The sequence below is a fragment of the Cnephaeus nilssonii genome (assembly GCF_951640355.1).
Source record: "Cnephaeus nilssonii genome assembly, chromosome: 12".
In the NCBI taxonomy this organism is placed as follows: domain Eukaryota; kingdom Metazoa; phylum Chordata; class Mammalia; order Chiroptera; family Vespertilionidae; genus Cnephaeus; species Cnephaeus nilssonii.
This window is the reverse complement of record NC_137083.1, coordinates 56731061-57019418: the sequence shown is the minus strand read 5'-3', so window position 1 is coordinate 57019418 and position 288358 is coordinate 56731061. Positions and strand designations below refer to the sequence as shown.

The 288358-nt window shown below is 41.9% G+C and overlaps 6 protein-coding genes and 2 pseudogenes across 25 annotated transcripts in view; 3 read left to right on the top strand and 5 right to left on the bottom strand.

Moving 5' to 3' along the window:
* The window catches only part of CNOT4 (CCR4-NOT transcription complex subunit 4), a 141166-nt gene extending 65907 nt beyond the window's left edge, over window positions 1-75259 (bottom strand). For 11 of the 12 annotated variants that reach the window (XR_013814266.1, XM_079785408.1, XM_079785415.1 and 8 more), the window contains exons 1-3: window positions 75062-75259; window positions 13536-13801; window positions 2227-2424 (exon numbers count right to left, since the gene is read on the bottom strand). Coding sequence is in view for 11 of the 12 variants with exons in the window: in XM_079785408.1 (XP_079641534.1) it covers window positions 2227-2424; window positions 13536-13709 (372 nt within the window). In the remaining variant the exon portion in view is untranslated. Of the gene's footprint in view, window positions 1-2226; window positions 2425-13535; window positions 13802-73920 lie in introns of all 12 variants that reach the window. The other variant, XM_079785411.1, reaches the window with a different exon arrangement.
* On the bottom strand, window positions 22010-28178 carry LOC307108462 (insulin-like growth factor-binding protein 3 receptor; annotated as a pseudogene). The gene has a single exon. The product of its transcript is annotated as an insulin-like growth factor-binding protein 3 receptor (transcript).
* Window positions 49008-49778, top strand: LOC307107882 (small ribosomal subunit protein eS26-like). Its single transcript, XM_079785428.1, has one exon. The coding sequence runs from the start codon at window positions 49375-49377 to the stop codon at window positions 49699-49701; it is 327 nt and encodes a 108-aa protein (XP_079641554.1). The 5' UTR covers window positions 49008-49374; the 3' UTR covers window positions 49702-49778.
* Window positions 75260-117615: 42356 nt separating the features above from the next.
* NUP205 (nucleoporin 205) lies at window positions 117616-201909 on the top strand. The gene is made up of 43 exons (XM_079786431.1): window positions 117616-117827; window positions 125874-126016; window positions 127327-127498; window positions 129328-129472; window positions 129868-130027; window positions 130483-130711; window positions 132556-132720; window positions 138353-138528; window positions 141447-141563; window positions 141736-141873; window positions 143329-143479; window positions 144704-144909; window positions 146752-146934; window positions 148060-148110; window positions 148729-148938; window positions 151790-151889; window positions 152243-152380; window positions 154439-154628; window positions 155343-155463; window positions 156564-156645; window positions 156930-157094; window positions 157672-157796; window positions 162658-162772; window positions 167472-167621; window positions 168907-168978; window positions 169305-169462; window positions 170887-170967; window positions 171726-171917; window positions 173030-173294; window positions 173389-173487; window positions 176132-176280; window positions 177365-177556; window positions 178440-178561; window positions 180124-180262; window positions 182735-182861; window positions 188036-188112; window positions 190324-190452; window positions 190663-190789; window positions 195816-195982; window positions 197425-197548; window positions 198010-198138; window positions 198707-198780; window positions 201578-201909. Exons 1-43 carry the CDS (start codon window positions 117800-117802, stop codon window positions 201728-201730), a joined length of 6036 nt encoding a protein of 2011 aa, XP_079642557.1. The 5' UTR covers window positions 117616-117799; the 3' UTR covers window positions 201731-201909.
* LOC307108617 (peptidyl-prolyl cis-trans isomerase D-like) lies at window positions 158711-160780 on the bottom strand (annotated as a pseudogene). Its single transcript has 2 exons — window positions 160753-160780; window positions 158711-160526 (listed from the first exon to the last, which is right to left on the bottom strand). The product of its transcript is annotated as a peptidyl-prolyl cis-trans isomerase D-like (transcript).
* A 3883-nt stretch (window positions 201910-205792) lies between the features above and the next one.
* STMP1 (short transmembrane mitochondrial protein 1) lies at window positions 205793-216341 on the top strand (the record flags this gene model as incomplete). Its single annotated transcript, XM_079785793.1, has 4 exons — window positions 205793-205801; window positions 206133-206348; window positions 214716-214769; window positions 215697-216341. 4 exons carry the CDS (start codon window positions 205793-205795, stop codon window positions 215769-215771), a joined length of 354 nt encoding a protein of 117 aa, XP_079641919.1. The 3' UTR covers window positions 215772-216341.
* A 150-nt stretch (window positions 216342-216491) lies between these two features.
* SLC13A4 (solute carrier family 13 member 4) lies at window positions 216492-268175 on the bottom strand. Of its 7 annotated transcripts, none has more exons than XM_079785425.1 (18): window positions 267926-268175; window positions 267016-267118; window positions 262565-262746; window positions 257382-257510; window positions 245305-245441; window positions 243265-243437; window positions 242802-242856; window positions 240426-240465; window positions 239578-239652; window positions 237479-237663; window positions 233399-233518; window positions 232203-232304; window positions 230379-230480; window positions 229543-229640; window positions 229208-229332; window positions 225515-225676; window positions 224216-224353; window positions 216492-222031 (listed from the first exon to the last, which is right to left on the bottom strand). In XM_079785425.1, exons 3-18 carry the CDS (start codon window positions 262661-262663, stop codon window positions 221894-221896), a joined length of 1878 nt encoding a protein of 625 aa, XP_079641551.1. In that variant the 5' UTR covers window positions 262664-262746; window positions 267016-267118; window positions 267926-268175; the 3' UTR covers window positions 216492-221893. The 7 variants fall into 7 exon arrangements, with proteins under 7 accessions (XP_079641551.1, XP_079641549.1, XP_079641550.1 ...); XM_079785423.1 differs by lacking the exon at window positions 267016-267118 and adding an exon at window positions 263643-263691 and having other exon boundaries at window positions 262565-262818; XM_079785424.1 differs by lacking the exon at window positions 267016-267118 and adding an exon at window positions 263643-263691.
* Window positions 265729-281655, bottom strand: FAM180A (family with sequence similarity 180 member A). The gene is made up of 3 exons (XM_079785427.1): window positions 281146-281655; window positions 270144-270244; window positions 265729-268630 (listed from the first exon to the last, which is right to left on the bottom strand). Exons 1-3 carry the CDS (start codon window positions 281552-281554, stop codon window positions 268286-268288), a joined length of 855 nt encoding a protein of 284 aa, XP_079641553.1. The 5' UTR covers window positions 281555-281655; the 3' UTR covers window positions 265729-268285.
* Between the last annotated feature and the right edge of the window lie 6703 nt (window positions 281656-288358).

Here is a 288358-nt window from a genome sequence, read left to right as displayed (position 1 = left end):
TTTCCCCAGACCTGGTTGGGACAGGTGCAGGAGACAACCAATCAATGTGTCTCTCTCACATTAAAGTTTCTCTCTCTCTCTCTCTCTCTCTCTCTCTCTCTCTCTCTCTCTCTCCACCCTTTCCCCCCTCCCTCTCACTTTCTCTAAAATTTAATGGGAAAAAATATCCTTGGGTGAGGATTAACAACAGCAAAATCAAGTACAGTGACATTTAATAAGAGTTATCAAATCAAGATAAAATTTCCATGAGTTTACTGGAGTAGCAGATCCAAAAATGCAAAAGTAGTTTCTAATCAATAAGATTATTATGAGTAAAAAGAGGCAGGTAAATAAAAAATGTGCAGTAGCAAGAGTGCCCTCTGGTTAGGAAAAAAGGCAGACCTGAAAGAAAGAGAAGGGTTGATGAAAAGTTGTGGTGGCATTCAAGGAAATGGTCAAGGGTGAAGTGGCATTGTGCCTGCCAGGAGATTTAAGCACTATCTTAGAAAAAGGAAAAATTGGCCCTGGCCAGTTTTGCTCAGTGGATAGAGAGAGCATCAGCCTGTGGACTGAAGGGTCCCAGGTTCAATTCCAGTCAAGGGCACATGTCCAGGTTGTGGGCTCCATCCCCAGTAGGGGGCCTGCAGGAGGCAGCCAATCAATGATTCTCTCTCATCATTGATGTTTCTATCTCTATCTCTCCCTCCCTCTCCCTTCCTCTCTGAAATCAATAAAAAATATATTTTAAAATTTTTTAAAGAAAAAGAAAAAATTGGCTGCTAAGGATAAATCATAGGTCTAAAATGAGCTCTCCTCTTCTTTTTTTAAAAAATATTTTTATTGATTTCAGAGAGGGAGAGATAGATAGAAACATCAATGATGAGAATCATTGATCGGCTGCCTCCTGCACACCCCACATTGAGGATCGAGCACACAACCCTGGCATGTGCCCTGACTGGGAATTGAACTGTGACCTCCTGGTTCATAGGTTGATACTTACCACTGAGCCACTCTGGCTGAGCAAGTTCTCTTCTTAATATCTCTTACTGAAGAAGTGTTTTCTCATATGAATTCTACACCCATCCTTTTGGCTTTAGAAAGAACCTGGTCTCCTGAAGATCATGTAGCCCACTAATGCCAGCATCCCTGGACCTAGGGTCCTAGTAATTCTTGAGTTACCACTATACTTATTGTCAATGGTAGAGCCTTCTTAGTAAAATCTCCCTCACTTTATCCTCCTCGATACATAGTAAACTCACAATCAATAAACATTTATTATTCTCTCTAAATTGAATTTTATAAAATCCATTTATAAAGTTTAGACTCCTTAAATTTCCTCTTTCTGGGGTCATTAGCTTACTTAGCCAAGTCTGATGATTCCCAACTTCCTTCCTTCATTACAATCCACCCTCTGATTGGAATCATGATGAGTATTACTTCAAAATCTTTTCAATGGATACTTAGGCAGATCCCCGAAATCCAGCTCTCTCCTACTGAAGTAAACACTGGCTATCAATCAGCTTCCATCTGCCTTCCCATTAATCTGGTATATCAGAAACTAAAAATTAGTAGATGTATATTCAAAGGTATCAGGACTAAAGTTAGGAGTTCAACATTACCCTAATAAGGCTGGTGGTGGAAGGAGAGAAAAGATGTAATAAACAAAAGGGTTAAGATCTCCCCTGTCCACAAACAAATGACAAAGAACTGGCCCATTATTTTCTTTTCATCAAATTCTTCCTCTTTCCAGAAAATTGGCTTGAAATGAATGAGTAAAGAATGATGATACAGTATAACAACAGTTCTATAACTGTTCTATAAATAAGAACTACTATTGGGACAAGATTTAAAAGAATACAGATCTCTAGTAAGTTCATGAAACTGCATCTCCACTGTTGGTCCTTATAAAGCTATAGAAAGTAGTTGAGTCACATGTTAGCCTTAACAGCAAAACAGAACTATTATCAAAGTTTCAGATTATTAACACTAAAGGAGACTTCAGAAATCTAGTACAACTGCCTAGTTTTACAACTGAAGAAAATGAAGCCAGAAAAGATTTTAAAACCTACCTAAGATCACAACTAGTTATTGGTTTCTTAGTGATTATTTTAAAATATTTCCCATTTTCTCCTAAGTTTCAATATTTTTCGTAGAATTCTGCAGTTGGACAGGGTCAGCTTTCTTTCCCAATAAGAGAAGCAAAAAGAAAAAATGTCAAGTTGAGAGAAAAAGTAGAAGAGGACTTACCTCTGGGTCTGCTAGGCGCTGAGACAGACCTACGACAAAGACGAGGTTTTTTTGTACAACACGTACACTTGCCAAATGTTTACGATTTTCTGATATTTTCTGTTTTCTCTCATTTTGTTTCTGTTTTTTCTCATTCTTTATCCTTTGCAGTTCTTCCTGGGAGAGTGGTTTATAAACTGCTGGGTCTTCTGGATATGGCTTTAAGCATAAAACAAAGAAGTTAGCATTAAATAAATATAAAAACTATACAAATAACAATTATCAAATTCTGGATGATGGGTAAGTGGTTACATTTTCCCTTTTCTGAATCTTTTAATTGCTTAAAATATTTTTATTTAATAAAATTTAAATGTTAAATATATATGTATAAATGAAAACAAAAAATGCTCAAATTTGTGATCACACATTAATAATGAAGGCAATTAAGAAAGTGAGATTTCGCCCTAGCAGTTTGGTTCAGTGGATAGAGCGCTTTGGTCTATGGACTGAAGGATCCCGGGTTCAATTCTGGTTAAGGGCACATGCCCGGGTTGGGGGCTCAATCCCCAGTAGGAGGCGTGCAGGAGACAGCTGGTCAATGATTCTCTCTCACCATTGATGTTTCTATCTCTCTCTCCCTAGCCCTTCCTCTCTGAAATAAAAATATAAAAAAAATAAATGATATTTCCCTCTATGTTCCTCAATTTATACTAATAATATCTTAAGGTCTCCAAAAACCCTGTTCTCAAATATTCAGGTATATCCTGCAAGATATAAGCACCCCATATCATTAGATTCCCACTTTAAAAATCTGAATCTATTTGGTCCTATTAGGCATACTCCAACTTACTTTTGAGTGAGAAGCATATATAACGGCCAACTCCATAATTTATCTGACTTTTGCATGGCCTAAGAACTTTCAAATATAATGTCAGTACCACACATTTTAGGACTTCAATAAATATGTGCCAAATGAACACCAAGTTAATCTCTAGAAATCAAATTTTAGTGCTGCTAATTTTCTTTAAAAAACACACACACACAACAAAAACTTATTTCAAAATAGTCTCTCATTTTTATTTAGGGAACCAAATGATTAATGATTATTACAGTAAGTTCAATATTTTAATCAATGATGTAACCTTTCCCCATTTAAGTTTTCTCCCTCTCTCCTCCACTCACCTTTCTGTGCTTAATAATCTCCTTTCAAATCTTTATCTGCCCAAATGATTTTAATCCCATGAAACTATGAGCTACAAAGGCACAAATATAAAAATGAACTACATATACAGCAATTAAAATACCTTTCCATAGGATTACTTAAATTTTTCATTTGAACTACATATAAGGCAATTAAAATACCTTTCCATAGGATTACTTAAATTTTTCATTTGCACATGGTAAAGTTGTTTTCTACCACAGGATTTCTGGCTAGCTCTTTTTGGAGTGTTTATCACTAAATTAATTTGAAAGCTATTGCTCTGCACTAACATCTAAAGTGATAATCCTCTCCATGAGTGGATCAAACATGTGCATTTCTCCTATCCTAGTTCCACTTCAAAGTGTGGTCCATGCACTGTGTTTTACCAGTCTATGATAAGAAAAATACAAAAGTTGTGAATAAGCATTTGAAAGCATTTATAACAACGTAAGATTGCCACAAATTTATGAACATCACCAGTGGACTATGCAGAATAAGATGTTTATCAGTGTGGTTATTATTGAACTTAGGTGGCTAATCACAGGACACAAGTTTGGAACCAGGCATGCATAATAGGGCCTTGTATTGGTCCTCAACAGACTTGGGGCATGGGAAGTATGTGTGTGTGTGGGCGGGGGGAGATAGTCTGAAAAACACTGATGTAACTTTTTGATACTCAAATTCTTCTGTAAATATGAAGGATTTGACAAGTACTCAAAGATTTTTTTCCCTTTGCTAACATTCTCTGATATTGTAAAATCCTGATAAAAGATTATGCAAAGCAATGTAAAAGCAAAAAATGCATAAACACACACAAAAAAGGAGATTGATAAGTAACAAAATTAAGTTGCAATATCAACTCTCATCAATTGTATTACTGATGCAACACTGGTTATCCTAGTCTTTCTTCTGTGTTATTGCAAGTTTTTTTCAATGAAAATATAATTCCATTAAGCTTCAAAGTCAACTCTGATAGAAAAACATTGCCTCATAATGTAAAAAACAACAATATAAGAGAACAAGACAAACTAGTTTGCTATGATTTACCCTCCATAATATCTCTTATTACAGCAACTTACAGAAAGTTATACTAGCTTTTTTCATCTTAATGTATTTGTGAAACTACATTTCTGTTGATAGACAATATAAAATATGCTTATTTACTCTAAACAGAAAGGCAAATATACAAAATCTTATTGGCCTTAGGTTGCCTAAAGTTTTCATAAAAAGTTAGGAACACATGTATTCCATGATGCTTCCTCCTGCACACACACACCATAAATATCTATTCTATGAATCCAATGACAGAAAATTAATAAGCTGATACAATGAGGTGATGAAAGGAAGTAGACCAAAGATGAAAGATGAAGCATGATTTTAATAACTGCAGAAAAAGAGTGTGACTCATGAAGCTAGTAACAGTAGTACTAAAAATAAATATAAAGAAAAGTATATCTGGTCTACTTTTTGACTGAAACACATAAAATTAAACTTTATTTTCTAGAAATATAGCATCAAATGAAAAATTACAAGCAGAAATTTTTTCTTTAAAGATACTACTGTGTATTATGTATCAAACTACTAATGCTAAATAGGGTGTCTGTGAAGAAGCATTATTAAAGTATAAAATATATAAAATACTGCTTTTCTTCTACAGGGTGTCCCCCAAAATTGTATACACACTTTGAATAATTATTAATTCCAATGGGTTAAATTTGAAAAGAAACATCGATTGAGCGATCGAAAAATGTATGTGTATACTTTTTTTAGGACACCCTATATTTTACTAAATTCTGTTTACTCCCTATCTTAATAAATCCCCCTATTTATTCTTTTTCTGCTTTCTTAACCTGAAAATAAGTTCACTTACTTTTGTTCTTCGTTTTTAATAAATGCAGTCACAGCTCTAACTTTTCCTCTTGCTAAAGACAATGAAAAACAGTATAAAAAACTTAAAATCAACATCTTAAAAACAATAATGATCTGCAATAGAAAAGTTGCAAGCCAATTTTTGGATGAGAGTCAAAATCCAAAGAGAAAAGTGAAAAGTCTGAGTAACAACAAACAGGGAGAGAGGGACAAATGGGGGGAAAGGGACAGCATTCAAAGCCGAAACCAACCAACCCTAGAGAAGATATGCAACCTGGAAACCAAAAGTCCTTTACGCTTGGCCTAAACAAAGACTTTAATGCCTGAAACATCCCTGATGCCAATGAATATAGGACCCCCCAGAAGTCAAATCAAAGCCTCTCTAGAGGATGGCAAATCTACTCTGGACCTTGGAGAACCAGGAAATAATTCAAAGACAACAACCAAGAAGCAAGCATAGGAAACCACACATATCCTAACATGTAAAAACCCAGGGTCCATAACGACCAACTGAAGGCTCAACTGAACACCGGAAGTCAGTCCTGCAGTCAGTGCTGGGTTGCTGTGGTGACACTGATTGCCACTGGTGTGGGTGTGGTGACCCAGCACAGACTGCCAAGGGGCTATGGATCAGGCCCAGAGAGAGAGGCAGGGTCTGATCCACAGCCTCCATGGCAGCTGTTGACCAGCTGTTGCCTCTCTCTTTCACTCCAGGCTTCGTCAACAGCCATGCCTCTCTTTCTCTCCGGGCCTCCACGGAGGCTGCTAATCAGACCCACCTCTCTGATCAGGCCTGGAGATAGGCCCGGAGACACTGACTGGCATAAAAACTGACCAATCAGAACCAAATCTGGGTCAACTGTGAGGAGTCAATGGCTGCCTAGGAGGCGGAGCTTTTGACACTGACTGGCATAGAAACCGGCCAATCAGAACCAAATTGGCCGGCAGGGGAGGGCAGTTGGAGGCGAGATCAGGCTGGCAGGGGAGGGCAGGTAGGGGCGATCAGGCAGGCAGGCGGAAGCAGTTAGGGGTGATCAGGCAGGCAGGCAAAGAGGTTAGGGGCGATCAAGCAGGCAGGCAGAGAAGTTAGGGGCAATCAGGCAGGCAGGCAGAGGCAGTTAGGGGCGATCAGGCAGGCAGAGTGGTTAGGGGCTATCAGGCAGGCAGGCAGAGTGGTTAGGGGTAATTAGGCAGGCAGGCGAGCAGTTAGGGGCAACCAGGCAGGTAGAGTGGTTAGGGGCGATCAGGCAGGCAGGCAGGCAAGCGGTTAGGAGCCAGTGGTCCTGGATTGTGAGAGAGATGTCTAACTGCTGGTCGGATATCTCCCAACCAGATTGTGAGAGGGTGCCGGCCAGGCTGAGGGACCCCCCCAACCATGCACAAATTTCATGCACCAGGCCTCTAGTAAAGAAATTAAGTTAACATGAATGATGACCAACAGGAGCATTCCTCACAGACCAGCTACTAGAATTATTGGACACAGATTTTAGAACAATGCTTATCTGTTTAAACAAATATAAAACAAATCAAACCGTGACCCCCTGGTTCATAGGTCGATGCTCAACCACTGAGCCACCGTGTCCGGGTGCAAAACATTGTTTTAAAAATCTTTAAAACTTAGAAAAATGATAAACCTTATTCATGAACTACATAAGTCAACATTTTTAAGATGTCATTTTCCCTCAAATTGTTCTGTTTATTCAGTGCAATCTCAATTAAAACCAAGTAGATTTTTTTGTACAAAATGATAAACTTATTTTAAAAACTTATATGGAAATGCTAAGGACTTACTGTAGATACTCAAGATAAATTATCTTGTGCCCAGCACTTGATGAGACTTCTTAATCTGGGAAAATGTTTCTTTGGTCCTAGGAATATTCTTCAATCATATTTTTTACATATTTTTTACAATTTTCCTTCTGTAATACTAGAACACAAACTTATTTGGTATTTGACCTCTTAGATTAATCCTCAAATAAAGCTATATCTTCTCTCAAATAATCTATCATTATGGTAGTTTTGCACTACTTTTTAAGAGCTCTTCTCAACTTTATCTTCTCTTTCCTTGAGTTAATTCTGCTATCGCATTTTAACTGTCAATCATGATGCTTATTGTTCATTAAATTTTTAATACTATCCTGCTGCTGTTTCATGAATGCAATATCTTCTATTATTTCTGAGATTAAAATAATAATACCTTTGCTAAGGTTTTCATTTATTTGGCCAGTCTCTGGTTTCCATATGAGTCAATGTTGTATGGTGCTATGTCAGTATACCACCTGTGTTCCTACATCTGCTATCCCACCAGGTATTTTTCTCAGAAATGCTGCACTAAAACAACATACACAGGCAGTCAAAAGAAACACCGGGTAGCCTATGCCACTATTTAAAAAAGCACTATGTCCTTTTGATTCCATTAGGCTTACCAACTAGCACCAAACTGAAGCACTAAACTCTCTTGGTCTTTAAAACCTGCCATCTCTCTGCTTTTAAAAGCTATGAAAGCAAAGAGGCCCTTTCTGCTAACAGGCAGGTTTCACCTTGTGAGCCAAAATCAGGAGCTTACTTAAACTAGCCCCCTACCTGCATCTCCAAGCTTATTTAATCATGCCAATTTGGCATTCCAAAGTGGCTTCTGCAGGCTCTCTCCCTGCAGGGTTGGACTAAAGTAAATGGTAGCTTCGTGGTCCTCTCCAGGCCTCTATCAACCCTGATGGTTTTCCTCTGTGTTAATACAAACACTGAGGCTGGTCCCCAGAGAAATAAATACTTGCTGGTCCCTAAAACAGCCAGCTTCACAAATATTGTGCTCAGAGTGTTCAGCACATTCTCTGGCAAGGCTAAGCCAGGTCTCAGTCTCTAAGACTCTGTATGTGGACTACATTGTCTACTTTTCATGATCCACTCCAGCCACGACACAAATACAAGCAAGGTCTGGTAGTCAAGAGACGAAGGAGAGAGTCTGGAAGCTGTGGTTCCACTAAGCCTACAACAACAACAACAAAAACTCTGCAAATTTACTCCTGTTTTTTTTTTTTTTTTTTAACAACCACCACCCTGATAATAAATAAATAAATAAACGCCTCAGTTAAAGATTATAACTTGGAGACCCAAAAGGAAGTCATCTAATATTTCTTCTATCTGGATTTTTTCTATAAATGTTGGAGAGCCTTGGTACTCATCCTTAGAAAATCTCTCGCCTTTTCTATTGACCCTCTCTTTCTTATGATCTCATGAAGAATCATTATCTATATACTAGAAGCCCAGTGCATAAAATTCATACACTGGAGGAGTGTTCCTCAGCCCAGCCTGCACCCTCTCCAATCTGGGACCCCTCAGGGGATGTCCGGCTGTCCTCTCACAATCCGGGACTGCTGGTTCCTAACCAATCGCGTGTCTGCCTGCCTGATTGCCCCTAATGACTTCTGCCTGCCAGCCTGATCGCCCCCTAACAGCTCCCCTGCCAGCCTGATCGCCCCCAACTGCCCTCCCATGCAGACCTGGTGTCCCCCAACTGCTCTCCCCTGCCGGCCTGGTCGCCCCCAACTGCCCTTCCCTGGCAGCCTGGTCACCCCAAACTTCCCTCCCCTGCCAGCCATCTTGTGGCGGCCATCTTGTGATGACATGAGGGCAGCCATCTTGTGGCAACATGTGGGTGGCCATCTTGTGATGATGTGAGGGTGCAAGGGCCACCTAAGCTTTTATTAGTATACTAGAAGACCAGTGCACAAAATTTGTGCATGGTGGTGTGTGTCCCTCAGCCCAGCCTGCAACCTCTCCAATCCAGGACTTCTGGCTCCCAACTGCTCGCCTGCCTGCCTTCCTGATTGCCCCTAACCGCTTCTGCCTGCCAGCCTGATCACCCCCTAACCACTCCCCTGCCAGCCTGATTGATGCCTAACTGCTCCCCTGCCAGCCTGATTGCCCCTAATTGCCCTCCCCTGCATGCCTGGTCACCCCCAACTGCCCTCCCCTGCAGGCCTGGTCACCCCTAACTGCCCTCCCCTGCAGGCCTGGTCCCCCTCAACTGCTCTCCCCTGCAGGCCTGGGTCCCCCCCCCCCCAACTGCCCTTACCTGCAGGCCTGGTTGCCCCCAACTTCCCTCCTCTGCCGGCCTGGTCACCCCTAACTGCCCTCCCCTGCAGGCTTGATCGCCCCCAACTGCACTCCCTTGCAGGCCTGGTCCCTCCCAACTGCCCTCACCTGCTGGCCATCTTGTGGTGGCCATCTTGTATCCACATGGGGGCAGCCATCTTTGACCACATGGGGGCACCCATCTTGTGTGTTGGTGTGATGGTCAATTTGCATATTACTCTTTTATTAGATAGGATATATAAAAGCCCAGCGACCGAACAGCGGAACGACCAGAAAGACTTGTCGGCCAGTCGCTATGACACCAATATTCCCGTTTATTCAACAGCTTAACGCAGGAGCTGCCCCCTGGTAGTCAGTGCACTCCCACAGTGGGAGCACTGCTCAGCTGACTGGGATAAGCAGCTGCTTCCTCAGCAGGAGCAGCTGCTAGCAGGCCCAGGGTGAGGCCGAGTCTCCTCACCTATCAAAATACCTGAGACAATCCAGACTCTGGCCTGACCCCACCAGCTGATGCAGGCCTTCTAAGATGTGTTCTAGAAAGAGCATGGGAAGCTGGCATAGGCAGATGGCAAGCGGGGATGTGACTGTGGACTCCCCGGGGAGGCTGTCCTGATGGCTGAGGATCCTGGAGCACAGCTGCCCTGAACATCCCCAATGGTGTCAACAACTTGGCATCACACATCAAGGACATCCATTGAGTGGCTTTGGGATGCAAAGCTCTCCGCCAGATTCCTCCAGGACACAGAACATGCCTTTACCCAAGACATTACCCCGAAATATCAGCTCAGACTAATTTCCTCATCCAACAGCTGCTCAGCTGACTGGGATGAGTGGCGCTCCCACAGCAGGCCGATCCCCGCAGGCCACGCCCCCCCTATCAGTGCCCAAATCCGTACACCAGGCCTCTAGTTTTATAAATAAAATTCTATTTGTTGATAACTCCCAAATTTATATCTCCATATCAGAAACAAACTTGAATATTCCCGTCTATTCAACATATTCAATTAGATTTCTACTACGAATCTCAAACTTAAATATCAAACTGAGTTCCTGATCTTCTCAAAAGACCTATTCTTATTGTAGTCTTCCCCATCTCAGTTAATGGCTACTCTTTACTTCTAGCTGCTCAGTTCAAACCTTGCAGTCATCCTCAAATCTTCTATTTGTCCTGCAAAAGAAGACTAAGCTTTATGAATCTTTGTATGTCTGAAAAGTGTTTTATTAAGCTTTCACATCTGAAATTGAGGATTCCTTATTCAAAGTTATTGTCACTCAAAAATTTGGAAACACAAATTTCTCAATTATTTTCTTTTCTATGGTTGTAAAACAAAAATACTGGTATCAGTTTTATTCTTCTTCCTTTGTAGTTATGTATTTCTCTCATGAGTCTTTAGAAAGTTGTCATTATTCTCGATACTCTAAAATTTCACATTAAAATAAATAAATAAATAAATAAAAATAAAATTTCACAATTATATAAACAGTTGTTGATCTTTTTCAGTCATCTTGCTTCATATTCACAGAGCCCTTTTAAAGACAACTACTTTTCATCATGAGAAATTTTCTTCTTTAGTTCTTTATTTCTCCCTATCCATTCTTAGTTCACTGCTGCTGAAACTTCTGTTAGCAGATTAGAACCAGATCTTTGTGTTGCTTCACTTTTCTTTCATGCTTTCTCTTTTTTTATTTTTTGCACTATATCCTGCAAGAAAATACTCAGCAAAATCTTCCAATTTACTAATTTGATCTTGAAATATATACATTCTGTTCTTCAGCCCATCTATAAGATTATACATTTTCAAGATCTCTAAATACACTTTTTTAAAAATGTTCTTTCTATATGAATATGTCATTCTCTCTTACCTCTTTGAGAAATACCAATGACACTTTTAAAGGTTTGTTTATTTACTTATATTAAGTGCTTCTATTTACTGATTTTTGTTCTCTTTCATAATGTTGGTTTTTCTGAAATGTCTGTTGAATCTTATTTGTTGTACATGTTTACATGTAAGGATTCCGTCAACCAGTCTATAAATGCTATTTGTTTACTGCAGGATGCTCTTTCATGACTGTGCAGAGGAGAAATTCCTGGACAGGGTATGTCAGTAATTCATCTTCTGACCATAGGCAACCCAAGTTCCTCCAGGGTATTTCTATCCCAAAATTATAATCAATGTTCCAGCTAGAGAGCATTTTCTCTCCTATGTGGTGTAAAAGTTGGGCTGGACTCATATGCTGCTCAAACCCCATACTCAAACAACTACACCAATATTTTTCCTAGGATCTTGAAGCACCGCTATTCTTACCTTTTTGTTTTCCAGCAGTTTCTTCTGAGTATGATTTTTTAGCTAATGCTTCTTTATTGAAATTGATCCCAATGGCCTTCTGTCTTTCATATTCCTCACACTCCCTCGTTTTCCCAGGAAGACACACTTTATTGATAACCAGCTTTGCTAAAGTTAGTTTTGTTTTAATCTTTAATTTTTTCTATTTTTTCTCCACTTTCTAAGGATCTGAGGTAATTCTAGGTAATTCCTTAAAATTAAAATGAATTTCTTTGCCATTTTCCCAAATAACTGATTTTTGTCTAATGATAATTTAACAATTGGTCTTTTATTAAGACTCTACTTCATAATCATACAGAGAGAGAGAGAGAGAAAGAAAGAGAGAGAGAGAGAGAGAGAGAGAGAGAGAGAGAGAAGAGGGAGAGATAAATGTCATAAAGTCAATCACATTCACAGCCTTAGAGTCTTGGGTTCTCCTGAAAGTTACCACTTTCAACAAAATAGTTCAATATGATCATCTTCTTGTGAAATGACCAGGAACCAATTTATAAAATATGACTGAATATTTTAAACCCATTACCACAAATTTATTATAGATTTTAACCAAAGCTAATGTTAAGATTTTATTAAAAAAATGAAATTATATACATTATAAATATCTATTACATGTTATATATACTATATTCTGTGTGTGTGTGTGTGTGTATGTACACACACACACTATATTAACACTTAAGTAGATCTGTTTTACATTCATGTAAAGTATATTAAATAACCACTATACTTTTTTAAAAGCTAGACAATGTATTGCCTTCTGAAATAAAATTCCTCTGGTAAGGAAATTAAAAAATAAAAAATTTAAAAGTAATCTAGGTATTAAAAACACGTCTGCTTTCTCAAAATCTGATAGTAATTAACATAAGAGCTCTTTCAAATGGATACACAGAAATAAAGATTTAAATCATACAGACATTAAAGAGAAGGCAAAAATAAATAATTGCATGAAGCACTAAGGTCACAAATAAAGTCCTTCAAGACAGAAATGCAGTGATCCTACTCACCCCAATAGATCATTTACTATACTCTGTTGTACCACCTGCTTATTAAAACAACAAAACTCAGAAAATATTAAAAATCATATATATTTTTTAAATTTAATATATATATTTTATTTCAGAGAGGAAAAGAAAGGGAGAGATAGAAACATCAATGATGAGAGGTAATCACTGATCGGTGCTTTCTGCACACTCGTTACTAGGGATTGAGCCCACAAACTGGGCATGTTCCCTGACTGAGAATCAAATCATGACGTCCTGGTTCATAAGTAGACACTCAACTACTTAGCCACACTGGCCAGGCAAATCACAGATTTTTTTAAAATAGTTAGAAGAGACTCAAAAGACGTATTTGAATCACAAACCAATTACCACTAGTTGATATCTATGTAAAAGTTTCTTCAAAGGCACAGTTTCCTTAAGTGTACAATGGGGATAGCATTAACAGCCTAGAATTATCATAAGGACTCAAGAAATGAGTAACTACTACCTTCTGAGCCAGAATTTCTGCCATTTTAACCCATGACTTATCTTAGTAAACATCAAGACTTCTCTCCTATTCTATACTAGAAAATTAAAGTATAATCCTTCACAGATGTACTATTAAATGTGTTTTTCCAATTTTATGCCATCCTATCTAAATTCTTTGCCTCTCCTAATCCTCTTAAGCAGACAAACTGAAATCAACTTCTTTCCTCTTAAGCAGACAAACTGAAGTCAACCAAGAGGTTATGTGATTTAACCAAAGTCATATACTTAGGAAACAACAAAGCCAAGAATTTATTTACTCATACTCATGTACAAAAATTATTTTTAAGTATTTACCTTTCTACATGCAGGACAAAGCCCATTTTCATCAGTGCGAATTCGATGCCAACAAAATCGGCAAATCTGGTAGCCACAGGTGCAAGGGAAAAAATTGATATCATCTATCTCCAAGGGCTCCATGCAAAGAGGACATTCCACAGGGTCTTCCTTCGCATCAGGACTGCGAGACATCTTCACGTTTATTAAACAGCAGCAAAAGTTTATAATAATTTAAGGGAGAAAGAAGTTCAGCACTGAGAATTAAAATGTAGAACTTCAAAGACCTGCATGAGAAGAAACAAAATATACTGTTTGCTACTGGAAAAAATAGCATTTTCAACAATCAATAATCATTTATTTAAAATGTTAATCAGATCAATCTTTACTATCATCTCAGAATAGATTTCAGAATGGAATCCTGAAATTTTTTGCATGTCAAGAGAAAAAACCTGGCATTATTAACTTTTTGGGTTTTTCTTTTTTTTGTGTGTGTTGTTGTTGTTGTTGTTTTTTAAATATATTTTTATTGATTTCAGAAAGGGAAAGGGAGAGAGAGATAGAAACATCAATGATAAGAGAGAATCATTAATCGGCTTCCTCCAGCACTTTCCCCACTGGGGATCGAGCCTGCAACCGGGGCACGTGCCTTGAACAGGGAATCGAACCATGACCTCCTGATTCATAGGTTGACGCTCAACCACTGAGCCATGACAACTGGGCAACTTTTTGAATTTAATTAAAAAACAAAATAACTTCCTTTTTTCTAGATAAAATACTTAGTACTAACCTCATAGTAATCACATCACATTTGAGGGGAATAAGTAATATATAGAAGCATCTTCGGCATTAAAACACACAGTAGACTGTCTAATCCTTGTTCTAAACACTAGTAATCCTATATAATAAAAGGCTAATATGCAAATTGTCACCTCAACCGGGAGTTCAACCAGGAGATCCACCAGGAGGCAGAGCGGGGCTGGCCAGCCAACCTCCCATGTCACCTTCCCCCAACCTGGCCCGATTGGCTGTGATCGGGCAGTCCGGCTGGACCCCACCCATGCACAAATTCGTGCACTGGGCCTCTAGTACATAATATTGCCACATAACTAAAGGAGCAAGATATCTAAAATGTATCACAATTTACAAAATAAACCTAATGAAAAAAAAAAAGGCTTCAGTCATCTAAAATCACATGTTAATATCAAATCCTTACCAAAGAAAACAAAGGCTAGAATCATTTAAAAATGCCATGTAATCTGTTTACAATTAAATATGTATAATGTGTCAACGAAAACTTTTGGGAGAATAAGCACATATTAAACAAACCAATAAAAATTAAATATTGTATTTTGTTAAAAATATTTTTTATAGATTTCAGAGAGGAAGGGAGAGGGAGAGAGACATAGAAATATCAATAATGAGAGAATCATTGATTGCTGACTCCTGCATGCCCCCTACTAGGGATCGAGCCCGCAACCCAGAAATATGCCCTGATCTGGAATCGAACAGTGACCTCCTTGTCCATGGGTTGACACTCAGCCACTAAGCCACACCAGCCAGGCAATAATGTATCTTTTTAAATTATACAGAGTTGAAAAGTTTTAGGTAACAATTTAGGTTAAAGCCACTCTTAAAACATTAGGATGGAATGACTATTTTAGGTTAAAAAAATTATAACCTCCAAAATATAACAATGCAATCCCTATCAAAATAATAAAGGTTTTGTTTTGTTTTACATAATTTGACAAAATGATTCTAAAGTTGACATGAAAGAATAAAAATGCATGAGAGTTGCTTTGAAACTTCTGGGGGGGTGCGGAGAGGAATATGGGCATTTGCACTATCAGATATTGAACTGTACTACAAAGCTACAATAATTTAAATAATTTGATTATTGGTACAAATATGGACAAAAGGTCAAAGAAAATAAATTTTAAAATCTAGAAAAAGAACCATAAATTTATAAACTTTAATATTTGATAAAAGTGACATTATAAATCAATATGGCAAGGATGACCAATTAATAAGCAGTAACAGGCCCTAGCCGGTTTGGCTCAGTGGATAGAGCATCAGCCTGTGGAATGAAGGGGCCTAGGTTTGATTCAGATCAAGGGCATTTGCCCGGGTTGCAGGCTCGATACCCAGTAGGGGGCATGCAGGAGGCAGCCTATCAATGATTCTTTCTCATCATTGATGTTTCTATCCCTCTCTTTCTCCCTTCCTCCTGAAATCAATAAAAATACATTTTAAAAAATAAGCAGTAACAGGATACTGGTTGATGTACTTTTAAGAAAAAAAAAAAAGACAGCATCGCCAGGCCAGTGTGGTCCAGGGATTGAGCATCAACCCATAAACCAGGAGGTCATAGTTTGATTCTCGGTTAGGGGACATGCCAATGATCTCCAGTAGGGGTGTGCAGGAGGCAGCTGATCAATGATTTTCTATCATCATTGATGTTTCTCTCTCTCTTCTCCCTTCCTCTCTCTGAAATCAATAAAAACATCCTCTCTAATAAAATGGTAATATGCAAATTAACCATCACTCCACTACATGAGCCACGCCCACCAGCCAAGCCACGCCCACCAGCCAATCAGGGCGAGTATGCAAATTAACCCCAATCCAAGATGGCTACAGCCACAGAGAGCAAGGTTTCCCAGGTAACAGAGGAAGCCAAGCTTTCTATAGCCGTTGCAGGCCTAAGCCTCCACTCAAGCTACAAAGTTTCAATTATAGAAGGTAAACAAATTCAAACAAATGGCGGCAGAATGGAGCTTGAGAGAGCAGGCCAGGGTTGCCGGCGGCAACAGGGGAAGCAAAGCTTTCCGCCCACCCTGGCCGGGCTCACCCGCTTAAGGCTACAAAGTTTCAATTGTAGAAGGTGAATTAACTGCCACAGAAATGGCTGCCGGAGCCCCAGGCTTGGCTCTGCTCCAGGCTACAAAGTTTCAATTGTAGAAGGAAAATAAATTCCAGATACCAGGGCCTCCTCTTGGGTTGCCAGGGTTCGTGGCCAGCCTGCAAACCACCACAGGCCCCTCGCTCAGGCCGCCCCACACCCCAAGGGAACCCCCACCCTTATCTGTGACACCCTTCAGGGCAAACCAGCTGGCCCCCACCCGTGCACCAGGCCTCTATGCTATCTAATAAAAGAGTAATATACAGATTGATCATCACTGCAACACACAATATAGCTGCCCCCATGTGGTCAAAGATCCTGCCCCCATGTGGACACAAGATGGCCACCACAAGATGGCCAGCAGGAGAGGGCAGTTGGGAGGCACCTGGCCTGCAAGGGAGGGCAGTTGCGAGGGACCAGGCTTGCAAGGGAGGGCAGTTGGAGGTGATCAACCCTGCAGGAGAGGGCAGTTAGGGGTGACCAGGCTGGCAGAGGAGGGAAGTTGGGGGCAAACAGGCTGGCAGGGGAGCAGTTAAGCATCAACCAGACTGGCAGCAGAGTGGTTAGGGGATGATCAGGCTGGCAGGCAGAAGCGGTTAGGGGCAATCAGGAAGGCAGGAAGGCAAGCAGTTGGGAGCCAGCAGTCCTGGATTGTGAGAGGGATGTCCGACTGCCCGTTTAGGCCCGATCCCACCAGGATCGGGCCTAAACGGGCAGTCAGACATCCCTCCAGGAGTCCCAGATTGGAGAGGGTACAGGCTGGGCTGAGGGACAACCCCCTGCCGTGCACGAATTTCGTGCACCGGGCTTCTAGTATTTAAAATAAAATAAAAAACAGTATATATTTGTCACACTACCATCAAAATAAATCCCAAATGATCTGCCTAAAGAAATATACATTGAAATAAACTATTAAAGTGTTAGAAGAAAAAATCATAGAATTTTTCAAATCTTGGGATACAGAAGGTCTTCCTAAGCAAAAACAGAAATTCAGAAGCCCTAAAAGAAAGATATATGATCAACTTAGCAACATGAAAAAATAAACTACATAAAATTAAAGGCAAGCAACAGAGTAAAGGATATATACACTATCTGTAATGAAGGGCCAGTGTCCAAAATAATTAAAGAAATTGTGTAAAGCAATTTTTAAACAGCAAATAAATCAAAAGAAAAAATGAGAACAGAATATGAGTAGTTCACAAGAATTACAAATGATTACAATATATGAAATGGTGATCAACCTTTTTAGTTTATAAACAGTAAGACAGCATTTTTCCCACCAGCCTGCCAAAGAAGTTAATTTCCCCGCAAAGTAGATGTTATCACTGATCTATGTTCCTCTTCCTTAAGAGGAAACGGGAGCACAAAGAATACCTTGCCTTAAATTGCACAGCTATTAGGTGGTGCAGCCTGGATTCATTCCATGAAGTCAACCCCAGAATCTGTGTTACAAACCACTTCCTTATTCCACCTAAGAATCTGTCCTACATACCACACAAGTGCACCACGTATTCTGATATGTTTTACAGCATTGTTCATTCAAGTAGAAAACTGCAACCAATCCGTTGGGAAATCATTATGTAAATAATTATATAGCCGCTAGAGGCACAGTGCACAAAATTCATGCACAGGGGAGAGGGGGTGTCCCTCAGCCCAACCTGCACCCTCTCCAATCTGGGACACCTCGAGGGATGTCTGAATGCCGGTTTAGGCCAGATCCGTGTAGGGTCGGGACTAAACGGGCAGTCGGACATCCCTCTCACAATCCAGGACTGCTGGCTCCCAACTGCTCGCCTGCCTGCCTTCCTGATTGTCCCTAACCGCTTCTGCCTGCCAGCCTGATCACCCCCTAACCACTCCCCTGCCAGTATGATTGATGCCTAACTGCTCCCCTGCCAGCCGGTTTGCCCCTAACTGCCCTCCCCTAAAGGCCTGTTCCCTCCCAACTGCCCTCCCCTGCTGGTCATCTTGTGGTGGCCATTTGTGTCCACATGGGGGCAGTCATCTTTGACCACATGGGATCAGCCATCTTGTGTGTTGGAGTGATGGTCAATTTGCATATTACTCTTTTATTAGATAGGATAATAAGGTAGATGTGTGTGTTGAATCAGAAGATGTCTATTATGCAGTGTTTTTTACTTTTGAAAAGTAAGTTGGAGACTAACATACTTGATTTGTTTCTCTAAAAAAATAAAGCACTTGAAAGGTTATACACCAAACTGTTACCACATTACAAAAATGGAGGAAAGTAGACTACTAAGTTATTTTTTGAAAAATCTGTATTATCTGAATTGTTACAACAAATATCATTTTGCCATTCAAATGGCCAACTTAAAAAAGAGAAATTATATTCATCTCTTTTAGGAAAATTAAATATGACTTTTGTTAATAATTAGCAGAAAAGTGAAGTGAAATATCTTCCTATAATTATTTCAAAATAAAAATGTTTAAAAACAAAGAAATGGGCCCTGACTAGTGTGGCTCAGTTGGTTGGGTGTCATCCCATGCACAAGGAGGTTGCCAGATTGATTCCCAGTCAGGGGCACATGCCAGGGTTGCAGGCTCTATCCCCCGATAGGCGGCATGCAGGAGGCAGCCGATTGATGTTGATGTTGTGCTCTCACATTGCTGTTTCTCTTTCTCTCCCTTCCTCTCTCTAAAAAAAATAAACTATTCGGAAGGAAGGAAGGAAGGAAGGAAGGAAGGAAAGAAGGAAGGAAGGAAGGAAGGAAGGAAGGAAGGAAGGAAGGAAGGAAGGAAGGAAGGAAGGAAGGAAGGAAGGGCGGGCATATGTATTTACAAACAAGGCGTCTTGGTTTGCAGACCCAGTTTTGCCACTATCAGTTTCCTCATATATAAAATGAGGGGTCTAGAGACGATCTAATGGCTCCTCCAACTTGAATATCCAAAAACTGTACCTATAGAAAATACAGACTCAAACATTGGTTCCACCAACAGGAAACTAAACTAAAATAATTGAGGGGTGCTGTCTACACTTCTAATATACTTTTGATTATAAGATTTTATTTCTATAACCACAGCTTATTAGAGTTTTAAGTGAAGTAATTTATGGGATGCTGGAAAGGAAACAATATATAAATTTTATGAATTGAAAAGCTTTCTAGAAAATAAATTACTATAAATTAAAAATGACATATTGAGGTTTTGCTTTTTAATTGCTCTTTTAGTTTTAAAAAAGTTGGGAAGAGGATGAATCTTCCAGTTTAGAGGGAGAGAGAGGGAAAAAAAAAAAAGACAAACTAGCAAGAATTCCCTTAAGGTGGCTAACAAAAAACCAAATACATTTTGTACATTTCTAGCACCATGGAGAGATGCCATGCACTCCAGTGGCCAAATGCCATCACACAACTGGTCAAATATAGGAGAGAAGTCTGATGTAGTAGAACACTAGAACACCAAGTAAAAAAAAAAAAAAAAAAAAACTGACTTCTGTCTCATCTCTTCCACTAAGTATCTGTATGATTTTAGAAGACACTCAAAAGCTCTAAGACTCAATTTACTCATCTGGAAAAAATTTAATGGAATTTCAAGTAGAGAGAAATTTCCTTTATGTAACCCCAATGAACCAAGCTTTTAAAATAAACTTTGAAATCAACTCTCTCCCTTCCAAATATCTTTGCCAGGATTTTCATTTAGGGAAGGATAATTTTTATTACAAAAGCTAGTTAACTAATATTAAAATAAAAATAAAACAATGAATTGAAACAATAAGACATAGAATACAATAAGGTATAAGACACAGAAACAAAAGATGATTTTAAATGGAAAAAAGGAAGTAAAGTCAATGACTTTCTGGATGAGGTATGAGCGTTATAGCAGAGAAGTGATCCATTTTTTATTTGGTAATTAATTTTACCCAAAAAATAGTTCATTTTCACATATACAATCTAATCCTCACAATGACTTGGTAAAAACATACTATCCTCTTATAAAAGACAACTGAGACCAAAGGGTGACCCAGCCTTTTAAGTAAATGTTGAAGACACAAATTGGAAGTAAGACAGTCTACTTAAAAACCCATGCCCTGCTGGGACCGGTTTGGCTCAGTGGATAGAGCCTCGGCCTTCGGACTCAAGGGTCCCAGGTTCGATTCCGGTCAAGGGCATGTACCTTGGTTGCGGGCACATCCCCGGTAGGGGGTGTGCAGGAGGCAGCTGATCGATGTTTCTGACTCTCTATCCCTCTCTCTTCCTCTCTGTAAAAAATCAATAAAATATATTTAAAAAACAAACAAACCCATGCCCTTTCCAATATGGTAAGATAGAAATTATGATAACTGAAGTCATTACTGCATTACCCTTGTGTATAAAGTACAAATGTTCAGTAAGTAAAAATTACATTACTTTTTCAAAAACTTAAATTCTACATAAAATTTCTACCTCATTACCTGCAATATATCACCTGCAACTAATACCATAACACAGTATAAATTCTGACACACATAATAATGTTCCTGAATCACCAAAAATCTCACATACCATGTAAGTAAAAGTAAAAATCATATACTCAAAATCATATTAAAAAAATTCTTTATCACTCATAAAGTGCTATATACATGGCTTTTGTTTAAGATACTTTTCAAAAGATAAGTATAAAAATACAGTAAAAAATGTAAAATACTGCAGCCGCTGTACAAAACAGTTTGGTGGTTCCTCAAAAAGCTATATACAGAATTAGCATATGATCCAGCAATTCTACTTTCAGGTATATACAGAAGGAATTGAGAGAAGGGTCTCTTAACAGATACTTAATAATGCTGCTATGAATATTAGTACACCAATATTCATAGTACACCAATAGTCATAGCAGCATTATTTCCAATAGCCAAAAGCTGAAACAACCCAAGTGTCTGTCAACAGATGAATGGATAAACAAAATGCAGTATATACATACAATAAAATATTATTCAGCCATAAAAAGAATGATTTTCTGATACATGCTACAATGTGGATGAGCCTTGAAAACATAATGCTAAATAAAATTACTCACAAAAAGACAAGTATCAAATGATTCTACTAATAATGAGTCATCTAAAGTAGGCAAATTCATTGACAAAGAAAGGAGACATTACCACATTACCAAGGGCTGAGGTCAGGAGAATGAGGAGTTATCATTTAATGAGTACTTAACAATGATTAGTCTTTTAAAGGAGGAGAGGGCTAAAAAAAAAAGGGGGGGGCACATTTAGCCTCTCTTATCAAGAAAGCTAACTGGTTGTTCTATTCTAGTAAATAACACATATTATTCCATCTACACTGAGTGGCCAGATTATTATGATCTCTGAACGCATAATAATATGGCCACTCAGTGTATATCCTATATAATAAAAGGTTAATATGCAAATTGTCCCCTCGACCAGGAGTTCGACCAGCAGGCAGGCTGGCCAACCGCCCATGTCCCCTCCCCCTGGCCAGGCTGGCCAGACCCCACCCATGTACGAATTCATGCACCGAGCCTCTAATACACACACACACACACACACACACACACACACACACACACACACACTAAGTGGCCAGATTATTATGCGTTCAGAGATCATAATAATCTGGCCATTCAGTGCATATAAGCAGGTTCTAATTTTATTAGTAAAGTTAGACAGTTGGCCAATGAAGGTTTTTGCCACTCTAAAAGTTCTTTTTTTATCTTCATTCAGTGATTCAAAAAATAGTTATAAAACTCTTACTATGTTTCAAATTCTAGTCTAGGTCTTTGGGATACATTAGTCAACCATAACAGGCAAAAATCTCAGCCCTGCTGCCTAACTTTTAATTGGGCAATTGCAATTTAAATGGGCCAGTTGAAGTAGGTTTCAAGAAGTTAACATTTAAAGGAGGTACTTGTGTAAGCTGTGCAAATATCTGAGAAAAAGAACAGACGGAGGCATGAAGAAGTCAATCAAGAGGCCCCACGGAGGGGACATGCCAGAAGTGCTTAAAGAACAGCAAATTAGAGTGGCTGGAGTAGAATAAGTAAGGGAAAGAACAGTTTGAGATAAGGACAGAGATGTGAGGGGTCCAGGATCTTGTAATGATTCATCATAGGCCACTAGAACAAGTTTGCCTTCCTTTGTGAAATAAAGGAAGAGGGCCAGGGAGTTTTAAACAGAGAAATGGCATAGATTTGACTTATATTTTCAAAAAATCTCTTTTGGTTCCACTTGCAGCTTGACAGTAAGGAGTTCTATGAACCCACTCCCCAGAGAAATGGGTGAAAATTACTTAAAACCAACCATTTAAAGTATCTGGAAATGATCCTAAAAGCCTAAGGCAAACGAATAAACATTTATTCAAGAAACTCTATTAAAATTCAGGAAAAACAGCAAGACTGTATGGTATTTAAACTAAAACCTGTTCTTTCCCTTTCTCCTTCCCTCCCTCTTCTCAGCTCAGTGAAACTGAAACTCCTTTCCAGATTGGTGCAGCCAAAATTTCGAGTGCCCTTTCACCATAGCTAACAGAAAGCTATCTTGCCAGTAGGGGCAGGACATCATTATTTCTCATCCTGCCCAAAGCTACCTGATGCTAAGCTAAATTCCAGGTAAGTGCAGCCAAAAGGTGAGGGCTCCCCTCTTTCACCCAACTGCCACTCACGGGACAGAAGCCCTATGTTGCTGCTGCATGTTGAAAATACTAGGACCTAGACTGTCTTTCACCCAACTACTTTGTAAAGCAGAGTTCCAATACCAGGAAAGGCAAAACAAGAAGACTTGAGGCCACTGTACACCACTCCAGTAAGTGCTCAGTAGAACTGGGGGTATCTGTCACATGGAGTGGAAAGTGCACCACTACCCCTGCTATCCAACTCCAGAGTCAGAGCCAGAGCCAGATATTTTGCCAGGAAGGTGAAGTAGGCTTAAGACACTCTTCCAAAGGAAGGCTTCATATGCAATAGAGTGTAAAGTTCAGGCCTAAAGGCAATCTCAAAACCAAGAAGCTTGTGATGAAGGGCAACTGGGAGGAGATTCACATATAGGCTAAACTGTAAACCAGCTAGCTTGCAGGAGAGAATAAGGAGAATCAGGAAATAAGACAGCCAGTATGAGTCCTCCTAGGGTCAGAATAAATTTCAAAGTCTGACCTCAAGAACTATCCCTGCAAATGAGCTCAAATTTTTTTTGTATCAAGTTGAGAAGCAATTTGTGTCCTAGGGCATAGTTGAAAACAAGGAAGCAGTCAGCTGGCAATAAACATCTGGGTGTGGTCAAGGAAAGAGACAGTGGAAGTGGAAGAGAACCCTGCCAAAAACAGTCATCCTAAGGTGCATGTGGGCATATCCAAGTCTGCACCCCCCAGGATCAATACCAGATGCTTAACACTGCAAGAGGGGAATAGACTTCACTAAATTAATCTAAAACAGTCACTAAACAAATAAGCTAATAACAGTAACAAGCCCTGGTATGGGAGACCAGTACTCACAGTTGCTACATAAAATGTCCAGTTTTCAACCAGAAATTGCAAGCTATGCATAAAAACAGGAACGTATAACCCATGTACACCAGGAAGGAAGCAGGCAACAGAAACTGCCTGTGAGAGACACCATATGTTGGATTTAACACACAAAGACTTCAAAGGAACCATTTTAAGTATGTTCAAAGAACTAAAAGAAAGCATGATTAAAGTAGTAAAGGAATGTATAATGAAAATGTCACATCAAATAGAGAATTTCAATAAAAAGATATTTTTAAATAAAGAAACAAATGGAAATTGTGGAGTTGGGAAGTATAACAACTGAAATAAAGTCACTAGAGGGGCTCAATAGTATGTTTTAACTGGCAAAAGTGAAATAGATGGTGGCAGATTAATAGAGATTATACAGTCCAAAGACAGGAAAAAATAATAAAGAGAAATGAACAAAGTTTCAGAAATGTAAAACACCATTAAATACATCAACATACACATAACGGGAATACTAAAGAAAAAATATTTAAAGACGTAATGGCTGTATCAAAATTAACAATTATAGCTACACAAAATAAATGAATCTCACAAACATAATATTGAACAAAGCAAGAATAATAATATAATGTGGTCATATGAATTTTAACAGATAAAAGAAAGCTATATTTTAGGGATGCAGGGAAAATGACAAATATCAGAATAGTGAATGCCTTTGGGTGAAAGGGAGAGGGTTATGGACCAAAAGTGCATTGGTGGTAAAGGGGTATTCTGATGTACATAAAATGTTCTATTTTTTTTTTTCTTTTTAAAGTTTTTTTCAAAGCATTGCCATGACCAAACCCACCTCACTCTCTCAACTAGTTTCATACGTATATGCTGGCAGAGCTGGGTTTAAAACCAGGTGTTTTCTAAAGCCAAGGTCCAACCGTGGGAATAGCTGCAGTAACCCATGCCCAATGACAACAAGGAAAAGTCTCCCAAACCTCCAGAACCAGTCTACTCTAAAATTCCCACCTCAATCCAATTCCCAATACACACACTGGGCAACATTGGGGGGGGGGGGAATCCTCTTATTTTCCCCCACATTCTAGCTCTCCACTTTCTATAACATCTCATCCAACTCAGACCCAAGGCTTGAGAAGTTGATTCATACCTGGAGAAAAATAAAATTAAAATAGTAAGGCAGGTGAGAGAGCCCCTGGGGGAAGCTCTGGAATGACTGTAGAAATTGAAGAAAGAGCAGAGGAAGTGACAACTAGAGATAGGTACAGGCACTCAGCCCAATTGGGATGGTTTCAGGACCCCAGGATCTGCCTGGGGCCAGAAAGTATTCCTTTCCCAGTCTGCTCGTATCTAAGAAAGAACTGGTCTCTCTCCTTCACTCAGTCTCTTCCACTCAGCACTAGTGGCCCCCATGGCCTACAGTGAGAAGTCATAGCATCTTAGCCTGGCATCAAGGTGCCTCATTTTCTGTCTCAAGCAAGTGGCTGCAGCAGTCAGAACAAGAGAGGAACTAGGCCAGTACCCTTAGGGCCGGATTCTAAACTAGTAGGACTCCTGGCATTGGGTGGAAGCACACAGCAGTAAAAAAGCAGAAAAGGCCATAGAAGAGGAGGAGAAAAGCCTAGAGCTACACAGAGCCAGCTCCTCCAAGGTGAGCCCAAAGCCTTTTTGGCTCCAGACCCTGACATAATCCTCAGCCATCCTAGGGTTCAGGATGGCATTTCCTGCTCCCTCCTCCAAGCAGGATATGGGTGGCTGGCTGGAGGGGAGGAGTCCTGGAGCAGCACTAAAATACAGGCAGATTCCTAGGGTCCTTTCTGTGGTCATCCTGCCTGTAATGAGGACCAGCTCTCCTGCAGAAGATCCTTTCAATCCCATCTGACTCCCCAGGAACTCGGCTTGGAATGTCTGGACCATCTCCGAAGTTCAAGGTGGTCAGCAAGCCAACAACATGAGACCCACACCACTTCCTTGCGACTGTCCTTGTCACAGGCACACAGTCAGCTGCCCAAAAGATCTCAAGACGGAGACCCAGTCCTGAGAGAGGTCACAGCTTCGAAAGTCAGTCCTGTGAGTAAGAAGGAAGCCTCAAAGACCAGGCCAGAAAGGCCAAGAAGCAGCAAGATCAAAGTGGCACAGACCAGAGGTGGGTGGTGGGCCAGACAGAGATGCAGGTTGTACCACGCCTGGCAGCTGCTCATGGGGAGTCAGAGGAGCCTGGGCCACCACAGAGAGCCTCCATAGAGAGATCCCTCCCGCGACCCTCTTGACAAAGGTGCAGGTGGGATCCACGCTCTCCCCCCAAACCCTCAGAGGGGATTCCCATGTGCAGTGAAATGTTCTATTTTTAACCTGGGGGTGGTTACAAAGATGTTTACTTCATAATAAAACTGTACATTATTTTATATTTTTTCTGAATATATATACTTCTTACTCTTTTCAAAGTCTTAATATTAAGAGATAATAGCTGCAAATTTCCCAGAATGGTTACAAATGACCCACAGACCCAGAAAGCACACATACCCAAGATCAACAAACGTACCAGATACAAGAGAGTAAAAGCGCAGAACACTAAAGGTAACAAGAATCTTAAAAGCAGATAATGAAAAAGGACCCTTCATACAATGGAATGATAATTATTAGAATTATAGTGGACTTCTTAATGGCAACAACTGAAGCCAGAAGGGAATGACATATATTCAAGATACTGAGAGAAAATTACTGTCAACCTATAATTGTGCTCCTAAAAAAACAGTAACTCTCAATGAGAGTAAAATAATAAAACAGCATTTTTTATGATAAATGAGGTTTTCACATGAACTGGATATTAGATGATATTAAGGAATTATTATTAGTTAAGTATAAGAGAAGTATTGCATTTATTTTTTTCAAAGCTCTTCTACAGGAGAAATATTCTTAAGTAATTACAGACTTCATGATGTGATATTTCAGCAGGAAAGGAAGCACAGAATGGAATGGGAAAGAGAAAAAACTTTCAAAGTGTCCCAAGTGTTTATAACTACAGAAAATGAGGGATGGAAATAATTGGATTTTGTTGTACTATTTGGTCTATTTTCGTGCATGCTTAGAAATGTCTATAATAAATTTCTTAAATAATTGATAAAATCTAAGGCTAAATTAAAACAAATAAACAAAAATATAGCCTGTTTACCAGTAAAAGACCTACACTAAAGCAATTTGTCAAAATGTTCTTCAGGAAGAAAGAAAATAATCTCAGAAGGACAGTCAGTTTAAGAAGAGATGGTGAGGAAAGAATCTGGTAAAAATGTATGTAAACTGAATCACATATTTCTATGTAAAATAATATAATTTGATGGATTTAACAAGGGTAAAATAAAATGTTAAATAATAACAACAGACAAGGTGGGAGAGGAGTGATTTTGGATAAACTGTTATAAGGTCCAACTTTGAGAGCAATATGAATAATTCAATTTCAAGGGTAAGTAACCATATATTCCCTATGATCTACTAATTCCACTTCCCTAAACTGCCTTAGAGAAACAGTTGCACATTTTAAAAATATATTTTTATTGATTTCAGAGAGGAAGGGAAAGGGAGAGAGATATAGAACCATCAATGATGAAAGAGAATTATTAATTGGCTGCCTCCTGCACAACCCCTACTGGGGATTGAGCCCACAGCCAGGCATGTGCCCGATAGGGAATTGAACTGTGAACTCCTGGTTCATAGGTTGACACTCAACCACGGAGCCACACCAGCCAGTTGCACATTTTAATGAGGAGGCATATACAAACAGTTCCAGCACTGCCTGTAATAGCAAGAAATCAGAAATCTACCATCAATAGAAAATGGCAAAATTATGGTATATCAATAAAACAAAATACTACATAGCAGTTTAAAAGACTAAGATAGACCTGAACATTCAAACATATTGAGTGAAAAAAACAAATTGCAGATACTGTGTAACAGTTTTTATATTAAAAAGAAACCATATATTTTCTATATACACAAATATAATTATATATGCAAAACCATAGAAAAAGTTATAAACAAGCTGGTAATAGTGGTTATACTATTTATAAAAACAATGAAGGAAATTGGATGAATTGGAAACCTGAGCTTTGACAATGATTATACACGTTTCTTCTATAATAGAAAATTAATTTTCAAAAATAACTTTTTAAGGATATTAAACTTTGAATCCCCTGAGTGCAAACATTTCATCTTTTGCATCTATTATTTTAGGTGAGTGTATATTGTAAATCATAGGGTCTCACATGGACTGGAGGGGAGGAGGAGTACAAAGACTGATTCAAAGGAAATATACCAAAAGAGCAGTTTTTCACTTAGTAAGACAGCTATGAGTAGTTTTTCCTTTTACTTTCCTCTACTTTCCAATTTTTAGAAAATGAACATTTACATTTGTAATGGGAAAAACTATTTTAAATTAGTTAAAAATAAAGTACAATCGAAAAATAAAAAGAGAATAAAATAATGAGATGAAAAACCTTTTGAATTATAATTAGAGAATCCACATCAACCTGTTTCCTATTAGTTTGTGCTCTCTCAGAAGAAGGCTAGGAGTTTTAAAAATTAAAGGCTAAGCCTCTTAGTGTTATTAATAAGATAAAATCAAATTGTACAAAATCAAAGAAGAGACTAATTAGTGTGCTAATTAGTTCTTTGCCATAGCTGTACAGGTTGTCACAGGAATTGCCCTAGGTGTTTTCAATTCAGGAAAAAAACAAAACGCACGCAAAAAAAACACCTATTTGGGCGGAATGTGCATGGCAGAAAGGTATGCCTATTTTAAAGTTTTTAAGGATTCACTTAGAGACCTATTTGAAACAAATGCATCCAGGCATCAAAAGCTAAAACTCTGCCCAGCCGGTGTGGCTCAGTGGTTGAACATCTACCCATGTACCGAGGGGTCATCAGTTTGATTCCAAGTCAGGGCACATGCCTGGGTTGCGGGCTTCATCTCCAGCAGGGGACATGCTAGAGATAGCCAATCAATGCTGATGTTTCTCATCGATGTTTCTCTCTCTCTCTCCCCTCCCTTCCTCTCTCTCTAAAAATTAATAAAAACCTATTTTTTTTAAAAAAGCTAAAACCCTACTAGTCAATCTGGACTTAAAAATTAGTCCTTTTAGAGATGCTTCTGTACATTAATTTATATATATGGTTATTAGCATGGTTATGTGTGACCTCTTCTTTAGAGATCACCCAGTAATTTAGATTCTAAAACCCCCTAAATTCTGATCCCAGATCACCTGCTGCCAATCAAATGCTCCTCTTCCACCAAGAGATCAGTTCCAATTAATCTATCCCTAAGTTCTTTCATCCTACTTTGGTCTTTCCACTTCACAGCAAACACTGACAAATAAGGAAGACCATCCTTCCAATTTTTTGACTGAGTGGACACACTTCAGAATTCCCTGTTACATTTACAACTAGTTTATTCCCATGCAAAAAATGTTAAGCTAACTGTATTTCTGTGGAAAGTCTCAAGGAAAACGAATGTGTCCAAATGTTTTAAACAATAAAACATATTATAACAAAAGACCATTGTTATATGATATTAGCTCAATTATAGCAGTAAAACATATGTCATCACCTACCAAAAAAAAATTCGTTTTAAAAAAGCTTTAAATCTATATAGCAATGCAAACCCATTTGATCAACTCAAAAGTTGTATCTCCAATGTTCTTGTATTATTAATCTTTAAATTGCACATAAGTATACTCTGTACATACTTTAAAATAAAAGCCCATGATTAGCCCTAACCGGTTTGGCTCAGTGGATAGAGCGTTGGCCTGCAGAATGAAGGGTCCCAGGTTCGATTCCGGTCAAGGGCGTGTACCTTGGTTGCGGGCACATCCCCAGTAGGGGATGTGCAGGAGGCAGCTAATCGATGTTTCTCTCTCATCGATGTTTCTAACTCTCTATTCCTCTCCCTTCCTCTCTGTAAAAATCAATAAAATATATATATATATTTTTTAAGCCCATGATTAATTACAAGTGAAGCAATTTAGAAAAAACATATTCATCGTTAGCAGCCAAAATGGTCCATTTAAATAATTACATATTTCAAATGGTTTCATGGAATTAAACCTATAGGTTGAAAGAAATGATATACACATGTACATTCTGAGGAAGTGAATGATATTCTGTTTATCCTTAACTGTGGAATGGAAAATACGTTAACTAAAATAAGAGGCTCTAAACTAGGGGTCAACAAATATTTTTTGTAAAGGGCTATATAATAAATATTTTACACTTCGTGGGCCATACAGACTTGTAATTACTCAACTTTGATGCTGAAATGCAAAAGCACTTATGACAATACATAAATAAATATATGGCTGTGTTCCAATAAAACTATTTATATACTTTGAAATTTGAATTTCCTTTTTCTCATATCACAAAATATTCCTCTTCTTTTTATTATGTTTCAAACACTTTAAAATGTAAAAACCATTCTCTTAGACCTCACAAAAGCAGGTAGCAGGAACCCCTGCTCTAAACATAGAAACCTCATAAATTTGAGCATGAGTCTAAGTGTTAGACTTCTTCCAAATCTATTTCTTTTAACCTTCAAGCAGGTTAACTGCTAGCAGGGTCGCCTAAGACCATCGGAAAACACAGATATTTACATTACGATTCATAACAGTAGCAAAATTACAGTTATGAAGTAGCAACGAAAATAATTTTATGGTTGGGAGTCACCACAACATGAGGAACTGTATTAAAGGGTCCCGGCATTAAAAAGGTTGAGAACCAATGCTTTAGAAGAATACTTAGGAAAATACCTTCATGACTTTGGAATAGGGAAAAGATTTCTCACCAGACAAAATACAAGCATAAAATTAAAAATTGGTCAAATGGACTTCATCAAAATTAAAGCCTTTTGCACATTAAAAGACACCATTAATGAAGTAAAATGGCAAGGTAAACATTGCAAGAAAATATTCACAACACATGTATCTGACAAAAAAATTCATATCCAAACTACATAATGAACTCCCACATATCAATAACAGAAGATAATATAATAAACACAGATGGCCAGCATAACCAATGGACGCAAAACTCTGGGGGGTGAGGGCATATATGGGAGTGGGGTGGGGGGGGGCAATGGTAAGATATGTACACATATAATACCTTAATAAAAAAAATTGGAAAGAAAAATAAATAAATAAACACAGATGGCCAATAAGCACTTAATGTGTTCAACACCACAGGTCATTAGAGAAAAGCAAATTAAAACTACACTGAGACATCACTACATATTCATCAGAATAGCTATAATCAATAAACCTAACAATAACAAGTGTTAGTGAGGACATGAAGTAACTAGAACTGACATATTTTGATTAGAGTATAAAACGGGACAACTACTTTTGGAAACTAGCAGTATCTAATAGAGTTAAACACAGATATCCAAAAACCCAGAAATTCCTCTCATAGGTATATACCCAAGTGAAATAAGTACATATGTCTTCAAAAAGATTTGTACAAAAATGTTCATAGCAGCATCATTCATAATTGCCTCCCCATACTCCTGCAAAAAAGGGAAATGATTCAAGTCCATCAATAGCAGAGTGGATAAATTGTGCAATATTCAAGCAATGGAATACTACTTCACAGCAGAAAAGAAACTAATACAAACAACTATTTTAATAATCTTAAAAATATTATCATTATGTTGAGAGCAAGGAGCCAAACACAAAAGAGTACTTATGATTCCATTATTTAAAGTTTGAGAATAGGCAAAGCTAAGCAAAACGTAGAATGGTTACCTCCTAGTGGACACATTCGTATTGGCTGGAAAGGGGCACAAATGAACTATCTGGAGTGATGGTAATGTTCCATATCTTGATCCAGGTGTTGCAGACAAGTGTGTATACATACGTAAACGATAAATGTTTTATTTTATATCAGTTGTATTCAATAATATATTGTGGAAAGGAAAAGAAGGAAAGGATGATAAGAAATGAAAGGGAAGGAAGAAATGCCATTTTAATTTAAATTTTATGGTCTAAGTCCAAATTCTATCTCTGAAAGTGACACCAACAAATGATTTATGGAAAGGTTTGTTCCCTATGATATATGATACTTCAAATTGTTAGGAATATACTTTAAAATTGTAGTATAATCTTTGAATAGACCACTGAAATGCTGCTATTACATGCTCAGTCTATTGAATGTCTACAGATAATGCATTGAGAGGATTTTGACAGCAGTTCTGTTTTCTTTAATTTGTCCAAAGACTTCTAAGTTTCAAAGGAGTATCCATATTTCTAATACTATTTTAGATCTTAATATATTTATTCTCTTTGTGACTTAAAAATCTATTTCAAGTTTAATTAATTACAAGAAAGCAACAATTAGAAAAAAAGGTCTGCCACCCACAATCCCATATTCTAATATATAACATTTTGTGCACCTATACAGAATCAACTACATATTGTGTGTGTGTGTGTGTGTGTGTGTCGCAAATGTTTCATCCTCCCCTATTAGACACTCTGTGCGGAGGTCTGTAGGCCAAAACAACAGAAGTCCGGCACAGAGCGTCTAGTTCTGGGACTTCCGGTTAAGCCGGGATCTTTGACCTCACTTACGCCGGCAGAGCAGGGAGCAGCAGAACACAGCGGGGGACGCATCTCTGGGGGCCCTGCCGTTACCAGTAACCAAATAACAGTTAACCACAGCAACCATTATCTACTGTTCTGGGGTGTCATGGATTTCTAATCCATCATTACTGAGATAAGTGAGGGGGAGGCTGGGAGAGGCGAGGGTTTGTGGCGGGCTATGGGTGCCGTTTCCCGCCATTAGAAATAGCGGCAGCCATTTTAATTCACATAAGGAACACCATGCCCGGCATGGAACACCCAGTGTCACTCTGCCTCTATCCCAGCCCATCGCATAGCTGCCCTGTTCAACTCCACTCAACCCCTTTACCATGCCGTCTCAGGTAAAACCCATCATCTGGGTTTTACTATACTGTATATCTAAGCTTCAATGCTTGCAATCCCAATAAAGTATTCAAATGAAAAAAAAGGGGAGTCCCGGATTGGAGAGGGTGCAGGCTGGGCTGAGCAGGAACCCCCCCCCCCCCCCGCCGTGCATGAATTTCGTGCACCAGGCCTCTAGTAAATAAATAAAACCAGATGAAAAATTCAGAAAGCTTCCTAAAACTCACCTGAGGAAAACTAAGGGAGAGAAGGATAGAAACATCAGTTTTTAAGAAGTGTGTGCCCTGATTAGTTTGGCTCAGTGAATAGAGCATCAGCCTGCAGACTGGGGGAACCCAGGTTCAGTTTCGGTCAAGGGCACATGCCCAGGTTGCGGGCTCTATACCCAATCAGGGGTGTGCGGGAGGCAGCCGATCAATGATTCTCTCTCATCATTGATGTTTCTGTCTCTCTCTCCCTCTCCCTTCCTCTCTGAAATCAATAAAAATATATATTTTTTAAAAGTGTGTATATTTGGCCCTAGTGGGTGTGGCTCAGTTGATTGGAGCATTATCCCATGAACCAAAAAGGGTTACAGGTTCAATTCCCAGTCAGAGCACATACCCACGTTTTGGGTTTAATCCCCAGTCAGGGCGTGTAAAGGTGCAGCCCATCGATGTTTCTCTCTTACCCTTCCTCTCTCTGTAAAGTCAATTTTTAAAAAATTATTTTTTAAAGTGTGTATATTTGTGTGCATGTACAAAATCTCAGAAGTACTCTGTATATATGCCATAATGACCAGAGCAGTTAGTTCACTAAGTAATCCAAATGGCAGTGGGATTCAAGCAAGAGGGACTTTTGCTTTATTTATACAGTTTGAATTTTTCCAAAAATGCATTACTTACATAACTAAAGGTAAATTTAAAAAATGTTTAAGAACAAATTTAAATATATATATGTGTGTATATATATATGTATGTATGTATGTATGTATGTATATATACACTTAAAAATAAGCTCTATTTACTGTAATACAAAGACCATTGGTTGGGGCAGGTTTATATACTATATTTAAGTATCTGGAAAAAGAAATTAATGACAAAAATAAATTCAATTTAAAAAACAACAACAACCTAATAGACTACATATTTAGGCCAAACTCTTACTCCTCCCTTAAACACATTTCCATTTCTAGGACTGAGTCTTGCAATTTTTAGTAATTTTTTAAAAATAGAGAGAGAAAGGGAAAGGGAGAGAAGGATAGAAACATCAATTATGAGAGAAAATCATTGACTGGCTGCCTCCTGCACGCCCCCTACTGGGGATCGAGCCCACAACTTGTGCATGTGCCCTGACCGAAATAGAACCTTGAGCTCCTGGTTCATGGGTTGATGCTCAACCATTGAGCTACATCAGCTAGGCAGTAAAGCTTATTTTATTTTTTGCCATCTGTGAATTTTCCAGGGAACTGAAGTTCATCACTTTGAAACAATCAATCCTATTAGGCACCTACTATGTGTCAGATATAGTAGTAGGCATAGTACTAGTCATTGATGATACTGATGATGATGATGATGATGACTAGTCATTGATGATATTGCTGCTGCTGTTGCTCCTGTTGTTTGATGTTTGGGGGAGAAAAATTAATGACTAATAAAATTTATAAACTTAATGACCTTTGCTCTATTTACACAGGCAAATTTCAGGTTCTTCCAGATTTAAAAATACATCAGCTATGTTCTAAACATAGCTGTGCAAACTACTGTGCAACTCTGCCTACTCCATACTGCCACAACTTTCCCCATCATCAATGTGAGTCAACATTTTTTTTAGTTGTAAAAATGCTGGAAAGTTTGAATGTCAAAGAAAAATATAGGTAAGGACAGTATCAAAGACAAAAATATATATAAAAATTCTGGTGCCTTAACTGAATCATGCAGCACACTTTTTCTCATTTCCTTTACATATTTTAAAATCATTTGTTTGCTTAGAAAAATAAAATTGTTACAGATTACTTGATGTGTATACATTAAGATTATATTTTGCGTACTTAATTTATAGATTGAAAGAAAAGGAATAATATATTTTCCCCATTCTCGAGCAAACCAGAGAGAACTCTACTAGAAATGTTTCCTCAAATTTTATTTATCTCTTCTTTCCCTGAACTTTGGTTTATAATAAACATTGGTGTATTTTCTACTTACTCCTTGTAGCAAAGTAGTATGTAGTTCACTGTATATCACAATCACTTAAAACTCCATGCCTTACTCCTAATATCACACCTTTTTCACCTTTTTTAAATTTACCTTCCACCCAGAGAAGGGCAATGAGAAAGAAACAAGAACATAGGACCAAAGCCTGAGTAATTACAACCTTGTAGAAAGACAGCAGGGAAGGAAAAGGATGCATAAGACCTCAAAAAACACTTGAAAGATAGAAGAAAAAGAGTGTATTCTGGCCGAAACCGGTTTGGCTCAGTGGATAGAGCGTCGGCCTGTGGACTCAAGGGTCCCAGGTTCGATTCCGGTCAAGGGTATGTACCTTGGTTGCGGGCACGTCCCCAGTAGGGGGTGTGCAGGAGGCAGCTGATCAATGTTTCTCTCTCATCGATGGTTCTAACTCTCTATCCCTCTCTCTTCCTCTCTGTAAAAAATCAATAAAATATATTTTTTTAAAAATTTTTTTTTTAAAAAAAAGAGTGTATTCTGGCAGAAGGATAAACTGAATGTTTGCAAAAGGAAGAGAAGGAGGTTTCAAGAATGACTCCCAGGGATATCCAAGAACATTCATTCATTCATCAAAATGCCTAAGAACATTCATTCATTCATCAAAATATGTACTGAGTATCTAACATGTACAAGCCACTTTTCTAGGTATGGGGATCACTTGAATAAACATACCCGGAGTTCAGAGACAAAATGTAAATTTTTAACTGAGACACATTTTGTATTTAAAGCTTTGAAATTGCATGATACTGCCTAGCCTTTCTCATTTATGTGACTCAAAATATTCTCCTTTTGTTAAAGCTAGTTTGGGTCAAGTTGAATGATCATAAGCAGCTTTATTCATAATAGCCAAAATGAAAACAACCAAAATGTCCATCATCATGTGAATGGATAAATAAAACATGGTATATTCATTCAATGGAATAATTCAATACTACTCAGCAATAAAAAGGAACTGCTGATAGATATAACATGGACAAATCTCAGAAGCATTATGCTAAGTACAAGAAACCAATCACAAAATTATTCCATTTATGTAAAACTAGAGGCCTGTGCACCAGTGGGGTCCCTCGGCTTGGCCTGTGGGATCGGGCCGAAACCGGCTCTCCGACATCCCCCGAGGGGTCCCAGATTGCGAGAGGAAGCAGGCCAGGCCGAGGGACCCCCACTGGTGCAAAACTGGGGCCAGGGAGGGACGCGGGAGATTGGCCAGCCAGGGAGGGATTGTAAGAGGACTCCAGGGCTTGTCCGGCCCATCTCGCTCAGTCCTGATAGGCCAGACCCCAGCAGCAAGTTAACCTACCAGTCGGAGCATCTGACCCCTGGTGGTCAGTGCACATCATAATAACTGGTCCACCAATCAACTGTCTTCCCCCTGGTGATCAGTGCATGTCATAGCAAACGGTTGAGCAGCCTTAGCATATCATTAGAATATTATACTTTGATTGGTGGACCGGACAACTGGACACTTAGCATATTAGGCTTTTATTATATAGGACTAGAGACCCGGTGCACGAAATTCATGCACGGGGAGGGGGGGTCCCTCAGCCCAGCCTGCACCCTCTCCAATCCAGGACCCCTCGGGGGATGTCTGACTGCCTCTCACAATCCCCTATTGGCCTGATCACCCCTAATTGCTTCCCTGCTGGCCTGATCACCCCTAACCGCCTCTGCCTCGTCCCACACCCAGGAACCAGGATTCCCTCCTCTGGCCAGTCACAGGCACCCGGGACCCAGGCAGGGGATCATGGGCAGGCGGCTTCACCTGGGCCACAGCCACAGGCGCCCAGGACGGTGGGGCAGGCAGGTTGTCCCTCTCCCAGGCCGCAGCCCCAGCTGCTGGCAACCAGGACCACAGGGCAGGCGACTTGTCCCTCTCCCGGGCTGCAGGCGCAGGCACAGCCACTGGCGCCCAGGACCATGGGGCGTGCTGCTTGTCCCTCTCCAGGGCCACAAGCACAGCTGCTGGCGCCCAGGTCCGTGGGGCGGGCGACTTGTCCCTCTCCCAGGCCACAGCCTGGCTGGTCCCCATTCCTCTCTAGCGAGCTCATTTGTGCCTGGCTGGTCCCCATTCCTCTCTCTCCAGTGTTGAGTATTTGAGCCTTGTGACATGATGGCGTGAGGGTATTACAACCATTTGCATATTAGCTCTTTATTATATAGAATAATTTTGTCACTCACCTAGACTATATGTTAGTGCCTTAAAGGCAGGGTCCCTATACCTAGCAGAGTTAGAAGGCACACTTAACTAGTCAAACAAGACCTTGCTACATATTGTATTAAATGTTCCTCACTACAAGCAGGTCATAGCAGTAAGCATCTCACAGTACTTAAGCAACCTTTCCAAACTAGCCCTAAAACATGATTGGCACCAAAAGATATTAAAGAGAGAAAAAAAAAAACATTTTTAAGTATGCACCCCGCATGTTATAAAAAATTCTAAACAAAATAAAAGTTAAAAATCTTTTAGCCTGGTTGGTGTGGCTAAGTGGTTGAGTGTCCACCCATGAACTAGGAGGTCACTTTGACTGCCAGTCAGAGCACATGCCCAGATTTCAGGTTCGATCTCCAGTAGGAGGCAGCAGAAGCAGCCAATCAACAATTCTCTCTCTTCATTGATGTTTCTATCTCTCTCTCCCTGTCCCTGAAATCAATAAAAACATATTTTTTTTAAAATCTTTTTTCATATGTTGTAGCAATATCTTTACAGACACAGCTCCTAGGGCAATGGAGACTAAGGAGAAAATAAACAAATGGGACTACATCAAAATAAAAAGCTTCTGCACAGCAAAAGAAACCATCAACAAAACAATAAGAAAGCCCACTGCATGGGAGAACATATTTGCCAATGATATTTCCGATAAGGGTTTAATCTTCAAAATTTACAGAGAACTCATACAACTTAACAAAAGGAAGATAAACGATCCAATCAAAAAATAGGCAAAGGATCCAAATAGACACTTTTCAAAAGAGGACATACAGAAGGACCAGAGACCTATGAAAACATGCTCAAAGTCACTAATCATCAGAGATATGCAAATCAAAACAACAATGGGATACCATCTCACACCTGTCATAAGGCTATCATCAACAAATCAACAAACGACAAGTGCTGGTGAGGATGTGGAGAAAAAGGAACCTTCGTGCACTGCTGGTGGGAATGCAGACTGGTGCAGCCACTGTGGAAAACAGTATGGCGTTTCCTCAAAAAATTGAAAATGGAAGTACCATTTGACCCAGTAATCCCACTTCTAGGAATTTATCCCAAGAAACCAGAAACACCAATCAAAAGGATATATGCACCCCTATGTTCATAGCAGCATAATTTACAATAGCTAAGATTTGGAAATAGCCTAAGTGCCCATCAGCAGAAGAGTGGATTAAAAAACTTTGGTACATCTACACAATGGAATACTACGCTGCTATAAAAAAGAAGGAACTTTTGCCATTTGCAACAGCATGGATGGAACTGGAGAGCATTATGCTAAGTGAAATAAGCCAGTTGGAGAAAGATAAATATCACATGATCTCACTCATATGTGGGATATAATGATCAACATAACTTGATGAACAAGAACAGATCCAGAGACAAATGGCAGGTGAGGGGGGATTAGAGATCAACCAAAGGACTTGTATGCATGCATATTAGCATAACCAATGGACACAGACACTGGGGCGGTGGGGGCTTGCCCGGGGTGGGAATGGTTGGGGGCTGGGGGAGGGTCAATTGGGGATAAAGGAGACTTATGTAAAACTTTAGACAATAAAAAAAAGGAAATAAAATCTTTTAAAAGATGCAATTACAGTTTCTTATTGACATGTTTAAAAAAGAGTGATGAACCTGTCTTACAACCATGTTTTAATAAAATTGTTGACTTGGAGGTTTGAATAAGAGTCATAAAAGTGTCATAAGTGGAAAAATACATAAAAATATTCACTTAACCTATTAAACTGTTCTTTGTCTTCTAACAAATGAACTGGTGAAATGCTTAATTTAAAAGATTATTTTAAAAGATTTCTAAATTTATCATAGTTAAATTGCTTACAGCTTTAAAACTATATTTAAAAACAGTAAGGGCACATGGTGTGGCTCAGTGGCTGAGCATAGACCTATGAACCAGGAGGTCATGGTTCGATTCACGTGGCGGTTGCGGGCTCAGCCCCCAGTAGGGGGTGTTCAGGAGGCAGCCAATCAATGATTCTCTCTCACCATTGATGTTTCTCTCTCTCTCTCTCTCTCTCTCTCTCTCTCTCTCACACACACACACACACACACACACACCCTTCCTCTCTGAAATCAATAAAAATATATTTAATAAAGAAAAAGAGACAGTAAGGCCCTGACTGTTTGGGCTCAGTGGATAGAGTGTCACCCTGCGGTCTGAAGGGTCCCAGATTTGATTCCGCTCAAGGGCATGTACCTTGGTTGCAGGCACATCCCCAGTAGGGGGTGTTTCTCTCTCATCGATGTTTCTAACTCTCTATCCCTCTCCCTTCCTCTCTGTAAAAAATCAATAAAAAACATATATTTAAAAAAAAAAAACAGTAAGGAAAAGTTGGGCTCCACTACTATTTTTGGCTGACTAAAATATAAAGAGAAACTATTAAAACATGACAAAAATAGTTTTTATTCATTCCCCTGCAAAATATATTGTGGCATTACTAACTTGGCAAAGAAATAAACAGTGAGTTTTTTAATTGACTGAACTGAGCAGACACACAGAGATTTAAGCACAGTGACTGTCAAACTGCAGGATTAAAGTAGCATATTATTCTATTCAGAGGCTAGGGGGACATAAAACAAAAGAACTCCTCTGTTATAAGAGTACAATAGTACTTATGACTTTTCTTCCAGGAATACTCTTATTTCATCATGCTAATAACCAATCTTAATTATTAAATAGGTTTTGATTCAAAGCATTAATGTAGTGAATAGAAAGTAGCATAATCAAACGTTCTGGTTAAGAGTTAACATTTTCCAACCCTGCTGTTGATTTGTTGTTCCTATTACATTTCTATACAAAGACAATGAAAATGTAAATTAAAGCAACTCAAGAGACAATTTTACTCCTAGCTAGCTAAGTAAACATTTAAAAATAGTGATAACTAACTCTAAAGAAAATATATTGAAAACTGAGTTGCTTATACTGTGCTGATGGCACTATAAATTGGTTCAATTCTTTTGAAAATTTATACTAGGCAAAATTCATAATGATGGTACTATCCTCTGCTCCAATAATTTCATGATTAGAAATACAGCTTAAGCAAATAATTTAAGTAAAAGCAATGTAAGGTATTTCGACTTGTCTGCCTAGCACTTGAGAGTACAGTTAATACAATTTATCAGTCAATTTAAACAAGCTGAGGTCTGGTTTAAATCAGTATGAAGATCTATATTACAACACCCAAATTGCCTTGCTGTACTACACAGGTATTACCAAAGACAACTACAGAACAAAATTTTACCAAAGATATGGATAAGTCACTTGCAAACAGAATACTTCATTTTAAAATCATATCACTGGAACTGGAAGCCTCCAAAATAAAGGAGACCAACCAGTACTTTTAGGGTGAAGGCAATTGAAAAGCAAAAGAATTGAAAGAAGAATTCTGAGACTCACTGAATGTGACATTAGTGTTAGCAGTCTTATAATATCAAAGAGAAATGCTTACAATTTTCTTACAGATTAGCTAAAAAATGAAACATCAATCTTTTTTCCAACCTATACTATAAATGCACAGTTAATTAACAAAATTGGCAGACCAAGACTAAAACTGCACAAAATATGCTGCTGTCTAAAAACTGATGAGTCAACTTTTCAAAATAAGATTTCAGGGTACAATATGTAGACAAACTGAATTTGGTAGAAGTTCACAAATAAAAACTAATAAATACCAAAGCTATAATCTGTAAACTTAATTTTAAAAAAAATCTAATCAAATTAAATGTTCATTCTAGATGTAAAAGGAAAAGAATCGGTCTTAGTAAAAATAATGAGTAAAAATACTGGAAAAAGAAAGTCTGAAAAAGTTTAATGTTATGATGTGGATAACTAACCAATAACTTAAGTGATGTAATGTAATTTTCCACAGAAGATAATCTGATTAAAATTCATTAATGTTGGCATGACTGATTAAAATGCTTGTATTCCTAATACCCTTAGAGCAGGGTGGAGAGCCTTTCTTCTGTCATAGGGTCATTTGGATATTTAGAACATCATTCTTTGGCCATACAAAATTATCAACTTAAAAATTAACCTGCTATATTTGGTCAAACATTTAATTAACTCACCCTTAATGCCTTGGCAGGGCCAGACCCAATGATTTCGAGGGCCTTATTCAGTCCATGGGCAGAATATGCCCCACCCCTGCCTTAAAATGATAAATACCTCTACTGGATCAAAATCACACTCAGTTACAAAGGTAAACTAGCCCAGCCATTGTGGCTCAGTGGCTGAACCTCAACTTATGAACCAGGAGGTCACGGTTCAACTCCCGGTCAGAGCACATGCCCAGGTTTTGGGCTCCATGCCAAGTAAGAGGCATGAAGAAGGCAGCCGATCAATGATTCTCATCATTGATGTTCCTATCTCTCCCTCGCCCTTCCGCTCTAAAATCAATTTTTTTTTAAAAAAAAAAAAAGGATAAACTACTGTCCTGGCCAGTGTTGCTGAGTGGTTAGAATATCGGCCTGCATGCCAAAGGGTCAAAGGTTCGATTCCTGGCCAAGGGCACATACCTGCGTTATAGGGTGTGGGAGGCAACCAGTCAATGTGCCTCTCTCACATCGATGTCTGTCTTTCTCTCTTTCCCCCACCACTTCCACTCTCTTTTTTAAAAAATATATATTTTATTGATTTTTTTTACAGAGAGGAAGGGAGAGGGATAGAGAGCTAGAAACATCAATGAGAGAGAAACATTGACCAGCTGCCTCCTGCACACCCCCCACCGGGGATGTGCCCGCAACCAAGGTACATGCCCCTGACCGGAATCGAACCTGGGACCTTTCAGTCCGCAGACCGATGCTCTATCCACTGAGCCAAACCGGTTTCGGCTACTCTCTTTAAAAATAAAAAATTAACGGTAAAAATGTCCTCAAGTGAAGATTAACAACAAAAGGCAAACTATTGCTCTATGTGGAATTGTAGATCATCAAAAATTGAGAAATATTCAGATGTCCAATGGGGGAAAGTTTTCCTACCCAAGGAGGCCCAACACCTTATCACCTTCAACCCACCAGGAAGTTTTGAAAGTGACAGATATGAACCCATAAAGAAAAAGGAGACTTTAGCCCTAGCCGGCTTGGCTCAGTGGATAGTGTCAGCCTGTGAACTGAAGGGTCCCAGGTTCAATTCCAGCAAAGGGCACATGCCTGGGTTGCGGGCTTGATCCTCAGTAGGGTGTATGCAGGAGGCAGCCAATCAATGCTTCTCTCTCATCATTGATGTTTCTATCTCTCTCTCCTTCTCTGAAATCAATAAAGAAATATCCTATATAATAAAAGTCCAATATGCATATTGTCCCTACGAGCCGGAGTCCGGCTGACCGGGAGTTACACGTGTGCTGACCACCAGGGGGTGGCGAGGAACATGGCAGGCTTTGGCGATGGGGCCTGCAGCCAGGGGAACGAAGGCCGGCCAGCAGCAGCGGCAGGCAGCGGGGAGAAGGGAGGCCCCGGCCTGCAGCCAGCAGCCACTAGGGACCCTACCTGTGCACAAATTTCGTGCACTGGGCCTCTAGTATTTTTTAAAAAAAGAGACTTAACACCCGACCCACAAGATCAGCCATCAACCCAATCAACGTGGTAATACACGCATTCCATTCCCACCAGAAACATAATGAAATGTTAAGTACCACTATAAATGATACTAAGTTTTATTTTGTGTCACTATCGTATCATATTTTAGAAAGTATATGACAACTAGAAAACAGTAATGTTACTGTAAGGAAAGTAAACTAATACAAAAAAAAAAAAAAAAGAGTAAGTCCAAGATGACAGCAGCATAGGAGGACCCTGAATTCGCCCTCTCCCATGACCAAACTCAAGTGTACACATATACAGAGAGCAAGTACTCTCATGAGACAAATAATTAATACTTATCCTTCTTAATCTATTTTTTAAAATGTCACCCCAATACACCAGGTTTGGGAGTTCCATCCCTGGTCAGGACACATACAGGAATCAACCAATGAATGCATAAATGAGACAACAAATTGATCTCTCTTTCTCTCCCTCTCTCAAAATCAATTTAATTTTTTTTCAAAAATATACATAAAAAAAGAGAAAGAAAAAAAATCATTTTATGAAGCCAGCATTACCTTACTACCAAAACCAGACAAAGGCATTACAAAAAAAGAAAATTACCAGCCGATATTCTTGAACATAAATGCAAAAATCCATTCAACAATATATCAAAAGGATTATACACTATGACCAAGTAGGATTAATCCCAGGGATGCAAGAATCGTTCAACATCTGTAAATCAATCAATTTGATACATCACACTAACAAAATAAAGCATAAAACCATATGATTACCTCAAAAGATGCAGAAAAAGCATCTGAAAAAATTCAACATCTTTCCATGATAAAAACTCTCAACAAACTGGACATAGAAGGAACATATCTAAAAAAAATTGCTATTTATGACAAACTGACAGCTAATATACTCAATGGTGAAAAACAAAAAGAAACAAGATAAGAATGTCCACTATTCACCACTTCTATTCAAGATAGTATTAGAAGTCCTAGCCACAGCAATCTGACAAGAAAAAGAAATAAAAGGCACCTGAGTCTGAATGAAGTAAAACTCTCATTACTTAGAGACTAGAATTTTCATGCACTTGGGGGGGTCCCTCAGACTGGCCTATGCCCTCTCACAGTCCAGGAGCCCTCAGGGGATGTCCTAAGCCACAGCCTGGCCTCCCTCTGCAGGAAGCGACCAGGGCAGCCAATCAAGGAACAGCGTTGCCCCTGTCACCCCGCCACTGCCGCAGCCAGCCTCCCTCTACAGGAGGCGACCAGGACGGGCCAATCAGGGGATGGCACCACCCCTGTCACCTCGCCGCTACCGCCGGCCTCCCTCTGCGGGAGGCAATCGGGATGGGCCGATCAGGGGACAGCGCCAGCCAGCCCTGCCCCCCATTGCCCCTCCGCCGCCACTGGTCACCGCTGACCACCCCCCCCCCATCGCCATCCCCTCCCTCTGCCTGCTAGCACACACCTTGGCTGGCCTGGCGCTGCCTGCTCACGGCAACCCCCCCCCCCCACCGACCGGTTGTTCCACTGTTTGGTCAATTTGCATATTACGCTTTTATTATATAGGATGCCATGATAGTATATAGAGAGAACCTTAAGACGCCACCAAAAAAATGATTAGAATAAACAAATTCAGTAAAGTTGCAGAATTCAGAATCAATATACAAAAATCTGTTGCATTTCTATACACCAATAACAAAAAAATCGAAAGGAGAAATTAAGAAAACAATCCCACTTAAAATTACATCAAAAAGCTTGAAATAAATTTAACCAAAGATGTGAAATACCTATATTCTGAAAACTATAAGACTGAACTATAAACTATCTATCTATATATATATAAAAGGCTAATATGCTATGTGTCCAACCGTTTGACCATTCAACAATTCAACTGGTAGCTATGATGTACACTGACCACCAGGAGGCAGATTCTCAATGCACAGGCATGGAAACATGGAACAGACTGATGAATCTCAGAGGGAAAGGAGGAGTGGGGAGGGAGGGAAGAGATTAAAGATCTCATATGCATACTAGAAGCCTGGTGCACAGATTTGTGAACTAGTGTGGTCCCTCAGCCTGGCCTGCAGGGATTGGGCTGAAACTGGCTCTCCAACATCCCCTGAGGGGTCCCGGATTGCAAGAGGGTGCAGGGTAGGCCAAAGGACCCCACTGGTGCACAAATTTGTGCACCGGGCCTCTAGTAAACTATAAGACTGAAAGAAACTTAACAAGATACAATAGAAAGATATACCTTACTCAAGGATTAGAAGAATTAATATTGTTAAAATGTCCTTCTTACCTAAAGCAATATATAGATTCAATGCAAAACCTACTCAAATACCAATGGCATTCTTCTCAGAATAAAACAACTATTCCTAAAATATTGAAAAAGAAAAAATGGGAGGTATGACGCCCCCCAATGTCAAACTATATTATAAAGCTACAAAAATCAAAACTGTGGTACTCAGCCGAAACCGGTTTGGCTCAGTGGATAGAGCGTCGGCCTTTGGACTGAAAGGTCCCAGGTTCGATTCCGGTCAAGGGCATGTACCTTGGTTGCGGGCACATCCCCAGTAGTGGGTGTGCAGGAGGCAGCTGATCAATGTTTCTCTCTCATCGATGTTTCTAACACTCTATCCCTCTCCCTTCCTCTCTGTAAAAAATCAATAAAATAAAAAAATAATAATAAAAAAAACTGTGGTACTCAGCCCTAGCTGGTTTGACTCAGTGGATAGAGTGTCGGCCTGTGGACTGAAGGGACCCAGGTTTGATTCCAGTCAAGGGCACATGCCCAGGTTGCAGGCTCAATCCCCAATAGGGGGCGTGCAGGAGGCAGCCAATCAATGATTCTCTCTTATCATTGATGTTTCTATCTCTCTTCCTCTCTGAAATCAATAAAATATATATTTTTTTAAATTTAAAAAAAACAACTGTGGTACTCACATGAAAAATAGATATATAGATCAATGGAATGAATTGGGAACCCAGAAATAAATCCACAATTATGTAATCAATTAATCTACACAGAAGAAGACAAGGATATATAATAGGGATAACTACAGTCTCTTTGAAGAAATGGTGTTGGGAAAACTGGACAGATACATGCAAAGAAAACGATGTTGGACACTTTCTTCTACCATATACAAAAATAAACTCAAAATGGATTAAAGACTTAAGTATACTGTAAGACCTAAAACCATGAAACTCCTGGAAGAAAACATAAGCAGTAAACTCATTGACATTGCTCTCAGTATTTTTTTAATAGTCTCTCCTTGGACAAGGAGAACAAAAGAAAAATAAACAAATGGGACTACATCAAACTAAAAAAACTGCACAGCAAAGAAAACCATCAACAAAACAAAAGATAATCTACTGAATGGAAGAAGATATTCACAATGATACATCTGATAAGGGGCTAATATCCAAAATACTTAAAGAACTCATAGACAACTTAACACCAAAAAGAAAAACAATTCAATTAAAAATGGGCAGAGCCCAGCCAGCATGGCTCAGTGGTTGAGCATCGACCTATGAACCAGGAAGTCACAGTTCTATTCCCGGTCAGGGTCAGAGCACATGCCTGGGTTGTGGGCTCTATCCCCAGTATGGGGCAAGCAAGAGGCAGCCGATCAATGGTTGTCTCTCATCACTTATATTTCTATCTCTTTCTCCTTCTCCTTTTTCTCTCTGAAATAAATTAAAAAATATATTTTTAAAAAATGGGCAGAGAACCTGAATAGACATTTTTCCAGAGGACATAAAGATGGTCAAGAGACATATGAAAAGTTGCTCTACATCACTAATCATCAGGAAAATTCAAATCAAAACCAAAACGAGGTAACACCTCACACCTGTCAGACGGCTATCATCAATAAGTCAACAAACAACAAATGTTGGAGAGGATGTGGAAAAAAGGGAACCCTCATACACTGTTGCTAGGATTGTAAATTGGTGCAGCCACTATGGAAACCAGTATGAAGATCCCTTAAACAATTAAAAATAGAGCTGCTATACAATCCAGCAATTCCACTGCTGAGTATTTATCCAAAAAAACCAAAAACACTATATCAAAAAGATATGTGCACCCCTAAATTCATTGCAGCATTACTAGTCATAGCCAAGATATAAAAGCAATCCTAGATGTCCATCAATAGATGAATGAATAAAGATGATGTTCCATGTATATACAGGATGAAACAATAATAGGTTTACAGTTGTTCATATGAAAAATACAATAATAAAAAGTAATAATACAAGAATAAGCTGTTACTGTACTCACAACTGTAAACCTATTTTGCCTCATCCTGTACATATATATACACACTGAGTGGCCAGATTATTATGATCTCTGAACGCATAATAATCTGGCCATTCAGTGTATATCCTATAAAATAAAAGGTTAATATGCAAATTGTCCCCTCGACCAGGAGTTCGACCAGCAGGCAGGCTGGCCAACCGCCCATGTCCCCTCCCCCTGGCCAGGCTGGCCGGACCCCACCCATGCACAAATTCATGCATCAGGCCTCCAATATATATATACACACACTGAGTGGCCAGATTATTATGCATTCAGAGATAATAATCTGGCCACTCAGTGTATATTATATTGTGTAATATAAGATTAAAAGAAAACACAGTAAAACAAACCTTAACAGTAGTTAACTTTGAGAGAATTCTACATGTCATTTTCACATGTCCTACAATGAATATATGCTATATATTTCTTTATTTTACTCATTAAAAATGATCAAAATTAAAACACAATAAGAGTATTAACTTTGTTTGCATCTTTCAGAGCCCAATGACAATCACTGTAAATAATTCTAATGTATTCTTTTAGATATATTGAATATGTATATCTAGCTATACTAATAAAAGGGTTAATATGCTAATTAGACCGGGAAACCTTCCAGATGTCCCTCCAGACAAAGCCACGGTGGCGGGGCTAAGGCAGAGGCAGTTAGGGGTGATCAGGCCAGCGGGGGGGGGGGGGGGGGGGGGCATTTGGGGGTGAGTGGGCCCGTGGCACGGGGGGGGGGGGCAGTTGGGCACAAGCAGGCCAGTGGGGGGGGCAGCTGGGGGCGAGCAGGCTGGTGGGGGGGCGGATGGAGACGATAAGGCCGGCAGGAGGGGTAGAGGGGACAAGCAGGCTGGCAGGGGGGCAGTTGGGGGCGATCAGGCCAGCGGGGGGGCAGTTGGGGGTGAGCAGGCCAGCGGGGAGGGGCAGTTGGGGGCAATCAAGCCGGCAATGGGGGGCAGTTGGGGGCGAGAAGGCTGGTGGGAGGGGGGCAGTTGGGGGCGAGCAGGCTGGCAGGCGGAGTGGTTAGGGTCGATCAGGCAGGCAGGCAGGTGAGCGGTTAGGAGCCAGTGGTCCCAGATTGCGAGAGGGATGTCTGATTGCCAGTTTAGGCCTGATCCCAGTCAGATATCCCCTGAGGGGTCCCAGATTGGAGAGGGTGCAGGCTGGGCTGAGGGACACACACACCCCCCCGCACGAATTTCATGCACCAGGCCACTAGTAAGTATATATTCATAAGTATCTTTTTAAATTGAAAATGAAAAGGACTGTGCACATTGTTTTGAACTTGTCCTATTTTACTTAATATAAACTAGAAACCTTTTTATCCTATCACCTGTATCACTACTTCATTCTTCTTTAGAGCTGCAGCGTATTCCATCATACAGATGTGCACATAATTTAACAAGACTACTGACATAAATTTCAGTACTTTCCTGACTTTTGATATCACAATATTACAATGCACAACCTTTAACATGTGTTTCTGTGTGTTAGTTTATCAGAAACAAACCAATTCTCCAAAATTCATTCTGCAGTATAAATTCACTTATATTCATATTCATCTCAAGGACTGAACAAATCAGACATATGAACCCTGCAATATATTTGTGTTAAATACATGTTAGGTTTATAGTGAAATAATGATTACTAATTGAGAAATGTTTTTCTAATATTAAATATATTTATAAAACTCAACCAAGCTACGACCTTTAGTGTAGAACAAGTTGAACCTTCTTTAAAATAATGATAAAAGGAAAATTGTCATTGAAACCTCTTAAAACATTAAAATCATTCCATCCAACATAAATAGCTGCAAATTTTAGTCAAAAACATAAAAAAGGTTGAGATACACTTTAAAAATGACTAAAAATCCTAAAAATCCCAAAATGCTAGAAAAAAAATAACTTTTGAAAAAATTGTAAAGATATCAGAAAATGCTGGAAAAAAAACAATTTTTTAAGACTAATGATATCAGAGTAAACTGAAAAATTCTCCCATGACATAATAAAATTTTGTCCATGTGCATTAGAGAAATATTTTCCTGAATATATTGATACAAAGAATCGGTAAATTTGACTAATTAGCATATAGATTAATTGACCTAGAGCCAGTATATCTGTAGAACAAATTTCTAGAAATGAAATTGCTGGTTCAAACATGGTATGTGCAATTTTTAGTTTTGACAACATTGCCAAATTGTACTTTAAAAAATTGCACCAATCTACATTCTCACTAAAATCTATTAGAATCAAACATTTTATTCCTTATAAATCTAAAATGTAAATACTGGCCTCTCTCAGGTCCTCATTCCCAAGATGACCAAGAAAAGAAGGAATAACGGTCATGCCAAAAAAGGCCGAGGTTATGTGCAGCCTATTCGTTGCAACAACTGCACCCAGTGCGTGCCCAAGGACAAGGCCATTAACAAGTTTGTCATTAGAAACATAGTAGAGGCCGCAGCCGTTAGGGACATCTCCCAAGCGAGTGTCTTCGACGCCTATATGTTTCCCAAGCTGTATGTGAAGCTGCATTACTGTGTGAGCTGGGCCATTCACAGCAAGGTAGTCAGGAATCGTTCTTGTGAAGCCAGGAAGGACCGAACACCCCCACCCCAATTTAGACCTGTGGGTGCTGCCCCATGACCTCCACCAAAGCCCATGTAAGGAACTAAGTCTTTAAGGAGTGAAAAAAAGTTCTCTGGGGGGAAAATAAATGGAAATTGTACTTCAAAAAAATAAAAATAAAAATAAATAAAATGTAAATACTGGAATCATTGTTATTTTAAATCTGTGCTTTAAAAATTTGAGCATGTGTGTACTTTACAATGGGATAAAGTCCTTTAAATTATGAAAAAGCATGAAAGAATTTACACAATAAATTTTTAAATTATTAAAAACAGTTTTATACTAATAAGAACAATATAAAAATGAGTTCACATATTAATAAGAAATCAAGATAAGATGCAAAAAATGAAAATGCTGTTTATTTCAGAATTTAGGAATTACAAGTTTTTTTCATTTATTTTTAACAGTTATTATCATGCTGATTTTCTGTTAACAAAATGTTCTGGTGGCCTGGGAGTAAAAGAAAATCACAGCTTTTTATGCCACCCAGGCTTTTTATTTCCTGTCAATGGCCCACCCAGTTTTCAGTTGTCCAGTGCCAAAATTTGATCACAATCTTCAATTCAGCACTCTCTTCCATTCTCCAAACCCTGGTCATTAAATTCTATTGCTTATATTTCTTTAATTAACTCTCTCTTTCATCTTCATTTCTACTGGATAACTAATATAAGGATCTAAATGAAATCTCTCTCCTCTAAAATCCAACTGCACACAGTTCTGTTTACCTTCCCTTCTACACCAGGGCTTATCAAACCTGATGGTACATACAAATCATCAGTATGGCCCTAGCCGGTTTGGTTCAGTGGATAGAGTATCAGCCTGCGTAATGAAAGGTCCCAGGTTTTCGATTCTGGTCAAGGGCACATTCCCAGGTTACGGTTTGATCCCCAGTGGGGGGGGGGGGGGGGGGGGGTGCAGGAGGCAGCCAATCAATGATTCTCTCTCATCATTGCTGTTTCTATCTCTCTCTCCCTCTCCCCTCCTCTCTGAAATCAATCAAAATAAAAAAAATAAAAAACAAATCATCAGTATGTTGTTAAAAATGAAGATTCTGAGGTAGGGTATTAGAGTCTGCATTTCTAACAAGCCCCTACGATATGCTAATGCTTTAACTTCAACCTTCAAGACACTCTTCAGATTAAGAAGCTTTAAATCAACTACTACCTCCTGCTCAAATTTAAATTATTTCTTGATGTTCAAGAGCCCTATCTCTCTACATTTATACTGCACTAGAGGCCCAGCACGCACGAAATCGTGCGCGGTTAGGGTCCCTAGGCCTAGCCTGGCCTCCGTCGCATGGCCTCGCCACCCTGCGACGCTACATGAAGCTCCCCACCCCCGGCGATGCTCGATGCGATGCTCGATGCGATGCTCGATGCGATGCTCGATGCGATGCTCGATGCGATGCTCGATGCGATGCTCGATGCGATGCTCGTGGCCCCTTGACTGCTCAGCGAGGCTTTCCCGCCCCTTGACTGCTCCGCGAAGCTTGTTGCCCTGTGAAGCTCACCACTGGATGCACCACGAAACTCCCTCTGCCCCTCCACTGCTCCTCGAGGCTCCCCCTGCAACTGCTCGCAAAACTCCCCCGCCCCACGACTGCTTCGGGAAGCTGCTGCCTGGGTGACTGCTCCGCTAAGCTCACAGCCACCCCGTGAAGCAGCCTGCCACCGCCACTCAACAGTCCCCAGTCCCGCCCCGCAGCCAGCGCCCCCCTCGTGGTAAGGGGCTTGGGTGCTGGGGGAGAGGGGGGACCTAGAGGTGCTCCATGCACTTCATGGTGACCGGTTGCCCGTTCAGTCGTGATGCCACCTAGCTCTTTATATATATTAGGATAACCCTACAGCCTCACAGAATATCCGCCATTCTCCTTCTCACAGGCCATACACATTTTGGTTTAGTAGTCCCCATCCTAATATATAAAAACCCTGGGTCCCTCACAACCGGAGGTTGGACCAACCAGAAGTCAGTCCTGCAGTGAGTGCTGGGGTTGCCGTGGCGACCCAGCACAGAATGCTACAGCAGCAGGCGCAGTGACCCAGCACTGACTGCTGAGGGGGCTGCGGATCAGGCCCGAAGAGAGGCCTGGGGAGAGGCCTGAAGAGGGAAGCAGCATCTGATCCATAACCTCTGTGGCAGCTATTGATTGGCACTTGCCTCTCTCTTTCTCTCCGGGAAAAAATAATTTTAAAGGGTAGAGTTCAATAAAATGAAAACAAAAATTAAGTAAATAAAAACATGGTTCTTCATAAAAAAACAATGAAATTAATAAACCTTTAGTAATACTGACAAAGATAAAAAGGGAAAAAACAGAAATCACAAATATAAAAATGAAATAGAAGATTATCACTACAGATTCCACAGCCATTAAAAGGACAACAAGGAAATACTAAGAAGAATTTTATACTAATAAATTCAATAACTTGGGAATAAATGGACCAAGTCTTCAGAAACCACACTCTCCAAAACTCAATCAAAATGAAACAGATAATCTAAAGAGTCCTATGACCATTAAATAAATTGAATTCATAGTTTTAAAAACTCAGGAAAAAGAAACCCTCTGACTCAGATGGCTTTACCCTAAAATTTATCAAAATTTTAAAGTGTTAATTCTAATATTACACTATCTCTTCTAAAAAGAGGGAATACTTCCCAAGTCATTTTATGAGGCCAATATTACTATGGCACCAAACCCAGACAAACACAGTACCAAAGAACAGAAACAAAAACTTCAAGCCAATATTTCTCATAAACTTAGATGCAAAAACCTAAACAAAAATATCAGTAAATAATATCCAAAAATATATAAAAAGATTATTGGGGTTTAATCTAGGTAAGCAATGCCAATTCAACATTTGAAAGTCAATCAATGTAACCTACCATAACAAAGGACTAAAGAAGACAAGTTACATAATCATATCAATTGACAGAAAAAGCATTTGACAAAATTCACAATAAAAATTCTCAGTAAAGCCCTAACCGGTTTGGCTCAGTGGATAGAGCATAGGCCTGCAGACTGAAAGGTCCCAGGTTCAATTCCAATCAAGGGCATGTCCCTTGGTTGCGGGCACATCCCCAGAAGGGGGTGTGCAGGAGGCAGCTGATCAATGTTTCTCTCTCATCGATGTTTCTAACTCTCTATCCCTCTCCCTTCCTCTCTGTGAAAAATCAATAAAATATATTTTAAAAATTTATAAAAAAAAATTCTCAGTAAATTAGGAATAAAAAGGAACTTCCTCAACTTGATAAAGAACATCTATAAAAATCCCACAGCTATCATCACAATTTAATAGTAAAAACTATATGCTCCCCCCCCCCCCCCGTCCCCCCAGCTCAAGTACAAAGCATGGATGGCTGCTCTCATCAATCTTATTCAACACAGTTATGGAACCTCTAGTCAGCAAATAAAGTAGGATCCTATATAATAAAACCCTAATATGCAAATCGACTGAACGGCAGAATGACCGGCAGAACGACTGGTTGCTATGGTGCGCGCTGACCACCAGGAGGCAGATGCTCAACACAGGAGCTGCCCCCTGGTGGTCAGTGGGCTCCCACAGGGGGAACACTGCTCAGCCAGAAGCCGGGCTCATGGCTAGTGAGCACAGCGGCAGTGGCGGGAGCCTCTCCTGCCTCTGCTGCAGGCGTGCGATAAGGAGTGAGGGGTTCTGGACTGTGAGAGAGATATCTGACTGCTGGCTTAGGCCTGATCCCCCCACGATCCCCAGGGGGATTGGGCCTAAGCCGGCAGGCGGACATCCCCCGAGGGGTCCCAGACTGCAAGAGGGTGCAGGCCGAGCTGAGGGACCGCCCCAGTGCATGAACTTTGTGCACCAGGCCTCTAGTAAGTAAATAAAAGGCAAACATATCGGAACAAAAGAAAAAAATCTGACCCTGTTTGCAGATGACATTATTTTCTACCTTGAAAATCCCAAGAAATCTACCCCCAAATTCCCTAGAACTAATAAGTGAGTTCTGCAAGATCACAGGATACAAGATTAATGCACAAGAATCAATCACATTTCTATATACTAACAATAAACATGTGAAAACCTAAATTTCAAATACAATGCCATTTACAGTTGCTCCAAAGAAAATGAAATACTTACATATAAATCCAAAAAGCAAAACGAAACCTGTGCAGAATCTATATACTGAAAATTACACAATGTTGATGAACAAAAGTTCTAAAAAATTGTTCACTGATTGGAAGACACAACATAGTAATGATACTGATATTCCCCAAACCGATCTATAGGTGTAATGCAATTCTTAGCAAAATCCCAGAAAGATTTTTTATAGGTATAGATAAAAGCTTATTCTAAAATTTGTATAGGAAGGAAGAAGTCCTACAAGACCCAAAGCAATTTTGAAAAATATGAATCAAGTGGGAAGAATCACTCTTCCTGATGTTTTGGCTCACTACAAAACAACGTAGTACTGCCCTGGCCACTGTGGCTCAGTTGACTGGGCATCATCCTATGCACTGGATTCCCGGTTAGTACACATGCTTGGCTCAATATGTGGTAGAGGGCGTGCAAAAGGCAGCCAATCCATGTTTCACTCTCACACTGATGTTTTGCTCTCTCTCCCTCCTTCCTCTCTCTCTAAAATTCAATTTAAAAAATCTTAGCATTGAACAGACTGACATAACTCGATGTGGGGTTGAGGGGACAAGGATAAACCAAAGAACTTACATACTTATGTGCATAGCCCATGGACATGGGCAATAGGGTAGTGAAGACCTGGGGGAGGGGGGAGGGGTTGAGAGGAGGGGGGTAAAGGAGGGAGGAAATGGGCGATATCTGTAATACTATCAAAAATTAAAAATATATATTTTTTTTAAATCTTAAAACAAAACAAAAAAACAAAGTGTGGCAGTGATAGATAGACATGCAAATGGATGGAACTGAACAGAAAACCCAGAAACAGGTCCACACAAGTATGCCCAACTGATTTTTGACAATAGTACACAAGCAATTCAATGGAGAAAAGATAGTATTTTGAACAAATGGTGCTTGAGCAACTGGTCTTAAAAAGAAAAAACTAACCTCAACCTAAACTTCTTTCTTATGCAAATATTACCTCAAAATGGATCACAAACTTAAATGTAAAATGTAAAACTATAAATTTAAAAAAAAAAATCTTCAAGACTTTGTACTAGAGTTCTTAAGAGTTCTTAGACTTGACACAAAAGGCACAATACATAAAGGGAAGAACTGACATATTGGGTCTTATCAAAATTAAAAACTTTTGCTCTTAATAGCCCTATAAAGAGGATGAAAAAAGCTACGAGACTGGGAGACAATATTTGCAAATCACATATTTGACAAAGAATGTGTATCTATAAAGAACCCTCAGAACTCAACAGCAAAAGAATATCCTATTAGAAAATGGGCCAAAGACATAAACAGACATTTCACCAAAGAGGATATATAAATGGCAAATAAGCACATGAAAAAATGCTCTGTATCTTTAGCCATTAGGAAGTACAAAATAAAACTACAATGAGATATCATTACACACCTTTGAATGATTACAGTAAAAAACAGGGATAACACCCAATCTAATTAGAATACAGAGAAACTCATAAAACCCTTGTGGGAATGCAAAATCATATAGCAACTTTAGAAAATAATCTTGCAGTTTTTTAAAAACTAAACATGCACTTACCAGATGACCCAGTAATTGTGCTCTTGGGCATTTATCCCAGAGAAATGAAACATGTTCACACAAAAATCTGCACACAAACAGTTTCTAACAGCTCCATTATGAAGAGCCAACAAACCGAAAAGAATACGTACAAATATCCAACAAGTAAATGTTTAAACAAATTGTGTTATATCCACACCATGAAATACTACTCAACAATTTTTTTAAAAATTGATATACACAACATAGATTCAGAAATTATTCTTGTAGGATCAATCTAAATCTAAATCTATTTACATAGCCAACATAAATCCTTAAAGCTTAAGGAGGAACCAAAAAGGTAACGAGGATATGCTAAAATCTAAAAAATTGACAAGTAGCAAAATTTTGTTTCCGTCTATCAGAGTCTATAAAAAGTTATCCATAAGAATACCAATTAGTGAGCTCACTTTTCTTCTTTGTTCCCACAATCCCTATTATTTAAATTATCATGATTCTTTTCTCCCTAGCTATCTTCTTTTCCCCTAATTGTCCTTGCTTTAAAAACCCTTTTATCAAATCCAATCATTAACACATAAAAAAGATTAAAGCTTGTTGGCCCAAACTTTTTCACTTCTTGTACACTCTTCTTGTGAATGTGCTTGTATATAATTTTCAATACCTAAGTATGTATGTGGACTCTCTGAGTGAGAATAATAAAAATAATAGTTCTCCAGTAAATAAACTCTTTTCAAATGCTTGACAAAGTCATTTTTGTTAATGCCTTTATGGTAACAACATAACATGAATTATTCTGAAATATATTTTGGAGCCCAGAAGTCAACATCTCCCTTAAATAATCCACAGCTACCGCACAATCAGTTGTTCACTTAAAAACTACCTAGATCTGAGCATATGCCACTTGGTTTTAAACATAGTTCAAGGTTAACCCTAAAAAGCATTCATTGAACCCAACACATCAAAAGAAGTAATAAAAATACAACCATAAACTTAAATCTTTAAAGTATTAAACATGAGGGGAAAAACAGCAGTAATAATGGCTAAGGTCCAAGTTTATAAAAGTTTATAAAACCTATGACAGCAGACTGAGTTAATGCAGGTGTTTTTGCTTGTTTATTTGTTTACTGGATTTTACATTCAAACAGACAAAATCTCCTTTCTCATATGTAAAATTTTCTATCCATTTTATTTTTTACCATATATAAATTGCCTTTAAGTTTTAAAAATATACATTAATAATGGAAGAATTGTAAAATATATTACTAATAGTTCTAATATTAAGAATTAAATCAATTCTGATACTTTTATTTTAAATTCTCCTTCAAATTCTTTCAGGCGATGTAGAGAGAATAACTTGTGCTGATGTGGTACCATGATCAAGATATGGCAAAAGTCAAATGGTTAAAAAAAGAAAACTCAGAGTCTGAGATAGTTAATAACAAGAAGAACAACAACGTAAGAGTATTTAACTTCAGGGGGGAAAAATCCCTTTATAGTAAGTAATACTAAAATCATTTTTAGTAACTATATCACAGATCATAACTGAGTTAAAACAGCTATAAAAGTGTAGAGGCAAAGAGAAAGATAAGTTTAAAACAGCAGTGTCCAAGCAAAATATAATGCAAACCCCATATATAAATTTAAATTTTCTACTAGCCACATTTGAAAAAACAACAGGCCCTTGCCGGTGTGGATCAGTTGGCTGAGCATCCTCGCATGCACCAAAAGGTTGCTGATTCAATTCTCAGTCAGGGCACATGCTAGGGTTGCAGGCTTGATTCCCAATAGGCAGCATGCAGGAGGCAGCCAATTGTTGTTTCTCTCACACATCAATGTTTCTCTCTTTCCCTCTCCCTTCCTCTCTCTCTAAAAAAAATCAATAAAAACACTTTTTAAAAACCAACAAGTAATTAATTTTATTTAACCAAATCCTTTACAATAAAAGGCTAATATGCAAGTTGTCCCCTGGACCAAGAGTTCTATCAGGGGCGGGGCCAACCTGCCAAATGCCTGCAGTCCCTCCCCCCCTGCAGGCTCCACCCCCGATCAGTTCCCCCACCCCGATGGGGGCCGGGGCTGTCCTGCCAACGACCCACGGCCCCTCCCCCTAGCCAGCCCTGCCTCCTATTGGTCCCCACCACCCCAATCGGGGGTGGGGCAGGCTGGCCAACCTCCCATGTCCCCTCCTCCCAGCCAGCCCGCCCAATCGGCCCCGATAGGGGTGGGCCAGCAAGACCCCACCCATGCATGAATTTGTGCACCAGGCCTCTAGTATATCTATAATATCAATTCAACATGTATTATTTTTTTTAATTACTAATTAGGTATTTTATAATTTTTTTGTGCTGAGGATTCAAACTTCAGTGGGCATTTTGTACTTAGCACACATCACAATTCAGACTAGCCACACTTCAAATGCCCAACATCCACATATAGCTTGTGGTTACCATACTGGATAACACGGGTCTAAGAAATGGCTTGAGAAAACAGGCATATATCTACCTTCAGACCAAGAGATTAAGTACAATTATCTGAAAGAATCTAAAATCAATAGTAATGCATACACAACATCACAATTTGCGATTAATTGCTGATCCTGGTATATGAGGACTCTTTGAAAGATAACCAAAGAAAAACTCATTAGAGAACATTTGCCTTCAAAAAATGTAAAAAGGTAAGTTCTTTTTTGACAACCAATCTCTAAGCTTTTTTATATGTAGTATCATATAACTAACTCCTCTAGAAATCATTAGCATATGACAAGCATATTCAATACACAGTCCCCAAATATCTTTAAATTTCCCATAATTCTACATATGATTTCTTCTTCACCTATTTGTATCAATTTCCTTTTTACTATCATGTTCAGTATCATTCTGTTGGAAACTTTATTAACAAAAGTAAAAGCAACTCACATCAAAACCTTAAGAATGGGTTTCAGGATATCTGAAGAAAGTTTAGAGTATAAAATACAAATTTAGAGTCAAAAGTCTTAAGAAATACAACATTTCCATCCGGAAGTAGGGGAAAACAGAGAAAGGGTATGAGTAGAGGGAAGACACTAAATTTGGCAGGGGTTTAAAAGGAAAGCAAGTGTTGCTAAAGGAGGTTAGAGGTAGCAGTGAAATAACAGACTTCTATTAAGAAAGGGTGGTCCAGAAGCATTATTTTCAGTATGTTGAGATCTTCCTTCCAGGCATATCTTTTGTTGGGCACAAATAAATTTTTACCCAAAAAAATTTTTTGAAAGAAAGAGTAGTCCAGGCTTCCACTAAAAGCCACTCTTTGGAATAGCAATCAACTCATACCCTCTATTTGCAATTTCCTCAGGGATACAGATGTCAAGTCTTCCTGTATGTAGGGTGGAGGGTTAGTGAGAAGAAAAGAGGAAGGCCATGAACTATCCCTGACAACTTCTTCCCCACCCATAAAAATTGGCATAATCTAAACCTACATTAAAGATGCCTCCCAAGCCTTCAGATTTAGTAAAATTAGACTAGAATATTCTCTAATCTTATCAACTCATAAAATTTTCCTAGCATAGAACAAAATCTCTTGCCATCTAACTTGTTTTCAAAGGATCATTCTGTTACTAACAGACTATAGAAAAAAAAAGTTAAAAGCAGGGAAATCGGTGAAAAGGCTGTTGCAATTACCCAGCAAGAGATGATGGTGGCTATGGAATGATAAAAACTGGTTGAATTCTGGGTATGTTTTGAAGGTAGAGCCAACTATTTCCTGATGGAAAGAATGAATGTGGGATGTGCAACAGAATCAAAAATAACTCCAAGATTTCTGGCCTGACCAACTTGAAGCTGCCAACAACTGAGATGAAGAAGGCTACATATATGGGTGGAGCAGGTATGAAAGGGCAGAAATGGAAGGGAAAAGCAAGATTCTATTTTGAACATGTTGAGTTTAAGATGTTTAAGAGTGATTCAAGTGGAGATATTGAGTAGACAACTACTAGTAGATATACAAATCTGAAGTTCAGAAGAGTGGTCTGAAGTGCTGAAATAAATTTAAGAGTCATCCACATTTAGAATGTATGCAAAGCCATGAAACTAGCAGAGATCACCAAGGTAGTGAGGACAGATAGAGAAGATAATCAAAGTTAACTAAGCCCTGGAATATTCCAATGGTAGATGTAGACATAAAGGAGGATCTACCAAGAAAGTCTGAAGAGCAGCCAATAAGTTTTGACAAAAAGCAAGGGGATGAGTTATCCTAAAAGGCAAGTGAAATAAATATATCAAAGGAGACAACAACTTTGTCAAATGTAAATTAATCACATAAGATAAAAACTGAAGAGATTTAACAATGTCATTGTTGGGAGACTTAAACAAAAATAATTTTAGTACAATGGTCAGAACAAAAACCTGATTGGAATAGGCGAAGAGAGAACAAGAGAAAACTAGAACAAGTGCATTCAGACAACGCTTTAAAGGGGTTCTACAGCAATAGAAATAGAGAAAAACAAGGAAGAGTGATCAAGAGAAGATACTTCTATGAGAAAAATAATAGCACGTTTGCATGTTGATGAGAATGATCCAGAAGAGAAGGAAGAACCCATGATGTACCAAGAGAGGGAAAAAATTACTACAGCAATGTCCAGAGTAAATGAAAGGGGTGGGAATGCATCACCAGAGGGACTGGGATTAGAGAGAAGCAAAGACAGTTCATCTATAGTAATTTAAGGCAAGCAAGGTCTGTGAGTCAGATCACAAGATGTGGTGGTGGAGTCTGTAAATGTTCTTCAAACTGCTTCCATTTTCTCAGTGAGGTAGCAAGCAGGTCTGAAAGTGAACCAGAAGAGGACAGTTGAAAGTTTAAAAAAAAAAAAAAAAAAAAAGGCAGGGGTATAAACTAAGTCATCTAAGAGTGGGAAAACTAAATAAATTAAGGAAATGGACTATGATTGCCCGACAATATTAAGGGCCACCTGAGGTTTCTTACCACGAATTTAAAGTGAGAATGGTCATACTGTATTTTCCTTCAGTCACCTGCAGCTGCATTGGTGCAGACATGAAGTGCTTAGAGAATCTGACTTATGTAGGATTGAAATTTTGACACGTATGAAGAAGAAAAGAGCAAGGGAGTTGAAGATATATTGAAGGGAGTGAATACAGTAACTAACCACTAGGTAATGAATATACACTAGGTAATGAGGAAAGAAAGGTAATCAAGGGGACAAGGGACAGTGAAAGGGGAATAGAATCTGTAGACTGGAGGTCCTAATGACAATAAAAGATTATTGAGTTGGGGTAGTAGGTAGAATGAGCTGAAAATATAGATAGTAGTCAGAAAAAGGGCTGCATGAATTGAAAACCATGGAGAGGTTTAATATCTATAATAATAAAAGCATAATATGCTAATTAGACCAGATGTCCTTCTGGACGAAGCCAGGGCTGCGAGGGCTGAGGCAGCCACAGCGGTTTGCCTCGGGCCAAGGCAAGCAGCCGTGGCTGTGAGGACTGAGCCACTTGCACAAATTTCACGCATCGGGTCTCTAGTCTATATATATAAAAGGTTAATATGCTAAGTGTCCGACCGTCTGACCAGTCGCTATGATGCACACTTACCACCAGGGGGCAGACGTTCAATGCAGGAGCTGTAGTGATGTACACTGGCCATTTACAGAGAAATGGCACCCGGGACCTGGCACCAACAAAGCAACACTTGGCTTCCCCCAACTGGGACATAGGCCCCGCCACCGGAGCGACAGCCCACCATATCGCAGCCAACACTGCCCAGCCCAGCCCAGAAATGTGGCCCACAGCCCAGCCCTGCCCAAAAACAGTAGCTGTGGGCACCAGGTAATGACGTCACACAACAATGCCTTTCCTCTCCCTAGCAGTCGTAAGAACAAGATCATTAGAGAAGAGGAATTTTAGAACTTAAATAAGCTATTGTATTAGAAGTACCATAGATACTACGTGTTGAAATTACTAAGAATTAAAAGAGGCATAGAGTTGGTAAGAATGACAGTGAGCTAGGAGCTAAAATAGTCAAGAAAAGATAAGGAGTAACCCAGGGTGTAGTAGATGTCAGCAAACATGAGGGTTTATGGATAATATGATCTGTTAGCAGACGAGTTTTAGGGAGAAGAGGAGAATGGAAGACATTAGCCCCATTTCCAGGCTCAGTGAAACCAATCTCCTTCTTGGATTCCCCTGCTGACCCTTCATGGTGACATATAAGAAAAAATGAAAAACTTAACAGCAAACACGTAAGAGGGCTGCAGGGGAAGAGTGTCTTCAGAAAAGTAGAAAGTAGAGGAAATGTTCAGGGGGGAAAAACAAGGAAATGGAAAAATTTTGCTGATCATGGAGAGGAGTGAAAAATCATTCACAACATTGTAAGGATTAAAGTGGGAAACATGAAGTGTCAACTGGCAAACTAATGGCGATTGACATAAAAAGGGATAAAGGATATAATAAGATTAGTCCTGATGGACTTCAGGCAAATAATAGTGTCAAGGCTTTGAGTGTTGGCAGGAGGAATGAGGTCTGAGGAGCTCCCTGTCAACAGAACACAAGTCAGGGAAGCATGTTCTTAGCCTCAGTGCAAAGGGCTTCTCCCTCACCACTAATGATGACTTGCAAGGAAACTGTAATGTACTTGTAAGGCTGTTGTAGAATTTTTAAAAATTAATAATATAGTGATTAAAACAGTGCCTTGAATCTAATGAGCATTCAAAGATAAGTTTTACCATCAAATGTAAAATATAATTATTCTAACAAAAAGTGATTCATCATACATTTTATTTTCCTCAGCAAATGGATTTCCCAACTGATTCCCAGAAAAACCAGAATAAAAATGGACTCAGAAAACTCATTTGACAAAGAAGTCTCTGAGGTCAACTTTTATGTAGTGTCCATCAATCTCAGAAAATTGGCTCTCCTCCAAAAAGTACCACCACCGGCCCTTGAATTCATTTCTCCATCCACTCAACTTGAATGGTAAAATTATATATTCATTCAAAAACCACATACTGAGCACCTATTATGCACCAAGTACTATTCACAGAACCTAGGATACATCAGGAAACAAACAAAAGTCCCTATCCTAGTAGATGGAGATTAACAACAAACAGTATATATAACGAATAAGTGGTTTATATGCTTGAAGAGAAGTATTACACAAAAATAAAACAATACAAATAATGAGGTGAGGGGCCTGTATTTAAATAGTCAGGGTAGGCCTAGTGATGAGATAACCTGAACAAAGGTCTGAAAAAGTTGAGATAGATATTTGGAAAAGTGCTCTCTAGGCAGAGGGAACAGCCAGAGCAAAGATTCAACGGCCTTTTCATTTAGTTCTTGCCACTACTTGGCAATAATTTCTTTAAATGTTTTTACTGATTTCAGAGAGGAAGGGAAAGAGAGACAGAAACATCAATAAGAGAAACATAAATTGGCTGCCTCCTGCACGCCCCCCTCTGGGGATTGAGCCAGCAACCCAAGCATGTGCCCTGACTGAGAATCAAACTGTGACCTGGTTAAGGGGGCAATGCTTAACAAACTGAGCCACATCGACTGAGTAGCAATAATTTTACTAAATCCTTTTTCCCCCTATTTCTTCTCTTCAAGCCTCTAATCCTACTCTCTACTCTCCTTCAGCAGTGGATGATAATAGCTAATATTTATCATACATTTACCATGTACCAAGCATTGTTCTAAATGTTTTTAAAATAGATGCTACCATTGCCTCCATGCAGAAAACAGATGCAAAAAGATTAAGAAGCTTTCCCCAAGATTAGAAAGTTAGCAAGTGGCAGAGCCCTGCAAAGTATGTAAGTATAATGTCTTGTCTACTAGAAAACTTAACATTCAGCACAAAATGCCTCAAGTTTTCTCATCTCTAATATGTAGAATTTCTCCAAGTACACATTCAATAACTATGAAAGCTGTTATTATAATGTCTTCTTGCCATTTTTCCAGTCATTTTCTAGACTAGTCTTTATATAGCATCTACACCTACTACCTTCCTTAACCTCCCCCCAAATTTGATTATAGTCCTACTCTATTAAAATTACTCTAATGTAGTTAGTGATTATCACACCTCAAGCTAAACGGCTTTATCAATTCCATTCTCCTTGAATGCAGTGTTAGATTATGTCAATTCCTTTTCTTCTTGAAATAGAAGCAACACCATGCTGGATCTTCCTATCCCTATCTGTGATTTCTCTCCCTGGTAAATTTCTTCCTTTGTTTTCCAAGACTTATACTTGCCCATCTTCTACCCACCTCTCCAATTGTTCCTTTAATACCTTTTTCACTTCTGCCCCTTTAAAGGTAGAGATCCCAAAAGTTTAATTAGGATCCTTTGTGTCTCTATCTCTGTTAGTTAGCTCAGTTTCCCTTAAGGTTCATTTGTCCAATAAAAATTATATAGCACCTTCTCTCTACCAGGCAAATTGTATGGGTCATTCAGGATAAATCAGCGAACAAAATAGACCAAAAAAAACACCAAAAAAACCTATGCTACCAAGGACACTCAAAACTATCTCCCCTTAAATACTGTTTTAAACACATCACTCTCCTGACTTCAAAAAAATATAACCTTGCAATGATTCCCCTCTTATCAACCAAATCTAAATACCTTTGTTCAAAACATTCCATCACCATTTTCCATCATACCTATCCAGGTTCATTTTCCATTACTCACTGATTCAAAAAAATTCCAGAAAGTCTAGTCCTTTTGATTACTCCCTCAAACACTTTGTGTTCCAACTGATCAAATAACTTCTGAAAACATTTGTCCAGTACCTTAGACATTAAGAAGTATCCTAAAGCATAGTATGCAAATTGTCCCTTTGACCGGGAGTTCGACCAGGGGGTGGGGGCGGCCAAGGGAAGGGAGGGAGGCCCCAGCTGGTGGCAGCGATAGGCAGCGGGGCATTGGAGGGAGTACCCAGCCACTAGGGACCCTACCAGTGCACGAATTTTGTGCCCTGGGTCTCTAGTATTGAATAAAAAGCTAAGTGTTCAAAAATGGATGTATTTGAATTCTTTCAAATGTATTAAACAGCAAACACTTATACGGGGCTTGCCAAACACTATTCAAAGCACTTTTCGAACATTAATTAATTCATTTACTCCACACAACAATCCTATTATCTCTATCTTACAACTGGGGAAGCTGAGGCTCAAAAAGAGTCAAGTAACTTGCTCTAAGTCTGACAAGTATTAAGTGGTAGAGCCAAGATTCACACTCAGGCAGTTTGGCTCCATACTATATTGCATACTCCTAGTAAGAACAATAAAAAAAAAAAAAAAAAAAAAAGGAAGGAGAGCCCTACAGTGTGGCTCAGGAACCAAGAGGTCATGGTTAGATTCCAAGTCAGGGCCATGCTAGGGTTGCAGGCTCGATCCCCAGCAGTGGGTGCGCAGGAGGCAGCTGACAAATGATGTTTCTCTCTCGTTTGTGTTTCTCTCTCTAACCCTCTCTAAAAATCATATTTAAAAAGCAAAACAGGGAAAGTTCAAAGGGCTTGCAGGAAAAACTATGTTCAATTATGAAAAATCATTTAAATTAGTCCTTTACTCCAAATATTGAAGAGTAATATTTCCTTTAATATCATACCAAATTTTTAAAATTTTACAATTTAGTACTATATAATAAAAAGTACAATCTATAAACACAAACACATAATATATTACTCAGAGTTCTACAAAGCTGTTGAAAATATTTGCTAGGCATGACTAAAGAATATATGGTGACACATGACAAACAAATGTTCTTTTATTAGAATGCCTGTATTAAAGTATTTTACTGTCATACTTGTTTTCACCATGATCAAAACAGATATGAATACAATTCAGGGAAGATAACTACCTTAAAGGAAGACTAACTTTAATTTTTGGAAGCAAAATTCACATCTAGAACAAGGTCCAATATGACAAAAAATTTTAGTAAAACCAAGAAATTCCAAAAAAGTTCCATTAAGCATCTAACTTACATACTCTTCAACCTATCACAAACTCTATAGTTAAAGGACCTTTTAAAAGGTTTCTGAGGATTCATCTAGTAAATTCATGAAGCTATTTTATAACTGATTACATAAAATTAAAAATAAGAGGCAGAGGTTCTTCCATAAAAAATATCTTATAATAATATAATCCTAACATATGAGCAAATGAGGAGTATCATACCTATCATTTTCTTCTCTTACCTTTTTCTCCTTGCCTTCTGGCAGAGAAAAGACACAAAAATTATCAGGTTTTAAACTGGAGAGATTAAATTGCATAAGCCTATATGAATAATAGCTTGATTTAGAAAAGGCTAAAATTTATAGCTTTCTCAATTCATACTGACAACCTAACTTAGAAAACCTAATGTATGTAGCCAAAGGCAGCAAAGAATGCCTCTCAGGCAAAAATACACAGTAGCCATTATTAGACTTTGAAGTCTTCCCACTTAATATTTTTCCCTCTCCTCTCTTTTCCTGAGTTTACAATGCACCTACCTCCTGGCTACCCAAGACGAACTAAGCCACTGGCACAAAATTAGCTCCCTCCCAAGAATTATATGAATGAAAATTATGCAAAATGTTAATAATTTGAGATCAATTCAAGTTATTAAATCTCAAAGAGATTCTTGGAGCAGGGAGCCAATATGACAAAAGGTCCTGTCCCCACCACAAACCCACCATGACACTTAACAACAAGCGGTTCCACACTCCAAGAGATTAATTTAAATTTCTTGGGAGAAAAGAATGGATTGGCAGCTACCACTGAAGATATTCTCAAATACTATACTATGTATTTGATATTTACTTCCCTCCCACATGCAATGAGAAAGATGCATAATCCTTCTCAAGATTGTCCCGCACACAGTGGAACTCAATTCAATCTTAAATCCAAAATTAACACATTAAAGCTCCTGTTAAACTCCCAAGGAGAGGACAATAGCTTTCTATTCTAGTGACCATATTAGCACACATGAACAGCTAACTAAAGAAGTAAAAAATGTCAAAAGCTGTCACATTTCCAGAATTAAGGTGGTCTTAGAATGGATGACAATGAAAAACAGATTTTTCCCAATAATGTACTATATTGCATCATCGATATTTTCCTTATTAATATTTCCCAAGTACCTAAAAAGTGCATGACATTATGGTAGATCATACCTTTTATAATAACAAAAATGAAAATGATTGGTAAATTAAGATAAATTTAATTTTGAAGCTGTAAGTACCTAAGCTTGAGATGTTTTCAGACTCAACTGTAAGAATCCTTGAGATCTCACAGGCTCATGGAGAGAGAACATATCATATGAAAGCAGCAGCAAGAGACTAAATTATAATAAATAGTACTATTCGTTTACTACTTACAAAGTAAGAAGCAAGTAATCTACCTTTCCCACCTGCTTTAAGATAAAATGTGAAATTTCCCTTCATAAAACAAAGCAAGCATGCTATCCAGAAATACACAATAGATGAAGAAAGTTGGCTTAACGAAGAGTCAACAAACCAAAACAAAGAAAAGAATAACTTCAAAGGTCTCGGTTCTTTTAAAAATTCCAAATAAAACAAATATGGCTGCTGTTGAACTAGATCTGTTTTTAATAATACCTTTTGCAAAGCAAAATATATCAAAATAAATTAAAGAATAAACTTTCATTTAATAATGTCTCTGCATTCTTCATTGGCCTGCTGACCTAACCTTATCCACCCTTAAGGGAGCTTGGAGCTGACAATATTTAGTGCCCTATTTCATCAGAATTTCTTCTGTTCTAACCAGGTCGTTATTAAACTTTAATGATACCCAATAATATATACTGGTTATAAGTTTCCTAATACCCTTTTGAACTCATACACTCATAGGAAGCAGATGAAGGACAAATTAACTCTTCTACAAATGAGTTCCATATCTTACTATTATATAATAAAATTTTCTTTATCTTCCCAACTCTTATACTCAGTGAATAAATATCTAAAACTATTTGAAAACACTAGTAGCTTTTATCTAATGAAATTTTTTGAAATTATTTAAGTAGTCATGCATCATTTCCTTTCCAAAAGCTGGGCTTAGATACAAATTGCAGTTTACTATCAAAGACAAATAGACTACATTTCCTCAGTTTTCTATTTTCCAAAATCTTGGTGTCATTTCTGGATATAAGTGACTGAAAAGGAGATAGAATCAATTAGCTGCCAAATCCTGTAGAATTTCCACACTAACATCCCTCAAATGACCCCTTACCTAGGTAGCTAGATGTTAATTTTTCACACTCAACTGTTCAACCCCAAAATTTGCTGCACTCTACTGAAAAGCAATCTTTCTAAAAGCACTTTTATTGTCATCTTCTGCCCCCTACCAACTCTAATGGCTCCTTACTGCTTAACATATCAAATTCAATTTGACAGTGAATTAACCTTTCATAATCTAGCTCTACCCTACTATACTACCTTCTCCAACACCATTTTCAGCAATTAACACCTTATTCCATTGAGAACAAACTCCTTACATCCCTGTCACATCAAGCAGGTCCCACCATTTAGGGGTTACTCATGGTTCCATCCCACACATGGAATAAATGGAATATTCTCCTTCTGGAGATGTTTTGCCAATGCAAATAGTACATACTCTTTTTTAAAAATATATATTTTTTTATTCATTTCAGACAGGGAGAGGGAGAGAGAGATAGAAACATAAATGATGAGAATCATTGATTGGCTGCCTCCTGCACACCCCTTACTGGGCATTGGCATGAAACCCGGGCATGTGCCCTTGACCGGAATCAAATCCGGGACCCTTCAGTCTGCAGGCCCAGGTTCTATCCACTGAGCAAAACCGGCTAGGGCAAAATAGTACATATTCTTTGTTCAAGTCCAACTTTCTCCAGGGAGCTCCACATCTAGAACTTTAGTCTGAAGAAACCCCTACACTAACATGATTCAGACTATATGTACCACACATTATTTGTATAATGCTTTAGATAATGTTATTTATATTATGGAAGTATACCCAACAAGATAAAAACTCTTAGGAGAGGTAAGATCATTTCCCAAAAACTGTGTCTATAATAAGTACTCAATGATTATTTGACAAGCTAACTGAACAATCCTGATTTTTAAAAATCAAGGTATTTTATGTCAAAAGAGTTCTAGCACAAATGAAATAATGTGACGACTAGGATTTGCTTCAAAACAATCTAGGTCAAAGTGAGAGGGACAAAGGAGTAAGAAAGTGGGGATACAGATAAACTCACATGGGCTATAAATTGATCATCTTTGGCCCAGCCGTGTGGGTCAGTGGTTGAGCATCAACTTATGAACCAGTAGATCAGAGTTCAATTTCCGGTCAGGGCACATGCCTGGGTTGCAGGCTAGATGCCCAGTGTGGGGCATGCAGGAAGCAGCCGGTAGATGGTTCACATCATTGATGATGTTTCTATCTCTCTCTCCCTCTCCCTTCCTCTCTGAAATCAATAAAAATATATTTTAAAATTAAATAAATTGATCATCTTTGAAGTTACAGCTATGTGGAGGTTTACTTTTATACCTGTTTAAAATTTTTCACATTAATAATTTTATTTTTTAAAAGTAGCAATAGTCTCGCCCTAGCTGGTTTGGCTCAGTGGATAGAGCATCAGCCTATGGACTGGAGAGTCCCGGGTTTGATTCCAGTCAAGGGCACATGCCTGGGTTGCGGGCTTGATCCCCAATGGGGGGTGTGCAGGAGGCAGCCGATCAATAATTCTCTTTCATCACTGATGTTTCGATCTCTCTCTCCCTCTCCCTTCCTTTCTGAAATCAATAAAAATATATATTAAAAAAAAAAAGTACCACCCTAACTGGTTTGGCTCAGTGGATAGAGCATAGGCCTGCAGACTGAAGGGTCCCAGGTTCGATTCCAGTCAAGGGCATGTACCTTGGTTGCGGGCACAACCCCAGTAGGGGGTGGGCAGGAGGCAGCTGATCGATGTTTCTCTCTCATCAATGTTTCTAACTCTCTATCCCTCTCTCTTCCTCTCAGTAAAAATCAATAAAATATATTATTTTTTAAAAGTACCAATAGTCTCTTTACTTCATTTTAAATGACAAAACCAAAACACATTGTAACATTTTATTTACCCAACAAATAACCTCGGTCCACATTTAGAGTACGGTAAGAAAAAAATTTCTGAATAGATATAATTTGGTAGGGAACTTTTATGATCCTAATTCTTACTTAAGAATTAAACAAAAATAGTTAGAGGAATAATCTAATCAAAATGGCAGGGAATCTCAATCAAAAGAAAAAAGTGACCTTACCACCAAAAGCAATACTATTTATATTTCAATTTTTTATTCAATTACAGTGTTCACAAGAGGGTCCACCCTAACAACTGCTGAAAATCAAAAACACTGAAAAAAGCCGTAAACAAAATATGAAAGGCAGAAAATCGAGGGGGGGGGGGGTGGAGTTGCTACAAATCAGCCAATGTTGTTTCATGAAGACACCTATTGCTCTTAATAAGGAATGAATTAGTTTCTTAAACAAGCAGAAAAATTAGACTTCTTCTTTGGTCCAAGGACTGCAAAACATGTTTAAGAAATTTCAGATGCCTAGCCAGTGTGGGTCAGTAGTTGAGTGTCAACCTATGAACCAGGAGGTGATGGTTCAATTCCCAGTCAGGGCACATGTCTGGGTTGCAGGCTTGATCCCTAGTGTGGGGTGTGCAGGAGGCAATGGATCAATGATTCTCTCATCATTGATGTTTCCATTTCTCTCTCCCTCTCCCTTTCTCTCTGAAATCAATAAAAATAAATTATTTTTTTTAAAAAAAGACATTTCACATATTTGGCTTAATAACAGTGTATTTGTTGCTGCTAAAGAATGCAACCCCTTTTATATTTCAGTCTATAGCTAGTTTTCAAAATTCAATCACTACAACTTTTCCTACAACATTATTCACTAAATTCTTCCAAAAGCAGGACTACAAAGCAGTAACACCTAGTATCTTAAAATGATAGCATTTTATTCTCATTATACCATTATTTTGCCTTGACTTTTCCCCCCAAACTGGTTTTAGGCAGATATACAAACTAATCTGATTATTCTGATTTCCTCATCTCTAAATACTCAAGAGGTGAGATTTTAGTTACCATAAATATGACATATATTGACAAATTTAGTTACCATAAATATGACTAAATATGACATATATTTTGCACAAATATCTGACATACACACATATACAAATAGCAAGGTTCATCCTAAGAGTGATATATCATCCACCCATTACCCAATGCAATTAAAGTTTAAAACAGGCAACTCTCTTGTATAAAAAGAGATTAGTAAGAATGAAATCCTCCTCACAAATAAAAAATTCATACTCAAATTGCCTTGTTACTTGTACTATCTTTATTTTTTTAATATTTTTATTGATTTTTAGAGAGAAAGGAAGGGAAAGGGAGAGAGAAATATTGATGTGAGAGCGAAACACTGATCAGTTACCTCCTGCACACACACACACACACACACACACACACACACACACACACACACCAGGGATCAAGTTCCCAACCCCAGCATGTGCACTGATGTGGAATGAAACCTGCAATCCCTTAGTGCATGGGATGATGCCCAACCAACTGAGCCACACAGGCCAGGGGACTTGTAATATCTTTAAAGTTAAGTTTTCCTAGCAAGTAAAAATAATCTTCTTTTTAATAGCATGTAATTTCTCTCTCCTGGTAAAAGAAAAACTCTGATATGGGAAAGTTAACCTAAAGTGCCTACTACTGAAATTTTCTCTTCTATAAACTACTTTCTGATAAAAAATAAAAGAATCATACTACGAAAAAGAAATGTGACAAAACCCACTGAATTATACTATTACTACACTTGAAAAAGTTGACACCACACAATCTTTTCTAATAGAAACCACATAATAATAAGATTAAAAACAATTCTGGAGAAAGTTCTTTCATTAAACCACTAAATATGTGACTTAAAAGTCCCACTTAAAGAAAGAGAAAAGTCCCACTTATCTTCTTTTCTTGCATCACTTATTCAGTAAATTATGCCATCTTTATAATTTTTGTACTCTCAACTTTTGAAACATATATATATATATATATATACATACATATACAGATATATATATATACATATACATTACTATCTTTAAAATATCAGGGATATTACCACATTTTATATAGGAATGGACATTTGCAAATTGTTCCTATTATTCTGTGGTAACATAAAATTTTTTAAATCTCAGAATACGTTGGGGGGGACACTTTGTAAAGTATTTGATATATAATTGCTATGCTGTACACCTAAGACTAATACAAAATAATGTTGAATGCAAAGTGTAGTTGAAAAAAATTTAAATCTCAGAATGTGTTAATAAGTTTTATCCAATACATACTATTCCAATGGGATGAAAACCATTTATAAATTCCACTTAGATTAAGAAATCCTTTGAGAAAAGTATGTAGTACATTCTAGTTACACTATTTCTAGAACACTAAAAATCTCTATAACCTATTTCCCTACTGTTTTTCTTTGGAACCAACTGAGGTGAATATAACTTCTTTCACAAAAAGTCAAGACAGTACCATATTTAATAACACAAAGCTATTTTTTTACAGAGGTTGAAGTTTTCACATATTAAAACTTTCTATTTCTCCTGATCTATAAAAATAATCATAATGACTTAAAATAGATTCTCCTGAGTATTATTTGCAGTTATCCCCAACGCCCAAAACACATTAAAATAGTGTATATAGCTTCACCTTAAAAACAGCAGGAGAGAAGGAAAGGAAAGACTTGTAAAATACAGTACTTAAACTGAGAAGATATTTTTCCATTCTCTTAAGACATGTAAAATAATTTTAAAAATAAAATTCCCTGATTACAAGGAGTTTATCATTAAGCAGTACCCTCTTTCTTTTACACAGTAATGAGTTGCAAGTTATTAGTAGTGCTCCCATTTACGCTGAAGTTGAAGGCATTACAAAACAATTTTCCTGCATTTTGCCATTTGATTATAGCTCATCCTAATAAAATGAAAGATTTCTCTTCAACTTTATGAAAACAAATGTTATAATAAGTCAACTTTAAGTAATTCATGCTCAAAAACCTTCCTATAGAAATAATATATTCATCTGAAGAATTCAACAACTTTGAACCTGGCAGAAAGTATCCCAACCATCAAAATTATGAAGCTGCAATGTTCATAATGTTACATCTAAAAATTTAAACTATACAAAAATATTTTGAAATCTCAGCTCCCTATTTCCTATCAAAATGTCAAACAACTTTAGAATTCTTTAGATGTGATAAAGATCCCAAAGTAAATTCATTTTGACTTTAGAGTGCTAAAACTAAGAATTTGATGATTGCAGAAAAAAAGAAGTGTGCAGTGGAGAAAATTACTTGAAATTATATTTACTGAGGCAGTGTCTTTACAAAAGAAAAGATGTATTAAAATCATTAACCCTCTTCTGCCAGATAAACAGTCCTCTCCTAGAACACATTGCTTATAATTCAGCCAAATATGACTGCCAAGAGTTTCTAAGCCTGTGTGCTAGGTTTGTTCAAAGTGGGAAGCTTCTCCACCAGCATATTACAAAGAAAAATGAAATACATTTTCTACTTAAGAGTGAAGATCAATTGTATTAAACACATTCCGACTGATAAACTAAATGTAAGGAATATTTTTTTAAAAAAAACCTACTAATAAATTAAATGTAAGTAATGTTTTTTAAAAACCTCATTTTAGAACAAGGTTTGCTATATAAATTGCTTCCAATTCCCCAGAGTAGGGATCTATTTAGTTTCCCCAGAGTGGGGCTTAAGTAGCTAAAAAGAAAAAAAGAAGTTTTATAAACAGCTTTTCTACCTCGGTTTACAGTTGATAAAACAGACCATTTATCACAATCAAGTGATCATAATGCCAAAAGTAAGATTACTCAAGTATTACAGATAAAATTTGTAAAAATCACAATACAGTAATGTGCAAAAGTGATTTAAAACTATGTATCTCTATTTATACTTGAAGTATTACTTTAGCAAATAAGAGATATATTGCTGCATGAGATCACTATTATGAACTTTTTAACATTTTTACATATATCTTAAGAACACAATGTCTTATTTCAATGTGACATGTATGTATCGGATTTTTGTAATCCTGTTCGCTTTCCTGGTAATTCTTTTTTTTTTTTTTTCACAGTGGTCTGATTAAAGCAAAGGCTCCTTCTTCCCATGTTACATTAGTCAATGTATTTCAATTTAGCTCTTGCCACCAAATGCATGTATGTGCACTTTGTCATTTCTTTCCCCCAGTCCTTCATCTCTTCTATGGAAAAATGAATTTAATTTGGGGGGAGGGGAAACAATCTACTTTCCTTTTGAATACAATATCTAGTGGGTTTTCAAAAGAAAACAATGTATCCAGATACTTACTATTCTAAGAATGTCAAAGAGAGAACTTCCAAAATCCAAAAACACTAAGTCTGATATTAGCTGGAGAGGAACTTTCCATTCAAACCATAAATTAAACATGCCATCAATTAAGCTGAACATCAATATCATTCCTTTAGTCAATAATCAATATGGAAGGGATCTGTAACCCACAAACCTGCATATAATCAAAATGTCACTTATACTTGCTTGAGGAGTTCACAGATGCATTTGGTTGTGTGCCAGATTTCTCTTATTTTGAAATGTCAAGGCTAACATTTGTTAGTATAATCAGAGCCAGCATTAAGTGTCCTGGGGAGAGGCAATTCAGAAGAACGCTTAGTAGCATGGACAAACCGGTCCAAAATGAAAAGGGGAAAAAAAAACAACAACAAAAAAACACCCTCCCAACAGAGCGAATAATCCACAAATCACTGAACACAAAACGAAAACGTCCCTCTCCTGCGTAGCCTCAGTAGACGCTCTTCACTCAGAACGTGCCCTAGTACCCTTCCTCACTTCCTTCACTTCCAACTTCCTTGACGTGCCAGGGGCCAACACGGGGCACCCCGTTTTTCTGGAAGTAAATGTGGAAAGAATCTGTACAGGAGAGAGGGAGGGAAGAGGCACTTCCCAAGGAGGCTGTGAAACAGGTGGGTTAGCACGAGCAGCAGCATAGCGAAGGGGCAGCTTTAAAATGACAGATGCGGTTAAAGCGATGACACTACCCCTCGGAGGAAGCCCTCCTGGGGCAGACAGGCCGGGGGCTGATTGCAAGCGCAAGAAGGGGGCAAAGGCTAACTCCAGAGCGGCAGCGGAGCACAAACACGCCGCAGGACGAGTGGGCAGGGAGCAGTGGGATTCGCGAGCGGCAGCGGCAACACGGGTCAGGGTGGAAGTGATGGCTTTGGTCTTGGGAGACGGGGGGCCGCTGCGAAAGGACGTCAGAGAGGGGAAAGCGGGCTGGGGAGCCAGGAGTCCTGAGCTCTAAGGTTCCTGCCCCAACAAACATGTAGAGGGGAGAGCAGAAGACGAAAAGCCGCCCCGACTCCCCAATAGGAGAAATTTTCCAAGGAGTCGCTGCTCGCCGCCACGGCGCCTTCTGCCCGCTCCCTTTTCCTGGTGGTAACTGCTGTGGCGTAGAGCGGAGAGGGAGGAAGAGGAGGAGGAGGAGGAGGAAGACCAAGAAAGAGGAGGGTGAAGATGAGGCGAGGGTGGGGAGCGAGGGGGTGCGGCCTGCACAGTTCCAGCGAAGCCTCCGCTCTCTCGTAGCCGGTCAGTGCCGGGTTTCCCCTAAGCCCAGCCCCGCATAGACTCACCCGCCTGCCTTGCCTCGCTTTTCCCTTAGCCGACTCCACGAGCTGCCGCGTCCTCACAAGAGACCCCTGGACGAGTGTCGAGGAAAAAACTCTTCAGAACCGGGCCTGATTGCTTCAGCGAGTCCGACCTTTACGGCTGAGAGAGACACCCTCAGCTTTCGGTGGGTTCCACAGCCAGACGGGCAACCATCTTACATTAGGGTAAGACTCCTCTGGCTTCCCATGCGCAGGCGCACGCCGATCCGGCAGGGAGGGGCGGGGGAGGGGCGGGAGGAGCGGTGGGCGGCCTCTCCCACGGCACTCTGGGAGTTGTAGTTTTCGGACGGTAACCGCCCAGTTGCAAGCTGGGAGTTGAAGTTCTCCCTCTCCGGGCTGCTAGACTCCCTCACGTGGCTGCCAGACTACCGCCTTTCTTCGTGTTTTGCTTGCTGCACTGCCCGCGTGTGCTACTCCGCTGTCATTTGGTCGGCGATCTGGTTTGTGGTTTTGTTTTCTCGGTGTTTGCTCAAATATGGGATACCAAAACTCAGGGTGAGATTAACCAATTTAGGGGAAGCCAAGAACGTCTCTGCCCTGCCCCGCCTACCATAGATATTGAAGGGGCGGGATGGAGGCAGACTGGCAAGGTAAGGAGCGCGGGATTTGATCTAGGGAGAGAACTGGATACTGAATTGTCTGTTTGCGAAAATAGATCCTTAGGAGCCACTAGTCTTGATGCCATCCTCACCATTAATCTCCAGTAAAGAGATAATACAGGTGTACAAGAGAATGGAAGATCCTTGCACTTACAAAAATGTGTTTCTGATTACAATAAATTTGAGAACATTTTGCGGGTTTTGGTGCAAATTATTGTTACTTCGGTTTTCAGCCTGCACAGCCCTCACAGCCCTGCGCACTGTTTGGAAAGTCCTCACACATCAATACATCCCAAAGAGTATAAAAATACACCCGCAATTCCTTTGATCGGCCAAGTCACAGGAATCAACTTACTGGTTCCTCCCGATTGCCTCCTAGAATTCTGGTGAAAGTGGCGCTCCAAGCCGTCGTTTCTGTTTATTGCGTGTATTCTTTCATTCATAAAACAAATACTGAGCTCCTCCTATGTCCCTGCACTGTTTTATGCACGGGAAAATGTTGCTGAGCAAAACACAAAATTCCCTCTTCCCATTCTAGAAATTCCTGTATCCTAGTGTGTGTTGGGGTAAGGGGAAAGGGAGAGGCGGCAATTTTTTTTATATTATTAAAATGAATAGTATATCACAGTTAATGAACATTTTAAAACAAGGAAGGGGGATAGGTAAAGAGCTTGCAATTTTATTTTTTAATTTTTTATTTATTAATTTTAGAGAGAGAGAAACATCGATTTGTTGTTCCACTTACTTATGCATTCATTGGTTGATTCTTGTATGTGCCGTGACCAGAGATCAAACCTGTAACCTTGGCATATCAGGACACACTCTAACCAACTGAGCTACCCCACCAGGGCAAGAGGTTGCAGTTTTAAACCTGTTCACCTAATCTCATAGCAAGAAGCCTTCATTCTTTTTTAAATACTGGTACATTTGTTCTTTGTATTTTGGTTTCTTCACTATGGAGCCTAAAGACTACAGTTACGTGGTGAAAACTTAAAATATGTAATAAATTCACAATTTACCATAAACTTCTAATTGTAGAATCATAAAATTATCTGGCAAGGAAACTTAGGGAATCATTTGGATTCACCTTTAGATTAACTGTCTAAACAGCATAGATGTACAGGAGTGGGGAAAAGTAGGTTTACATTCGTGAGTATGGGAAACAGTTTATTCTTGCATTATTTTGTATTTATTGGTAATAATCATAACTTACATGTATTTTTCCATATGAACAACTGTAAACCTACTTTTGCCCAGCCCTGTATTTTTTTAAATGTGTGGTTTTTACATTATCAGTCTTATGGTGGAATATAAACAAAGTAATAAGAATAAAATATGACCCCTTCTCATTATTAAAGATTAGAAACATTTCATTAAAAACTAGGATAGTTCTTGCCCTGGCCAGCGTGGCTCAGTTGGTTGAGTGTCCTCCTATGCACTAAAGAGTTACTGGTTCGATTCCCTATCCAGGCACATACCTAGGTTTTGGGTTCAATCCCCAGTCGGGGTGCATATGGGAGGCAACCAATCAATGTTTTCTCTCACACCAATGTTTCTCTCTCCCTCCCTTCCCCTTCCTCTCTCTAAAATCAATAAAAACATTTTTTTAAAAAAGAACTAGTGTAGTTTTTAATCATCATCTAAGTCATTAATAGTTCTCAACCTTATTTTACCCAACACACATTTTTTTTAATTTTATTTTAGAGAAAGAGAAAAAAAACACATTGATTTGTTGTTCCACTTATTTATGCATTCATTGGTTGATTCTTGTATGTACCCCAACCAGGATCAAATCTGCAACCTTGGCATATTGGACGACTCTCTAACCAACTGAGCTACCCAGCTGGACGCGACATACTTTTTTTTAATAACACATATTTCTGTAACATCTCCTTCATTAGCCTAAAATGAAATTCATAGATAGTATTACCTACCTAAATATATGATTTGTAATATAAGAAGAACAAAGAAAATAATTTATAATACAATAATTCATATTTCAATGTACAAATGCTCAGGCATGACTGTTCTATAAAATGTAATCAAGTCATCATTTACTGGCAGTTATAAAATCCCCATGAATGTGAAAGCTACAAATGTCAGCTGACACAAGTATGGTATTTCAGCCACCTTTGATGGACAACACTAATCTGTCCTCAGTGTCCACTGTAAATGCATTCCTAAAACATTCACTGTTAGAATTATGTAAAAAAAAATTTAAAAAAACAGCTTTGGGTTCATATATAAAATAGTTTAGGTTTTAGGTAAGGTCATTATAAATAGAAACATTATAAATTTTTCACATATGCTGGGGCATTTAAAGTTTGTTAGGGACACAAAATAATTTTTCATGTGGGGAACACGCACACAAGCAGGAAGTCTCGCTTACTGGTCCTGGCTCTCTAAAGGCCAGTAGTACCTCCCAGACTACCCAACACTAGGGGGCAACACCACGCTTACTGAGAGTCATTCATTGGTGGAGAGCAGCGATTTTCAACCTTTTCCATCTCATGGCACACATAAACTAAGTACTAAAATTCTCCGGCACACCAAAAAATGTATTCTATTTTTGCCGATCTGACAAAAAATATAGGTATAATCTTGGTTCATTCACACCAGACAGCTATTGTTGTGTTGGCTGTTGTCATTTTTTAAATTTGACAACCTAAGGGAAAAGAGGTCAGTGCCCCTGACTAAATAGTTAGGTATTGCATATTTTAAAAATTCTTGTGGTACACCAGTTGAAAAATCAATGGTGAAGACTAACACTTCCTAGGTCACCAACCAATTAGGGACAGAGTCACTACCTTCTCAGGCCAATGTTCCTTTTACTATCCTGTATTACCAATTTTTCATATATTATATGTATGTATATGTGTATATGTTTAATTTCATATAACAGTTCTCATATAATTTTAAAAGTTAATTAACATTAAATTCTATTGCCTAGCTGCCTAGTGATTCCTCAGTGTAGGACATCTATTCACTTAGTAAATAATTTTTACATGTAAGCATGTGCTTGGTGCTGTTGGTACAGCAAACATTGTCCTCATAAAGCATGGTGCCTAGTGAAGAAGGTGGAAAAGAAATAATCAGACATATAAATAAATACAACTATCCTATATAATAAAAGCCTAATATGCTAAGTGGCTGGTCAGCCATTCAGCCAATCAAAGAGTAATATACTAATGATATGCTAAGGCCGGCTCAACCACTCACTATGATGTGCACTGACCACCAGGGGGCAGATGGTTGACCAGTCACTCTGACACGCACTGACCACCAGGGGGCAGATGCTCAACACAGGAGCTTCCCCCTGGTGGTCAGTGCGCTCCCACAGGGGGAGCGCCACTCAGCCAGAAGCCAGGCTCATGGCTGGCAAGCGCAGCTGCATGGCGGGAACCTCTCCCGCCTCCACAGCGCTAAGGATATCCAATTGCTGGCTTAGGCCACGGTGAGCGGGCCTAAGCCATCAGTCGGACATCCCCCGAGGACTCCCGGTCTACAAGAGGGTGCAGGCCGGACTGAAGGACCCCCCCCCCCCGCCCCGGGGTGCATGAATTTTGTGCACCAGGCCTCTAGTATAAATATAAATCCTTATATGTAATTAGAGGCCGGGTATACAGATTCGTGCACCAGTAGGGTCCCTCAGCCTGGCCTGTGGGGATTGGGCTGAAACTGGCTCTCTGACATCCCTTGAGGGGTCCTGGATTGCAAGAGGGCACAGGCCAGGCCAAGGGCCCCTACCAGTGCACAATCGGGGCCAGGGAGGGACCACAGGAGGGCCCCAGGGCGTGTCCGGCCCTTCTTGCCTAGTCCCAATCGGCCGGACCCCAGCAACAAGCTAACCTACTGGTCAGAGCATCTGCCCACTGGTGGTCAGTGTGCATTATAGCGACTCATCGAATGGTCGAATGAATGGTCAGACACTTAGCATATTAGGCTTTTATTATTAGGATATGTTTATATACTGTATATGAGGCCCCTAGAACCATAAGAAATGCAAAAAATTCACTGTTAATAACTCATTCTCAAATCGCCCCCCTTATAAATCAAATTGCTCCCATGTGGGGCGTGTGCCCCATGTTGGGAACCACTGCTATAGACATTATTTCAATATTCACCATTCTCCTTTTACCAAAGGAGCCCCGTCTACAAAGCCATTTTTTTAAGTCAGGAAATCTTAGAGCCATTCATGAGGACATCCCCATTACCCAGTTCATCACCAAGTCCTATTGTTTCAATCTCAAAAAATATATCTGAATTCATTACCTTCTTTTCTATCTTCACTGCTACCATAATCAGAACCAACATCTGGATAACTGAAATGTTCTCTTAATTAATTGCTCCATTTTCATTCTTTTTAAAAAATATTTTTTTTAATTGATTTCAGAGAGGAAGGGAGAGGGAGATAGAAACATCAATGATGAGAGAGAATAATTGACTGGCTGCCCCCTGCACACCCCCTACTGGCCAATCGACACTCAACCACTGAGCCAGCCGGGCCATTTTTATTCATTTTTTTCTCCTATCCATTCTCCAAAGAGCAGAGTGATCTATTTTTTAAAATGTATAAAACTAATTCATACACACAATAAATCAATACAGCAATTTATGAAGAAAAAGTTATTTTCTCCATTGCTTTCCAAGTGCAATCCTCCAAGGTAACCAACCACACACTAAAATTTGATATGTACATATTCTCCCATTCTTTTTTCTGTGCTATGCAGAAATATACACAAATATTTTATTGATTCTTTCTATTTCTAAAAATGGATTACATTATATATAATATATCATGTTGTCATTTACATATATATATAATGATCATTCTTTCAGGTCAATATGTAGTTCTTTGCCTTTCTCTTATTAATTGATTGATTTTTTTTTTATCCCTGTCCTTTTTTAAAATATATATATTTCTTTATTGATTTCAGAGAGGAAGGGAGAAGGAGAGACAGATAGAAACATCAATGATGAGAGAGAATCATTGATCGGCTGCCTCCTGCACGCCCCCTACTGGGGATCGAGCCACCAACCCAGGCATGTGCCCTTGGCTAGAATTGAACCTGGGCTTTATCCACTGAGCCAAGCCGGCTAGGGCTATCCCTGTCCTTTTTATATATATAGCCATGTAATATTCTGAGAATGGAAGTAAAATAAATTAATAACTTCCCCAGTGATGGACATTCAGTAGCATGGTCTTTTATTATTTATTTATTTTATTAATCCTCATCCAAGAATACTTTCCATTGATCTTTTAGGGAGAGTGGAAGAGAGAAGGAAAGACAGAGAGAAACATCAATGCGAGAGAAACACATCAATTGGTTGCCTCCTGCATGTGCCTTGACTAGGGCCTGGGTCTGGGAGGAGCCTGCAACCAAGGTATGTGTCCTTGACCGGCATTGAACCCAGGGCCCTTTGGTCTGCAGACTGATGATCTATCCACTGAGCCAAACTGGCTAGGGCAAGCATCATCTTTTAAAATGTAAATTAGATCATGCTTCTCTTAAACTTCATCATATTCCTCTCTTAAAATTCAAGACTGGTTGCTCACCATAGCCCACACTAGTCTTAAGTTTTTTTCTACTGCATGGTCCCTGCATATTTTCCACGATTAACCTGTAAAGATCTTCACTGACTATCCTCTTCGCCACCAATCTAAATTAGGTTTCGCTCTTAAATGTTCTCATAACATCTTGTAAATGCCTTCAGAGTACTCATCATAGTTATAATAGTGACATATTTATGCATTTCAGTCCTCTATTATATATTTTGAAACTTTATTTGCTATTTTTTTCATATCACTACATATTATTTTTTTTTTAACAATTTCTGGGTACTTCAACTATTCCTTTGTTCTTTTATTTTTCTCTTTCATGGATGCCATGTTCTTTGGAAGCTTGTTTAGAGAAAGTTAATGGCCTTTTAGGCTTCCTCCACATGAATAGGAGTTCACTTTTGGAATAAGAATTATATGTCACGGGGGAGCATCAGGATTAAGAGATGCTTCGGTGGGGCATGGCCAAAAAATGGTTGAGAACCACTGGTCTATAGAGAGTAGGAAAACAGCTTCATCATAAAAACAACAAAATATCAGAGAAATAATGATTGCCCATTTGAGATAGGTGAACTAAAAAATCATGGAGGTAGTATTTTGCCTACTTACTGATTTTTTTCTAATGCTTATCTTCTTGGGTTCTGCTATAGGAGCAACATATTCTTGGGCTTATCTAGGCTACAGAAGGAGAATACCTTCTTCTCTAGCCTAGATAAGGGGAAGGTTAATGGGCAACCAACATTATGGGTTGCTTCTCATTTTTTCAATCTTCATAAATTATATATATATATATATATACACACACACACATATATATATATACTTTTAATAAATAAAATTTTCAAGTTATTCTTGAGATATAGTCTCAAATGTAGACCTGCTGGGCTGAAGGAAATGATCAGTTTTATGATCTTTGTTATAGCCAGATTAATATTCATTTAATGTTAATGAATATTAATGTCACTTTATTTGTGGAGCTTCCCCCACCCCCCAAAAAAATAACATTTACTTTGAGTTTTACCATTACTATAATTTTTTAAAGTTTTAATTATTTTATGAGTATTTCAGTGCTAAATATTGGGTATATGGTAGTGAGCTCCCTTAAAGATCTTAGGGTTTAAAAGGGAAAACAGAAAAAAGGTAAACAAAATAATAAGCAAGTAAAACTCTATATGTTGTCAGAGTAATAGGAAAGAAAAGGAACAGAGTAATAGAAATACCGGGGGTGGGGATTTACTTTACATTGGAAAGTCTCTCTAAAGAGATAACTTAATCTGAAATCTAAAGGATTAGAAGGGATCACCCATTTAAAGAATGGCCTGTGCCAAGACCCTGACACAGGAATGAGTTTAGCATATTCCAGGAATGGCAAGTTAGCCAGTGAAGTTGGAGCATATAAAGGCAGCGTGGTAGGAGAAGAGGCTAGGGAAGAAGGCAAAATTCAGATTATGAAGTTTATATGGAATTTGGATTTTATTCTAAGTAGATTAAGAGAGGATTAAATAGATTTGAAGCAAAAGAGTGACATAAATCAATTTATCTTTTCAAAAGATCAGGGTAGCTGCCAGGTGGAGATGAATCAAAGAAAGGTGGAGAGACAAGTTAGGAAGCCTTTGTGCAGCCTAGAATAAATAAATGGCTTAGACTAGGGCAAGGCTGGGACTGGGACAAGGCTGGGACTAGGGTGATGTGAGGGAGGCATTCGCTTTGGGCACAAAATGTAAGCAAGCACAAAAAGATGCAGTATAAAGGTAAATGATATTTTGAGATAACATTTTTAGAAATCAAAATTAATGCCAAAAAATATGTGATGAACAAAATGTCACCTGGCTAGTGTGGCTAAGTGGTTAGGCATCAACCCATGAACCAGGAGGTCACTGATTCCTGGTCAGGGAACATGACTGGGTTGCTGTCTCAATCCCCAGTGTGGGGCGTGCTGGAGGCAGCTGATTGATGACTCTCTCTCATCATTGATGTTTCAGTCTCTCTCTCCCTTTCCCTTCCTCTCTGAAGTCAATAAATTTATATATTTTAAGTGTCAAAATATAAAATAAAGACAAAATGAGACCCTGAGTTGATAAATCCCAGCCTTACTTCCCTCCCCCTAATCCTGGCTCTGGTTCCAATAAAACTTTATTTACCAAATAGGTAGCTGGCTCTAAGGCTGTAGTTTGCTGGTGTTTTTTTTTTTTTTTAAGTGTTTATATAAGAGGAAATAAATAATGGCCCATTAATATGTACCCTACAACCAAACAGTTCCTCTCCTGGCATACACAGGTATGCCAGGAAAAATTAATGGCAGCATTAGTAGGAATAGCAAAAGCACTGGAAACAACCCAAATGTCAATCAATAGTAGAATGGATAAATTGAGTAATTTAATACAGTGTAATATTACGCAGCAAAAAAATGAATTCACTACAGCTACACATTTCAATTTCAAGAATGAATTTCAAAAACAAAATATTGGAATAAAAAAGGAAGAAGGAAAAAAGTCACAGATGAATATATAACAGTATGATACATTTTATAGGAAGTTCACAAATAGGCAAAACTAAATAATATTGCCAGAGAGACATAGATTACTATTACAAAGAAAAACAATGAAATGTTTTATACCAAATGTAGGACATGATTATCTCTATGGGGAGAAAAAGGGACATGATCTCAGAAGGTTACACAGGGAACTTCTAAAGAACTGGTGCTGGTCTATTTCTTTATCTTGTAGACTCACGAGTGTTCATGTTACTACTATTTTTAAGAAATGCAGATACATTTTGTATTCTCCTTTGTGTGATATGCTTCACAATTAAAACAATTATATTATTCAGGGACATACTCATGAAAAATTGGATAAGTAGTCAGGTTTCCCTTGCTGAAAGACACTAAGTCAATATTTTTGCAGGCCAGTTTTGGCAATCATTCAAGAAACAGATAATGCTTCTCTTATTCAACTCTTCTTTTTTTATAATATATTTTTATTCATTTCAGAGAGGACGAGAGAGGGAGAAAGAGATAGAAACATCAATGATGAGAGGGAATCATTGATCGGCTGCCTCCTGTACACACCTTATGGGGATCAAGCCTGCAACCCAGGCATGTGCCCTTGACTGAAATCGAACCCAGGACCCTTCAGTCTGTAGGCAAATGCTCTATCCACTGAGCCAAACCAGCTAGGGCTTATTCAACTCTTCTTAATCAATTTCTTTACTTATGGAAATAAATGCACTATAACTTACTACATCAACAAATTAAAGTAGGAAACACATACGATCTTTAAGATTTCTTTTTAATCCAATATATATATTTCTTTTTAATCCAATATATATATATATATATTTCTTTTTTAAAATATATTTTATTGATTTTTTACAGAGAGGAAGAGAGAGGGATAGAGAGCTAGAAACATCGATGAGAGAGAAACATCAACCAGCTGCCTCCTGCACCCCCCCCACACACACACACACACACTGGGGATGTGCCCGAAACCAATGTACATGCCCCTGACCGGAATCGAACCTGGGACCTTTCAGTCCGTAGACCGACGCTCTATCCACTGAGCCAAACCGGCTTCGGCTATATATTTCTTTTTAATATAAGATTTCTTATATATATATATATATATAGAGAGAGAGAGAGAGAGAGAGACAGAGAGACAGAGAGAGACAGAGACAGAGAGAGAGAGAAGCATCTACGTAAGCATCTACGTAAGAGAGAACATCGATTGGTTGCCTTTCTTATATGCCCTGACCAGGGGTCAAACCCACAACCTTTCGGCGATGCTCCAACCAACTGAGCCACACCAGCCACAGCTGATCGTAAAGATATTTTATGAATCACTTTTATTAAATAAGTAGTTGGCCATATCTTCTTTTGTTCCCTCAAACTCTTTTATTAATCCAGTCAACAAATGTTTATTAAGCACTTATTTTGTTTGCCACTCACTGTGCTAGACACGGGGAACACTACAGCCATGCTCCTCTCTGCCTGGGAAAGGCACACAGTGAACAAGACTTAGATACACTGTGGTTAGTGCTCTGAAGATGACAAACATGATGAGCTGGGTGAGGCAGGTTTGGAATGGAGGGATCAGGGAAACCCTCTCTAAGCAGATGGCATTTGATATTCTATTTTGAACCTTACAGAGTATTATTTTTAATAAAGTAAATATAAATCTTTAATATCCCACATTAACAAAAAGTTCTTTATGGGTCCTCCCCCCAGCCCTCAGAGTAAAGGGGTCTTGAGATAAAAAACTGACTAAACCACTATGGTTTATCCCCAGCTGTGATTGGTTATCTCTTGCTCTGACCTCATAAGGAATTGCAAACAACTCCTATATAAGGCCCTGGCTGGGTTGATGATTTTGTCCTTTATGGCGCAGGAAGCTGATTTGTGGTGACCTATTGGACTTGAACTAGTTAGCTTTTCTCCTCCCTACTCCAATCCCCTTTGTGTTTCTTTTTTTATTTATTCTTTTTTCTCTTTTCTCATTTTTCTCACATTTTTTCTTTTTCTCATTTTTTCTTTAGAATTTTTTAAGTTAATATAGTTAATATTTGTATAGTTAGTATAGTTAGTATTGGGGGGCGGGTGAGAAAGGGTGTTCCTCAGCCCGGCCTGCACCCTCTCCAATCTGGGACCTCGCAGGGGATAACAGGCAGTCGGACATCCCTCTCACAATCCAGAACTGCTGGCTCCGAACCGATCACCTGCCTGCCTGATTGCCCCTAACTTCTTCTGCCTGCCAGCCTGATTGTCCCTAACTGCTCCCCTGCTGGCTTGATTGCCCCTAAGCACCTCTGCCTCCACCCCGCATCCGGGACCCAGGATTCCCTCCTCCAGCAGACCACAGGCACCCGGGATCCGGGCTTCCCTCCCTCTGGTCAGCCATAGGCGCCCAGGCCATCTGCAGCCACAGGGGATGGTGGGCAGGTGGCTTCGCCTGGGCTGCAGCCAAAGTGCTGGTGCCCAGGACCGTGGGGTGGACGGCTTATCTATCTACCAGGCTGTAGCCAGCTGCAGGTGCTGGTGCCTGGACCACAGGCAGGCAGCTTCTTCGTCTTCCCTGGGATGCAGTGTGGGCGGCTTCTCCGGCTGGCTGCGGCCTGGGATCATGGGGCAGGCAGCTTCTTTGTCTCCCGGGCCGCACCCAGCCTTAGGCACTGGGGCCCGGTTTCTCTGTCTCCCCCAGGACATGGGGCAGGCAGACGTGAGGCTTCTGTGGCTGGCTGCGGCCTGGGATCACGGGGCATGTGGCTTCTTGGTCTCCCTGGCTGCAGCCAGACTCAGGCGCTGGCGCCAGAATTCTCCGACCCCCACAGGCCCAGAGTGGCGGAGGGCGGGGCTGCCGCCATGGTTTCAGGTTAATTTGCATATTCACTCTGATTGGCTGGTAGTGTAGCGGAGTGATGGTAATTTGCATGTTTCCCTTTTATTAGTGTAGATTTGGTAATAAACTTGATGCTCCAGAAAGAAAAGAAAGGAAATACATATGATGATTCTAAAAGATGCAGAAAAGGCTTTCAATAAAAAGTCAATTCAGCTAAAGGAGTTCATCACCACCAAACCAGTATTATATGAAATGCTGAAAGGCATTCTTTAAGAAGAGGAAGAAGAAGAAAAAGGTAAAGATAAAAATTATGAACAACAAATACATATCTATCAACAAGTGAATCTAAAAATCAAGTGAATAAAAAAATCTGATGAACAGAATAAACTGGTGAATATAATAGAATCAGGGGCATAGAAAGGGAGTGGACTGACAATTCTCAGGGGGAAAGGAGTGTGGGGGGTGTGGGAAGAGACTGGATAAAAATCGTACACCTGTGGATGAGGACAGTGGGGCGAGGGGTAAGGGCAGAGGGTGGGATGGGAACCTGGTGGAGGGGAGCTATGGGGGGAAAAAGGAACAATTGTAATAATCTGAACAATAAAGATAAAAAAAGGTCAATTCAGTGATTAAAATATATATTTTAACAAACCAGGAATAAAAGGGAAGTTTCTTAATCAACTAAAAACCTGCAGCAAACATTACACTTAATAGTAAAGTTATAAATGCATTTTCTTTAAAACATGGCAAGGATGTTCATTCACTACTATTACAGTTACTATTCAGCATACTGGAAGGTCTAGTCTGACTTTAGAAAGTAAGAGTAGGTACCTTCCAGTGAGTCATCTAGGTACCCAGTTTTGTCCTTGACTGCCAGCATAATCAGGTACTTGGTAGAAGGAAACATAAATTCTAAAGAGAAAGCCTACATTATCCTAACTTTTAAGTTATTCCTACAAGTAATGCTTAAAATAAAGTGTCTAAAAAACAGTAAGAGATTATGGAATACACCTCAAGTCAAGACAATACAGGATTAAACACCAGTGCCTGCCATAATAAACTGATCATTAATGTACCCTTTTTCTCTCATCCCTGCCTCACTTTCCATACTTTCTCACTTCCTATACTCCTACATAACTACTTTCACCCAACTTCTTACTTCTAGTTCTGCTTCTGCAGGACTCTAGCCTCACACAGCAGGTGTACAGTCACATAAACCCCACCACAATCCAGATATAGAACACCCTAACAGGTGTTCTTGAACCCCTTTGCAGTCAGTCCTCTCTCCCTAACCTCAACCTCAAGCAACCACTGAACTTCTTTCTATTACAATCATTTTGCTTTTTACCCATCTTAATAATAAAAGGCATGTGGCTGTAATGCTGTAACGACCAACGACCAGATGGGGAACCACAGGGAACTGGGTGGGTGGCAGCGGTGGCTGGAGTGAAGCAGCCTGGGTTCCGGGTGGATGCCTGGTAGTGGCTGGAGCAAAGCAGCCCGGTCCCGGGTGTCTGGTGGCGGTGGCCAGAGAGAAGCAGCCTGGGTCCCGGGTGCCTGGCAGTTGGCGGGCAAGCAGGGCGGTGGGCAAGTGGGCGCGGCGAGGCAGGCATGGCGAGGCATGCATGGGTGGGCGGGGCCTCACTATTTCGCACGCTGAGCTTCTAGTCTATATAAATAAAAGCCCAGTGACTGGAACAGCGGAACTATCAGAATGACCAGTGGCCCCAAAAGGCACCCCCTTGGCTGGCCCTGCCCCGAGCAGCCCCCAACACCTGATGGGGGACGGCTCCGGCTGACCAACTGCCTGAGGCCTCTTCCCCGCCCGCAGCCCCTCCCCCCTGCCAGCCCAGCCTGATGGGCCCCTATTGTGGCAGGCTGGCCAGATCCCACCGTGCATGAATTCGTGCACCGGGCCTCTAGTTTTCATATAAGATAAAACCTTGATTTAAATTTTTTTTCATCTTGTTGACTTCATTGCATGGAAGTTAAAGAGAATTTATTGTATACTAGTGACCCGGTGCATGGATTCATGCACATTGAAAGGAAATTAATTAGAAGGTGGCCAGCGGGGCGGGACTGGGCGAGACGGGCCAGACACACCCTGGAGCCAACCTCCCTTGGTCCCTCCCCGGCTGGTTGCACCTGGGGCGGTGCCAGAGCTTAAAAGGCATCTGCAGAGTGAGAGGGGTCCCTCTGGCAGGTGGGGTCCCTCGGCCTGGCCTGCGGGAATCAGCCGAAACCAGCTATCCGACATCCCCCAAGGGGTCCCAGAGTGCGAGAGGGCACTCTGCAAAGTTGCTGTTGTACAGGGTGTGGAACGCAAAAGCAAGTGTGCAGTAAACCAGATTCGGAGCCACCAGTGCCCCAGCAACAACATAACCCACGGCTGAAGGTGGAATCACGCGGCTCTGCAAGGAATCAGGCTCCCTCCTCTCTGGTTTCAGGGTGTGTCACCTGAGAACCACCACTACCAAGTCACTGCAGCTCGGCAGCTCCTACGTTGAGCGTCTGCTCCTTGGTGGTCAGTGTGCATCATAGTGACCCGTCAGACAGTCGGGCAGTTAGCATATTAGCCTTTTATATATATAGATGCTTGAAACCGCTAACTTTGTCCAAAAAGGATCCTAGGAAGAATCTCATTTGTGTCTACTGCTGGGAGACACAGGGATGGCCACTTGAAGTCTATAGGATAGAAGATTACAAAATCCTGAGAGATGAACCTCCAGGGAAGAAACTAGCATACAAGATTAGTCATTGGAGGGTCGGGGGATGATACTGAGTCATATTTTTTACTTAGATATGTGTCCCAGTTCAGCCCCCTTTGTAAACTCATAGTTGAGTAATATGTGCAGCCAAGTGCAGAGTATATACTGGGGAGAGGAGGAAACGTGAGCCATGAGTCAACTCGGAAAAAGCAATTTCCCTAAAATCTCTGTGTGACATACTCACTTTATACTCACTCATGAAGCATGACACCCAAAGCACATTTGCCCAGAATTAGAGGAGCTTTGGCACCTTGAAAAAATAATGATGCACAGAGAGGGGGGAGGTGGCAACCAGGGCAGGTGACAGCTTGGTGAGCACCAACAGCCATGATGGGCATCTTTGCATGGTTTGGCAGGCAGCAGAATCCTGAGCAATTACAGCTACTGGGGTCCAGGAAGTAGACAACACAGCCCAATGATTAAGAATTTGGACTTCAGAGTCAGACAGGTCTGTATTGAAACCCCAAATGTCATTCCACCCTGCCTACATGAGGTGCCCTGATGTGACTAACGCTGACTAATGGTGCATGTCCAATCATTAACAACTATTTCATTCCCTCAACAAATACTTGTTGAGGACCTAAGTATAACAGGCACCGTTGAGGATGTGGCAGTAAGCAAAGCAAATGAGTTCCTTTTGCTAATGGATGAAGTACAGAGGCTCAACTCCCTCTGTGCTGGTATCCTGGTGTCTTAGTATTTCCAAGTTATAGACCCTTTATTACCTGCTACCAAGCTCCCTTGAAACACTTGGATTTGAAGTCTGCAGCTTTGCCCTGGATACTCTCATCAATTTCCTCTTGAGTCTCTTGCCCTTCCCCTCTCCTGTCCCCAACCGGCTCCTCTTTGCTGGGAGAAGAGCATTCAGATACTTATCCTCTGACAGCCCTGGTAACCTCATCAGAAGAAAGGAGAGCTGTCTAATTCCCTGAGACCAGTGCATCCCTTATGTACCTTTGCCCTGCTTTTTGCTTCTTTGGCCTTTCACGAAGAGACCAGTGTTAAAGATGATCCCATTAAGAACCCAGTCCCGGGGATCTCTGTCCTTGTCCTTATTTCGATCAGAGTCTGGCTCCAGCTGAAGTTGCTTGCTTACTTCATGTTCACTTTATCAGCCAGGCTTCTTGAATACAAAGAACAGCAATGGAACATAAGTGGAAAATAAATTTATTAGAAGAATATTGGATGACTCACAGAATTGGCTGGGAAATGGAGAACCAGTCTTGGAAAACAGGCAGGAATCGGGGGCTGGCAGCTGCAGCAGTCTGGTTAAGAGGACAAACATCGCAGACATTACACTCATCACCATTGCTCTGAATGGCTCGACTGGCACTGTGGCATCTGTTGCTAACTCTTCCTGCTTGCATCACTGACTGAGTCCTACAGTGAGCACCTAGTTGCAGAGCCTAGGTTACATGCCTGAGCGTTAGCTGTCTAGAAACTCAAGCAAAACTTGATGACATATTGATTACTCTCTTTGTTTTCCCTAGCTTCCCCTGGCTGATACTCCCCCCCCTACCCCATAAATTGGAAGGACCAGAGTTGGTCATGGGTTGAGATGATAATCATATTTGCAAAGAGGCTTCCATGGGTTTCATGCTGACCCCATTTGGGCCCATCATTGTATAACCATCCTTTGGATTTTGCTATTATTTCTTTTTATCGAGAGTTGTCTTTAGTTCCCTGGTCCTCTACCTCTTACTTTGCCATGTTTCCCTGCAACACTGTTTGAACCTGTTCATTCTGCTGTGTTTTCATGATTAAGACCCTTCTCCCAGCCTTAGTCCTTTCAAACTGTAGTCCTGTGTTCTATACCTTTTCCAGCTTTAAGGCCATTACACTGGAAAAATCTGTGCACATGTAGCTAAAGTTATTTCTTTAAAAAATTTTATTTTAGAGATGGGGGAGAGGGAGAGAGAGAGAGAGAGAGATTTGTTGTTCCATTTATTTATGCATTCATTGATTGCTTTTTGTATGTGCCCTGACCAGAGATAAAACCTGCAGCATTGGTATATTGAGACAACTCTCAAACCAACAGAGCTACCCAGCCAGGGCTAGCTAAAGTTATTTTTTTTCAACCACCTCATTCTGCTATCCAAACACTTAGCTCTAGAACAATCCTACTCATAAAATCCAGTTTTCTTTTGCATGCTACAAACCTCTAATTTCTACTATATTTCATTGTTCTCCTAAATTCCTAGAGGTTTTACATTTTTTAAAAAAAGTATATAAACCAAAAGGTTTCAAAGAGCCTCCTTTTTCAGTATTTACCTAATGTTTTTCCCTCTTAAGTGCTTGTCTGCATATCCTATATAATAAAAGAGTAATATGCAAATTGACTGTCACTCCAATACACAAGATGGCTGCCCCCATGTGGACACAAGATGGCTGCCACAAGATGGCCAGCAGGGGAGGGCAGTTAGGAGGGACCAGGTCTTCAAGAGAGGGCAGTTGTGGGCGATCAGGCCAGCAGGGGAGGGCAGTTAGGGGTGAACAGGCCAGCAAAAGAGGGAAGTTGGGAGTGAGTGGTCCTGCAGCGAAGGGCAGTTGGGGGTGACCAGGCCTGCAGGGGATGGCAGTTAGGGGCAATCAGGCTGGCAGGCAGAAGTGGTTAGGGGCAATCAGGAAGGCAGGCAGGTGAGCAGTTGGGAGCCTGCAGTCCTGGATTGTGAGAGGGATGTCCAACTGCCCGTTTAGTCCTGATCCTATGGGGATCAGGACTAAACGGGCAGTTGGACATCCCTCAAGGGGTCCAAGATTGGAGAGGGTGCAGGCTGGGCTGAGGGACACCCCCCCCATGCACGAATTTCGTGCACTGGGCCTCTAGTTTAGTTTTTTCTTTTTTTTTTTGCGGTATTATACTGGTGTATCTACATTTATATGGAGCCATATTCAACATATCATGATATGAAAAAAGTAGGGGACAGAAGTATGTGTATATTATCATTTGTGGGGGGAAAATTTGTATATACAAAGAATATCTCTGGAAGGGTACACAAGAAACTAGTAATGGTGATTCCCTCAGGGGAAGAATCTTTAGCTAGTGAGGAGGGGTGGGAGGGAGACCTTCTTTTCACTGTGTACTCAATATAGTGCCAAAATGAAATAAATTATTTCTACAGGGGGAAAAACACAGAGACAGAGGCAAAAACTGTAATAATGTGTGATTCATCCAGAAGACCTTGAAAAATGACTCCATTTAAAGACTTTTGGTTCGTGGTTTAAATAATTTCTGATTTCTCCTCTGGGTTTGATTGCCACAAAAACTCTGGGGAAAACAGGATTTTTTTATTTCACTTTATCTCTTTGGAGGGGCTGACCTCCATTTTTGAAGAGTAATTCTAGGACACAGGAGTCAGATATCTAACTGTATCTTTCCTTCTATGCTATCCCCTCTTCAGAAAGTATGTATTGAGCACCTGCAGGGCCACCAGGCCAGGGGCTACACATTGAGGTGGCCCATGTGCTGCAAACAGGTGTCATACTCTTATGAGAATAAAGTGGGAGAAAATATAAACTTGACCATGATAACTCTTTATATATATGTGTGTGTGTGTGTGTGTGTATATATATATATATATATATATATATATATATATATATGTGTGTGTGTGTGTGTGTGTACATATATATATATATATACTCTCTAATAAAATGGTAATATGCAAATTAACCATCACGCTGCTACATAAGCCACGCCCACCAGCCAAGCCACGCCCACCAGCCAATCAGGGCGAGTATGCAAATTAACCCCAATCCAAGATGGCTACAGCCACAGAGAGCAAGGTTTCCCAGGTAACAGAGCAAGCCAAGCTTTCCATAGCCGTTGCAGGCCTAAGCCTCCACTCAAGCTACAAAGTTTCAATTATAGAAGGTAAACAAATTCAAACAAATGGCGGCAGAATGGAGCTTGAGAGAGCAGGCCAGGGTTGCCGGCGGCAACAGGGGAAGCAAAGCTTTCTGCACACCCTGGCCGGGCTCACCCGCTTAAGGCTACAAAGTTTCAATTGTAGAAGGTGAATTAACTGCCACAGAAATGGCTGCCGCCCCAGAAATGGCTGCCGCCCCAGGCTAGAAAGTTTCAATTGTAGAAGGAAAATAAATTCCAGATACCAGGGCCTCCCCTTGGGTTGCCAGGGTTCGTGGCCAGCCTGCAAACCACCACAGGCCCCTCGCTCAGGCCGCCCCACACCCCAAAGGAACCCCCACCCTTATCTGTGACACCCTTCAGGGCAAACCAGCTGGCCCCCACCCATGCACCAGGCCTCTATCCTATCTAATAAAAGAGTAATATACAGATTGATCATCACTGCAACACACAATATAGCTGCCCCCATGTGGTCAAAGATCCTGCCCCCATGTGGACACAAGACGGCCACTACAAGATGGCCAGCAGGAGAGGGCAGTTGGGAGGCACCCGGCCTGCAAGGGAGGGCAGTTGTGAGGGACCAGGCCTGCAAGGGAGGGCAGTTGAGAGGGACCAGGCTTGCAAGGGAGGGCAGTTGGAGGTGATCAACACTGCAGGAGAGGGCAGTTAGGGGTGACCAGGCCGGCAGAAGAGGGAAGTTGGGGGCAAACAGGCTGGCAGGGGAGCAGTTAAGCATCAACTAGGCTGGCAGCGGAGTGGTTAGGGGGTGATCAGGCTGGCAGGCAGAAGCGGTTAGGGGCAATCAGGAAGGCAGGCAGGCAAGCAGTTGGGAGCCAGCAGTCCTGGATTGTCAGAGGGATGTCCGACTGCCCGTTTAGGCCCGATCCCACCAGGATCGGGCCTAAACGGGCAGTCGGACATCCCTCCAGGAGTCCCAGATTGGAGAGAGTACAGGCTGGGCTGAGGGACAACCCCCTGCCGTGCACGAATTTCGTGCACCGGGCTTCTAGTATATATATAATTGATTTTATTGTGAGAGGGATGATTGATTTTATTGTGAGAGGGATGAGAGAGAAACATCAATCAGCTGCCTCCTGCACAACCCCCACTGGGGAGGTGCCCACAACCAAGGTACGTGCCCTTGACAGGAATCGAACCTGGGACCCTTCAGTCCACAGGCCAACGCTCTATCCACTGAGCCAAACTGGTTAGGCCGACCATGATAACTGTTGCTTCATCATTGAGGGCACAATTCTGCGTGATTTTCTCATTCCAAGTTCTTGAAATAACAGTAAAAGAGATTTATAATTTAAAAAAAAAAACAAACCTGTAAATATTCAGACACATTTACTTCCAAGCTATGCATATTTTTCTTTCAATATTCCAGTAGGTGTAAATAATTTTGAAGAAACCAAGATTCTGTTTTCATGGCACAAGCTTTAGTAGGACAAATCAAGCAAATAATAAACTGTAGAAAATTCATAGCAGACGTTTCTGTTTATATTTTAAATACGTGTCTTTAATTTTGTTTCAATATTTTTCACAGTTTTCGTTGGATCTGAGGGATTTCAGCAAATAACACTGCAGGTTTAGAAATAAAATAAATTTTTAGCCTTTTTTTCCCATTTGGCACTCTATAGACATCTAGCAATGCTATGAGAATCCAGTTTTTTAGTTATTTTCCAAAGATTTAAACAACTGTTTCCACCCCCTTTTTTTTTTTTTTTACACATTTGTAGAGACTAAAAGCAGAATAACTGAGACAGAAATATCTGGTGCTTCACTCCACTGACTTGCAATTGTAATATTCATCATTTTTCCACTGGAGGAGGTCTGGAAAAATAACAAACCCAAGCCATAAAGGAAGCCATCAAGAAGCCACTAGGAAAACAAATTGACCACAAAAGCCTAAGGAATAGCAATCCCAGACTATATAGTGTATAGAGATAGATATGTCATTCTTTTTTTTTTGATTTTTAATATATTTTTATTGATTTCAGAGAGGAAGGGAGAGGAAGAGAGAGATAGAAACATCAATGATGAGAGGGAATCATTGACTGGCTCCCTCCTGCATGCCCCCCACTGGGGACCAAGCCTGCAACCTAGGCATGTGCCCCTGACTGGAATCAAACCCAGGACCCTTCAGTCTGCAGACCGACGCTCTATCCACTAAGCCAAACCGGCCAGGGCTAGATATGTCATTCTTTATTCACATATTCATTGCACTTAGAAGTTAAAAACATGGATTGGAGTCAGACTGCCTGAGTTTTAATCTTGACTTCGTTACTTATTACTAGTACTGGAGGCCCAGTGCATGAAATTCGTGCACGGGGTTGTGTCCCTCAGCCCAGCCTGCACCCTCTCCAATCTGGGACCCCTCGAGGGATGTCCAACTGCCCGTTTAGGCCCTAAATGGGCAGTTGGACATCCCTCTCACAATCCAGGACTGCTAGCTCCCAACTGCTCGCCTGCCTGCCTTCCTGATTGCTCCTAACTGCTTCTGCCTGCCAGCCTGATCACCCCCTAACCATTTCCCTGCCAGCCTGATTGCCCCCAACTTCCCTCCTCTGCAGGCCTGGTCACCCCCAACTTCCCTCCTCTGCCGGCCTGGTCACCCCTAACTGCCCTCCCCTGCAGGCTTGATCGCCCCCAACTGCCCTCCCTTGCAGGCCTGGTCCCTCTCAACTGCCCTCCCCTGCTGGCCATCTTGTGGCAGCCATCTTGTGTCCACATGGGGGCAGCCATCTTTGACCACATGGGGGCATTCACCTTGTGTGTTGGAGTGACAGTCAATTTGCATATTACTCTTTTATTAAATAGGATAGAGGCCTGGTGCACGGGTGGGGGCCAGCTGGTTTGCCCTGAAGGGTGTCCCAGATCAGGGTGGGGTTCTCTTGGGGTGTGGGGCAGCCTGGGCAAGGGGCCTGTGGTGGTTTGCAGGCAGGCCACGCCCCCCGGCAACCCAAACAAAGGCCCTGGTATCTGGGATTTATTTATCTTCTACAATTGAAACTTTGTAGCCTTGAGCGGAGGCCAGGGCAGGCCAGGGCTGTGGGAAGCGTGGCTTCCTCCATCGCTAGGGGCAACTCAAGCCTCCTGCTCTCTCCAGCTCCATGGATGCCACCATTTTTGTTGGGATTTATTTATCTTCTATAATTGAAATTTTGTAGCCTTAAGCGGAGGCCAGGGCCGGCCAGAGCAGGTGGGAAGCTTGGCTTCCTCCATTGCCGGGGAAACCCAAGCCTTCTGCTCACTTCGTGGCCGCAGTCATCTTGGTTGGGTTAATTTGCATACTCACTCCTGATTGGCTTGTGGGCGTGGCTTGTGGACATAGTGGAGGTATGGTCAATTTGCATGTTTCTCTTTTATTAGTGTAGATGTTACTCTGTTCAAATTATTCAACTTCTGTGTGCCTCAATTTCCTTATCTGTAAAATAGTACAGACCTCATAGGGTTGTTTCATATTTGCTCTTTGAACAGTAGCTTGACACATAGTAAACATTAAAGAAGTGCTGGTTAGATTAATTTTTTAATCAGTTTAACAAGTATGCATTGAGCAACTACTATGTTCCAGGCATTGAGCCAGGTGCTTGGGTTACAATGGTGAATGAGACTCACAGCATCTGCTTCCATTCTCTGAGACTATGGATAGAGACAAACAAGTGGTTACAGAAATGTGAAGAACATTTTGATGGGACATAAAAGGTGTTATGGAGCACAGTTTAGAGAGATGTTTCTAGCTCAGGTCAAAGTCAGTCTGGCTGTTCTTGGAAGGAGCTTTGCAGGCATCAGAAAAGGCAGTACAAGAAGTGGCGAAGTGGCCCTGGGAAACCAAGCTCTCTGGGTGTAGCAGGCTCCATCACTCCTTGTGTGACCTTAAGCAATTTAACCTCTCTGTACATCAGATTCCTCACTTATAAAATGGGAATCATAATTGTGCTTGCCTCTAGAGTTGTAGTGATGATTAAATGAGTTTACACATCCTTAAACAGTACCTGGAATATGGTAAGCACTAAATGGGTCTTAATGAGGTATTATTACTTAACTAGAGGCCTGGCCTGTGGGATCAGGCCAAAACCGGCTCTCCGACATCCCCTGAGGGGTCCTGGGTTGCGAGAGAGTGCAGGCCAGGCCGAGGGACCCCACCAGTGCACAATCAGGGCCAGGGAGGGACATGGAAGGTTGGCCAGCCGGGGAGGGACCGCGGGAGGGGTCCAGGTCATGTCCAGCCCATCTCACTCAGTCCCGATCAGCCGAACCCCAGCAGCAAGCTAACCTACTGGTTGGAGCATTTGCCCACTGGTGGTCAGTGCATGTCATAGTGAGTGGTTGAGCGGCCTTAGCATATCATTAGCATACTAGAGGCCCGGTGCACAAAATTTGTGCACGGAGTGGGTCCCTCAGCCCGGCTTGTGCCCTCTTGTAATCCAGGACCCCTCGGGGGATGTCCGACTGCTGGTTTAGACCCAATCCCTCCAGTCAGACATCTGGCAGTTGGACATCCCTCTTGCAATCTGGGACCGCTCGCCCCAAACCACTCACCTACCTGCCTGCCTGCTCGCCCCTAACCACTCGCCTGCCTGCCTGCTCAGTGCGCATCATAGTGACCAGTCGTTCTGGTTGTTCCTGTCATTCCACCATAACAGTCACTTAGACTTTCATGTATAAATTGGAGAATAATAATTCTTCATTTACCAAGTTGTTACAAGGACAGATGAGATAACATATGAAGGAAGAGGACTCTGTAACCTGTAAAGATCCATCCAATTAGAAACACAGCTGATCTCATTTACATGTGGAATCTAAAATAGTCAAACTCTTAGAAACAGAGGATTAGTTGCCAGGGGCTGGGGGGAAGGAGGAATGTGGAGGTGGTGGTCTAAAGGTACAATGTTTTAATTATGCAAGGTGAATAAGTTCTACTATACAGAATAATGCTTATAGCTAACTACTGCACAGTTAAAACTTGCTAAGAGGGTAATTATTTTTTTAATATATTTTATTGATTTTAGAGAGGAAGGAAGAGGGAGAAAGTGACAGAAACATCAATGATGAGAGAGAATCATCGATTGGTTGCCTCCTGCACGCCCCCTACTGGGGGATCAAGCCCGCAACCCAGGCATGTGCCCTTGGCTGGAATCGAACCTGGGACCCTTTAGTCCGCAGGCCAACGCTCTATCCACTGAGCCAAACCAGCTAGGGCAGCTAAGAGAGTAATTCTTAAGTGTTCCTGTCACATACACACACACACACACTAAAAATCCTATATAATAAAAGCCTAACATGCTAAATGCCTGGTCATCTTATTGGCCATTCAACCAATCCAAGTGTAATATGCTAATGATATGCTAAGGCCACTCAACCACTCGCTATGATATGCACTGATCACCAGGGGGCAGATAGTCAACCAGTCTATCAGTCGTTATGATGTGCACTGACCACTAGGGGGCAAACACTCCGACCAGTAGGTTAGCTTGCTGCTGGGCTCTGGCTGATTGGGACTGAGTGAGATGGGCCGGACATGCCCTGGAGCCCTCCTGCGGTCCCTCCCCGGCTGGCCAACCTCCCGTGTCACTCCCTGACCCCGATTGTGCACTGGTGGGGTCCCTCGGCCTGGCCTGTGCCCTCTCACACTCCAGGACCCCTCAGGGGATGTCAGAGAGCCAGTTTTGGCTCGATCCTGCAGGCCAAACCGAGGGACCCCACTGGTGCACGAATTCGGGCCTCTAGTTAATAATAAAGGAGGTGGGAAGAAACATTGGGAGGAGATGGATATGCTTATAGACTTGATGGTGGTGATGGTTTCACAAGTATATACTTATTCCCAAACTCAACAACTTGTATACTTCCTTTTTTTTTTAATTTTTAAAAATATATTTTATTGATTTTTTTTTTTACAGAGAGGAAAGGAGAGGGAGAGAGAGAGTTAGAAACATCGATGAGAGAGAAACATCAATCAGCTGCCTCCTGCATGCCCCCCCACTGGGGATGCGCCCGCAACCAAGGTACATGCCCTTGACAGGAATCAAACCCAGGACCCTTCAGTCCGCAGGCCGATGCTCTATCCACTGAGCCAAACCTGTTAGGGCAACAACTTGTATAATTTCAATATCTACAGCTTTCTACAAGTCAATCATGCCTCAATAATATGGTTTTAAAAAACACTGAGAAATATAGTCACACACATTTGCGTCATAAAATCGGATCTAGTTTTCTATAGCTAGCCACTCCCATGGCCCATTCATGTTGCCCAGTAACTCCTCAGTCATCTATCTGCCTCAAATCTTTAGCTACTTCCCTCAATTCTAGATCAGTCTAGAAAACTGAAGGAGGCCTTAAATTGCAAGAGGGGTAGGTTTGTGGGAATGGGAAAAAAATGAAAATTGTGTTTTTTTTCTGTGTGTGTGTGAATCCTCACCTGAGGATATTTTTTTTCTTTGATTTTTAGAGAGTGAAAGGGAGAGAGAGAGAAAGAGAAGAACATTGCTGTTATCGATTGGTTGCCCCACATGCCCCAACTGGAGCCAAGGATCAAACCTGCAACCCAGGTACATGGCCTCGACCTGGAATCGAACCCAAGAACCTTCGGTACATGGGCCGACACTCTAACCACTGTGCAACACTAGTCAGAGCAATCATTTTCTTTTTTTCCCCCTCTCTTTATTCTCTTTCTCCTCTCCTTTACTTCCTGAAAACCCTTGATTTGTCGGATCAACAAAAGGAGAAGAGCTAAGAGGAGTTGTGTTTTTTTTGTTCCTTATCTGTATTTCTGTGCTCCTCTATAGTCACCTGCATCACAGAGAATTATGGTGTATTGTGGTTATGTGTTGATATATCTGTTACTCCTACGTACCTCTCTTTAAAAATTTGTTTTTCGTGGTGGGCTCTCAATAAATGTGTGTTGGATTGAATTTACCTGAATAGAACGTAATAAAATTGAAGCTATTCAGAGCTCAGAACGTATTTCACACACTCAGATCAAGTGATTTATTCAAAAGGAGTTTCCAGGGGGTTAAAAATAGAGATCTGGGTCCTGGCAGTTTTGTTCAGAGAATTTTGAGGGGGTGAAATAGCTCTGGCTGCCGGCTACGGTCTTTGTTATGAGAAAAATGCAAATACGAAGAATTGCACAGCACTGCCAGGGAAATGTCTGGGTATTTCTGAACCTTTGGCAGAGCTGTATTTCTGTCTGGAATACACTTCCTTCCCTTTGCTCACGTCTTCTAAGCTTAGTCACGGCTTAACCCAGTAACACATAATAAATAGGCAAAATTTAAATCCTGATCCCTTGATATTATGACCTGGCAGTTTCTTCCCCACCCATAATTGTGAAGTTAACATGATGTATGAATAAGGCAACTGCATGTCCTGACTTTTCTGCCTCATTTTTTAAAAATTAAATTTATTGGGGTGACATTGGTTAATAGGGTCATATAGGTTTCAAGTATACATTTCTATGATACATGATCTGTATGCCTATTGCATTGTGTGCTCACCACCCAAAGTCAAATCGTCTCCTGTCATCATATATTTGGCCCCCCTTTACCCCTTATACCCTTTCTTTCCCTCTTTCCTCTGGTAACCACCATACTGTTGTCTGTTTATGAGTTTCAGTTTTATATCCCACATATCTGCCACAGTTTTTTTTTTAATATACATGTTTTTTTTTATTTCAGAGAGGAAGAGAGAGGGAGCAAGAGATAGAAACATCAATGATGAGAGAGAATCATTGATTGGCTGCCTCCTGCACACCCCACACTGGGGACTGAGCCCGCAACCCAGGCATGTGCCCTGACCAGCAATCGAACCGTGACCTCCTGGTTCATAGGTTGACAATCAATCACTGAGCCATGTGGTCCGGGCTGCCTTAGTTATTTTTCTGATTTAAATTTTATATTGTTGACACTATTGCAGCTGTCCCCTATTTTCACCCCCTTTGCCTACCTCCATCCAGTTCCCCCACCCCCATTGACCCTCACCACTATGCTTCAGTTTTTATTTAAAGTATTATCTTTCAATATCAGACTTGTCTTGTTTTTGGTTCATATTTATGGAGGTCCTATAATAAATAGTTTATCTATGTGAGGAAAGTTCTACATAATATCATCTTTAAGGTATGCTTTATTTCCTTATGTTTTAAAATATAGAGTAGGAGAGTATTTAGACCTGTAAAGACATTTATTTGAACAAATTCTCGAACTTCACCAGCAATAGAAAATACAAGTTAGGATGTGAAGGGGATCTGGCTATGACATCTGTCTCCCCACTGATCACCAGCGTTGATTCGGCTGATCCAGCTGGCTAAGTGAGTGCCCCCCCTTCTTTCCTCCCTGCTCCATGTGCGTCCCTCCCGAAGCTGCACATTTGCACTCCTTGGAAGACGACGACTTTCCCCATAGAGAAGAGGACCATTCTTCGGTCAAGGGTATATGAGCAGCTATGCTCCCTTGCTAGAACCTCCAAATAAGCTCTCAAGGTCCATTTGTAGGAGAACACAGGGTAGTTAAGACTCCAGACACATCCAAATGAGGGGAGGCGGGGGGGGGGGGGGAGGTAGTGCAAGTTAAAATTAGATACCATTTTTATATAGAATTTTTAATTTGTTTTTTATTGATTTTTAGAAAAAGAGGAAGGAAGAGGGAAAGAGAGAGAAACCCATGTGTGGGTATCGAGCCAGCAACCCGGCCATGTAACCTGACTGGGAATAGAACTGGCGACCTTTTGGTTCATGGGACAATGCTCAACCAACTGAGCCACCCAGCCAGGGCTAGATACCATTAAACAACAACAACAACTTCCCAATAACATATATTTTTAAATTATAATATGTAGTACTGGTAAAGGTTGGAGAATCAGGTACACCCTCTAAAAGGAATGCAAAGTCTTTAAAACAATTTTTCAGTGTCTATTGAGAGTACTAAAAAATTCAGGCATATTAAACTAATAATGTTACTTCTAGGAAAGCTTTCTAAAGGATGTGGGCAAAGATTCATACATAAAGATGTTTGTCAAAGTATTTATTACAATGAAAAGTTAGAAGAAATCTAAATATTAAGTATTAGGAGTTCAGCTACATAAATTTAGGGCTTTATATCTATGTACTGGATTACTATGCTGGCTTTTGAGTTCTTTCAACATAAGTGTTCTCTGAGTGAATTAAAGTTAAAATGGTAATTTTGAAGAATAATTAATGATGCTCACGATGTTCTTATGAAGAACATAAGAAACAAAGTAAATATATAATATTAATAATGTATATTAAATCAGTATGTCCATCTAGAATTAAATCAAGATCTCTGTCTATGGGGTTATGGGTAATTTCAGTTTTTATTCTTTGCACCATTCTGTGTTTTCAAATGCTCTGTAATGAGCATGTGTTATTGTAATAACCAGGAAAAAATAACTAAAAATTATGGAGGCTTATCAGTGAACCTTAACATAGAGATAAAACATTATATAGGGAGCTAGGCGGGTGAATAAGGGAGTCAGCAGAGGTTTGTCAAAGAAATTCGTGCTGCTCGCCCCCCCCCCCCCCACCAAGTTCTGCTCTTCTGGCGTGCCTTTTGCACCCCTCCCACTAGGACAATCAGTCCCCTTCTGTTTGGGAGCCCTCTTCCTTCTCACTCCTAACCCCTCCTGGCACCCAGCCACCTGTTCAGGGGTGCCCTCTCCCCACCCTCCCGTTGTGGCCAGCCCAGCTGGTTTTGTAAGATACTGGGTTGGTACACATTGATTTTTTTTTTCCTTGTAATTTAAACAGGCCCAGCATTGTTGGTTCTATTTAATGGACACAAGATAATGTTAGAAGTTTTAAAGTGATTAAACTTACATACCTATGCAATCGAAAACAAAACAAAAGAAAATGAAACTTGTGCTGGGAGAGAGCATCACAGGGAACCACTCTGTAGACCCAGGAGTGAGCATTCAGCTTTGCCTGTTACAATCCAGAGGATACGTAAGTGCTGAGAACCCAGTACCAGTAAGCCAAGATCATGGGAGAATTCGGTTTGAATGTGCCTTAAATAATTGAAAACTTCTCTGTGCTGCAGGGGAGATGGTCAGGGAGGAGAGCACCAAGAGTTGAAGGAGAGTGTTAATGAAAGCTGATAGCTATGAAGTGACATGGCAGGGCAGAACACTGCCTCCTGGAAAAATCAGCCAGCTACCCAGACAGGTCCCCCACCTCTGCCCAGGGAGGTGGAAATTAAGTAATTTATTATTCTCATTCTCATTTGTTTATTTATTTATTTATCCAAGATATTAAGTACCTCCTAAGTCCCAGGCACTGTGCAAGAAAGGCCCAGTGAATATATTGAGAAATAATACATCAGGAACACACTTGTAATCGAACAAGGTGGGTTTATTAACTCACTGCTGCTAAGGAGAACACACACTGTGAGGAACTGTGGGGCATTTCAGTAAGAGGGTGTTAGAAAGGCCTTAAAGGATTTGGGTTTGAGTTAGGTAGCTGAGGGGAGGGTCCAAAGAAACAGAGGTTTGGTCTGCATTGAGTGTTTTCAAGAAATGGGGTAAATCTATGATTGGGCTTATCAATATGTCTTATCTATAGGGAGGGCACACAAGAGTAAGACTAAAACTGTAACTGGGAAAGGAGAGGCAGTTGGAGGGAGAATATTTTGTAGCTTGGGCTATGTTAATGTTTTCTCTCTGTTCAGATATGATTACAAGTCGTCTTGTTTTTTTAGATTCATCACGGTCACAGAGTGCTCTTGTCTGAAGTTAATGTTGGGTGACATTGTCTGTGCTCAGTTGGATAACATCAAGACCTAGCTGTGAGTGCTGGGCCGGCTTATGGCAACAGCAGGCCTAAGTGACTATATCAGGCCAGCTCCTGGGTATCTCACAAGTAAAAAAGTAAATCTAGAACTTCAGATGATGCTAAATACTGCAAAATAAATAAATAAATAAAATGAACAGGATGCAATAACAGAGAATCAAAGGTGGGATAGAAACCATTTGCACAGGTTGGTTGAAGACACCTCTCTCAGGAAGTAATGTTCCAATCAGGACAGGAAGAACATTACATTTGCTTATCTGTGTGAATCCTGGATGATGCTGCAACATGTATTTCTTATTGTGGGTTACCATTAAAAAAAATTGAAAACCACTGCATGGTGAAGATTTCAACATGGCTAAAAGAGTGAGAAGAGATGGGGTCTAGCTCAGACAAGTCCTGATAGGCAAGGAGTTTCTGTTTTATTTTAAGTGTTAGACTGATCAATGTAATCAGTTGGTTTTTATTTTTGTCCAGTGATATCACTTAACACAATGAAACATCATTAAAGGCAGTATCATGACTGGATTTATGTTGTAAGAGGATTGCCCTGGATGCTGGATGGATGATAGATGGGAGGCAGGTGAGAGGCCTGGGAAAAGATCAGTAAGGATGTGGTTGCTTGAAATGCCCTGTTCTGATACTGACTCCTCAAGTTGGTTGGCTTGGGAATCTGTTTTGTTAATTACCTGGCAGAATTTGGGCAGAAGGGAATTGCCTCATGCTAAACACATTCACAAGAGATTGATAATTTTTAGCTCAAAATGAGAAATAAAACTATCAAGCAACTGAATTCTTGTTTACTGATTAATGCCATCTCTTTTCATGGGTAGCTAAATTAAAATCAATAGGTTGTTTGATGGCATTGCAAGAAATCAGAGCAAGGAGAATTAGTGAGAGCTGCTATTGGCACTATTTGTTGGCTTGAACCTGGTTGGAAATACATTTTTCATGGAGGCCTAGTTTACACTACACAGATATAGCTAAGACAACATTTTTTATAAATCAGAACATATCCTTATTACATGTGAGATAGTGATATTTTCTTGTTGTTGTTTTTTTAGTTAAAAATTTTGAGGAATAGGCCCAATAGAATTATTTCAAGATCTAATGGGACACAGTTCCCATTTTGAAAATCACTGTTGATTCTTCTTAATGCTAGTTGCCATCACACAGTGATAGTCTAGGTTGAGATGATGCCCTAACAGTAGCCCTCAGAGTGAGGGTGCAGGCTGCCCTCTGCCTCAACCTCCTCCCTTTCACGTTTCAAGCCTTGAGCCATCTTCCCAGCCTCTGTCGCCTATTAACCTCCAAAACCTGCTGGGGGCCTCCCCTTCGTTAGCCCAGAATTGGGACATGGGTCTCTCCCCAGCTCCCAGGTGATGAACGGCACCTTGCTTGAACTGCCTCCTTTCTCAACCTGGTCTAGCCTTTACCCTTTTGAGCAACATGGCCCTTCTCACTCTGGATGGGACAGAAGCAGAGAATGAGCCACCTGCACAGCTGACCAGCCAGTGCCCCTAAGGTGAACTGGGCTCCTCAGCTCCACATTTCAGAGTCAGCAAACTGAGGTTAGATGGATACAACTTTCACCTCCAGCAGAAGTCCAGGACGGACTGGCCCTTTGGGCTGCAGGTGAGATGAGTCTAACTGAGGACTCTGCAATTGGAGTCATGATTCAAAATAGCCAGGAGCCAGAGGCCAGCGGAGTGAGGTTTCATCCTGGAAAGTCTCTGCTGATTCAAGCTTCCTACCTGAACAGCAAACAAACAAATGCTTCTCAGCTCCATTAGGTTACCCACCTATGAGCAGGTAGGGGTGGAGGTGATGCTGAGATGAGTTAGAATTTAAGAAAGCCAAGACAGCGGGGGGGGGGGGGGGGAGCATGAGGCGGGGAATGACCCTCTACTGAGGCCCAGATTCAGGCGTTGTCACTGCAGCCTCTTTCAGTTAGCCTTAAGTAGAAACGTTGTCCTGCATGACTGAGAGCAGCACTACCACTCACATCTGTGAACCCCTCTGGATTAGTCCTGGTTGTTGAAAGGATTCTTGTACTTTTCCCCAGCCCCATGTTTCTGAGACAGGCTTATTCCTACTCAAAGTACTCAAAACACTACAAAAACAGACATTGAATTCAATTGTGCCTCTAAAAATAGTAACAAGATAATAAAATGTCCTAGAACTGGGGAATGAGGTCAGGAAAAGGTTATCCTTGGAGATTCACAGATTCATGGGTTCAACTGTCTGTCTCTGCAGTCTGGACTTCAGCTAGTTGCTGAAGGTTAGCTGTGAGAGCAAGATGGTCTCTGCTCTCACACTCCTGGGTGAAAGACTTAGCCAATAAACAATTTGCCAAATGATTAATATGAGGGTGAAAGTAATGATGATTACGAACTGTAAGCTAAAGTAGTGATTATACTTTTTGCTTGAAATGACTATGTGCAAGAAACCTTCTCTTGGTCTCTTCAGGCTGCTATAACCAAATGCCATCAACTGGGTGGCTTACAAACAGCTGAAATTTGTTCCTCGCTGTCTAGAGGCTGGAAGTCCAAGATCAGGGTGCCAGCATGGTCAGGTGAGGGTCCTCTTTGGAGTTGCACACTTCTCATATTCTCATTTTGTGGAAGGGGTGAGCTAGCTCTCTGGAGCCTCTTTTATTTTATTTTATTTTTTAAATACTGTTTTTATTGATTTCAGAGAGGAAGGGAGAGGGAGGAGAGAGAGAACATCAGTGATGAGAGAATCATCTATCGGGTGCCTCCTGCATGCCCCCTACTGGAGATTGAGCTCGAAACCCAGGCATGTGCCCTGACCTAATCATCACCTCTTGAGGGCCCCACCTCCTAATGTCATCACATTAGGGATGAGGATTTCAATATATCCTAATTTGTGGGGATACAAATATTAAAGCCATAGCAAATCCCAAGAGACAGATTGCAAATGCGTTATACATTTGGAAGACCGAGTCCAATCGAGATATAGGAGTGTGTCCCCATCTCATCAAAAGGTTGCTGATTGAATTAATTGGGGCGGGGAGAAAAGCAAAACAAAATTTGTTAACAGAAACAGAGTGGTCTGTCTTCTTGGGAAAAGTGGAGCAACAGACCTAGATCTGTGATTGCCAGTGTCCCGTGGAGAGAGGGCCTGGACCAGCCTCTCCAGAGATTTCAGCTGGCTTAGTAATACCTCTGGCCAATCACACTAGGATTCTCTTTTGCCATTTACTCTCCTTATAAAATAGAATTAATAAAAGTCAGTCTCTCTATGATTGAAAAGAAATTGCTAAAATTGAATTTGTGAAGCTCATTGGGTCATGACATAATATCCTTTCTCTATATTGGTGATGTGGTTTTGCTATTTTTAGTAGTTGTTCCCATTAAGGATTTTGACAGCTTATCTTCACTAGCAATATTGGTCTGTAGTTTTCTTTTCCTTATAATGTCTTGGGCTTTATAATGGCCTCATAAAGTTAACTGGGCAGTGTTAATTCCTCTGTTTTCTGAAAGAGTGTGTGTAGGATTGGTATCGTTTCTTAAACATTTGTTAACATTCACCAAGTAAGCCATTGAGGCCTTGAATTTTCTTTTTGAATAGTTCTTCGTTACAAATTTATTTGCATTAACAGATATAAAGCTATTTGAGTTTTCTGTTTTGGAAATTTTTGTCTTTTATGGAAATTGACCATTTTATTTTTTTAATTTATGTTTTAAATGCATTCTTATTGATTTCAGAGAGAGGAAGGGAAAGGGAGAGAGAGATGGAAACATCAATGATGAAAGAGAATCATTGATCCCCTGCCTCTTGCACACCCTCTACTGGAGACTGAGACCTCAGCCCAGGCATGTGCCCTTGACCAGAATCGAACCTGGAACCCTTCAGTGGGCAGGCCAACGCTCTATCCACTGAGACAAACCGGCTAGGGCGAAATTGACCATTTTATCTAAGTTGTCAAATTTATTGGCGTTGAGTTGTTCATAATATTTCCTTATTCTCTTTTATTTTATAAGTTTTAATTTTTTATTACAGTTTACATTTAATATTATTCTGTATTAGTCTCAGGTGTACAGACAGCATAATGGTTAGACAATGTAATTTATAAAGTGTTCCCCTGATATTTCCAGTACCCACCTGGCACCATACATGATTATTACAGTGTTATTTTTTTTTCCTGTACCCCCCATCCATTCTTGTCTGCCACAATCAGGCAGACAGAAAGGGCAAGGACACTTTTCTCTTGCATCTCAATATTATTGACTATATGTTCCATGCTGTACTTTAGCCCTTACTCTCTTTTAAATGTTTGCAGCATCTGAAGCAATGTTTTCTCTTTCTTTCTTTCTTTTTCCATCAATGGAAATATCATTTTTATTTCCAACATGCATGTAAAAATAGATGATATAACAAACATGACTTAATAAATACATTTACATTGTCAAATAAATAATAATGAAGAAAGAAATTCAATGAAATGCCCAGTTCTACACCAAACATGGAAACTTGGCAACAGTGGTTTCTCTTGCTTTCTTAATAGTGGCAATTTGTGTTTTTCTTTCTTTTTTTCTTGATCAATCAAGCTAAGAATGTTTCAAAAATTTTTTCAAAGACTTTATTGTTTTCATTGACTTTATTTTGCCCCCATTTCCTTTTTGCTTGATTTTTCATTCATTGTTTCCTTCTTCCCTACATACGTTTAATTTGCTTTGATTTTTTTTTTACAAGATGCTTAATTTTCATTCAGTTTAAGATATTTTCTAATTTTGCTTGTGATTTTCTTCTTGGACCCTTCATAGTAGTTCTTTCTCTCTTAATCTTACTCTGACTTGTATATAACTTTTTTCTTTTGCACATTTATTCACTCAACAAATATTTATTGATCACCTATTCTGGTGTATTAGGTACTGTTCTAGGTGCCGGAGCGACACGGGTGAAAAAAATAAATATGCCTGCCCACTGAACTGTCCGTCCCGGAGCACGGAGCAGGGCTGCGCCTTTCCCTCCCCCTCTTCCTTCCCCACAGGCATGCACCTCCGAAACTCTAAGGGACCCCAGGAGACCTGCAACCAGTGCAGCAGTGGGCAAATGGGCAGCAGCAGTCCCTCCCTGGCTAACCCCCTGAGCCCGTACTGGCCCCCAAAGTCCCCTCCTCTCTGATTTCTCAGTGAGCCAAAGCAGCCCCCCCCCCCCCCACCCACCCAACCCAGGCTCTCTCCTGTTGTTTTTCCTGCCCTAAGCGCTTCCTTGTCTCACGTCCCCAGCTTTAATAAACATATGTGCCTGCCCACACAGCGCATACATTCTAATGTGGGTTACAATTTTACGATTTGGCCTGTATTTATTCCTAATGAAGAGGTCCCTTCCTTTTGAAGTCTTGACATACTACTACTTTCTTCCTAAAGATCCATTATGGTGCTATAGTACTTACTTGCAACTATGAAATAATACCAGTGACTTTTATATTTACAAATACTTAATACCTGTGCCCCAGCTGGCTCAATGGATAAAGCGTCAGCCTGCGGACTGAAGGGTCCCAGGTGGGATTCCAGTCAAGGGCTTGATATCCAGTAGGGGGTGTGCAGGAGGCAGCCGATCAATGATTCTCTCTCATCATTGATGTTTCTCTCTCTCTCTCCCTTCCTCTCTGAAATCAATAAAAAAATTAAAAAAAAATTTTTAAATACTTAACACCTAATATTTACACCTTAATTGATTCAAACCACCTGTCTTCGTATATTTACTAAATTTATAATAATTTTTTAAAAAGAAACAGTGTTTATTGGGGGAATTGTTCTTGACTCTGTCTTATTTATGCCTTTTTCTGTCTGAAGGCAGGAAGATGGACTGGATTTTCATAAGCGTTTTCTAGCTTTAGGATTCAATCAGCACCAAGGTTTCCTAACATTGCCAATCAAAAAAATTACTAAAGTTATCTCTCTGAGCTCTGGGATTATGGTGACTTTAATTTTCTCTTTTATACTTTTACTGTTTTAAAAATGAACAAATGAAGGAGCCCTTTGAATGACCTAAAGTCTTGATGATAATGGAAACGCTTTCCTGGTCATTTGCAGAGTGATCCTATTTTTATAAAAATAATGCATTTTAAAACAAACAAATAAATATAAAATGAAACAAAAAATGAATACCTGGTAAGGGATTAACATTGAGAATATATAAAGATCTCTTACAACTCAACAACAACAAAAAAACACACAACACAATAGTATTTTTTAAAATGGGCAAAGGACCTCAATAGATATTGTTTCAAAGAAGACATACAAATGGACAATGGGCACATTAAAAGATGCTCAACATCACTCATCATTAAGGAATGCAAATCAAAACCACAGTGAAGTACCACTTTATTCCCATTAGGATGGCTATGCTATATATTAAAAGGGTAATATGCAAATCAACCGAATGGCGGATCGACCGGTCGCTATGATGTGCACTGACCACCAGGGGGCAGATGCTCAACACAGGAGCTGTCCCCTGGTGGTCAGTGTGCTCCCACAGGGGGAGCGCTGCTCACCCCGAAACCAGGCTGAGGGCTGGCAAGAGCAGTGGGTGTGGCAGGAGCCTCTCCTGTCTCCACAGCAGCACTAAGGATGTTCGACTGCACACCCCCTACTGGGGAGTGAGCCTGCAACCCAGGATCTGCCAAAGTGATGCTATGAGTCGGACATCCCCTGAGGGCTCCCGGACTTCGAGAAGGCGCAGGCCAGGCTGAGGGACCCCCCACCCCCACCCCAAGCACATGAATTCCCTGCACTATGCTTCTAGTTGTATGTATAATAAAAAAGAAAATAACAAATGTTGTTGAAGATTTGCAGAAATTGGAACCCTTGTACACTTCTGGTGGGAATGTAAAATGGTGCAGCTGCTGTGGAACAGTATGGTGATTCCTCAAAAAGTAAACACATGCCCTGGCCGGTTTGGCTCAGTGGATGGAGCGTCGTAGGCCTGCGGACTAAAGCGTCCCAGGTTCGATTCTGGTCGGGGGCATGTGCCTTGGTTGCGGGCACATCCCCAGTGGGGAGTGTGCAGGAGGCAGCTGAATCGGTGTTTCTCTCTCATCGATGTTTCTAACTCTCTATCACTCTACCTTCCTCTCTGTAAAAAAATCAATTAAAAATATTTTTTTAAAAAGTAAACACATATGATACAGCAATTTCACTTCTGGGTACATTCTCAGAATAACTGAATGTGCAGATTCAAAGAGATTATGTACACCCATGTTCATGAGCATTAGTCACAATATGGAAGCAACCCAAGTGTCCACAGATGAATGAATGGATAAACAAACTGTGGTGTATACATACAATGGGCTGCTATTCAGCCTGGAAAAGGACATGTGCTACAGTGTGGATGAACCTGAGGACAATATACTAAGTGAAAATAAGTCAGTCACCAAAGGACAAAGGACGAGTATTGTGTGATTGCACTTATATGAGGTACTTAGACTAGTCAAATTCAGAGAACAAGAAGATGGTGGTTGCCCACCGGCTGGGGAGAGGGCAGAATAGAGAGTTAGTGTTTAATGGGTACAGAGTTTAGTTGGGGAAGTTGAAAAAGTTCTGGAGATGGATGGTAGTGATGATTGCAGTACAGTATGAATGTACTTCACGCCTCAGAATGGTATATTTAAGAATGGTTAATTTTAGGTTTTGTATATTTTATCACAATAAAATGAGTACCTAATCTTGCTCTAGGTGTTTTGCAGAGGTAATTTTAGAAACCAAGAAGCAACAATATTTCAAGGCTAAATAGTTGGCTTTTTTCCCCCTTAAATTACATTTTAAGAATGATTATCTTGCTTTAGGATTTTCATGCTTATTATGGGTGGAGATTGAAATCTTAAAATCACAGTAAATTCTGAGTTCCTTCGGTCACATCCATTTTCTACCTAATTTTAAAAGCATTTAAATTAGTCTTATTACTACATAAGTGCAATTTAAAATGTATAGGGTTGTGCAACATGGTTGAGTTAACACTGCCATGGGAATCTCATTAATAGAATTCATTGATGCTATACTATTATTAGCACTGCATTAATCCATCTTTATCAGACATTCTTATTCATTGCTTATTTTTCTTTCATTAGTTCCCATACTTTATCTTCATTGTTATTCAGTCTGATTATCCTAATATTACAATAAAACCTTCTAAGTTTTTTATGGTAAATTGATGTTATTGCACTGAATATTTTCAGCAAATCAAGGGAAGTATTCTTATTTTTATGTGTTTTTTAAATTTTTATTTATTGACTGATTTTAGAGAAAGGAAGGGAGAGGGAGAGAGACAGAGAAACATCAACTTGTTGTTCCACTTATTTATGCATTCATTAGTTTAATCTTGTAAGTGCCTTAACCAGGGATCGAACCAACCTGCGACCTTGGTGTATGGGGACAACACTCTAACCAACTGAGCTACTCAGCCAGGGCTTTTTTTGTTATTGTTAATCCTCACCCGAGTATATTATTTCCATTGATTTTTAGAGAGGGTGGCAGGAAGGGATAGAGGAAGAGAGACAGAGAGAGAAACATCAATGTGAGAGGGACACATCATCAATTGGTTGCCTCCTGCACATGCTCCGACCGGGGCCGGGGCTCGAACCTGCAACCCAGGTACATGCCCTTGACCAGGAATCGATCCTGAGACCCTTTGGTGGGAGCGGACCCTCTCATCACTGAACCACACTGGTTAGGGCTCTTATTTCTGAATTAATAGATGAGGAAACTCAGTCTTGGAGAGGTTGAAAAAAACTTGCTCACTATCACAAAGTACATCACTGGCAAAATAGAAATTTAGATTCAGGGCAACCTGTCTTAATAAAAGTCTTTCCTCAACTCAGTCAGCATGCTTATTTTCAGATTCTTCCTAAAAATCTCAACTCTTCCATGACATGAGAAGATGCAAAATACACATCACTGAAGAATAACCGTAGGCCAAATTGAAGCAGAGAAATGACACACAGGACAGCTTCATGTTGATCTGCGATCTTTCTTACAACTGTCTATCTCTAATTTATTAATTTTTGCATTTGTTTGCACGTGGGAACATTTCCTATTGTCCTTTGTTGCTGAGTTTACATCATGTCCTGAAACAGTGCCGTAGTTTATTTCAATTAATGCTTTCTTGTTCCTGGTACATAGTTTCACTTTGAGTATTCTTCTGATGGGATGAATGCTCTGCTTTTTATCACACTCAGACAGAATTCGCTTCCCTCATAATTCCCCACTCTACTTCACTCCCAGCCCAAGACCGGAGCCAAGCATTCATGCTGACTCCCAGGGTACAATCAAGACTCTTTTTGATTGGATAAACTGACTTTGCCAGCGATACTTTTTACATTACTCTTCTCCAACCCACTTCTCTGTTTTATTTCATGCACCATGTGGCACGAGCCTTCTCCCAAGGCTAGAGTTTCCACCTGTATCTAAGGGAAAACCTCTCAAGGTGGTTCAGCCAACTAATTCCTTAGCTGGAACCTTTGTTTTTTTCATAAAAGGAAATAAGGAGTACCCTATCTTCTTTAGGTGGGTATTGGTAGTCCAAGCATTAGGAAAAGAAGGACCTACTCTTCTTATTCTAGAGTTTTCAGGCACTGGCAAGAGAGATGCTACTTTATGAAACTGTGGCCAAGGAGCCCACAATAGAGTCTGGCAATGGGTTAGGAGGCAGTAGCTCCACCTTTCCCTGGCCATATTCATTCAACGTTTATTGGCCACCTGTTGGGTACCTCTACTCTTCTACGTGGAGTTTTCAAACCAGAGGGGCAGACAGAATTGTGGAACGTTATGAAACATTGTGGGAGAGCATAGCATTTAATCCAGCCGGATGTGGGGAAATTAGGGTGGGGAAAGGCGATGCTTGTGAAGAGTTACCAGATGAAGGGGCTCAAGATATTCTAGAATGAGAATACAGTGCCAACAAAGATTCAGAGGGAAGGACAATGTGATTACAGTAGCCAAAGGGCTATACTAGTGATGGGATCGGGGAGCTGCGGGGCTGAATGTGTACCTAAGTACAATAGTCCCCACTTACCTGCGGTTTTGCTTTCCACAGTTTCAGGTACCCAGGGCCCGACAACCTCAGTCTGAAAATATTAAATGGAAAATGTCTGAAATAAATTATTTACAAGTTTTAAACTGCTGTTCTCCCTGGCCAGTGTGCCTCAGTGGTTGAGCATCGACCTATGAAACAGGAGGTCATGGTTCGATTCCCGGTCAGGGCACATGCCCCGGTTGCAGGCTTGGTCCCTGGTGTGGGGCGTGCAGGAGGCAGCCGATCAGTGATTCTCTCTCATCATTGATGTTTCTCTCTCTCTCTCTCTCTCTCTCTCTCTCTCTCTCTCTCTCTTTCTCTCTCTCTCCTTCCTCTCTGAAATTACAAAAAATATCTTTAAAAAAAATAGCTGTTCTGAGTAGCATGATGCAATCTCCTTCCATCCCACCCAGGTCTTGAATCGTAATCTTTGTTAGCATATCCACCCCCATTAGTCACTTAGTAATCAACTTGATTATCAAGATCAGTTATCAGAGAGAAAGAAAACATTCACATAACTTTTATTACAGTATATTGTTATAATTGTTCTATTGTGTTATTAGTTACAAATTAGTTAACCCTTACCGTGCCTAATTTATAAATTACACTTTATCATAGGTATGCAGCATAGGAAAAAACAGTATATATAGGGTTTGATACTATCTGCAGTTTCAGGCATCCACTGGGGGTCTTGGAACATATTCCCCGTGGATGGCAGTGGACCACTGTATCTCCATTTAGCACTTATTTTGCCTTAGAAATAGTTCATTTTTAGTTAGCAAATACACATATATGGCGCTATGTATCTTGTTTCCTTACATGGTTTCTCGGGGCAGCAAACAAGCAAAAGTGGAAACAGCTCGGCCTCTTAGATACTAGTCTCAGAACTTGCCCAATGTCACTTCCACTGCATTTTTTTTTTTTTTTTTTTTTTTTTTTTTTTTTTTGTCCAAGCAAGTCATAAGGCTCAGATTCAATGTGGCAGATGATTACAATGTGGCTTGCATTCAGGGACATGGGATTCATTGGGGACTTGATGAAAACAATGGCCTAAGGAGCAAAGGAGAGAAAAAGGGATCGAGAAAAATTTATGAGGTAGAATGGGTAGGACCTTTCTACCCATTAGTCACTTTAAGGCAAAGTCACCCTTCTTTGTTGTTTTTATGGGCAATGGCATTTGGCAATTGAAGGAATAATATAAGAAGACTCCCAGGTGCCTGACTTTGGCAACCAAGTAGATAGGGTGGTAGGTTTTTAAGAGAAAAGTGCTCCTTTGAGTTATGGATTAACTGGCTGATTTTGAGATGCCAGTGTGACAATCAATAGAAATGTGTTAGAGATACAAATCTGAAGCCTAGGAGAGAGGCCTGGACCAGAATTACAAACACAGAATCCATCAGCTAATAGGTGGTAGTAAGAAGCCAGAGATTTCCCAGAAGCATGTAGAATGAAAAGAATAGAGGCTGGGATGACAGAAAAGGAAGAGCTCTATTTAATGGTGAGAAGAGGAAGAGAAGTCCCTGTAGGAAACTTAGAAAGAACTAGAAAGATAGAAGGAAAACTAGGAACAGTGGTATCCCACAAGTCAAGGGACAGAATGCTTGTGTGATGATGGGTGAGGCTGAGTTGCAGGAAGTTAAAGAGTGCCTTCGTAGAAAGCGGAAGTGACCTACTCAGTGGAAAGTGTGTGGGCTTAAAGAGTTTGTGGAGGGGAAGGCTTGTAATATTAGTGCTGAGAAAGTAAATCTTTGAATGCTGCTTCCTGCCAAGTTTCTGCTCAATTTTTCTCACTTTCACACAAAACTTTGCTTTTGCATTTTCTCTTCCTCTTCAATCCTTAAATTGTAGTCTGACAATTTTCTCTATATAACAATGACTTTTAAAAAATCACCAATCACTTTTGTTTTTCACCTAATATACATTGTGTCACTTACTGTTATTTGTTCAGGAGAATGAATATGCCTGATACTCTTAACAACAAATTCTGTAATTTAAGTTATTTAATTCTGATTTCCCACAGTGAAATTCTCCCAGCCTCAGTGGAATGTTGGAGGAGTTCATAAAGTGAGGTTGTGAGGCACAGGGACATCTGAGATAAGGAGCTATAATTATATCATCTGCCTAAAAGGATTGTTTCAGGGATTAAATGAGATAATGAAATAATAATAATATATCCTATATAATAAAAGGCTAATATGCAAGTAGACTGAATGGCGGAACAACCGAACAACTGGTCACTATGACATGCACTAACCATCAGAGGGTGTGCATAGAACATGGTGGGCATCAGCTTGCGGTGGGATAGTGGAGCAGGTGAGCTGGGGCACCAGACCAAGGCAGGGTGCTGGTCGCTATCATTGGGGCGAGCCTCTGGTGGTTACTGAAAATTCTTTGCTCCAGCACTCTGTGGTCCACCTTTCACTCACACCCGCTGCTGGAGCCGCCACACGCACCCGCTGTCAGCGCCCGCCGCCAGCCCTGATCGCTCAGCGCTGTTAGCGGGTGTGAGCGGCGGCTGCCAGTCCAGATCGCCCCAGTGGGTGCGAGTGGTGGCTTCCGGCTTCTCCACCTCCCCTGCTCCTGAGGGGTGATCGGGGTAGCAGCTCGCACTCTCTGTTGGCACTGGCTCTAATTGCTCTGCACTGTCAGCAGGTGCGAACTGGGCCAGCACTGTCAGTGTATGGGAGCAGCAGGAGTGGGGCTGCTGGCAGACAGGGGCTGGGTGGGGGTGCAGAGGATGGGCCGAGACCCCCCTCTGTGCCCACCACAGCCTCAGGACCCACAGTTCCTTTCAAGGTGCATGAATTTGTGCACTGGGCCCCTAGTAATATATAAAACAATACATAAATATATGTAATAATACTATTTGTTATTATTACTATTGTTATAGGATAATTTGAAATTCTCAGTAAATATCTGTCATGTGATAACAAATGGTAATGACTGTATTTTAGTTTGAAAATTAGCAAACTAAACTTTAGCAAGTGAAAAAAGAACATTCAGTTATTTGAGAGTGCTTAGGCAGGAAAATATTTGGTGTTTATGAAATGTCTGGAAATTGCTTCAAAATAATCTCCCGTGATGATGGGGGTGGGGTACAGGAATTGGCCATGCTATTGAAGCTGGGTGTTCATTATTCTAATTTTTGTATACACTTGTAAATTTCATAATAAAATGTTATAATTTGTTTCACTCTATGCAACTATGTTGACACAATACACTTGATATATTGAAATGTAATGAAAACTTAGTTCGTAACTGCTTAAATGACTTTTTGGGGTTTAGGCATCTTACACATCATTCCCTAAAGTAAGGCAATAATGAAAGGAATATTTAATTTGAAATAAAGATGATGATTTGAATTTACAGCTCTTACATATATCATAAATGGGCGTAATTTTAATAACTAGTCTCAGAATATCTCTTTCTGTTCCACCTAAACTTTAGTCATCATTAAAAAGAAACTACAAGTCCCAGGATGCACTGCACGACCAACGTGGAATTAAGGACCTCGCGTCTTGGAATTGGTTTCCCTCGCCTTATTTGAATGGGAATAACCCGGCGAAAATTGGCTTCTGTGACCCAGAGCAGATTTTTTGAGTCTTTGTACTCCTGGGTCGGCTGAGTGTGCAGTTCGGGGGGGGACCAGCGTGGTTCCTTTCCGTTCAGGTGTCGCCCTGGGCAGCCTCCCCCATTTCTGGGGCTTCCGTGCGCACGGGGCGCCGTTAGCGCGCCTCCAAGATGGCGACGCTGTTGGCGGTAAATTCGGGTAAGTGCGGTGGGGCAGAAGGGAAACTGGGGCTGGGCGGTGATCGGTATTCCGGGGGCACACCGGGCCGTGAGGTTCCTTGGGGTCCAGGCCCCCACTTGTGCGTGGTGCCGGCGTCTCCCCAGGCCCCGGGCCCAGAGTCCCGCCCCTCCCCAGTTTGAATGGCGCGCCGGGCCCTGCGGCTCTAGCCTGGGAGCTGGGGTGTGAGGGTGGAGGCGAGGAACGTGGTCCGCCGCAGCCCAGCGGGCCGTCTTTCGCAGCCCAGGGCTGAGCCTGGTCCTTCCCTCTCCCCACCCCATTATGGGTCTGCGGCCTCAGTTTTGCTGGGATCCGGAAGTCTCGGGCAATGAGGCCAGAGGACCGGAGATATTGTGGAGCCACGAGCGCCGGCCGAAAACTCGCACCCTGCAGTAGCACTGGGACCCCTCATGGAGGTTCGGGGGTCCTGCAGGGAGCGGGGACCCCGGGTTATGAAGCCTGCAACCCGAAAGGTGGCTGAGAAGGTGCGCCCCGAGCTCAGCAGATGCCTCCCAGGGCTGCGGGGTGGCGGGTCCTGGATGCTCCCGTAGCTTCGGAGCCATAGATCTTGGGGGCGCGGTGGAATCTAGAAGGCGGTGAAGGAACGCTGAAGGATTTGGGATGGGTTCTCTTTCGGCAGTTCTCACCCTGGGGCGGTCCACCCCTCGCCCTCCGGGGCGGTCGAGAGAGTGGGTGCCTTTGGATTGTCACAGTTCCTGGGATGCACTCTTGGCGCCTCGTGGGCGGGGCAAGGAAGCCTGAAAATGAATTTACAGCTTAGAATGTCAGGGCCTGGATGGAAACGTACTTAGCTTCCTGGGCACAATTGAGAGTATACCTGTGTGGTAAATGCCTGCAGAGAATGTCACTCAGGAGGACTATTTTCTTGGGCGCCTTTTGCAGTCATTATTTACTTTCTGTTTGTTTTTGGTTCTGGTTTGGTATTCTTTCCACTGGACGGATATTGTTGAAAAGTTGTCTATATCTGAGTTTTTCAAATCAAACCATTTCAGAAACACCGTGATACATTATCTAAAACAATGAAGTGCCGGTTTCTGAGTGGTTAGGGTTGGATTCCTGTCAAAGGCACGGACCTCGGTTGCAGGCTCCATACCCTGCCCCGGTTGGGGGCTGGGGGAGGCAACCGATCTGTGTGTCTCTCTCACCTGGATGTTTCTCTCTCTGTCTCTCCCCCTCCCTTCCACTCTCTCTGAAAATCAATGGGGGGAAAATAATCCTCAGGAGCCGAAATCGGTTTGGCTCAGTGGATGGAGCGTCGGCCTGCGGACTGAAAGGTCCCAGGTTCGATTCCGGTCAAGGGCATGTACCTTGGTTGCGGGCACATCCCCAGTAGGGGGTGTGCAAGAGGCAGCTGATTGATGTTTCTCTATCATCGATGTTTCTAACTCTCTATCCCTCTCTCTTCCTCTCTGTAAAAAAACAATAAAATATATTTTTTAAAAAAATAATCCTCAGATGAGGATTAACAAAAAAGAATGAAGGATTATGTTTATTGAGCACCTCTTGTTTCTCAGATGCTGGACTGAGTTGTGCTTTCATCTCATTTAGTTCCCTTTATACACCTGTGAGTAGCTGCTATTAAATACCCCATTTTACAGATTTGGAGGCCTAGGGTGGTTATACAGCTAATGATTCTAAGCCTGTCTTTGATACTTAAATGATTACATGCTACTACTTAAATACAACCTAATTGATTTTATTACATCAAATTTCCTTATATCTGAATGTTAGTATTGAAGTTACTTCCTTAGTATTGCTATCCTATCATCCCACCATAAGCAAGGCTTGTAGGTTATATACATTTCTTTAGTACATACTCATGCCAATAAAGGTAAATCATTGAAGGAAAAAGAATAGTAAATTCTGTCAACAGCCAAAGGGTATATACGTTGTATAATCAGGTCTTGTGGCAGGAGTGTTTAATTAGCAAAATAGAAAGGAAACATTTTGAAAAGCCAGGAATCAGGAGAAAAAAAAAAAAAAATATATATATATATATATATATATATATATATATATATATATTTAAATTTTAAGGAAGCAACTTAAGTGTCCATAGGTGGATAAATGGATAAACACTGTGGCATATACAATACAGTAGGATATTATTAATCTTGAAAACGAAGTCCTATCACATGCTATAATATGGAAGAACCTTCAGGACATTGAAGTGAAATAAGCTAGTCACACAAAGAAATCCTGTGATCCCACTTAGATGAGGTATCTAAAGTAGTCAAACTCCTAGCAACAAAGAATGTTGATTGCCAGTGGCTGGGGGAAGGTGGAAATGAGCTGTTGAATGGGTACAAAGTTTCAGTTTTGCAAGATGAAAAAGTTATGGAGATCTGATGTGCAACAATGAATACATTTCACACTACTGAACTGTATACCTAAAAATGTTTAAGATAATAAATTCTGTTAGATGTGTGTTGTTGTTTTTTAAACCACAATTCAAAAAAATTGAAGAGTTGTAGAGGGAGAAAAACAGAGAAGTTATAAGGCCTACAGCTGTATGATTTACTAGTATTGTAACTTGTATCATCCTGGCTGAGTAAAGGTATGGCTTGTTGTTAGTGCAACCTTTGACACTGCTTGACAGTCCTTCATCTTTAACTTCCAACTGACCACTCAGTCTTCTAGTCACAGAACAATTAGAAGCCAATAGGCACGAACTCTCTCTTTTTTTTCATCCTCAAACCTACAAACATATATATATATATATATATATCTGCAACCTTTGAATCAATGTACTTTTGTCTTTCTGTCTAAGGTAAATCCCATCCTTTATGCCTTTTTCCCCATTACCCCATCTCTTGCATATTCACCCCTCTTCTTGCTCCTTTCCTTTCCATTAGCCTCCCCTCGTTATCTTGACCTCATGCTTCACTGCAGTTACTGTCTTCTTGCCCCTTTTCACACTCAAACCTTTCAACAGGTTCCTCAGTCTTCACTGACTCCATTTCCATACCTCCTCTTCCTCACCCCATCTAGTCTCTTCCTGTCTTCCTAAACAGCTCAGTAAAAATCCTGCAGACATTTTTAGTCTTTATCTTGCTTGATCTTTTAGGATAAAGGCCAAAATCCTTAACTGGGACTGGTAAACCCTGAAGGGTGTGGCAGTTGCCTCCCTTGCCAAGCCCTTAATTTCTGTACTCCAGCTCCTGGGCTTCTCACTTCTTTGGAAGTGTAGTGTTCCCTATTGCTTTGGGAACCCATATACTGTCCTGTCTTCCTGGGATGCATGCCCTGACCTCTGACTTCTAAGTTAATTCCCGCTTTTATCCTTCAAATTTTAGCCCCACAACCACTTCCTTAATGAATCCTTCCTTTCCCTAACCTCCCTGACTAGGTCATACTCCTCTGATCTTTGCCCTGGGTACCTTCCTTCATTGTACTCACCAAATTGGATATTACACTTATGTATGATGTTTGATGAATGTGTTTCCTCACTACACTGTAAGCTCACCCATACTGAGTACATGATGAATGAGTGAATAAATGTGACTTGCTGGAGGTATTAAACTTTAAGAACAAATGTATAGTATTTCTCAAATGAACAAATCACTTAGGTTAAAATTACATATTTAGTAACTTGGAAAAATTTATAGCTTCCTTTTACTTGTAACCTAAATATCTAACAAGAAGATATTTACTAAAATTAGTCAAACCAAAATCAAACTGAAGATACATCTTTCTTGCAGTTACTTCTATGATGTGTTGATGTTAATGATGGACGAAGGAGGCCAGTGTATGTAGGTTTTTTGGTGTAGATTTTTGACCTGTTATTGGATGCCTCCCCATTAAAGGGGAGAAATTGAATATTTCTCTAGAACTCACTGAGCATTAGTTCTTCACAGGTTCTATTATATTTTAAGTGTTATTTTTTACAGACAGAGAATTTATTTTCTTTTGTCAACTCTTGGTCAGATTTCTTAAATACCTGGTAAGGCAAGTTTCAGATTTGCTTAGGAGTCATTTTTGATACCTTTTCTTTATACCCTGCAGCAGACAGTTACCAGTTCTAACCACTAACAGGCCTCGTCTATTACTCCCCTAGTTTAGGTCTCCTCACTTACTTGTGGCTTACCTACTTGACATCCTTGGTTGGGGACACTTCCTATTATAGTTAGTCCGTCAATCACACCATTGACCTACAGTGTCAATTTTGCTTTATCTGTACTAGTACTTGAAACTTTCCCATTTACTAATAGGAAAAAAGCTGTCTTGTTCTAGAATTGAAGTCTCAAAATTACTGTATTCTTTGTAGTTAGAGGCGGCCAAGAAAATGATTTCTAGGGAAGTCAGCTCCTCTCCATCCAACTAGCATCTCACAGGAGGTCACCTGGATCCAGGGTTAGGCCCTCATTTTGGCAGGTCCAGAACTATTTGTCAGTGTATCCAGAGTTGAATAGATCACAGTAATTGCATTTTCTCTATTCAAACACAGTAAAAGACATGCCATACCAGTATGCCAATTTATTGATCTTTAATGGGAAGAATATCTGCATGGGTACTCATGTTGGTTTGCCAGCTCATTCTTTACCCTAAAAAGTTATATAACAAACTGTATTTTTTATCAGAGAATTGGCAAGTATGAGAGCAAAGCAGGGAGTTGGATGATTGCTCTCTATGTGTGGTCTAGACATTCTGATTCCCATTCCCCCTCATCCCCATGCCAAAGACCTGATATATCACTTCCTACTCTGCCCTTCAGATTAGGGTAGGTGTTCCCTTTTATATTTTCTCAGCACTCTGTACTTCATCACATCTTTTATTATACTGGTAATTGTTTTTTTGAAGGCTATAGTTTAATGCCTGTCCCACTTGTCAATCTGGAAATTCCATGAGGGATCCTGTCTTGCTCAGTCTATAGTCCCAGGCCCTCCGTATATAATTGTTGAGTGAATGAATGACCCAGCTTGACTGATTTAGTCTGTCCTCTTCCTGCATATTCCCCTCTTTTAAAAAATTTCCTAACAACAACAAAAAATTTTCTAACACGTTGACAACATTGTTCATCTGACAACATTGTTTATGGAATTGTAATATATTTAATTAGGTTACAGTTAATTTTCATGTCATTCATATTGTCCTGGTAACTTTATTTGGTTTTGTGTTTTCTCAGATAGCAGTTGAACATCATTTACAGTTTAGGCTAGTTATACAGTTAGTATAGTTATTTCTAAGTCTCATCTGTTGAGTAATTGATTGGGTTTGACTAGTTTCTGTTTCAGAGTCTTTATAAACTACTTTATTTCAGCTGCTAATTTTTACAAAATCTGATTTCAACCCCCCTCCCACTCCTGCTTTACATTTGAATGGAAAGTCACATTTATTGCATGCCTGTGGTCTGCCAGGCACTGTATCATGTGTTTTATCTAGTGTATCTCATTTATATGAAGTGGATGATGTTCCTATTTATATACTAGTATATAAAAGCCTAAGTGACCGACCATTTGACCATCTGACCGTAGCTATGACACACACTGACCACCAGGGGTCAGACGCTCAATGTGGGAGCTGCCGAGTTGCGGTGACTTGGCAGCTGTGGTTCTCAGGTGACGCACCTGGAACCAGAGAGGAGGGAGCCCGATTCCGGGGTTTGTTACCTGAGAACTGCCCTCTCACAATCCAGGACCCCTGGGGGGATGTTGGAGAGCCGGTTTCAGCCCAATCCCCGCAGGCCAGGCCGAGGGACCCCACTGATGCATGAATCCGTGCACCGGGCCTCTAGCCCATTGGCTCCCCACTTTGGGTTTGGCTCCTGACGGGGCCTCTAGCCCATTGCAGAGGTCATGGGTCTGGCCCTTACAGAAACTTTTTGATTCGACTAGCTAAATGATGAGACGTGCAGGACCTACTGGCTGCGGCCCCGACGTCTGGCGCCTGTGCCGGCCCATCTGCTTAACATCGATTTCCAGTGGAGGCAGCGAATTTGCCCACTACCACTCTTGGTTGGGAAACCGGCTGCAGCTTCCCTCCTTCTGGGCGGACAGTAGCGCCCCAGGGCAACCTCCGGGGAGAGAAGGAGTCAAAGGAGCAGCTCAGACGGGAAGAAGGAGATTCCCGCTGCCACAGGCCTCCGCCTGGGCAGAAGTGCGTGGGCGGAAGTGCCTGGGCGGGAGCCTGACACAGAGCAGGGTCCTGCCCCAGGCCAACTAGATTCCAGGCTAAGTAAATCCTATTTGCTAAATAAATGCATTTTGCAGCTAAATGCCCACAAGTTGTCAGTTACCGCCAAACTTAAGGTAAAGTGAGATGAAAGAAGCAAGACAGATACAGAGAGAAAGTGACATAATATTGGGAGAAGAGAGGAGGGAGCTCGATTCCAGGGTGCGTCACCTGAAAACTGTCCTCTTGCAATCCGGGACCCCTCAGGGGATGTCGGAGAGCCAGTTTGGGCCCTATCCCCGCAGGCCAGGCAAAGGGACCCCCACCGGTGCACAAATCCGTGCACTGGGCCTTTAGTCCTACCTAATAAAAGAGTAATATGCAAATTAACCACCAATCCGCTACACCCACAAGCCACGTCCACCAGCCATGCCATAGTTTATAGTTCAGAGTTCAGAGCCAATCAGAGCGAGTATGCAAATAAATCCAACCAAGATGGCTTCAGCCACAGAGAGCAGGAGGGAGGCTTGGGTTTCCCAGGCAATGGAGAAAGCCAAGCTTTCCGCCTGCCCTTGCTGGCCTAAGCCTCCACTCAAGGCTACAGTTTCAATGATAGAAGGTAAACAAATCCAAACAGAAATGGCAGCAGCCACGGAGCTGGAAAGAGTGAGAGGCTAGGGTTGCCCCTGGCAATGGAGGAAGCAAAGCTTTCCGCACACCCTGGCCGGCCCAGGCCTCCACTCCAGGGTACAAAGTTTCAATTATAGAAGATACATATCCCAACAGAAATGGCTGCCAGCCACGGAGCGAGTAGGAGGTTTGGCTCCGCTCTAGGCTACAAAGTTTCAATTGTAAAAGGTAAATAAATTCCAGATACCAGTGCCTCCGCCTGGGTCGCCAGGGGGCGTGGCCGGCCTGCAAACCACCACAGGCCCCTCACTCAGGCCACCCCACGCCCCAAGGGAACCCCCACCCTGATCCGGGACACTCTTCAGGGCAAACCAGCTGGCCCCCACCCGTGCACCAGGCCTCTATCCTATCTAATAAAAGAGTAATATGCAGATTGACCATCACTGGTCAACACACAATATGGCTGCCCCCATGTGGTCAAAGATCCTGCCCCTATGTGGACACAAGATGGCCACTACAAGATGGCCAGCAGGAGAGGGCAGTTGGGAGGCACCAGGCCTGCAAGGGATGGCAGTTGAGAGGGACCAGGCCTGCAAGGGAGGGCAGTTGGAGGTGATCAACCCTGCAGGGGAGGGCAGTTAGGGGTGATCAGGCTGGCAGAGGAGGGAAGTTGGGGGCAAACAGGCTGGCAGGGGAGCAGTTAGACATCAATCAGGCTGGCATGGGAGTGGTTAGGGGGTGATCAGGTTGGCAGGCAGAAGCGGTTAGGGGCAATCAGGAAGGCAGGCAGGTGAGCAGTTGGGAGCCAGCAGTCCTGGATTGTGAGAGGGATGTCCGACTGCCCGGTGGGATCGGGCCTAAACGGGCAGTCGGACATCCCTTGAGGGGTCCCAGATTGGAGAGGGTGCAGGCTGGGCTGAGAGACACCCCCCACACGAATTTTGTGCACTGGGCCTCTAGTTTTATATATAAGGAAACTGAAGTGTAAAGAGGTTATTTCCATGCTCCATGTCACACAGCTACTAAAGTGGCAAAACCAGGTCCGGCAGATATTCCAATTTAAAATCAGGATTTACTCTACAAAATGATAAATTTTTGCTTGAGAATTTTAATATGTATGCTTTTATGTTAGTGTTTGGTTTGTGTGTATAGCTCAGCATATTTAAAAGTAGCTATGAGCATGATTAAAATGTATAGATAACATCTTACATTATTTTCCAAATATATGTTTTATTTAATGCTGGTTTTATTTTTTTTTTCTTTAAGCTGCTAGTCTATGGGGTCCTTATAAAGACATTTGGCAAACGGTGGGAAATGTCCTTTGGAGAAGACAACCTGAAGCTGTCCACCTTCTTGACATGATTTTGAAGAAACATAAACCTGACTTCATCTCATTGTTCAGAAACCCAGTAGGAAATTTTCTTTTTTGCTTCTTGGATTTGCTTTTTATTTATTTTTTTAAGATCAAAGGAACATGTAAACTCTTAAGGCATATAAATGAATATGTTACTTGTTCTGGTCCATTGATTCAAGTTTTCTCTAAAAATGTAATTTTTTATAGAAGCAGTTGTCTTCTTTTTGTTTTCCATAGAAGTTAATATTGATGTATCTCTAGCTAGCAGATATCTTAATACTATTTGAGTACAACTTAGAAAGTTCAGTATATTCTAGAAAAATCAGCCTCCTTGGAATTTCTGACTTAAAGTTAATACATCTAAGTTCAGTAAGATTGATTATTTTTTTTGTTTCCAGGTACACTTCAAAATTTTAACTCTTCATAATGTTCCATGAATTGTGTTAGCTGAACTAATCAGTGCTTGCATATCATTAGTTACTGCATCTTGAAATCCTTTCATCCAGGAATAGAGTACTTAAGTGGAGGGGATTGGTGTTTGGAAACTCCTTTTCTTGCTGTTTAGCAATTTTCTTCTGTAGATTAACAAGATCATATAAGAACTGTTTATGAATTTGTCTTATCAGGAATGGCCTTTTGCTTTTTAGCTTTTTTTTTTTTAGCTATTCTTATTAGAAAGAGTCCTAGCCCGAGAGCCAGTTGAGTTGAGTTCTAGTCTTGGCTCTGCCACTAGAGGTTTATGCCCAAGGGTAAGTCATCTGACTTCTCTGGGCATCAGTATCTGACTTCTCTGGGCATCAGTTTTCCCATCTGTTAATAGAGAAGTCAGATTAAATGGCCTTTTTTGTAAAGTGTAAATTTCTAAGATTGTATGATCCATCAAGTAATTCGTTATGTCATTCATTAAGTATTTGAATTAAGTTGTAAGACTTTTTGGGGGATAAGACTACGTTTTTAATACTATGTTAATAAACCATTATTAGCCCACTAACTAATTCAACAGTTTATATGTCCATTTATTATTTCCCACTTGATGAACTTATTTTTTTTATTTATTAAGTATATAATAAGAAAAGTTCCTTAGACACTTGAAAAATAGTCTGCTATTTTGTGTGCTTTCTTAAAATTTTATAGTTCAGAGTTCAGCAGGAGCCATTATTGAGAAGGTAGTAATAGTATAAAAAGGTGAAAGTGATATGACATGTTACCTCATAAAAGTCTAATTGTAGATTATCTGTTAAGAAGTACTTCTTTTGTCATGTTACCGGGTGCCTTATGAATAAATTTCTTTAGGTAACAGTTTAAGACCTTTGTCTTCAATGTACTCTTCTTATTATATGACCTTGTTTATTTTTACCATTGTAGCCAAAAAATGTTCAACAACATGAGAAGGTTCAGAAAGCCAGCACAGAGGGAGTCGCCATCCAGGGTCAACAGGGAACCCGACTTCTTCCTGAGCAGCTCATTAAAGAGGCCTTTATCCTCAGTGACCTTTTTGACATTGGAGAACTGGCAGCTGTTGAGCTTCTCCTAGCTGGTAGGTTGACGTTTAACTGAACCTATGGTAAGGTGGCGAGAATATTATAAAATTATTCACTCGAACTTTAAAGTAGAATATAATTCAGTTTCCAGAATAGCTTTTAAGGATGCTGTTTACATGAAAAACTATATTCAAAATAATTTCCTTTTGTTTCTCTTTGGCTAATGGAAAGCTTTAGTTTAGTCACTGGAAGTGTTAAAAGTAATTTAACTTTTAAGATAAGCTTTTACATGGTAGTTCACTGGCAAAGAATCATTGGCTACATCTCAGAAATTTTATAGCACAAAGCATTTATTGTCATATAATAAGTAAGAAGATAAGGTCACTGCTTTTTTGGAGTTTCTTTTTGAGGGGGTGATTCTGCTAATAGGACAAAATAAGATAATTTCAATAACACTGAGTTCTCGGAAGAAAATAAAACAAAGCAGTAGGAGGTAGAAAGATGGAGCAACTCTAAATAGGGTACTTAGAGAAGGCCTCTTTGAGATTGGGACATTGGACCTGACCTGCATGATGACAAATGCCAGAGTTGTGGGGGAAGGTGTTCTAGTGCTTGAGGTGAGAACAAAGGCTTTCGAAAGGACAGAAAGACCTCTGTGGTGGGAACATTAAGTGACGGGGAGAGTGAAGGAAGACCAGGATAGAGCAGAAATGTAATCTTCCAAGCCATGAAAATTAATTTGGATTTTATTCTAATTGCAATGGGAAGTTGTAGGCACGAACTTTAAGCAGAAGATTGATATAATCTGGAATAGCCTTGAAATTATTTCTCTGGCTGCTAGAGAGAGAAAAGATGGAAATCTCCATAAAATAAGCAGTTCATTCAAATTATAACAGAGGAGCCATGTGAAGAAGCCATGTAGGCATTTTAATTGAAAGAAAGTCTAATATGTCTAAAGATATCATATGGCTACCAAAATCCCTTTTTGACCTTTTGAACTAAGGCTGCATTAAAAGAAGTATGATATTGAGAATAGGTAAGGTAGTTTCCCCATTCTGGGATGGAGATGTTAACTGGACATGCTTGAGTTTTACTCAGAACTTTTATTTAACAAACATTTATTTTATACATACCATATGCCAGGCACTATGTTAAGATTCTAGGGATATAAAGATGAATAAAACCTCAACTAGTGTAAAAGAGCCTATAGTCTAGTAATTGAGAAAGACATGGATACAAATATGGATACAAATATTTATGACACCATTAAGTACATTAATGCAGGTTTGTGCATGATTTAGTGATGGTCTGGAGGGCAGAGGATTAAATTGACCTTGGGTTTAACAGAGAAGTCTTCACAAATATGAGGCTGAAGGTAGGTGTTAAAACGAGAAGACATATATCAAATGGAATAAGTGTGCACTTAGGAGGACCAAGGGCATCCAGACAGAAGCAGTTGCCTGTACAGGGGTATGAAGCAGTGAGATGAATTTGGGGAACAGAAGGGAATGGAGTGGAGGAGTGATTGGACTAAGGGGAGAAAAAAGCCATAGGAAATGAAACAAATTATAGGCAGGGTGCTTTAAAAAATGCGAAGTAGAATTTATTCAAAGATGAGCAGTTAAAAGGGTGAGTAAAGAAGATGAAACACAAGAAAAGGCTGTTTAAGTTTCAGAAAAGGCTCTAGGGGAAGAAACTTCTAAATATTTGAAAGATTTCAGGTGAAAGAGAATAAAACAGCGGATAGACGTTTGAAGTAGAGGGCCCTTTAGGCACCTTACGCCCTGAGAGTCTGTGATTTCTTTGAACAGTGGTATAGTGATTTTTGTCTCATCCTGAACACAGGTGCTTATTTACTAAATTATTTCTCAACTTTCTTTTCTAGGGGAGCACCAGCAGCCACATTTTCCTGGCCTCACCAGAGGATTAGTAGCCGTTCTTCTATATTGGGATGGAAAGCGATGCATTGCGAACTCTCTGAGAGCCTTGATACAGTCTAGACGAGGAAAGACATGGACTCTCGAACTCAGGTCTGTTTGCTTCTTAGGATTTCAGGGATTAATCAGAAATTACTTGAAGGATTATAATTACAGAAACAATAAAAATTTCTCCTTCATATATGTAATTTAAGTAATGTGTGTAACATAAGTTATAAATACTACCTTATTCTGCCACGAGTGACACAACAGGTTAAATGTACTTGATGTTTTTTACAAATAAAAAATAATTCAGTTATTTATGGTTAGAAGCTTATTGAAACCCAGTGATCTAAAAAGGATGAAGAGATCTAGGATATAATTCATCCTGGTTGTTTCCAGTAATGCAGCAATAATTGTCAAAAAAGTGTTTGCTGTATCCATCTGATGAGGAAGTATAACCATTACTATTCATTATAACTTTGTTTATTGATTTCTTTTCATTACAGTCCAGAACTGGTTTCCATGACAACACGCTTTACAGATGAACTAATGGAGCAAGGGTTGACTTACAAAGTCCTTACTCTGCTGTCACAGATTGATGTGAACAATGAGTTTGAGAAACTACAGCGTGAGAGAGGTTTGGGCAGTGAAAAGCATCGAAAAGAGGCAAGTTTTCAACAAGATCAGATCATGGGTTGTCAAATCTCAGAGATAGAAAAGTCATGACAATTAGAACATTCTTTTAGTGCAGGCATAGGAAAATTAGTAATATGTATTTAAGTGAGTAGGCAGCTGTGTCTGCAAAAATAGACTTGTGGTTGTTTTTGGTTCCTTCTAGTCCCTTTTGTGCCATTCTAGTTCTCTTTTTGGAATAAACTTTTCAAGAAATTGGTTATCCCACACCGGAGCTTGGAACTTAAGAATGAGGAATTAACAATATGGTTTGTTCAGAATTCCAGAGATGAGATTGTAGGGGTCAGATACATTTATTTAGTTATCCTTTATAAAAAAAGATAGTTGAGATTTTGGAATAAGACCAGGCTTCATTGTGATTAATTTATATACTTTTATTTGATACATGTTTACTATGTACATATTTAATCATACATTCTTATTTCTAGGTTTCTGACCTCATCAAGGAGTGCAGGCAGTCTCTGGCAGAAAGCATTTTCTCCTGGGCTTGCCAGTCACCATTAGGCAAAGATGACACTCTGCTCCTTATTGGCCATTTGGAAAGAGTGACAGTTGAGGCTAATGGCTCGTTGGATGCGGTGAATCTGGCTCTTCTCATGGCACTTCTGTACTGCTTTGATATCAGCTTCATAGAACAAAGCACAGAGGAGCGCGATGGTATTGGGTTTTATACCTATTAATACACTATTTTATACTTATTAATAAAATTGTGGAGATAACATTTAAGAAGGGTGATATTTTAGATACTAAAGTTAAAAATTGTACTTTTTATTCCTTTGTGTGCAATTCAACCATACTTGTTTAGATATAAGATTATATTTAAAAGCAATTATAATCCTACTAGATGTTTCTGTTATCCTTTTGGATTTTGGAATGGGAATGTGGTAAAGGTTATGTAACAGATGCTCACGAGTTACACATACCTAATTTACTTAATTGCTTGTTTCTTTACTATTTATTCACATTTCAAACATTTTATGAAAACATTCTAAGGGAGGATAACTCATTTTTAGTAATACATCATTTTGACTTACATTTTCTCTGAAGTAGACAAAATTTTACTTGCTAATCACATAACCAATTACTGCTTAGAACTGAAGACCTCAAAAATGATTCCCGAAAAGGAAGATTATTGCCATTTAATGTCATAGATATTTATAATTATTCCAACAATTATCCCTGTTCACTTTTGATTGTATCATCCACCTCTCCTCTCATTAGGTATGTGAGGTGAATGGACATTTCCCACTCATCTTTGGTGGCTGTCCTTAGCCACGAGGAAAGGCTTATTTAAAACACAGTTGCCCCTTTTCTCCAATCAAGTTGTCACACAGACTGTGTGTCATAGAAGAAGCAGCACCTGTGCTCCTATAGGAATGCTGCCAACTAGTGCATTGGTCACATTTCCTGTAGTGACTGCAATGAAGCACAGAATTAAGTAGGGGTAGGCTGTATTAATGGAAGTTTGTAAGTTGGGAGTTTCCAAAGCTTAATGAAATGCCTGGGAAGTTTCAGAGGCTAATAATCAAAGGTTTTGGCATTAGGTTGTAATTGTATCAATTTCAGGTGTTTAGGTTGATTAACTCATTTATAATTTCTGTTCTGTATATCTTTGATTAATAAATGGGAGAAGTGAATTATTAGCGCATGTACAATAGTAGACAGAAACTTTGAAAGTATAGGAAATTAAAGAATGTTTTTAATGGTTGGGAATCACTGAACTAATTATTCACAAGATGACATCAAAAGAACTTATAAGAGCTCTGGCTGATTTGGCTCAGTTGGTTGGAGTGTCATCCGATACACTAAAAGGTGGTGGGTTTGATTCCCAGCCAGGGCACATACCCAGGTAGTGGGTTCAAACCCTGGTCAGGGTGAGTGCGAAAGGCAACCAATCAATGTTTCTCTCTCACCCCCCTTCCTCTTGATAAAATTAAAATAAATTAAAAAAAATGAATATAAGAAAATAATGAATAAAATAAATGAATTCTTTGCGTAGTCAGTGGTGTTTCCCATTATTTATTTATTATTAATTTTATTCAGAATTCTGTGCTTTGAGGTACCATAGTACAACTGAACTTAAATTGAAAATTCTTTAATTATCTTTTGGCTATTTCATTTATGTTACAGTTAGAGTAGGTACTTGTTTGCAATTTGCATTCTTTGTTTTGGTCAGTTTTTATTTAGTATTTTAAATTCAGGCTTATTTATCTAGTAAGATTCTGTTTTGATTTATATTTTAGAATTTATGTACAGAAAACATGAGTAGCACTTTATTTTTCTAATTTATTTATAGTACACTTATAAACCACTGGAAATAATAGAATTAAAATTTAGGATTATTGTTGATTTCTTTTGTTTTTAGTTTGTGTACAATTTTTGGTTTGTCAAACCTTAGTGTTAATCATAATTTGAGAATTCTGTGATTTTTAGACATTTCTGTATATCAAAGTGAAAATTTTTCTACTTTTTCACATAGTGGTCTATTTTTGTGTTTTCAGATATGATTCATCAACTTCCACTCTTGACTGAGAGACAGTACATTGCATCAGTTCACTCTCGCCTTCAAGACTCACAGCCTTGGAAATTGCCTGGGCTGCAAGCCACTGTTCGACTTGCCTGGGCACTGGCATTGAGGGGAATATCTCAGTTACCTGATGTGACAGGTAAATTGGTTGTAGGTAATTTTGTTATGAGAAAGAACATATCAGTTTTAATGGTATTTTGGAAAGGATGTTATTTTTGCCATATATAAGCAGGAGCATAGGAAGATTATCTAGAGTTGTATTAAATGAAACTTCGTTAAGGTGGTAAAATACCTTTTTCCCCCCTTTATCTCCCAAAAGAAATTATATGAAATACTATTTTCCTTATATATACTAGTAGTATATTAGAAAAGAGATCTTTGGATCAATTAAGAATGGATGTGGGTTCTGGCTGGTATGGCTCAGTTGGTTGTGCTTTCTCCCGTGTGCCAAAGGTTGCTGGTTTATTTCTGATTCCTAGTCAGGGTACATGATCAGGTTTCGGGTTCTGTCCTGAATGGGAGGCAACTGTTTTTCTCTGTCTCCCTAAAATCAATAAAAACATTTAAAAAAAAAAAGAATGGATGTGGGATTCTGACTTAACAGTTTGTTACTCACTGTGGCATATCCTGTTGTGCTGTTTACATTCATGTAATTAACCATACTCAAGTAGTGGTGTATTCTAACTGTATGAGAACTATGCTTTTGTTGTAATTTGAAGTTCAAGAGTTGTCGCTTGTTTTTATAGTAAATCTGGAAAGATTTTTATTAAAATTTGTAATTCATGTCAATGTTTTCTAGTCTTGGAGTGTCAACAGATTCCAGTGTCTTTTTTTTTTTTTTAATTTAATAAGTCTTTATTGTTCAGATTATTACAATTGTTTCTCCTTCCCCCCCCCCCCCATAGCTCCCCTCCACCTGGTTCCCACCCCACCCTCTGCCCTTACCTCCCCCCGACTGTCCTCATCCATAGGTGTACGATTTTTATCCAGTCTCTTCCCATACCCCCTACACCCCTTACCCCCTGAGAATTATCAATCCACTCCCATTCTATGCCCCTGATTCTATTATATTCACCAGTTTATTCTGTTCCTCAGATTTTTAATTCACTTGATTTTTAGATTCACTTGTTGATAGATATGTATTTGTTGTTCATAATTTTTATCTTTACTTTTTTCTTCTTCCTCTTCTTAAAGAATACCTTTCAGCATTTCATATAATACTGGTTTGGTGGTGATGAACTCCTTTAGCTTTTTCTTGTCTGTGAAGCTCTTTATCTGACCTTCAATTCTGAATGATAACTTTGCTGGGTAGCGTAATCTTGGTTGTAGGTTCTTGCTATTCATCACTTTGAATATTTCTTGCCACTCCCGTCTGCCCTGCATAGTTTCCGTTGAGATATCAGCTGACAATCGTATGGGTGCTCCCTTGTAGGTACTTAACTGTTTTTCTCTTGCTGCTTTTAATATTATCTCTCTGTCTTTTGCCCTTGGCATTTTAATTATGATGTGTCTTGGTGTGGTCCTCTTTGGATTCCTCTTGTTTGGGGTTCTGTGTGCTTCCTGGACGTGTAAGTCTATTTCTTTCACCAGGTGGGGGAAGTTTTCGGTCATTATTTCTTCAAATAGGTTTTCAGTATCTTGCTCTCTCTCTTCTCCTGGCACCCCCATAATTCTGATGTTGGTACGCTTGAAGTTGTCCCAGAGGTTTGTTACACTATCTTCAAATTTTTGGATTCTTTTTGCTTTCCCGGTTGAGTGTTTTTTGCTTCTATGTATTTCAAATCTTTTACTTGATTCTTGCGTTCCTCTAGTCTGCTGTTGGGTCTCTGTATAATATTTTTTATTTCAGTCAGTGTATTTTTAATTTCTAGTTGGTTCTTTTTCATATCCTCGAGGGTCTTGTTGAATTTATCGGCCTTTTCTAGGATATTCTTGAAAAACCTTATAACCGTGGTTTTGAACTCTATATCCAGTCATTTGTTTTCCTCCATTTTTTTTTCATTTGTGATCTGTTTCTTTGTCTTCGCATTTTTGCTGCTTCCCTGAGTTGGTAGGGTGGCTTTGTGTGCTAGGTGTCCTATATGGGCCAGTGGGTTGGCCTCCCAGTTACCTGAGGTGGACACTCTTGGTGCACCCCTTTGTGGACTGTGTGTACAGCCTTGTTGTAGTTAAGTCTTGATTGTTGTTGGTGTCACTGGGAAGAATTGACCTCCAGGCCAATTGGCTGTGAGGACCCGCTGTGTCTATAATGGAAGAACTGCTGTGCTGGAGACATGCTTATGGGGCAGTACTTGCTTCAGTGGGGCTTTGGTGCTCACTGAGTCGGCCTCTTGAATGTGTCACTTATGGATGTGAGGAGTTGAAATCTGGTGTCGTCTCACACTGACCATTAGATACATTAGCTTCTGGATCTCCAATGGGGTGCAGGTCAGCTACTGTCTGAGGCCACCCAACAGGAGCTACAGCAAGAACTACAGTTTTCTCCTCTTTGCTTGGGGTTTGGAGGTTTTGGAGCTGTCTGACCAGAGCTGCAGTTTGTTAGGTTAAGCTGCGATAGGGCAGGCCATTTATATGCAAAAGCCACTGCATGGAGCTTGGGTGGGTTTGTAGATTGTGCGGGGGGCCGGGGTCTCAGGGAGTCACTAGGCTAGGGCGTGGCAAACAGCGATGGCTGCCAGTCAGCCGTCTCCGCGTTTCCAAGTCCCCATGTCCCGTGCCCCAGTGCAGTAAATAATGATTGCTGGGCGCACCTCTGCAAGAAAGCTGCCCTCACTTTCCAACCCGTTGTCAGACAGTCCAGCTTCTCCCCGTCCCCAGCGTCTCCCCAGAAACTGGAGTTCAGAGTAATCGGGAGCTTGTCTCCCTTTGGGTTGAAAGAAGCAGCACACCCAGACACCCACCACCAGCCCAATTCGCGCGCCTCCATACCTCAGCTTTTCAGCGCTTGTGCACGTCTCAATGCTCTTTTCTTTTTCCTACTAGTTGTAGAACTTCCACTCAGCCAGCTTTCCCGTGGTTCTGGGTGATAGACGTTTTGTCTTTTAGTTGTAGTTTTGAAATTCTTGTGCGAGGCAGCAGTTTAGGTGTTTACCTATGCCGCCATCTTGGTTTCTCTGAGATTCCAGTGTCTTATCATTTGTATGATTTCAGAACTTTTTTTTACATTTAGTATTTTTATTGAGATTATGTTGAAAGGTATTCATACACCCAAGGCACTATTAGTAATATAGTGATTCCAGACCATTTTGTTCACAGTTGACATGCTATTCCCAAGGGGGCTGCACAAAGCATTTTTTGTATTAAGAGTCTTTGGCCAAGTGGTTTTTTTCTTTTTAAAATATATTTTTATTGATTTCAGAGAGGAAGAGAGAGGGAGAGAGATAGAAACATCAATGACGAGAGAATCATTGATCGGCTGCCTCATGCACGCCCCTTTCTGGGGATTGAGCCTGCAGTAACCCAGGCATGTGCCCTTGACTGGAATCGAACCTGGACCCTTCAGTCTTCAGGCCGATGCTCTATTCACTGAGTCAAACCAGTTAGGGACAAATGTTTTTTATATTAAAGCTGATAGGTGGCTAATTTGTCATTTGTATGTATGTACAAATTCTGTTTCTGGAGTATATCCCTTTATTGATTTACAAGTCTTATTTCAATACTTTTCGGGCATAAAATTACACTTTAATCTTTTAAGTGGCTATGTGATGGTTAATCAGATTTTTTTGCTGAAATTTACTGTACTATTCCCTGATCTGGAGAGACACCATACAATATGCTATAGTTGGCTATAGAATAGTAAATAATAATAGGCTGGGAATCCAGACCCCGTTTCAAGTCCTAGATCTTTGGCTACTTAATCTCTTTAGCTTTACATGCGCATACCCTTTTATAAGCTTTGATAATTAGGGATATTATATTAACATTTTTAAACTATAAAAATATTTTTGTAAATTTGAATTTTAAAAATTGCTAGAAAAGACTAATTGTTTATCTTATATTGCAGAAATGGTTATTTCTTGAAATAATACAGACAAGTTTTAACAAAAATCTCGATTTTGAAAAATTAGTTCCTACTCTCTTCATAGACTTCTGAAAAATCTTATCAAACATTTATTATATTATTTTATAAAGGTATGTTTGGAATTTTACCAAACTATACAAAATTTGTATATGCTGATTTTAACGTTAAAACTTAGTTTACATTAAGCTATTAATGCCACTTATTACCTAGTCTCCCATAAATAGTTCTTGAATTGATCATCATGCAGTTTTAATTCCAACATTTATGAGTTCAAGTGAAGGTTTGAAATTATTGTTATTATTATTAATATCTACTTAATAATTTCAGTAATCATTATTAATCCTAAGAATTAGGAAACTATTTTGTTCCCAAGGAGTTTGCATGGAATAGGTAGATATGTAGGCTTTATTTCAAAATGCAAAACAAAAACCCTCGGTTTGAGATTGTCCTGCTTTATATCTATTCCTGACCCTTTTCAAGGAAGTGGAAATACTTTCAGTAGCACACTATGTATTTGGTCTCTAAGACAGCCAAGCAGAATAAGCTATGTAGCTGTTCTTTTCTAAAGCCAGATTACAGCAAAGTTAACTAGCAGGTTTATGTGTAAAATTTAAAAGAAGTAATCAGCAATGTATTTTTTGATGGAAGTACACAACTTCACCTATGACATACTATTACCAAAAAAATTGAATGTCAGTCAGATCAAGTCTCTCTAGATAAAACTGCTAATTTTTAGTATAATCAGAGGACAGAAAATGTTAACTGCACCATTGGGATGGGATGCATGCCATACCACATGCCACATGGAAAACTCTACAGGATCAAAGTTCCAGTTTTTCAGCAAAGAGAGGACAAGGGAAAAATTTAAGCGATGTAGGAGGAGCCTACAGATGTATCAGTTAATTGCATTGTATAGTTTTGGTTTGGATCCAGTTTCAAGCAAACAAACTGCACAAATTATAAAAGCAAAAAAGAAAACAATCTTTCATAACATTTATAAGATAATTGTAAATTTGACTACTGTCAGGATATTTGATATTGAGGAATTATTTTTTAAGATATGATAATGGTATGTGTATGTGGTTTATTTTCTTTTTGAAATATATATGAGTGAAATGTTAAATTGTCTGAAATTTGCTTGTATCTAATTTTGGTAGAGAGGGGGAATGCTTGGAGATCTAGATGAAATGAGATTGACCATAATGGATAATATTGAAGCTAGGTGCTGGGTATGTGGAGTTTTGTCTTTTTTTTTTTTAGATAATCTGTTTGAAATTTCTAAATAGAAAGCTAACAGAAAGTCTTTAGGTTAAGATTTGTTTTTCAATTTTTGCTACTTGATTACCAATTAGTAGGGCTACTTAAGTGGTCATTCAGGTTTTGGTTTGACTTGTGGACTGTGAAGACTTTTTCTGAATGATCTAGATAATTTTATTGAGATTAAAACCTTAGCATCATTTTTAGATGTTGATGCTTTAATAATAGCTCCCTGACTACATCAGTGTTACATCGTATATTTCTGAGGTAATTTCTTATCACTCATAATGTTACTATGAAAGCATGTGGTTTTCTATGTATTTTTCCAGTACTTCTTGGGGTTTGTGAATTAGAGTTACAAAGTCTTTATTTTGTGCATAGCGCATGCTAGGAGGTTGAGCAATTTTGAAACATCAACAGAATATTATGAGATATTATAATCTAGTTTAAATAACTTTTATTTTGTGTGCTGTTTGTGTAAATACATTTTTAGCTGTGGCTGAATTCACAGAAGCAGATGAAGCAATGGCAGAGCTCGCAATAGCTGACAATGTTTTCCTGTTCCTCACTGAATCCGTAGTGGTGTCAGAAAACTTCTATCAGGACGAATTTTATATTCGTAGAATCCACAATCTCATCACAGATTTCCTTGCACTTATGCCAATGAAGGTAGGTGGAATTAATTTAGGATGAGTAAAAACTAGTAGAAGAATTTTATAAAATAATTTAAAACTTAGTAATGAACTAATCTTATTTTTTAGAAACTAATAAAATCTTTTAATATAGATTAAAATTTGTAGTAGTTGTGTTACAGCTCGTGAATTAGTTTATGATTCATGACAGTGAAATAATAAAACCTGTTAACTGAGAATAAGATAAAAAATATTTCACATTGAGAATGGTTTATAATGAGAAAGTAATAGTTAAATGAAAATGCTTGTATGGGTAGAAAATTATTAACACCTTGCTACCTTAGGGATTGATGCTAAGTTGCCTTATGTATATTTTTATACATGATTTGGAAGGCATAGAGGAAAATCTCGTTTCATAGATAATTATTTAGACTCTTTTTAAAAAATATTTTTTAAATTAATTTTAGAGAGGAAGGGAGAGAGAGGGAGAGATTGAAATATCAATGATGAGAGAGAATCATTGCATGGCACCTACTGGGGATTGAGCCCCAAACCCTGGCATGTGCCCTTAACTAGAATTGAACCCCGGGACCCTTCAGTCCGTAGGTCAGCGCTCCATCCGCTGAGCCAAACCAGCTAGGGCTAGATTCTTTTTTTTTTTTTTAAATACATTTTATTGATTTTTCACAGAGAGGAAGGGAGAGGGATAGAGAGCCAGAAACATCGATGAGAGAGACATCGACCAGCTGCCTCCTGCACATCCCCCACCAGGAGATGTGCCCGCAACCAATGTACATGCCCTTGACTGGAATCGAACCTGGGACCTTCCAGTCCGCAGACCGACGCTCTATCCACTGAGCCAAACCGGTTTCGGCTAGATTCTTAATTATAGTATATAAATGGGTTTCTGCATGGATACAGGTAACTTAATGGATTAAAGAAATCAATACAAAGGCTACTTTTGAATAAAGGGCTTGATCCAAAAAAGATTCTTAGAGCAATCTCAGACAGGTCCTTCATAGCATATGCTCTGTGTGCCTTTTTGTTCCAAGAAAGCCATCAAAGTGGTGGCAGGAAATAAAAGAGGGAGTAAAGCTCTATAAAATAACTTTTTGTGTTTGTCTATTTTAAAAAAGCCCTCTTAAAGAATCTACACTTGTAATGACGTGTGTTCTGATACCATACCTTTTGAAAAACAAGGCAAATTGAAAAAGTATCCATAAGGCAATAATCAAGGAAAGCAGTGCTTAATTATTTAATGAATCATGTTTATTGAGTTTCTTATGTTGCCAGGTACTATGCTATGAGTTGTGAAAAAGTCAAATATGTAGGAGATGCATTTGCCTGCCAGCAAAGAATTTATAACCTAGTTGGAGAGATAAGATATATATACACATAAAAACACAAATAGTAATAGTAAGTAAATGAGAAGTATAGGCACTAAATTACTATGGATTTATATAAGCTAAGTATAGCTCATTTTGGACTAGAATAATCAAGGAATACTTAACAGGTAGCTTGACCCTTCATCAATCTTGAAGGACTTGATAAAATCACAGAATTTGGAATAGAAAGAAGCCTGTTAATCCTTTCATTTTACATTTGCAGAAATGAAACCTTAGAAAGGTTAAGGCTTAAAGTTTTCCCTAATTAGTAGTACAGCTGGGACTTTGGTTATAGAATAATAATGGTATCTGGAAATGAAGGATGAGAGTAATATGATTAAACAGAATCATAAATGGCTTGGGAAGAATAAATAATGAATTTATTCATAATTCTGGGATACTATAATTTTTAAAAATAGACATGGGACTATTTAGGTTGTCTATTTCTTCTTAAATGAGCTTTGGTGGTTTGTGTCTGTCAGTGAATTTGTCCATTCAAATTGATTGGTATGAAGTTTTCCCTAATATTCTTGTATTACATTTTTCATGTGTATAGGATCTATAGTGATATTTTCTCTTTCAACCTTAATATTGCTAATTTGTGTCTTCTCCTTTTGTTTCTTATTTAACCTAGCTAGAGGTTTATCCATTTTATTGATTTGGCTTCATTGATTTTTTAATACTTTATTTCACTGCTTTTAATTTTGCTCTTTATTATATTACTATATAATAATAATTGCTTTGGGTTTAATATAACCTCATTTTTCTTAAGGTAGAGGCTAAGATTATTGATTTGAAACCTTTCTTTTTTTCTAATATAAGCATTTAATATTATATATTTATCAAGTTACTGCTTTAGCTGTGTCACAAACTTTGATACGTTGTATTTTCTTTTTTGTTCTATTTAATATATTTTCTATTTTTCCTTGAGATGTCTTTGATCAGTGGGTTGATAGTGTTGTTCAAGTCTTTCATATCCATACTGATTTTCTGTGTACTTGTTCTATTGACTATTGAGAGAGGATTGTTGGAATCTCCAATTATAATTTTGGATTTATCTAGCTATATTTTTTTTTTTAAGGAAGAAAGAGTTTCTTATTTCAGTTGGCATTTAGTACACACAAATGTTGTAAGGGAATAGTTCTCAACCAGGGCTGTGTCCTTCAGAGTGTGTTTGGGAAATGCGTGGGACCAGTTTTGTTTGTTACATTAACTATTGCAGTATTTTTGGTAGTTAGTAGATAGTCCAGGGATCTAAACCATCCTTCATTGTTCAGGATGAGTGAAGAAATGTCGCGCCCAAAATGTCAGTAATGTCTCCATTGAGAAACAGTGTAGTTAGACTCAACTTTTCTGTAGTGGAAAATACATTGAAATTTTAAGATACTACAAATTATGGATTTATTTACAATAAAATGTCTTTTATATTTTCTTCATGTCATTAAAGTGGGATTGATATTTAAACCGTTTTTTTTATGTAATCACTTTCAAATGCCTGATTTCTTGCTTTCAGTATTGTTCACCTGTATAATAAATTTACATCTTAAACCATATGTAATACATTTATTAGGTGAAGCAGTTGAGGAATCGGGCAGATGAAGACGCTCGAATGATTCATATGAGTATGCAAATGGGTAATGAACCCCCCATTTCACTTAGAAGGGATCTGGAACATTTAATGCTCTTGGTAAGCCATTTTATTGGGTGGATTGTCATCTCCCTTCTTCCATTATTTTTTCTTTAACTTTGGAAAATTTAATTCTAATTTCTTAAGTGAATTCATTAAAAATGTAAATTTTTATTTAAAAGTAATTTTTGAGTTATAGGCATTTTTCCATAGTCATCTTTACTCTTTGCAGATTGGTGAGCTATATAGAAAGAACCCTTTTAATTTGGAGCTTGCTTTGGAATATTGGTGTCCCTCAGAGCCTCTGCAGACTACCACCATCCTAGGTTCTTACCTTGGGGTGGCTCATCAGCGACCCCCTCAACGCCAGGTGAGCTCTTCCTTTTTCTACTCTGGGATGATAATTGGGAGTCTTGAAAACATGAAAAATGTTTTTTCCTGATGTTATTGCTGTTAACACAAATGGCTACCAATGTAATCTTTAGAAATTTACACCTTTTCCTTTTAAAGGAAATTTGAAACTCTTAAATTTAAGTTCTCATTATTTTGGAGTTTTATGTAGTCAGGCTTTTAGAACATACTAGGTATGTGTCAAATCATTAGAGATGGGAAAGGTACCTAGTCTCTTTATGTGTAACTTACTTGAATTTTATTAGTATTAGTCTGTCCTCCATAGGCATGACACTAATCAATACACATCATTCTTAACAAGTTCGGGAAGATAGAAGAGGTACAAGTACTAAAGGAAGAAGCTTAGAAGTTATAATTGATGACAAAGGGCATATGAGTAAGTAGATAGTGTAGGAAAAGCTCATTTTTTTATCCTACATTAACTAAAGTATGATATGCTGTAGCAAATAAGACAGATTGCCACATCTGTCTCTGGGATTTCCTGTTCTAAAAGCTTTCATGTGTTTAATTTCCATTTATGCTAGAGTCTAACATCAGATACCACTTCTTTTTACTGATTTCTTACATTTATTGTTTCATTTTTCTCCCCTTTAGAAATGTTTTAGAGAAGGATTTATTAAAAAAAACTTTATTATGAAAATTCTCGAACATGGAAGAGAGATTAATTATAAATAACACCCAGCATCTTAATTTAATAGTTACTAACATTTTGCCATGTTTGGTTTACTTATTAGTGTTATTTTTACTACTTTTATTGCGCTGGATTATTTTAAAGTAAATTATAGGTATGACATTTCACTTCTCATTGGTTAATAGCTCTTAAAAATAAGCCTGTTTTTCTACATAATTACAAAACCATTGTTACACCTAACAGATTTAACAATAATTTCCAGAGATCTCTACATTTTCAGTTCTGAGTTCCAACTAATGATTCTGAATAATATTTTTAGCTATTGATAGTAGATTTAAAGAATAAGTAAGAAAAAGCTAGTAAGTAAACTTGCAGGAGTGTAGGTATTGGCTGGAACACAAAACAAAATATGCTTATGCTACCATAAAAATTCTTTCAGGTTACATTTCTTTATACTAAATTTGATTGGAATTTAGTAACTGATTTCTAGGTATATCTTTGAATTTGCTGGTTAATTTTAGATGGGTAAAGTTTCTTCAGTTGCTTTGCATATTTAGAATGTGAATAGTCTGATGTTCTGAGACATTGAGATATTTAAATTGTTAATGACAAGCTTAAAAAAACAAATTTTCACAAGTAGAATACCAGATTATTTTGGCTTTGGGGGGGTTAAATCAGAGCACTTAATTAGTTTTAGTTAATATGTAGTCTTTATTAGCTAGTCCCTGTTGCCTTAAATTTAAGATATGCTTTATGTAAACTAATGGTTTCTACCTATTTCAGGTTGTCTTGTCAAAGTTTGTTAGGCAAATGGGTGACCTGTTGCCTCCAACTATTTATATTCCTTATCTGAAAATGCTCCAGGGATTGGCCAATGGGCCCCAGTGTGCCCACTACTGTTTTAGCCTGCTCAAAGTCAATGGTAGTAGTCATGGTAAGAACAATCCAGATGTTTAAATTTGTTGTAACATTCTTGAGTTCAGTATTCCCCTTTCTATTAAAGAATATTGTTTATTTGTGATAGGTTCTACCAGGTGTATAAGTTATTTTTATAATAACGGAAAGTAACACAGTGGCTTTATGCATAGTGATGCCTTGATTATGTTCTCACAGGTTGGGGAATTTTACCATTTGCTTTATAAAATACAGTTCAGTTTAAGAAATAAAAAATTAATATATAACCATTTTAAAGAACACATCTGGTGCTCAAAGCAAACTATATCTCCCTGCCACTTAATTTTGATGTCTTGAATGAGTGCATGCCTTCTAAATTTCTGTGCTTAATGGTTTTTCTTTCGACCCTCTCCCAATTTCCTCATTTAATTTTCAGACTTGAGTCTGGTTAAGCCAAAAACATGGCAAAAGGGAAGAGAAAGAAATATTTATTAAACATCTGCTTTATTAGGTAGTTATTACTTTCATTTTATATGTGAAATTGAGGTTTAGAGAAGTAATTTACCCAAAGTCACAAGTGCTAGTACTTGGGGAGCCATGTTTGGAAGTGTGATCTGCCTGGCTTGCTTGACTTATATGCTATTGCTTTTGCTCCCAGTGCATGGTATGTAATGAGCAGTGTCATTACAAATCTAGACTGTTATCTCTCTCTCTGAGAATTTAAACTCAACATTTGGGAATTTTTGGTGAAAGAAGTAGCCCTGTATAGTTACATGACAACACAGAGGAGCTCTCCTAGATATGAAGTAGATAACTAACATCCAGAGTAATTAATCTTTGCATTTACATGGGCGCCACCCATTCCTAGACCTGAGGACAGATTAATCCAGAGTTCTAGCTCACAGGTGGATTTTTACCCATTTAAAAAAATATTTTTTTTATTGATTTCAGAGAGGGAGGAAGAGGGAAAGAGAGAGAGAGAGAAACATCAATGATGAGAATCATTGGCTGCTTCTTGCACGCCCCCTACTGGTTACTGAGCCCGCAACCTGGGCATGTGCCCTGAACGGGAATTGAACCTGTGACCTCCTGGTTCATAGGTCGACGCTCAAGCAATGAGCCACGCTAGTCGGGCCTAACCCATTTTCAACACACTACTTATCTAGGACAAAGGCCACGTTTATTAAATTTGTTTTCTTCCTCCATTTCCAAGCAAATGCTTAGACATTTTTGAAAGAAAATTCTGTGTTGTCTTTCTTTACAGTTGAAAATATTCAGGGAACAGGGGGCAGTCCTGTTTCCTGGGAACATTTTTTTCACTCCTTAATGCTTTACCATGAACACCTCCGGAAGGATCTTCCTAGTGCAGACAGTGTCCACTACCGCCACCTTCCTTCGCGTGGCATCACCCAGAAGGAGCAGGATGGACTGATTGCTTTTTTACAGCTCACGTCTACCATCATTACTTGGGTAAGTAACCCATCCACAGCATGAGAGTATAATTTTATTGCTTTCTAGTACTGTGGCATTTTAAGGAGCCCCCATATTTTTGTGTATTAAGCTTGTATATCACTAAATTTATTAGTGATAAATTTAGCATATATATAGAATTATGTTTTGTTTTATTTAGTTTTGTTTCTTATTTCATTTTATAACCCAGTCTTGATTTGCCTTCTTTATATCCTTAGTTATAAGAGTTCTCTTCAGCTGGTCTTCAGGTGTTTCTCAAGGATGGTTGTTCTGTAATTTAGTTGTAATTTTGATATGGTTGTTGGAGGAGGTGAGCACCGCGTTAACCTACTCTGCCATCTTTATGGGAAGCCTCCTATAGAATTTTGTTCTTAAGTTCTTTAGAAGGTATAGTTATGGTAGCCCTGCTTATTGCCATAAGCTTGTAAGAAAATCACAGCCTAAACCTGAAAGAAAATATTCATAAGGACAAATAAAAATCAGTTGTTGGGTGCTCATCCTTCTAGAGAATTTCCCTGCATAGGTGTGCATGTGTGTATACATAAAGAATGTTTTTAAAATTATGGAGTGTTGTCCCATAATTAATTTATTGTTGACACTATTACAGATGTCCCCATCCCCCTTTTTGCCCCATAAAGAATATTTTTAGCCCAGCCGGTGTTGCTCAGTGGTTGAGTGTCAACCAATGAACCAGTAGGTCACAGTTCGATTCCCAGTCACTGGTCATGGTGCATGCCTGGGTTGCAGGTTTGATCCCCAGTAGGGGGCATGCAGGAGGCAGCCATCAGTGATTCTCTGTCATCATTGATGTTTCTTTCCCTCTCTCCTTCTCCCTTCTTCTCTGAAATAAAAATATATTTTAAAAACGTTAAAAAAAGAATATTTTTAATTAAAAAGAAAAGGTATTTACTGAATTACTTTTCTTACACCAAGCCATCTTACCCACCACTACCAAATTAGTCTTTGTAAAAATACATTATTTTCATTATATAATATCTCTGCTCAGAAGTCTCTTCTAGTTGTTTCTGTGATTCACTAGAGTAAAGAGAAGTTGCTCAGTTTGACATTCTGACTGAAGAATAGGAATAGTTTTTCTCTTTTTCCCCCCCAATAATGCATAACATTATTAAACATCAAACATAACGTTATCCCTGGCCAGGGGCTCTGTTGATTGGAGTATTGTCCCATACACCAAAAAGGTTGGGAGTTCGGTTCCTGGTCAGGGCATATACCTAGGTTTCGGGTTTCATCCCCGGCCCAGGTTGGGGTGTGTGTGGGAGGCAACCTATTGATGTTCTTTTCTCATATCAGTGTTTTCTCCCCCACACCCTTTCTCTGTCTCTCTCTCTCTCCCTTCCCTCGACTTTCGTCTTTCTGAAATCAATAAAAACATATCCCTGGGTGAGGATTTAAAAAAAAAAGTATTTCTTATTGAGTTAAAATGGAGTGATATTCGATACCATATATGTTAGTAAATGTCAAGAGTATATCCACTTTTATGTTGTATTACAAGTGGAATATATTACATTGTTTCAGAAAGGATTTTGAGCGCCTCAGTAAGATTTACGTGACCTGGCAGACCATTTATCTCTGCATGTATTATCTTCCATGCTTAGGGCTGTCAAAGTAATTCTACAGAGGCTGTTTCTCTTCCATTCTTTATACTGACTGAGCTAGTGACTTGATCCATTGGTAGACTTCAAGCTTAAACCACTGGCTTACCTTTATTTTAGGACGTCTTAAGCTCATGATGCAGATGCTAGACATTTGCATGATTGCTGGTCATTTTTCTTAGCTTTTGAAAATGTAAAGTCTCTTGTTCTTTTTGTGTCCAATGCTCAGAGTGAAAATGCGCGTCTGGCACTCTGTGAACATCCTCAGTGGACCCCCGTTGTGGTGATTCTGGGACTCCTGCAATGCAGTATTCCCCCAGTTCTGAAAGCTGAACTACTGAGGACACTGGCTGCTTTTGGCAAATCGCCTGAGATTGCTGCTTTCCTCTGGCAGTCGTTGGAATACACTCAGGTAGTGTTACGAGCTCTGTATTTACTTACATTAGTATAGTTTGCTAAGTGAGGCTTGATAATATTATAGAAGCAAGAGCATCCAATTTGAAACTTATACCATGAACTTCTCAAGTAGAAAGTTACCATTTCTGTCCTGAGCATTAGAAACTAATAGGCTTGGTTTTCCTCTTGGATCTCTGACAACTTTACTAGGTTACTGGAGACTGGTTCTTCTCTTAAGACTTAGTTTTTCAGTGTAAGAGATTAATGAATGGACAGAATTCCTCAACCCTGTCTTTGAGACCAGGATGATATAAGCTTTCAGAAGTCATCTAAACTCATTAAATGTGGGGAGTGCCTATTTTTCTTTTCTTTAGATGTAAGCCATATTGGAATTTTTCTGTCAAGGTATAGTTATTCTATATGTGGTAAAAGAAAATAAGGATGGACTATACAGAGGTATTTCTAGGAAAATGGTTGGATGGACTTTGTGTTTGTCTTAGAAGTAATACAACATAAGGGGGCCTGTAAATCTAACACATTATTCGTAGAAGCAACTGTTTGGAAGCAAAAAAATATTCTAATTAAGTTCTAACATGTGTCCTCAATATGTTAATGAGACAGTTCTGTTCTTAGAGAAAGACTTTTTTAAAAGGCCTCCACCTAATAGTGTATTCTCAACTTGCAAGAGAGTTAAGTAGCTTGACATGAAATATAATTACTTATACTATACACTATGTTTGCCTCTAGCAAGGTCAGGACAGAACATCTTAACTCAAAACTGCCCACATGAGAAACCTATTCTGAACAAGTGTACTTAGTTTTCTAGAACACTGGTGAGATTTCATCCCATAAATCCTTTTAAAATTCATTCCTAGAATATCTGAGAGGAAATTTGCAGAAAACACATCTTGTGTGCACTTAGAAATTACCAGTTTTCTGAAGCCCAGATAATTGGAAGTTCTGTCCGACCACGACACAATTGCTAATGAAAGTCCATGGAGACTCCTCAGTTGTCAGTTCTGACTGACATTGTCAGATATGTGGATGTGGTGGGTGGGGATATGACTATTACATCGCAAAGCCACTACTTTTCATTGGTGAATGAGGAATGCTCCTAACTTCTCATTTTTATTATTTTAAGATACTGCAGACCGTAAGGGTTCCAAGCCAGAGGCAAGCTGTTGGTATAGAGGTAAAGTTTTCCTTTTAGTTTGAATGCTATATTTATACATTCACATGATAGAAAGACTAAGAATTATTCTTACACTATTACATTTCTATAATTTTCCAATTTAATGTATTTTCATTTGAAGGGTTTGCTGGTCAGTGTTGAAACTTTTAATAAAAAGAACTTAAGTACTTTAGGTTTCAGCATTGGAAAAGGATGTTACATGGCAGCCATCCAGACTGAAAGTTTGATTTGAACTCAATTTAATTAGGTTGCTTGAATCAACCTGAAGTGGGTCTTTGTTTCTTTTCTTCTCTCTCTATGCTCCCTCTCTCTTTCTTAAAGAGAAACACTTAAGATTTTTACTTTTACTTCAAAGTTGGAAACAATATGTGTGAATTTAAAATCCTTCCATCTGATTGATCTAGATTCATATAATACTTTGTATCGCTTCCTGGGCTTTTGGCTAAGATTAAATATATAATACTTTTGTGTTTCTTTAAATGAATAATGGTAATAATCTGTTTTGTGTCTTTTGGTGTGATATTTCAACAATATTAATGAGTTAATGTCTGCAAAGTGCTTGGCACCTTATAGCTGATATTTTTATGTTACCAATTTTTCTTTATTTTTCTTTGGAAGGTTGAACTAAATGAAATAGAATCCCGGTGTGAAGAATACCCGTTGACGCGGGCCTTTTGCCAGCTTATTAGTACTCTGGTGGAGAGCTCATTTCCTTCTAATTTGGGTGCCGGACTTCGGCCCCCTGGCTTTGATCCTTATTTGCAGTTCCTTAGAGATTCTGTGTTTCTCCGATTCCGCACAAGAGCTTACCGGAGAGCAGCTGAAAAGGTTATGTTCAGAGAACTTTTTTTCCTTATTCATTTATTGCTGCTTTTTCTATTAAAGGTATAAGTACTACAAATTCATTTTAGCTTTTGCAAGTTAGTAAGCTTCACAGTCTTAATACTGCAATGTCTATGGTGTGACTAGTGTATATGCATTAAAAATAATTTTGGGCATTAAAACCAAAGCACTGACTTTTAGTGATCAGTAATTTAATTGATATGAATTCACAGTCATTAATATCCTTAATTGAACAAACTTTGACCAAAATGAAACCAAAAATGTTACACCTTTGTCAGTTGAAAACACTATTTTTTATAGGAATGATTGAGGTTAGGGATTGAAATAAGTTTAAACTTGCACCAATTTATTTTGACTAGTAGCACTTTTGGGTTAGTGGAAAAGTGTACTATGATCCATTTAAGTGTCTGCCATGGATAGAAGCTGAGGGAGCATTGATATTTATGCACATTAGCTCTGGTTGCAGCACAATCACAACTGAGTTTATCGTTTTTATCATCTTATGTAACTCCAATTTTAGTGTGAGGCAGGTACTACTAATATTCCCATTTTACAGATGGAGGCTTAGCAAGGTTAAGGAACTTGCCTAAGGTCCAGGACCAGGACTTGAACCTAGGACTCTGCTTCCAGATCCAGGCATAACCCGCTAAGCTATGTAAGAGACCTTTCCAGGTTCTGACATAATTCACTTTAGTTTATCGCTTCTTGGCCTTTTGGCTAAGCTCAAGCATAGTAATTCACTTTAGTTTATAATACTGTTTATTGCCTCACAGAATACCCTTAGATGTATCTTGTAGGTACATTTCTACCTTATTTTTATAGTTGGCTGTTTTTGAACCTATTGTTATTTTTTTGTTTTTTGTTTTTGTATTAATGTTTATAAGATTTAATTTGGGACAGTTCGGAAAAATATAAGACATTATATCATTTGTAATCCTGTTGCCAAAGGAAAGATAACTACTTCGTCTTTATCCTATGCAGATGTACTTAAGTTGAGATAATTAGTTACATTAGTTTTATTATTTTTGGCCACTAAACCATAATAAGAGGACTTTTTCATGTATTAATAATAATTGAAAACAGTCTTTTTAATGACTGCATAATTATTACTTGTATCTAGCATAGTTTAGTCATTGCCTTATCACTAAATATAGTTTGTTTCTAATTAAGTCCCAGGTAACTGAAGTTTTTTGTTGTTGTCAATTGCTTTATAATTTTTTGCTTCTCATGTAGCAAAAATAAACATCAAGAGGGGTATACATTTTATTTAGGCTCTAGAATTACCTTGGTAACATATATTCCCTTAATGGATAAAAGAATAATAGTAATCATGATTCATTAATAAAAGTTATTTTGATGGATAATGGATGCTGATAATTGTAATCTCTTTAACAAAATGTTCTGATATTTCTTGGGCATTTGTTTTGAATATCTTACTTTTCTTTTCTTAAAAAGGTCATTATGACCTAAGTGTTCAGAGCTTCAGTCATCCACACTCTTACCGGGTGTTACTACTCTTCGCCCATGCATGTCTACATTTCAAGTGCTGCTGCTTTCCCTAGCCATCATTAATTTCAGTTCCTCCCCAACATATTTATCCCAAGAAATTTTCCTTCAGTTTTGTGAATCGATTTCACTTGAATGTCTTCTTCAGGTTTAACTTCAGCACTATATTTTAGAACACTGGCTTTTCACAAAAACAGCACTATGGATTGAGATAGCTTGATAAATGTGTAGAGTGTAAGAGGCAATGTGTATATTATCAGTCCTGAAATCCATTATTATGTGGTGATAAACCTTTTTTATTTAAATAAATGATCTTAAAATTTTTGGAAATATAGAAAAGTGAATAACTTTAAAATAGTAGTTAAAAGAAATCATGATATAGTCCCAATTCCCAAACTCAGCCTTGATAAAAGTATGTGCAGTGAAAATAATGATTTAAAAATAATAATTTATAAAACAAATCTGTGTATAATTACCAAATTCAGCATTTTAAAAATTCTATGCAGTTAATTTTTAAAATAAAGTTTTTTTTAAAAAAAATATTTTACTGATTTTTAACAGAGAGGAAGGGAGAAGGGATAGAGAGCTAGAAACATCGATGAGAGAGAAACATCGACCAGCTGCCTCCTGCACACCCCCCACCGGGGATGTGCCCGCAACCAATGTTCATGCCCTTGACCGGAATCGAACCTGGGACCCTTCAGTCCACAGACCGACGCTCTATCCACTGAGCCAAACCGGTTTCGGCTAAAATAAAGTTTTAATTTTACCGTCTGTACCATTGTATTTTTCCTGTTACATAGTTTTAAAAATTATTTTTAACCAAGAAGTGATGATGGGTTCTTGTGGGGCAAGCCTAGCAGTGATTATGTCTTGTTAACATCTTTGGCGAGAGCCACAGGATAGAACACTGGTCTGGGATTAGAAGTTCAGGGCTTGATCTCCCACATGTTTGCTGCCAAGCTTTATGGTCTTGTGGAAACCATTCACTCACTTCACCCGGGAAATAAGGGTGATTAGAGGAGATGATTTCTCAGATCTTTTCCCGATGAGGTTCTTAGAGAATATGTGTCCAAATTGGATGTTAATTATAAATGGACTGTGACTAGATATTAAGTGCTTTAGATCTTCTAATGAAGCCCAAATACCTGGTGTAGAAATATTTTTTTAAGAATAATGCTTCTACAAATGTTTTACCTTGAAAAATTAGCCAGTTCATTATCATTTAGCAAAATAAAGCAAAATGAATTGGGATTCCTATATTGCTTTGTATAAATTAATAAAGTAGCCATGGACTTCACTCATTTCAAACATTTGTATCTTTCTATAGTGGGAAGTTGCTGAAGTTGTTTTGGAGGTGTTTTACAAATTGCTCAGAGATTATGAGCCGCAACTTGAAGATTTTGTAGACCAATTTGTGGAAATACAAGGTAATTCATTCCATCACTTTCAAACAAGATGTCAGCTATTTATAAAACTATTTATAATTTATACATTTTATGTCATACATATTATTTCCATTAAAGTAAAATTTTACGGAATGGAAGACAAAGAACATTGCCTTACAGATTCTTTAGTGAGTTAATGTAATAGGTGACTAATTGCTTTGTGCAGATCAGCATTTTGGGGATTTACTACTATATACTGTTTGTATCATTGTCTGTAAATTGAAACTTGGCCTTGATCTGTTTAAATGCCATTTAATTTATGTCTCATACATTTCTCACATTCAGGAGTGTGAGAAAAATACTAATTCACCATCTCTTGGACTGTGTTCTTTTAGGAGAAGAAATCATAGCCTATAAGCCCCCAGGATTTAGCCTGATGTATCATCTTCTAAATGAGTCACCCATGTTGGAGCTTGCGCTTAGTTTACTGGAAGAAGGCGTTAAGCAGCTGGACACCTATGCCCCTTTCCCTGGTACGTGCCTGCATGTCTTATGTCTCAAAAACAGTTTTGGTATTTTTATCTTTTGTAAACTAAGGGTTTGAAATAATCAAATGATCTCTGAAGTTCTTTTTCACAGTAAGATTCTCTACAGTAGTGTTTTCAGGGAGTCATACAATGAAAATATATTAAAAGTGAAAGCATAGTAAAGGACAAGAGACTCACTATAACTGTCTCACTGCAGATTCTTTATAGGTAATTATAGTGACCTTCACTTTAACATGTTTAACATACTTAACATTTAAATCTAAAGTACTTTTTGTTTATTTTTCCATATAATATTTGTAAAAGCACTTGCTAATAGTGCCTGGTACATAATGTTAAATAAATAATTGTTATTATTTATTGATTGCTTACTCTGCATTTTGTGCTTTTAAAAGCACATTTTATGTATTAATGCATTTAATCTGTACTCAAGCTCTGTGTGGTAGATACTATTATTTCCAGTTAATAAATAAGGAAACTGATGCACAAAGAGGTTTCACATCCTCCCCAGCAAGTGCCAGGACTGTGATTTGAACCTCAGCAGCTTGGCTTCAGAGCCCGTGTATTTTAAATTTGAATGATGGGATTATAAGTGATCCTTGTTTATGTTTTTAGCTTATTTATTTCCCAGATTTTCCACAATGAGTATGTATCCCTAAATTAGTTTTTCGGCCTTGGCATCATTGACATTTTGGACTGAATAATTCTTTGTTGTAGGGGCTGTCCTGTGGATTATAGGCCTCTACCCTCTAGATGCCTGAGAACCATTGCTCTAAATCCTCGATTTTCAACTTTTTTCATCTTATCACACACATAAACTAATGACTAAAATTCATCGTCACACCAAATAATATATTCTTTGCCTATCTGACAAAAAAAGTTGTAATTTTTTAAAAATTTCATTTTTAAAAAAATATATTTTTATTGATTTCAGAGAGGAAGGAAGAGGGATAGAGAGATAGAAACATCAACGATGAGAGAGAATCATTGATTGGCTGCCTCCTGCATGCCCCCTACTGGGGGGATCGAGCCCGCAACCCCAGCATGTGCCCTTGGCCGGAATAGAACCTGGGACCATTTAGTCCACAGGCCAACTCTCTAACCACTGAGCCAAACCAGCTAGGGCAAAAAAGTTATAATTTTGATTCATTCACATTGGATGGCTATTGTTGCGTTGGCTGTTGTCATTTTTTTTGTATTTGACAATCTAAGGGAAAAGAGGTTGATGCCCCTGACTAAATAGTCAGATATTGCATGGTTTAAGATTTTTTTTGTGGCACACTAGTTGAAAATCACTGCTCTAAATAGTTAGGGAAAATGTACAGGAAAAGTGACCTAGCCTTAGCCAGTTTGGCTCAGTGGATAGAGTGTCATCCCAAGGACAGGTCAAGGGCACATACCTCGGTTGCAGGCTCGATCCCTGCCCTGGTCAGGGCACATGTGGGAGGCAACCAATCGATGTGTCTTTCTCACATCAATGTTTCTCTCTTTCTGTCTCTCCCTCTCCTTTCTACTCCAAAAATCAATGGAAAATATCCTCGAGTGAGGATCAACAACAAATACAAAACAAAACAAAATGACCTAGAAGCCATTGCATAAAAGGAATCTGAGTCACAAAAATTACCATAACTTGCATGGGTGAGCAGTTTTGTGAAGTTGCTGCTGAAAGTTTGAGAACTTGAAAGCTTTTTGAATCTAGAACTTGTCTTGTGTGTGTGTGTGTGTGTGTGTGTGTGTGTGTGTGTGTGTGTTTTAATCCTCACCCAAGGATATGTTTTTATTTACTTTAGAGAGAGGAAGGGAGAGAGAGAAACATCTGTGTGAGAGAGAAACATCACTCAATTACCTCTCCTATGTGCCCCGATCAGAAATTGATTCCACAACCTGGGTATGTGCCCTGACCATGAATTAAACCAGTGACCCTTTGGTGCATAGATGGTGCTCCAACCGAGACTCACTGGCCAGGCCTTATCTGTTTTCCTAAGACTTGACTATGAGTTTCTACTATTCATGTGGAACTTTCTAACGTCCATTTCTGGTTTATAGGGAAGAAACACTTAGAGAAATCGGTACAGCATTGCCTTGCACTTCTCAATCTTACTTTGCAAAAGGAAAATCTCTTTATGGATCTTCTAAGAGAAAGTCAACTGGCTCTGATAGTCTCTCCTTTAGAACAGCTTTTGCAGGGAATCAATCCCAGAACTAAGAAGGCTGATAATGTGGTGAATATTGCCAGGTAAGCTATAGTTGTAGGTAGAAAAATGATGAAATGAATCAGATGGGATTTTAGCTTTGATTTCCAAATTTGGCCAGATCCCTAATGTACTTTTTTGTTTTGCCTTATTTTATTTTTGCCTTCTCTGTCTCCTGTGATTTTAATTACTTTACAATTTCTTTTTCTTCTTTCTAATTATTCTATGTTCTATTCTAGTATAAAATGATATAATCTTAATGTTGTATGTCTCCTGTAAGGGAAGTGGATGTTTGGAGGATAGGACTGGGGAGCAAACTTTTCACTGTCTATATTCTAGCTTCTGGTTGTTTGCTGGCATTATTTGGTATTCCTGGACTTGTAGAAGCATCACCTGATCTCAGCCTTCAGCTCTCCATTGCGTCTTTCCTGTGTGTGTCAATGTTCAAATGTCCCCTTTCTGTGAGGACACCAGTCATTAGGGCCCTTCCTGATGACTTCATCTTAACCTGATTGACTACCTCTCCAAAGACCCTGTTTTCCAAGGTCACTATGGGTTTAGATATCAACATAGGACTTTTGGAGGAACACGATTCAACCCATAAGAAGCTGAACGTGGTTAGAAGGGGAAACTGTTGTCTAATTTACCCAAAAGTGCTACATGGGTGGGAGAAGCCCTGGTTCTAAATGTTCTTTATTGAGACAAGTGAGAAGCCAAATCTCATTACATTATTCCTCAAATGTTTTCTTGCTTTAAAGATACCTGTATCATGGCAATACTAATCCGGAATTGGCTTTTGAAAGTGCCAAGATCCTCTGCTGTATCTCTTGCAACACCAATATTCAGATAAAATTGGTTGGAGATTTCACACAAGACCAGGTAACTGATTTTGTTGTTGTTAATTTTTGGTGCATCTGAGTTCATATGGAAGTCATAGTGTCTATGGAGGAATTGTATTTTTTGTGGGAAAATTCTCCAAGAGTAAGTGTACTTATGTATGCTGAGTGAAAACCTACTTGTATAAAGAGCTGTGCTTTATATTTGAAGAAATTAACAAATACTACAGTGATAGTACATAGACTATAGAATTGATTATACTATCTATACATAGTATGTGATTGTAATGTCTAATGAGACTGTTGCTACTCTGAGCTCCTTAAAGTAATTAGGTTGTAAGTGCAACTTCTGTTTGTTTTTTGCATCTATTGTTTCACCCTCTGTCAGTCAGCTCTGTTCCGAGTGAGCCTCTGCACTGCTGAGTGTGTCTCACTGTTGTGAGTTGTCTACTTCTATGGATTTCTGATGATCCGCATTTGTGTCACTTTATCTGATACTACTTTTAATATCCTGCTAAATTTCTTATGCAGATTGAGTAGTATCTAATCTCTCAGACCAGAAATATAAAACTAGTGATAAGTAGTAGATTTCTAAAGATGAGAATTTTAGATGTAAGATGAGAATTTTATTTTATATTTTAGTTAAATTCCATAGAATTTAGTATGTAACGAAGAGATCATAAAACAACAATTTAATGATGTATTTTTTAAAAACTAATTTGATTCTTTGAGAAAGAAAATTAGGGATGACAGGGGAGAGTCACTGGGTGGGAAGAGATCAACCAATGAACTTGTATGCATATATGCATAACCCATGGACACAGACAATAGAGTGGTGAAGTTCCCGGGTGGAGTGAGGGTGGGCTAGAAGAGGTCAATGGGGGATAAGAGGAGCCTATGTAATACTTTCAACAATAAAGTTAAAAATTTTGTTTCTTTAATTATTTTTATAGAGAGCTAACTCATGGCAATTTAAGAAACTGAGTTTTCTATTAATTAAAAATATAACTAAAACCTAAATACTTGGTGCAGATTTGCCTTGTTTTCTTTATATATAAATGTTTATAGATATATATCATGCTTATTATAGTTTCTCTAATATTTAGAAACTTTATTATTTCTTTTTTCTTCATATGACTTCAGAGTATAAGTCAGAAGCTGATGGCTGGATTTGTGGAGTGTTTGGATAGTGAAGATACAGACGAATTTGTGCGTCTAGAAGAGGGTAAGTCCTATATTAACATGTATATTTTTTGTTTTATGTAAACACTTCCTATAAAGAAAACTTAGTTATCTGTCTAGTGATGATATAAGAGAACTTAGAGAATTTGCTAGCATAAATGTATAAGGCTTTCGGGAAACCTCTTAACAAATCTGAACTCAGTGTGATGGCTAACCAGGTAAACTGCAACCAAAGAAAACATGGAGGCTTGGAATAAAAGTTTTAAATTTGACTTAATGTCCACTTTTTATTGTTTTGTAATTTTGTTTTATGATTTTTACATTAAGGATCAGAATTTGAAAAGAAATTAGCTGGAATCCGTCATGAAACAAGAATCCATATCTTGAATCTTCTCATCACCTCGCTGGAGCGCAATCCACCCAGTCTTGCCCTCTACCTATTGGGCTTTGAATTGAAGAAACCTGTCAGTACCACAAACCTACAAGACCCAGGTAGAGCTATAAGATACATAGGCATTTATTGCTTTTCATATTTATGACCTAAGTCATTTTTATTTTTATGTTTTTGTTAATCCTCACCCGAGTAAATTTTCCCATTGATTTTTAGAGAGAGTGGAAGGGAGGGGGAGAGACAGAGAGAGAGGGAAACATTGATGTGAAAGAGACACATCGATTGATTGCCTCTCACATACACACCAAATGGGGCTGAGGATTGAGTCTGCAACTGGGTATGACCATTACTGAACCTTAACCTTTCAGTCCATGGGCCAGCAGTCTAACTGCTGAGCCAGACTAGCTAGGGCAGCTATTCATTTATTGAATGCTAGGCTCATGGGATAATTCACTGAAAGAAATAATAATGTAGAGAGATGGGTCAATCTTTAGGACTTAAAGTCTGGACAAACTAATAACGCTTAGAAAATTTGTATTTGTAAATTTTTGTATCAGTGTTTGTAAGGCTGTTTATAGTAGAGGAGATGTTTATGGAATCTAACTTTTGTAGAGGTATTTTCAGGTCTTTAATGCAGACATTTTAAGACAAGTTGAATTTTCTCTTGGTTTCATATAGGAGTGTTAGGCTGCCCTCGGACGTGCCTTCATGCCATCTTAAACATCTTGGAGAAAGGAACTGAAGGGAGGACAGGCCCGGTGGCAGTGAGAGAATCTCCTCAACTTGCTGAGCTGTGCTACCAGGTATGCAGCAGGCTGCACTTGGTAGCACTTAATAGAAGAAACTGAACTAGATGCTTGAATATATCACAGAAATGAAAGTATAACTGTAAGACTGAGTTGAAATGAATTCGTTTGGTAGTTTGACCAGCCTTTCATTTATGGATAAAATCGCTAACACACAAATTCCAAGATCCTATAGATCTAAAAATCACTTGAAAAATGGGGAAAATTGGGTTTTTGAGATGGATTTTGACCAGGTGGTGTAGAAACTTGCCAATGATGCTGCGTTTCCATTTGCTTCTTTCTGGTTCCCGTCTCTGCCCCTAATAGCTAAGACACCGTGGGCATGCCATGAAACTTCTCTGTAAGATTTTTGATCTTTGGAGTGGGCTTAAATGAGAATGTAAGTGAAAGCACTTTTTAAGAACCATGTAACTTATGCAGCCCTATAGTTTTATGTAAGGTGGTAGAAAGTCAAACTAGTGTTAAATTTAAACTATAGTGAAAACTTCTGTTTTACTAGTGTTTTAGACTTGTGTTTATTTTTTGATTTATTTCACAAGCATTTTTAGAGCTAGTCTTTATAAGATGCAACTAGTTTCTCAATTTAAGTGGCATCCCAATTCACATTTTCATGCTAAGAAAAGCATCATTAACTTCTAATGATATAGATATTTTTTTAAATTTTATTTTTCATTTTGTAATTCTTTACTATTTTCTTCTATCCTCTGGCTGTCCAAACGGCCTTTCACTGTAAGTACTACAGCTAGGTCTTCCTTTGACTCAAAATTAATTCTTCCTTAGTAGGGGCATAAACTTCATGTGCATTTTGTTAAGCACAGTGTTGTAGAATTTGGCATACGCATGTAGAGGCAATGGGTAAGCTTAGTCATCTGAGTAAGCTGAGGGAGTTAGGCAGGCGAAGTAAGAGACTGAATCCAGATCAGACATAAAGGTGGGGAGAGGAGAGGCTGATAGGCTGGAGAGCACTTGCCCTGCTCTCAGCCCCCTGGTCTTTTTCATGTTGGAATGCAGGTCCTGGTTTTGCCGGATCCTCAGATTTTAAAACACTGTACTGGCCAAACAAAACATGTCTATACCCTCAGCCCGCCAGTTTATTGCATATGCTCTGTGACTTTGCTACTCAAAACATGGTCCAGCTTCAACAGCATCACTACCTGGGAGCTTGTTCATGCAGAAGCTCAGGCCCCACTTCAGACCTGCTGAGTCAGAATTTGCATGTTAGGAAGAAGAATTGGTCCATTTTTAATGAAAGGTGCTTCTTTTACCTGTAGGTTATGCTTAAAAGTCAAACATCTAAAGAGAACTTGTTTGTTTAAATAAATCTGTAGCAAAGTGAAATATTTGGGCCTTATCGATACCTTCATCATCCAACAACATAAGGCTTTCTGGGTGAAAAAGTTGAGACTGAGCCTTGTGCCTATGCTCTCTTTTTTTATTTTTTTACTTTGTAATACTTTTATTAAGAGCGAACCCATATTAGTATTTTTAAACTGTAAGCAACGGGGAACTGAAGTATCAAAGGCAATCCATTAGGGATCATACATACTAGACAACTCCCCTTAAATTTTCTTATTGCTTTTATACAATCAATATGTAATATTTAAGCAAAACTAAATTTCTTATTAAGCAAACATTTTTGCATACGCTCCCTTCTTTCTGTGCTTTTATCTTTTGTTGGACTTGCAGCAATTCTGCCCGCGTAGCTTTATCTTCCGGTGCTATATCCTGAGTTTTCTTAAGAGCAGCCAATGCTTGATTGTATTCTTTTAATCCTTGCGTCTATAGTACAGAGCTTTGTTATTTGATTGGTCTATTTCAAGAGCCTCCAAACAACTGTCAATTGCTCCCTGTCAATTTGATATCTTCAGTTTACAAGCACCAGTGTTTGGCATGCAGCTTAAAGCTACAGGTTGCAGCTTCAATCTCTCTGCTTTCTCAGTAACAGTATTTGAACCTTCCACATATCTTAAAACTTTTATTTTTTAATGGCTATCTCCCAGTTCTGGAGTGAAACAAATATTTCTAATTTTTTCCCTTTCTTTATTGAATTTATTGGGGTGACATTGGTTAATATAATTACATAGATTTCAGGTGTACAATTTTATGATACATCACCTGTATATTGTCCCAATGTTTTTTTTTAAGTCTTCTGTTATTAATGATATTTTATATATATCTTTTAAATCTATACCTGCATCCTCGGGGAAATCTGGATGACTGTCACCAGAGCCATCTTTTGGGAATATTCCCCAGTCATCCCCTTCCTTCAGTTCTCTGCATTTTGCAATAATGCACAATTTGGCAGGTTTTTCACTTTTCATTTCTACATTTTCCAGAATTCTTACCACACCCATTCCTTTAATTACTTGGCTAAATACCATGCTTCCCATCCAATGAGGTTGGAACTGTTGTGATAAAGAGCTGAGAACCATTTGTACTGAAGCCTGCATTTGCCATGCTTATAATACAAATGGGTTATGCTTATAATAAAATTTTTATCTACAAATTTTTCACCCTATATGCTTTCTCCACCTGTCCCATTTTGATTTGAGAGATTTCCACCCTGAATCATAAATCTCTTAATTATTCAATGAAATGGGCATCCCTTGAAACGGAGAGTTTTCCCAATGGTGAGTCCAATGGCTTTTTCTTCTGTACACAATGCAGGAAAATTTTCTGCAGTTTTGGGTACAATATCTGCAAACAATTCTAAGATAATTTGACCAACTCACTTGCCTCCCGAAGAATACTTAGTGGTAACTGGGGTTGGAGGCTCAGCTTGGGGGTTGGGTACGACATTTGGACTTGCTGGTACATTTGGAAGCGGGTTCAGAGCACCTTGGGGAGGCGGGCAGCTGAAACCCAGGAGCAGCTGTTGGCGAAGACCAGGCGGCTGCTCTGTTCTTTTTAAGGATGGAGAGTTTTCCTACCTGGCCTTGCTGTGAGGACTCACTTTTGTGTCCTTCTCCCTGTAACAGCATTACCTCTCCCACATCTTTAGGGATCTGTTCCTATATCTTCTTAACTGGCCATTTAATACAAATAACTGGTTTTTGTTTTGTTGTGAGAAGTTCAAATTAGCTTATCAAATTTTCATTTGCTTATAGAGCATTAAAACAATGTCAAGGCTATTTGAAAAACAAGAATACATGTTAAACAGAACTATTTTTTACCTTGTGTTCCTTATCTTTTTCCTTGTGTACACATACTGTTTATTTGGTTATTCTCTTGGTGTATAAACTTACTATGCAGCTACAATGTAAATTACATTTTGGTTGTTTGCAGTTTTTCCCCCCTCTGTTTTGTATTATTAAGAATATATTTCTAGATATGGATTTACAGTCAACTATCAATTTGTTTTATGTGTTTACAGTGAACACTGATTTGGCTAATATTGAACCATTGCTCCTAGGGAAAACTGGGTCAGAATCTTGCAAGCCTCTGGTCTCAACATTTTTGTCAACTGATGAATAACTTTGTTTCTTTTTACATATACAATTTCATATGCACTTACTGTTAACTCATTAACATTGAACTCATGGCCAGCAGGCACTACAACTTGTGCCTGAAGGAAGCTTACCCAACACCTGTAACTTCTCTGTAAGGCACAGCACAGCCTTTTTCCCCTAGAAACACCACACAGCACTCCAGCACTATGCTTAGGGGCCATTTTAACCAGGAAAAGCACTAACTAAAAGCACAAAACAGACTAGGGGAAGGACACTTGTTTAAGGCTGTTATGGATTCTATAATACAATTTGCATTGCTCTGTTCAGTCTCAGCTGAGAGCATGCAAACTAGGCCACTCAAGTTTTTTGCTGCTTGGTGCCTTTCCATGAATGATGGCAAAAGCATGAGAGTATTGGTTTTGGAGTTACAAATAAATTTTTGCACGTAGATGAATTTGCAAGTGCAGACTGTGTAAATAATGAGGATAGACTGTGTTGGGTCAAAGGACATGAATAGTTTTACGACTTCAGATTTTAATTCTGAAGTAATCATAACAATTAGAGTTCTTAAATGGTGCCTGGTACACGGAAAGAATTTAATAAATAGTTATAAAATGAATTACTCGTGAATGAAAGTTTTCACTACCATTTTGCTAAATACTGGGATTTATTTTTTGCATTTAAAAATGTTGCTGATTTTCAGTAGAGGCCTATCTTATTATTGCCTTAGTGTTCTCAAATTACTGAACATTTTTCTTTGATTACTGGCTATTTTTATTTTTTTCTCATGCAAAATGTTTTTTGCCATTTTTATCTATTTGGATCTCTTGATGATATTAATATATTTAATGGAGATCTTTATATATATTATAGCTATTCACTTTTTATTATATTTGATATAAAAGCATTTATTCCTTATTCAATTATTTTCTGTTAAATATTTATTTAGAGTTTATATTTGTTATTTAGTTGAATCTGTAGCTCTTTGCAATTCTTCCATTGCTTCAATCCTGGTAAATTTATTATCTTCCTGGGAAGTTGGGATAAAATAACTATGGTTTTCAGAACTTACTTCCAAGTAATTTGCTACTATTAATAGTTAAAATACTAAAAATTGTTAATTACCTATATGTATATGTATTAATAAATATATTTAGGGTGATTTCAAGATTAGTCCTATAGCAATGTCTTCATCACTCAATTGTATCTTAATGTATTGTTTTTAGTTAAGGTGCTAAAGATTGCTTATAACTCTCAGCTTCTAAGTTTTATGCTTGTGTTTATCCATTTTGCTTGAGTTGTTGATGGATCTTAGTTTCCACTTAGTAGATCTAAGCTTACATTTTATCTTAAGATGTATAACAAAAACAAAACACTGACTTGGGGATTCTCTTATTTTCATTTTTAAGGTGATATATCAGTTATGTGCATGCTCTGATACATCTGGTCCTACTATGAGATATTTGAGAACCAGCCAGGATTTCTTATTTTCTCAGTTGCAACATTTACCTTTTTCTAACAAAGGTAGGACATTATTTTTCCTTAAATTTGCAAAGTCCATGTTGAATGGTTTTCCTTATGGAACACTTTGGGGTTGTAGTTACAATTGTGGGATTCTGTGTTTTTTTTGCTACTTGCTTGTTACTTTGGGTTGCTTTTGTAATTTATGCTAAGATAAGATCAATGTTTTAGCTGTCAGCACAAAATTATTTTAAAAAATAGTCTGTTAACCCAGCTGGAGTGGTTCAGTGGTTGAGCATCGACCTATGAACCCGGAGGTCACAGTTCGATTCCTTGTCAGGGCACATTCCCGGGTTTCAGGCTCAGTTACCAGTAGGGGGCATTGCAGGAGGCCGCCGATCTATGATGTTCCTCTCCCATCAGTGTTTCTATTTCTCTGTGCCTCTCCCTTTCTCTCTCTCTAAAATAATCAATAAAAGCATTTTTAAAAATTTAATATTGGAAAAAAATAGTCTGTCAGCTCATTTTCCTAATAAATAAAAATTTAAAATTGTATTGAAAGCTAAAAAAAATTTATATAAGAACATTCTGGAAATTTAGATTTTTAAAAAAATATATATTTTTATTGATTTCAGAGAGGAAGGGAGAGGGAGATAGAAACATCAGTGATGAGAGAGAATCACTGATTGGCTGCCTCCTGCATGCCCCCCAATGGGGATTGAGCCCACAACCTGGGCATATGCCCTGACCGGAATCAAACCAGTGATCTCCTGGTTCCTGGGTCGACGCTCAACCGCTGAGCCACACCCAGCTGGGCTAAATTATTTTTATTTATTTTTTTATTATTATTTTTTAAAATAAATCTTTATTGTTTAGATTATTACAATTGTTCCTCTTTTTCCCCCCCATAGTTCCCCTCCACCCGTTTCCCACCCCACCCTCTGCCCTTCCCCCCTTCCCACAGACCTCATCCATAGGTGTACGATTTTTTATTCCAGTCTCTTCCCACACCCTCCACACCCCTTTCCCCCTGAGAATTTTCAGTCCACTCCCTTTCTATGCTCCTGATTCTATTATATTCACCAGTTTATTCTTTTCATCAGATTTTTTATTCACTTGATTTTTAGATTCACTTGGTTTTTTTGTTTTATATTTTATTGATTTTTTACAGAGAGGAAGAGATAGGGATAGAGAGTTAGAAACATCGATGAGATAGAAACATCGATCAGCTGCCTCTTGCACACCCCCTACTGGGAATGTGCCCGCAACCAAGGTACATGCCCTTGACCGGAATCGAACCTGGGACCCTTGAGTCCGCAGGCCGACGCTCTATCCACTGAGCCAAACCGGTTTCGGCTAGATTCACTTGTTGATAGATATGTATTTGTTGGTCATAATTTTTATCTTTACCTTTTTCTTCCTCTTCCTCTTCTTAAGAATACCTTTCAGCATTTCATGTAATACTGGTTTGGCGGTGATGAACTCCTTTAGCTTTTTCTTATCTGTGAAGTTATTTATCTGACCTTCAATTCTGAATGATAGCTTTGCTGGGTAGCGTAATCTTGGTTGTAGGTTCTTGCTATTCATCACTTTGAATATTTCTTGCCACTCCCGTCTGCCCTGCATAGTTCCTGTTGAGAAATCAGCTAACAATCGTATGGGTGCTCCCTTGTAGGTAACTAACTGTTTTTCTCTTGCTGCTTTTAATATTATCTCTTTGTCTTTTGCTCTTAGCATTTTAATTATGATGTGTCTTGGTGTGGTCCTCTTTGGATACCTCTTGTTTGGGGTTCTGTGCACTTCCTGAACTTGTAAGTCTATTTCTTTTACCAGGTGGGGGAAGTTTTCAGTCATTATTTCTTCAAATAGGTTTTCAGTATCTTGCTCTCTCTCTTCTTCTGGCATCCCCATAATTCAGATGTTGGTACACTTGAAGTTGTCCCAGAGGCTCCTTACACTATCTTCATATTTTTGGATTCTTTTTTCTTTTCTGGTTGGGTGTTTTTTGCTTCTTTGTATTTTAAATCCTTGACTTGATTCTTGCAATCCTCTAGTCTGCTGTTGGATCTCTGTATATTATTTTTTATTTCAGTCAGTGTATGTTTAATTTCTAGTTGGTCCTTTTTCATATCCTCGAGGGTCTCGCTAAATTTATCGGCCTTTTCTAGAAAATTCTTGAAAAACCTTATAACCGTGGTTTTGAACTCTATATCCAGTCGTTTGCTTTCCTTCATTTCTTTCATTTGTGACCTGTTTCTTTGTCTCCACATTTTGGCTGCTTCCCTGAGTGATAGAGTGGCTTTGTGTGCTAGGTGTCCTATAGGGCCCAGTGGCTCAGCCTCCCCAGTTACCTGAGTGGACACTCTTGTTGCACCCCTTTGTGGGCTGTGTGCACAGTCTTGTTGTAGTTAAGCCTTGATCGTTGTTGGTATCACTGGGAGGAATTGGCCTCCAGGCCAATTGGCTGTGAGGATCAGCTGTGTCTATGCTGGGAGAACTTCTGTGCTGGAGACACCCTTATGAGACAAGACTTGTAAAAGCTTCTGTGCTCAGCTTGGATGGGGCGGAGTCTCAGGGTGGAGCAAGCAGCAATGGCTTCCCTTCAGCCCTGCCCTAAGAGGCCCCTAGGTCTCTGTGTTCCTTGGTAGTCGCTGCAAGCATCTCTGAGAGGAAGCTGCCTTCGAGTTTCACCCGCTGTCAGACAGTGCAGTTTCTCCCCAAATGAGTCTGGGTCCCCAGAGTCTTGCCCGGTACTGGAGTTCAGAGCCGTCAGGAGCTTTGTCTCCTTCCCAGTTGAGAAAGCCAGCCGTGTACTCACTTGCCAGCCCTCTCTGCGCTCGTGCCTCTGTACCTCTGCCTTCTGCAGCTCCTCTGAGTCTCAGTGTGCTTTTCTGTTTCCTTCTAGTTGTAGAAGTTCCACTCAGCCAGCCTTCCTGTGGTTCTGGATGATGTTCATTTTGTCTTTTAGTTGTAATTTTGAAATTGTTGTGCGAGGCAGCAGTTTAAGTGTTTACCTATGCCACTATCTTGGTTTCTCCTCTAGATTATTTTTAGTAAAAATTGTTTTATAAAAATCTCTGTTTTACTTTTGTTATATGTGTATATATTGAAACTAATTAGGTCTTGAAATGAAAAATAGAAAACAAATTATGATAGAAACTATTTATAACCTAGTTTATTGATCTGACCAACACAATTACCCAGACTAACCCATGCTTTATAGAATTCTATTTTACATAATTTTCTTTTTGATTGATTTTTAACAGTTTTTTTTTCCAATTTATATTATAGCCACACAGCGATGATATCTTTAGTTTTAAAGTTTATGAGATATCATGTTTGTGTTTTAGGAAATCCACAGTCACTGATTTTATAATAAATTTTTATTAGTAGTAATTATGAGCTTCTAATTTCCTTTTTTAAAATATATTTTTATTGATTTCAGAGAGGAAGGGAGAGGGAGAGAGAGACAGAAACATCAATGATGTGAGAGAATCATCGATCAGCTGCCTCCTGCATGCCCCCTACTGGGGATCGATCCCGCAACCTAGGCATGTGCCCTTGACCGGAATTGAACCTGGGACCCTCTGTCCACAGCCCTATGCTCTGTCCACTGAGCCAAACTGGCTAGGGCTAAGAAGCTTTTTAGAAACTTTCTTTTATGCTTAATTAGAAAGAAAAGTTAATCTTGCCTATTATGATAACTGCTTTTAAAAAATTGATCTAGTGTTGCCCATTATTTTATTATTATTATTAATAGTAGGAGTAGTAGTAGCAGCAGCATCAGCAATAGTGTTTGGTGTGTTTTATATGTTTATATTGTCACAATTTAGGATTTCAAAACCAGGCATATTAAAATAATATGGAATCAATAACTTATGTAAGTGATTCTCAACCCTACTTATATGGGTTTTTTTGTAAAAGTTTTACTATGCACAGAATAGGGAGGATGCTCAGTCCTTCTTGGCATCTGCTTTTTGGATATGTGTCCCCACACTTTTCTTCATGTACTTGAGGACCCACTTGTTCTTGGAGACCTTGAGCTGCTCTATGGCACTCTGCTTGTAAGGAGTGAAACCCACACGTCTCGGATCATAACCCAAACCTCTAGACCATGTCCCGCACAATCTTGGTGGCCTGGTGAGGTGTACTCAGTGGTGGCTCTGCCTCGGCTGGCTCACGTTCTTGGTCCCCTGGTGGCCCTGGTTGAGGCCCACGCCATGGGACAGTGCAGAGCCGTGGCTGCTGCAGTGGGAAGCACAAGTCTAATTTTTTGTTAAACCAGATGTTCTGGGTTATCTTAAGAGATCTCATAAGTTATACAATTTAATTTTAAGTTTTAAAATGTATTTTTGTGAAATAAAAATCAAACTATGATAGTTTTTTAAATATATTTCATTTTAAAAATATTTGTATATGTTTGAGAATTTTTCTGAAGTATTATGTTCTGTATTAATATCAAAATGTGACAGACTCAGAATTCTGTAGATTTGTATGAAGTTATCCTGATAATCGAAACTTGATTCTCTTATTCTTCGTTTGCTTTTGCTCATCTTTTATAAACATGTACCACCTTATTTTTTTCTCCCATGGCATCTGTTTTTACTTTTTTAATTATACAGTGATAAATTATTCTGTTGCCAACTTTCATAAATTATTAACTATGTTACATGGGAATATATCTGAGAAGTTATGGAATTTAGGTCTGTTCTGATCTTGTATTATTATTCTGGGAAACTATACTTATGTATTTAATTTCCAGAATATGAAATATATATGTTGAACCAGATGTCATGGCTGATGAAGACTGCCTGCATAGAACTAAGGGTAACGTCTCTGAATCGTCAGCGGTCACATACCCAGAGGCTCCTACACCTCTTGCTGGATGACATGCCAGTGAAACCATACTCAGGTGAACATGTGAATGTTGGCATTGTTTTATTGTGCTGCTGACTGGTCTGGGTGAATGCAGGCACAAATCTGAATCTTGTGCTTAGTATGTGATTGTAGGCCAAGCAAGTTCTTTCCACCTTGCTTAAAACACAGAATTTTTTTTCTTAAAACACAAAATTTGAAAATCATCTCGTAATTGTCATTTTATTATTGTTTAAAGCATCCAAATTTTGCTCTAATCATATACACAAATATTCAGTGGAGTTTGTCCACAGAGCAAGCATGACCCAAGATATTTTTTAAAAATATATTTTTACTAGAGGCCTGGTACACGGATTTGTGCACCGATGGGGTCCCTCGGGCTGGCCTGCGGCCTGTCACAATCTGGGATCCCTTAGGACCGTGATTGGCAACCTTTTGAGCTTGGTGTGTCAAACTTCGCCAAAAAACTGAGCGTAACTCGGGTAGTGTGTCACTTTGAGGAAAAAACATTATTTCGCAAATGTTTCATCCTCAGGAGTAGCAAATGTTTCATCCTCGGCATGCGGCCGCCTCAGCAGCCGCGTGTCATCAGAAATGGCTACGCGTGTCAGTGCTGACACGCGTGTCATAGGTTCACCATCACTGCCTTAGGGGATGTCGGATAGCCAGTTTCAGCCCAATCCCCGCAGGCCCGATCCAGACAGGAAGGAGCCCAATTTTGCAGGCCTGATTCAGTCAGGAGGGAGCCCGATCCTGTGCGTTGAGTGTCTGTTCCCTGGTGGTCAGTGTGTGTCATAGCGACTGGTTGACCGGTCGTTTGGTTGTCTGGTTGCTTAGGCTTTTATGTATATAGATTGATTTCAAAGAAGAAAGGAAAGGGAGAGAGAGATGAGAGAGAATCACTAACCAGCTGCTTCCCGCATGCCCCCCGCTGGGGTTCGATCCCCCAACCTGGGCATGTGACCTCCTGGTTCATAGGTTAGTGCTCAACCACTGAGCCACGCTGGCTGGGAGACCTAGCATATCTTGATAAGTATGATATTTGCAAATTAAGCATAAGCTTTTCTGATCATCTCTTGGGCATGATTGGGTCCTGCCTCTTGTGGAATTCAGATTGTCCTCTTTACAATTGTGAAGTGGATCCCAGAGGGACAGAAAGAATTTGTCCTCATCATCTTTGCATTTTAATTATCTGTTTGCGAAGGGCTCTTTGACCTAGAAACAATGACCTAGAAATAAAATACTTTATGCTTGTTATTTTCAAATAAATTTTACAAGTATGTTGTTCTTTTTCTGGCCTGTTGTTATTGATGCTCCAACAGATGGTGAAGGAGGAGTAGAAGATGAAAATAGGTCTGTCTCTGGGTTCCTTCACTTTGACACGACTACAAAAGGTACGGCCTTTTGAATTCATGGTAATTCATAGATATTAAATTGCTTAAAAGTTCTAGAAATGATTATTATGCCCATGTCTTCAAATTCTTAACTGGTATAGAAAAGCTGTATAAAGGATTGTCATCCAAAATATGTTATAAATAGGATGACAGGATGGGAAAAAATATTTTTGCAAATGGATGTATTAAAAATAAAATTAGGTTTATTTAATTTTCTAGACTGATGCCCTTTTTGAGCTTAGCACTCACTAGCTTTGATTTGAGTATGGTAGTTTCCTCTTCTCCTCTGTCCCAAGTAAACTTGAACTACTTTTTATTATTTCCAGTACGTCGAAAAATTTTAAGTATTCTTGACTCGATTGACTTCAGTCAGGAGATTCCTGAGCCTTTGCAGTTGGATTTCTTTGATCGGGTCCAGATTGAACAAGTCATAGCAAACTGTGAACACAAGAATTTACGGGGACAGACAGTCTGCAATGTCAAGGTAAGGATGACTTTCAAGTGTGTACAGACTATGAATTATCAGACAAAAATACAATTATGCAATTATTGTTTTCTGATAGAGATACTGGTTTATTGGACTGTGGTTTTTAGTTTTCAAATAGCTGAGAAGTCAGACTGAATAGACCACACTACCTTTACCTGTTTAACCTTTTGCACTCAGATGTCGAGTGTGACTCAACAACGGTTAGCATCGGTAGCAGCTCTTTTTATAATCTTTGAATGTATCAATAATTTGAAATATAAAAAAAATCCAAATAAATAAGTTTGTATGAAAAGAAACTTCAGTTTTTTATTCTAATGCCGCGCTTTGTAAAATCTGGGGTATTTAAAAAATTAAATCCCGAGTAGAATAAAGGCATCGAGAAAAAAGCAAGCGAGTGCAAAGGGTTAAAAAGTTCCTCATCACCTTTCTCTTAATAGTCGTGCCGTCAAGTTATAGCTATGGAGTGTGTGGTTTTTTTAATATATAATTTTAAAACTATTTAAAACGTTATCGGATTTATAGCATATTTATTTATATTGTTCATCTGTCACAAAATTGCATTTTGTGGATATAGGTCTAAAGTGGAGGAATATATCTATAATGTAGCTAAAGGATTAAACAAATAAATGAATTTATCAGTTAAATTCTTATTTATAACTAGAGATCTGGTGCACAAATTTGTGCACCAGTGGGGTCCCTCGGCCTGGCCTGTGGGATCGGGCCAAAACGGGGCCGAAACCAGCTCTCTGACATCTCCCGAGGGGTCCTGGATTGCGAGAGGGCACAGGCTAGGCCAAGGGACCCCACTGGTGCATGATCAGGGCAGGGGAGGGACGCAGGAGGTTGGCCAGCAGGGGAGGGAACGCAGGAAAGCTCCAGGGCGTGTCCAGCTCATCTCGCTCAGTCCTGATTGGCTGGACCCCAGCAGCAAGCTAACTTACCAGTCAGAGTGTCTGCCCCCTGGTGGTCAGTGCATATCATAGGGAGCGGTTGAGCGGCCTTAGCATATCATTAGCATATTATGCTTTGGTTGAACGGACGACTGGACACTTAGCATATTAGGCTTTTATTATATAGGATAGTTAGGCAGCATGCATTTTTATTATTTTATAAACTTTATCATCTTTATCTTTCTCATCCCTGCCCTCTTCTATGGAGTGGCTTTAACTATTTAACTTTCTGCCAGGTAAATGGTAATGACCTTACTAGTAGGAGGATAACCATGGCAGGCTCTTCGGTACCCCTCTCAAATGTGAGGGATATCTGATGTTTCCGACTGGAGACCGGACAGTGCCACAGTTGGATTATATACAGGTGTCTGTGAGTTTCCCCTCTAGGGAAGCTTATAGGAATTGGTAGGGGTTACTGTTCTACCAGTGTCTGACACAGTCTTATTTTTCTCTTTTTTCCTCCTTACATAGCTTCTTCATAGAGTTCTCGTAGCTGAAGTAAATGCCCTTCAGGGTATGGCAGCCATAGGACAGAGACCTCTGCTAATGGAGGTAAGCCTATTGAGTCTGTTCGTCTTAAACTTTTAACTTCTTAAATTGCCAGTTAGAAGACAACCTAATAAATGGACTTGTAGTTCATTAATTAGTAAATTACTTAAAATTTTAACTTTAATGGAATCTTTCATTTTTTTTACTTTGTAAGTTTTATGAACTGAACTGAAGCTAATGTCTGGATGCCAAAGTAAGTAACATTTTTTTCTGGTAGGCCAGTTAAGGATTTGCAGCTCGTTCATGTTGTATATTAGACTGCACTTGCTCCCTATCAGTGAGGGAGGAGTCATTTGTGGTCACCAGTGGTGATTTGTGGGTAAGAGGTCAGATGGAAAAAACCACATACATGGAAACAGCTGGCTAGGCAAAAGCAAGAAATAAGAAATAAGAGACATGACAAGGAAACATCCCATTGAACTTGGGTTTTAGGTAACTCTAGCGCTCCAGATTTAGTTTAAGTAGATAATTGAAAGGAGAAAGAAGATGGGTTATAAAAAAGCTGATTTCCACCCCTACCACCTTTGCTCCCTGCCTTACATACAGCCACATGCACACACACAGCCATATATATTGTTTTTCATAGCACTGGCCACCAATATAACATGGAAAGTTGTCTGCTGACTGACATACATGTAGAAAGTTTCCAAAATATTTTGTAAATGTTTTCAGATTACCCGACTGTGAGAAAATAGGAACATGTTGGTAAAAGATTGTATTTGCCATGTGTTAACCTTGTAATTCAATTTCTCTGGCTTTAGGAAATCAGCACCATACTTCAGTATGTGGTAGGAAGAAACAAGTTGTTGCAATGTCTTCATGCAAAACGGCATGTGTTGGAGTCATGGAGGCAGCTGGTCGAAATTATACTGACAGCTTGTCCCCAGGACCTCATTCAGACAGAGGACCGACAACTGATCATTCGTGATATTTTACAAGATGTGCATGATAAGGTGAAATACTTCCTAAATTACTTTAGACTGCTGAACAAATGTTTATATACATACTAGAGGTCCGATGCACAAAATTCGGGCAAGAGTAGGCCTTCCTTCCCCGGGCTGCCGTCACTGGCTTTCCCTCTGGCACCCAGGACCCGGGCTTCCCTCGCAGCCCTGGCTTCATCCAGAAGGTCGTCTGGAAGGATATCCAGTCTAATTAGCATATTACGATTTTATTATTATAGATAGCTTGCAAACTCCTTTTTTTAAGTTTTAGATTAGAATTAGATAGAATTGCACAATGCCAGTGTTAAGACTTTCCTTGAAAAAGGTATTAATTCTGTATAGTCGTTGCTCTGAACCAGAGTGTGTATCAGAATTATCTAGGGAGTTTTTAAAAAATCCACATGGACAAATTTTACACCAGACCTACTGAATAGGACACTAGTGATGAGGCCATTTATATAATTTGCCATTAAAAACCTCCTAGGGAATTCTGAAGGGAATCCCTTCTGGTTAAAAACACGTGTTTCTCTCTGTTTATTAGCTTTTATTTTCTTGGAACAGTGTAATGCTATTCTTATATTCTAATGGTAGTTAAAAAGGTAAGCATATCTATACTAATAAAAGCCTAGGTGGCCCTTGCACCCTTGCACAACGCCCTCACGTCATCACAAGATGGCCGCCCACACGTCATCACAAGATGGCCATCACAAGATGGCCGGCAGGGGAGGGCAGTTGTGGGTGATCAGGCTGGCAGGGGAAGGCAGTTGGGGGCAAACAGGCCAACAGGTGAGGGTAGTTGGGGGCCATCGGGCTGGCGGGGGAGTGGTGGGTGATCAGACTGGAAGGCACAAGTGGTTAGGAGCAATCAGGCAGGCAGGTGAGTGGTTAGGAGCCAGCAGTCCCGGATTTTGAGAGGGATGTCCGACTGCCGGTTTAGGTCTGATCCCTAAACCGGCAGTTGGATATCCCCCAAGGGGTCCCAGATTGGAGAGGGTGCAGGCTGGGCTGAGGGATACCCCTCCAGTGCACGAATTTCATGCACCGGGCCTCTAGTATAAAATATATTAATGACTGTAGCTGAAAGCAGGGTCCTCACTCTTGATTTGTCTTTCTACTTTAAGATACTGGATGATGAGGCAGCACAGGAGTTAATGCCAGTGGTAGCAGGTGCTGTGTTCACCCTGACCGCCCACCTAAGCCAAGCTGTGCGCACAGAGCAGAAGCAGCCATTAGCCTCGGGACTCGGAGAGGCCCATTATGCTTTTATGCTTGATAGCTCTTTCGCCTCCCCTCCAGCACAGAACCCACTGGTGGATTTCACTTCTGTTGGAGATTCTTCACTTCACATCATTTTGAAGAAACTGTTAGACTTCATTTTGAAGACAGGTTTTTTCCATTGAAATTTTCTATAAATTATAGCTTTTGTATTTGTTTTAACTTGAGTTTGAAAAAAGGCTTTTACTTTACTATGTCTCCCTAGGTGGTGGGTTCCAGCGAGTGAGGACACACCTGTATGGCTCTCTGCTTTATTACCTACAGATTGCGCAGAGACCCGATGAACCGGACACCTTAGAAGCAGGTAGAACTAGATAGGTCTCTAATATGTTCTGTTTTAGGATTTGTTAAATTTTTAAAAATCACTTTTCTATCTTTTGTCTAAGCAAAGCTGTAATAAACAAGTCTGTATGGGATCATTTAAAGGCGTACTCTAAAATAGAGAAGAATGGTTAATTTTCTGAAATTATGAAGGTAAATGAAAACAAACCCTCGAACACGACCCTAGCTTATGTTTTAACTCGCTGTCCTGCCCCCGGTTCACTGAACAATGTGCTGTGGTGTGTGCACCCTCATTCCTCTTTGGTAGTGCAGCCCAGTACACGTATAGGTGAGCCTTGTAAAATGGCTCTGTTTTTCCAAAGCATGGAAGTAACATTATTTTACAATTTGCTTTATTCATAGGTATTGAATTATTTCTAATTTTACTATAAAAAAATGTTGCCTTAAGTAGTCTTTTATATGCTTATGTATTTTTCAAGAAGAATAATTCATGGAGGAATTTCATGACAAGAGTGTGCACATTTTTCTTTTAATAGATTCTCTTGAATAGCCCTCTACCGTTTACATGCTCATCTATAGCATATATGTCTTTTTGTACTAATGTGAGGTTTTTCTTGGACAAATTGCAAGAAGTAGAATTTCTTGTTTAGAAGATATGCATATTTAAAATATTGATAAATGTTGCTTCCTAAAATGTAGTGTTTTTTATTAATAGTTATAAGCTGGTTCTTTGGTCTCTAGATATGAAAAATGTTTTTGACAGTTCAACGGACCAGTCAGTATATAGTACTTACTCTATGCCAGAGTTATTCTGCTATTTAGGAACTTATTATAAGCACTTTCGGATAATGTACTCCTTGTGCCCTTGTAAGAATCCTTAGGAGTGTTTGTCAATTTGTACATACATTCTTTTTTTTAAAAAAATATATTTTCATTGATTTTTTTAGAGAGAGAGGAAAGGAGAAAGAGAGAGAGAAAGAGAAAGGTTTATGTGAGAAACATCAGTCTGATCTGTTGCCTCCTGTAGGGGATCCAACCCTGACTAGGAATCCAGCCCACAACCTGGGTATGTGCCCTGACTGGAAATACAACCAGTGACCTTTCGGTGAATGGGACAACGCTCAACCAACTGAGGCACACCGGCCAGGGATCTGTACATAGATTCTTAAAAACCACTCTGTGGCCCTAGCTGGTTGGGCTCAGTGGATAGAGCGTGGGCCTGCAGACTGAAGGGTCCTGGGTTCAATTCTGGTCAAGAGCACATGCCTAGGTTGTAGGCTTGATCCCTAGTAGGGGGCATGCAGGAGGCAGCCAATGGATGATTCTCATCATTGATATTTCTATCTCTCTCTCTCCCTCTCTCTTCCTCTCTGAAATCAATAAAAATAAATAAATAAATAAATAAATAAATAAATACCCACTCTGTGTATAAGACCCAGATTATCTCATATTATTCTTTATTGGTTATATATTTTTATGTAATCTCTTTCTTAGAAGGTAATAATAGCTAAATGATGTATTTATAGAACTGTCCTACCCACTTAAATAATGCACAAAAATATTTTTAAGGTCATTAATAATAAAAGAACAGTTCAGAGAAGCTTTTTAAACAGAGGAACTTTTTTTTAAAAGTGTGAGATAGGAATGGGGATCCCACTCCCCCACGCCCCAACATAACTCCCCCATTTTCCTCCTCTTTTAACATTGTATTTAGTTGAATTGGCAAAATCACCACTTAGCCACTAGATGGAGCTCTACATCATGATTTTGATAAATTATCATCAAGTTGTAGTATAGCAGTGTGACCTGAAAGAAAATATTTTTGTTTGTAATTTTCAAGTGATCAATGTTTAGAATAATTTCATGACTTAATTAGTTTTTTCTTAGCCATATTTACTGGTTATTTTGACTTATTTTAAGTAGCAAAGTACCTTTCCCTCTATGTAACAGTGTTTTCAAGTTTTAAATTAGAAATATTAAATTTAATAAGTTTTTATTGAGCACATACTTTTTTGCCAGACACTGTACCTACTTTCTGTTTTGTTTTAAAACAACTGAATTTTGCCCTGGCTGGTTTGGCTCAGTGGATAGAGTGTCGGCCTGAGGACTGAAGGGTCCCGGGTTCGATTCCAGTCAAGGGCACATGCCTAGGTTGCAGGCTCGATCCCCAGTAGGGGAGCATGCAGGAGGCAGCTGGTCAATGATTCTCTCCCATCATTGATGTTTCTATCTCTCTCTCCCTCTTCCCTTCCTCTCTGAAATGAATAAAAATATATTTTAAAAAAAAACAACAACTGAATTTTAATGTTTATATACTTATTTTCCATACCACTTTTACTGTGTTTTTAATGTAACCATATATTGGGCAGCCATTTACCTTGTTTTGTGTAAAAGGAATCTGACTTACCGAGACAAAATAACTTGCTTGTCTGTCAGATATGAGAAACAGAATTCAATTTCTCTTCAGAATTACGTTTTCTCCATTTGTTTAGTTCTTGAATGTTGTTTCTCTTGACCTTAACACCTCACACCATCATATTTTTGTCTTTGTAATTTTTCCTTATTGTAGTTTGACAGATAATACCTACCAGCATGTTGTGCATGAAGTGTAATGCTTCAGTGATCAAATTGGAGTGTTTTAACTTTTTCTATTCTAACTCTTTTAGCCAAAAAAACCATGTGGGAAAGGTTGACAGCCCCTGAAGACGTGTTTAGTAAATTACAGAGAGAAAACATAGCCATCATTGAGAGCTATGGTGCTGCCCTCATGGAAGTGGTCTGTCGAGATGCCTGTGATGGTCATGAGATTGGAAGGGTATAGTAGCTCCTGTTTAGTATTATAATTGAACAAATATTTTTACTTATTAATGTATAAACTGATTCAACTTTTTAAATGTATGTTATATATTGAGAATTATTTTCTACAGTGTATTTTAGTGAATTTTCTTATTTGCTATAATTTGAAATTTCTATTTTGTTTAGTCATATGTTTTGTTTAATTCTGTTTAGAATCTCAATTAGTTCAGAATTTTCCCTCAGAATAATTTTTTTTGCTGATTTTGAGGTTGGCCAGACACTAGTAGAAACAACAGAGATGGTGCAGACAACTTTCTGCTGGTGGAAAATTATGTACCATATGAATCATGTTGAAAACCATGGGAGATAGGGTTTTAAGAAATGCGTACAATATAAACTGTAGTAAATTCTCAGTTATATTTAAAAAAATGCTTGTGTTCTTATGCATAGGAAAAAGACTAGGAGGAGATAGATCAAAATGGATTAATTGTATTTATCAAACTATGTATTTTCTGTATACTTTCCTATAATGAGTGTGTAAATTTTACCGTTAGGGGAAAAAATCTATTTTAAAAAATCTTTGCTCTAATAAGTAATGTTTAGATCAGTGATGGGCAACCTTTTGAGCTTGGTGTGTCAAACTTCGCTAAAAAACTGAGCATAACTAGGGTAGTGTGTCACTTTGAGGAAAAAAACATTATTTCGCAAATGTTTCATCCTCAGGAGCAGCAAATGTTTCATCCTCGGCATGTGGCCGCCTCAGTGGCCGCGTGTCATCAGAAATGGCTACGCGTGTCAGTGCTGACACGCGTGTCATAGGTTCGCCATCACTGGTTTAGATTATGCTGAAATGTATTAAATACCATTATTTTAATGTATTAGGTTTTGTTTCAGGAAAAAACTTTACCCTGAAAATTTTCCTTTTATTAATCAACCGAGATTTTCGATATATAGCTTTCAATTTCTCAAAAAAACAAAATAAGAAAGTTTTATTGCAAACAATGATTCTCCTTGTAAGAAAAGTTCTGAGTATTTCCAGAAGGCCATTTCTGTCTTCAAGTTTGGTAGCCTCCTTCATGTCTTACACTTGGATTTACCTTCAGATGCTGGCGCTGGCTCTGCTCGATCGGATCGTCTCCGTGGACAAGCAGCAGCAGTGGCTTCTGTACCTGTCCAACAGTGGCTATTTGAAGGTGCTTGTGGACAGCTTGGTGGAAGATGACCATACTTTGCAGAGCTTACTCACACCACAACCTCCACTTTTAAAAGCTCTTTATACTTATGAATCCAAAATGGTAAGGCTTTATATTCATTTGAAGTTAGATCGCCATTGGTTTCCTCTTGGGGTGATAGATGTAGTAAAGAATGTTAATGTAGACTAGTATATTTGGAATATTTCTATCATGTAATCCAGAATCATTCTCAGAAATTTTAAATTTGGGGACACGTGCTAGAAATGTATCTTCTAAGCATGCCAAGGTTGAGTTGAAATATTCCTGAGCGGGTTAGTTGGATAATGGGACTGCTGCCTACTCACGTTGCTGGTGGTGGCAAAAGATGTGACACTCAGTGCTCTGTGAGGCGGGCAGGCAGCCAAGTTGTCCTTCACGACAAGGTTTTGGCACAGCAGTTGCCTCCTGAACATTCATTCCAATGTAGATGTGCTAGTTCTACTTTAGACGCAGGATTCTCTGTGCGGTCTAGAATTCATCATTTCCTTTACTCCAAATCAGTTTTCTCTGTTTCTGAATGCTTAAAAATATTACAGTGTCACAGTAATAGAAGCACTAAAGTCTAGATTGTTTATTAATTTTTTTTCACTCCTCTACTCATTCATGTATTTATTAAATATACATATTATATGCCAGGCGTGGCACTAGGTACAGCTGTGAGCAGAATAAACAATCTTCCTTCCCTAAGGCACATGATGATAACAGAAAGTACTGTTTAGTTGGATACTTAATTCATGTAAAACACGGCATGCCGCACTTTGGCTATGCTATGCCATTCAATCCTCAGAAAATCCTATGACAAAGGTGACGTAATGTGTCCTTCCATAGCCCAGAATTCCTCTTCAGTGATGATTCAAGATCAGAAATGTGCCATAAGAGTCTTCTTTTTATTTGAAGTACTTGATATTATTTCTGCAGTGATGATTTTCCTTTGGTGACTTCTTAGGCATTTCTCACAAGAGTGGCTAAGATACAGCAGGGTGCTTTAGAGCTGCTGAGGTCGGGAGTGATTGTGAGGCTGGCACAATGCCAAGTCTATGACATGCGCCCAGAAATGGACTCGCAGGGGTAAGTGTCCATATAGATTGTTAAGTTCTCTGTGAAGGATTATTAAGGAAAAAAAGAGATTCTAACATAATTTTGCCACTGGTTTATAATTCCATCTGAGCAGTACTCTTTTATCTTAATGATTTTTTTTTGGGGGGGGGGTTGGGTGGGGTATACATACCTGCCATCTATACTAATAAAAGAGGAAGATGCAAATTGACCATACCTTTGTGACACCCACCAGCCAATCAGGAGTGAGTATGCAAATTAACCCAACAAAGATGGCGCCCAGTGGCAACAACGCAGGCATTCTGCACCGCCCCAGCCGTTCCGCACCACCCCAGCCACTCTGGGCCTCTGGGCAGTGTGGGGAGACGGAAAGGTGGCTCCGGCCGGAGCAAAGGCAGTGCCGGCAGCCAGGGGAAGGAAGGCCCATCCTTGCATGAATCTTCGTGCATCAGGCCTCTAGTATACTAATAAATGGAAATTGCTAATAAGGGTTAGAGCAGTAATATAATAGGGAAATGGGAGAGTATTTTGTTAGTAAATGTTTTTCTTTCCAACTTTGTTTTGTGTAGTTGAAATAACATGTTTTCAGTGATAGTGGTCCTTGAAAGTATCATCATGAAATTACAGTTCATTGTGGATTTTCTATTCCTGAGACTGGAATAGCAGTTTATATTTTTCTCATTTTAACATTTTACCAACTGCTTGCTAATTTGAAAGCAAAAGGTCATGTTATTTTAAGTTTCAGATTTCTTAGCAAGTTTCCCAGTTCAGTTTGAATATGGATTTTGTTTTTCCTTTTTTTGTCTACATGGCTACAACATTGTTAGGCAAATAGCCTGCCCTCCTAGTGGCAAATAACACTTAGTTCAGTTTTAATAATTTTCCTCAAAAGATCCATTGGCAAGTTGAATATTTGAATTTTTCAGGACTAATGATAGAACTATTTTACCTCCAAAAAGATTGGTTAATGTTGCTTTTTAAAATTTTAAACATGAGAGTTACTATTTTCACCTTACACAAAAAGGATTGAGTTAATTACATTTCTTAGATCATGGCACTTGTCTGTGCAAAGCCTTTCTCTTATTTTATTTCCTTTATTTTCATATGCTCTGTCTATTCTCTTCAGCAGGCAACCATTTTCTTTAGTCTAAAACTTTAAAAGTAAACATTTATAATGGGTAATAATTTTATAACTACAATGATCTGAGACTTAATCTTTAAAAGTCAAATGACTTTTACAACCTCATTTTAGCTTAAATTTTTTTTTAAATATAATAGACTACAAATGCATATTCATTTTTGGCTTTGGGAACAGAAGAGATAAATTTGGGGAAAGACTTGTTTTTATTTGTTTCTTACTCATAGTCTCTATGGCCCAAGGGAACATTTCGAGTAGAATAAATATATTTAGGAAATTTCAAGCATTGCCTTTTCAAATTATGCAGATTTTCTTACTAAGGATTTTAAAATAACTTCTGTGGTGGTTTGCCATGGAGATAGATGGTCAGGGACGTGTGCGTGTACCTTAACCCTTACCCTGTTGCTCTCTCCTTGTTCGGTGGGAATGAATGAAGCATGTTTGGCATGAGGGACCCCCCCGTGTTCATCCCGACTCCAGTGGACCGGTACCGTCAGATTCTCCTTCCAGCTCTCCGCTTGTGCCAGGTCATCCTCACGTCTAGCATGGCCCAGCACTTGCAGGCAGCAGGGCAGGTAAGGGGAACATAATGTAGAAATTGTCTCATGCCAAATCCTCATGTTACAAATGCAGAAACCCTAGGATAGAAAGCATGAGTGAATTGACTCTAGTCATCCTGTTTGTGGCCCATCTGGGTATCGAAAACAGGGCCCTGTACTTTACTCTGAACTTCATTGGCCTGTTTTTAACTTTGTTTGAATGAAACACCACAGCTAATTAATAGAATAGTGAGATGGAAAGCAAGAGATCTAAATTTGTTCTTCAGTAAAGGAAACTGTTATTGTGATAGGAATAAGCTGGTTTCTAAAATGTAATTTAACCAGGTATTTATTGAGTTGAGGCTATACACCATGTTAGGCCTTGCAGTAAATACAAAAGATAGATGATACACCACATTTAGTTGTGATATTTAGACAATGAAGTGGGTAGAGTGTTGGCTTGTGAACTAAAGGGTCCCGGGTTCAATTCCTGTCAAGGGCACATCTCATCATTGATGTTTCTAGCTCTCTCTCCCTGAAATCAATAAAAAAATATATTTTAATAAAGTGAATTTTCAAACTCAATAATTTTTTGAGCACACCAGAAATTAGTTTTATTTTCATTGCTTTTCAGTGAAACATATATATATATATATATATATATATATATATATATATATACACACACACATATATATATATGTATGTGTGTGTGTGTGTGTGTGTATACATATATATATATATCATTTCTTTAAACCAATAATAATACAATATATAATTTAGCCTTTCACTGATTAATTAGGCTTGTCATTATGAATCTACAGTCTTATTGTATTGCTCTATTACTGTGATACCCTCAGGAACTATGTCCTAATAACTTATGGTAATTTTGTCTGCTTTTCCTGCCATCAGTTCAGGCTTATCTCATCAAGATAGAATGCCGCTGTTTCTAAGATGCCACCTTATTTTGTACTGAATTAGTCTAAGTCAGGGGTCCTCAAACTTTTTAAACAGGGGGCCAGTTCACTGTCCCTCAGACCTTTGGAGGACCGGACTATAGTTTTAAAAAAACTATGAACAAATTCCTATGCACACTGCACATATCTTATTTTGAAGTAAAAAAACAAAACGGCAAAAACACCCGCATGTGGCCCGTGGGCCGTAGTTTGAGGACGCCTGGTCTAAGTGATATTCTACCCTTTCATGCTAGCCTTTGAGTCAATTCTTTAATACTCAAACACTTCCTTTGTCTTCTACAGTATTATGATTAAGACCTTTTAGTAGAAGTTGGCCATAGTGGTATAAGACATCGGTTCTCTGATACCAGTCTTACTCCTAAGACTTACTCCTCAGGAGCATCTTTAAAAAATACAGATTACTGAGCTCCAAGTCCAGTGATTATGGGCTAAGATCAAGAATCTGAATTGAAAAATTGAAAGGGGACACAGTTCCTGAGTGACTCACATGTTCGGCTTGTTTGGGCATCATCTCTGTGAAAGCATTTATGATCAAGTTGAGGACACCTTGTATGTGAAAATAGAGTTCTCCATGATGGTGCACTGTAAATCCCAGGTGGAAAGGCAGAGTTTGGAGGTAAGGGTTTTGAGCTCAGTCATTTTACCCTGTCCAAAGGAGAAGAGAACTAAACAAAAGCTTCTATGTGATTCTCCCCATGTCACATTAGCAGACTTTCATAGAGCCACTTCAGTAATTCATTTTCATACCCACTGATTTTAAACTCATGTTCTGGTTCCATCTGGACAAAAATAAAAGAAATAAAATAGGGTTCAAACAATAGTTTTCATACACTACTTCTAAATTATAATCTTCTACAGTAACCTCTAAATATATTAATTTTTTTATATTTATTGATTGATTTTTAGAGAGAGAGAGAGACATTGATTTGTTGTTTCACTTATTTATTCACTCATTGGTTGACTCCTTGTATGTGCCCTGACTGGGGGGGATTGAACCCACAACCTTGGCATTTTGGGAAGAGGCTTTAACCAACTGAGCTACCCAGCCAGGGCTAAATATATTAATTTTTAAACTTTGAAGTAATCCCTTAGCTTTCTTAAGAATTTTAGGTAAGTGTTTGCTTCTTCAAGAAATAAACTATGTAAGTGCAAAAGACAATTGCTTGTTTAATGTTCTTCATTACATTGAATTACTTGTTTCAGTTACAAAAAAGATGAGTTATACATCTATAATTTTCTATTCTTTCACTTCTTTTTTATTTATTTTATTTTTAAAAAAATATTTTTATTGATTTTAGGGAGTAAAGGAGAGGGAGAGAAAGAAACATCAATGAGAGAGAATCATTGATTGGCTGCCTCCTGCACGCCCCCTACTGGGGATCTGAGCCCGCAATCTGGTCATGTGCCCTTGACTGGAATAGAACTTGGGACCCTTCAGTCCACAGGCCACCGCTCTATCCACTGAAGCAAACCAGCTAGGGCTGTTCTTTCACTTCTGTGTCTTTGTTTCTCCTCCCTTTTCTCGGCTTAGGTGTTGCAATTTCTCATTTCGCATTCTGATACCATACAAGCAATCCTGCGCTGCCAGGACGTTAGTGCCGGGTCTTTGCAAGAACTGGCTCTGCTCACAGGAATTATAAGTAAAGCAGCACTTCCAGGTGAGTTGAGTGTGTTGAACGGACTTTTAGTAATTCTTTTCAAACTTACATGTGCACTTAATAGAATGAGGTTTTTATTACTTTGATGTACAGGCAGCCCTCGGGTTACGTCAGACTTGACGTACGTCGTTTCATGGTTAATGTCACCATCTCATTTATTTATAAAAAAAAGTTCTGTCATTTTAACATACGTACATATGTGCTTTATGTTTTTTATTATTTATTTACCACAAATATATAGTGGTCAGGAATTGTTATCTTTCTTTTAATTTTTTTTTTTTTTTACTGTTTCACTTCATTACTGCTGTGCTCCATGTGAGTGATGTAGGTGCTTATGTAGGTGGGTTCCGATTTACGGCGAAAATTGCGTTATGTCACGCCGTAGGAACGGATCTCTGACATAACCCAAGGACGTACTGTACTAAGTTTATATTTGTAAAAATGATATGTACTCTTATAAAAAAATTCAGAGTCCAAGAAAATAATCAACACTTAAAATCCCACTACCCAGAAATTACCACAAGTTAACATTTGGTAAGTAGCTTTTCAAACATTGTTCTATGTTTGAACAATGCACATAAGAGACAGAAACAGGGATGTACAGAGTTAATTTATAAGAATGGGATTACCTTTTACATGCAGTTTTTAGAAAATAACTAATCTATAATAATAAAAGCATAATATGCTAATTAGACCAGACAGCCGAACGACCTTCCGGACATCCTTCTGGACACCCTTCCAAACGAAGCTGGGCTGTGAGGGCTGAGGCAGCTGCTGCGGCTGCACAAGCTAAGACCCTTGCACGAATTTTGTGCATCGAGCCTCTAGTTTTACATAAATTTAACAGATAAAAAACTAATTGAAGAGAAACTGAATACATTGCTGAACTCCAGACAAATGTTTCTTTACCACAAGAGTCCAAGAGATACTAGTTCTTAAAAATGATTATGAAGAATTAAGATATTTTGGTTATTTTAAAATTTTTAATCTTTTTTTTTTATATAGGAGAGGTTTAGATTTATTGCAGAAAAGTACAGACTCCCATATGGGGAGGGGGCAAGAGTTCCCTTAATCTCTTAATTGCATGTAAATTTTAGACAGTCTGTTAACTCCTGATGTGAAAGATAAAATGATGAGTGTTTTTTAAATTCTCACAACCATTTTATGAGGTATAATTATCATTGTCCACATTTTACAATGAGGAAACTGAGGCACAGAGAGGTTAACTTTTCCAAAGTGATAGAAAATACTGGTAATAAAGAGTTTCCTAGACAGTATGGCTTCTGAGTCTGTGCACTTACCTACTAGGCACTACCCCCTTTTTTTGTGTTGGAGAAGTCTGAGACCAACCCCCGATTCCACGCCACCACCCTCAATATTTTTTCCTCTCTGGGGCTATCTCTGTGCCTGAGCGGGGAGTGTTTAGCAGGGCAGAGTATGGCACCTATAGAGGCACTTGGAGCCTGAGCTCATTCTGTTTTATTTTATTGTTGTTGTTAATCATCACCCGAGGATATACTTCCATTGATTTTTCGAGAGAGTGGAAAGGAGAGAGCTAGAAAGAGAAACAACGATATGAGAGATGCATCGATTGGTTGCCTCCGGTACACACCCCAACCAGGGATGGGGAACCTGCAACCAAGGTACATGCCCTTGACTGGAATCGAACCTGGGACCCTTCAGTTCGTGGGCCAACACTCTATCCCCTGAGCAAAACCAGCTAGGGCCTGAGCTCATTCTGAAGGGCTGCCCTTCTTCACTCTACCCAGCTGTGATGTGTCCAGTGGGCTTATTCTCATTTTCCCAACTCATTCCACTGAACCAAGTCAGGCCACCCTTGCGTCTCCTGAGGTGCTGTAGTGTTGTAAAGTGGGTCTCCTCCTAATGGTTTTCCTCTCGATTTCTGCAGGTCTTACCTAATTACTCCAATATGCTTCTGTGCAGACTGCAGGGTCTCCATGAGAAATTGCAAGGGTCTGTTGGTTTATCTTCTTTCCTCCATACTGCTTGTGAGGAGGAGATAAAGGACATAAGCAGAACCATGCTGCTTACTCTACCAGATTTTCTCTCTTTTTTTTTTCTTTCTTAGCTACCACTATTCTTCACTATTTATGGCATAAGTTGGCTCCTTTCCTTTTTTGGTGAATTTTGTTCATTTTTTAGGTTGATGACAGGAGGGGCATTTCTATGATGCTACGTTAATTTACCTTCTTTACCCAGAAGTTCTAGGTTAGGTATAGAGACTTACCTTTTAGCAAATCTTCTGGCAAAATGGTTCTATTGATGAAGTTTCCTTTCATTTTTTATAAATAATATATTTTATTGATTTTTTACAGAGAGGAAGGGAGAGAGATAGTTAGAAACATCGATGAGAGAGAAACATCGATCAGCTGCCTCCTGCACACCCCTCACTGGGGGTGTGCCCGCAACCAAGGTACATGCCCTTGCCCGGATTCGAACCTGGGACCCTTCAGTCTGCAGGCCAACACTTTATCCACTGAGCCAAACCAGCCGGCTCCTTTCATTACTTTTTTTTTTTAAACAATTTAATCTTTTTATTAGAAAATATATGAACCAGAGTAGATGGAGAGTAATTTGTACTCATTGGGAACTTTGACCAGCAATTTTATGTTTTTTAATTATTAACGCTAGTGTAAAATGATTCATTACTTAATAAGCATTTTGTCTGGTTTACAAAATATTTCATAATATAAGGCCCAATAGTTGGAACAAAAAGAATCACTAATCTAATTCCAACCCCCAAGTTTTTTTTTCTTTTCATTTTTTTATTGATTAAGGTATTACATGTTTCCATATCTCCCCATTGCATTACTTTTTTAAATACCTAAAAATTGTCTGTTTAGCTAATAGCATCATTTGACTATGTCAGTATTAAGATTCTGTTCAGCACTAACCAGTTTGGCTCAGTGGATAGTGTTGGCCTGTGGACTGAAGGGTCCCGGGTTTGATTCCAGTCAAGGGCATGTACCTTGGTTGAGGGCACATCCCCCACGGGGGTGTGTAGGAGGCAGCTGATCGATGTTTCTCTCTCATCGATGTTTCTAACTCTCTATCTCTCTCCATTCCTCTCTGTAAAAAATCAATAAAATATATTTTTTAAAAAGCTATTCAGAAAAGCATTTATTTTAACATGCTCTTGATAAATTTAAACAAAATAAAAGAACAGAGTAAAGCAATTTCTGCTGTCTAAAAGGAACCAGATGTCAATTTAATTTATTTTTCTAGAAATTATTCTCCAGGTATGTGTAAAAATTTTCCCTCCTTACACAAGTGAAATTATACCATACATACTGTTCTGTAACATTTTTTCCATTGTGTCTTTATCTTTTCTCATCAGCACATATAGCTCCTACCTAATTCTTTTTAATTAACTGCGTAGTTTTCCAGTTGTGACATACTTAACCAGACCTCTGTTGTTTAACCAGACCCCTATGATATGTTGACTGTTTCCAGTCTTAAAAATTCAACTGTGTGGTATTTAATAACAGTGTGTGTGCACCGTGTGCATTTTTGCAAATTTGAGCTGGTAGGCTTGATACATTTCTGGCATTGCTTGGTCAGAAATATATATTTAAAATTTTTGTAAAAAAAAATTAAAAAAAAAAGATAATGCCAGATACCCTTCCAATTTTTTTCATTCCTATCAACCCTACTCTGTACAGTTTGGTCCTTGATTACATACTGTTTTGTATTATTCTATAATATCATTAATTAGTCTTAAATGTTCCCATTAAATTATAAGTCCATTTATAACTTTGTATACCCCATATTGCCTAGCCCAGTACTGGATATGTCACACCTCCTCAAATACTTATTGGCAGGTTAATTTTTCTATAACCCACAGATATTCTGAAAAGGATTTTGAAGTTGAAAGTGATACTTATGGTACACAGAGTAGTCAGGTGGCATTTAACAAAAGGGTCCTATAGAAACTGAGAATTGGTGGTCTTTTTAAATAGAAGCAGCAGTTGATGTGCAGGGGTAAAAAACAAAACAAAACCAAAAAAAGGGAAATAATGGGGAATAGCAACATATGTTACAGAGTACAGAATGTTCGAGGACAAAGGAAAAAGCCGCAGTTCCATGATAGTGTTGGGTGCAAAATCCAGTTTTCAGGGCGGTTAAGATGGGAGAGAAGGGCATAAGAATTACAAGCAGCAAATACAGAGAAAATATTTCAAGAATTTGACATGAACCAGGTTTTTGCCTTATTTTGGAATATAAGAGAGACCTGACATATTTCAAATACTGTAGTGAGGAAAAACCCTTTGTGGCAGGGAAGTTTTAGTATGCTGGAAAAGAAAGTGAATCTGGGAGCAGACTCCCAGAGGAGGAGGTGGGCAGGGCTGGCATCTAGTGGAGTAATGAAGCTCAAGTGAGGCATTACAAGCCAGCATGTGCCAGTATATCCTGTAGGTTTGTGTTGAGGTCATGGGCCAAAAAATCTACAAAGAGGACTGTCATAAGGAGCAAAGGCTAAGATTCTGGATTATAGGCTATGGAGCATATGCTTGGAAATAAATGAATTAAAGAGGTTGTGAAAATGCATAGAAAGTTAGGGTGGCTAAGACAAGTTCAGGTGGGTTCTCCTCAGCATGTCCATGGTCATGGAAGAAAGAAAGAAACTAATGGGAGAATGACCTTTGGGTTTTCTTGGAGGGCAAGATAGACATAAAGAGAGTCCGTGGTATTGTAAGAAATTGATCAGCTTGATTTAGGAATTTTGAAATGGGTCCAAACTGAGAAGTTGAATGGAAACTTTTGCATATGTGCAAAACTAGTTTGACTAAAGGAAAAGAAAAATCAAATGATACAATACCTAGAGAACGTAAAAGAAATGCATTTTATTCTTAGTGTTTTATATTCTAAACTCTTTCATGAAAAAATAATTTACTGCTGCTTTAGAAATTTTTAACTTTTATAGGTATAGATAAAAAGTAAGTTTTTCTCAAAAACGTTAAAAAGTGCCTTTAAAATCACTAATTGATCTAGATTTAGATTGCATATCTAAATTTCTCCAAAATCCTCTTGGTAGAGTCTGTATCTATTTATGCAAATAAAGATTATAAAATACTAGAACTGCTCCTTTTAGCTTTTTAATGTTTTTATTTTATTGATTATAAAACTATTTAAAGGCATTCCAAATTTTCTAGGTATATTAAGTGAACTGGATGTTGATATAAATGAAGGATCCCTAATGGAGCTACAGGGACATATTGGAAGATTCCAGGTAACTGATTCTTATTTCTTTAAAGAGGAGTTGTAAGACTTTTAGCAAAATACAATAGTCCCTTCACTCATCCTCCCCAATCTGCTGTCTGGATTTGGGCAAACCCTTTCAACTATTTTAATTGATTCTTGTTATCTCTAAATAACATGCTTATATTGCTACTACTTGATTATCCAATTTTAGGAATCATCATTGACTTTCCATTGAAGAAGTTAAGAATCTAGATCTCTTTACTCCTTTTCTTTCATCATAATATATGTGCATTTCTTATTACCATCATAATATATGTGCATTTATCATGATATATGTGCATTTCTAATATTACATCATAATATATGTGCATTTCCATTGAAGAAGTTAAGAATCTAGATCTCTTTACTCCTTTTCTTTCATCATAATATATGTGCATTTCTTATTACCCCCCCCCCCCAATTCAGCATAACTATACCATAATTTTGATTAGATTAATGTTTGGCGTTATATTATTATTACTGTGTAATTGTCATGGACACTATATTACTTTTCTGTGTAACATTATTTTCCCTAGAATAAGTACTTTTCTTTTTTTATTTGCTTGACTTTTATGTACCTATTTCTAATTTATTCACAAACTCTTCTCCAATTGTGTAATTTCCTATCAGTATATTCAGACATATTAGATAGCTTATCAATTAGATATCACAGTCTTTCTGGGAGCCTCCTGGCCTGCTTTCATCATCTTCACTTTTTATTGACTGTAGAATAATTATATTTATGTACTAGAATTTATATTCCATTGTTTTTGATACAGTAACTTTCTTAACCAATCCTCTTTTCATAAACTGTTTTTCAAGTTTCCAGAAGTAAATGCTGCCTTCAGCATTTTTGTATACAAAATTTTAAACTATAGATTAAATAACATAACCAGTGTCACTAGGTCCAAGGATATACACATAGTGCATTTTGAGTTATTGTCAAAAAGGGTTGCACTCTCACCAACAAAACCCAAATACTCCTTTTTTCCCCTCAGCCTTTTCATTTTTTTCATTGGTAGGGAGAAAAAAATATCTTTGACGAATTATTCATAAGTTGACCTCTTGGACATGTTTTAGTGCATCTGTTTTATTGTAAGAATAGCAAACAGGCAATTATAAATGTTAAAAATAGACATAACTGTTTTGATAAAATGAGTTTATATAATAGTCTCCTTAATATGTTTTGCCTTATCCAAACTTATTATTTAAATATCAGTTTAAATAAGGTATTATGGAAGGTAGAAATTGCTACTATCACTCTAGAAATGTGGCCCCCCCCCCTTTTTTTTTTTTTAAATATATTTTATTGGTTTTTTACAGAGAGGAAGGGAGAGGGATAGAGAGTTAGAAACATCAATCAGCTGCCTCCTGCACAACCCCACTGGGGATGTGCCCGCAACCAATGTACATGCCCTTGACCGGAATCGAACCCGGGACCCTTCAGTCCACAGGCCGACGCTCTATCCACTGAGCCAAACCGGTTTCGGCGAAATGTGGCCCCTTTATGAAGTCCCCAGAAATTATCATGGGAGTAACAGCCTTTAAATTTGTGCTTTTGTGGACAATTATCATGGCCATGCTTGTTTTTGTTTTGTTTTATAGATATTTTTATTGATTTCACAGAGAAAGGGAGAGAGAGATAGAAACATCAATGATGAGTGAGAATCATTGATCGGCTGCCTCCTGCACACCCCCCCACTGGGGATCAAGCCCACAACCCAGGCATGTGCCCTTGACTGGAATCGAACCTGGGACCTTTCAGCCCGCAGGCCGACACTCTACTCACCTAGCCAAACCAGTTAGGGCATGGCTGTGCTTGTTACAGATTGTTTTCTCTGCCATTTCACTTTGCTTCTCATTGTTTATTGACTTGTGTTTTTTTAATGAGTATGTACCAAGGAATTATTTGGTGTGATACAGAGGATTCTTTGGCAAACACTTAGATTCTGGTTGGGATTCACTCACTGCTAAAAACAAATTGGTATTCTTGTAATGAGTTGACTGCCAAGCACAGACATTTTCGAAAAGGTGAATTTAATAGTGCTAACTTTAGTTGCCTCCATTAGAATAAGAAATCAGACGTGTTAAAGAGTGATTCCACTCTCCTGAGTTTTTCTTTTTTATAGCCCTCAAGAAAGAGAGGCTGTTAATTTTAAACATTTAACTAGATTTTAACAAAATATCTTTCCTTTTTTAGCGCCAGTGCTTGGGACTACTAAGTCGCTTTGGTGGCTCTGACAGACTCCGTCAGTTTAAATTTCAAGATGATAATGTGGAAGGAGACAGAGTGAACAAGAAAGATGAGATTGAACTCGCTATGCAACAGGTAAGGGGAGTGAGAACTGTGTACCTACTCTTTAAGATTTTTATGTTTTAGAAATATTTGATAAAAGTAACATTGGAGTAATTTTATATATTGATTTATAACTTTTTTGTCATTTTACAATTTGATCATAACTTTGTTCTTCATATCTGGATTTCAATGATATTAAGACATTTGGGAGCTAATATTTTTTTTTACTGCTCTTTGTTGTAGATTTGTGCCAATGTCATGGAATATTGCCAATCACTCATGATGCAGAGTTCCCCTACCTTTCAGCATGCTGTGTGCCTCTTCACCCCGAGCCTGTCAGAAACCGTAAATAGAGATGGACCCCGGCAAGGTGAGCCTTGTTCTTTTTCTGTGTCTATGAGGAATTAAGTTGTTATGATTATGACAGGCTCTAGTTGGCTCTAGTAAGATGTGATTGTTTTTCTTTGTGTAACAATGGGAAAATTTTAAACCAACTTCTTAAGGAGTGGTGAGGAGGTACTATTGTCAGACCTGTGGATAGACTGGGGAGCTCGAGGGAATAGAGACATTCTAGATTTTCTGAGGATAAATCTAGAAGAGTCTTGTGGCCAAAGTATAGTTTTCAATAGTACTTGAGACCCCAATGGAAGGACCTAGGTTTGGAGAATAAGCTAGCTGGGTGAAAATATGAAAATGTAACAGCCCCATTCTTTCCAAACATATAGTAGACTGTTTTGATAGCATGTAATTGGTCCCTGAGACTGTTCATTTAAAATTTTTTTTTTCTCTTTGTCATTTTCTTTAATATTTTCAGTTGCTCTATCTTCAAGTTCATTTATTCTTTCCTGAGTCAGCTCCATTTGGCTGTTAAGTATATCCAGTGAATTTTTTATTTCAGAAATGGTATTTTTCAGTTCTAGAATTTCCATTTGGCTTTGTTATATCATTTATATTTTTTCTACTGAGATATCCTGTGGTTTTTATTGACTTTGAGCATATTTTGTTTTCTCTTGGTTAGGATAGTCAGAATAGATACTCTGAAACCCTCATTCACTAATTTCCAACATCTGGTTCATCTGAGATTAGACTTGATTGGTTTTCTTGTCTTTTGAGAAGGTCTTCCACTTTCTTAGTTGTTCCCATGTGGGGTAATTTTAAATTGTATATTACACTCCCTACCAGTGTGCCTGCTTCTGTTCACTCCAGTACTGTCAGGTAGTTGTTTTTGTATTGTGTCTAGGTTTTTTACCTGTTGTCTGGTATGATTTTATTTTGTCATACTTGGAAGCAGAAGTTCTTAATATCTGACAAGTTACCTTTACTTAAAAGATACTTTTCATTCAGTGATTCATTTGGAGAGTAGTCTTACTTAAGTAAGAGTATGTCTTAATGAAATTGAAGAAGTAGCTATAAATGGGTATTAAACCATTTAGATTGGAGATATAAAACAATGGCTTTGACATAATTAAGCAAATTAATTCTACATAGTTCTAGCTTTGTCCTATATTCAAAAAGTTTGCTCCCAGGAAGATCACTAGAATAAAAAGGAGTCCCACTTTAGGGAGATACTGATCCTCACATGTGCTCGCTGGGTGGTTCAGCAGAGGTGAAAGATCATCTTCACCTTGGAATGATTGGCAGTCCTACCCTAAACCCCTCATTCAGAACAGTGATTTGCATATCACCCAGCAGTGACATTTAACCTCATCCATCCCCTCTATCTGGCAATTTGTGATTGTAGGTCTTGATGAAGACCTGACTGCATCAAGAGGGCAATCCTTCTCTTCCCCCCTTAAATCTTAAGTTTTTAAAAAACACAAGGTTTTCAAACCAAATCATAATTTTGTCATTTATTCTTCAAAAAACATTAATCATCACCTCTAATAAAATGGCAATATGCAAATTAACCATCACTCCGCTACATAAGCCACGCCCACCAGCCAAGCCACGCCCACCAGCCAATCAGGGCGAGTATGCAAATTAACCCCAATCCAAGATGGCTACAGCCACAGAGAGCAAGGTTTCCCAGGTAACAGAGCAAGCCAAGTTTTCCATAGCCGTTGCAGGCCTAAGCCTCCACTCAAGCTACAAAGTTTCAATTATAGAAGGTAAACAAATTCAAACAAATGGCGGCAGAATGGAGCTTGAGAGAGCAGGCCAGGGTTACCGGCGGCAACAGGGAAAGCAAAGCTTTCCACACACCCTGGCCGGGCCCACCCGCTTAAGGCTACAAAGTTTCAATTGTAGGTGAATTAACTGCCACAGAGATGGCTGCCGCCCTGGAGGGAACAGCAGGCTTGGCTCCGCTCCAGGCTACAAAGTTTCAATTGTAGAAGGAAAATAAATCCCAGATACCAGGGCATCTGCTTGGGTTGCCAGGGGGCGTGGCCGGCCTGCAAACCACCACAGGCCCCTCGCTCAGGCCGCCCCACGCCCCAAGGGAACCCCACCCTGCTCCAGGACACCCTTCAGGGCAAACCAGCTGGCCCCCACCCGTGCACCAGGCCTCTATCTTATCTAATAAAAGAGTAATATACAGATTGATCATCACTGCAACACACAATATAGCTGCCCCCATGTGGTCAAAGATCCTGCCCCCATGTGGACACAAGATGGCCACTACAAGATGGCCAGCAGGGGAGGGCAGTTGGGAGGCACCCAGCCTGCAAGGGAGGGCAGTTGAGAGGGACCAGGCTTGCAAGGGAGGGCAGTTGGAGGTGATCAACCCTGCAGGAGAGGGCAGTTAGGGGTGACCAGGCCGGCAGAGGAGGGCAGTTGGAGGTGATCAACCCTGCAGGAGAGGGCAGTTAGGGGTGACCAGGCTGGCAGAGGAGGGAAGTTGGGGGCAAACAGGCTGCCAGGGGAGCAGTTAAGCATCAACCAGGCTGGCAGCGGAGTGGTTAGGGGGTGATCAGGCTGGCAGGCAGAAGCGGTTAGGGGCAATCAGGAAGGCAGGCAGGCAAGCAGTTGGGAGCCAGCAGTCCTGGATTGTGAGAGGGATGTCCGACTGCCGTTTAGGCCCGATCCTGGTGGGATCGGGCCTAAACGGGCAGTCGGACATCCCTCCAGGAGTCCCAGATTGGAGAGGGTACAGGCTGGGCTGAGGGACAACCCCCCGCCGTGCACGAATTTTGTGCACCGGGCTTCTAGTATGCTAATAATGTATCAGTAGTAATTATTAAAACTTCATTTTAATCTTTCACTAATAATTATCATTCTTTAATCTTTAATACTTAAAGATGAACTTTATGAAGCCTTATAATTGATCTTTATTTTCCCTCAGGCTTTTAAAAGAGTTAACAAGCATATTTTCCTCTGCCAGTTCTAGACATGGGAGTGGGCAGGTATGTTGTAGGCTTGAGAACACTGAGTTATAGGGAGGCACTTGAACCTACTCGTTAAGAGCACAGACAAGTGACGAACTGCCTAGATTTGTGTCCCAGTTCTATAAGTGACTATTGGTATGACTTCAGAAAATTCACTTACCCTCTTCATGCCTCAGTTTCTTTATTTGTAAAATAGCAATAATAAGCTCTGCTCCAATGAATGACTGTAAGGATTAAATGTGTTACTACTAATATATGTAAAGTGTTTGAGAACAGTGCCTGGCCCTTAGCAATACCTAAATGTTGGCTATTATTATTTTCATTATTGTTGTTGTTGTTATTACTTAGTATATTTACTATTACTTGTGATCCAGGGACCCTTTCCTATAGCTCCTCTATTGCCAGACCTCATGATTTTGCCTGTGGAATCTGTTTCTGTAGTCAGATTTCTTAGGAGCCATCTTCATCTTCACCTGATGTCTGTGTCTGATAGCCTGTGAACACAGGTCTTTTCTAGACTTGAGCATGTCAGTGTGAGAGCTCCTAAAATGCTATGGAGTAATCTTAGCAATAGACTATCCTCTTTAGATATCTTTCTACCAGGGGAGATATCACACAAATGTTAACTGGGGACCAGGTTACATAAGTTCACCAGGAGGAGGCTCTGTGTAGATGTGATGACCTGTATCATCTTCACTGGAGACTGGAATGGAAACCTGAAATCAGATGTGTCTGGGATATCCTGGTTGATGTTAGCACCCACCGCTAAGAGGCTGTTTTCTCTCTTCCCCTCCACACGAAGACCCATGAGATCTGACTCTGGAGCAAAGTTAAGGGAGGCAGTAGTGAAGGAAGCAAACGCCAATCTCTCCTTCACTATTCATGGCAGTTAGGGCCATTCAACAAAGATGTCTCCAAATTGAACCTAAAGTTGCTAAGGTGTTTCTGAAGAAATCCCTCAGTCATAGAGAACAGTGCTCTGTTTGTCCACACAGGCTGTCTGTAGAGTAGCAGTGGTATTTTCTCTAGCTGTTCCCTCTGCAGGCAACTTTTCTGACATCTTGCCATTCCTGTACCTTTATCAGAAGGTGGTCAAGTCAAAGACAGGTCATTTTGTTTTGCTACCCAAATGGAATTACTGTGGTAAAAGACTCATTAAAGTTCAAATCCAATGCTATCCTATATAATAAAACCCTAATAAGCAAATTGACCGAACAATGGAACTACTGGTTGCTATGACGTGCACTGACCACCAACCAGGGAGCAGACACTCAACACAGGAGCTGGCCCCTGGTGGTCAGTGTGCTCCCACAGGGGGAGCGCCGCTCAGCCAGAAGCTGGGCTCATGGCTGGCGAGCACAGCAGCGGTGGCAGGAGTCTATCCCGCCTCTGAGGCAGCGCTAAGGACCCCTCAGGGGACATCTGAGGCCCACTTCCCGCAGGCAGGCAGACATCTCCTGAGGGGTCCTGGACTGTGAGAGGGTGCAGGTCAGGCTGAGGGACCCCTTGCAACTTCCAGTGCACGAATGTCGTGCACCGGGCCTCTAGTTTTTAAAAGTTTTAGTTGGTGTTTTCCTTCTTTCTTTGGAAGAATGACTTTGAGCTGGGAATTCAGCAACCAGAAAGATGCAGACTGGAAATGAACCCATGTAACTAGAGCAGTAGGGTGAGGCAGGAGTTACTCACCTGGGGTCAGGAAACTCCAAACTTGTGTATATGGTCTGGGGGTTGGGGGTTGGGGTGGGGAAATGGGTGTAAAGGTTTATAACTAACATAGAGTTCTGAAAGACATCTTTAGTCAGTAAAGGGTAAGCTCTATCTGTGTTCATTAGTCACATTTCCTTATTCTCTTAAGGTCTTCAGCCTTATGTTCACCCCTGATTATGGACTCAGAGTAGCTCCTAACCACTCCTTTGAACTGTCAATGGTATTTAAAGTAGTCTTGGGTTGGTTTTAATAATAGTTTACATGCCCTTAAATTCCTGGGCATCCCTTGTTTTAAAACAGGTCATTTGAAATTCATATAAAATGCTTACATGGAACATTGTTTTTTATCCTCAACTCTGTTAGATACCCAAGCTCCAGTAGTTCCATATTGGCGCCTGCCTGGTTTGGGCATTATTGTCTACCTACTGAAACAGAGTGCTAATGATTTCTTCAGCTACTATGACAGTCATCGGCGGAGTGTCAACAAGCTACAAAATGTAGAGCAACTTCCACCAGATGAGATAAAAGAGGTATGAATCTTATAATGGGCTGTGAAGCCACTGACTTCACTAATAAGGACCAGGGTACTGATGTCAGACTTGTGAGTAAAGATGACGTATGCAGTGAGACAAAAGGAATTGAAATTCTTCCTCTGTGTGACTTGAAGAAGAGTCCCTCACCTTAGCACCTGTTCAAGAAAACCACCTGCCACCAGCAGAATGGCAGCTGGCCTTTGTATGAGATAATTTATACTCTAAAGTCTGCTGAGAAACGGAGGCTTCTACTACAGGTGCTTACTCAGTAGACGTGATTTCCTTAGGTAAGATGTCTCTACCTTCAGTGTCTTCAATACCTGCTTAGTAAAATTTTCAGGCAAGGAGATGGAGTAACAAGTGACTGCCTGCTCTCAATTACCCAGAATCATTCCCTGGCGTTTATTGCAGCTAAAGATGCTGAGTTGCCAGGCTTGCTCCCTAAGTAGCCTGCCATCTTTCCCATTTGGCACAGGCATCTCTTGGCATTGCTGCAGCTTCCTCTGTCCTGTGGCAGCCTGGACCATTTTATCACTCCTGGTTTGCACCAGCTTTCCTAAAAAACTCCATGTCACTCTTCAGAGTAGTCAATGCCTACTCCCTCCTGCCACTCTTCTGATAATCATAGGGAACGTTTATTGAGTGTTTATAATGTGCCAGGCCCTGAGCTACACGTTCTATGAATATATGAGGCAGATGTTGTTGTTGTTCTCATTTCTCTGATGAGGAAACGGAGGCACTGGAAGTTTGAATACCCAAAGCCACAGCTAGCAAGTCCGCTGAGTCAGGAGTTACTGACTGGGTTCAGGGGGTCCCTGAAGTTGTGTGGCTTACATCCTGCAGCCCTTCCCCCTCATGCCAGCTCATGGGCGATGCTAGTACTCACAGAGGAACTGTAGCATCATCATAAAGAACGTGACCTCCCACTGTCCCCACTTCACCACACCCTCTGCAAGAGGCAGTGTCTGAATTTTCACTGAACCGTGTGCTTATGGGTCTGCCAAACAGAGTGGTGACTGCAGAGGTTCCAGTTGGTGATCATGTTTCTTATGCTCTAGAAGTCTGCTTTACATTTTCTTCAGAAGATATGTGACAGCTGTTACAGAAACGCTGCATGGCATTGTTACACCTGCTGCTGGAAAAGCCTGCTGTTCTCTTCTGTCTTAATTTGACAGGAAATTCAGGGTTGATTAAAAATGTCTGTTTCAGGGACAGGACTTTTTCAAAAAGCAACAGATGAATATTCATTTGTAATTCGACTGCTTCCTTTTTTTGTTAATAGCTTCCTGACTAGAAAGTGACTTGCCTGCCAGGATGTTTAGATTTATTTGAATGTTTTTCACAGTGCTTATCACAAGTAACCCTCTTACAGTACATTTTCATTAATTTTTGTGACAGTTTGTGTCATTCTTAATACTGTATTTGTTTCTTTTTCTTAGTTGTGTCAGTCTGTGATGCCTGCTGGTGTTGATAAAATCTCCACTGCCCAGAAATATGTTCTAGCAAGACGGCGTTTAGTGAAGCTGATCAACAATCGAGCTAAACTGCTTTCCCTTTGTTCTTGTATCCTTAACAAAATCACAGTGGGACTTGACCTTTAAGAGAACCTGCAAATGTAGGAACTGTTTATTTATTCTCATGTTATTTGGGCATGAAAGCCATATGGAAAGGGTCATAATTACTGTTTGTTTTTCCCCCAGTAAATGCCTGATATATTTCAAAATAGAATTATTTTTCCTTTAGAGTAGCTAGTAACCCTGATAATGTACAGAACCTTTCTGTCTGGACAGGAGACAAGGACGCTGGAGACTGCTGGCCCAGTGCCCCACGGTCCCCACCTCCTTCTCAGCACATCTTGCTGCTTCTGGGGAGACATCTTCCATGGAGTCTTACCCCTGGCTCTTTACTAGGCTGTGGGTACATCACTAGGTGGTGCAGTCTCTCCTTTTTTCTCCTCCTCAGAAACTGGTTTGGAAAAAGCACTTGCTGGGATTGTTTTCCTTTACCTGAGCTCTCCTTTGTAGTTATCATAGAGACCTGCCTATTTATTCTTTGGCGCCACCTAGAGTACTACTTGTTACATTGCACACCCACGGATTCTCAAGATTCTTTGTTTGCCTCCAGGACATTGTTAAAAAGCAGAAGGCTACAAGGTAAACATTATTCTGCAAATTAATGAACCATAAATGCCTTTGGATTTCAGTGCCTTGAAAAACGAGTCACATTTTAATTTATTTTCTGTGTCTAGGTTACTAAGAGTCGATTGGATAATCGAGAGCTACTTAGGTTTTAGGCATAGCTTTACTTTGTATTTTACTTCTAGCTGTGGGAAATTGTGCAGAGCGTAAAAGCATCTTAGCGGCTGCTCCTCAACTTCTTTCAGTTAAGAGGTGAGCCAGCTCCAGCGTCCCCTGCTCACAAGTAACTGTCCGAAAGAATGGAAGTGGGTCAGCCGAGGCCAGGGCTCTTATTGCTGGAGTGAGCCTCTGTCATTGATGAGAATGTATTGGGTCCCTTGGGGGAAAACAGAAGACAAGCTTTCGAGCCCTGGCCTAGACCAGTGAAATGCTTCCCGGGGGCTTCCATGTACTGAAAACTGAAATAAGGTTCTCAGTGTTGACCCATGTTTTCCATGGCACCGTGGTTCATTGTTTCCAGGTTCTTCCACAGTGTTGTAGACATAAATGGCAGAGATGGTTTGAGTATGTCTTTTGTCTCTAGATTCCTTTGCTTCCGAAGCCAATATGGATTTTAGAAGTGGACTGACAGTAGTGAGCCAACATGACATAGACCAGGTAAGGTTCAATTCGGTGCTCTTTTTTAATTTCTGAAAGGAAAAAGGAGAAGTCTAGTATGGTGTAAGATTGTAATTTTCAGGATGTATACAAAGGCCAGATTTGAATTCTGGCGTGGCCACCTAACAGCTGTTGACTTGGAACAACTTATTTAACTTCTGAGCCTCCATTTTCTCATAGAAAAATGGGAAAGATAGTGTAACTTCAGAAAATTTTTTCAGAATTAACAGAAGTTTCATATGTGAGATTCCTAGGATAGTGCCTGGAACGTAGTAAGAGTTTAGTAATTAGTAGGCATTAGGATCTGGAAATTCCCAATTTTTTTAGTAACTTTGTAGAATTTATAGGCACAAATTGACAACACTTAATTTTTTAGAAAATTTAATGGAGAGATTGTGAGTAACCATTAAAAATATAACTCCAGTAGACTATGATATTACACAGTCATGTGTCGTTTAACGGCAGGGATACATTTTCAGAAATGTGTCGATAAGCAGTTTTGTGGTTGTGCGAACATCATAGCATGCACTCCCACAAACCTAGATGGTATAGCCTACTGTATACCGAGGCTATATGGCAGAGCCTGTTGCTACTGGGCTACAAACCTGTACAGACAGCATGTTACTGCACAGAATACTGAAGGCAATTTTAACCCATATCAAATATAGTAAAGCAACAGTAAAAATATGCTATAAAAGATAAAAAATGGTACAGCTGTATAGAGCACTTACCATGAATGGAGCCTGCAGGATGGGAAGTTGGTCTGGGTGAGTTAGTGAGTGAGAGGTGAGAGAATGTGAAGGCCTAGGGCATTACTGTACATTCCTGCAGACTGTAAACACTGCACACTTAGACTACACTAAACTAAGTTTTTTCTTTCTTCAATAAGTTAACCATACCTTATGGTGACATTTTTACTTTTAAATTTTTAAAAAACTTTTTTACTCCTTGGTAGTAACACTCAGCTCAAAACACAAACCCATTGTATAGCTGTATAAAAATATTTTTTTATGTCCTTATTCTATAAGCTTTAAGCGTTTTTCTGTTTATTTACTTTTAAACTTTTTTGTTAAAGACTAAGACACAAGCACACACATTAGCCTAGGCCCACACAGGGTCAGGATCACCACTATCACTGTCTCCCACCTCCGCGTCTAGTCCCACTGGGTGGTCTTCCAGGGCAGGAACACGCATGGAGCTGTCGTCTCCTGTGATAACAGTGTCTCCTGCAATCCCTCCTGAGGGACCTGCTTGAGGCTCTTGAGGATGTGTCATTCTCATCAGAAATTCATCCCTGGTGGGTTTTGGTTTGTTTCTTTTTTCATCATAGATTTGATTGTAAGCAGATAATGTACTATGAACATTCCTTTTTCTATTAATGATGGCAATGAAGGTTATAGGTGATAGAAATTTTTCAGCTTCATTACAGTCTTACAGGACCTCTGTCAGACGTGCAGTCCGACGTTGCCTGAAAGGCATTATGTGGCACAAGACTGTATAGGGCAGGCGTCCTCAAACTACGGCCCGCGGGCCACATGCGGGTGTTTTTGCCGTTTTTTTTTTTACTTCAAAATAAGATATGTGCAGTGTGCATAGGAATTTGTTCATAGTTTTTTTTTAAACTATAGTCCGGCCCTCCAACGGTCTGAGGGACAGTGAACTGGCCCCCTGTTTAAAAAGTTTGAGGACCCCTGGTATAGGGTATTATATACTTAGTAACCCCTTGATCAGTAGTGTTGAAATTGAATGAAGAGCACTTCTAAAACAATTAAAATGAAAACCTCATATGAAACAAATAAAGACTTAGGAACAAAGCAGTTATCAGGATGTGTAATATTAAGGAAAATGAATTACAACTAGATCTGCTCCTAGGCAGCTAAAATTCGTGTCCTTGGCCATGATTTGATAAAACCTGTGCTCTTCTCTAAACCCTTTTGGTCACTGCTTCTTAAGCTGAAGGCGGGGCCTTATCCAGGAAAAAGGGGCAGAGGCACAGCATTTTTCAGACCCACGCTTAGCCAGACATTATAGATAGCACGCTGTCACCTCGCCCTGACTGCATTTGCCTCTGAGTGACTTCATAACTAATGTATTTCGAAGTGTGGTTTGTGTAGGGAAGCGAATGTTAGTGAGGCCATGTGCAGAATTAGCTAAAGAATGGATCTTCCGGAAGATGTCTAATTATATGTTGACTTCATGACTGTTTCATTTAGACTGGTCTGTTACAAAGTTAGAAGACATTCAGGATTAATAAGTAATTCACTCTGTGCTTTAATTTTAATGTAAAACAGAAGGCAGGTAGATTCACCTAATTTTGTATTTGATTTTAGCTTTTCAGTGTAATACCAAAAAGATCCATCTGGAACTACATAGGCATTCTAAAATACATCTGAGGTCTAAAGTGTATGCCAGATTCCCTTCCCCCACTTATAAAGTAAAAACATGAACATTTTTGTCTTATTAAATTGTATAATGAAGGAAAAATAAAAGTTCTTTCCAATGTATCCTTTGTTTTTTCCTCCCAAGGCATCCACTCAGTAACTTCTTGTTTGGCCCTTCAGGAAATGTTTTTGCGCATATGTCTACATGTCAACAGCAGCATCAACAGTTGTTATTAAAGGAGATTTTAAATTTTACACATTTTTATAAGAAAAGAAAGAGGGGGGAAACAGTATGAATAAATTCTAGGGTCTAAAAATTTGGTATACAATATCCAAAGGTATTTTAAATTGGAAGAGTAAAAGAAATATTTGAGAATGCAGCTTTAATAATGAAATGTCCTCTGTGTTACCTCTAGCTTCAGGCTGACGCCATCAATGCTTTTGGAGAATCACTACAAAAGAAACTTCTGGACATTGAAGGATTATATTCAAAAGTTCGATCTCGCTATAGTTTCATACAAGCTCTTGTCAGACGTGTCCGAGGCCTATTGAGGATATCACGGAACTGAGAGCCTGTTCTTATTACACTCTTCTAGGGAAGAGATGAACTGGGGAAAACTCTCCTTTTTATAGATTAATTTGTCTCTAAATTATGACCAAAAATATTTTGCTATTTCTTTATATATGCACATTTTTTTCTGTAAACCTCTTTGCCTGGTTTCATCCTTACTAGTAAAAAATAAACACTTTTTAAAAAAAACAATGAACAACAAATGTATGGTTAATCTTTTGCAGTTTTGTTTAAAAAATGATCAACATTATTGGGAAAGTATAAACTTTGCACAGTGGTGGTTTTTCCCTAGGGATAGAATTCTGAATGCTAAATTAAAGATATAGTCTGAAAATTCTCATTTTTTTCTCTCTTTGTACCTATATTACACTTCCATGATATTTAGGATTGCTCCATGGGACAGAGTGGATAATAAACTATAGCCACGCTCCTTAGTAGAATAGTGTACTTAGGAATGTCTCAAAAAGTCAAGCCATGTCTTTCCTAAAATTAACTTTTCTTTTCTGCATTTAAATGACAATATAATTTTAATTTGTTCCTTAGAAATGATTGAGAAATTTCTCTAATTAATCATCTACCTATATTGCTCATAAAATATGATAGTTATAATTATAGTAAAATAATTTGATTAATCACCTCTATTTCTTGCTCTATTGTATTTATATTCAAGTGACTACATCATCTGAAAGTCCATTTTTCCCTTTCTGGTCTCCAATTATTTCAGCTTTGTATATTGGAGAGACTGCTGAGAGGGGAATGAGTCTTGACTCTTGTACTAGCAGAAAATGAATTCTTAATTCTGAAGTGTTGCTTTTACTTTTAATCTCATAATGACATTTTCATAGTTTTAAACATAAATATATATTTATTGATTTTAGCGAGGAAGGGAGAGGGAGAGATAGAAACATCAATGATGAGAGAGAATCATTAACCGGCTGATTCCTGCATACCCTCCACTGGGTACAAGCCCGAAACCCCATCATGTGCCCTGACAAAAAACGAACCATGACCTCCTGGTTCGTAGGTCGATGCTCAACCACTAAACCACACTGGCTGGGCTCCGTGGCTTTTAAGCATCTTTTAAAAAAGGCTTTGTCATTGTTATATTTTGAAATTAATTTACTGTCCACCACTTATAGCACTAATTTTTAGCTGTTTAGTCTTAGAGGGGAGTGAATGAATAAGTAAGTGGATCCAAAATGTAGTAATAATGACTGTTGCTCCACTGGTCAGGAATATGGCCATCTTGATCATCTGGAACACAGGCAGGAACCTACATAATCAAAAGAGAACCTGGGGCACAGAATCAAAGCATTTTATAAACCTCGGATGGACAGAGATATTAGCTAAATCTGGAATTAAGATTTTTAATTTACTGACTTCATAATTTGTTTTCCCATTTCTCCCATTTCTTCCAAAATTGCAGCTGACTGTGGATGAGAAGTTGGGGCTATGAAGATGTGTGTGTGTGTGTGTGTGTGTGTGTGTGTGCGCGCGCGCGCGCTCGTGTGTGTGGCGGGGAGGTATACGGTGGGGTGGGGGGTGGGGGGGAAGGACAGGAAAATTGTCGCGTGTGCTGCTCAGAAAGGCTGACCAGAAACACCGTTTGTACAATCAGTCCAGCGGGGACATGTGACTGACTGCATTCTGTTCCCATGTGGAGAGAGGCTGCTGGGGCAGCGTGTGCTCTTAGGGGATAAGTTCATCTATTCCTTCAAATAAGCAAAAGATCTTAATGTATTGTTTTTATTGAGTTGATCAGTTTCGTGGGGTTAGAAAATTAAAAAGAGGTGGTACCTTCCTTGTCATTCTTAGAGTTTTTATAAAAAGGTGATACATAACTATATGGCTGAACTTTATCTAAGCTCTACATGCTGTTTGTACACAACCTAGCCTTTTCTAAATATTTGTCTATTGGTTTCCCAACTTATTTTGAAAAATTTTGAATCTTCACCAATGTTGAGAGTAAACGACAGGGCACCCATACACCTTTCACCTGGCTTCACCAATTAATGTTTTAAAAAGTATATATATTTTATTGATGAGGGAGAGAGAGAGAGAGAGAAACATCAATGATGAGAGAGAATCATTGATCAGCTGCCTCCTGATGCCCCCTACTAAGGATTGAGCTTGCAACCTGGGTATATGCCCTGATTGGGAATCAAATCCTGAGTTACTGATTCATAGGTCTGAGCCACGCCAGCAGTCTCACCACTTAACATATTGCACATTGCTTTAGCTTTTTTATGTGTACTAGAGGCCTGGTGCATGAATTCGTGCATGGGTGGGTTCCCTCAGCCTGGCCAGCGATCAGGGCCAGATGGGGGCAGGCCGTCTGGGGGGAGAGACTGTGGGAGGTTGGCCCCTCCTACCACAGCCCCTCAGGAGCAGGGGGAGGTGGAGAAGCCCTCATAGGCTGGCAGCTGCTGCTCACACCTACTGACGGCATCTAGTGATCGGGGCTGGCACTGGGTGCTGGCAGCGGGCGCAAGCAGTGGTTCTAGTGGCGGCAGTGGGTGCAAGTGGGGTCAGCGCTGGCAGCAGGTGCGAGCGTCCGGCAGGACTGAGGCGCGTGGAAGCAAAGAATTTTCAGTAACCACCAGAGGCTCATCCCGATGACAGCAACCGGTGCCCTGCCTTGGTCTGGCGTCCCCGCTCACTTGCTCCACCATCCCGCCACACCCAACGCCAACCATGTTCTGCGCTCTGCTGCCTGCTGCCAGCGCCTGCCATGTCCCACGCACGCCCCCTGGTGGTCAGTGCACGTCATAGAGACCGGTTTGGTTGTTCTGCCCTTTGGTCTATTTGCATATTAGCCTTTTATTATATAGGATTTCTCCCTTCCTAGAAATTTTAATATTTGTTTTGTTTTGCTTTGTTTTGTTTAAGTTGTTATTGATCTGTAACTTATTTATGTGTAATGTGAAGTGTGAGATCAGAACTCAAATTATTGCCGAAACCGGTTTGGCTCAGTGGATAGAGCGTCAGCCTGCGGACTAAAAGGTCCCAGGTTCGATTCCGGTCAAGGGCATGTACCTTGGTTGCGGGCACACCCCAATAGGGGGTGTGCAGAAGGCAGCTGATTGATGTTTCTCTCTCATCAATGTTTCTAACTCTCTATCTCTCTCCCTTCCTCTCTGTGGAAAATCAATAAAATATATTAAATAAATTAATTAAAAAAATAAGATATATTAAAAAAAAAAAGAACTCAAATTATTAATTTTTCCAGGTGGAAATAAATACCAATGAACCTAGTTAGAGCAACATCATTTGCTAAATGATCCATCTTTTCTCTGTTTGATGTTCCCAATCACTGGTATGGTACTAAAAAGGGCAGATTGGTTAAGAATTAGAATTTTTTAAAATATATATTTTATTGATTTTTTACAGAGAGGAAGGGAGAGGGATAGAGAGCCAGAAACATCAATCAGCTGCCTCTTGCACACCCCCGACAGGGGACGTGCCCGCAACCAAGGTACATGCCCTTGACCAGAATCGAACCTGGGACCTTTCAGTCCGCAGGCCGACGCTCTATCCACTGAGCCAAACTGGTTTCGGCAAGAATTACAATTTTTAAAAGGCAAATATCATAGAAGAAAATGGATAAGAGAATTGGGGCTAATGCACCTTGATTGAAGTTCCAGTCTCTTGAGGTTTAGATCAGACAGAAAAGGAGGGAAGCTGGAAGGGAGCTCATAGTTTATGAGCAGGGGTCCTCAAACTACGGCCCGCGGGCCACATGCGGCCCGCCGAGGACATTTATCAGGCCCACCGGGTGTTTTTGCCGCCGCGGCCTGTCCTGCTTAGCAGCTGACTTGTCCCGGCCCGCAGGGCGCATGTGTGGAATGTGCGCCGCACTCTCCCACTCCCCCCAACGGTCTGAGGGACAGTGAACTGGCCCCCTGTTTAAAAAGTTTGAGGACCCCTGGTTTATGAGAATATGAAACAAATGAGGGACTGGATACCTGGCTGAGGTCAAAGAGTTGATAGGATAGGAGGTACAATTTGGGAATTAACACTTCACAGGTGGAACAGGTCCAAGAGATGAAAAGTGTGCGTCATGAATATGGTAGTGGATTGCCAATGTGGTGTAAAGATGAAGGTCACTACTAGGAGTAAAGATTCTGGAAAATACAAATATGGCCTTTGAAGTGACCCATGATTATAATAGCAGGTTGGTCTACCTGGTGTCAGATGCTCCCAGGTCAATTATAATTAGAAAGGGCTGTGTCTCTGAACTGAAGTGGCTGAAAGGAAGGCTGTGAGATGTCAGAATCCTTGGGGTTCTGGTAATAGCCCCAGCGATTCCGGGATTGGCGTCTTGGATTCTGAATTTTCAAAACTGTCCAGCCCCACTTGGGACTTGGGACTTGCTTCTGGCTGGCTTTCTCGCCCGTCAGCCAATTCAGGCGGCAATTCTCAGGAGCTCCGCCAGGGGGCGCCCGGGCACCGCGAGCGGCTTCCGGGTGAGGCAAGGAGAGGAGGGCGGGGCGCGGGGTGACCCGGAAGCCGACGGCGGGTTCCGCCCCTCGCACCGGGGAGGCTGGAGAGGAACGGCCCACGGAGCTTCCACCGCCCTTCGCGCCGTCTTCGCTGACATCATGCTCCAGTTCCTGGTGAGTGGAGCTGCGAGAAGCGGGCCGGGGGCTCGGCTCAGGGCCTGGGGGGCTCGGACCCCTGGCCGGCCTGCGCCCGGCGGCCTGGGCGTGGGCCCCGCGGTGCCTCCCGTCGCCGCGGGGTGGGCTGCGGGGCAGTGTCTGCCTCGCTCCCGCTCTGGGCCAGTGTCTTTCTGCGCCTTTCAAGCCCGGAGACGCATTTTGAGAGCTACGTGCTGTCTGCCGCGCCCTGCGCGCCGAGGGTCATCTGCTGCCGCTTTTGGGTCCTCAGGACTTTTCGGGACCGTCCCCCCTTCTGCTCTCCCGCCCCGACGAGGACACGAACCCCAGCCCGACTTGAGGCCTGCTGTGGGCGTTTCTCAGGGTGTCGGGGGCCGGCAATAAACCGAATTCCTCGCGAGGCGCGGACGCCCGGCCCGCGCTGGGGCGCAGGCAGCCCGCGGGCGTGTCAGCGCCTGACTCAGCGTGGCAGGCCGGTCTAAGGCGATTCTTCCAAACGCTCCTGTTAGGGGAGCATGAGTGTTCCCGAGTAAACTCAGGCTTCTTTATTTCAGTTAAAAACGGGTTTCCTGGCACAGCTCGGGGTGTTCAGATTGCCTGGGGAAGGTTTTGCCAATCAAATTTCCAAGCTTTTTAATTTCTTCCAAATCTTTGTGCTTTTAAAACGTAATGCCCTCAACCTCTAATGAGAGGCAGGCATTGCCCTAGATTCCAGGTGGTCCATGGAAATCTGGTTCTCTGGGGTGAGATGCTTCCTCTAATGTTATATTCTTTATCAAAGAGATTGGTTAGTTGATTTTTTTAATTCTCTAGGCCAGAAGGAGGGCGTATCCTTGACATAAGTTGTCTAACTAAGACAGGGCTCTGGCTCTGGAAGTGCATCTGTGGAAAGACGTGGATAGAATTACTTTTCACCTTGATTCTGCTTCCGCCCAGTGAGTCCCCAAGCCTGAACTTGGGCAAGTCTTTCCGCTTTTAGCCATTTCATTTACAAAACAGTGGGGCTGAGGTCAGCGATCCCTGAGATCTCCTCTGGCTTTTAACCTGTGGGCAGCCATCGTGTCCCAGCGTTGGTGAGGTCAGACCCCCGGGCTTGAACCCTGGCTGCATCCTTTTTAAGCTGTGGGGACGTGGGCGGCTTATTTAAGTTTTCCATGCTGCAGTTTCCACATCTGAAAATGGAAACCTGTCTCGTGGCTTTTTTGTGAGGATTGAACCTGAGTTCATACATTAAAGTACTTAAAGCAGTGACATTTAAGAAGGACTCAGACAGGTTCCATTTCTCTTTGTCAAGGTATCTAGTTCTGATTTCATTCCTTCTCAGAAATGGAGATTAGTTTACCCTCAGAAGGGTAGGTGAAGGGAAAAGTTTTGGCAGTGACGGGACAGTCACAAGTTAATGTGGGCACTGTCATCACACGTTTTGGAACTCTCCAAGATGGTTCCTGCATTCGTCATTTTCTGAGACACTGTTTGAACACGGGATTGTGTTGCTTATAAACTGTTTATTCCTCCTGGGGTGAAAATCCTGGCCCATCATCCCAATCTGAGACCTTGCTCCGCAGGACTCGTCTCCTCCCTGTTACTCCAGTAGCTTCCTTGGTTGCAGTATAATTTAGCTGCAGTTGTAAGGAAACCTGAAGCTTTGAAGAGAAGCCTGACATGATGGGCGCTGCTGGGGGCTTTGTGTACACTGCCTCTTGTACTGTTGCTTTTCTTACCTCTTGAAGTGTAACACTTGGTACTCTTAGCCATCTCCACTTTAATCCCTTCTTGTTTGCCCTTTGGATCCTGCGTCTCAGTACTTTCCGACGTCCTTTCACATGATAACACACGTGGGTTTATTTGTAGGGACGAATCTGCACAGAGCGAAGGTGCCCGGCTCTGGCGCTGGACCGTCCAGGGCCTGAGGGGATCAGTGCTTGGGATGCCAGTGGGGAAAGGCCCTTGTCTGATTGCGTCTGTTTGTCCTGGCTGCTGTTCCCTTCTGGTTACTAGGTGTTTCTCAAGTCTCAATCCCTGACTCTGCTCTTCTCCCACACCCACCCTTAGGGGGTGTGTTCCTTGTCACCTGCACCTCTGTACTGACAGCTTGCAAAGCTACCTCGAGCCCTTTACTCTTGAGTTCCAGTTCCCTGTCGTCAGCTCCTAGCGAACATCTCTTGTCTTATCCTCTATCAGACTCAGCACGTCTGGACCCATCACCTGTTCCCCACCCTGCAAACCACACCCAACTTTCTTCTTTGTTCCCTGGTCCCGGCTTTCTAAAATTTGAAATATTAACATAATCTTTTATTTATTTCCCTCCTTCATTCTCCATATCATCTAGCTTAGGGGTGGGAAATGTCTGGTCCGCAGGCTGTATAAGGCCCTCGAAATCATTTGGTCTGGCCCTGCCAAAGCATTAAGAGTTAAATGTTTGACCAAATATGGAAAGCTAATTTTTAACTTGATAATTTTGTATGGCCCATGAATGATGTTATAAATATCCAAGTGGCTCTTGGCAGAGAAAAGGTTCCCCACCCCAGACTCTGGCTGCTATGCCTGTCACATATTTACCTGCTATGTAATCTTGGGCAAGTTACTTAAGTGACCCATGCCTCAGTTTCCCCAATATAAACTGGACAATAATTGTATCTGCTTTGTAAAGTTGTGAAGAGCATGAGTTAATTCATGAAAGAGTTAGAATGCTACCTTGCACATAGTAAGCACACAGTAGATGTAGCTATTGTTTTAAGCCATTGACTCAGTACTCACCTTAAGTTCTGTCTTCATGTTCCCACTGCCAAGTTCGTAGCGCAGGTCTTTTTTACTCTACCTTTGGACTAGCTACACTAGCCTAGCTGTTGTAGAAATGTAGGTTTTGAGTTGGGAGAGTTAGTTTAGGTTCTCCAGTCCAGCTACCATGCTGATGCTTCGTCTCCACTACAAAGACGGCAGCTTACGGTTGGTCACCTCCAGTTACAGCAGGGTCACTGCTTCCACAGGTAATTGCTTTCATTTTTGGTCAACATCTCCTTACTTAGTTTTACTCCTGGACGTTAAAGAGCAATTCTAATCTACATGACAACCCTTTGCATACTTGAAGAGCATTACCTTGGTATTTCTCACTCTATCCCTCACTCACACCATCAGTCTTTTCCTTAGGCTAAACATCTCTGTTTCTTTCACCCATTCGTTACGATGTCAGGTTCATGCTGATAAAGTTATCCTTCTCTGAATATTCTAGTTTTGAAATCTTTTTAAAACATGCCACTCCTTATATGCTCTCATCAGCCACAGAAAAAAGCAAGGCTGTCGCCTCTGATTCTGTGTATGTTTCCCTTGATGCCCTTGGTTCTGTCCTCTCTTGCAGCTGCCAGAGATCATCCAAAATGTATGGCTTTATTCACATGCTCAGAAACTGTCAGTAATACCTGTGTCCTTCCACATCAGATCGTAAGCACTTTTACTGGATTTTCAAGATTCGCTTATCTGGCCCCATTTTCCTTTCCCACTGCCTGTCAATGTACATCCTCTGTTTTAGATGGGCTAGGCTAAACAACCTATGGGCCATCGGGCCTTCATACCTTCCCACGTGGTTTTTTACCTTTATCCTCTTTTTTGCCTTCCCAAATACTCTTAATGGCCCAACCCCTTTTTCACAAGCCTTCTTGATGACTTTAAGTTTTTGAAATCTATACACTGTTCTGATCCATCTCTCAATTTGCTTAGATCATACATGTCTTTTATCATTTAAAAATAAATCTTCTAATTAATAATCTTGCCCCTGGTTTGTTATGTTTATTTCTAGGTACTTTTGAGGTTGTTTTTTTTCTTTATTGTGAGTGGCATTCATTTTAAAATTACATTTTCACATTATTGCTTATGTATGGAAATGCTATGATTTTGTTGTATTGATTTTTGTGTCTAGCAATCTTGACTTTTAGCTCCAGTAGTTTGTCTATAGATTCACTTGGAAGTGAATCAGGGAAGGCAATACTGTGAAGGCAGTCATATTTCCAGTGAAGGCAAAAATGACAGTTTTGTGTTCTTTTCTTATTTTTATTTCCCTCCCCTTCTCAAGCTAGGACTTCCAGTAGAAGTAATGAGAGTGGATATCCTACTTGTTTCTCCTTGTAGTGGAACTGTTTGTCCAGTTTTGATGTGATGTTTGTGTTTCTGATATTTTCTAACAGATTCCTCTTCTAATTCTAGTTTAAGTTTTTCTTGTGATTGGCTGCTGACTTTCACCATGCTCTTTCCTCACCTGGTGATCATATGGTTTTTCTTCTTGAATACGTTAATATGACTTACAAAGCACTTAACCATGTGGCACATTCAGACCATCATGTGGTGACATGCTGTTTTGTTCACTGCACCTTCATGTAGTTTAGTCTTGTCTTCCTAGAATAGATCATACATTCCATGGGAAGAAGCCACATACATACCTTGCACTTTGATTTCCCAAGCACATGGCACTTAGTACTTTGTGATTGATTTAATTTATTTAATTAAATATTCCTCTTTCGCCTGATGACCACTCTCAGATATTCGTAAGATACTGGAATATTTAAGTCAGCTTCTTTGTGAACAGGCAAACCAGTTCTACCTGATGCACCTCTTTCTAGAGTGTTATTGTCCAACTTTTAATGAATGTCACTATTTAATGTACTAGCTCAGTAACTAATTAACAGCCTTTTTTCCCCTCTCCATTCTCTAAGGAAAATTATTGAATATAAACCCTAGCTTACATATTAAAAATCTGCTTCTCTGGTGGTAGTAGAAGGAATACAGGTTATATCCTTAGCAGCTTTTTATTTAATGTACAAAAACATAGGTTTTATTATTACTTGAAGCAGTTGTTAAACACATCTGATATTGTTCCCCATACTAAAATCTTCAGTGGTTAAAGACTAAGGCACAAAAAAGGGTGAAATTTCCCCTGCCTCCTTGGAATGGAGAGGTCTTCTGACAGCAGTGGCTGAAACTAAATTGAGAAAATGATCAATTTATCTTTGTTGTTAGATAATGGGTATTTTTGGTTTTCTTGTCATTGTGTAGCTTTTCTCACCTGATACTATAAAACTTTTAAGGTATCCTTTTAAATGCTAGTTGTAGCTACATTTGCTAAATAAAAAGACTATTTTTAGATTTCTTAAGCTGTTGTTAGTAAATATAAGATGGTTCATAATTCTGTCATAACTTGGTTTGGGTGTGTACTTTTTGAAAATATAATTTGATGAGTCATTTCAGATCTGTCAGGTAGTATTCATTCTGGGTTATTGCCAGGAGCTGTCCCAAGATAAAAATTGTAACTTCATTTGCTGATTTACACACTTAACAACTTAAATATATATATATTTTATTGATTTCAGAGAGGAAGGGAGAGGGAGAGAGAGATAGAAACATCAATGATGAGAGAGAATCATCGATTGGCTGCCTCCTGCATGTCCCACACTGGGGAACGAGCCTGTAACCCGGGCATATACCCTGACCGGGAATCGAACCATGATCCCCTGGTTCATAGATGGCCGCTCAACCACTGAGCCATGCTGGCTCGGCAACTTTCTTTTTCTAATGTGTTTTTATTGAAAAAAAAAAAATTTTTTTTTTTGAGAGAGAGGAGAGGGATAGAGAGGTGGAAACATCGATGAGAGAGAAACATTGATCGGCTGCCTGCTGCACACCTCCTACTGGGTATCGAGCCTGCAACCCGGGCATATGCCCTGACTGGAATCTATCCAGTGACCTCTTTGTTCATGGGGTTGATGCTCAACCACTGAGCCACACAGGCCAGGCTAGTTTATTTCTTTTTGGAATTTTTTTCGGCCCTATGTTCTTTTTGTTTGGTATCAGAGTTAACATTCTCAGTTAATTCTCCCCCTTAAGCAAAGTTAATATTCTTTCTGGATTTGGAAAACCTCTGTCTACCCGGTTGCAACCCATAGTTGTGAAAAAAATCTTTTTGCTTCTGAGTGCCCCCTTGATGTGTCTGATTAATCAAAAAATAGTCTATGATTAGAGACTATAGCCTTTTTTATGATTAATTTACTAACAAACTAATTTAAATTATGCTTTTGGTGTTTAAAGTTAGGTAAGTTAAAGTTTAATAAGAACCCTGCTGTATTCTGAACCCATATGCATATCCAACTTGAATTCAAGGTTAGACCACTGCATGTATCACTGATGACCTTAAGTTTCACACTTTGTTTTTCTAAGTTCACCTCTGCTGTGTGTTGAATAGGAACAACACTGATTAAAGGAAATGATGGGGGGGAAAATCAGATGCCAGTTCAGATTTATGAAATTAGAAATTAGGTGTCCAGTTGGAGATGATTAATTATTGGCAGGGAGGCAGGGAATTAAAGATCATCATTAAAACTTGAAGCTTAATGAGTGTTGGCTCTTTTGGTGTGAAGGGAATGCTTTAAATTTTCATGAAGCACTTTTGTTCAGGAGAGTAATCACCCAACAGGATAAACATTTATAGTTCTCTCAGACATGTGCCTGTCTTTTCACTGAGTAAGAGCTAGTGAGGGGACCTGTGTTCCCTGCAGGTCTTAAGTGGCCTGACCATTTGACGCCACCCACGGCAGAGTGTCAAGCCCTATGCTCTCTTGGTGGTATGTCCCATTCTCTTCTGTCATCATGTATTTCAGTTTTTGAGTGTGTATTTGTATTTAATTTAGGTTGCCCTGTGTTCTTTGTTGTGAATGATTCTGACAAGTCACTTCACTATCCTGGGCCTCATGTTTGTTTGTTTTTTATTTGTTTTTAAAAAGTTTTAAAAAATATTTTTATTGATTTCAGAGAGGAAGGGAGAGAGATAGAAACATCAATGATGAGAGAGAATTATTGATCGGCTGCCTCCTGCATGCTCCACACTGGGGATTGAGCCCACCACACAGGCATATGCCTTGACCAGGAATCGAACCATGACCTCTTGGTTCATAGGTATATGTTCAACCACTGAGTCACGCCAGCTCAGCTGGGCCTCATGTTTTAGGAATATGAAGAGATTGAACTGTAAAAGTTTCATTTTCTAAAATCTTATGATTTAACTGAACACTTTTTAAAAATTGAATACTTTTTATTTGATGTCATGAGTGTTAGGGTGAATGACTCTTAATCTCTCCTGCTTGGATATATTTTCTGAAATATATCTATAATAATAAAGGTATAATATGCTAATTAGACCGGACAGCCAGATGTCCTTCCAGACAAGGGCAGGCAGTTGCGGCAGCCAGCAGTGGCAGCAGAGGCGGGGTGATGGGGGCGTTACCTCCCCCTGATCGGCCCAGTCGCCTCCTGCAGAGGGAGGCTAGACTGCGCTTAGGCCCGCTTCCCGTCAGTAGGACATCTCCTGAGGGCTCCTGGACTGTGAGAGGGGGCAAGCCAGGCTGAGGAGACCCCCCACCCCCAGTGCACGAATTTTCGTGCACCTGGCCGCTAGTATTGTTATAAGCCTTTCCCCATAGCTTGAGGCAGATAGCCAGTGCCTGCAGAAGCAAGATAAGAACAACCCCCCTCTGCCTGACTGACCTGTGCACTCTCCTCCCTTGCCTCCCTTGACCAGCTCCTGCCCTCCCGTCTGCTTGACCGACTCTTGCATTCACATCCTGACCCTATATTGCATATTTTTACCTCATTTAAGACAACCTAACCACCCCCTCGGGGCTGACACTGACACACTGGTCTCAGCCCGCTATGAGAGAATGCAATAAAATTTCTTAAATTCTTGGCCTGGCTCCTTTTGGCTGGGACCTAACAGTGCAGAATAACAATACTCATAACAAAAAAAGAAAAACAATTGCAGCTTTTAACAACAAAAAGCAGAACTTTGCCTGGCTGGTGTGGCTCAGTGGTTGAGTATCCACTTATGAACCAGGAGGTCGTGGTTCAATTCCTGCTCAGGGCACATTCCCAGGTTGCGGGCTTGATCACGCCAGTAGGAAGCGTGTAGGAGGCAGCTGGTCAATGATTCTCTCTCATATTTGATGTTTCTATCTCTCCCTCTCCCTTCTTCTCTCTGAAATCAATAAAAACATTTTGTTTTAAAGCAGAACTTTAATTTGGGTTTCTAGAACTTACAATCAAGTGTTTATGGAGGTGCTGAGGGGATAAGGAGAATTTAGGGTAGATTTGTTAGTGCTCCCATTCTTTTGGTGTATTCTCTCTCTAACCATTTGGGAGGCTATTTCTATGTTTATTTTATAGAAACAAGATGTGAATTTCACACTTTGTACTGTCCAGCCCTAGACTGGACCCTGGGGTCTTCTGACTATCCTAAGCTCCTTAGGAGAATATTGTCTCTATAGTTTGGCTTGGTATCAGCTGGTACTGAGCTCAATATCCAGTGTAACTCTTCCTGTTCTGTTCTTTCAGGTTGGATTTACTTTTGGCAACCTGGTTGGAATGTATCTGGCTCAAAATTATGACGTAAGTGACCATTCACTTTCTCTGTGATTCCATGTAGCTGACTTGTAGTGACTTGTCTTTGTTGAAGTAAGGTGAGCCTTCCAGCATAGATGGGGTCCATAGATCTGAGGGAAAAGTCTTGAATTTTGGAGAAAGATTTTCCAGTCACAGAAGCCTATCTGTCCTCTATATCACCACAAGAGGGCAAAATCCCATCACTTTAGATGGTCTCATGGTGATGCTGAGCTGTGTTTGTTAGCTCAGACTAATAGTAGGTTTTAGATTCTTAACAGTTCTACAGCATATGATGTGATCAGTGAAAATTTAAAAAGTAATAGGATAACCTTTTCAGTCCCCATACCCAGGGGTAGAGATGACAGAATTTTGGAGGTGGGTCTATATCATGTAGCACATTCAAGGAGGACAGAGTTTTGTGACATGGGGCGTTGTATTAGCCTCACTTTATAGATGGGGAAGTGGAAAAACAGGTGGCAAAACTGCCTATGATTGAGGATTCTGGAAAGGTAATGATTGTTTTAAAGAGACAAGGAATGAAAATGATACTAACTTTTGTTTTGTAGGGAAGCTTTTAGTGTGACAAAGGGAATTCCCTTTGTCAACCTTCATTTGAGTCATATGGTACTGTATCCAACTGTATCACATTTATTGTTTGTATGTACAACTTTTACTTGGCACTGGATTGAGGGGCTAAGTGGGTCTATAAAAGTCAAAATCAGGGTCTGGCTTCCAGGGAGGGATCATACTTTAACTGGCAACTTCTGAAATCCTTCTATTGCAGTCAGGAGGTTAAAGACACCACTATTTAACAGGTCACTTTCAGAGGAAAATAAAAATTTGTACAACAACCATTTATCTTTGGAGGAAGAGAAGCCAAAGCATATTGATTAGTTAGATGCAAAATTATAATAATGTCTTTTCTCTTTAAAGATGCCAAACCTGGCTAAAAAACTTGAAGAAATTAAAAAGGACATGGATGCCAAGAAGAAACCCCCTAGTTCATGAGGCCAACTCCAGCACTGGCTCCAGGAAATCCTGACTCTGCTCTTCTCCAGGGCCTCCTTTACATCTGAACCAAAGCTTCTGTCTTCTGTCCAGTCTCAGCCTTTGCTTCGAGCACAAATGGGGCCACGAGTTAAGAACTGTGCTTACTTTCCCAACATCCTCACCTCTTCCCTTCCTCCTAGCAGCTCGGGAGGTCCTAAGACTGGAACTATGGTGCTAGATTAGTAAACATGACCTTTAATTAGTAGTCTCTCCCTTATTCTTTGGGATTTTTTACTGCCTTTTTCAAAAGAAAAATTAATGAGTTTTGTATAGCTGATCAGATATAAATAATGCTGACTTCACAAGTTAGCAATTATAATGGGTGTTTAAACATTTGGTACTAAATTATGTTATTTCAAGGTCACTAAAATTAAAATCTAGAAGCCCGTTTCTGATGAATTATCCATTTATTTTATACTGTTCTCAGTATAAGTGACATATATAACTCCATAGTTGCTAATTTAACCAGTAAATCAATTTGCTACTCATCAACTGAGAAACTATGTTCTGAGAACTCCATCAGGAATTGGGGAATTAAAAAATAATGGCCTTTGTTCTCAGTAGACTTCATAGTTCAGTATGCATGTTTTTTCTTAATGATGCATTTGATCTGGCTCTTTTTCCTCAAAAGAATCATACTTATTTTAAGGGATTATAGGTGCATTTGACATTACATGATGGATAAATGACAAGTTGTCTATAAAGGAAATTTTATGCCTTTTCACATTAAAAGAAGAAATGTATCAACATTATAACTTTATAGTGATTCTCACAAGAAAACTTTTTTTGCTGCAATCAGAAATTATCATTGTAATTTGTCAAATGTATAATTAGTTCATTTGAAAAAATTAAACAAAAATGTTTGATTACATCACTTTTCCCGTGACTCAAGATACAAAAGTGATTTAGAATGAAGGGCCTTTCCCACCTCTAGCTCCTAGATCCTCTTCCTGGAGCCAGGCACTGCCAACAGTTCACTGTATGCTATTGAACAAGATTCTGTGCCTAACCATGTGTGCATGGGCTTTTTACACAAATGATAAACTATACATAGACTTTGCTCTGGCCTTTTCCCTCCCCATTGAATATCAGTATGTAAGGAATAAGGAATCTGTTTCCTTTTTTGGCTGCATAAGATTCTATTGGATGAATATACCATAATTTATTTAATCTATCATTGATGAATAGTTGTTTCCTGTCTTTTGCTGTTACAGTGATAACTTTGAACCTGATGTTATCATACGTATCTATGCAGGGTATAGCCATAAGCTAACGTCCTAAAACTGTAATTTGTACTAAATATAGGTAAAGTCCCACTTCATTGTGTGTTTTGCTTGTTGGGCAGCTTCACTGATAATGCCACGTCTGAGGACATTTTAGCAGAATCAGTAAACTGCAAGATTACTTAGAGACACCTTTTTTCAGACAGTGATGGCACTGATACTACATGTGATTATAAAATGAAGCGATTCTGCTTCTCTTTGAGACTATGCGTCTCTCATACATGGAGATAAGTTTTATCCATCAGTTCATCCTGGTGTATGAGACAGATTAGGATCATATTATGGTTTGGCTTCTCTCCCTAGCAGTGTGATCATGGGCAAACAGCTTATTTGTCGGAAACTGTTGTATTCTCTGTAAGATCTGGACATAATACCTACCTCATAGGGCTTCCAAGAGAAACAATTGCAATAATGTATGTGATGCACAGTGCTTTGAAAATTTGCCCAATAAATAGCAGACCTTAGTCCAAACATACTGCTTTTGCTCCGAATACTTTTGTTTCTTTGCAGTCACTTTTGGAACCAGTTTATGAACCATGCAAAATTTGTCATTATTCTATGGTCACGCTCTTGGTTGTTGATGAAAATCTACAGTATCCACCTTGATCATACCACATGGCTTCCAAGATTTTATCTTAAATGACTGAATTGTTGGCGGGATGAATTAAAGCCTTAAGAATTTACTACTCCTGAGGGTATTCATAGTGCTACAAGCTTAGGGGTCCCTTGTTATCAGTCATGGTAGCATTGTTATTTGTGTGTGTCTCCCAGAGTGGTTTCTTTGGGGAGGGAGGTCACTTATATGTTAGGAGAAGGTCTCTCTGTACTATACCTTGTTACAAAGCTCATCTGGAATTAGGGCTAACCCCCTAATGGGATCATTTCTACTGGTGAGAGCCATCCAGCTGCTGCACAGTGAACACAGGCCAACTTAGCAGACACTGGTCACATAACCCTCTCCTTGTTTTAATTTCTTGCCACAGTGGAAAGGGGCTCAGAGTTCTCAGGCAAGATCATCTTCCCTGAGACATAAGAGGAGTCCAAACCAGCACAGACTTTAGGGTGCATTTGTGGATGGGGTGGCAGTGGTTGTGATCATGGCACAGGAAGTTATGTTCCCTAGTGGAGGGATGGGAAGAATCAGTGCACCACATGCCCTTTTTTCCCTTTAAAAATGTTCGAAAACTTCTGTTGATGTGATTTAAGAAAATTTATTGCCACGCTGGGCCATAAAAGGAAGGTTACTCATGTGAAAAATAATACTTCAGGATTGATGTTGGGAACCTAATAAATAGATTGAACTTGAAAAGCTTATCCTTAAACGGTAACCCTCCCAAATAAGCAAAGGGAGAGAAAAGCCAAAACCACTTTATTTAAAATCATCAAAAGAGGCTATAGTTTATGTTATTTTATGGATTTTAGTTACTTGATGTCTTAATAGACTTTTCTTCTGATTTGGTATTTTACGCAATTAAGCAGGTACCTGCTTCTGATTTAAAGAAAGAATTTTGTTTGTTTTTTCTAACTCATTTTTGTGACTATAAAGTGGGTTTTTTTCGGTTGTCTGTATGTACGGGTTCATAGAGCATATGTACACATGCATGGTGTTTTCATTTCCACTAAGCAGCTCACTCCATAGACACTGCCAGTGTTTGTTTTTCTGCTGAGGTCTCCCACATTTTAATGCTGTTTCTGTTACTCCTCCCGAAGGAACACTGTATACTGTACTGGAGCAATTGAGGCTTTTCTTAAGCTTCCCGTCTTGGACTTTGCGCATAGCATTTCCATTCCTTACGCAGATGAATGAGTTCTTTTTTCCCTACTAACTATTAGGGCGTTGTGGAAAGGAACAGGGCGGTGAAGGGAAAATATTTTGAGACGTTGCCTGGTCTTAATAGGGGAGTTAGTGACATTTAGGTATTTAAATGCTCAGTGTATACCTCTCCTAAATCTGGGTGAAACATATTTAGTCATATATTGAAGACCTCATGGATGGCATGCTTTGCAAGGCACATGGAAACAAAAGAACAAACAGGGTCTGTGGAAAGTGCATTGGGGTGGGGCACTGCCAACCCCGAGTCCTGGGCCTGCTTGACTCATTGCCTCTGGTGAGGCCTGAGGAAAGGTGCCGTGTGGGTGTCATTCTGACATGTGCAGTTGCACGGTAGTGAGACGAGAGAGGTGCCATGTAAATAGTGCAGGCCCTTGTGCTCAGCATTCATTTGGTGAGGGCAGCCCCAGAGTGAGCTGCCTGTGAACGTGGGTGGTCTTCATCCCCTTCGTGTATTAGTGGTTTGGACATCTTGCTGTACATGGATTCTAGTGTTTAAATACACTTTTTCAAACATGGGCCCCAAAATGAAGCCAACTACTTCGGTATGCAGCTGAAGAAACAGGGATCTAGTCTGATATTGGAGGGAAAACTAGATGTATTTTACTTATCAAAAGATGGCACATGAGCCCTGGCTGGGATAGCCCAGTTGGTTGGCGTGTTGTCCTGTGCACCAAAAGGTGGCGGGTTCGATCCCCATTTGAGGCATGTGCAGGAGGCAACCGATCAATGATTTCTTTCTCAAATCAGTTAAAAAAAAATGGGCACATGAGTGTTTGTGCCATGTAGATGTAATGTAAAAGATTGTATTCATGGGCGACTTAAAAGGAATTTCAAAGGCAACTTTGACTAAACAGATTTGATATGTAATTGACTTGAGAATAAGATGCAACCATACTCAGTGCCTTTGTTTCTCGGTTTCGCCATGTGTCAAGCTGGTAGAAGATGATCATTTACAACTTTCCATCGATATATTGTTGTGATAGGAGATAATCAAATTAAATACATTTGCAAGAGACACAAGACTAAGGAGATCTACTAGTTAATGTCCAATGTGGAGTGGTTTTAGATGACAAGGAATTGTTAGTCAGATTCAACATTTCCTGTCACTGTGATGAGCTATCTTGTTTGGCCTGAACCTTTGGTTTGGGGAGAGAACAGTGCTGTTCTGGAGAATAGTCAGTAGACCACACTGTAAAGGCTCTGTCTAACCTGGCTAGTTGAGTTCCTGAGCTCCTCGGAGCAATTGGCAGCAACTGCAGTGGGGAGTTTCACAGCTTTCCCTGTAGGAGTGAGTCAGGTTCTTGAATAGTTGAACAGTGGCCAGTAAATCTAAGTCAACTTTTCTTTCTCTTTGTAGTTATTTATACTCCCAGAGTCTTCTCGATTGTCTGCACTTTGTCTTACTGTCTCAGTTCTGTAATGGGTCAGCCATTTGATGATACTCCTGACAGTAGGAGTAACACCGACTCTTCCGAACATTTAAAACAAAATAACTGTAGAGATGCTGGCTCTATCCAACCAGCTGTAGTTACCTTATACTGGTGTTTTATTTGGGCTCATTAGGTCAGTCACTTTTTTAAGTAGCCAAATAATTTGGTGTAACCTCATTGACAGGGCAGAGCAGTAATACTCCTGGTAAACCTGGTCAATCATATGCTGTGGTCAGAATGTGACAGTGTTGAATGACATGTAAGAAATTTGACAATTCACAGATACTTGATAAACCAAGGTAGTGCCTTCATTGATAAACTATTGTTGCGGAAAAATGGCACATGCTGATAATAGGAACTTAAAATCAATTAAAACAGTATCTGTGGGGGAGCCTTTCCCATAAGATGTATTTAGCAAGTAACTGGTGGTGGAAATTAGAAATACATAATGCCAGGAAATGGAGAGTTTGGGAGCTATATCCTATCAGACAGCAAGGACATCTGTCCTGGAGAAAATGGCTTGGTTTTCAGGAGGAAGAAGGAGGCTTTGACTTCAAAGTGATTTTTCTCAAGGGAAACATTTATTAAGCAGTGTCAGTTTACTAGGTAGTATAAGTAGCTGGGATTTTCAGAGACATATGACATCTCTCCCCTCAAAGGGCTCATCTAGTTGTAGAAAGTGACTAATGGGTTTGGGCCTTTCTGGACCTGTCTTCTCAGGAATGAACTACTCATTACATCCAGAAGAAAGTAATAGTGCTGTAGACGTAATTATAGTTTTGTAATTACACTTAATAAGATAGGTATGAGAATTTTCCTCCTTCCCAACACTTAACCAGCACAGTGGTACTGGTGGCTCGTGATGAGTGAAGAGAGATGCTAATCTCAGTGTGTCTTCTTTCTCTGCTTCCTTTTCCGTTGACAGAGAACAGCACCAGCCTTTATGGAAAGGGGAACACTGTTACTTTATAGGAATTTGGTGCCAAAGTAAAGAGGAGCCATTGAAGAGAGATGCTTAAAATGGAATCAGAGCAGTGATAAGAGTTCTGACTGCCACAAAGAGGGCTTACTAAGAATTGCCTTTTTGTGGAGAACTTAGGACAGAAACTCTTAAGAGAAAGAAGCTGATGTAAGGTCTCAAGTTCTAGGTGAGATTTTCCTACGAAAGAGATGCCACTGGTTTTGCAGGAGATTTGGATTTCTCCTTCAACTCCTAAAAAGTGATTAAGAACAACATCAAACTTGTGAGGCTCGTCAGTGTGTGGGGCTTAGCCTCTGAGGGGCAGCTGGGGCAGGCTTTCGCCTCTTCTGTCTTCCACAAAGATGGATTGCAGAGACTAGACACAAACACGTGAGAAAGTGGTAGGTTTTCTCGGGCTCTGGTTGTGCAAGGCGTCCTGAACCGCACTTGAGGTGGAAGATGGCGGACTCTTCTGGGGGGGTGCTGTGCTCCTGGCATTTTGCGTGGCCTGTTTGTTGGTCAGATTCTGCTAAGTGCTGCAGCGCCTCTGGCTGGGCTGTGAGCCCACTGTGTTAGGTCCGATCAGTGATGTTACTGGCCATAGCCCAGGCTGGAAAAGTGTCCAGGTCGAAGAGGCTAATTCCCCATGTGTTGATAGCCACCGTCACTATCACCAGGCCAATGACATTGACACCCAGGCCAGCTTTCACCTATAGGACACAAACCAGCACACCCTGGTCACTCTGAGTAGGCGGTGGCACAGAACCCTGAGTGCTCCCCATCTGTGCCCCCGCCTAAGCCTTGCCCTGCCACGATCAATCACAGCCCACTCGCTTGACCCTGATTTGTTCCCGGCACTGCCTGGGTGCTCTGGTGTTGCCTTTTAAGTGCCTGTAGGTGGCACAGGACTGTAAAAGGACAGGAAAGCAGGGGGTGGGGGGTTGGAATAGGCGTGGGGGGCCACTGGGAGAATCTGAGGCCGGTTAGAATCTGCTCCACTTGTAGCACTCTCACTGTCAAAGAGGAGGCCTGAAAGTGTGTACTCAGCACCAGAGATTTGAACATTAAGAATTACAGTACAAAGAGGTCCTGCCGCCACATGATAGGGAAATGTGTTAAACAGAAATACCCAGGTCTCTGCAAGGCAGGAACTTCTCAGAGCCTTTCAAGTGCCAACCGGTATGGGGGACTTGTAGGAGGGGCTGTGTTCCATGGAACCTTTGCCACTGTCGCCCTTTTTTATTTTTCTCAAGGGACAGCTCATGGAAGTTGTATACCTTGGGTTTATCCTGGGGAACAGGTCAGCTGCCTCTGCTCAGTGCTTCCATGGGAAGGTGACACAGACGTGCTAGCTTTGCTTCTTTCCTCTGAGGGAATGTCACTCCAGTGACTCTGACCCCTTCCATTTCTGCCACGGCCTTGACACTCCCAGGTGAGGGGGATGGGAGGCATGATGGATGGCACAGCCAGCGCCAGATGGAAAAGTGTACAGTAAGGCTAGCTGGCACTCAGCCAGGGTGTAACCAAGCACACAGGGTGTAGCCACAACAAGCCCACTGAGTTGGGAAAGTTGCAAGGGAAAAATGAATGCTAGGAAATTGTTCCAAGCAAATGAGCGGATGTGCCCCCTCTCTGCTTTCTGGGGCAAGCCCTGGACGAATTAGTCATTCTGGCCCCCTAGGCCTTTTAGGGTGGAGAACTACCCATGCTTCCTAGCAGGTGAGTGGGGGGCAGGTTCTATAGGAGCTAAATTAAGATCCTTTAGAGCTGAAGGGGGCCACATAGAGCATCTAGTCTGAACCTCCTCACTTAGCAAGTAAGGAAATTGAAGTTTCACATCAGTGCCCCAGCTGGGAATAGAACCCAGGACTGGCTCACTTCTTGTCTTCTGGTATTTTTGAAAAGTACTGCCTCTGATCATTTGATTCCAGGGTAGCAGGCCGTGGTGTACGGTGAGGGCACACAGCAGACGGTGCAGGGGAACAGAGTTGGGGCAGAGCTCAGGATGAGAGTGAGGGTTGTGCAGTAAGATGGGGAGAGGGGTGGCCATGGCCTCCCTTCCCTGAAGTATCACAGATGACCCAGGTGAGCAGTTTGAACATATATCTGTCATCAGCTTGAAGCTCACTCTTTCTTTCCTCCATACTTATAGGCTGCCGAGAATGAGTTTGGACTCTAATTTTTGAGACTCTCAACAAGGGTGGCTGGACCCCATTTCAGACAGTCAGGCCCCAGTCATCTATATTAGTTTTTTCATCCTGTCCCAGCTCCCATCAGCCCTGAATATTGAGCAGCACAGCAGTGAGTCCAGATTGCGGAGTGGAAGGTGGATATGCCCAACACTAAAATCAGCAGCAGGATGCCCCTCACAGCTGTCTTTTGTAAGCCCAGCTGAAAACTAAGAAATGAGCTGTGGATGCTTCATTTGGTGATGTTGCTTCAGAAGTTTTCTGCTTGCGAGAGTGTTCAACAAAAGGAACCTGTTCTCAAAATACCTTTTACCTTCAGTTCATACAGTTACCCAGACTTCACTCCTAGGAATAAACCAGCTGTTTGAATGACTATCCCACTGGTCCAATGAAGAAACTGAAGCAAAGACTGCAAGCTCACGCCTTCTAGAACTGGGACATGTCCTATGTCTGTCCCAGCTCTCTCTGTCCACATCCCCACTTTCTCCCAGATAAGGGCTAGGGAGAGCACATTAGAGCTCTTCTTGGTGCTTACGGACTAACCCTAAACCTTTTTACCAGTACCATTCTTTCTGTCACACTAGACTAAGTGTTAACAGTCCAAGGACAACTGCTGCAAAATAATAAACTTTAGGAGAAGGCTGTGGAGCCAGCCATTCCCGTCCTGGCAGCTGGGCCTGGCAGGAAGAGGCACCCGTGACTCACCATGTCTTTGATCTGGCAGTGCCCGTAGCTGAAGACAATGGCGTTGGGGGGATTGCCCACAGGCAGCATCACTGCGAAGGAGATGCACATGGTGACTGGGATCAGGGTGTAGAGTGGATTAATGTGCAGCGTTTCAGACTAGAGGAAGAGAGAATTCACAGAAGCGTTAGCAGTGACATTTGACTTGCATTTCCTGTGCTTTCAACGATGGCTTGGTGCTGGCCAACCTTGGCTGGACACCTTGTACTAGGGTTGGTTAAATCACTGCTCTCAGTGGCATGCGGTGCTGACCAAGCCAAACGTGCTCATGCTACACACTCACCATGGAAACATGGGCTCTGAATTACTCCTAGGAGGGATGTTTTATATCTTGGTGCTGGCCCAAGAAAGTGGTTTTTAAATTTTATTCTTTAGCTGAGAAATGATTTCTTCAAGCACATTCATATCTCATGAATAAGCTGCTTTGATTGAAGTTGAGATTCCTCACCCTTAGGGTACAGAACCAAGGGGCCTTTTTTCTGGTTAAGCTTGCTCGGTATGGATTTGAACCTGTCGGCTAGCCCTCAGTGTTGCCAAGTTTTAACTAAGCGTATGTCCATGCTCACACTAATGGGATGCTGGAAGACAGGGTTGGAGGGAGGCATCTGAACAATGAGCAAAGAGTTTGGGGTTAGGAAGAGCAGGAGGACTTTGTTTTGTTGGGGGCAGGGAGGAGCTTTCATTACAGATTGTGTCTGCTGCATTACCTTTGGGGTTGCTTAGCCAGGCTAAGCCCTGGCAGCTGCTCCTCCCTGTTCTATTAATAACAAAGTGTTCTGAGGTCGTGGAATGAGGCTGGCCTGGCTCCTGATTCTCAGAACCTTGCGGACACTGAACTTGGGTGGAGGTGATGGTAGAGCTGTGGTCTGGGTCCTTGTGACTGAGTACTTCTGGGAGCATTTTGTCTCCATTTTCTGTAGTTACTCCTCTGCACCTGCAGTTAGGTCTTATCTCAGGAGAGAAAGGTTGATGATCATTGTGGGAAATTGGAACCCTAGGGTCCTAAGGTTCTTTTGTTCATCCTCATTTCCATTCAGGGCTGCCCCTAAACAAGTCCTAGTCTTTTGGGAAAGGGTTTCTAGAACCTTCGCTACAGCTTATTAATTTATTTATTAACAGTTGCTATTTGAAACGATTTTTCAAACCGTGATCTGAACACCAATGATGAAGGCTGTGAAAAGGCCCAGAGGCAAGAGGACAGCGTGGAAGCTGCTCCCTGGTCCAGGCCTGCCATTTCAGACACGTGGGAGCCCTACTCACCAGGCTGCACAGGATGGGCAGGAAGATGGTGATGGTGGCTGGGTTGCTCACAAACTCTGTGACAATGGACACCAGGATGCAAGCCAGCAGGGTGACCGCCCATGGTGGGAGGCTGCTCAGGGACAACATCTGGTGCCCAATCCATGTGGAGAGGCCAGAGCTCTGCAGGCCAAGGGATGCAGTTAGAAGGAGGAAAAGCACATTTCCAATGGAACTCCTGGACTCCAGAAGGTCAGGGATGGTGGGGGCTGGAGGAACCACAGGAGTCACCTAACTACCTATTTTCAGGCAGACTGGACCTGGCGGCATTCCTGCTTTTTACGATTAGAACATTTTTGTAGTTCAGAAAATCCTTTTTTTTTTTTTTTTTTTTTTAATGATTGTACGACATATAGTCTTAGGGTTTCCTGGCAGTTGCTGTCACAGGAATGGAGAGCCACCCACCCTAATTGCCATAATCCTTAGGACTTTGCCAGATGGCTTGGCAGGGGTTGAAGATCTTTGGGGCAATCAGCTCCTCAACTTCAAGCTCATTACTCTCTCCCGCCTCTGACACTCTCACTCAAGTGTAATCCTCCTACTTTTGAAAGATTTCTCTTATCACCTGAGGAAGGGAAAAAACTAGGCATATCTTTAGATAGTAACCTTTCCTGTATTTTGAGGGGGAGTGAGTGGGCAGAGCTGAGCATTTGACGTTTTACACGAGTAATGAAAGAGAGGGGATTACAAGTCTCTCCATTTAGTGGGGAAGGCACCTCACTGGCCTGAAAGCATAGGCATTCAGAGCAACCTGTTGTGGGTTCAAATCCCATCAAGGCTGACATCAGGATCTACGATCTGCCAGTGCTTTTTGATGGCACAGACATGAAAGCATATTGCCACTCTTGAACCCTTTTCACTAGCAACATTTATACATATCCACTCCAGGAAATGCATTTTCCCATTTGGAATAATTCTTTGGGATGGAAGCTGTTCGTCTGGCAATGCTGAGGCCTCTCCCCTTCTCTCCCCAAATGAAGAGCACTGTCTGGTTTTTGTACTAAAAACCGCAGGTTGCCATGTGCAATCTCCCGCCCTCCCTCCCTCTTCTCCCTTCTGTGGTTGCTATGCTCTGATTTTTCCTATTTACCCTGGAGACTGCAAATGCAATAAAGCAATGAGGAGTAGGGCAGAAAGCAAGATGAGACATTCTATGATTCCCCAAGCTGTGAGTCCTGTTCACATTTTACAGGTAAAGACAGCCTCACTATATTGTCAGCAGGCTACTTTTCCTCCTCTTCTCCAAGTTCAATGAAAGCTCATAGACACCTGATGACTAGAGCCTTCAGAATTCTCTCTGTTGTAGCCTTTTTTTTTTTTCTTTTTTTTTTTTTACCTTGGAGCACTTCCCTTTATTTTTTCCTTCAACCGACTGAGTATTGCAAATCCAACATGTGGGGACTAATCATTTCATGTTGGTACAGAGCCTTGAGGCCCACAGAGCTCTGTAATTGTTATCTCTTGTAACACATTAAGCCCTGATCGCTGGGCAAAGATAGGAGGGAGAGCAGTTAGCTGAGTGGGAATTATATATTTTTATAAAGAAATCGTTTTACTTTTCACATTATCCAAATAGCACTGTAAGTAAATGGAAATAATTTGATGGCAGTTATTTTCCCCCAGAACTTTACACTATAATTTGAGATAAATTGACAATTTAGATGGCAAAGTTAGAAAAAAACACAACAAAGGAAGTCTTGTTTAAAACCTTGGTATGAATATATTTTATACTGTATTTTCCTCACTAATGTCAAGACTTAAATTATTTCATACTCAGTAGGAATCACATATATTGTGCCTGAATGATATTATTAAACTAGTAGAGTCAGGGTTTTACAGAAATATTTACTATCTGTCATACACACATAGTTTTGGTTAAAAAGAAAAAGATTTTGCCAGGCTAGGCTCAGCAGCCAAAACTAAAAACTGAAATTCTGTAAAGATAAGTATGACATCTGAACTTGGAATTAGAAATATTGACAGCATATATACAGCATTGATTGGAGGACTTAAGGCTTAATAGGAGCTAATAATTAAAAGAATGAAGAGTTTTAGTTTACTGCAATCCTATCTAATAAAAGGGTAATATGCAAATTAACCATCACCCTGTCACAAATATGGCAGAGCCCATAGCCACAAGATGGCGGCGCCCAGTCCTTTCAGCCCCGCTGGAGTCCCCCAGTTCCGAGGCGGGGAGGTGGCCGCTGAGAGCGGGCAGCGTGAGCAGCCTGGCGGAATGCTTTGTCGCCACAGCGACGAGGCAAGCATTTCACCCCGGCCGTGGAGGGCCTCTGGGCAGTGGGCACAGGGCAGCCGGGTTGCTGGGGGTGGGGGGGATGCTTGCGTCGTTGCCCCAGAAACGAGGCAAGTGTTCCATGCCCAGCTGCGGATGGGCCTCTGGGACGTGGAGAGCCTTTGGGCAGTGGGCGCGGAGTGGCCAGGCCCTGGCTACTAGTTCCAATATAAATGTTGACATGAGAGCCAATGAAGCCTTGTAAAAGCTTCCATACAAATGCAGGATGGTGGTTGGATCAGACGTGAGAGATAGGGCTTGGGTAATATAATTGAGTTATTCTCACCACCTCTGGAACATGTTTGAATAAGGCCAAGTGCAAACTAATGAGTCCCAAAAAGAAAACCAGCATGGTAAGGGGTCAGTACTTCTGTGGGAATAGTCAAAGGGACTAAGGAGTTTTAGTTGGAAAACAAATGATCCAGGGGGATTAGCAGATGATATTAATTTAATAATTATCACCTAGGAGAGGTTTCCAGAGAGCAGAAGCAGAACCATCAGCCAAAGACATACAGAAAACCTGAGCTGAAAGTGGAGAATAACTATTCTTTGTTCCCTGCTCAAGGACTTGCCCTGTCACCGGAGGTGTTCAACCAGGGGTGTCATGGAAGGAAACCTCACATTGGGTGGGAGATGGGGCTCAGTGTCCTCCAAGGTTCCTTCCGATTGTAGGACTGTGACATATTGACGATGCAGAGAGCAGTGGCCCACAGTGAATGAGCCAAGTTTAGGATGGGTTAACGTGTACAGAGAGGCTGGAAGGAGAAAAGATGTGACCCTTACTTAGCCTGATTCATTCTTAGGGTTGTTTTCTATTTTAGGAAGGGCCAACACTTTAGGAAATTCATTTCTTTCTCACCAGCCCCCTTTAAAAGATCTCATCCCAAGTCCTCTTGATCAGGAAGTTGGGATATTTACATCAGCTATAGCATCAATTCTCCAAAGGGGCTCAGTATATGCATATGGACTGACTGAGGAACAGTCTGAGGGGTGTCACTGGGGGCATCTCTGGGCCCTTACAGACCTCTCCTATCATCCCTGTCATCCGCAGAAGGTGATGGTTACAGAATCCAGCACACCTTGCGCTTGTGACAGCGCGGGCCCATCAATGAGGTGTGAATGCCGCGTGCCGTGACTCCATGGCCCAGTTGATCCGTAACACTGGTTCCAGGAGCGCTAGCTTAGAAGCTCAGCGAGGACAGGATATTAGTTCCTGGCTGTACCGCGTCCCTTCCCAGTGACTTGGGTGAACATTCACCTCTCCCTCAGCTCAGAATCTTCCCGCCCAGAACCATATTGATTCAGTTGGCAAAGTAGCTAGAAAAATATCCGGCCCAAGAAGAACAGAATTGAAGAGCTACCTTGCTGCCAGAAGCCAGGGCATAGCCTCCTCCCACCAGGATGACAATCTCCCAGGGCATGGTCTTCTGGAAGTCCTTCCACGTGATGATGGGCTCCATCCTCAGCGAGGGCTCCCGGTCCTCCCCTGGATCACAGGGAGACAGGGAGGTAGAGCCTGATGAACCGTGGTGGGTGTGATTTGTGGAGAAAGGGGCTGAACTGAGGAATCGGATGGTTTGGGAGGCTGCTCTGCTATATCTGGGCAGAATCGGAGGGCTTGGGTCAGGCTCCTGAAAATTCTGACTTGGATATTATTTGATTAGAGCCAGCCCAACGTCTCCCCTGGAACTCTCACCATCCTTCTTTTTCCCAAAGCAAGGCTTCTTCGCTGGAATCAGGAAGAGGAGGAAGCCGAGGAAGATGGAGACCGTGGCATCAGTGCGGTAGCCTTTCCTGGCAAAGAGACAAGCAAGCTGGAGGGGAGGGTCAGGAGCCCCCGGGCAGCACCAGGTCTCAGCACAGCCTCTCTGAACCCAAAGCCTCTTTGTAGGACAGTCTGCAGGGACAGTACCCTTCCTTCTTTAATGGCGATGGTTAGTGTCTGGAGGCGCAGGGCCTGGCGAGGGTAGATGACTTAGTGAGAATTTATGTGCCCACTGTTGGGGCGAGCCCCAAGAGTGATAAGCAGTTGCTTGGATAAAGGAGAATAGATGAGGATGGGTCCTCTTCCCTGCAAGGGTCACCTTTCCATGTGTGTCTTTCCTCGAGTAAGATCCTGTGTTGGAGTTTGAGGCCTGTGGCCCTGGCCCTCGGGAAGATGCAGGGCTGGGACAGGAGCCTATGTCCGCCTTTCCCTCCACAGGCCTCGGCCACTCCCTGGTCATTGTCTCTGAAGTATTGTACTGTATGGACATTTTCCCCTTTAACTCTCATAAAAACCTATGAGACAGCTGAGGTTCTAAGAGCTTGCGTAACAAGGCCAAGTTCGCACAGCTGGATAAGTGACTCAGATCACATCCCTTCTTCCTTCTCACTGCCCGCTGCAGCTGCCCCGGAAGGGACTTCACTGGGACAAAGCGCCTTCCTGGCTTCACGTCTGTCTGTCCCTGAGAGTCGGGGGAGGGGGCAGTGGAAACTGCCTGAAGAGCTTATGTGAGGGGTCATTCTTAAGGAGGGGACCGTATCACGTACTTTTCAAAGAAAGAATCCCAGCCAGGAACAAAGCCAGGCTCCCGGGTGAACCACAGCACGGTCATCAGGATGAAGAAAAATCCAGTCACCATTTCAGGGTAGCTGTGAAATGAAACAGTGACGTGGGTGACGTTCCTGCGAGCCCTGCCACTTGCTCTGCGATGCTCCTGTGTTCAGAGGTCCACACAGGAAGCACGAAGCACGGTTACTGCTCAACCACTGCACACGGGCGGAGCGGGAAGGGGCTGAGATGAGCCCAGGAAATGTTAACCGTGTTTACCAGCGATATTTAGGTGGGGAGGCAAAGAGAACACATCACACATTTCTAAGGTAACTAAGCCTGCAGACTCTGTTGGTCAGAGCAGGAATTGCCACGACTTTTTTGAGCCAGAATGACCATATATCTCAGGAGCTTTAAATTCGGTCATTCCTTTTAGCTAAGAAAATAACCAGAAATGCACATTGAAGGATTACCTATTTGAAAACATTAAAAAAAGGAAACAACCAGTGATATTCCACGACCTTGAATACATTGAAACATAACCGTTAAAATGAGGTGCATCTAATAAAGAAGTTTCCACAGCAGAATGAGTGACCAGGCGACATAATGACCATCTAATGCTAAATATAAAACTTCAGTACTGAATTTTACCAAAAATACATAGAATTTTGCACAAAGAAAGCAAGGAAGTAACAGTCTATCACGTTAACAGTGGTTAACAGTTAACATTGGGATGCTGGGAATACAAGTCAGTGTTAACTTTATATTTCCCTGTATTTTCTAAGTGTTCTACAATGAAACATGTATCCCTTTATTATTTTTTAATGGAATATTTTTTAAAAATACTTTTTTTTATCATTGATTTTTTAGAGAGAGGAAAGGAGAGGGAGAGAAGATGGAAACATCGAGCATAGAGAAACATGGATCACCTGCCTCCTACATGCCCCCTTCTGGGGATTGAATCCGAAACTCAGGCATATGCCCTAACCAGGAATCAAACCAACAATTCTTGGTGCACGGGATGATGCTCAATCCATTGACCACACTGGCCAGGGGACATGTATTCCTTTTAGAAATAAAGTTTTTTAAAATACAGCTTTGCCCTGGCTGGTGGCTCAGTGGTTAGAGTGTTGGCTCACAGACCAAAGGGTCACGGGTTTGATTTCCAGTCAAGGGCACATACCTGGGTTGCAGGTTTGATCCCAAGCCCTGGGGTGAGGATTAACAACAACAACAAAAATACAGCTTAAACCTGAATCCTTCTACCCAAAGTTGTAAATGCCAATTGCCATAAAAGGTCACTGTAGGAAAGGTGATAGAAATGGCTCTAAAACAGCTAAAATGTAAAATAAAGGAAAGAAATGGCTGAGGGTTGGTGAGTGAATTCTCAGACTCTGTCTTGGAGTCTGTATTTGATGCTGCCCGATGCTCTGTAAGTACAGGACAAAGTCCCAGCTCCCCAGGAGTCCCACTGAACCTGTGGTCTGGGCAATGCAGGGAGTCCTGGCTTTAGAGAATTCAGCCAAGAGGGTGGCTGTGCTGTCTTGTCTTGTTCTTTGTCCTCCAGGTGCACCACCTATGACACTCCACCCCCTCACCATGGCTATACATCAGACTCGGGATGTAGTGAAGGGGAAGGGCGGCCACCTGGAATCTGAGCCAGCTAGACTCTGGCAGTAAGTAGCATCTCTAAATGCCTGGATTTATGGTTGAGGGAACCTCCCCCACTTCAAAGGAATGTCGGGAGCAAGGCTGCTTCCGTGCTGGCCTCCCCAGCCATGCTTTCTCTCCTGGAGGAGAGAAGGTGAATGGCCGATTCTTACCTAATGGCTCCCAGCTTTTCATATTCCTCTCGGATCCTCTTCTCTGACAGCTCTTCCCTTTTGGTCTTACTCTTCTTGCTCAGAGAGCAGGTCTCTTTAAAACTGAGAAGGGAGAATGAGCAAAAGGATAAAGGAAACACACTTTGCCCACCGGAGATCAAGTATTCAGCAAATACTAAACGACTGGCTTGCTCTGCTCACTCTTCTCTCCACTCACACGCTCTGCCCCTCCAACCCACCCGTCATACGACTTTCATTTGCCAAGTTACACAGCCTCCCTAGCCTTCTTCCCTAGCCTTTAGGGCATGCATCTAGTATTTAATCAACTTGAAGTTACGTCTTACAGGCTTATGCAGGTTGCTTCTACATACTTGTCTTTTACATAATTAAGAATGTGATGGGGCATTTGTGTGTAGATGTTTATATACCTGTGTTACACACAGATATGTGTGTGTATCTGTCAGACAAGACTTGTCTGGGTGAAAGTGAGTGTTGGTTTTTTATTTGCAATGCTGGAGGTATAGGAGTATACAGTTATCATTGATTTGACAGCAGTCTCTGAGTAATAAAATGAATAAGTCAGCTCAGAGAGCATTCCCTGACCAATGGGAGCATTGGATTCCACGGGCTAATAGCAAAACTCCATATATCTTCCCTTTATGTGCGTGAAGCGGGTCACATTTGGAGTAGACTTCTGGTGTGAAGAAAAGGCTTGCTGACTGGATTAATGTTAGCAATAACATTGCAAGCGGAATGCCCAACTTGATATTTTGAGGGAAACGAGCATATTCCATACAACTACTAAGTATAAATCACTTGTGTCTACAAAATTAAGCCTAAGGCAACTTCTACTTATTATCCTATTTCTTTAGAAGTTAGTTGAAATTACTCTATATGCTTTGAGAGCGAAGAAATGACATGAAACACTCTTCAATCCAGACTTGCTTTAAAATGACAGTTCCCCTAACCAGTTAGTCGTAATTAAGAACATTTTGTTGTAGAGCTCATAGTGAAGTGCAGGGCTCAGGTATGTTGGAGCATCTAGGACAGATGCTCCACACAGGAAGCACGTGTTCTCCTAGGGCATTTTCTGTGGTTCCTCAGCAGCTCCCTCTTGATCGTGCCCTCCAGGGCTGTGCTGTGACCTTGGGTGAACAGGAGGGCCTCTGCCTCGCTGGTAGGGCCCTGGGACTCACTTGCAGCCCAGGAAGAGCCAGTGCATCCAGAACCAGCTGACCACCAGCATGATGAGGGAGATGGGGAAGCTGAAGAGGAACCAGGTGCCAAAGTTGACCACCTCTGCGGCTGGATACTGGCTGGAGGGGAAAGAACCAGGTCAGCGATTAGAAACCGTGGATTTCCTTGTGGCATTTTGGGGGGTAATGAGCTAAGTGCTCCTTAAGAAGATAGACAGCAGAACTATAGAAATAATAACAATATGGTAAAACATGACCTCACTTATTGGGCACTTGCAAATGTTTAGAGGCCAGCCAGGAATTATGAAGTAAGCTGAAATTATGAAGTAAGCAGCTAAAATGATATCACTGAAGTGTATATACTTTGCACTCAGGAGTTGTTTGCTCTTAATTTACATAAAGATTCTGATAAATTTCCTCATCTGGTTTTCAAGACAGCAGAGAATGGAGAGGGCAGTCTGGTATGCTTTTGGAGTTTTGATTGGGGGATACAGAGCATCAGTTCTGGAGAACTTTGGACTCTGGAGCCTCATGGAGGTTCCAGGTGTTAATTGTGCCCAATGGAGAACCAAGACTTGGTTCATCAATCCTTTATCTGCTGCTGTCTTAGGATGCTAGGGAGGTGGCTTAGGACTCCTCATTCATCATGTGGCAGAGCTGTGGCCCCCAGCCCAGATGGTGTTTCCTGGGAAGCCAGATGGACCACATGTGAGCCATGATGTTAGCCTAGCAATACCTGTGTTTCTTTACCCTTGGGCCTTCTTGCTAGGGGTGGGCATAGAGCTCCTCTAAGGAGGGAGCAGACTGTGCCCCTGTTTTCATGCTGGGCACTGCATGGAAAAAGAGAAGGCCCAAGAGCAGGCTCCCCATAGAATAGAAGCACAGGATGTAAGCATGTTTAATCTCCTCTGTCATCACAGGGACATCTACTCTTTTGCACTGTGGCTTGGTCATGGACCTACCTTTACTAATATCTGTGTGCCTCTTGATGAAGTTATGACAGCTTGTGCTCTCCCTAAAGGCCAGAGTGGGTCACTGATAGTGGGCATTGGGAAGAGGGCTTTTGGATCTAGAAGGATACCCGAGGACATAAATCATCCAGTGACTCACTGTCCTGAGCTAATATATAGAAGCCGAGGCCCTGCCCCTGGGCCCAGAAAAAGGAATGGACTTTTTTTTTTTTTTAAATTATCACTAAAGGATATGTTTGATTTTAGAGAGAGAGGAAGGGGGAGAGAGAGAGAGAGAAACATAGATTGGTTGCCTCCCATATACGCCCTGACTGGGGATTGAACCTGCATCTTAGGTATGTTCCCTGACCAGCAATCGAACCCGCAACCTTTTTGGTCTACAGGACGACACTCCAACCAACAGAACCACCCGGCTAGGGCAGGAAAGGACTTTTACAGCAGATTAAATAGACTTTTGTGGAGAAATAAAAGAGCCTATACTATTTATAGCATTTTAAAAGTGAGAATACATATACTGAGAGTAACAACTAATTTGTAGGTTTTTGAAACAGCCAAAATGAACTCTGGTGGTGGTCTGTTCACCAATGCAAAGAGAACGCAGTGGCACTTTCAGACCAGTGGGACCCAGGGAATCTCCCTTCCTTTCACAGAATCCCTATTGCCCAGGTAAGACACAGTTATGACTAAATGTACCATTTGCCACCCAAAAAGCAGACTAAGGGAATATGAATTGGCCCAACCACAAAGTGAACCAGAAATTAAAGAGCAAAAACTCAGAGCCTGTACAGAGTAATATGGTGTGAAGGGTTCATGAAGCTCAGATCCAGGGGTTTAGGTCTTAACCTTTTGCACTCGGATGTCGAGTGTGACTCGACACGGTTAGCATCGGTAGCAGCTCAATGAAAAAAGCAAGCGAGTGCAAAGGGTTAAACTTTCATTGGTCCTTTCTTCTCCCTATTCCCTCCATCCCTTCCTTATTCCTTCCTCATTTTCTTCCTGTTTCTGCTAAAATGAAAGATGTATTTTGCCCTAGCTGGTTTGGCTCAGTGGATAGAGTGTTGGCCTGCGGACTGAAGGGTCCCAGGTTCGATTCTGGTCAAGGGCACATGCCTGGGTTGCGGGCGCAGTCCAACGTGCAGGAGGCAGCCAATCAATGATTCCCTCTCATCAATGATATTTCTATCTCTTCCTCCCCCTTCCTCTCTGAATCTATAAAAATATATTTAAATAAAAAAGATGTGTTTCTTCTCTTGTCTGCTCTGGATCTCATCTCTTCTTGTTTTGCCAGTGACATCACTCTGTTTAGCCCCGTCTCTCCCAACCCTTAGTTTCCCTCTCATCTGGATCCTCTTGTCGGCACTTAGAAGTATCCCATCTTAAAAACCCCTTCTTGGCCCTACTTTACTCTATTTATTTATTTATTTATTTATTTATTAAAATATATTTTATTGATTTTTTTACAGAGGAAGGGAGAGGGATAGAGAGTTAGAAACATCGATGAGAGAGGAACATCGATTAGCTGCCTCCTGCACACTCCCCACTGGGTATGTGCCCGCAACCAAGGTACATGCCCCTGACCGGAATCGAACCCGGGACCCTTGAATCCGAAGGCCGACACTCTAGCCACTGAGCCAAACCGATCATGGCCACTCTTCCTTTATTATGCCATTGCTCTCCTCTCTTCACAGCTGACTCCCCATCTCCTCACCTCCTCTTACTCTTCAACTCACTGAAACTGGGCTTCTTTTCCAGTCTCTTGACCAAATTGCTCCTGCCTTGGTTGCCAGTAATCTCCATGCTCCCAAATCAGATGGGTACAGTTCTGTCCTTATTTTGCTTGATCATTCCTTCCTCCTTGAAACACCTTCCTTCGGGTAGAATGACACCGGATTTTCCTCTTTCCTCTGTGATACTGTTTTATTCTCCCTTTTGTAGTCTCCTTTGAATGCTTGAGCTTAATATTTGTGCCCCCGCTCCACTTACTCTATGTGTTCTTCCTGAGAAATCCCCTTCACCCATGGCTTCAATTTCCACGTGCGCACCACCAGGACCGACTACTATCTAATTTGCGGGGCTCGGTACAAAATGCAAATGTGGGGCGCCTCATTCAATTACTATTAATGAGGTGCCAACAGAGCATGAAGCCCAGCATGGGCCCTTCTGAGAAGGGCGGCCCTGGGACGGCACAGGTTGCACACCATGGAGACAGTTGCACAGGCCACAGCAAGTCTGTGCCAAAATCGAACCAAATCTATGCCGTTAGCCTTAAAATTTCTCCCGAGATTCAGAGCTGTGTCTCCTAGCCGGACATCTCCATTTCTATATCCACATTTCCTCACCTCTCCCCTCATTTAGGTTGAGGGCAACTCTGTTCCCCCAGCTGCTGAAGCCACGAGCCTGACAATTAGACCTGGCATTTCCCTCTCAGGCTCTTTCTAATCCTACCAAGGCCTGTCAGGTCTACCTCTGAATACCTCCCCACCGCACTGTCAACCAGGCCACCATCAGCTCTCTCCTGGGCATCTGCAGCCGTGTTCTGAATTGTCTTCTTGCTGCCTTTCTCATTTCTAATCCACTCTCCTTTTTAAAACAAAAAATCCAAAATGAGCTTTCCAACTATAAACCTCATCACCTCACTCCAAGCCTACAATTCTTCAAGGTTCTCATGGCCTTTCAAATGAAGTCCAAGCTCCTTAGAGGGCCTCGCGGGGTCCTTTGTGGTCTGCCCGTCCACCTTCCTGGCCTCCTTTGCCCTCTTTCATTTTCTTTTACGTGCTCTGCTCTCTTGCTCTGAGCCCTCCTACACACTGTTTGCTTTGGCTGGAAAATCTCCCTTCATCTAGTTCACTCCAACTCATGCTTCAGGTCTCTGCTTTTTGTCGTCACCTCTTCGGGGAGGCACTGGGACTGGGTGACCTCCCCCAGAGGGGCTCTCCCAGCAGAACCCTGCCCATCTCCAGTCACATTCAGCTGTAATGACTTGGTCATCTCTTTCCCTCTTGCTACAGAAACTGTTCTAGTCCCATTTTCTGCTGTATCCTTAGCACCTCGTCACATTCCTGACACATGGGCGGTTGGTAGAAATTCGTTGACTAAGTGAACTACTTACTTGTTGAAGTGTTCCAAGAAAATGAGGCTGGTGGAGGTGCCAATGATGGTGGTCAGGCCCCCGATGGTCGCGGCGTAAGATATGCTCAGAGACAGGCACTTGCAGATCATTTGGTCGTGGTGGGACTTGTACTTTCTGTTCAGTTCCTGGTTCCTGGGGCCGGACGTCGGGACTAGTGGCTTTTCCTACCAAAGGAAAATCAGTGACTCTCCAACCCAGCTCGGGCTGTCTGGCACATAAAGCATGAAAAACAGGGCACCGATATGCAGTGGATAGGGTTTGAACTTGGGAGTCAGAGTGACAAATCCCAATGTCAGTTCTACCATTTCCAACCCAGCGGCCCCTCCAAATTGCACTTTCTTCTATAAAATGGGGACAATCCTATTTTCTCTGCTAGATTGTTGTGAAGAATAGATGAAGTAATATATACAAAGCACTTAGAACACTCCCTGGCACTTAATGGATGATAAGCTATTATTATTTTTGTTGTTGTTAATGTTATTATTAATATGTCCTATCTGTTACTTAAACTCCAATTCAACTGGTTGCTCTCCACTTAGTATCTGAATAGCAAATAGAAGAAGGTTGATCTGTATAGAGTTAGAATGACATCCCTGGTTGGGACATGACTAAAAAATAAGCCTTGAGCCCTGACCGGTTTGGCTCAGTGGATAGAGCGTCGGCCTGCAGACTGAAGGGTCCCAGGTTGGATTCTGGTCAAGGGCATGTACCGTGGTTACGGGCACATCCCCAGTAGGGGGGGTGCAGGAGGCAGCTGATCGATGTTTCTCTCTCATCGATGTTTCTAGCTCTCTATCTCTCTCCCTTCCTCTCTGTAAAATTCAATAAAATATATATATTTTTAAAAAAAGCCTTGGATTACAGAAGGAATCCAGCTTTCATTGGGCAGAGGGTCAAAGTGTGTGACTCCCTCCTCCTTTCCTTCCTCACTCATTTCTCTTTTGTGCCTACTGATGTTTACTCCCCACTGTCCCCTCCTCCTTGCATATAAGCCTCAGTCTTGCCATGGTCCTCTCAGGCCCTGCTTGGTCCAGATGATGGCTGTTCAGGGTCACAGGTTGCTGACCTCTGGCCTCAATTGTGAACTATAGAAGCAAGTGACGCCATCCCCCTCTAGGCTTGACCGTCCCTCATGAGTCTTTATGAGATTAGGAACAGCCTGGTGCAAATGTCAGGCCAGCTCAAAGGACAAGGCCACATTGCCACATTTCTCAAAGCCCTTAACTACTTCCCTATCTTCCTAAGAGGGCCCAGGTACTTCTGGATTTTTCCAGACCTTCCTGAAAGATTCATTGATTGTCAGAGCTGTAAGAGACCTCAGAGATTCTCCAGTCCAGTGGTTTGCCACGATCCTTTCTTCTAATGAAATTTTAGATGGACCTCCAATATATAAAATGTAAATGTGGCATTTAATTGGCATACATCTATTGTATACTCATGTGGTCAGGGAGACTTGGACTTGGGTACGTGATTTCATCTCTCTGCTTCATTTGAAACGGGGAGGTTCAAAATTCCTACCTTATTGAGCCAAGACAGCAGAGAAAATACTTAGCATAAGAAGTGTTTAATAAATGGCAGCAGTTATTGATGATGATGGATGGATGATAATTGCGATCATATTGATAAACACACACATTTGAATCAAAGGTTAGAAGTGGCAGTTGTGATTTTATAAAGCTTCAACATCTATTTTACTTCTGTATTTTGTTTAGTGGTATAGTATCAGAAAAATCCTCTTCTCACAGAAAAACAGTTGCCTTAAAATCTCCAGATGTTCAAATATTTGCAGAGTCCCCGAAGCACCTTTGAGGAATAGTTTGGACACCTTCTGATCTGGATCAGGCCTCAGCTTTTATACTTAGAGAAGCGGGGGCTCAGACAGTACAGTGCCTTGCCCAGTCAGCAGTGAGTTAGAGGTTTTATCTCCATGGCACACGCAGGCCGGACAGGGCTGTGGAGAAAGATGGTCTGGGGACAGCTCACTAGCTTGACGCCCTCGCAACTTTAAGACCAGTGCCCCTTGGGGAGCTCAAGGCATTTCATAAGGCAAACAGGGTCAGGAGGTGCAATTTAATTACCTGGGATGGGTGCTGCTTGTCTTGGTGGTTTGGTGTTTTCACGGGGCTGGTGATTGTGGGCGCACCATTCAGGTTCTGTCGGGACAGAGACCATGACACTGTCAGGAGGAGCATGTGGTGGGCCTCGAGAAGTGCCATTTAGCATCCCAGGGGCACCCCCGCTTTGGTACTCTGGAGACCGGAGCCCAGAGGCTAGGGAGAGCACGCAGTGAAAGCCACCCAGCTGTGCCTGCCTCCCTCCCAGGTTCCGTCCAGCCTGGTGTCAAGCGCCCCATTTGAAGAGGCTTTTGAAATTTGGCAGAATATGGCTCTGTCCTTATAGGAGGGCTTGGCTTTCTGGAACTTCATAAGCTAATGAAGAATCCTTCATGTTTCTTTAACACAAAATGCAAAACATTGTACCATGACAAAGCCCACAGTTTGCACGGATCAAGGTCCATCTGTTGGAACTGATGTGAGAAGAGATGTAAAACCGGCTTTGGGGGAGGGAAGGAGGCCGAGCAGCAGTGTGCAGGTAGCTTTGCTTTCCTCTATAAATGTCCCATTTTTGTAATAAGATTTTTATAAATGGAATCCCCCCTGAAAGAAATCCAAAAGATGAATCTTTGGCTCTTGAAAACCTGGGTGGCTGACGATTGGGTTTCCATGAAACAAGGCTAACCTGTGCTGTATGTGGCCACGCCCAGCACTCAGGGCTGGGGCTCGGAGCCAGCTCGGGGAGCACCCCTCTGTTCTCACATTCTGGGAGGCTGTGGGGCTCTAGGACAAGCTGTCAGGCACCTCTGACCCTGAGTTATCTCGGGGGACTTTCAAGTATTGCAAAGCACAGAAAAAACCCAAGGCCATACCTTGTTCTGCATCAGAGAAGTGAAGTCTGTAGTCGAGGTGCTGGAACAAAGCACAGGCAGAGGGGAGATCAGCATGGACCAGCCTTCATGCCATGGGAACTCTTCCCTCACACAGATCTCCCTTCATCCAGTTTACTCCCACTCATGCTCAGGTCTCCGACTCTTACCGTCACCTCTTCGGGGAGGTCTAATCTCACCTTAGTCTTCCTCACCTTCCAGAGGTGCTGTCCCCATTCTTAGATGTGAGACTGACACTCCTAAAGCTAACATGGTGCCTGTTGGTGCTGAGGACTCAAGTACGGACTTTGTTAGTCCTCGTATTGCTACCTGCATTTACAGCGTAGGAAACTAGGCAGAGAGAGGTCTCTAACTTCCTGAGGGCAGCAGGTGCTAAGAGGCGTGCAGGGTAGGAGCCTGTCTCTGCCTGACTGGAGGTCACTATCAGGAAAGAGAAACCTGTGAGTGCTTATCTGAGGTGTGGGGAACCAGGAGGGCCCGCACCGCACATGGTGAAAGGCACGTGAGAGCAAGGAGATGGGGGAGTTTCTGATGGCACCTGCTCCTCAGCGGTGGTTGGTCAACTGCACATGCTGAGTCTCGCACACCTGTTGGTCCCCAACCTTTGCCTTGAGTTGAGAGGAAGGTGAGAATCGAACTGTCAGCATTCCTGACATACACGAGCACTAAATGGATGTTTCTGGTTTGTCTTAGTTCTGAGAACAGCGGGTGCTGTGACCTCCCCCACTGTGAAGACAATGAGAGGTGCTGGGTCATCACTCATCCCCAGACTATTTGCAGGGAGGATGAGGAGCTGATGGGGTTGGGTTCAGAGGGAAGTGTTCTTTGGAGAGAGGCGTTAGCCTGCCAGGAGTGTGGTGAGGTTTCCTCTCCTTCCTTCCCAGATTGGGTGAGGGCAGGCAAGGGACCCTCAGACTAGAGTTCTGAGAGAAGCATCCTCACACCAGAGTTGTTGGGACAACTCGAGCTTCTGCTTTGGAGTTTGGGGACATATTTTTGTCTAGAAAAGAACAAAGGGAAGAGGTCAGTGGGCGCTGCCTGAGAGGCAGAGTGAGGAGAAGGAGCCCAGCCTGTGCTTTCAGTGCTCACCAGGCTTGTTAGGGGTGGGCACACACGGAAGGTAGCTGGGCTGGAACCACCCCGAATAGGCAGAGGCCACCCCAGAACAAAGGGCTGTGGGGAGTGAGCCGCCAGAACTCAGGACCAAGGGAGCATGAGTGGTTGTGGGGAGCACCTCACCGCTGTCAGGCCCAGGGCTATGCAGAGGCAGCCCCAGGGGACACCCCTGCGACACCTCCAGCCCAGACCTGCCCCTTTTCTTTCCTGCTCCCCGGAGAAGCCAGAGAGCAGAGTGAATTGGGGGAGGAGAGAGAGTTAACTCCCTTCCCCACTTGCTTTTACCCCTGATTCTGCAGATCTGGCTGAAGGGGTGGGTGTGAGCTTGAGGACATGGGGAGAGGCGCTGGATGACGGGGGGAAGTTTTCAGATGAGTCTGGACTAGACTGCTGAACATCTGAAAACCAGGTCGTTCTCGTATCTGATGGGAACCAGAGGAGCTCTGGGCTTTGCCTGAGCTAGCCAAGGCTCAGGGTGGGGAGAACCCAATGTGCGATGTTGGGGAGTCTACCCCATTCCATACGCTGGTTTCACTCAATGTGAGTTCTCCATTTTTTATGAAAAGAGCAAATCGCAAGTCTGAGCTCTAGTATCAATCCAGCTTTTAAAGTGTGGTATTCATCATGGAATACCTTGAGGGCCACAGTTTGACATCGAATCACCAGAAGAAATCAGCTGTGGATACATCAAACTCACATGAGTGTTTGAGATTATTTCTGCTTTTTCTAGTTCCTTCTTTTCTTCATCCCGTGGCTCTCACCACTGTCCTCTAGTCCCCTACCTTCCACCTAGTTTTTCTCTGCCATATCTAACAAGACCCTATCCAGGGAGACCATATCTATAAATTGTTGTGATTCTCTAAGAATGTCCGGTGACATCTACTGTGTGAATATTTTCCCATTGATAGATTAAACATATTATTCTCCTAAGAGGGACGTCAATGTAGAGAAATTCAACTTGGTAGACATATAGACCATCAATATACCCCCTCGGATTTAGTGTTGTCTTTTTATCTCTCCCCGATCACTGCAATACCCTGTGTTAAGGAAGTTGCCTTCAAGATCTTGGCAAGGTGCTCCCAGGTGTGGAGAGGAAATCAGGGCAAGGGGAGGTGGTGGCCTGGCAAGATGTGAGTGTGGCCTGTACGTCTGAAAGAGCTGTGTACAGGCTCGGGTACCCGCTTTCCTGACTCAGAATGGACCTGGAGAGGCTCTGCCTGGGAGGTGGGCAGTCATACTCACTCTTCATTGACGAAGATGAGTTCCAGAGAAGGCTGGCTATTGTTTACACCAAGACCTACAGCAGCAAAGGAAAGCAGGGAATGAGATGAGGAGGCTGGACCTGCCTCCACGGGAAGGGCTCAGGGGCTCAGGGCTGAGTGGGGAAATAGGGCATAAAGGCTTCTGCTGGAGCCTGGTGCATTAAGCCCCCCAGCCCCCTGAAGGTGTGGTGGGGCTTGTGGCTTGTCCTGACCCTTGAGTGTTGGGAGAAAGGAACCGTGGTGGCTGCTGTCAGTGGGGGAAGAATAAAGATTTGGCAGTTGGGGGAGGGTGTCAGGGAAGCTTCAAGCTGCACGGACTGGTATGGGAGGGAGGGAGGGAGGGAGGGAGGGAGGGAGGGGGAAGCAGCAGATGAGGGCACCGGGCTGGTATCACAGGAGGAGGGCAGAGGGGCAAAGGGCAGAGGGACTCCAGCAAACTGTACTGGTGGGCTCGGCCTCCTCGGTGTTGGAGTTGCTGGCCATGAGCTGGTCCTCCTCGGCATTGACCAGCTCCTGCAGGACGGCCTCCACGATGGGCATCACCATGGCGGTGGTGGACGTGTTGGAGAGCCACATGGAGAGCAGCGTGGTGCAGCTCATGAAGCAGAGCAGCAGCCTGGGAGGCAGGGAGGGCAGGCAGAGCGTCAGCAGCAGGGCAACCCCCAGCTGCCCGTCCCCCAGGGCTCCTGGGGAGCCTCCGACAGACCCGATGGTGATGGCCTAGAGAACCATGGCCAGAATTTATCCAAAAAATTGGATTTTTATGTCTTCCATTGGCTTTGTACTCCCAGGGCTTGGCACAGAGTAAACAGTAAATAAACACTTGTTGAATGATGAATGAATCACACTTCATGGGCTGGCAGCTTTAGCCGGATAAAAAGCCCTTACTTAAGCAAAGAATAGCTTTGGTCGTGGGGTCAGAGGGCATGGCCTTACCGATTGCTCCTCTCTCTGGATATTAGCTTGGGGATGATGTATGTTCTTTGTGTGGAAAGGAATTCTATTTTTGCCCTTGCAGCCAGCAGTTCTATGAGCACATGACATGCCTTGCTTTGCAGCCAAGTCACCACAGTTAGTGACCACAACATAAAGCTTACAGTCCCGCCATCCTGTCCCACTGTCAACCTGCTGGAGTCACAGACGAGTCCATATCACTGGAAGCACCTTCCAGCTCGTGTCTTACAGGGTCAGCACTTGGAGGAAAACACAAAGATAGCTCTCCAGTTATTTCTCGTTGGCTTTGAAAACATGCAGTTGTGTTTGTGCAGACATGGTTCTCATTTCCATAAGACAAGCCAACATAAAGATGACCGTGTTTATTACTCTAGCTCAGTGGTCGGCAAACTCATTAGTCAACAGAGCCAAATAGCAACAGTACAACGATTGAAATTTCTTTTGAGAGCCGAAAACCGACTTCTGCGCATGGGCCACGAAATTTCAATCGCACTGTACGTGCACGCCCGCACGTGGTATTTTATGGAAGAGCCACACTCAAGGGGGCCAAAGAGCCGCATGTGGCTCACGAGCCGCAGTTTGCCGACCACTGCTCTAGATGGAACCATTGACTGCACACCTGGGACCGCACCTGTATCTGGGACTCGTGTCTGGGGGGGCCAAGGTCCTGATGGTGTTTTGTTCGCCTGCCCTGGATATGCCAGCGCAGAGCACCACAGGGGGTGGCACCTTGCTGGGATTGAGGTAAATAGAGACAAATTCATGAAGACAGTACACAGAGGTCTTAAAGGGCCTCAGAGTCCCTGGATGACGGAGGAGGCAATTTATGCTGAATGAAGCTGCAGTTAAGTGGGAGACAGGAACATCCTTTTAGGCAAAATCTAATGACTAATATTGAAAACGAATCCCAAATTATTTGTTTAGACCCTAAAGGGGTCGTTTGACTCCCAAAGGAGTCAGGGCAGTTTACATAAAATGTAGCAAGAAAGCCGTGCAGCGGAGCAGGGGTGAGGTTATCCTGACAGTCACCCCGACTTTCCTGCACGTTTCCCAGGGCTGCGAACCTCTCCCCGCCTCTCGAAGCACGGAGAAAAGACCAGGCTGCGAGGGCAGGCCTTCCGTGGCAGTCGTGGTCAAATGCAACAGGACAACATGTCCGGCCTGGTCAGTGAAACTGTCACATCTCCTTAATGACAAAGGAGAAGCCACCACTTCCTGTCCAGCCTGTTTCCTGATGAACCCGAAAAAGGTTGGGAACCAGTTTAGGTTAGTCCGTCCTGTTTCACCCAATGAGCCCTTCCCATTTTGTGACCCACCGCCCTCGCAGAATGGGTTGCTCAGATACTTTGTTTAGACTGTGACAGTAAGTGACCCCAGAGTCACACACTCAAATCCCCATTCCATGGCTACAGGCCCTGCCGTTGGAGGGGGAGGTGGGAGCCCCTGGCCTTGCTGGTCGCCCCATCCCCACCAGTAAGTGGACATGCCCCGGTGGCCCACTACGGCTGGACACCCCCAGTGCCACTTACATGCCCGGCTTGGCTCCGGCCATCATGACCATGCGCAGAGCAATGCGCTTGTGCAGGTTCCACTTCTCCACGGCCGCCGCCACGCAGATGACGCCCACCAGCAGCAGCGTGGTGTTCTTGAAGTACTCGGCCGCCACCTGCAGGGGCCAGCAGGTCACCAGGGCCCACTCCCCCTCCATGCACCCCCCCCCATGGCCTGCCCTCCCCCACCCCTCCCCAGCATGGCCATGCCAGACTAGTCTTATCCTCAATCAGGCAAACAAGAAGCAGGGAGTTGAGGGTTATTACAGTAGCTAACTGTTATATATATTTAAAAACTTTTTGTTTTTAATTTATACATACATACATGTACACATACTACCTTGGGCAGGCTCTATGTTAAGAATTTCACAAAGATTATTTAATTAAACCTGCCAATAACCCCATAAGGTCAATATTCTTCTTCACCTTTTTAAAGATATAAAAACATTATAAATATGATTTCAAAGAATAACCATACTTATAATTTTATCTTAATCCTTAAAAATTATTTAAATAATTCTGGGTTTGTCCCTAAGTGTCATTTTTTCTTTAGCTTTTTTGTTTGTTAGAAAATCAATACATGTCCATTATGGAAAACTTCAAAATACAGAAATTTAGCCCTGGCTGGTTTGGTTCAGTGGTTAGAGTGTGGGCCTGTGGATCGAAGGGTCCCAGGTTCAGTTCCTTGGTTGCAAGTTCCTCAGTCCCGTTAGGGGTGTGTGTGGGAGGAAAGCAATTGATGTGTCTTTCGCATGTCTATGTTTCTCTCTCCTCCACTCCCATTCTCTAGAAATCAATGGAAAAACTATCTTCAGGTGAGGATTAAAAAGCAAACAAACAAATAAAAATATAGAAATTTATAGATAAAATTACCCTGAAGCCTACCCTGTTAATACTTTGGTATGTTTTTCAATTTTGTAATGTCTATATTGATACATAATTGGATTTATACAATATGTACAGTTTTATATCCTGCTCTTTTTTCTATTATATCATACCCTGCTCATTTTCTTATGAGATTTAAATTTATGTTAATGGCAGCATAATGTACCATAACATTTATTTGGCCATTTTCTTTATGTTGAATATTTAATTTAGTTTTTGTTGTTGTTTTCCTCTACTACAAATGCTTAAATTGTTAACCATATATAAATGTGATTATTTCCTTAGGATAGAGTTCTTTTTTTTTTTTTTTTTTTTTTTAATTTCTTTATTGATTAAGGTGTCATATATTTGTCCTCATCCCCCCATTCCCATCCCACCCCCCTCCCCATGGATGCCCCAACCCTCTGTTGAACTTAAGCATTGGTTAGGCTCATATGCATGCACACAAGACCTTTGGTTGATCTCTCCCCCCTCCCCCCACCCTCCCCTATCCTCCCTCTGAGGCCCGATAGTCCGATCGATGCCTCCTTGTTTCTGGTTCTGTTCTTGTTCATCAGTCTATGTTGTTCATCATTTCCCCTAGATGAGCGAAATCATGTGTCACTAGAGATATACTTATAAGAATTGAATGTGCGACGAGCAATAATAGTTATGCTGACAGGCAAACGAATCAGTCTGTAGTGAGTTTCTTTCTGGTCCAACAGTTCTTTTGAGACCCAATATCAATGTCCACCAGTTCCTTATGAGTACATGTCGGCACTGACCCCTCAGCTCTGGATGGTGGACAAATGGTGGTAATGCAGGTCCGCCTCCCTCTGGTTTGGTCTCGGCCGGATCCAGGGGCACGGCTTCACCCGGATCCAGGGGCCCACGGCCTCACCCGGACCCGGGATCCAGTCTCACTCGGATCTAGGGGCACACAGTCTTGCCCAGACCCAGGATTCAGCTTCATCCGGACCCAGGGGCGCATGGCCTCACCCGGACCCAGGGGCGCGTGGCCTCTCCCAGACCCAGGGTCGCGTGGCCTCACCCGGATCCAGGGGCCCACGGCCTCACCCGGACCAGGGACCCAGTCTCACCCGGATCCAGGGGCCCACGGCCTCACCCGGACCCGGGGCCAGGCTCACCCGGATCCAGGGGCCCAGGGCCTCACCCGGACCCGGGGCCCAGGCTCACCCGGATCCAGGGGCCCAGGGCCTCGCCTGGACCCGGGGCCCAGGCTCACCCGGATCCAGGGGCCCAGGGCCTCGCCCGGACCCAGGGCCAGGCTCACCCGGATCCAGGGGCCCAGGGCCTCGCCCGGACCCGGGACCCAGGCTCACCCGGATCCAGGGGCCCAGGGCCTCGCCTGGACCCGGGGCCCAGGCTCACCCGGATCCAGGGGCCCAGGGCCTCGCCCGGACCCAGGGCCAGGCTCACCCGGATCCAGGGGCCCAGGGCCTCGCCCGGACCCGGGACCCAGGCTCACCCGGATCCAGGGGCCCAGGGCCTCGCCCGGACCCGGGGCCCAGGCTCACCCGGATCCAGGGGCCCAGGGCCTCGCCCGGACCCAGGGCCAGGCTCACCCGGATCCAGGGGCCCAGGGCCTCGCCCGGACCCAGGGCCAGGCTCACCCGGATCCAGGGGCCCAGGGCCTCGCCCGGACCCGGGACCCAGGCTCACCCGGATCCAGGGGCCCAGGGCCTCGCCCGGACCCGGGACCCAGGCTCACCCGGATCCAGGGGCCCAGGGCCTCGCCCGGACCCGGGACCCAGGCTCACCCGGATCCAGGGGCCCAGGGCCTCGCCCGGACCCGGGGCCAGGCTCACCCGGATCCAGGGGCCCAGGGCCTCGCCCGGACCCGGGACCCAGGCTCACCCGGATCCAGGGGCCCAGGGCCTCGCCCGGACCCGGGACCCAGGCTCACCCGGATCCAGGGGCCCAGGGCCTCGCCCGGACCCGGGACCCAGGCTCACCCGGATCCAGGGGCCCAGGGCCTCTCCCGGACCCGGGACCCAGGCTCACCCGGATCCAGGGGTAGGATAGAGTTCTTAAGGTGCCTTTATAACTAACCTTAAACCTTAAAATTTTATTCAATTTAAATAACTCTAAATAATCCAAAATTCCAAAGAGTTCCAAAAATGATAATAGTAAAAGGAATACCCACATACTATCTTTCTCTCTACATAGTTTTTTGTTGTTGTTCTGAACAGTTTGAGGGTAAGTTACATACATTTTGGCCCTTTAACTCCAAATACTTCCGTGCATATTTCCTAAGAATAGGGGCTTTTGTCTTACACAACCACAGTACCAGTTATCAACTCCTTCCCACTTTTTAGTGATGAGGAAATTGAGACTGAGGCCTACTGAAAAGATGTTTCACATGTTTGGGGCCCACGGACCAACTATTCATTGATTCCCTCCCTCACTTGGCACATTCTCTTCTCGTCTCCGCTTGTACACACTGCTCAGACTTCAACTCCAGGTCAGGCCCAGGCCCTCCGAAAACCTTCCTCAGGACTCGGGACTCTAGCTTCTGACTCCAGGCTGTTCCCTCTGGGCACCATTAATTCCACGTGTCACAGAACACTGAGGGCAATGCTCGAATTGTTGCTTCGTGCCGTACTGTTTATTTATTTATTTTCTTTATTGACTAAGGTATTACATATGTGTCCTTATCCCCTCATTGCCCCCCACCCCCACCCCTACTCATGCCCTCACCCCCCTGGTGTCTGTGTCCATTGGTTAGGCTTATATGCATGCATACAAGCCCTTTGGTTGATTTCTCCCCTTTACCCCCACCCTCCCCTACTTCCCTCCGAGGTTTGACGGTCTGATTGATGCTTCTCTGTCTCTGGATCTGTTTTTGTTCATCAGTTTATGTTGGTCATTATATTCCATAAATGAGTGAGATCACATGATATTTCTTTCTTTGACTGGCTTATTTTGCTTAGCATAATGCTCTCCAGTGGATTAAAAAACTGTGGTACATCTACACAATGGAACACTATGCTGCGGTAAAAAAGAAGGAATTCTTACCATTTGCAACAGCATGGATGGAACTGTTTATTTTTTTTATGTGAACCTCTCTTGTCTCCTGATCAAATTTTAGTCTTTCCAATTTTAGTCTTTCTGTATCAATGCCTGGTAGAATAACATGCAAAGGTAGAGGCTTAATAAATATTTGTCACCCACATGAGAATTGCTCCCAGCAATGCAACCAAGACAGAGCCTCAGAGGAAAGATATGCAGAAAAGTTTAACTTCTAACTTAGGAACCCTCTTACAATGAGAAAACGAACATTTTTTAACTGTAGGAAGAGGAAATATTGAACAGAAAAGGAAACGTGACATTATATAGTGTTTGAAGTAAACAATATTTACATAATCACACTGTTAACCATTGATTAGGGAAGTAACAAAAATTGTGATATACTCATGTCGGGAGAATGAAGGGAGGAGGATCCAGGGATGTAGGAGACTTACTCATATCATAGAGCTAACATGCCCTAGCTGGTTTGGCTCAGTGGATAGAGCGTCGGCCTGTGGACTGAAGGGCCCCAGGTTCGATTCCGGTCAAGGGCACATGCTTGGGTTGCAGGCTCAATCCCCAGTAGGGGGCATGCAGGAGGCAGCCGATCAATGATTCTCTCTCATCATTGATATTTCTATCTCTCTCTCACTCTCCCTTTCTCTCTGAAATCAATAAAAATATATTTTAAAAATATCATAGGGCTAACTGAAGAATTAAAATCAGAATACATAGAGGAATGTGGAGCTTCGTACCAGGAGAAGCAGTTAGCAAATTTAAAAGTTACTAACCCAAGGGGACACCTATAATACTTGAAACAATAAAGATACATTAAAAAAATAAAAGTTATTGACCCAGGGTAGGGGGAGGTGGGGCTTGGGGAGGGTGCAGTGGGGAGGGGTGGAGGAAGGAAACTTCTGGTTTTTCATTGTGAGTATTTCAGTATTGTTTGAGCTTTAAACTCAGCATGGGACGCTTTGATAACATAAAAGTCAAAATAAAGGCAGTCGGCTCCCATTCCCCCTTCTCCCTCTTGTCCCCGTGATTTCCTTGGGTCTGGTTGATGAGTTTTGTGTAGGAGACTGGGCATCTGCCCTCGCTGTGACCATTTCCTGGAGGAAGATCCCTCTGCTTCTGGTTAAACTAGTTCTTGCCCTCAACCCCAGGCTTCACTAACACTGTCACTGTACCCCCAGAGGGCGGGGAAGGCTGACTGCAAAGGGCGGGGAAGCCACTGGGCTGGGCCCAGGGATGGAGATGCTGCCCCCTAGTGGGAGGTGGAAGCAGGCAGGGATGCCTGCAGGCAACTGCTAAGCTGAGGGCCCAGGACCTTTCTCACTGAACCCTTCCCTTCCCTTCCCTTCCCTTCCCTTCCCTTCCCTTCCCTTCCCTTCCCTTCCCTTCCCTTCCCAGGACACCTAGGAGGTGACTTTGTGGTGGAACCAGTGTTTAATTTCCTCTGTGTACCAAGGAGGGAAGTCCTGGCACTGGCCTTAAATACCTGGGCCCAGATCAGCTTAAGCAAGATGCTGGCTCTTTGCTGCTTTCTGATTTTGCTTGGTGGGCTCAGGTCTACCCAGTGCCCTCCCTGCCCCCTAGTAAGTGATGCGAAGCGCTTGGGCGATGAGCCTGGGTGTGGTTTGTGATTAGGGAGTAATGCAGGCAAGTCGTAAAGAGTGGGGCTCTGCAGTCAGCCAGGTCTGGGCTGTGAGGCCCTGGGTAAGATATCAACCTCTCTGGGCTTCATTTTCCTTTTTCTTTTTTTCTTTTTTCATCTAGAAATAAACGAGGATTATGTGAGCTCCCACCTTTTGTAAAGCTGTTGTGAAGATTAAATGGCACATGGCCACCGCACTGACAACCGGGATTCCTGGCGGTGCTTCCTGTTACTAAGTGGGCCACACAAAGGCTGACCGGGTCTGAGGCCATTGCACGTGGAGTGGGCCCAGGCACAGGACTGCCTTTCGCTTTTATAAATTAAAATCCCGTCCAATGGTGGTGTTTGTTAGCAGACTAGCCCACTGAATTTCTCTTACAATAAACACTGGAGTTCTAGGATTGTTAATGATTATGTTAATCATTTCCTAAAATGTGTTGTGTGCTCACATTTGCACTAAGCATTCTTTCCCCCCACTATCTAATTTCCAAGATTAACATGCTGTGACTTGGGAAACTCTATGATGAAGCTTGTTAGAATTATTTGCACAGAGAAGAAAGATTTTAAAATGAGTGCTCCTCCCACGAGTAGAATGCATGGTTTTGTGACATTCTCAGTGGTGGTTTATTGCCCTTTTCTGCTCTTTGGTTTTTCTCAGTGTGCCAAGTCACTGGATTTGGAGAGCAGAGGTGTTTCTGGACTGAGTTTTAGAAGGGATTGGCTCAAGGAAGCTGCTTTGAAAAGGCCGAGCAGAGTGTAACAGTTTAGAGCTTGGGTTCTGGACTCCAGGCTGCTTGGTTTTAGGGGTTGCTTGATTGTCTAGACGAGTTATATGCTCTTGGATAAACGGCCGAACCCTTGTAGCTCATCACTCCAAACTTTTCAGTGTGATTAATAATACGTGGCTCATTTACTACGTCATGACATAGGCCTTCAGTAAGATCACGCAGGCGGGCTCTTAGGCCAGTGCCTGGCATGTAGGAAGTGCTCGTAAATGTTCATTATGATCATTAAAGAAGTAAGAAAAAGCTCCAAGATGAGATTGAGGGTTAGGAAGCAGGGGTGCCAGCATGATCAACTGAAGGAATGAGAGAAGTAAGTGAAATAAAGAGCAAGGTGGACCTAAGAGACGAAAATTCCTCCAGATTTTCTTAAGTGAAGGGCAAGTGCATCGCCAGAGCTTTCAGGCCCAGCCGGGATCCAGAGGCACAAGGACAGAAATGCTGCTCAATGTAGTCCGTTAACTAACCAGTTCATCGTTAGTGAACTGCAGGTGACATCTGTTAGCGACAAGCTTTTAAAAGCATCACTTAAGACACAATTATGTATTGCTCTCTAGATAGGTTTTCAAAAAAATTTTTTAAAAAGGGGAGGGGGGAGTATAGAGTTTCCTCAAAAAATTAAATATGGAACTCCCATTTGACCTAGTGATCCCACTTCTAGGAATATATCCTAAGAAACCCCAAACACCAATCAGAATGAATGTATGCACCCCTATACTCATAGCAGTGCAATTTGCAATAGCTAAGATCCAGAAACAACCCAAGTGCCCATCAGTAGATGAGTGGATAAAAAAGCTGTGGTACATTTACACCATGGAATACTATGCAGCTGTAAAAAAGAAGGAACTCTTATCATTTGCAACAGCATAAAGGGACCTGGAGAATATTATATTAAGTGAAATAAGCCAGTCAGAGAATGACAAGTATCACATGATCTCACTCATATGTGGAATCTAATGAACAAAATAAACTGATGAACAAAATAGATCCAGAGACCTAGAAGCATGGAACAGACTAATAAATCTCAGAGGGAAGGCGGGGGAGGGTGAGTGGGGAGAGATTAACCGGGGAACTTATAAACATATATGCATAACCCATGGACACAGAAGGCCTGGGAGGAGAGGTACGGGGCTGCGGGGTGGAGGGGGTCAATGAGGGAAAAAAGGGGCACATCTGTAATACTTTCAACAATAAAGATAAATTTAAAAAATAAAAAGGGGAGGGGAGCTACAGATCTATTGCTAGAAGTTTGAGGAGAGTGGAAATCTGGCTGTTAACCTCAGACTCACACTCAGAATAGTGTGCACTCCTCATGCCTCCCCAGGAGGTAGGCCTTTCTGTCATTGGCAGCTTTCAGACGAGTACATGGCGGTTTAGAGAGGTTACTCAGCTTGCTCAAGCCTAGTCAGTGCCCAAACGGATTGCCACTCCATTCTGCCTCACTTCCAATGTGGTCCAGCCCGTTTCCGCGTGGCCATTCTCCTTGCTCATGGCCAAGGCAGACAGGGACCGGCAGGGTGTGTGGACCTGACATGGGCATTCGGTGGCTTTGGGTGGGTCCCCTGGGAATCTCAGCCAGTCAGCATCCTGCTGCCGGCCCAGCCCCCGGCTCTCTTGTCAGGTCAGCTGTCAGTGGGCTTCTGCAAATGGCAGGCCTGTCACAACCCCTCAGGAGGCCAGCAGTGGCCTCTGGTAATGGACCTATTTTGAGGTTTTTTTGGTTCATCTGAACAATTTTGCAGCCAAATCCTGTAAACCCGAGGAGGGGATGACTGGACGGTTCCCCATGAGAGAGGGAGCCCCCACCACGCCATTGCAGCTGGTTCCTGAGCTGAGCAGCCAAGTCCTTTGTATCTGGCTCTCAGCCCTTCCCAGGGGCAGGATGCTGCATCTACTGGATACCTGTGTGTGAACGCCACCTAAGCCACCTGATCTGAGGGCAGAGGCTTTCAAACCACACTCACTGCCTGTGGGGAGGGCCCAGCAGCCTGGGCTCTGGGTCCCCGTCCCTATTTGAGTAGGACTTCCTCTTCCATCCCTGTATGTATTGGGTCTCCTGAGCTTGGATGAAAGAAAATATTTTGTTGCTTAAAAAAACATTTTTTTGCAAACCGTACCCTAGAGAAGCTCAAGCAGAGAGCCCAGATGGGTTCTGACCTGGCCCCGAAGCTGGCCCGGCTCCTGCATAGCTGGGCATGCTGACATAAAGAGCCCCCAGTTCCTCCAGGGCTGTCTGAGCTGCCCCAGTGGAGGAAACTGGGCTGGGCTGTGCGCCCAGAGGCGAAGCGCTGGCTCCTTCTTCCCACAGAAACATCAGCTTGGCCTCAAAGGCTACGAGATCTAGATGTTCCTGGTTCCAGTCCCTGCTAAGGCCTGAGCGTGGAGCTCCTCTCTGGGCTGTGTCTGGATGGCTGAGGGCGGCAGGCAGCCTGGAGTTAGGCAGGTGGCCGGGCCCAGGTGTCGGCCTACATCTGCCCAGGCCTGAATGCAGGAGGGTCAGTCTCCGTGGTGAGCACAGGCCAGAAGGCAGAGTGGAGATTGGTGTATCAAATGCCCCAGGTTTAAACAAACAGAGAAAGCTGGAGTCTAGGCATTGGTCAGGAATCCAGCGGGTCAGACGTTCAGGAACAAACAGGGAAGCAGATTGATGACACCAGACCCAGGCATCACTTGGCTGTTATGGCTGTTTTGTTATCGCAGCCGGACCTGCTTCTCTTGAGCTGGCAGGAGCTGGAATCTGAACAAGACTTGCGGGGGGCCTGCAATGAAGGGCCACTGAGGCGGTGGAGGGTGTGTGTGTCTGTGCGCACTCGGGAGGGGTGGAGAGAGAGCAGAGTAATCACTCCTGACCCTGGGTGTCCTGGCAACTATCCCAAGCCCCAGCATTCAAACGAGGCTGTTTATTGCCCCAGAGACCCCTTTGCCCCCACCTCTATGCCTTTCTCCTGTAAACAGTAAATCTTAGCTAGCTTGATTGACACAGGTACTGTCCCATTAGGCCTTAGAGAACTTTAGAAGCAGATACAATGACAGTAGTGGCACATGCTGGAGGCAAAACCAAAACCTAAAAGCAAATCTAAAATATAGGTCCGAGCTCTGTATACCAGTAGAGAGAAGTATTGGCCAGATGCCCACAAGATCACAGAATCCTAAAGTCAAAGGGTCCTTAGAGTCCAACCCTCTCCCAAGCCACAAAGTCTACCTCTCGCATCCCTAAAATGGTCATGTGGCTGCACTTCCAGGGACAGGGACACCAGGACTACACATGCAGCCCCTTTCAGGCTGCCCTCCCACACAGCGGGATCTCCCTTACGGTGCTTTGATTCTTAGGTTCTGGTTTGACCTGTGAGCTGGGGGGTTGAGCTGTAGAAGCCAGAATTCATGCTCCTCTTGAGTTTTCTCTATTCCTCATGTGATTCACGTCTAGATTTTTGGTATCTTGGCTAGCTACCTCTGAATGAGCTCCTATCCAGAACCTGATGCTTTGGACACATGTGTTTGTCAATTTAGCAGATTTCAGTACATTTTGGCCAATGGTTAAGAGCACAAGTTCTGGGATCATTCAATCCTGGGTTCAAGCTTTACTATTTATTAGCTGTGTAGCCTCCAGTAAGTTACTTAACCTCTCTGAACTTCAGTTTCCTGCTCTGTAAAGTGAAGATAAAAATATTAGCCAGTTTATAGAGGATTAAATGATAGAATGCATGTAAAAGACCTCCCATAGTGCCTGGCATAAGGTAAATGCTAGAAATTCTGGCAGCCACATTGTACTGGTAGATGATGCATGCTGAGTTTGTACTCAACACAGAGCCAAGGGTCTTTTTCACACGCACTGTTAACATTTATCCTTATTAAATTTCATTTTGGCAGTTTTAGTTCATTGTCTTAGTCTGTCAACATTGATTCTGTCCCCATACAGTAGCTAGCCCATCCATCTCTGAGTCATCTGCAAATCCAATAACATGCCTTTTATATTTTCTCTTGGGCTCTCCCTCCAGTCCGCTGCCAATACATTACTCAAGAGTCTCTAGGCTCTGCTGGTCAACCAGCATTCAAGTTACTCGACTGTGCTATTGTCCAGCCCATATTGGCTCCTCTGATTGGGAAATTTTTTCCCATGGAAATTGTGTAGGCTCCAAAGAAAAAGTTAATTTATGTTCAACAACTTTTGTTTAAAAGACCAGGGAAATTATAAAGCTGTTTAGAAAAACTTCAACAAAAAAATGGTCAACATAAACTTTGGGCACTTGACTGGGTAAATTTCATTTATCTACAACATTCCTTCCTGGGGAAGTATGTAAACCCTCTGCAGTGTTGGAAAGTGAGGCGTTATTGCATAGGGTCTTCCATGTTTTTCCACATGGTTTATATTTCCTCTCTGCTAGAATAGAAACCTCTTAAGGTCTGGAGTCACTTCTATAATTTCATATCTTTCTTTCAGCACCTGAGTTCCATAGACAGAAGGCAGTCTAAGCTGTGCACATAACAAACTCCTAATTCTTGCCAACCAGCAAGTCACCATAAAAATGAGCCACTTCCAGGCACACATTGAGCTGACGGTGGGAAGCTCAGAAGCTCATCTGTGAGACTGAAAAGAGCAGAAATTATGCGTTTCATTTTTGTCACCCTCAGGGTGCCCTCAATATCCTATATCGCACATGGTAGATACAAAACTCAGAAAATACTTTTCCGAATGCTGAGTGAGTAACATGAGGGCCAAAGCCACAGTCCCAGAGTCCCACTGATCCTATTACCCACATGCCTGCCTTCATATGGAAACACCATCAGGAAACATTGCAATCAAGAAACATTAACTGAGGGCCCACATGCAGTAGACATCATACATCCGAGAGGGCGGGAATCTTGGTGGAGAGAGGAGAAGTCTGCAGAAAGTTGGTGTATCTCATGCACCATTTAAAGGCTAAAGACATCAGATAGGCTCCAAGGGAAGAGAACACTTTTAGCCAAAGTCTTTGGAGAGGCTTCACCAAAGAGGGTACTTGGGTAGGATTTTAAAGGTTAGAGGAATCAGAGAGAACTTTTCAGGGAGGAAGAGTGGTCTGAGTCATGGCAGGGGGCTGGGCAAGCACACAGTGGATTTGGGGAGTGACAAGTAGATGCTTTTTCTGGAACAGGGAGCTCCCGCTGATGCCCAGTTGGCTTTTCCCAGTGAGTGTGGCACAGGCTGGTGCAGGGGTGTGCCGGAGGCTGTGGCTCAGAGTTAACTGACTCACAAAGAGCTCTAACCCATGTCCTCACTCTTATTGTCATTTGCCTTCTAATCTGAGTTTGATGTCCAATTAAACAGACTATATTTGGCCTACACTGCTCTCTGTAGCCCAGTTGCTAAATATCGCCACAGCCACTTGGTCATACAGATAGCATAGGCTTTTGCACCTCAAATACTAAAACTTGCCCCCTGGCTCTGCCAGTGTTGTCTGTCTCCAGCCCCAGCATAGCAACACCTAACCCTTCACTGCCAGTCTTCCTTTCCTTCTTGCAAAGTCATGTTCCCTCCCAAACTACTGAAATGGGCAGTTTGATGAAGGTCACTGGTGGAGGGAGAGGAACTCAGGGTCCAGAACAGCATGTGCAAAAGCTTAGTGCTATGGGGTTGTTCTGGAGGATGAAAAACCTTTTCCTTAAGTGCTTTGTGCATCTTGAACCCTCTTTCACTGGCCTGGCATTGACCCAAGCTGGGGGCTGGGGCACAGGGGACTAACCTCGCTGGATCGGAGGACTCCAAAGAACGGGTAGAGGAAGGCAGGCACCAGGGCTGCAGCTCCGAGAGGCACGGCCTCAGACACCCAGTACACAGCGGTCACGATCAGCACGTACGCACATGAAGCCTCCTGGAAGGGGAAGAAAGTGGGTGGTCAGTCACAGGGACAGCCACTGGCACAGAATCCAGAGGAGACCCAGGGCAGAGGCAGCAGGCACCCAGACTCAGACGTGGGTACTGGGACACAGCCCTGGCAGGCAAGTGTGGTGGAAACGTGTGGGACCCGTACACAGGTGTGTGAAGTAATGGCTGCTCCTCAGGTGAACAGATGCCTGCCAGGCAGTTTGCATTGGCCTCCAACAGGGTGGCTATCGGGCTGTTAGGACATTGTAGCTCTGCTGGTCCCTGAAGCTGTGCGGGGTTAGGACCAAAACCAACCGCAGTGTTCAGGGCTGAGGTCGTGTATGTAAAGGTGGAGCTCCCAGGAGGATATTTTGATGTCAAGTTGATCGGACACCAGAGGTTCTTGGGGTAGCTGAAAGTAGGGATCAATCTGTGTGATGGGTTCACATGAGAGCTCTGACATTGTCCCATTTAGGGCCAGCTAATTCCTGCCATGGGGGGCTGTTCTGTGCATGGTACAATGTTTAGCAGGATCCTTGGCCTCCACCCACCAGATGTGAAAGTCTCTAGACATTGCCAAGTGTCCCTTGTGGGGAGAGGGAGAATCAGTGTCCTAAGTGTCTGGTTCTCATTGCTCTGGGACTCCATTCCACCTGCTGGACGCAGGAGGAAGCATTCTTTTGATAAAGGAAATAAGGAGTGCTAGGACCTGGCAGGAACGGCCTGGAAATGTACCAGTTTCCCCAGCCCACCCACTTTGCTGGTTGCAAAGAATAAATTAATGCAACATTCTTATTAAAAAAACACATTAGCCCTCCTTCCTTTTGGCCTCCAGTAATGCTGGCTTCCTGAAATGGTTAATGATCATTGGCTTACTATTGGGAGAGGTCACTGTCCAAGGGTCTTAACAATGGACTCGGGGGGCCGCTGTGTAAAAGATCCAAGCTGACTGTGGGTTCCTCAAATTATACATAGTTCTAAACCATCTGAGCTCAGGGCTGACCTGCCCTGAAGTTGGCTGGTGATCAAGGAACCTGACAAATCTTGTTCTGTTTATTTCTCCTTTGGGTTCAGAACAAGTGTCTTCACACTCTCGCACAAAAGTTACAATAGGTCGCCGTGATCAGTGAAGGTCAGCCTGAGTGATTAACCCAGCTTGGCTGATGGGCCCTTGCTCCCTCCTAACATGCAAGGATTACGGGGTTGGGGCTCGGGGAATGGGAACTAATCCCAACAATTGTTGACTGTAGCTCCCACTGAGAATTCCTCCGGGGCCAAAAGATCACAGAGAAGTTAAAATTTTTTGGAAGTGCTGATAAGACAACAGAATCACTAGTGGAAAAATAAAAAGGCTCCATTTGGGAAAGAATGCAATTTAGAGAAATACCTCCTTTGTTGTAGATATAAAACTACCCAGAGGAGTTCAAAGCCCTTTAGCCCACTGAAGGCCACTTACTCCCAACCTCTTCCTGGGAAGGAGACAGCATGGCCGCTCTTAACTCCAGTTGAAGATAAAGGGGACAGACCATCCCTCTCTGAGAAATGTTTATTCCTTCCTGAGAACTGTCAGTCTTTCTTGTTCTGGTCATTTCAGGGCCACAAGTTCAGCGAGGGGAGAAGGGGAGACAGACAGACTGAAAATGAGAGACAGAAACTTTCCTTGTGCCAGGCACAATTTTTGCTTTGAATTAGGAGAATTTGAGTAAGCCAAGGTAAACTTTTTTATTGTAACTGTTGTTAAGAATTAGAATAGGTTACCGGAGCCACCTTCACCCAGCAGTGTTAAGAACAGGAAAACCTGGCTGGTGTGGCTCAGTGGTTGAGCATCAACCTATGAACCAGGATGTCGTGGTTCCATTCCAGGTCAGGGCACATGCCCAGGTTGCAGGCTTGATCCCCAGTAGGGGGCATGCAGGAGGCAGCCGATCGATGATTCTCATCGATATTTCTACGCCTCTCCTTTCCTCTCTCTAAAATCAATCCATAAAAAGAACTGGATAAAGTACCATCACTGTCACCTGGCCTTTCCTTAGAGCAGACGAAAAACCAAGAGACCACCCTCAGAGGGCCTAGCCATAGATTCCTCACTCAGGTCACCCCTGGAATTTACAGAGACTTCCTTTTGCCCCTTCTCAACCTCCTCAGAATTCAATAGTAAGCTTATATTCAGTGAAGTTTGATTACAGAGGTCCTGTGTCCCCACATCTGGCCAGTAAATGGTAGGTAGCTCCATGTTGGTTGAACTGAATTGGGCCCCTCTGTTGGCCAACAGCTCTCTGTTATCTACCAGAGAAAACGTTCTGAGAATTCCAGGCCCCTTATCACTGCCACTGGCCAGCAGGTGTGTAGGGCATGTCAAGTATTCAGGCTGTGTCTTTAAGGGAAAGTGTTGTCATTTGTGGGTTTTTTCTTTTTTGCTCCTGTTTACAAGTAAGGGGGAGAGTTCAAAGTGGCATTCCCCCATATCAGACGTTTCCTCTGATGGGCTGGCTTCTTTCCTGGGACCTGCCTCATGGTTGTTTTTGCTCCTTTTTCACGCAGTGATATCTACTACCCCAGGGACATCCCATCCAAAACTCACTGGAAGGGGCTTGTGGTCTATGTATTTGCTGTCATAGTGATTGGGAGGCCTTTTTGAAATCTACCTCGGGAGTTGGGTGTAACTTTTATCCGCCTCCCCCCCCCCCCCCCCCCGAAGCAGGGCTTAGTTATGGAACCCCTGTCTTGTACCCTCTTCTTCGGTAACATGGTAAACTGAGTCTGGGCTCTGGTCTTAGACAGCTGGACAGGAAAAAGGGAGAAGGTCATTCTAACCCTTCCTAAAAGGTAGCTTGTCACTTTGAAGAACCATCAGAACCACAGGCGAGGAGCTGCTATCCAGGCCACTTCTCTTGGCTCCAGCCCCGAGCAAACAAGTCCATTAAGGACTAAATATCAGAATCTACAAATTGGGTGCAAGGTAGGAAGGATGGTGACCTCAAGGTGCTTTTCCGTCATCGTAGAGGAAGAAGAGCAGGGCCCTTGTTGACCCTGTGACACACAGAGAGGTCATCTTTGCAGGCCGCACTGGGTGGTGGCCAGCAGGCTGCATCCAGCTCTCAGGGCATCAGCCACCAGGCTCCATCTAGCTGTCCCGGGGGCTTTGGGGCCAACACATCTGCCCGCCTCTAACCAGGTGAACTGGCTGGGAAGCTCAGGGGTAGCGCATTTCTATTTCCTTAAGGCACTGGTCCTTAACTGGGGGCGATGTTGCCCCCCAGGGGATATTTGGTAGTATCTGGAAGCACTATTGGATGTCATAGTGGGGGGCGGGCAGTATGTGTGATTGGCACCTAATTGGATGCTGCTAATCACCCTACAATGCACAGGACAGCTACCCACCCCCCACTCGCAAATGTCACTAGTGTGGCTGTTGAGAACCCTGTCCCAACCAAAGGAGAAACTCAGTCTGAAAAAAGGGCCAAGTCAAGAAAGGGCACGTCTATTTAGTCTAAGTCCAGCTTTAAAAACATCTCTGCAAAAATTATTTCTAGACCCACACAGAGCAGAGCTCATCTGTCCTTCCCTTTCTCCCCACACTACCCCATTCCCCCTCAAGTGTATAGCTTATTTTGCCTACTTCAATAATTTATTATTTTTCTTTTTGTGGATACTTCTTACTAGTCATTGGTAACTAAGAAGCTCAAAGACGGGGTCTCGGGATGAAATGTGGGGGGCACTGCATCCTACAGTGAGTTCCCCAAGGATGGGGCTGACTTCAGGGGACACAGGGGGCCCTGATGCTGCTGTGGAGAAGAAGAGGGCAATGAGCCTCTGGTCAACATCCCCTTAAACCCGTTTGATGTTGAGTAAACAAACAAACGTGAAAAGAAAGGGAAAATGGGCCGGGAGAGCTGATCCCAGCCCCTTTTCAATCAGCGTCTCCCTGGCACTCTGGGGCCCTTATTCTACTAAAGATTTAAGCCAGTTTGTTATTAAGAAGAAACATCTTAATCCCCGCTATTGAACTTCATAGCTTAATCTTGGTTACCAAGTGACTCAGGAAGCTGCGTGGAGGGTGCTTCCCTCCCACTAACACGATTAACCTCTCTCAGCTCATTTTCCCTAAAGTCTCAGGGGTATTGGTATATGGGGGGGGGGGGGGGGGGGGGAGAGGGAGGAAGAGGAAGAGGGGAAGAGGAAGAGGGAGAGGAGGGGTAGAGAAGGAGGAAGAGGGAGGAGGAGGAGGGAGAGGAAGAGGGGAAGAGGAAGAGGGAGAGGAGGGGGCAGGAGGGGAGGGCACGGAAGGGAAGGGAGTCAAGCGATGGCCTGAGAAGCAAGCCAAGGGCAGAGCCAAAGCTGTGGTTCCTCTCCTCCCACAAACGGTCAAAGACTAGGCCATGGTGTAGGGCTGGGGCCTGTTTCTTTTTTATCAGGTCATTCGATATTTCTCCTTCAGGAACACAGAGAAGAAAACACAGAGGTCACAAACAATGAAAAGGGGGTGGCAGGGGACCAGGGCAAGATGCTGAGCTCAGCTTTCAATTCAAAGTTCAAAGGGAACTTGGGAGATGAAATGACAAATCCTGGTTATCAGAGCCGGAGACCCGCCACCAAAAGCCCGCCCCTCCTTCCCCCCCGCCCCCCCCCCCCCCCCCCCCCCGAGCCGGCTCCTCTGTCCCTCCCCACCCCTTCCTCAGGGTCACCCAGGGGAGGCCTTCCTGCATCCCGCATCCCAGCTGCTCTCCCCTACATGGATGGTCACATGCGAGTCCTGAAGCCACTGGGCGAGGTGTCCTTATCAGCACGCGGCCCGCCCTGTGTCAGGAAGGCCACTGATTTGTGGCACATCAGCCGGCTCAGCTGCCCCTCCTCTGGGGCGCGGGGCAGGGGGACTGGGAATGAGAGAGGGGGCCGGGCATGGCAGTGTTTAGGAAGAAAGTCTTTCAGCCTCCTCCAGGAAAACACTTCCGTTTCTTCAGACCAACAACAACACACCTCGAGGAGCTGCCCAAGCGCCCCCTCCCCTCCACCCCCGCCCCGGCTGGACCCCCGCCCGACCCCGTGGGCCGCGGTACTCACGCTGCTGGGGTGGAGCAGGGGCAGGGGCAGCAGCAGCAGCGGCACCAGGATGGACAGCAGCAGTTTCCTCGCCCCGAGAAGGCCCTTCAGCAGACCCATCCTGGACCTGCGCGCTCGCTCCCTCGGGTAAATGCCTTCGCGCGTCCAGAAGACTCCTCACGCCTCCCTGGGCTCCCAGAGTCCTGCGGCGTCGTGGGGCAGAACGGGAGGGCAGTCACAGCCCCTGCTGGCACAGAAGGCTGGGCGCCGTGCTCCTGTTTTAGGTGGGATTGGTGAGCATGGTTTCAGGCCCAGCCGAAAGGAACCGGGGAGGGATGGTAACCCGAGGCATAGTGGGTTCCCTCTTTGCGGGGTCAGCAATAGAGTAACTTCATTCTAGGGCCAGCAAAGGACCCCTTAATCAATCAAAATCCCACCTCTTCGGTAGCTGATTGGCCTTGCAGAAGTCATTGAAAGGCTTTAAAAATTTAAAGATACCAAGAGTACATCGTGCCCTCCATCACTGTCTTCCTCTGTGGCCTCTTTTGGGCAGTGCCAGCTTCACTTCCTACCTGTGCTCCTTCACTGGACCCCTTCTTCCCTCAAAAAAACCTGGTACCCCCCTTTCCTTAAACCAAGGCCCCCCAAGTTTGTCAGCAGAGGATGCAGACTTCAGATAGGGCTGGGCTTTTTTCCTGGCACCTGGCACCTTAACTGCGTTCAAATTTCTTTCCTTCAATGTGATTTCCCACTTATGATTTGCCTTGAGCCCGGGGCCTCTGGAGCAGGGGGAAAAAATAAAAGTCCCCAGACATTCCTAGTTGTCACGGGACAAAATCTTGCTGGAGGCCCACCTTAACGTCCCTTCACCTATGGGAAGCCGGACAGAGGCAGTAGCCCCGCCCATTCCCACAGCCAATCAGCGCGGCTTGATTGGACCCAGCAGGGGCCTGCTGATTCTGCAGAACTTAGGCAACTTGCAAAGCTTATTTTTGTTTCTCAGGCATCCTAGGGGCTGGAGTGATGACCATCGTTGGAAACCTAACCCCGCTTCCCCAAGCTCTGCTGTGTCGTAGGCGGGGGACTCTAGGACACGGACCTTGCTCCCGGAGGGCCACTGCTGCCTAGGCCTTCGGAGGAGGATGTGTCTGGTGGCAGGGAGAAAAGAAACGATTAATTCCGGAGACATTTGCCCCAGAGTGCACAGGATGAACCTGTCCAGACTTCCCTGGTGGCACAGAGCGTTTGATAAAGTGTCCGAGTGAGCAGAGGGTGTCACTGTAAGAAAGCCCAGACCTTTCTAGGGAGAACTGGAAGGGTAGCTGCCTATCTGGAAAAGTCTAGGTGCCAGTCTCACCTCAGAGGCCCTTGGTGCCCAGACGTCAGTGGTCTCGCTGGCCTGAGCAGGTGCTCAAATGCCCTTCTCGGAGGCTTTTTACCAGAGAAGAAGCAGGAGGCTTCCTTTGGCCGGGCTGCACCGAGAGGGGAGGGCAGGGGAGAAGCTGCCAAGTCCAGGGACAGGGCCTTTGCAGCAGGTGGACTCTGGGCTTTCGCTGCTTACAGATCGGGAGAAGCTGTCAGCCTTTCTCAGAAACGACATGTGGGTTTGGGGCAAGGAAGGAAGGAAAGAAAGAAAACCCAAATGTTCTGTAACGGGTGGTTCTCGGCAGCATTGCCTTGATCTGAGAGACGCTGAGCAGAGTCCAGGGCTGTGCAACCCACCTTCTCGTGAATTCATGGAATGTAAGGAATGGCGTCCCAAGATCTCTAGCTCGACCAGTTGGAAATGGTCCCCAGGCTAAAGTTAAAGTGACTGGAAAACCGACGCCAGAAAACCAGTTCTTCTTGACTTCCAAGGCAGGTGCGCCTGCGGACGGCCTAGGTCCCCTGAGAAATTATCTTTCTGTTACAGGATGGGCTGTGATGGCTTATCTCTTTAAATGCCTGTTAAAGACCACGGTATTTACTACATTTGAACTTTCCTTTTCTGTGATGATTTTGAAACTCAGAATGGACAGTGCCACATGTGTGATGTTTGGTGGCAAATATTAAAGAGACTGGATAATAACAAATAGCTGTGGAAATCAACGTTGCTGTTAAACCCACGAACCACTTCAAATTTCTGGGTGAGATAATCTGAGATAACAAAGATTCCACTGAGCCTAATAACTCCATCATGACTTATTTATTACACCATTAGTGAATATTTGTTAAATAAAATTAGGTAAGGTGAGTGACACAGTAAGACCAGTAGTTCTTCAGAAGTCTAGCCACTTTTCAGTTGCAGAAAGCATTTTCCAGAATACAACACTTAAGAAATGTAAGACAAATACCACTTATATGAGGTATTGAAAGTAGTCAAACTCTTAGAAACGGAACGTGGAATGGTAGTCGCCAGGGGCTGAGGGGACAGGAAAAGGGGAGTTATTGTTCCATAGATACCATTTTTTTCAGGATGAAAAAGTTCAAGAGATCTGTCACAGAACAGTGTGCATATAGTTAATTTTTTAACATCTCCGTACAGTTAAAAATGGTTCGGATGGTAAATTTGTGTTGTGGTTTTTTGTTGTTTTTTTACTATAATAAAAAAAAGTAAGACATCAAAATGGGTTAGGAAAGTAAGGGGTGCCATGTAAAGTCATTTAACAAGCATTTGATCTCAGACCAGTTCACCTGTGGAAATACCTTCTGACTGACCGCTTACGTGATTCTCTTCCAGCTAGAGTCAAGGGGAGGTGAGAGAGCAATGACAGACCACAGACATTTTTGAAAGTCTTTTGAGTGACACCAGAGGTAGCCATGAGGATGCCAACTATGGAGGAAACTTCCAGAATTTCTAGATCCTCAAATTTCCACTACAAACACCACACCCCAAACTGTTCCGTTTATGAGTAAATGTGACACACTGTGACTCGGTTGTGACTGTGGTGTGTACAGTGTGGCATTAATGAGGCAAAATGGAAGGTTCTGTTTCTGTCCAGTCTTCCACTTCCTTGTGCATTGGGCAGAGAGGTGGGTTTTGGGGTGGCGGTCATGAGCGTAACATTTGATTGTGTATGTAAATGAAGTCATGGTTACAAAATTTTCTGTGGGTAAACAATTCGTATTCAGTGTTGAAGTATCTGGTTACTGAAAATGAAATGTTCACTTGTCTTTAAAAAAGGTCATGGCTTTCCTTGTTTCTATTTATTTTATTTTTTTTTTGTCATGTATTGCCACACAAATATGGACTCGGCTTAACGAATACAGAAGTGCCTTCACTGTTTTGTTCCAGGGTGAATGAACCACCACTGATTGCTCTCCCTGATCTGGAAATCACCCTCCCACTCACAGACCCCCTGACTCGGAGCAGCCATGCATTGCATGACAGGGCAACCAGGGGACCACCGGTGGGTCTTTCCAGCTGGTGACTGAAAGCTCTCAGACCCCCTTCTGATGGGATGGCGTCCCAGCATGGGATGCAAGACTGCCGGTCAGGGTAGCTATTGTACAGAGCCTAGGGGCTGAGGCCTCTGCTAACCGCTTTGGAATCTCACATCAAGGAGAAGTCCAGTGAAGGTATATTGTGATGCTAATCTGCCCTGTGGGCAGTCCCACCCCTGTCTCTACTTTGATCTTTGTTTTCATCAGGCAGTGATACCCAAAGGAGGCCGAAAGCCAGGGTGCTCAGGGTACGATGCGGGCAGCCGAGATAGCGTGCAACTGTCAACCCCGGGGCACCTGGAGCGGCTTCAAGAAATGGGGGCAAAGAGAATCAGAATGAAGCCCAAAGAGAGAGCTGCGGAGACACAAACTAAAATTAAAAAAAGAGACCAGCAGAGCGACCTTGTCAAAGAGAACCGGTAATATTAGGAAGAGGAAAAATGAGCAAAAAAGCATTTCTCATCAGTGTGCATTTGAGGGAGGTAAATGAGCAGTGCCATCAGAGAATAAGAAGGAGGGGGCGTGAGTTATTATCTTCTGCATCTGAGACCATCAGGATGCAAAGCTGCGTTTTTCTCTGGTCCCTTCTTCCTGCATTCTAGCATTTCTCCAAAAAGATCACGCAGCTCGGGCTGCTAGCAAAGCGCACATGTTCAAAGCTTTTAAAGAAGTCCAGGCCAGCTTTTGTGATCATCAAATGACCATTGTTAAATTCCCATTTCAAAATCAAATTTAGCCCAATGAGTCCTCACTCATTCGAGGATCTGACTACTTGGACATCAGCCTCCAGGGCCAGGCTGTAAACCTAGGGGAGGCCAGAGCGGTCTCGGAGCGAGTGGGGACTCTTTACTGGAACCCAGGGGCTTCGCTCAGCAGAAGCCTTCATCTGGTAACTCTTATTTAACGCAGAGTTATAACAAGCCTAGCCATCCCGATTTTTAGGTGACGGAAGCTAAGAAAGAACAAAATGCAAGAAGCAAGTGATGTTGGTCACAGAGAAAAGCGCACACTTCTCGCCTGTCGGCGAGGAAGGCAGCAGATGAACTCACCCTGAGACCGAGACCGAGCTAGCCGCGCCTGGGACCCGCCGGGCTGGCACAACAGTCCAGCAGACCTCGCGGGCGGTGCACTGCCTCACAGTTAGATAAATGCCTGTGGAAATGTCAGGAGTTGGAGAACCTTGGAGATTATGTTATCCAACTCCTTCCTTAGGATGGTTCAGAGCGACTAAATAAAAGCTTAAGGCAGTGGTCAGCAAACTGCGGCTCGCGAGCCACATGTGGCTCTTTGGCCCCTTGAGTATGGCTCTTCCACAAAATACCACGGCCTGGGCGAGTCTATTTTGAAGAAGTGGCATTAGAAGAAGTTTAAGTTTAAAAAATTTGGCTCTCAAAAGAAATTTCAATCTTTGTACTGTTGATATTTGGCTCTGTTGACTAATGAGTTTGCCGACCGCTGGCTTAAGGCATTCCATCTGCGTAGTTTCAAAAGATATCAAGTCAATATCGCTACCATGAAAAACTGGCCTTGAAAGGGTAAAATTCTGTCATCCGAAAATCAGTTGTGTTTGGAGCAGCGAGTCTCTGATGATGCTAAGTGATCTGCGTTAGGACAGAAAGGCGAGGCCGCGGGGTCCCCTCTTTGCTAGCATGACCCTCTGCATTAGCTTGGCTTCTCTGTTCGGAAGACAAGCCATGCCTGTTTGCAGTAGACCAGCCCTCAGATAAGAAGAGTCAAGGCATACAGGTCAGACAAGTACCAGTTTTCTAACTCATTCTTCTTGGCGACTTTTAGAAAAAGTGAAGAGTCTGTCCTTGGCTAACAAAGTACTTATTTGGCTGTCGTTCTAGCTTTGTTCTTTCTTACTACAGAACCTTCAGAAAAACGTGCATTTAACCCAGCACCCTGATCTCTTAGCACCAAAGATCTCTGTCCCCCATCTTCCCACCATGCTCAAACCTCTATGATGTCTCCTCCAGCTCTGTCCGCCCTCGTGGGGGTTTGCGGCAGTCACGCAGTGTGGAAGCGGATCTTAGACTCTGCATGTCACCAGGCAAACCGTTCGGCCTCTGGAGGCATCTTGAATGACCACTCCAGCCCTTGCTTCCGGCCCAGGTCACCTTCTGACATGAATCAGATGCGCCTGTCAGGAAGCTACCACGGGTAAAGAGCATGGGGCTGAATTATTTTATCTCTGCTACTCTGAGCTGGTGGCATGTGTTTTGTTGCTGGCCTCTATAAGTGGAGTAGAGAATGAAGAATTTCTGGATTACTGTGTGTGCTGGGCCCTGCTCCGAGGTCCTGGTGTGGGCCAGCCTCTCAGGCAGACACTCTGGAGCCTGAGGACCGCATCAGGTCCTGCCTCAGGGCCTGGAAAAGGCTGAGGAGGGACTGGGCCCAGATGTCCTTCTGATGCCCTTGGGACAGGGCTGCGCGGTAGGCCGCATAGGCCAGGGTCAGCGCTGTCCTTTCAAAGTCCTCTTTCTTCAGGGTGCCGGGGCGGCTGGAGAGGCTGGCGCTGAGCCGTCGGATGTCCGGGATGCGCTTGGGGATCACGTCGTTGCAGACGGTGCGGAAGGCGGAGGCCTTCCTTAGAGAGGCGAGCTCCTCGTCCTTGATGGAGATCTGCAGGTCAGGGCTGATCTCCAGTTCAGCTAGCAGGAACTGGGGAGAGACATGAGGTACGGAAACACATGAAGCATTGGGGCATTGTTGAGGACACCATTGTTTTCATTCTCACCCGCCTTCATGTGGGGAGGCCGCTGTGGAAAGAGCGCTGGAATCCAAGAGACCTGGGTTCCAGTTCTGACATTTCCCACCCACTTGGGCGACTTACTGAACTTCTCTGAGCCTCATTTTCCTCCTCTGTGAAGTGGTTAGTGGCAAAAATACTTTACAGGGCTATTGTGGGAAGTAAATAAGACAAATATGGACACCCTGGTACAAACATTGTCCCTGGTACAAAGCTACTATTTAATGACTATTTATTATTTCCGGTGTCCCAGATTAACCCATTCTTCCCTTTCTCCCTCCCACCCACCGAAGATCTTCTAAATCATTTAAATCAGAAGCTGGGGATTGAAGGACGCAGAGAACGGTGCTAGGAATTAAGTGGGATACAGAGATTTGTCCTCACTTCTCACCTGTTCTTTATGAGTGGGGGTAAAAACTCCTCTTTCTTAAGGAGGCCTTTTTACATGCATCCCTTGCTCAGTGCTGGGCTTGCATCAGGACCTAGTAAACACCTCTTGGACTCGGGGTTCTAACTTGTGTCTGCTTCCAGCTTCCCCCGCTCCATCCATCTCCATGCTACTGTCTTTCTCAAAGGGACCTGTGCTGACTCCCATGTTCAAGACTCGGTGAAGCTATGCATTTCCCAGTGAGTTCCCTGTGGTAGGACCTGGCTGCAGCAGGCTGTCTCTTTCTTAGCCGGAGAGTTCTGGAACATGGAGGATGCCAGAGGATGCCAAGGCGGGGGGTGGGGGAGGGTTGGGGGTGGGGGTGGGGGGTGGGGGGGAGAGTTTTGGAGATCACTGTATCCCTCATTTAACATTTGAGGAGATCCAGGCCCAGAGACGCGGTGGCTGACGCAAGGTCACATGGCTGATGAGTGGCAGGACCAGAACTAAAGCTCAGACCTTGAGCCTGGAATTTTACCGCTGAATCAGATCAAGGGACCTTGGGAAAGTTACCCGTGGTTTGGAGAAGCGGGTCTGAGTGGTGGAGATGAGGGGCAGAGGGAGAGAGCCTTTGGGGTGCCCAGATGGTCAGAAACTGGGCGGTCACAGTAGGCAGTTACCTGAGACAGGGCTCCACCAGACAAGCGGCGTGGCATTGCCGGAACCCTGTGATGAGTCCTGCCTCCTGGCGTCTGCTCTGGACTATTGACTCTGCTGCTAGGGTGCTGGGAGCAGCACCCTGCGGCCCAACCTAAACCTCTGATTTCGTCTCCAGTGACCTCCTCATGCCCTCACTCCGTTTGGCACGGGGGAAGGGAGAGGAGTACGAGGAATACCTTACCCTGGGATGGCCACGGTTTGATGGCCCCACAAGGGAGTCCAGGCCAGTCCCCAAGGCCGCGGGGGCCGCTCATTTTCAGGGGCTCAGGTCATTCCTCCAACAAACAGAAAAGTGTCAGCGCCTTTGGGGTGACGTGGCCACTTGCGCCTCTGCCTACCTCGTAGAGCAGTTCTACTTCCTCCAGGGAGCTCTGCAGGACGGGGTTCAAGGGCACTGAGGACGATCTCTTCGGCCGGTGGGCCGCAGGGAACAGCACGGCTGCGAGAAACAAAAGAAGAGGCTCCAGCAGCCGTGCCCTTGGCCTCCCCCCCGGTAACCTTGAGGTCAGCCAGCCGGACTTGCACGTGACGGCCTGGAAGCCGAGGAGGTCAGTGAGGGGGAGAGATGACAGGCAGCTCCGATGTGTCCCGGAAGCTCCCGGGTGTGTCAGATGCTCCTGTTTCAGACCAGTGATTTCAAACAGGGCTGCTCATCAGCACCAGCCCAGAAAGCGTGGGAAATATAGGCTGTCCCCAAAATGTACACACACACTCTGAATAATTACAAAGGCCGTGTTTGTTAAAATACATTTCATTTTCAAAGTGGAGCCTTCAGCTGTTAAAGTATGTATACAGCCCTAGCCGGTTTGGCTCAGTGAGTAGAGCATCGGCCCGTGGACTGAAGGGTCCTGGGTTCGATTCCGACCAAGGGCACATGCCTGGGTTGCGGGCTCGATCCCCAGTGTGGGGTGTACAGGAGGCAGCCAGTCAATGATTCTCTCTCATCATTAATGTTTCTATCTATCTCTCCCTCTCCCTTCCTCTCTGAAATCAATAAAAATATATTAAAAAAAAAAAAGTATGTATACATTTTTTGGACACCCTGTATGTAGTATACAGGGGTGGGCAAAAGTACGTTTATGGTTGTTTGTGTGGAGAAAGACATGCAGGTCATGATTATTGCAATAGCCTTTTTAACTCTGTGTTTCAAGTACTCACAACTGTAAGCCTACTTTTGCCCACCCCTATATGTCGAGGGAACTTCTGTTAAAATCAAACAGAAATGAGCAAACAACAAATGAGACCCCTAATGATACTGTTCTCTGAGAGCGATGCACATTTTAGCGCCTGGTCAGTATGAGGTGCTGGTTTAGATTTACTGCGAACCCTTCTCATCAGAGGCTCAGGCTTCTGGCTAATTCCCCGGCTGTCTGAAGTACAGCCGCCAAGAATCTGCACACAGGTGACAAAGGAAGGGAAGAGAGCCGCCCAAGACCCTGACAGGTGCTCTAGGGGAGTGTGGAGCCAGGCTCAGCGTTCCCCCCAAGGACCAGCTGACTTAGAAATGCATTTGGGACAAAGTCAATGACTCGCTAATGCTGTTTCTTTGTGGCTGCGTTTAGAAACAGCAGCTGGAGGAAGATGGATGGGCTGCTACGGGTAGAGAGGGTAGGGAGAACTAGGACCTTATGAGGCCAAGTGAAGACGGAGACAGAATGTTACGGAGTGTGGGAATAATCATTATACATCGCAGTTCTCTGGGTCGTATCAGGCCGGGAGCAGACAGCCGTGCCTACCCCTGCAGCCCCGTGATTGCCAAGCCTGCTGCCAGCTGATAGGAAAAGGCACAGCTTCGTGCGCCTAAGGTAACTGGGACCAGGGTGATACGTCAAATATTAAATCATCAGTCAGATCCCCCTTAACCTTAGATGACTCTTCTTTCTGCTGCCTGTGCTGTCTTCCAAAATAACTGTTCAAGCCCTGACTGGGCTCAAACCACCAACACAGCGATGAAAAACAAAACATAAGTAATTGCATGGAGAGACTTTGGTTAAATCGTGTATTATGGAAGATGCTCCCCAGTGCATAAATGAGGAAGTAAGATCCTCTGTATGGCTTGGTACCTTGAGTCCAAGAGCAGTAAATGGACACACTGTACCACCTGAGGAGTTTATATCTAGGGAGCACTTAAAATAAATCATGTCATTTTAAAAAAGGAAGAAAAGGGTACAGCTTCTCCAAGACACTGGATTGGGACCTCCCAGAAACCTGAGGCTCTGAGGTAAGTAGCGCCCCCTGAAGTTGGGCAAAGCACAATTTGCATCACCAAGCCTGCCAGCTCTGCTTCTTGATACTGGTGTCCTGGGGCCACCAAGAACGGGCCCACTGACGCCCAGGGTCCTGTGTTAAAGAAGGCAGGGGGCTGCATAAGCATCTTAGAAAAAAAAGTGATCCGACGTAATAAAAATGAAACATCTTTGATATAAAGACATTTCCTGAAAAGCTCACTGGTAGGAATCTCCACTCCCTGGGAAGAGCTGGTTGGTGGAGCATTGCGGTAATATTGCCTTCTCTGCATTCATTTATTATCTATACCGCAAGTCCCTCTCGGGTTAGGATAAAGATGGTTGTAGGGCTCTGCCCCAGCAGATCCTGGCAGGCTTCCAGGCCGAGCGCGGGGCGCCGCTGTTGACTGAGGAAATCCATGCACTGGCAGTGACCTCTGCTCCCTCAGGCCACTGTGGGAAGGAGCCCGTGACCAGAGCAGTATTTCCTAGCCTCGCATTTTAGCAGAATTTGTTCTCGTTGCCAGAAAACTGGCCATTTCCTCACGGAATCAGAGATTTAGGGCTTTGCCTCTGTTCGCTCACGGCCTCTGCCTGTGGTTTTAGGTGGAGCTCGGGAGAGTGAGGCGGCTCCTAGGCATCGGCTCCAAAACCTTGACCGCACATTAGCACCACGCAAGGGCTTTAAAATCTACCGGTGCCGGCCCTCGCTGGTTTGGCTCAGGGGACAGAGGGTCGGCCTTCGGTCTGAAAGGTTCTGGGTTCGATTCCACTCAAGGGCATGTACCTCGGTTGCAGGCTCCTTCCCGGCCCGGCCAATCGATGTGTTTCTCCCACATCGCTATTTCTATCTTTCCCTCTCTCTTCCTCTCTCTAAAAATCAGTGGAAAAATATCCTGGGGTGAGGATTAAAAAGAACAAAATACTGGTGCCGTGTCCCTGCTCCATAGGTTCTGATTTAATCGAATGAGGGTGCAGCTGGGACAGTGAGATTTTGGGAAGCTTCCTAGGGGCTTCCAATGGCCAAGGTGAGAACCAGCGGGTGCTTGCCCGAGGCTGCGTGGAAGGGGGTGCCACTCTCAGGGGAGCCCAGTGGCTCTCAACCTGGACTGTACATTAGACTCACCTGGGAGTTTTTAAAAACCCAAATGCCACGGCCACCTCTCAGGCCCTTTCACGGGCGTCTCTGGGGTGGATGTAGGCATCGGGGCTTTTTATGGCTCCCAGGTGATTATAACGGGCAGGCAGGGTTGATAACCATTGGGATATCCGGATCCACAGCCAAGAACACGGCGCCCAAATGCAAAGCTCACTCCCATCGGAGGCCTTGCAGGCTCATCTGAAGAGACCAAGGCGAAGTAGAGACCCGAGAGGGTGTGTGCTCCGACTCTGCTTTCTCGTTGGCAGGAGACGACCCCAGGACCAGAGCTGGTCCAAGACCAAGATGTGACCGGTTTCTGGGTGCTTCTCCCACGAGAGCGTGATGAACCCTCTTCTCGGGGTAGGATCTGAGAGCAACTTCACTTCTTTAATTTTTCTTCCAGCATTTCTCTTACTGTGACCTTAAAGGTGTTGGTTGCCTTAAAAACATTCCCACCCGGCGGGTGAAGGGGACGGGGGATGCGTGTCCCGGCACGGAGCCTTTCTGCTGCCTGTCAGCCAGGCTCGGGGGCTGCCTCTGGGAAGGTCATTCACCGGCTAGACCTGCCTTTCTCCACACATTCATTTCCCTGGGGGCAGCGACCTCCAACATGCTCACCCAGGGGCCTCCGTCCTCAAAGAGGTGGGAAGGAACTACCTCCTGATTCAAAGCGGAGGTTCATCATGGAAGCGTTGTCTCCAATAGCTCTTGTTCTCATCGTTTCAAAATAATGACAGAGTTTGGGGACGATTGTGAGAGATAGTTCCGCCTCTAGACCAGCCAGGGGACGGACAATTGCTTCAGAAACTATGTGGGGAGCACAGGAATCTGAAAAGGGGGCCCTGCCCTCCTCCCACCCCAGCCAGTGCCCCTGCCTCCTGCAGGCACCCCTGGCACTGCTGCAGCCGCTTTGCCTGCGTGTGGCAGGCACGGGCGGCACAGGTGCAGCGAGCTCTGGGCGGGCATCCCAGCGCTGCCCGGGCCTCCCTCCTCAGCAGTGGGTCAGGGTAACTTCATCTCCGCTGGGCACGCTGCAGGCTGTCTGCTCCATGTCCCAACATCCAGGTGCAACGTTAACCTACAGTCCCTCCAGGTGCTTTTGCCCATCAAGGTGAAGTCTGCACCCTGCCGGAATGTAAGCGGCCGAAACAAAGGCTGGCCAGTTCCCAGAGGTGTGCGTGCAAAGCTTTAACTACACTCGCTCCCGCTTGGCGAGAAAAACAGCCCTGTTCCCAGGAAGCCTTTCCGTGAGCACCCCCCCCCCCCAGCTCCCCCGCACACCGCGGTTCCTCCTGTCCTTGTGGTTTCTGCGTCCATCCTACACATCGCACATCTGCCCACAACCGCCAGCTCCCGGGGGAGGAAGTGGGCCTTCTGCTTCCTCCGCTGGGCCTCGGTGACTGCGTGACTCGGTAGCTGGGCTCTGAGTGCAGGCTCAATGCCTCTATTTTGGAATGATTTATAAAAAACCCAGCTATTAAAAAAAAAAAAAAGGCAACAACCAAACACAACATCCCTGGAGACTCTTCCATGCATGCTTTGCTGGGTTTGCTTCCTTTCCCTTCCGTCCCATCTCCCAAATTTATGGAGGTCATTTTAGGTTCAGCTCCTCCTCACTGTCAGCTTTGGGCAGCCCAGTCTTTGCAGGGCTGAGAGGAGCCCTGAGTGCTTCCCCCAGCTCCATCAGCAGGGACTCCTCCTCTGAGGGAGGAGAGAGAGGGGGCAGGCTGGGGAGACCGGGGCCTGGCAGGAGGACCCCGCGCCCACTCACGCACCACCTGAGCATTGAGCTGCGGGCAAGAAGGCTGCTGGCACAGTTTTGTCAAAACCACTGACTTTGTGTACTTTTTTGGTGTAAAACTGGGCCAGTTTGTTTCTTACTTCTCCACTCAGCGCTCCACGCCCAGCCCAGTCTCCAGCGATTTCTTCAGGATGTGACTGTGCTAGGAGGGCCACGCGGTGTGACCAGGGGACGCGGGGACTCCCAGTCCCCTTGGGGCGGGGGCTGTGAGCTCTCCCCGCCTCCTGCACTCCCTGCACAGCTGAGCCTCCGGGAGAAATTGAGTGGTTACGATACTATTAGACAGACCAGCACTGAACAAATGATTCATTTGCTGAAGGTCATGCCACATGCACTGAGTTAGGGCAGAAATTGGACCCAGACAGGCAGGAACCATGTGTCACAGCATGTTCTGTCCATGTCTGCTGTGGAAAGGCACATTTGGACCTCAGACCGAAGTTGTTAAAATGTGGAGCTTGGACGTAACAACAGCTCTCAAGCCTACTGGGTGGCCATCAGCGTGCTTTGTGCTTTCCATGTGCACCTTGTGAGGTAAGTATCCTATCCCGTGCAGAGATGAAGAAAGTTGGAGGTTAAGAAACTTGTCCGAGGCCATCGATTTGCTTGCTCTGTGGCTGAAATGAAAACCCAGATCTCACAGGCTCCAAAACCCACTCGCCAATAGGTGAACAACGCTATCTTTTTGTAGGCACATCTGCCAAAGACCGGGTATTCCTCAGTTCTGAATCGCTACAGGAAGGATAATGTTCATGGTGAATGAATGAATGGATATGGGATGTAACATATTCTTAAACGAAGCACACATATTAAGAAAAACCTCTAACTTTGATTTATAATGTGCTCTGCAAGGTCAAACGCCTACAGCCCTGTGATCACACTCTGACACATATCCTCCCCTCCTCTGCCCTCTCTTTGCTCCTTTGCAATCACTTGTCATAAAGCACAACCCGCCTCCTCACCTTTCCCACCTGCACCGTGCGCCTGAACCTGGCTGGAGGAAACACACCATGGTCTCACTTGAAATTCCTCGTTATTCTCGTACGGGCCCTGACATGCTTCCCGAGCATTTCTCCCATTTCTCACTCCATTTCACTGTGACATAGACAACGATTTCACCCCATTTGCTTCCTCCTTAAACCAGTCACCTGCCTCTTGCCCAGATACAGATTTCTCTTCTGTGACTGTGGGCACACTCCTGTCTAGAGCCAACTTTTCCACAAGTGTGAAGTCTCCAAGAAAACTGGCGCTCACCTCTCCACCCTTCCCTCCTACGTGGTTCCTTTTCCCTCTCCACTGGATCTTTCACGTCAACATGAAAACGTGTTACTTCTTCGACTAAAAAAAATCCTGCCTCGCTGTCTGCTCTCCCTCCCCACCCTCCTCTCAGATTGCAGAGTTCTGGCCTCATCTGGGGGCGTTTCCTCTTGTAGCCTCACTTCCCTATTGACTTTCAGCTTATTCTTTCCAGGCCAGACTTTTATATATGCACCTGCCCACAGGAATCTCCTTTTGGACATATTACAGTTATCTCTCCTGATTCCCAGGCCAATCCTAGCCCCCAACACACACACACACACACACACACACACACACACACACACACACACATCTCCTACTTCTCTGCCGTCCTCCCATCTCTCTTAGCTGCTCGGGCCCAAAACCTGGGAGCCGTCCTTGGCTTTGTCTTTCACATTTCGAATCTAACTCATCAGCGAGTCTTGGCTCTACCTTCAAAACAGATCTGGAATCTGGCTACTTCTTGCCACATCCTTACTAGCTCCCTGGTCCAAGCCTTGAGCACCTCTCCTCCTGGTGCCTCTGCTTCCGTCCTTGGCTCCCGCCCTCATTCTGTTCTTAACACAGCAACTAAAGTGATTCTGTGCACTCATAGGTCAGATGTCACTCCTCTGCCCAGAACCCTCGATGGCTTCCCAGAGTTCTTCAAACGCCACCCGGTGCTACATGATGTGACTTCTCACTGCGTCTGAACTCATCTGCTACTCTCCCCGCTCATGGCCCAGCCACAGGCCTTCTCACTGCTCCTTGAGCCCCGGGCATGCTTCTGCCCAGGCCTTTGCACTTCTGTTCCTTCTGCCTGGAACACCCACGGTTCCTTCAGGTCTTCAGCCACCGCCTCAGGGAGCCCTCCCTGACTACCTTATTTAAAATTATAGTCCTGGATACCCTCTCACCTGTCCCTACTTTATTGCCATCTGACAAACCAGATGTTTTATTTCTATGTGTGTCTGTTTCCCATCACTAGAATGTCAGCTCTACCAAGGCATGGGGTGTTTGTCCCTTTTGGTCACTGTATTCCCAAGTGCCCAGCTTCCTGCCCATGACTGTTTGTTGAATGAATAAACGATTCCATAGAAACACATGAACGATCTTCGCCCCTAAACTCCATTCTTTTCCAACCGCGTGCTTCACTAAGTCTTTCTCTTCCTAACAGGGTGATTTTAGAACTTAGGCGCAGTTCCAGGTCCTGGCTACTTATCAGAGAGCAGATGTGGCCTCCTGAATTCGGGGCCCTGCCTGCATCTCCCAGGAGCCCCTGCTCTGGCGGGGAGGAGCTGCTTTCCATGGTCTCAGGCAAGGCGGGCGCCGCCCCCACGCCGTAGCCCTCCAAGCCCTCTTGCTCAGACGCAGGGGCCGAAGCTTCCCTAAAGGAAGGAGCCTGTTTTGACTTGGAGCCCGGCCTTCCCTTCGGTTTTTTATAATCTGGGATACAGACCGCCTCTTCCTCCCACCCCAAGAGGTTCAGAGTACCGGAGCCCTATCAAGGCTCCCGCGGGGCCCCCGGAGCTGCACCCAGCGCCCGTGCCGGGCTTGCTGGAAGGGAGGCCGGCTGCAGCCCGCTGCACGCCAAACACAGCCGTCTTGTGAATGCATCAGTGGAAGCCGCGCCATGGACAAGGCAGTGGGTGTGGAGAGGAAAGGCTCTGGTTGTTAAAAGATCGTTTGCCAGATCCTACTGATGTCATTTACTGGTAGCTCCTGGGCCAGCCCTTCAGAAACACAGCGATCTTCTGAGCGAGCCGGGCTCTCGGCCCCGGGCGCCGGGGTCCAGAGGGAGCGCCCCTGGAAGGGCTCCCGTGAGCCGGCTCCTCGGCTCCTCGTGGCCAGCCGGTCCGGCCGCCCAGGGGGCCTCGGGGCTGCTGGGAGGAGGGGAGGGGTGAGTGACAGCCAGACTCTGAGGCCAGAGCGGGTGAGGCCTCAGAACCCAGCCGGGTCCCTGCAGCGGAGGGATCTGGGCACATCGCCGTCTCGCCTCGCTCAGTTTCCTTGCCTGTCGGTGGTCGGAATAGCACCTGCTCCTGGAGTGACTGCGGAGTAAGCGAGGCTACTCTAAGGCTCCCCCTAGTCCGTCAGCACCTACTAGACACTGACCTCAGGCCCGTGGCTTCATCCTGAGGCAGTCACCCCGCACGACAATGGACACCTGGAGAGGGCTGCCCTTCCCTATTACACCGCTTTAAAAAGAAACAGTTTGCCTGAAGGTGTGGCTCAGTGGTTGAGCATCGACCGATGAACCAGAGGTCACGGGTGGATTCGTGCCTGGATTTTGGGCTTGGTCCCCAGTGGGGGGCGTGCAGGAGGCAGCCAATCAATGATTCTCTCATCTTTGGTGTTTCTATCTCTCTCTCCCTCGCCCTTCCTCTCTGAAATCAATAAAAAAATATTTTTAAAAGAGAAATAATTTATATGTGCTTAATAAAAACAGATATTTACATGGTAATTAATGCATAGATTGCTTTTTTTTTCAAAGACTGGCTAGTGGTCTCCAGCCGTGCACTCCCCCCCTCCCCCCGCAGCGCTGCTCCGGCAGGAGCTGGGGCTGCTGGGACCTGGGCCAGGTGTGTCCAGTTCCCGCTGGCCACGCTCACCACAGGTGAGTCACTTGGTTTTAATCACGTTGGCGGGGCTGGAACAGCGACCCGGTGCGTGGAAAGCTACCTCCCAGGGCCGAATCCTAGAGAGCGCTTCTTAGGGGAATGACCGGTAAGAAAAGGGACGTCCTGACAGCAGGGTGTGCTCCCTTTGGGTTTATCTCTACATTTCCACACGTGTGCGGGGTGGGGGGGAGGGGGGAGTGGGAGAGGGCACAGGCCGGGTGGTGGTGAGGCGGTGGGGGACGGGGAGGGTTGGGGCGGGGTTGTTGGAGGAGGAGGATCTTATAGGGGGTGGTCACCCTGAGACTGTTTCCAAAGGGAATTAGGCCTGGATTTGGGGTGGGATGGGGTAAGGATGAAGGTGAAAGGAACAGTAAATACATCTGGAAAAATGGTTTACACTTGGGTGTGACTCCCATTCCGTCTTTTTAAAACTGATGGCAATTGTGTATTCCTTTTATAAGTAGGAAAAAAATGTTAAAAGAGAAGAAAGATGCACTATGTGGCAGACTTTTGATGAGGGCCGGAGGGCTCCATGTCGTTTGTTGACTGCGCACTGACGTGTACCACTAACTAGTGCTTTGCATCGGCTGCCTCACCCTCCTCTCGCCTCTAGGTCGCTGCGCCGCTTCCTGGTGGTTTTGTTATTGGGGCCGCCCTTCCCGGTGAGGACTGGGTGGGGCCAGAGCAGTTGCTCCCAGGATGTTGCTATAAAACTGTCTGTTGAGAATCTCAAGCTTTTTTTTTTTTAAATGGAATTATTTCATTTTTAAATGGCTAACATTTATATAGTGCTTCATCGTTTACAAAGCATTTTATTTACATTTTTAATCTGGGTCTCACAACAACACAATGAAGGTAATTACGTTTTGGTACTGGTACTATGGTATCTGTTAGTGAGCAAAAGCTCAGAGAGGTTAAGAGACTTGCCAGAGATCACACAGCCCCATTAGAGGAGGAGCCCAAATCTGTGAGATCCTCGTGGGGTAGCTCATGACGTGGTTATCGTGTTTACAAGCCTGTTACAAATCAAATCATCTCTTCGGGCTTTCTAACAGCCTAGAGTGGATTTTATCATCTTTTTTATAGGCTAATTAAGAAAGGCCCCAGTGTCACATAGGGAGAGTGGCAGGACATAGCTCCAGTGTCTCTTTGCTCTCTGTTTCCAAGTGTTGCCCTGAAGTTTGTGCACGTGATGAGCAGGGCGGTGTGTGTGTGTGTGTGTGTGTGTGTGTGTGTGTGGTGGTCTTACCGGAAATAAAGGAAAATGTTACATTAATTATTGGCCCCAAGGCAACACTCATTTCACAGCTCAGTTCAGAGGACTGGCAAGTCCCTAATCTCAGGGGTAAAAATGAGGGGATAAAGCCCCAAATAAGTGCAGTGCCCACCCCCCTCCATTCCAGGTCCATCTGCTCTGTGCCCTTTGTCCCCACACGGCCGGGCCTTCCTCCCTGACACTCTCCTGGGGACCCGGGAGGCTCATCTTTACCCCCGATGCCAGTCTTGAGCCTCGTTTGGATATCTCCAAACACCTATGAGCCTGGCTCTTCCCAGTTCTCTCCGGGAGAGAGACCTTAGCTGACTTCAGGGGCTGGGCGGGCAGATTTCAGTTCAGATCGGCATGAGTGGTCAACGCTCTGGGTCCCTCACTTCCTAACAGTGATAAACTCCCACTGGCTGGGGTGCTGTCACCGTCGGCCACCTGGACCTGGTCCTGGGCGTAGAGAAGAGATGGCATGCGGCTCTGAGGGACTATGTCTGAGAAGGGCTGGGGCTGGGGGGGCAGCAGGCAGGTAGACGCAAGGATGCTGAGGACTTTCCCTTCCTCTCCTGCCGCTGGGCCTGCTCTGCCTGCTGCAGAGAGTGGCCACTTCCAGCCGGGCCCCCCAGGTAGCATCTGTCACCCCTACTCCCAGGTGTTAGCATATCACACCTGGACACCTGCTCTCCGCACGCCGGCCCAGGGCAGCAGCCTGGGGGAGGGGAGCTCGAGGGGGTCTGTGCACATTCCATGAAGCAAAGATGACTTGGCCCTGGCCTGCTGAGAGGGATGCCCTCTGCGTTCCCACCTTGACCAAGTCCCCTCAGCGCTTTGATTTCCTTTAGTGTCATGTCCCCCATCACCTCCCAACACCTCTCACTTGTCAAGAAGCACAAAGCCATCCCCAGAGATGAGATTAAAGGAGGAAATGGGGTTTCTAATCCCCATTCCCCCAGTTCCTAGTTGTATTTAAAAAAGAACGATGAGCATCAGACCGATAATAAAAAGCAACTCACCCCTGCTCCACCTGTGGGACACAGTGGCCTGAGCATCGTAACACAGCAGCAGCAGCAGCAGCGTCTTCCAGCACATCTTCTCCTCCACGCAGGTGAGGAGTCGCCTCAAACCCAGTGGGACCCCAGGAGCTACAGGTGTGCCCGTCCCGGTGCTCCTGGGAGCCGGCACAGTTCTTCCCACCTTTCCCTTTCCCAAAGAGCCGATGCCCTCTCCCGCCTCAGAAGGTGGAGGCAGAGGCTGCCTCCTGGGGGCGCGGGCGGGGGACCTGTCTATCCGACTCTCTCTGGGATTGGGGGACTGGGCGGCCACAGAGAGACTCTGTTTTTGAGCACATCTGGAGTGACTCACGGGGCATGTGATCTCCTTGGCAGTGGGCTGGATAAATATAAATCTGTACTTGAGTTCCATGTGTTGGATGCACCCACTGGAATTTTTCTTTAACAAACAGACTCGTGGAACTTGTTAGAGAGCCCGGCGAAGAGCTGGCTGCTGTCCCTGTCCACACACATACCAGAGCCAGGGCGAGGGCTGCAGTGGGAGCCGGGAGGCTTCTCCCAGACGCTGGGCTGAGCTGGGCTGCGGAGCCCAGAGTTGCCTTGAGGACAGCAAAGTCATTGTAGTGTCTGAGCTGAGTGTCGTGTCCTTTCCTGGAGCTAGACCTGGAGATGTTGGCACCTTCAGCCAGAGCTAGAGCCTTCCCCTGGGTCTGCAGGGATGGGAGTTGGCAGGTTGTGGGGAGCAGAATGGAGAGGTGCCCGTCATGCATAGGTGTTGTATGTGCAGGTAATGGTCCAGGGGCCCATGAGTGACCCCTTTCTCCCTTCGCATTCATGACATCCTGCTTTCTGGGCTGTGTCTAGACCTAGGACCAAACCACTTTGATTCTCCCAAGCAAAATGGTAGTGTTTTTCCATGATAATTTTTTTTTTTTTGGTATTTCATTAATCAACAAATTAATTATTTTGTATTGAGATATAATTGACATATAACATGGTGCAAGTTTAAGGTGTGCAATGTGTTTTTTGATACGCGTATATGTTTGCAGTGTGCACCGGGCCTCGTCAGTGTAGTGTTAGCGAACACCTGTCACATCACAGGATTGTCATTTCTCTTTTGTGGCAGCAACATTTAAGATCGATGTTCATGATCAAAGCACCGCCGTAGACACCTTGGTTTTGTCCTCTCCCTCACCCTGTCTGTAATCACAGATGTGGGATGCTACAGCGTGAAGATGGGGAACCTTGGGGGTTTCCAGCCTGTGGAGGTGCTGCCCAGCGTGACTAGGCCACTCCTCTTTAATCTCGTACAAGAAGTTGCTTGAAAAAAAAAGTGACTGGCCCGGCCGGCGTGGCTCAGTGGTTAAGCGTCGACCTATGAACCAGGAGGTTACAGTTTGAATCCCAGTCAGGGCACATGCCCGGGTTGTGGGCTTGATCCCCATTGGGGGGTGTGCAGGAGGCAGCCGATTAATGATTCTCTCTGTCTCACTGATGTTTCTGTCTCTCTCTCCCTCTCCCTTCCTCTCTGAAATCAATAAAAAAATATTTTAAAAAGTGACTATAAAATTTGAAAACCATTGATCTCAGTAATATTAATAACTAGAGACCCGGTGCACAGATTTGTGCACCAGTGGGGTCCCTTGGCCTGGCCTGAGCCCTCTCACAATCTGGGATCCCTTGGGGGATGTCGGAGAGCCGGGTTTGGCCCGATCCCTGCAGGCCAGGCCGCGGGACCCTACTGATGCACAAATCTGTGCACTGGGCCTCTAGTATGCATATAAGATCTTTGGTTAATCTCTTCCCACCCTCCCCCCTCGCCCTTCCCTCTGAGATTCATCAGTCTGTTCCATGTTTCCATGCCTGTGTGTTGAGCGTCTGCCCTGGTGGTCAGTGCACATCATAGCTACTGGTTGAACAGTCGAATGGTTGGACACTTAGCATATTAGCCTTTTATATACATAGATAGCTAATGGGTGTTAATTTTTCCAGGCTCTGTGCTCAGTGCTCTCCTTTGTTAATGATTTAATACACCAAGCTCTGAGATCAACACAGGACAGTACTCTCCAGTTGAAGTATTACATGAGCAAATGTAATTTAAAATCTTCTAGTAGCCATGTTAAAAAGAGTAAAAAGCAACAAGTAAATTAATTGTAATAATATATTTTATTCAAACCAACATATCCAAAATATTATCATTTCTCCCAGTGATCAGTATAAGTATGAAAGAGATATTTTCTATTCTTTTTTTTTTTATGCTAAGTCTTTGAAATCCAGTGTGCATTTCACCTAGAGCACAGCTCAGTCCAGATCAGCCACTTTCCGAGTACTTACATGTGGCCAGTGGCTACCGCGTGCGTGTGGCAGCGCAGGGCTGGAAGGTGACAGGGCAGGCTCTAAAGCCAGACTGCTTGCCTGTCTTGTATCCTGGCCCTACCTCTTACCAGCTGTGGGATCTTGGCTGAATTCCTTAATCACTTGTTACCTCGATTTTCCTTAACTAGAGAATGGGGATAATAATAGTTTCTTTTTCAGAGGGTTGTCGTGAGGAATCAATGAATTCATATGTATAAAGTGCTGAGAACTACTAGTATACCTGGCACATACATGTGTGCTACATACACAGGAAGAGAAAGGCTCAGAGGGGCTAAATAATCTGCCCAAGGTCACCCAGCTAGTAAGTGATGGAGCTGGGCTTCTAACCCAGGTCTATGTGAGTCCGTAGCCTGCATGCAGACCTGCCTCGAAGCTTTACGTTTGGGAACTGCTTAGTGGAGTGCTGGCAAACCAGTTCTGGAGGGGCAGGGGGAGCCCTGATTTGTAGCATTTGCCAATGTTTCTGGTGAAAATACTCCCGCCATGGCTGATTTCACGCTACTGATGGTTTAACAAATGGCTTGCAAACTTTGTGAATAATTTAACAATCGGCTCTCTGGTAGCCACTCCCCTTACTCACAAGGTCAGTCCCACTGGCTCTGATGACTCCTCTGCCTCTGCTGTGTCCTCTTTTTGTAGTTCCTTTTATAAAAATGATCTTTAAACATTCTTATTCTTATTTTTTATTATTTTTTCCAGTTTCATTGAGATATAATTGACATATAACATAATGATTTGATACATGGTATATATTGTGCAATGATTACCACAATAAGTTTAGCTAACATTCCTCACCTCACATAGTTAGACATTTTTTTCTTGTAATGAGAACTTTTAAGTTCTACTCTCTTAGCAACTTTCAAATATACAATACAGTATTGTTACCTACTAGAAGCCCGTTGCACGAAGTTTCGTGCAATAGACCTTCCTTCACCTGGCTGCCGGCACCAGTTTTCCTCTGGCCACCCGCCGATCGGAGCGCCTCCCGCCAGCGCTATTGGCCACCCCGAGAGGAACTCTGATTGGGAGGCGCTCCGATCGGCGGGTGGCCAGAGGAAAACTGGTGCTGGCAGCCACGCAATCGGCCACCCCGAGTTCCGCCACCAGCGCCTTCTGCCGGCCCCATGGGTCCTCCCACAGTGCCGGCTGTTGGGGCCCACTCCTCTCACCAGCCCAATCAGCCACCCCGAGTCCCGCCCCCAGCCTCCCACCGGCCCAATCGTGGGCGTAGCGGAGTGATGGTTATTTGCATACTTCCCTTTTATTAGGTAGGATAATCACTGTGCTGTGCATTACACCCACAGAAGTTATTAATCTTATAACTCCAAGTTTGTATCCTTGACCACCTTTACCCATTTCCTCCATCTCCTGCCCCTGCAACTACTTACCTGTTCCCTGTTTTTATGAGTTTGTTGTTTTATGGGTTCTACATGTAAGTAAGGTCATACAGTGTTGGTCTTTCTCTTCTCACTTATTTCACTTAGCATAATGTCCTCCAGGTTCATTCAGGTTATTAATGCAAAATTTCCTTCTTTTTTATGACTGAATAATATTCCAGTGTATGTATATATTTGTCACATTTTCTTTATCTATTCATCCATTGCTAGACACTTAGGTTGCTTCCATATATTGGCTATTATAAATAATGCTGCAATAAACATGAGGGTGTAGGTGTCACTTCAGGACAGTGATTTTGATTCCTTTGAATATATACCCAGAAGTGGAATTGCTGGATTATATGATAGTTCTATTTTTAATTTTTTGAAGGACCTCCATACTGTTTTCCATAGTGGGTGCACCAATCTGCATCCCCACCAGCAGTGCCCAAGGGTTCCCTTTTTCCTCATTCTCGCCAACACTTATCTCTTGTCATTTTGATGATAGTCATTCCAACAGATGTGAGGCGATACCTCATTGTGGCTTTGATTTGCATTTCCCTGATGATGACTGATGTTGGACATCTTTTCATGTAGCTGTTGACCATTTGTACATCTTCCTTGGAAAAATGTCTATTCAGCTTCTCTGCCCATTCTTTAAACCAGATTGTATTTTTGCTGTTGGGTCATATGAGTTCTTCATATGTTTTGGATATTAATTCCTTTCAGATATGATTTGCAAACATTTTCTCCCATTCTGTAGGTGGCCTTTTCATTTTATTGCCTTTGCTGTGCAGTGTACTTCTTGTTTAAACCTGCAAGGATTGCCCAGGGGACCTAGCATGTGCCTGGGTGCCCCGTAGGTGCCCACGGAACATGTGTTGATTGGTGCTGGAGCTGAGAAAGCTCCCAGTTCCCCGCACTTTGCCGGAACCCCAGTGAGTGAAGAAGGAGCTGAGAGGGGAAGATGGACCCGACTTGCCCATCCCTGGGGAAACCCGGACCAGAAATCGCAGTCTTGGCCCCAGACTTGGACTCTTTCATCTGCAGGCTCAAGTCATCAAACCGTCACCCACTACATACTAAGCTGGGATGCAGAGTAGCTTCCTATTTGGGCTGGGAACAAATGTGTTTGTAACTAATTTCATTTCATAAGATGATAAGCCAGGCTGTCTCTCCCACCACTGCAGCTTGGCAGCCAGAGGCAAACGTCTGCCGTTCTCGAGGAGTCTTGGGAAACTCTGGTCTGCTGCACTGATTTTTTTTTTTCTTTCTCTCTCCGTGTTTTTCTTGTTCTTGCTGAAAATCTACGCACTCAAATGGAAAGCGCTGTCTTTTGTCACAGATCACAGTAAAATCACGACGGTGGAGCTTTCCAGACCTATTGATTATTTAAAAAATACTTTAGCGGGGGAGTGCTACTTAAGGCAACAGTGTTCAAGCTCATTTTTACCTCTGAACTCCCACTGTGCCTACGTGCATATCTCTCATCAGCAAAAATCATTTTCCAGCTTAGTTACGTCTACCACTTACTGAGTTCTGACCTTACTTTATTTCATCCCATTTTCATGGCAGTTTTGTTCAGGAGGTTCTATAGCAGAGTCCATGTTGTATCTGGCCAACTGAAGCTTAGAAGGGATAATTAACTACTAAATGATAAACACGTCCATATACTGCCTGCAGGGGCTGCGATGAAAACAGCGCGCCAGTAAAGCCTCTTCTACACGCTGGAAGCCGGATGCAGTGGATGGGGTGCTGGGCTGGCCCCACGTAATAGTCAGAGGTGTGTGTAGGGGGAAGATTCTTTTATAAAATGATCTTTAAACATTTTATTCTTATTTTTTATTATTTTTTCCAGTTTCATTTGAGATATAATTGACATATAATGATTTGATACATGGTATATATTGTGCAATGATTACCACAATAGGTTTAGCTAACATTCCTCACCTCACATAGTTAGACATTTTTTTTCTTGTAATGAGAACTTTTACGTTTAAAGATCATTTTTATAAAAGAATCTTTTATAAAATTTTGCATTAATAGCAATAGGTGTGAGGGGAACATTCTGTTCATGCTGAGGGCTCCAGCACTGAAGTGGAATAGTCAACACCCATTTGTCTGGCCTCTGCTCATCCATTCATCTAGTTTGTGAACATCTTGTCTGTGCCAGGCAATATAAGCCAAATAAGACATAGTTCCTGCCATCTAGAATCATCATTCTAATGGGGAAAAAGACATTAAATGCATGATGTTAGATTTAATGATGGGAGATCTTATGTAGGAAATGAGAGGGGAGGGATATGGAGGAAGCCTTCTTGGAGGGGTTGACATATGTATTAACTTTTTAGGGATGAGTTGGATTTAATTAGATTGTGGGAGAGGGATGGGGCAACCTGAAAAATGGCACAGAGGGGAGAGACAACTTGATGTATATGAGGAAGTAAAAGTGGTTCGGCCCTGTGGGAAGGTCAAGGATGAGCCAGGCAGCAGTGGAAGGCAGGCCGGTGGGAGGCAGGGCCAGTTGTGGAGAGCCTTGTGTACCACACTTGGACCAAAGCCTACTGGGAGGAGGGAGTCATGGAGGGCTGCCATCAGGGGACTGAAGTGGTCGGCCTTCTGGTGGCTGGGTCATTGAGGGTAGATTTGACAGGGTAGAGATTGCGCCAGGAGGGAGCAGATGCCAAGTTCCAGGAAAGATGGTTAGGACCTGAATCAGAGCAGGAGCTAGTGGTGAAGGACAGGAGGGCATGGACTTGAGGAAGATCGAAGAGGCAAAGTCAGAAACACACAAGAGGAGCTGAGAGTGGGAGAGAGGGAGCAGACAAGAAGTTCCAGGGTGTCCCCAGCTGAGATTGAGCACAGAAGAGGAGGCTCTGGTTTCATGGACGTTGTGACTTCAGGGCTAGAGGTATTGAGTCTGAGGTGTGTGCCCCATGTCGCTGTTCCCTGGTTTCTATGGCACTTGCTCCCTGCTATGCCCTCTGTGACCAGCTGCTTCTCTTTACCTGATGGCCTGGGATGGCTTCTTGCTCTCTAATTCGATTGCTTTGCATCTGGGTTCTCTGCTGTGATTTGCAGCTGTGGGGATGGGAGACAGTAAACTATTTTTTTTGAGAGAAGCGTCACTCATGGATGGATTGGGATATGAATGACAATAGACGCCCATTGGAGGACACTGTGACTTAACTCTTCTGGGTCTTCTCCCTTAGCCCAGAGGGGGTCTTCAGATCCCTTCTTTATCTGGCTGACTTCATTCATTCTTCACATTTTGTCAGATGTCCCTTTTCCTGGTCTCCCTGATCAGAGAGACTCCCCCAATTAAGCATGTGCACAGCACTGCGAACTTATGCTTTGTATCTCATCCCAGCTGCAATTTAACTTTGTGATATTGTCATTAAGCCTATTAAACTTTAGACTGTAAGCCCCATGAAGGCAGAGATTATGCTAGTTTTGCTCACCAT

What these genes read in the sequence shown, in the direction of transcription:
- LOC307107882 (XM_079785428.1), top strand. Translation starts at nt 49,375, where the DNA reads ATGACCAAGAAAAGAAGGAATAACGGTCATGCCAAAAAAGGCCGAGGT.
- SLC13A4 (XM_079785419.1), bottom strand. Translation starts at nt 262,663, where the DNA reads ATGGGTCTGCTGAAGGGCCTTCTCGGGGCGAGGAAACTGCTGCTGTCC. An exon ending in GAGTCCTCCGATCCAGCGAG is followed by an intron (nt 245,442 to 257,381) that starts GTTAGTCCCCTG and finishes TGGCCCCTGCAG; the next exon opens with GTGGCGGCCGAGTACTTCAA. An exon ending in CCCTGGCTTCTGGCAGCAAG is followed by an intron (nt 225,677 to 229,207) that starts GTAGCTCTTCAA and finishes CTTGGCCTGCAG; the next exon opens with AGCTCTGGCCTCTCCACATG.
- NUP205 (XM_079786431.1), top strand. Translation starts at nt 117,800, where the DNA reads ATGGCGACGCTGTTGGCGGTAAATTCGG. An exon ending in TCAGTTACCTGATGTGACAG is followed by an intron (nt 132,721 to 138,352) that starts GTAAATTGGTTG and finishes ATACATTTTTAG; the next exon opens with CTGTGGCTGAATTCACAGAA. An exon ending in GGCAAGCTGTTGGTATAGAG is followed by an intron (nt 148,111 to 148,728) that starts GTAAAGTTTTCC and finishes TTTCTTTGGAAG; the next exon opens with GTTGAACTAAATGAAATAGA.
- FAM180A (XM_079785427.1), bottom strand. Translation starts at nt 281,554, where the DNA reads ATGGAACTCAAGTACAGATTTATATTTATCCAGCCCACTGCCAAGGAG. An exon ending in GTCCCACAGGTGGAGCAGGG is followed by an intron (nt 270,245 to 281,145) that starts GTGAGTTGCTTT and finishes TGTTTCTCGCAG; the next exon opens with CCGTGCTGTTCCCTGCGGCC. An exon ending in AAGTAGAACTGCTCTACGAG is followed by an intron (nt 268,631 to 270,143) that starts GTAGGCAGAGGC and finishes GTCTCTCCCCAG; the next exon opens with TTCCTGCTAGCTGAACTGGA.